The 288,358-nt window shown below is 38.8% G+C and overlaps 1 protein-coding gene across 1 annotated transcript; it reads left to right on the plus strand.

The window, feature by feature from the left end:
* The first annotated feature begins 20,711 nt into the window (after positions 1-20,711).
* LOC139744209 (E3 ubiquitin-protein ligase PDZRN3-like) lies at positions 20,712-215,124 on the plus strand. Its single transcript, XM_071654661.1, has 10 exons — positions 20,712-21,602; positions 24,589-24,672; positions 32,819-32,917; positions 174,642-174,931; positions 175,920-176,064; positions 178,449-178,541; positions 190,241-190,303; positions 191,304-191,402; positions 207,838-207,948; positions 213,388-215,124. The coding sequence occupies exons 1-10, from the start codon at positions 20,898-20,900 to the stop codon at positions 215,116-215,118; spliced, it is 3,420 nt and encodes a 1,139-aa protein (XP_071510762.1). The 5' UTR covers positions 20,712-20,897; the 3' UTR covers positions 215,119-215,124.
* Positions 215,125-288,358: the final 73,234 nt, after the last annotated feature.

Consider the following 288,358-nt stretch of genomic DNA (forward strand, 5'->3'; position numbering starts at 1 on the left):
TCTGCCTCTCATACGATCAATGCGCGACTCCAACAAGGTAGTTTGTTCATTTATGATTTTAATGAAAGAATCAAGCTGGCCTCTTAATCATTGTATTTTACATAATAATTTATGACACTGATGCAGGACAAAACAACACCTATTTACAATTGCACAATGTATGTGACTTTTGATAAGATATTAAAAATTGGCTCGAGAAGGGATGTTGACGGCTCCTGTTATGGCTCTTGAGTCTTTACGCTGCGTTCTGACGGAAAATGAAATTTGCTTGCGATGGAGTTACGTTTTATTTTTGCTGCACGACGCAAGTTGTTTGTATCACAGCGGCTGCAACAAAAGCAAAGTAAGGGGGGGGGAATAGAAACAGAAAGAGGAAGCGACAGAAAATTTTCAACCGTCCCCCTCTATCGATCTGGTGAAAAGAAATCGCTGATTTACGCTATAGTCCCAACATCATCTCACAACAAGGAGGTGAAAAGCGTCTTATACTCCTCCCACCTCTCTATAATCCGACATCTCAGCAGGATTGGTTGCTAACGCCACACTAATGGCCCGATCAGCCCTCTCCTACCCGCGGAGATAATCGCTCTGTAAATAGTCAAATCGCTCTCTCCTCTCGGACTCTCGTCTCCCCTATATCCTCGCCTTCAACGAGTGACCAAAATTTGTCAGGCTTCAAACGGAAGCAAAGGTATTAGATCTTTAAGTTAATAAAACCATGAAGCTCCTTGATAAGACTTCCGTTTTGCCCAAGTGCCTGCAAACTGAGTTGTACCTTTATCGATGTATCATCATCATATACAATTCATGTTATTCGGTAAATGACACAATGAATAATGTTAAATTTCAGCAACACAAAGCTCAAAATCAGAGTCATACTCATTATTCAAACTTGCTTGTCCTGCAGAATACTTTCACTACAATGAACAGGCTCTGACCTACACCATCGCTCCGGAAAAGTAAAATTAAACATAAGTAAAGTAAAGCTACAAGTAAGCCTAGATATTCTCGTTTAAAGGATCTGTCAAAATGACTTACTACAATTAGACTCATTAAAAGGGGGAGTTTGTAGATTACGTTACCATTATTTCACTACAGAGCTTATACTTTTCGCTCATGAAATCTGTCGGAGAATCACATGCTGTAATATCGCTCATCTTTTAATCCATTTGCATCTAAAACAAGAGGACTGTACCACGCATTTTTATCTGAAGTCCATAGTTGATAACAGTTTGTGAACATGGGAATTTGAGTCGTAATTGACACTGTGATGGTCCGCATTAAGTTCGTTGTTAATACATTCCTTTTATGTGTCTATTCAGGCGCTCGATTGATCACACAAAAGGATTATATTGCTAAGAATGGATAGTTCAAGCGTCGGGTGCTTGCTGTTGTACTCAACTCAACTCAAGACTCCGTTTCCTACGCTTATACCATTTCCGGTCAACACAGAACAAGCTAATAAAATGAGTGCAATGAAAATGGCGTAGTAGTAGACGAAGAGTCAAATTTTAAGAGGGAATTAGTTTCTAGCAGTAACCTGACAGAAAAATAAGTGTGATGAAACCATGCTCAGGTGCTTTCAACAGAACAGAAGTACACCTTTGTCTCAAAGGTATGGCATTTTGACAGAATATATAAGTCATATCAAAGCAACGGATTTAATCTGAGTCCCAGCGAATGTTAATGTATGTAATAGTCTGGTGGGATATCTGAAAGAGGGCTCTCTGAAAAGGTGTTAGAGACATTTTTGAGTAAAAGTTGGGAACCGGTCTCTTTTACCTAATTTGTGTATGCTGAATCCAAAAATGAAATGTTTGGTAACTTTGCGTGTACTATAGGGAGGTGATGGAAAGATGACCTTTTCCTTTCACTTCCCTCATACAAGGATCATTTTTCTCTGATGTCTATCTACGAAAGATGTGAAACACTAGGCCCGTTGCACATCTAATGAGATGGACGTATGTCTTTTGAGAAGGTAAATTCACTGATATTTTGCACCAACAAAGCAGTAACAGTGGCGGATCCAGAGGGGGACGCACCGGGCGCGCGCCCCCTCTTTATCTTCTAGCTAAAACAAAAGAAATAAAAAGAAAAAGGGGCGCATGCACCCCTTTTTATTTTGTGAAAGCGCCTCTCCTTTACGGAATTCCTGGATCCGCCCCTGAGTAAGGAGTCTACGATCACATGAACATGCCGACCGCTTGAGGTGTCCAGCGATCACCACCATGTTCAGTAACGTCTTCCCGACATTCGTGATGAGTCTTCGTCAAAATTTTCGTTAACGTCTGACTGATATGTTGATTCTGTCTCATCCGCATTTATGTATGGGTAATAACGTTTCCTATAAAAGTCTTGCATCTTCTCCCGTAGCCAGACATGTCCACTACCTCTGACGTCATTTAATTTTTAGTGACAAAAGAAGTCGTTGAGATAAAATAACTCAACCGTGTAAGATGTGGCGTTGATGGATCTGGCGTTGAGTTCTGAGCTGAGATATTTTCTGAACACAGGAGCACAGTGGGACAGATTGTGGGTATGTCGGATGATTGACTTTAATCAGGCATCACTTCTACAATCGTGATTCAGTCTAAAGTTTTGTGGTACAAAGAAGAGGCCGGTTTGTGCATTGTCTGTGACTGCTAAGCTTGCGGTGTTTAGCAGAGACCAGTGGAAGAAATGGGTGATGAATTTATCATGATTTATGTGCCATTAGTCCCCAAACACATTTCATGAGGCCAGAACAGGCGGCTCTCTGCGGCGTCACCTCGCTCATCCACCCCGGGCCCTGGGGGAGCAAGTCGCGACGGGTCCCGCCTCATCTTCGTCCAGCTCATTACAATCGTTTCTTGTTTCATTGAACCAATGAACGTTTGCTTTGTCTGTCTCTAGTCCTATATATCAAGTCATTGACCAAGCACAATGATATCATGACACGTCACACCCGAGGCTTTTCTTGTCAAGGTTCTCTGGCCAGGCCTGCGCATGCAGACCTGCCCTGGGAAACCTCTCCTGTTATCGTATAGAGTCTACATGAAACTGATGGTTGGTAGACATGTAACCAACCCTCCATCGCGATGGTTTGAAAATACGTTTTCTTCACGTTTTTGTGGAGACAATCAAACACATGTGTCCCGTTATGCTTTGCCATTGACAATTTGTGTCTGTTGTGAAGCCTATGTACAGCAAAGCAAAAACTCTGTTGAGAAAATTAGATTTGATAAGTGTTTATTCGTCATTATTTTTTGACGTGAGCACCATGAAATGAAGTATATAGCTTTATGATGGTAGATTTTGAAACGTATACAACGTATAAGCTGCAATGTCACTCCATAGACGTATATTGTTTTCATAGTGTGCTAGTAATTCATAGGTGAAATATAAAGTCCCGGCACCTTTTGGCAATAAACGATTGAACGATCTTTGTTCTACATGGATCATTATACAACTTTGGGAGAAAGGAAGATAACTTAATGAGATACGTGTCGATCTATGTGTATAAAGGTTCTGTGCCGCTTAGTTGCTGTTTTCAACCAATCTTTGCATCGATCTTTTTTTAAATCTAAGAGGGACCCACACTCTACATAGTACAAGCTTTGTCTTTTTAGTGGATCCCTCCGGGTTTTTTTTTTCACACAATGCATATTGACAATTATTTCACTTTCGTTACTTCAGCAACCATTGTAATGTATCTGTACTGTAAGTTTTCAATTATTGATTTCTTTGTACGAATTTACATCCATTATTTTTGTCACTGAAGAAAGTGAAATGAATATGTTTATATATTATTTTGTTGCCAAAAAAACCCGAAATAAATTTGAACTTAGCTGAACTGATTGAACTGAAGTGAAAATGACGTTGTAGTGTCGAAAATGTAGACCTTTGAATAACCATACTATTGTCACAGTCGTCCTGTATACCTCTGAATTCAAACGGACTTCTTTGAAAGAGAATCCTGGACCAGTTACAATAATGTTAGTCTGACAAGAAAGAGTAACATTTTACAAGGACAACAATTAAGTTTTTATCAACGTCGGGTAGAAATAATTTAAGTTATGAAAATTTTGAATTTTTGCTAACTTTCACAAAACGGTTCTCGAACAGTCGATATGCACACAATTTGTAGTATAGTTTTAGGCCTACATAAAATTATTTCCATTTTTTCCAAACGCAGTTTTGCCCCAGTCTCAAATCTTATATCAGACTGTTTTTTTTTTTTTTTTTTTTGCATTTATTCAGCCAGGAATAGCATCATGTTTTACACTTGTAGGTAGCAGAGGAATTGAGTTTTGTTTTGTTTTGTTTTTTCTTTCTTGTACACGATTAATGGAAACTTAGGTGGAGGATATAATCAGCTCATTTCCATATTCATATGAACTGTTCAAAAACTGTTTTGCAAAATTTAGCGAATTTTTGAACTATCATACCTTCCTTACATTTAAACTGCTTTTGATCAAAATTTTCACTGTTGTGCTCGTGAAATTTAGTCTTTCTTTGCAGACAAATTTTAAGTGGTCCAAAATCCCGCGGTCATGCGTTGTAATAGAGATCTGAATATTTTGGCAAAATGCACAGAAAACACAAAATCGACAGTCAGACATTGTATATCTACTTAAGAATTATGAAACAAAGGGAAAACCTTGTGAAAAGTCGTAGTCGTTTCCAGGTACGATGTTATCAGCGGTTTAGTATAGGGGAAATAGTGTTAGCAAAAGAAAAAAAAGTGTCTATCATGGCATATCGCACTTGTATTCACATTTGTTTCTTTGTTTGCAGTTTATCATTTTGTTTGTTTATCACACACAAAATGCATAAAAGTATACAGTGTACATAGATATATTTAATAGAAAAACTTGCTTGATATGAGAAAAACACAAGTTTGATGATTGCAGAGGGAGCGACAATAATAAGCAAGACTCATCAGTGCTTGAAGCAATATATGTATAGCCCCCAATATACGTATAAATGTGTATGGAGGATTCAGATGATAAATGTCATCATCATAATAATAATCTATCATGTTTGTATAATTTCAAAGGAAATTCCATACGTTTGTGCTGTACATACAAAGCATATTTGTGTTATGCAGTGAGAATATTACTGCACAGGAATTTAGACCTTGCGGGGTAATATTGCCATTGCTCAGGGAAGGATTTTGTTTGGTATGAGAAGAAAAGAAGAGAAAGCAACAGACGGGTCCTGGTATTCACTTCATGATCATTCATGGTTGTATTTCAGCAGCGATTAGATGCTTCTTCATTAGGGTCTTAAAAGGATACAGAGTAGAGCATTTACATATTCGAATGATGAATTCCACACATCAGGGTCATTGTGTCGTCGTAGTCTTTGAGACAAGCGCACGTGTGCGCGTTTGTTGGTTGGTTTTGTGCTAGGAGTAGTCTAGGGTTGTTCAAGTAGATACCAGACGAATGACGAGTTAGACAAAAATGGAGACTGGTGCACTTGTTCATGAAAAAAAAAATAAATTAAGGGTAGAGATGGTATCGAGAAATGAATCATAAAGATAACCTACAAAGTTTAGCCTTTGTGTATTAGATAGAGACCATCATGGAATCAATCAGTAATCAATTTTCATTACCATTAAAAAAAGAGAGAAAATAAATACCCCAGACGAAAGAAGTAGGTGAGGATTCTTAACGATACCTTGCCAAGGATGCCTAGAATTTTACATGCGCATGTTGCCAGTAACAAAGAAATTTTGATGAAAATACAGGTACAAATTAAAGTGAATTGAATCAAAAGTACAGTTTGTTTCATTTCGTAATCTTAATTGTTATTCAAGAATTGAATTAAAGGGAGCGCTGTCGCCCCCGCCCGAAATAATGTCATAGTCAAGGGTGCATAGACCAGGGGATATACTTTTTGTTTGGTTATTAATGTCCGTCTCTCGGCCATCCTGGTCTCGACGTGGTAAACGCATCATTCCATTGACTTTTACTTCGAAGCGAGTGAAGAGGCGCTGGAAGCAAAGCCGTAAATCACAGCGTGCGTCCGTGCGGAGTATTCGCAAGCGAGACGATCGCAGCAGGCGGTCTCAACTCGCCTATCTTGTAAGGCGCGTGGCGTGGCTCAACGTCATGTTTAATGGAACATCAGCTCCTTAACGCCTTCTCGTGACAAATGCCGCATTAGGACTGCTGTGAGACACCCCTCTGCCAACACACACAAACACACACACACAAAATACACACACATACACATACACGCGTACACACATACATACAATCTTATCCACGCGATCGCGATGGGGAAATCAATATAAAATGTGTATCAGGTGTGTGTGCGTGTGTGTGCGGTGTGTGCGTGTGTGTGGGTGTGTGTGTGTGTGTGTGTGTGTGTGTGTGTGTGTGTGTGTCTGTGTGTGTGTGTGTCTGTGTGTCTGTGTGTCTGTGTGTGTGTGTAAACCTGTTTTAGAAATAGGGACAAAACTAAAGAAAAATGTAGTCATAATACACCACATCATCCATACGAACATTGCAGTAAAGAGCCGGCTATTATTGTTCACGTATACTTACTAAAAAAGAAAGTGTGTGTATGAGAAAACTGTAGTATATATAAACGTTATGCAAGAAGGTACAAAGTATCTGAATCACTCATACACCACAGGATGGGTTACTAAAGAACAATGAGATATGGGCAGCTACTTAATACTTTTATGATGCTTGAAGACAACATGATGAAAGAAAATAACAATGTAGTAGTCATAATATGACTAATTATTATACTGCATTTTAGCCGTAAATATGATATTCAAACCATAAACTTGTTATATGAAAGGCGAGGCAGGGTTACACAGAATTGAGGGGAGTCGCGACGAACATCAACAGACAAACTTACGAAGGGGAGAAACAAAGTAGAGCGGGGGGGGGGGGGGGGGAGGGGAGAGAACATGAACGAGTGGATTTGCAGGTTTCGAATGACGTATCACCCTTTGTGTAAGAGGCTTATCCCCCTGGCCCGCCCCTTGAGCAAACCATATGCTGTATACCCTTCAATGTGATTAGTTTTAGCGCACGAAAGGGGTCACAGTGTGTGAGGGAAGCACGAAGGAGAGTTGATGTAGATCGTTTCACTCGTGGAACGCTTTTTCGAAACACGCAAAGAAAGTGGTCTTCCGGCTATCTTAAGTAGATGTCAATACAGAGCAGACTCTTGCACGTCCCCCTTTTTTCTTTTTCCTTCAGGCTCAGGGACGCGAATAAAAAGTGGTTTTCTCTTGAGACTTAATGATGGCAAATTATGTACGTAAATAATTATCCTTTTCAGTCTTAAGTCTACATAATCATTATACAGGTGTAAGAATAGAATTACACGAATTAGAATCTTCCGTTATATTTCAGTGGACAACCATGCTGTTGGAAAGACTGTGGTATAATCTCTTTGGACTGCGCATATTATAATGCGTTCATATCAATGCTCGTACCCATATAAGGATGGCTATTCTGACTGATTATGGTTAGACTCCACACATGGTGCTTGATGTTTGGTTCCAAGGCTGTCACAGGGCAATCTTGATGAATAATTCGAAACGTGTCCAAAACACAGGATGACTACAGCGTGTTATCCACATGTGATATAATTATCATGACGCCATGTAAGTGTAATATTGTCGTCATCAAAACAGCACAGACTCAAGGCAACAACCAGAGTATGGTAATGTACTGCGCACTATACTTGGGATAAAAATAGTTGAAAAAGAAAAACAATGGAAAAACAATCATGGGAATGTTCTCCATAATAACTGTCCATGGTATACCAGAAGTATGTCTTCAATTCCCATAAGATGTAGCACGAATGACTAAAACTGTTTCTCATTTATGATTCAACGCTTCGGGGGAATAAAGTTCTACAAGAACGTGAATGCCGAAAATTTCAAGTGATCTAAGAAATGGAAAACGCACAATACTCAAATTAATTCTGCAGTCTTAGGTGCCAATAAAGTAAAATCGTATCTTACTTGTGCGTACAAAGGCTTTTCATTTGCCTTCGGGTTGAGAGCTCTATTACTCAGCAGCCCACCCAGCAGACTTGGTGAGTGCATGTTGCTTTCGTGAGGCCGCTGGCTGATGGTTATGGCAAGCCTCCTCTTTTTGTAATTGTCAATTTTGGGGCGATTTCCGCATGCCGGTTGAAGTTATCTCATGCAAATAACACATTTCTGCGCAAAAAGCGACGCAAATTACATGTTTCTACGTCGTCAAAGGGAATGCCGTCATTTTATCGATCATGGACAAAAAATGACAGTACGCTTTTTTTTCTCATCCCCCCCCCCCCCCCGTCCCTCCCCCTCCCTCTCTTTCTGTGATTCTTGTTGACTGTAATTTTCAGCGAAGCACAGTGACATTCCACGCCTCCCAACGTTCAATGAGCTTTGGCTTTGTTCGCGATATGTGCTAGTTTGTACGGCAGCTGTAACAGCAAGCGTGTCACGGCAGTTAATGGACTGGCGCCTACAATAAGCGAGATTGCTGTTTGGGGCAAGTCCCCAAACATGACATCAGCAGCGGAAACTGTAACAGCCCAGTCCCAACCCCAAGGCTCACCCTCTCGTCTCTTACTCCCCTGCTCACATTGACGACTTCCACCTAAAACATACGTCTTGCATGTTTAATTGGATTGCAAGTAAGTGGCATGGCTTCGGTATTTTGGTTAACTTTGGCCATGAATGAAAAATAAATATGGCAGTACAGCTGAAACGACACATCTCCCTCTATCAAGTCGTGTCTAAATTGCTTATGAGCGAAACACAAAGGGCTGATTGTGGAACGCAACATTAGGAACTATAATAGCTGGCGGTCTCGTCACCGAGGATGAAAAGGAATATTGTAATACTCCTCTAAAAGAGTCCATAAATGTCGGGACTTCAAAAATATGATGAAGGATTAATGTAAGAATAACGGGTTAAGAAAATATTTTAACGTGCTCATGAACTTACAAAGGAGAGAAAAGGCAAAAAGGGTAACAATAGGTTCACTCTCTTCGGCTGAAAAAAAAAAGTTGATTTTGACGTGTAAAAGATTGGAATCTAGAAGTGGATGTGTGATTATAGAGAGACTTTTAACTCAAGTTTTGAAGTGTGTTTCTTTCAAAAAAAATTACCAGTACAGTAAAACAGACAGACAGACATACACACACACACACACACACACATAAACAAATGATATATTTATTATGTTATATTATATTAAATTATATGATATTATATTATATTATATTATATTATATTATATTATATTATATTATATTATATTATATTATATTCATATTATATTATGTCATATTATATATATATATATATATATATATATATATGATATTAAACATGTTGCGAATTCACGTATTGGCTCCAATTTAACGAAGAATAAACCGGTAATGCAATATTTCAATATAGAGTTTATTGAGGAACTCAATATACTCTATATTGGCGAAATATTGCATTATATTCTTCGTTATATATATATATATATATATATATATATATATATATATATATGTATATATGTATACATATACATATATATCGATGCATATAAATACCAATGTAGGCTGAAGTATTTTCCTTTTAGATGACACGCAGTAACAGACACGGGTTTTTTTTAAAATCAATGTTTTGTTTACATCTTTCGAACAAATGAATATCAATTCGTTCGTAGTAAAATGTTTTGCAAATGACATGAGTCATGAAGGGGACCATAAGGAAAATAATATACGTTTTTGATCTTTTTTTTATGTTGCGGATTCATTACATTTATGCGCAGCTCTTCCTGTCTTCTGTCTACCGGTACATTAGATTTCTCAAGGAGGATTAAACTACACCTCCTTGGTTTTCTGGAACAAATCTCTCCAATGTCTGTGATTAAATCTGAGGTAAGTAGAATTTGAAGGGAATCTTTTTGTTGTTGTTTCGGAAGTAATGTATGAAGATACGAATGTGAAATCACTACGGTCTTTGACAATGAGACAGAGGGGGGAGAGGGAGGGAGAGAGGAAGAGGGGAGGGGGAGAGGGAGAGGGAGGGGGAGAGGGAGGGGGAGGGGGAGGGGGAGGAAAACATTCGTTAGGCTCAAACAAATCAGCTGCCTACCTATACATGCCGCGATAATAACTAGCATGACCAGCCTAGCTCTTTTACCTTATTCATTTGTCATTCTATCTTAAAGGCTAATCCTGATTGCTGGGATAATCTCATTTGGCGGAGGCCAGCTACTGCTTTTTGATCTATTTCCGGGGAAAACTGTGAAATACAACGATGCATGTCATTTAGGCAGACATGCCTGTATTCCAACATTGTTTTGATCATAGAGGTACCAAATTGGTCTTGACACAAGCGAAATGAAGCAAAGCATGTAATAACCCAAAGTGTTTCCTGTGCAATCAACTTGTATAATGATAATGTATAATCTTGTGCTTCATTGTACAGCAAGTCTAACAAGTTCCAGCCATCTTAACCTTGATCTTGAGAAGATTACCCTTTCATCGCGCCCATCCGGTTTACTATAGTTTCCTCAAGTTATTGGATCCGCCACACGCTGTCGATTTCCTACCCTATAATCCCGGATCTCCACTGTGCAAGGGTAGAGGGTATGTGCAAGGGTATAGTATATTGCCTCCTTGCCTATACGCAATTGAATGTCTTGTAGAGAAGGAGGTTTAAAAGGGATGAATTCTTTGATGCGCGAGTGTGATTTGCTTAACACGAAGTGTACGTTATTTTTAGGCAACAATGATATAGACAACTTTGCCACTCATTTCGATATATGTTCTGTTGATGTTCTTGTTGTTTTGCCTTTTCCCCCTGGCAAATCCGGCGAAAGTTTACGGCTGCTTTAACTTGGAGTTCACTTGAACTAGCCTTACACAAGTTCAGTTTCGTCAGCATGGCTATAGCAGACGGAAGTTATGATACAGAGGTTTCTTTTACCCAGTCTGAATATCCCTCGCAGACTGTCTTTATTACGAGCACAACCATTCTATTGCAACTGATGGTGACTATTTAATCTGGAAATTACTAAATACCGTGCCGCGCTAGGATCATGTTGCTTAATAACTTATTTGCTGTCTGAAAGTGCATTGATGTCAACTGTCCTCGAAACCCGCAGTTTCTCTATGATTCTGCTGCTCGATAGGCCTGTATAACAAATTATTTGAAATTCCCGGATTTTTGTATGTTTGTTTGTGTACATCTTGGGATAGTTGAAGTCACTTGCCCCGAACATGCATGCTATGGGAATTAACAGAAAAGCCAATAATCATTTCGTGTAAGCAGTGAATAGATGCTATAGTCGCGTAAGCAAGTATACACTGATATACGTACTGCTTGTTTGTCTTTTTCATTCACAAATTCTCTAAGAACAAGTCTCCAGCATACACTAAAAAGAAATCAGGAAGAAAAGAGTAGAAGGTAAGTATCCAGTCATGAGAACGGAATCAAATAAAGACATATTCTTGCTCTTGCGATGATTGGTGAGTTGTAATCCGACTGGATTCACTTTTTCTCATTTCTGTCTTGTGAGATTAACTTTTCAAAGATTAAATCACCTGAAATAAAGATTACAATCGAGATATTGAATTCCACTGAGCATAATTGTAATTGCAGAAGTTAGCAGATAGTAATCCACGCTGCTTTTTGATATGAATTAACGATTATATACTTTTATACTCATTCGTGCAACAGACTAAAACTGAAATTCTTTCAGTGTGTCGAAATAGTAATTATACTCACATCTGCTCGTTTTTTCATTCTGCATGATGACTCACTGACTACGGAGTGCCGCTAGCAAACTCTGGACTCCCACAGGGGGACGGCCTGAACCCCTCCCCTAAGCACACCCCCCTGTTCCGCCATGATTAGTGAGACGCCAAGAACGATTATCACGTGGAACACATGGTCTATGTGAGTAAAAACTAAGCCCCGCCTTTCAACAGCTCGGCGGATGTGGTCGAACGAAAGGTTAAGTCGACGAAACAAACACAAAAGGAAAGGTTGGTTAACCCTGCTACAGCCAAATGGAAGACCAACGTGAGGAATACACAATGGATTTTAAGAGCAGAGTGTTTAGAGAGTTAAAGGAACTATACGCAGCTTTGCAGCGGAAGGTGTTAGCGTTCTCTACGTCGCCTTTCCTTGTTCTCTCCATCATGTCGTCATGCATGAACAACGCAGAGTACATTGTAGCCACTAGTTACGCGCTTTGTCTTCATCCTTGTAGTTAGCTGCATCCAACGCATTATTATAGTCTTCAAGCACATTGTTGATAAATCAGTGGTCGTTACGAATTCAGTGACGTTCAGCGTAGCACTTTCATAATGGAGCTGTAGGAGAAGAAAATTGTCAATTCATGTTAGGCCTGCACGGTTTCCTGAGGCCGTTGTTGTGTATAGTAACAACAAAATCTCATTGATGAAATCTTGATATTGTTGACATTTTCATTTCACTAATGTGAGATACTTTCAGGTATAATTACATTTATATTAAGCTTGGCAACCAGAATTACTACAGCATGCTGATCTGCATTCCTGAAAGCGACAACACGATTTAAAGATGAATTCATCAAAGGCCCTACACCTCGCGATTTCAACTGTCTGTAAGGACGGACGTGGAAAATAGGATGTACACGGAAGATTGAATAACTGAAATATACTCGTTGGAAGATAAAGTGTACATTTAGTTGTCTCTGCGTTTATCTACTTTTCGTGTCTTGTGACAAAGTGTGTGTGTGTGGGGGGGGGGGGGTTAGTAAAAAAAGATTTAAATGCAGCGAGAAAACCAACCTTTCCTTTTGATGACGCTGACGTCCTCTATACGGGTGCTGTGGAATGTGGATATTCTCATTAGGCGATTTAACGCACTCGTATTGAGTGAAGAGTATATATATAAAACATTTTTCAGGAACGTTCCCCCCCACCTTTGCTCTTTTTTTTCCTCTTGTATTTCGATGTGTGCCAATAGTTCGGAGAGTGAGGTTTTAGAGGAGATAATGATAATGGACATCAAAGAGCAAGAAGAGATAGAGTATAGAGGAGAAAACGGGTATGTCAATCAATTCAAATAGTCATGAATCGTGAGAGATATTTGTTTGATATTTTGGTCTCTCGATGGCTAAGTAGATTATAACAGTGGGTCGTCAACCTTCCTGTTTACAACAGTGTCGGGCCACGTCCAAGTCTGTTCAGGGAAGGACTGAAAGAAAAGGAGGTTGATAAGAGGTTTAAAAGCTGCGGGAGAAACCAATATTTGGCGTCAATTGCTTTCTCTTCAAGGAGGCAAAGGGGTCAAGTAATTAGTGGAGCATTTTCTTAATCTTGCTCTTACCTCTCTGGTGAGGAAGTTTCCCCTTCCTTAAACTCTCAACCCTCCTCGGGTAATCACGATAATTCCTCCCCGTCAACTCCAGTAAGAAGCTTAGGACCTACAGGCTGAAAAGCCCTATCCATAGACTATCCTAGAAAATCTCGGACATAAACAAAGTGGAAACATTCCTCTGCCATAGGGACCTTGACACTATGGATGCTTAGCTTTGACTTGGCATTTTATACTCCTCTTGAAACTCATTCAGATCCAGCGATTAAAATCACACTACGACGAGGATAAAAATAAAGCATCGGACTGAACGAAACGTCAACAAAATATGCATGGAAGTAATGATAAGAATCCATAGATTCACAAGATACCCTTATTATCAAGAGAACATTGATGTCTCTCTGATGATAACATAAGATAGCATATGAATGTATAACATCATAACCAGAATGACGATAATACACGTCTTTGATAGGTTGTATCATGAGTTGACTGACAATATTTGGAACGATAGTCTGTGTGGATTATTGTTAAACTTCAAACAACAAGCAAGCAAACAAGCAAACAAACAAACAACAAACAAACTCACAAACAAAACCTCATGATCTACTTGTCTCAGCTCAAGTGAATTTGTCGGTATAATGGGAAAAGGACAGTGCTGTTCCTCAAACACGACTTGCATAATACAACATAATCTAAGACACACAAACGATAACCAAGTAACAGCAATAGTGGATGTGAAGAGAGTTAACAAAGTCATCAGCCTGAAGAAAGTTGCGGTTTAGTCAAAACATTCCTAACAAAATACATCCCTGAGTATACAGCCTTTGAGACAATTTTCCATCATAGTCAAATTATTATCACGAAGGGTTTAGCTTATAAGGGTTTGAAGAACAGCTGAGTTATGGTAACGTTTACGTATATATCTTTCGGTATTAATCTACATCCAATTAAAAGACACTTCTAACTGTATTATTTTCGGCAAAGAAATCTGTGTTTTAATATGATAGAAGGCAAATTGTGGCAATGACCCTGAAGGAGATATTCCTGTCTCATTGTTGAGACAACGGTATGAACGTGACATTTTCTGGTTACCAAAACACCTTGCATCGACAATGTTCGTGATCCTGAAGCCTCCAACGACATTTGTTTGGAGGCTTCAGGAGTGGCTTCTTGAGTGGCCAAATTGGTGTGGCTCTAGATATTCCAGTCCAATATATTCTGTTCGAAGAGGAAATCAGCATTGTTCTGTGTTTAACTCTATATTTTTCTTGTTTCTTTCGCATATTTGGAGTGTTATTAGCGAGGCAAACTCGTGTCGGTGACCTCATATTCCAAATTGCAGAAACTGGAACTTTCATTGCACACACACATAGCTGTGATATGACTCGAAAAAAAAAGTTGTCTATATGGACTACTTTTTGCAACATGGTCACGTGGCACTGAGTAGTCCCCAAACACAATACCATCCTCAGAGATCGTGTTTTATGTGTGTATTATGTTTATGTGCGTACGCATTTGTGTAAGTGCCAATTTGGGCTAAAGACTAAAAAATGACACGGGTTATAAGACCTAAAATCCCCTGCCATGGCTCTATCACTTGTAATGTCCACTATAACAGTGGGCGTTCCTTTTTGTACAGGTTTTGTTCCTTGGAGCTTTTTTTTTTTTGGGGGGGGGGTACTTTTTGGTTAAGTTTTCTCATTTCTTTGTCCTAACATTTCAAGCAAAAGGGTATTAGACTATATAGTATTTCGCTACAGAGGTTTCCAATTTATTTCCGGAAAGATAGGTGCAAATCCGTACCGGCATCAAAGTAGTAAATCAAGAAAAGATAAAGAATGATTTGTACAGCGTGCCATCTAGCTGACTGAGTATAGAAGCGATTGACAGATGATTAGTTTGAGAGATGCTATCATAATTATCCTATAACACGCGCGTACACATATGTAGCTTGATGACAACATTGATAGTAAAAGCGAAGCAAACGAAACGACAGAGAGACCTATAAATAAAGAAATGAGAGGGGAGGGGTTTGTGAAGAATGAAAAAGAGAGCAAGAACAAGGAAATGAAAGAAGAAGAGTACATTATTAGCAATATATTATCTTAAACATTACAAACACAGCATCTGCTCCGATGGACAATGTACTGCGCTGCGCGAAAGAGATTCAGCGAACACACTTCTGCAAATATCGTGGTAAGATTTTACCGCCGAGAGAGCGATGCAATATATCAAATTTTGTCCGTATGGCTCTTCCCAGCGGGAAACGTTTTAAAAAACAAGATCTTATGAGGAAAGCGAACGATTAGCTGAATGCGGACCAAATGGGAGAGAAAGTAATGGCCAGGAAGGGGTATTAATAGTGGGCTAATTACAATATTACGGTAGGTTGGAGGTCATTGACTGCATGGTAAGATGGAGGATTGGTATAGTGAGTGACCTGGGAGTTTTCACTCTTTCCTTTGTTAGCTCTAATTTCATCCGCGCTCTTGAACTTCTTACCGGGTTTGTTTGTTTTCTTAAGACGCATTGCAGGCACATAACGTTTTGTGTGGATGGCTTGGCCAGCCCTCTGCAGGACTAAAAGACCAAGGAAGAAGAAGAAGAAGAAAAAAAATGACTTCCTGTTTCCTTCGTTCCCCATCCCCCCCCCCCCCCCTCCTTGCAGGCAAAGTTTGGTTTCATCACGAGAAGAAACGAACGCATTGAGTCACAATGTGGGTGGGAGCGAAGTCACGATTCTTGACAATGTCGTGTGCTGCTGTTTTCACTTTATCAAGATGTCTTTGATGAATGACTGAAATGAAACATACAAATAACCCGCACAAAAACAAGGATAAACAACAAGAATTAAACACGGAAACGCCGTCTTAATCCTCAATCCACTTTTTATTGTGACTGTGATTGATTGTCTGTCTGTTCGCATTTCAGGCATTTCATGGCGATTAGTAGAACACATCAGTGAAAGTTTGAGGAAAATTGGACAATCGATGCAAAAGTTATGAATTTTTTAAATTTTTGTGTTGGAACCGCTGGATGAGGAGACTACTACAGCTTGTGAGTCATATGCGTACAACAGTATAAAGAAAATGTAAAAGAAAATTCAACATATTTTCACTTTTTTCGCATAATAAAAGAGCACTTGACTTGTCTCTTTCTAAAGGCAGGGGGAATAATATTACCCATAACATTTGTCGGTAACGAGTCAGGGGAATGTGTACTTTTTTCAAAAGATGGAATTTTGTGAAATTCTCTTTATATTTTCCTTATATTGTTGTACGCATGTGACATCTAAGTTATTCATACACTGCAGTAGTCTTCTCATCCAGCGGGTACTGCACAAACACTTCAAAAATTCATAACTTTTGAACGGATTGTCTGATTTTCCTCAAATTTTCAATGATGTGTTCTACTAATATTGCTACATTCTCTCAATCCTTATGTTTTAACATGATAAAAGTGCAGGCAAGGCATATCATTTATAAGAAAGCATGTAACTCAAGCATATAGCTCATTCAATACAGTGTATAATGGCAAGTCACGGAGAAACGGAAAAAGACTTTCTAAGATCTTCGATGTTTGCACGTTCGCCTTTCAGTAGAAATGGTTTCAGCCAGATGAAAGTCGTATTATAACCTTTGTACCAAAAATGAAAGCATATCGAATGAATTCAGTTATAAACGTTGAGTTGTACCATGAATAATTGTAAAAAGGTTTAAAGTGATTATTTGGCAATTACAACCCTTTCCCCTTAAAAATGTCACCATAATAGTTTACTACAGGATAATGATATGACAATACCCCCCCAAAAAAAATCTTTACTACTATACTTATTGTGCATACAGAATATACTAAAAAATAACAATCTTGCGTCCTTTTGTTATTATGGCTCTGAATCTTTAACTGCCGAACCAATCTATGAATGAGGATTTATAAGGAAGAAAGTGTTGTAATATTACTAAATCGTTACCTTAAAACGTGTATGACATAACCGATTGGAGATCATTATGTAAGTTGATGATATCACAATATCAGCTTATTGTATCGTCATTGTTGCGACCATTACCACTGTCTGCTTAAAATGTGCTAGAAATTCGGGTTTTTTTCCATAGAATTCCATAAGTTTCCTGATATTCCATATGTAATTTTTTATAGAGCTGTTTGGTTTTATCCTTTATATTAAAATCTAAGTGAACTTTAATGACCATTGTGAGATAGAACACAATGCAATGATGAATGTGCAGACAATGAAATAGAATTGAAAAAGGAAAGCTCCCCTCTCAAACTATATAATGTCATAACATTGTGGGAATCGGTTAGCTATTTAAGCTCAAACACTTGATTATTATCACATCGTTTGATGTGATTGGGGATTCAAACTTTGATAAGTCGTAAAGTGCTATACATGTACTTCACAAAAGTTCGAGGCAGGTATACAGAGTGTATATGCTAATACACACCATATGCACATATTTCGGGTGATGTTAGTTATTCCAGACGTTCGTTAATCCGAAATGAAATTGGATAAGGTTCGGTATTTCGAAGCACACAAATTCCCTTATGCACTATTATAATGTCATATTCGTTAAAATCCGAAAATAGAATAGAGGGTGACACGACATTTGCTCCTGCGACAATTATTGCTCCTGGTATTATTTTCTCCAAGGACTCATCAAGGTTATAAAAAAGGGTTAGAGATGTGAGAGGGTTTTAGAATAGGTTCTAACAAACATTCGGAATTACGAACCTTATTTCGTTTTCGGATTAACGATCGTTAAGAATAACGATTTTTAACGTTTAAACACACTGAGGTGTACACTGGTACATACGTATACAGTTGAGAATCCGCCATGTCCCACACACATAAAAGCTTCGAGGGAGAACACTCAAAAATCTGATGTTTCAAGAAGCTTTAATCACTGTTGCCGGATGAGTGACCATTAATCCTCCAAAAATGAATGTTCAGATCCAGAAAGAAATTCGAAAAGGCGTACTGAGTATTTCGCAATTATTGTAATTCCCCCAACGCTGTGTGTAATATATTCCATTCACTCTCTCTCTCTCCCTCTCTCTTCTTTCTCCTCTCCCTCATCCCTCTCTCTCTCCATCCCTCTCTCTTTCTTCCGTCATTATATCTGCGCTGTTAAAGTCAATATCTCTTCTCCGCACTATTCTCCTCATCTGCGCTCCCTCCTCTCTCCATCTCACTTTCTCCCTCCATTCCGAACTCTGTGCTCCTTCGCTGTCCGATTGCGTTAGGATTCGGGCTTTCGATAGTGTTATTTACATGTGATTATGATTAATGTTGCCGGACTGGAATGGTAGGCGTGGCGTGGTGAACGGTGCGCTTCAGCGCCTGACAGATTTCACGTGTCAGGGCGATGCGGGGATCGAGCATCGAGTATCGCTGGGTGACACTTCATCACCGTGTGCAACGACCGTGATCGTCCCAGAGCCATTGTGTGAAACTCAGTGAGTGAACGTTCTGCAGCCGCTTGGTTAAATGATATCATCAAATCCTTTGGGGACTTTCGGGGGGAAAGAAATGAGGAAATAGGTGTAAGTGAAGAAATCTGGCTGAGTCTTGTAATTATGATAATTGTTTGTTGTGTATAGAATTAGACAGTAATAGATTTCATAGGCTTAATGCCATGGACCACTTAAAGGGATGATAATAAACAGTTTTGGTTGAGATGGGAATTCAGGTTTCAATCTTTTTATATCAGAAAATACTTGTGTGAAATATCAAAGAACATACAATTCTACAACAGGAATAAAAAGTTTATATGATGAAAATCTGTTTTGAAATTGCTGAGAAATAGAAAGCAAAAACAAAAGAAAACAAATTGGCCCTAATGATTATATAAAAGGTGGGTCGCATCTCAGTCAAAACTATACCATATACATTTAAAGTCCTTTTCGACTCACACTTCTGGACTTTCCCCTTTATTTCCAGCTGTCAAATCAAGAAAAGAATTGAGCTGGTTCGAACTTACGACTAATGTAAGTTTTTTTTCTTTCAATAGTTATAGGCTACACTTTCTTTTGATTCAGCAGTCTTATCAGCTGATATGATATCTCTTTTGATATTCGGGGTTAAAAAAACAAACACAGAATACTGTATTGTTCGAATACTATAGAAACTGTGAACATTGAAGAAGAAGGTGTCAAGACTTGTTGTTAAAACAATATAAAACATGAAAATTTACAATGAAACGAGAAACACCACTTAATAGTAAGAACCAGTTTCACTAAGAATGATAGAATCTTTACATTACGGTGTAAGGTTGTATAATATCTGCAAATGGCCTGTCCCTAACATCAATAATCGATTCTGTCTCGTATCATAAAGTGATTGCAGTAATTCTGTTTATATATGCTCTGATCCATCTCTCTATTTCACATCATTCTCATCTTTAGAATCCCAAATTTGACATGAATGTACTTACCTTACAACACTAGGTCAGTATGGTCCACTCTGCACAGATATTACCGTGGTTATGGCTAGCTCTTCGCCTTTGGTCGGTCAAACTAGGGAGGTGAGACAAAACCTCCCTGGTCAAACAACATTCCACCATGGATTGCACGTCCACTATCCGCGCGAGCGCGATGAGCGTCTTCACTACACACCTGGGACAGGTCAGAGGGTGGGGTGGGGCGGGGTGGGATGGGATCAATGAGGACTATGTTCATGGCTACTCAAAGTATAATGATGGACGCATCACATCTATCACTTCCGCCAAAGTGTGATATCTAATTGGTATTTACAAATCTTTGCTGTCGGAACGTAAGTTGAAGTGGCTTCTTTTTGTTTTATCTTTAAAAGAGAGAAATTTGTTCATGACATAATCATTATTTTCCTTTTATTACAAAATAACATCATCATTGGAACTCTATATATTTGGAGGTCTTTCATGAAAATGGGGCTTATAACATCATAAACGATCTTAGCAAGTTGTTTATCTTTCATGTGGCATTAATAAAAAAGTGAACTTTTTCGATTTGGTAAGAACATCTCGAACATGGCTTTTTTCCTGTTACTTCCGATCGACACAACATGCATACAGACATGTATACACCGAACGAAAATAACCTGTATCATAGCAGAACATGAATCTGACGAGGCTCGTGTTTTGGCATCCGTCATTCCTTACACTGCATGTGTAATTAGAGATTGGAGCGACTAGGTCATAACGGGGTGTACATCAAAGAAGCCGCCAAGTTTGGCGAAGCGACCTGCCTTCGTCCAATCACGAGCCAGAACAGCCTATTGTTCGTCACCGAGTTGGGCTATCCAATAGAATAAGCGAAGCAGCTGCCCCCATTCACGAAGAAGCGTGTTGGTATACGGTCGCTCAACCGCAATCATAACACATACGGCGCCGTGATAGGGAAGCTAGCCAAGCATCTCTCGTTTCGCCGTGTGCTATCGCCCTGTGCGAGCATATCTTCTTGGATTGATTATAAGGAAATTACTTTGTATTATTTTAATTCTTCCAAGGCCCTGTTCGGGATTTGTACATTTATCGTCGAGCCATCGATTGGCTGTATGGTGTTCTAGTCGCGACCGACCATGGGTTTCGATATAGATCGCTTTTCCGGTCCCGTAGACGAGGATTTTAAGTGCAGCATCTGCTTTGGTGTACTGGAGAGCCCCCTCGCCACTCCGTGCGGCCACGTCTTCTGTGCCAACTGCGTTTTGCCTTGGGTGGTGCAGAATGCATGCTGCCCACTGAAGTGTGAGAAGTTTTCCACCAAAGAACTGAACTCTGTCCTTCCTCTCAGAAACCTCATCCTAAAGCTGGAAATCCGTTGCGATAACTTCAGACGAGGCTGTCCTGAGGAAGTCAAGATCCAGATGCTGGCCCAACACCTCGAGGACTGTGATTTCACCCCCGTGAAGTGTTCCAATAAAGGATGTCAAGAGGTGGTGAACATCAAAGATCAAGCCCAGCACGAGACCCAAGCCTGCGAGTACCGGCCGGTGGGCCGCTGTGAGCAGGGATGTGGTCTTGTGCTCCAGTACAGCACTCGAGCCGACCACGACTGCCTGAAAGCTCTGCAAAACCATGCTTCGAGTTTGCAGTCAAAAATCAAAAACCAGGAGCATAGCTTGAAGAAAAATTCGTTGAGGTACGGGAAGAGAGAGAAAGCTCTTTTGGCTCAGATTGCATGTCTGCAGAATGAAATTCAAATGCAGGCTCTTCGATATCAGAAGAAACTCAATGAAAGCAAAGCCGAGATGGAATATATTTCTGCCGTCGCGTCTTTTGAAAAGGTGAGACACCATTTCCCAAATTTGTTAAATATTATTGTAACACCATATTCAGCTAGCAATCTAATCAGATCTGAGATTTATCAATGTTTAATATAAGGTTTTATTTGAACTGCCCATACAGTTGTATGAATAAACTTTCTTCTGTAAAATCAAAATGGTAATATGAGTGAGCATGAAAATAGGTAGAATACAAATTACAATGAACTGACTCCAGGTATGTCCATACTGTCCCCCTCTTATAGTATAAAAGTTTTTATATTTCCACATCATTGGCCATGGCAGAAATCCACTTTGTACACATATTGTATGACATTAGGTATTGTAGATGAAGATTCTAATGTCAGCTTGCACAAGCTGCAAGCTTTCATGCCTAATTTCTGAGTGAAGGCATTTCATCCGTTCGCCCCCTAGAAAGAACTAACCAATTTTGCTGGTATCCCGCTGTTCACATTACCAGAAAATTTCTGACGTGATTGGCTCGGTAGGCGGTCTCCAACTTCTTTTTCTCTCCCAACATCTGGTAGTAAGGCAGTGATATTGATAAATATGATATCCCTGCATTCTGAGGTACACCTGAGCTGCTGAAATCAAATTTATTAAGGGGGGCTGCTGTTTCCTGAGTGTTCGAATGGAGGAGAACATGTTGTGGTGAGTAAATGTTTGGAGCATTAGCTATTTGAAAGGTGCATCTGTCAGCTCCTATTTCCTGTTCAGTAAGTTTATTCTTAACTACTTTCTTGTTGAAGGAGAACTATGTTATAGGCAAGTTTGGAGCCACGGCTGTGAGCTGATAAAACTTCTTCAGAGCCATATTTCTTTTATTCTCTATGGTATATTACCATTTGTCAATATTTTCAACTTCTGTAAGTGCTCTTTTAACGTGACTGTGGTAAAAGCAATGTGATTTGGCGATGTTTTTTCCACTTGGACTACATGGCAAAACAAGGAATGCTTGTTCCTGTTAGTTCCATGCTTACATGTACTAATTCCAGATTTATAGACCCTACTTAGCCATGCAGCCAAGAGCTCTGTGGCTGAGATGTTTACTCCTCGGTTCATTGGAGCGCAAGTTTGCAGGTTGAATGGAAACTTTGTGATCCCTCTGTAAAGTTCTTTGAAAGGGTTTGTTCTTCACGATGGTGTGCTGATTGTCCAAGGGATTTACAAAGGCAGCAAGGTCAAGAGAGTGTAAGCCACACTGGGACTCCCAAGATGTGCACACTACATCATTGACATAAATGATTTTTCCCCCCTTTTTACGGGGTTGTTTTCTGCCTCCATTCTCAGCTGTCTTCAGAAGGAGTTTGTATGATGCAATCATGTTCACTTTTATGCCATCTAAATTTACAGTATCTAATTCTTTTCATCCAAGGCAAGGGATAGCTTGTCATGTTTTGGAAAAAATAAACTTTCTTCACAAGAGTCCTTCATAATATGTACATAGGATGCGATTGTATAGTTGTGAATCTTTCAGCATCCTCTTAATGGTTAAAACATAGATTTTTGCTAATTTGTCAGTGTGATATAATTCATATTGATCTTGGATCATGATGATAATTGAAGATAATTGTTAACACAAAGTTGGGTTTATATGTTCATTTGACCTTCTTAAATTTCCATTTTGTATATATTATTTTTCACAATCAGTATGACTAATGAAGCTGGTCCTCAGTGGAAATTATATAATGTGCAGGCCAAATTATGCATTTCAATAATAACACACCCATTAAATGCACATAGTGTATGTTCTTTATACAGCACACACTTCACACACACACACACACACACACACACACACACACACACACAGGGCCTATTTTAATACATAATGTTTGTGTCATACAATTTGTACTATGAATGTAATTTTAGGGTATTAGGGAATTTTACTCACAAAATGATTGTATTATACGTTTGCATGAGATGTACATTAGCTAAAGCTGTCCTGACGCTTGCACCAATTTGGCTTCCACACTGCCCCTCCCCCCCCCCCCCCACCCCCATTTTGGCATGGCGGTACATGCTAATCAGTGGCATGTAGTCTCTTTTGGGTCATGTTGAACTCACATATTGTTTAAGAAATGCATAATCTTTATGACATGCATTGTCATGCCATGTTTACGCCATACTTACGAATTCTTCAGGCACTGGTACAATGTATTAGCATTACCTACTTGTGTTGGTCACTGTGTTTTTTTGTTTTTGTTTTTTTTTTTTTGTCGTGAGATTTGTTCCGACCAGTTTTTAATGTAATTCTGCACCGCCCAGCAATATGACATGCGTTGAAACGGTCTTCCTGCACATCGGGTCTGCATAGTTGCCTGAAAATTTAGTCATGACAAAATTTTCAACATGTTCAACATTTCACGCATTGGACAGCATCCTCGTGGGCGTTGCAGTGAACATTTCCACAAACGTTTCCTGAATTGGCATGAAATGGTATGCTAAAGCCCAACCCATGCGCATACCAAAATAGAAAGTGTCAGGGTGGCTTTTGATATGTACATGTATACAAAAATGTATACCACACAAGTTGCCTACACAATTTGCAGTTGATAAATGCAGGTATTCACTGGTTGTTAGACTGTTTGTTGAACATATAATGTTATTGATGGGGAATTAAGTGATGCCAAACATCAAGAGGCCAACAAACAAAATACTTCTCATATTAAATGTAAAATGTCTTTGGTAGAAGAAACTTTGCTTTCCTCAGTGCTTGTACCCTGACCCATACTCTTATGTTTACACAGGTACTGCAATGATGTGTTGCATGTGAGCAAGTTTGCATCTCAAGTTGTCATAATGTCTACTTGCTTGATCTTTTATTTATGAATCTTGTCAAACACTCAAGTTTGCGGTTCCTTTGATGTCAGGGGTACATCTGGTCTACCCTGGCCAGTAGTTCTTCATTAATCATACCTGTAATGTTGTTCCTGCTTCCTGTAGCCTTTGCCGATCACATTTCTTGTTTTCTGATCTTCTTTCTTAGCCCTGGGAAAGTACCACAATTCTCTCACTGGAACTCAAGCGACAAGATGGCAGCCTTGGGTTTAATATTATTGGTGGAGTAGCGGTAAGTCTGCTCTCTTTCAATTGTTTGTTTGTCTGTTAACATATGCAAAAAGAAAAAATAATGTTAAGATTTTGATGAAGTTTTCAGGAGAGGTGATGAAGTCATCCAGGTTTCTTGATTGATTCCTGCCCATATGAGATAGGGTTAGGGGTATGTCATGTTGCGGATGTGAGGAGACCATATGATGTCATGATAGCAATCCTAAACTTCTCATAATCCTGGAGTGCTTGACTTAATATTTAATGGAAGAAGATATAAATTTAAAGAAAATGGTCTGTTTATTGTCTAAAGGCAGGAGTACTAGGTAGGCATATAACTTAAATATTATTTGAATGTTTGTGCTTTGCTACTGTGCTAGTATACTATATTGTATGCAAGCATGATGAATCTACCATGAGACAATTCAGTCTCCGCTTTTTGTTTGCGATACATTCCTCAGGGTAAGGAGAAGTGGTGAATCTGAACATTGTCCTGCACATATCCAGCGAGTAATGACCAGGTGATTATTGATTTGGAGAGAGTTACAATTAGAGACAAGTGGATTTGGCTCTTTACCCGGCATATAACTGAACTTTAGACAGATCATAGACCTTACTGGAACTCTTTTGAAAAGGGATCCTGAGGAATTTAGCGCTGCTTTTTATCAAAAGGGGCGACACAATGGGAGAAGACAATACGCAGCATTGACGAGGGGGTGGGGGAGAGAAAGGGCTTGGGCGTAATTTGGATCTTTGTGAGAGTGTGCGAGTTGCGAAGTTTTCTTTCATGTCAAGAGAGGGGTGAATTGGAGAAAATGATGCTTGGAGCCGGGTGGAGCAGGGACCAGACAAAAAGGAGAGACAGACTTCCCAGTGGTGAGAATGAGAAGGGAAAGTGATGAGAGGGGGAAGAAAAGGAGCGTTCTTTTTGTTGGTTCTCTGGTGGAAAAGGGTCAGTTGGGAGTCTCTCCTTTAGTATGGTGTTGCTCAGTTGCTGCCTTGCTTGTCTACCGATACCGGTACATCAATGTTGCAAGGGATGGAAAAAACCAAATGACTGCAAAGCCTGAAAACTTTCCAAAGCCAGCTGGTATAAAGTTGGTAGCTACTTTCTTGTACACATCCGCCTGTTTAATTTCATCTCACTACAGTCATCAGATGAAATTTGATGCTAAAACTATGTGTGTTTAATCCCAGTACAGACTCCCTAATGCTTTAAACTTTGAGAAAAGAAAACATTTCTTAGTGGAAGATCTACTGTTATTTTCTGGAAGGAAAAAGGACATATCAGTAACCCTATTGAAGGGAGCATACATTGTATGTGTTCTGTCATATCTACACCTCTGGAGAATTCTTTGGAGAGCTAAGGAGATGACATCCTCTGTTGTACCTGAAGAGCCTTGATAGCGTGGAAGTACAGGAGTATGGATGAAATTTAAATGGTGTAAAGCTTAGATTCTGAGATATCTGACATTGTGTCCGGCACACCAGGCAGCACATAGTCAAGTTGCAAAGCTTCATGCAGAATTTTAGGCTTACTTCAATGACATTGTTCATGCCATTCATCTCAGGCTGTAAATTAGTATGTATTCAATGGTCAATATATTGTTATATTTTGATATGATGCTGTCCAATGAATCAATGACCAATGAAAATCAAAGTCCACTCCAAGTTCGATTTGAATAAAGAGAGTACTGGTAATTTAATCAAATGAGCATAATTTTGAAGATTTATTGCACTGGTATATGCAGTAATATTAGAAAGTTTTTCAAGTTTGAAATTTCATACGTTTCCATGAATCATATTATTTGTCATAAAATAGTGTATAGATTAGATGAGGTCACAAGTTTCCCATCTGACCTTTGCTCAAGTCCTCTTGAACTTTGCTTGAACAGAATGACACATCCCTATGAACCATCAAATGACCATTATACTTTGCATAAAACTCTTTACAGCAAGAGGAGATGAAGTTGACAAATTATTGACCCCCCCCAAAAAAAAAAAAAGAAAAGAAAAAAATGACAATATCATCAACAAAAAGCCTTATTATATTTATTTGTTTGTCAGATGATCATATATTCATTCTACTGAGAAACAAACCTATAAAGAGGAACAAGTCTGCAATCCTTGGCCTTGCCAGCTTTCTCCAGAGTAACTAAAAGGTAGGCCTACATAAGACACACGTGCAGTTTCAGCATATATAATAAAAAATGGGAAGATAACAATTTAACTTATATAAACAACAATTCCACCACTGAAGGCTTAAGTGAATTAGAAATTTGCTGTATCCATCTGCTGATATCATGTTACATGTGAAAGCAGATATGTGTGTTTCCTCTCTATGCCACATATTAAGAAGAAAAATTAGTTGTGCTTTTGTCATCGTGTACGTGTGTCCTCCACAGGCACCTAGGATGTCATACAATTTGATCCAAATTGAAAATTGAATATCTGGTAACAATCATGTTATCCATAAATGTATTAGATTTGTGTGACATGTTGTGCCGAATGGTGTCCAATTGCTGGCAAATTTCACGCGGAGACTGATACTCAAAGCCTGCACATCAATACTGTTCATCCACATCTGGTGATATGTATCAGAATGATTGCCCCTAGGTCCTGTCGAAATTGTCACCATAAAGAGAGATGGTGGGTATCTCTCTCACTCTGGCATGGAACTCAAGCTGACAAGCTTGCTTCCATCGCAGAGAAACTTGAGGAAAACACTGGTGGGGAGAAACAATGTGTTTCTGCAATTGTATCCTCTATCTGAGAAATAATTCATTCATATGGGAGAAATCTTTGATGGAAAGAATATAAACAATACAAGTGTTAGTATGGAAATGAATGCAAAAACTAGAGGCCGTGGTGACAGCTGCCTTCAGCTAACTGCAGGGCATGTAATTCATGCCTCCATCTTCTTGTGAAGACGCTTTTCCTCCAGTAATTACAATTCATTGTGGAAGGCTGATACCATTTACGACCCCCACGCTGAAATTGTAGACTTTTCCATCGTTTATGGATTATTCATTCAGGTAACACCATTGTATTCACAGAACATTGCACAGTATTTTGGAAGCCTACATTATTTATAGCTGTTTAAATCAAAGCTGTGATAAGTTGCATGTACTGTAGCTCGTACCTATTCATCATGCAGAGTGGGCCATCGATATTATTTCTCCTAGCCTAAATATTCTTTCTTTATTTTGTACACTAGTGCATGGTCGATAAGCACTTAATGAGCCGGCAAAATATTACTTCTGAAATATTGGTTTGATCTTTCTTGAGTAGATGATCCGTGATAACAAGTAATAAAGTGTTGATGAAAACATCCATGACCCAGTAGTCACAGTAAGCAGTTTAGAGATCCGTCAGAGAGATTTCTTTGTCGAAAGCGGAAGAAACCCATTAGAAAGATTGTAATTTTGAAAGGTCTTTTTGAAACGAGTAAATATTGGCAATCTTTATTCTGTTAGAAGTAGTGTGGGCTGTGTTCAGAACCATGACTTTTGCGCTGCCAGGGGATGTTATTACAACCAATGGGGGTTATCACAGATCCCGATAGCTATGATTTGATTGAGGTGCTTGGGCGTGCTGTGATAGGCCAGTAGTGCAGCATGTATGTACACCAGTGGGACTGCACGATGGGCTCTGTGAGTTCCCTCCCCCACTCACTCACTGTACCTTCCATCCAAGGCCATGGTAAATATACACTGGACTCCAAATAAGGCAATGCACAAAGCATGGGGAGCTAAGCCCCAACACACACACATTTGCGAGCCAGCCACAATGTTTTGGGGGGATTAAAAATGTTACACCAGTGCGACAATATGAGTTCAGGTGTGTAAAGTTTCTTTAGGCAGTCAAATTGATGAGTGTAGAAGTCCTGAGATAAGATTGAAAGGCTTGTTTGCTTTCTCCTCTCCTTCTATCTCTCTCTTATGTACCAACCACTACACATTCTGTATGGAAATGAGTCCTATGAATAGGGCTCCTAAATTATGTTTGCCATTAATCTTAGTTGTGCCTAAGTGCATTTTAATACATTTATTAAGAGAGAGAAAAAAAAACTGAGATGGCATCAAATGAGGGTATTTATGTGGACTGTGTTTGTGGGTGAATTCATCTAATATAGAGATTGAGAGGGTAATGTTCTTCACTGACTTGTATAGGTGTTATTACATCAACACAAAGAGGCCTATGCTGTGTGAGTTTATTCAGCATGTATACTTGTATGAATAAATGATTTTGACATGTGTACATTTAGGCGTACACCCTTGCCTATCTATATCAGATTAAAAATCTGTAGTATATCACTGATCAGTCAATACTTCAGTGTTAAGTTGTTTTGTACTGCATGATGGATTGTATTGTCTTGCAAGAGCCAGAAAATGGCAATATCAAGGTAGATTCCACTCTGATTGTGAAAATGCTGTATGCTGTTGATGTATTCTTCTTATATGGTTGGTACAAGTCGTATCATATAGTTACATTACAATGTATGTGATATCCTAAGTTATGTGCCACGGTAATACTGTATGTGCCTGAGAATGTTGCCCTTGGATTGGTTGGTTGTATTTATAGGCAGAAAACACTCCACTGGGTCCATAAAAGAGATAAGACTACTGAAAGAAGTTCTGTTAAAATGACATCATTTTAAAAAGCCCTAATGAGCGCTGGGAAAGATCGACATGATATGACATTGATACCGTCTATTTACATTTGGGCTAACGTAAAGCTGTACAAGCAGCATGAGCATACACTAACTGAGGTGATGATGTAATTAGTAAACTCACAGCTGTCCCATTTATTTGTAAACAACATTTCTTACAAATCATGATTCCATTCAATAATTTTGCAGAAACACCTACACATTTCCCCACAAAAAGTCATTATTGCTAGGCTATTGCAACACAAATTTTTGATGTGAGAGATACAAATGTACATGTGTAGGCTTACACACTTTGCTTTATAAAACATAAGTTCACCTCAGAAAGAAAAACTGAACGCAGGTCAGGTTGAGCTTTGTGCCACCATAACATTACCTCATCTAAGTTGCATTTAATTTGGTATTTACAAGTATATCACCCTTTTATGGAATTGTGAAACTTCCAAATATCAACTTTCTTGCATGTACAATTGTATTTCAGGCCCACTTTTAATGAAACCTGAGCTGTTCTGTGGGTCTGATGTCACTTTATTACAGTCAATATGAAGATACAATGTATGTATTGCATGAAAGACAAATTCAGTTAAATACACTTAAGAAGTGAATTACATGTATGTAAGGAAAGCATACAGCTGTAGTAGTAGCAGACTTGTTAAAATGATACCATGTATGAATGAGCCTTATAGAAAGAAGAAGTGAAGAGAGCCCAGTCATACAAGTGTACAGCTCAATGTGATTACCTGAACTGTTATGTAGGATTGTAGATGAATACAAATCGGAATATTGATGAATGTTCCTGTCACAAGTGCTGTTGTGTATTGTGGAAAACTCTTTGGCGGTGTATTCAGATTTAGCTGCATTATCCCGTGCATGTAAACACTCACTTCTGTAAAGAGACACATGATTTAGCACAGCGACACTTTTAAGTTTTGCCATCACAAAAGTAGTTCCATCAAACTGTAGCATATTTGATGTTTGGCTGAATGAAGGGAAAGAATATGTACATTAAAAATATGCATAGAAATGTTTCAAAAATGGGGTGCAGGTAGGGAAAAGAGGAAAACTTGTGAAGAGAAATGTACATTGTATAGGCCTATAACTGCACATGTAATTGATGTCTATAGTGTGTGTGTGTGTTAGTGGGGAGGGGGGGGGGGAGGTGGTGAGGGTGAGAGAAAATTGCTGTGAAATGTCATCGTTGGACAGAATTAGCCAAAGGAAATAAATATTCTGTATGTGAGATTAAATGGCAAGGAGGACTGAGAGAAACAATTTTCACTGTAAAGAGATGGAGAGAATCAAATGTCAGTGGCCATGTCAGAGGTGCATGGGAAGAGAAAGTTTACTAAGGGATGTATCATTGTGTCATGGAGGGGGGGGGGGGGGGGTAAAGTGAATATACAGTGTACATTACAATGGATAATTCATGGCAGGGGAGGGCTATACAGAATTCAACAAAGTATGCAATGTGCAAATGGGGAGGGGGAAGAGTGAGGAAAGGAGTGAGGGGATGTAGGGGGAGGGAGGTTCTTTGCCAAGGGATGTGTTCCTGTGTTTAGGAGGAGTGAGAATCCCTTGAGCTCAAATTAGAGCAACCAATCCTTCAGAGGTTAGAGGTCAGAAACAAAAGTTGCTTCAAATCCCCAAGAAAGGATCAGATGTTTAAATTGGATTTTCCTTTGGAAGCTGGGTATTTGCATTCTTTGTTATTTTGGAAAAGAGTAAGAAATTCCTCACATTTCAATGTTTGCCACACATGGAAACATCATGTGTGATTTTAAAAGGAAATTGCAACACCCATGGTAAGCTTCCCACTGTACAAGTGCTACATGTATGCTGACATTTACAATTTGTATGTAAAACTCTTCAACACACGTACACTGTAGGCCCTATGTAGATAGAAGGAGAGTACATTACATTAGGCTGGGATTTTTAAAAACACTTATAATGTCACAGTTACAAGTCTAAAAATGGTTATTCATGGATGGATATTGTAAAGTCCCAAGATTGTACGAATATTTTTGAAAGCTATGAATTTGTTGTGGCTAAGAGTCAAGACTTAACATAGACTTAATTTTTTGCTATTTTTTTTTACTTCGTAATAGTCTCATTAAAAGATGTGTGTTTGTAGCTGTTGAATTTTGTTTCTTGAATATTTCATGAACCAACAAAGGCATGGCAGTGTATCAAGAATAGAAACAAGACATAGTGGTATCATTTATTTCAGGGAGGGTAGTATTTCCCTTTACAGGGAAATGTGGGCACAATTGAATGGGTCAGGGCAGAGCTGTGTGGTTAAGACGTAGGATGCAGCGGTTATCCAGGAGGATGTACTGGTCTTATCTTAGAGCCCCCTTGTATGCTTCTCATTCAAGACTTTGTATAAACAGTGCATTCCCTCCCGCTCAGGAATGTCCAAAGTTTGAAGATAGTATGTGGATGAGAGTGTGGCATCTGGCCAGGGAGCAACCGTGTCCTCTTTCCGCATCTTTTCTCCTGTGGTCCAGCGTCTTCCAGCCCCCATCCTCCGGTGCATCTGCTGTTTAGCCTTTGGGATGCGCTGCCGTCATCCCTGACAAGTATAGATGAGCCACAAATAGTTCTGTGGCAGGTGAACCTGCTAGACTCTGCCCTAAGTTAGGATGACACACTGAATATTTTCTTTTTCTTGTTCCATTTTTTTTTTCACTTTTGATTGGTGTATTTTCTGTGATAATTTAATCTCCGTCAAGGGAACCGTCGTTATACAGAGAGATGTTTTGTTGTGCATGAATCAACATTAGTATGTTAATATTTCAGGGAATATTGCTGTAAGTCCTTCCATGTTGTGAAACATGTGATTGATATCATTACCTGATTTTATGGAATTGCCCTCTTGCTATGATCTCTTCATTTGAGGACAATCTGAACACATCTGGGGAAAAGGGTATGCATACAATAAGAACCCCAATACACATACATGTAGGTGTTGATTAGTCGTACAGGTCTCTTATAAGAACATCGCTATGGAAATACTGATACCCAACACTGTAGGACATTCATGACAAAAATTTGTTCAATCAGTTAAATGCCTTCATAACATCTACAAAGTTTTCTTTCATTAAATCCAAATTTTGTTATAGCTAAACAGTAAAATATATCAAGATATGGGGCCTATAGATTATAATTTGGGGACGAGAAGATTTGCTTTGTTATATCAAGAATGTTTGTTATTATGGGAGTGCACACACTGTTGGTCTTAGGTCTTATGCTCTATCGTATTTCCTTTTGCTATTTTACTCTTTGCAAATATAGATATATTGAAATTGTTTATGGTCTGTATGCTCGAGTCTGTTGAATTAATGGCTCCCATACTTGTGGTTGTTTTCGATGATGGATTATTGTGAACCTGGGGAAAATATGTCTCTCTCTCTCTTGTACAATGCCAAGGAGCAGAAAATAGTGCCATGGATTATGACTTCCCTTTTCTGCACAACTTTTTTATTTTTTATTTTTTCAGGGTGAAGGTGGAGTCTCTGAAGGAATAATTGTGTCGAGAGTGAACGAGGGCGGACCAGCAGTCAGGTCAAAGCTGCGGATTCACGATCGCATCATGGAGGTAAGTAACACAAAGACGCCACCAGCTGCGCAGTGAAAACTGTGCAAAGTCTGACTAGAATGAAAGTTTTCATGTGCGTTAAATGGTGTTGGTCTTTCTAAGATTAGCAAAGGAAGATTTTTCTTTTTCTTAGCTCTAGTTTTCCGTACTTCCTTGAGCTTGAAGCCATGAATTTAAGAAAAGTCATTTTGCCTGCTTTAGAGTACTAGTCCTTTGTTCATACTGCTGAAGTATGATCAACCAAGGAGGTACTTTTCAAGCTAGTACAATCTGTGCTTGGCTCAATCAACATACCCACATGGACGTATGCCAAAGTTTTCTTTTTCGATGTCTCTGTCTGCCCTGAAGGGTGCGAGTGGTATGATCGTGACAGTGGATCTAGATTACTCCAAAATGATAGAAAGCTGTAGACGTGCAGGTCATATCGATTTTCCTGTTTCACATTTAGATTGCAAAGAAGACATGGACCTTCCACAGGTACATTGATGTGTTTGTGATATGTGATGAGATGGATCATATTAGGCATTATTTGTCAACATACAAAGGGTGCAACTCAGTATTCCAATGTGAGGCACTGGTGTGCCTGGGAGCAAAGAGCTAAAAGAAGCTGTCATTCAGAAACCTCCTGCCGACCAGAATGGCGGGTAAAACCCGTTTGATTACAGCCGTGGAGGCAAACATGCTGCGGTTTGGAGTTTGTCAATGCGACGACTCGGAATGAGTTGTGCAGACTGATTGAATCACCTCCCCTGCACTTACCCCTTACATCTGTTTCAATTGTCTGCTCTGACACACTTGGTTATGCTGAGGTGATGATAGTCTGCTGGGTAAATTGAGTCTTTGCTCTGATAGGGATACCATGCCCGCACTCCACCATGTAGGAGTGGGGAGAAGGAGCCAGGGTAGAGTGGGAGGATGGAGCTGTTGAGATTGATGGTGTGTGCTCGTCCTACCAGATGTGCTCAGAGCCAAAGGATGCCCCCCTTGACAGACGGAGATGGGAGTTAATTTCAAAATGCAGTCAATGTATGTTGTATATGGACTCTAATCAGATGTGGATACTGTGTACTGTTTTTGCCCTGGAGACCAGCGTATTGTGTGATTGATATCAATTGCTGGCTATGCCTCATTCATTAGGGAGAAACATCACTGTACATGTATTCCAGCCTGTGAGATTAAAGGTTGTAGGAAAGTCTCATTTGCTTGGTCAGTAGACCTGCCAACTCTTATGAATAAAAAACAGAAAAAAATACATATATACATATATTGTAATGAAAGTCAGAAGGGAATTAAAAATTACAAAGTGCATCCAAAGAGTACAAATTCACATAGGAAAAAAAAAGATAGATAAAGTGACAAAGGATCGAGGCATGGTATCCCACCTATTATTTAAAGCCCCGGTCACACAGCACTCCACGTCCAAGTCACGTACAAAGGGTTATGAAAATCTGGTGGACGTGGTCGTAAGTGGTAATTTCTTGGTCAATTTTGGTTTGGCCGTGCTTTGTACGGGGTATGGCCGTTGGCGGCTGTTCCACTGCTGAAGCACTGCCTAAGCACGGCTAACCACGCCCAGCCATGTGTGTGTACGCGAAAAAATCCATTTGTCAGCGATATGCCGCTAAACACACACTATTTCCCGTGATACCAACGGGTAACACGCGTCAGATGACCGTGCTCTGCCCGTAACAGACTGCTAAACTTTCGCGTCTTTACCGCGTCTCCCCAAGTTTTAATCACTGCCGGAACACGGATTATCACGCGTGTTTCACGTGTGTTGCACGTCCTTACCACGTGTGCCGCCCGTGGTTATTCGTGGAATAAAATTTTGAGCAGTTAAAAACTTTTTACTGCGTCCGACGCCGTTCAGCTTTTTCCCCGCGTCCTGCCACTTCTATAAAACGACCGTAGCTCGTCTTAAACACGACATCAATGCGAACAACATCATCTGCTTCACGGGAGACTACTTTTTGACGTGTTTTGGCCGTGATTAAGCTGTAAAGCGCTGTGTGACCGGGGTTTTAGATCGTGTATGCATGCAACTCTCGGTGTGTGATCATGGGATCCACACATAGAGTTACGTATGTGACTCCATGGATCCACACCTGTACAAATGTACTTCCGTGACGTACTCGTGCCAAGTTACACAAGTGTGCGCATGTGCGAGCCACACCAGTGAGTGTTGACTGCCAGCAGAACTTTGTAAATAACTTCCCTAGGGTGTTGCCGGTGAGTTGGTTAGGGGAAACTGTTAAAACTGGCTCCTTTTAATTGCACTCCTGCTTTACAAGTAGATAAGAACACAAGTCTGATTGTTGATGTTGGATATGCATTACTTAGTGGCAAACATGACTTTATTTTAATGAATATTTCATGCACTAAAGGCAGCTCCTGTTATGATGAAGACCTCTCGACTGACATTTTGTTGTTGTTGTTACACAGGTGTATAATGTTGTTTCATTACAAGATGTGTGCAAGTGAGTTATGGATTTTGATCTGGTGTAAGGTATTTTCATGAACAGCAGTGGCTGTTTTTTCTCATCTTTCCCATGTTTGAAACATATTTCAATACCCACTATCAAAGCACGTTTGCAAAGGCTGTTTGGATTGAGTGTCTCAAATTGTTAGATTTATTATCATCTCTATCATGACTCAAGGGGGAGGCTTTGTTACTGTGCAGCTCCATTGCGCAGTTTGACCTGAGGAGTGGAGATGTGTGTGTAGTTGGCAGTGGTTGGTGTGGGCAGGTCCAAGCTATAAAGGTGTTTCAAAACGACTGTGCATTTATCATCTAAATAGAAATGCATTTTTGGCTCAAACGCATTTGTGATCACGCTTTTATTTTGGCAGTGCAGAAAGGCATTTGAAAGCAAAACAGCTTTGCATTTATCATCTGCCCAAATCTCACTGAAAGCTGTTTTGAAATCTTAATGCTATATGAGAAGGGAGTTGATAAATGCACCAAATATCACCTGAATTTTATAAACTGTCTGCTCAAAACTTACAAAAAATGAATAAAGAAATGTAGCAATAAGGAAAGACGTTTGCATCATGACTTGCACTTAAGTATCTTGTTTTCACCGATTGATCACGTACCACACTGTACAAAGAATGATTGATTTGTTTTCTGTTACTAACAATGCTACACATCTGGAGAATGTCTGGATTTTTTTCAATTGACATTCCTTTGTAGCTCAAGTATGCACTCATTCTTGAATTTATTCATTTAACCTTGCATCCTACTTTTCTGTTCAAACTGTTATTGAGGGAGGGTCATTGGAAGGTATTTTCCTATTGTTGGGATATATTTAGACCACATCTGGTGACATAAGTGGTTTTGAGTAGTGCAGTTGGTCCAGCCTTTCACAAGGCCCAATACATTGATCAATACAATTAATACTTTGCTCTAATAGGACACAACCTGAATGGTAGTGTTCTGAAAAAAAAAAAAAATATATAGGCCTACTGTAGGCATATACTGGTATATTTGATTTATTGCTTTTGCAGGACACAAACCTGCATGGTAGTTGTCTGAAAAGAAGAAGAAGATGGAATTAAAATGTTTATGTAATTGATTCTATTCTCTATTAAAACAGATATGATTCACTAAAAAAACAGAAATGTTCGCGACATGAAACGTTCGCAGATTGGAGCTGATGGCCTTTTTCTGCGGTGTGAAGCCTTCATGAATTGCCACTGGCATTCAATACTTTGTGTAGAAAAAAAAATGTGAAAGTGTCATGCACATTGAATTATCTGGTTTTACAGTGAATGTGGTCAAGAGTAATAATGTCCTAGTATCTATGTGTAGGGCCTAAATGGAATTCATATAAATTTTGTGGCAAAGAAAACACACATGTATTCATACTACTGTATACGCTGTTATTTTCGCGAATGACGAGGTCATAGACATTTTCGCGAGATGTTGTTTTCGCGAATCGACACCGACACTTTCGTTAATGCTCTATTAACAAAGCGCATGCAGACAATATCGCGTGTTGTTAAATTCGTGATCCAACTGTGATTCGCAAAATTCTCGAAAATTAAACCCTCGCGAAAATAACAGCTTATAAAGTAAGGGAAGCTGAGCTTCTCTGAACACGTACCAATGTACAGTTGTATGTTTAGTTAGTGGAGTCATGTACGTAGAAACTATGTGGCTTCCCAAAAGAAATCCTTCTTTGATCAATGTTGACACTAATGGTCAAAGAGTGCAAATCTAGCAAGCAAGATTTCAAAATTTGTTTCAGAGAAGGAAAATGTACGAGCTGTCTGTTTTAAGATATCTCTCTTTGTATTTTTTTCGTCCTTCTTTTTCTTTCTAGGCCGGGCTAAGAAAAACCGAAATTGTAATGGGTTCTGTAATGAATGACTCACTAGGCCTCATGGTCCACCAATTTATAGTCAATGTCATAAGTACATTGCTTGTTTTCCACAAATTGCTTTCACATTCTTGTGCTTTTCTTGGGCTGGGTAGAGGCTGATGCTTGCCTGCTGTCCGAGTCATTCCTAGACATCATAAATCATGGCTGCTGATAAAATGAGATGAAACAGGATGATTGCCCCTCCGCCTGCAGGGTTGGGGAGGGGTGGGGTGGGGAGGGGGTCTCCACCGGTCTGGCCCGGTATTAACCTAATGTTTGAGAGTGCACCACTAATGTTGTCATCCAGGAAATGAAAAACCGGCTTCCGCAAAGGGTAATTTCAGGGGAGAAATGAGTTCCAGATTCACCTGAGGGGATAGCTCTGATATTAAGCTAATACCTGTGTAAGTATTGTATTTGTAGATACTTTCAGGCACTGCTACATTCCATGGAAAACAGCAACAGAATGAGGGTGATAACACTTGAGATGCAGTGTTACTGCCGGTGTGTTGAGGATCAGAGAAGTGACTCAAACTTCGTGATGTTGAGAAATACCTGCTCAGGGCCCTCCTTTTTGCCATTTGCAGTCTTTTTGATATGAAATGATTATAATTATTGTTTATAATGAATAATGATCTTTATTTCTGTAGGTAATGTAGTCATATTCCATGTTTGAAAGGAATGAGTATTATTAATATCCTGACATACCGTACATCCAGTGAGGAGTTGGAAAGGCATTGTGTGTCTGAGCATCCACTAGCGACCTTTGGATCTCTTTCAGGTGACTTACACAAGATTTGGACAATGGTAGTCGGAAAATCAATTTGGCGAGGGACTATTTGAGGAGGGTTTATCTTGGTGGAAATAGGATGAAAGAAAGTGATGTGTTAAAAGATCAGAGTTACAGCAACAAAAGTCATCTTTAACTATAGCCGATTTCTGTGCAACAAAAAGTTCATTCAGACATTTTGGATATTTTGCCGTGGATGTTCTCAAGCCATCATGGCAATCTAAACAGTCCATTTGATTATAATCAGTTTGTAGAAGCATACCAGAATTGGTTTGTTGTTCTTAGTCTTTTTGATAGAACGAACAACTTGTGTGTATATGTGTGTGCATGAACTTACTTAGACTCATTTGTAGGGTACAAAAGACAAGAGAATAAAATGACCACCTTTACACTGTTATAGGGACTGTACAGTACTGGTTGAGGTAGGGATTCATATTTTGAACATTCCTACGTGAGATAATGAAAAGCCTCTTATGAAATATGAAAGCACATGTAATTTTAAGAAGGATTCAACGCTTATTTGAAGAAAATTGGTTTTTAAATGGCTGAGATATCAAAATAGTGCTAATAATAAAAGGCGACATGCCCCAACTTTATTAGTATCTCTTTGTTTCACCTTGTTTTTGGATATCTCAGCCATGTCAAAACTGATTTTCATCGAATAAACTTTTGATACCCCTCAGAACTGCATGCTCTTTGACATCTCATAGAGTGGTTTCTGAATATCTGACAAAACGTTAAAAGCTAAATCTTCACCTCGACTAGAACTGTACACACCCTTTAAGCTTGTGGTATCATACGAGAAAAGTTCTTGGGTATGAAATACATTTTGAGAAAGCTAATTCTTTTCCACAAATCAATGCATGTAGATACAATGTATGTTTATGTTTGTGAATGTATGTGAGTGTGTGTGTCTGTGTGTATGTGTGTGAATGTTGGTCGAGATGTTGACAGTGTCTGCAATGCAGTACAAGTCTCAACCCTGCTAACTATGTATAGGCACAAATGCCACCGTCATCTTGTAAGCAAACATCCAACATGCCAAGTTTGGTCTCCCAGGCATTGGACCCAACTCTCAAGAAAAAAAAAACACCCCACAATAACAACATTGGAGGAAATAGTTTTATGCCATTCAACATGTTGAGCACTGAGCTGTGCAATGATTTCTGTCGTATATTTCTTGTTCCATGGCTAAGCAGATGATTTTACTATTTCTAATATACCAAACTCTAAAGTACAAAATCTGCATTGTCTTCAAGTTTCTCGTAGAGCTTTGAGTCCAGCATTATTGTTTGCAATTTTGTTAAGATATAAATGATAGCAAAGTTGTAACTCCCACTTAAGATATCTTTTCTAAATCATGGCTTCCCTACATGTTGATTATTCTTTGTTAAATTCCTTTTAAAGATACAAATTTTGTGCACATGTGTGTCCAAGCCAGTCAGACACTGTGACAGTGATATCATTCCCTATCTAGTTTGCTTGCATGTGATTATAAGTGATATCACACAATTCTAGAAAGATTTGAATCTTTGTCATTGCTCTCGAGTTTTATGAGTGCAAAAACAAGGATGAGTGAAGGGAGTGATACATTGTACATCAGAGACCCGTTGTGATGAGATGGATGCCTTGACGTGTGCATGTGACACAATACTTTCTTGAGAAAACACAAACAGGAAACTGACTCCAATGCCTGGATGCCCTTCAAGGCTTTCCAAGTTTTGTCCTTAGGAAAAGATTTAACTTTGGCTCTGTACCTTTTGTTTTCTTGATCCTGGAGTGGTACGAACAAAGAATTCATGCAGGTTTTTTTCGTCCCTCAGCGCTCTAATCCTCACTTGAAATGGGAGCCGAAAGAATTCACAGCTGCTAGCAAGAATCTGTGCGTTGATCATGTCTGCTCACCTCTGCACTGCTTTACTGTAATATATTTAGACTTTGAGGTGCTGAGATTATCTAAAGACACATTTCTACTTTTCTCCTGTTAACAGAGTGTAAGAATTGCAATTCTTGGGAGTTGACCAAAAGCTGGTTTGTTTGTGTTAACTCAAGGGCATGACCAAGCACTTATCCTTCTAATTATGTTTTAATTGGTTTGCAATGGAGCTTCACATTCTTTGAAAGCCTACAATTGTATGTGATTGGAAATAATTTGACTTTACTCTAGAGATAGAGGATGATTCTGAGTCTTCAAAATAATGTGAGGTACAATTAGCATGCTGTCACCATTTTGAAATCTTTGAAATGATAGATTTTAGTGTTCTATTTTGTTTCTAAAGTAGAAAAGATGCAAAAATTGATGTTTTAGAATGTCACTGCTTCTAAAGAGAGAAAAAGAGAGAGGGGGAGATGGTGTGTGGTGTGTGTGTGTGTGTGTGTGTGTGTGTGTGTGTGTGTGTGTGTGTGACTGAAGGGGGGGGGGGGGGGAGGGAGCCAAGAATGAGAAACAAAATGGAAAAAAAAGTTTGAGGCTTTTTTTGCCATGACTCTAACTGTGTTAATGGACCTGGATGCCCCTGAGGTTGTCGGATCTTCAAGCCCCCTTTTTTTCTGCCTGTTCAAGACATATTCCTGGTTATCTAATATTCATAGAGAAAAAAACATATGTTTTATGAGACTAGGGGTCCCTGTGGAAAATGAATCACATTGAGAAAGCCATCTCTGGCTGTAGGTGAGTGCAATCACATCTTGTGAGGAGAGAGAGGCTTCAGTGCCCAAGCTTGCTTCTTTGCCTGAGGTGTCGCCTTTGTGGTCCTCAGCAGCCCCCATTTCTTACACGCTGAGTCCTGCTGAATAGCACATGGTATGGGTAGAGAGTGACTCTCATCTTGTGGTTGAATGGAACAAATATTGAGCACCCTGTCATATGATATGATACCTCTCATAGTAGTAATACATGTCGTTGGCGATAAATCGAACTGGCCAAGTCCTCCATATAGAATGAGAAAAACGCATTTAAAGTTTCACGTTACACGCAATTAATCGTCAGTTGTGAACTAGTGAAACCTTTCTCTGAAATTATATCAAATTTTGGTCTAAAATGTTGTCACAAGATAGGCCATACCTTCTGCCACTACAAGTAGATTACACCAAAACCTCAAATTCAAGTATTTTGTGTTCTTTAACACAAATTTGGCTGGGTTGATTTATCGCTGACGATATATGTAGTGATACTAGTACATTAGTATTTCTTTGATGAGGCCTTATTCTTGGTCTATGGAAAGGTTTAAACCAGAGAAATGTTGCACTGAAAATATGGTCCAAAAACCAAGAAGGCCATCAAGTAGGGTCTGGTGGTTGATGTTAGAACATTTCTACTTTTCTGAATGTCAAGGGTGCACCATTATGAACAAGACATTTTATGATTGTTGTTACCTACAGGCAGGGATGGGCTTTCCCAATGTGAATAAACTGATTTTCTGTGTAATAGTGGGTGTCATTAGTTGGTTTTTGTGGAGAGCAAAACCTACCTTTCATGACAATATCTCAGTGACATCCAGGATTGTGACAAATTTGTGAAAATGTATTTTGTGAATGTCTGCATGCCGTGTATAATGTGTTTAGTGGCTGTCTGTAGACTGAATTTGCAAGAGTGTAATTTGCAACAGTGTTGTTTTGACTTTCCGTAATGCTCTGTACACTCCTTGAAGCACCATACGCCTGTTGTCCTGGAGTCCTTCAAGACAGGCTTGTACACACATGTGCAAATACACACCAACTCTTTCAGTAGCTGTGGAGGGAAGGTGATATGTGGGTGGATTAAAATTCGAGAGAGATTAACATTATGAAGGTCAACCTCCAACATGGCTGCATACACTGGCTGTAATCGTGTGTTGCAAAGTTAGCCCACGGCAAGGTATTGTGTCGGTGTCGTATGTTGAAATGATCGCTGTCTTAGCGGACACATGAGCTGAGGCTAGCATTACTCTTTGTTTTCCTCCCACGAGAGATTTCTGAGAGAAATATAGGCAGAGATGTCAGTGAGTGTCGAGGTCATCGCTGTGCATGGATTTACCTTTGTATATGTGTGTGTTCCATGTATAGGACATCCCAGCTTGGATTAACATTGGTGGAGCACCTCTTTTCGTAACCATAGGAGGTGAAGCACTGGGTAGAATGATAGATGGGCATTCAGGAACAAACTGTCTGTGTACATCAACTCAACTTTGTAACATCTCATGTAATACAAAATATACTGTAAACTTCTATATTTTGTGCGATTAATTTTCGCAGGTAGTGGCTCAAAAACATATAATTTGCGGGTTCTTGAATTCACGCTTCGTGATTGTCAATCTATTCAGAATGTGCAGAGAAAATTGCGAAGATATTTTCACAGGTTTTAGAATTCGCACTAGCTAAAAGTAGTGCAAAATGTGTGAAAATTAATGCACTGCGAAATTTTTGCATGTACAGTTGGGCCTATATAACTTGCTGCTCTTCCTGAAAAAAAAAAGAGAGAAAAAAAGAAGATTTGAGTGACAATGTGGGAAATCACAAACCCATTGAGCAAGATGATACTTGTATACTTGCAATTGTTTCTTCCTGGAATTGTTTTTTTAGTTGTAAAAACATGCTTTGACATAATGTGCTCTTGGTATGTGTAAGGCATGTGTCAGTGGTAAAAACTTTGATGCGATACACTGTGGTTGAAATTCTGAAGTCTGAAAAATGTCTTTAGACTTGTGAAGAGGGAAATAAGGTTGGTATCTTACATTTGTTTAGGAGCAGCGTATCATGAATCTTATCTTGCCATTCATTGGTCCCGATATTTGTTGCATCACAAATTCCTGTGTTGGAGCCATCTTACTTGCCCCTCTTTCTGTACCTTTAGGCTGACTCCGGCTCTTCATCTCCCTTGCCAACAACTTGTTTGCACAGCACAGGCCCTAGCAAGGGAGTAGCTCATGTTGGCTATTGATAAAGGTACTGAGTAAAATCCCCCTAATATGTGGTGGAGCTGGCTGGGTCATTCCATTGTCCTGCCCGGAAAACTTGTTTTCAGGCAGCCTCAGCGAAGCGTCAACACCAATGGTCTGGAGTTGTAAATAGACAATAAACAACAATCAGTGCTGGTGAAAAGATAGTCATTAAAGGCCATCCCTCAACCCCCCCCCCCCCCCCCCCCCCCCCCCACGCACACGCATGCATACACTGGTGTTCCATGTGACTGGCTCTGTGCCCCTCTGGTCAGTGACTTGCTAATCTTGGAGATACTTCCAGTGTCAGTGACTTAGTGAAGAAACTATTAAAAAAGATGGTGGCTATTAATTACAGCCATTTCTAGTCTGGCACTTGACATTTTGATGTAATTATAGACTTTCATGTCTCGAGATAGAAATTCAGATAGCACCTATAAAGTTGTATGTAGATCACCCCATAATAAAAAATGAAAAATGAAAAATTCTATAGTTCGTATACATAGCCCTATAGTGCAGACCATCAGTATTTTATAGTCAGCTATTCCATGAAGTTTGTGTTAGATAAACATTTAACTTTCTGTTCATCAGTTTGAAGCTCTGCTGTATTCATTTCAAAACGTTGATGGTACTCACATTACAGGGTTATCAGTGTCTCAAAGTAGGCTTATATAGGCTACATGCTAAAAATATAAGTGGATAATGTGTTGTCACAACTTAGAGAGATAAATTTGTCATTTTCAAATAAAGATCAATTTATATCTCCCCTCCAACATAATAGCCATGGAAATTCTCGTTGCCCCTATGCAATGACATGCTATCTAAGCTCAAACGAAGATATGAATGGTCAAAGATTTTGGAGCCACTGTACCCTGTCCAGTGACCCCTTTAATCTGTTGACCTTTACCTATTGTCACCAGACAAAGGTCCAGTGTAGAACGTCTGCCCCAGAGACCACTGCACAACCTTGGGAGTGTCAACCAAATAAAAGTCACTGCACCATCCACAGCCGAAAGAGTTTTACAGAGATGCTTCGAGAGAGTATGGACAATTTCAGCATAATAGACCATTTTAGGCACGAATCTATCACATGTGGTCAGTAAGTAACTATAATTGTAATTGGTGCTGCAGTTTTGTCAAACAGTAGGGGGAAAATAGATCTCTGTCATTATAGATAAATAGATCTCTGTCATTAGGGAGAAATGAATTCCAATTCTGTGGAACCTGATGTTTGTGTATAATGAGATGCTTATTGGATGCCAGTATATATCATGAGCCATTTTGTGTACTATATTGAACATTGCATTCTATGGTGGAGATGTATTTGTTGTAGATGAAGAATACAGAGGCAGCTCATAGATTTGTAGACATATTCCTGCAGTGCCAGCTGTTATCAGATATTATGTCCACAGAATTTAAAAAAAAGTTTTTGTTATTCCTGAAAACTCATTGCTGAAGTTATTCAGCCTCAATACCAAAATGAGTGTTTCTTCCCTTGTGGAACTGTGGATGATTTGCAGTGATCGATTATCTTGTTAGATAAAGTACATTTTCACTAGGAAATATTTGAGTTTTCTTCAGTCCTATCCCTCAAAAGCTACCGCAAGTTTTGATCACCTATCAATATGTGACAAATGATGTCTGAGTACAAAATGGTCATAAACCTCCCGTGTGATATGAGCTAGTAAGCGATATTCTTGCAAAAGCTCATAAAATCTCTGACTTTGCATTTGGTTTGTCTTCAGGTTTGTGGCGCTCCCTTTCTATTCACACACATTACATAAACAAGCGTTTACAGAAAGCAAATAATAACATTTGGGCTTATTGTTTGTGGGGACAATTCTCGTGTCCTGTGGGCATTTCTGGTGAGGTACCACAGTTGGTGGCTCAGAGTAGTGGGAAGAAAATAGTCGGCTGGGCAGTCTCTGCCGGCAAAGAAAACAAGTCGGGAATAACTGAACTGTGCCAACCACTGTCGTTGTGTAGGCAGGATAGCTTCAGTGTGTGACCAGGTAGGTGAGATGAAATGCTCCTGATTCTTTCTGTATACCTGTTGATATGGTTAGGCTGATTATTTTGGGCAGTATCTTTGAAAAAAAAAGTTAAAGCACTTGAAATTTGGACATTCAATCTTAATACCAACCGAGGTATTGATTTGCTGTATTGATTGATTGACTGCTGTATTGATACTGTACTGTTCATCTTTACAGCCATTTGTCCTCCCAATTATTTGCCCACAAATTAATCTTTTGGGGATAAGTCTGCATCTAGGCATCTCTCGTGTCTGCCTAGACTGTTTTCGTCATTTTTATTTGTTCACGTATAGGTTTTAATGTGCAATACTTCATGATTTCAGTGATGGAGACCAAAGTATCTTTTGCAACTCAAGGGGACTACCTCTGCAGCTCGCATTGTGTGTTATATTATAATCCCCATCTCAGCCCAGAGAATCCAGTGTATTGATATTACTATAAAGGAAACTTCAGCAGACTGGCATTTGTGTTTACCTAAGTGCAGGGGTGAAATTCTGACACAATTATTAGCAGTGAACTTGTCAGCTTTCAGCTAAGGGGAGTGAACATGTTGATGGAGGGGGGGGGGGGGGGGGTGGGATGAGCAGGGTGTCTCCAGCAACTTATTTGTACCAAGGAACTGAGTGCAGAGTACTCTGGTCATGGCCTCTCATACCTCCCTGATTCATCTTCTACCCACACTGCACTGTAGGTAAACGGTGTAGACCAGAGGTAGACTGGTAGGCTACCCAAAAAAAGCCTTGTACCCCTTCCCAGTGGTTAGCCCTTGTTGTCCCAACTTCACCAAAGTAACAAGTCAGTATCTTCATCAGTGTTAGCACATTAGACATGAGCCTGGAGCACAAAATACAGGCAGTATCGTAATAGGCAAAACAGCAGACGGTTTGATGTGGGTAATGCAACTGAAACAACTTTTGATGCAGTGTCTGAGAGCAGACATTTGCATATAGATTTCCGTTTGTCTATTCTGGCACTCTCATACCAAACAACCATCAATAGGGATATAGTGAGTGATCTCTCAGGCTCCTTTTCTGCAAATTTTGTATAGGCTCCTACCAGATCTGTGTAATCCTTTAAACGTGTGCCTTAATTCACTCAACACATATCATCACATCTATGGATGTCTTGGATTTCATCATGCCTCCACCTCCCTGCCCAAAGGGTCATGGAGGCAAGTTACCCAGGGTTGTCTGTCTGTCAGTCTATATTCCTCCCACATCTTGGTACTACGGTTACAAGCAAGAACATTCAATAGCTTTTCTGCTGTCTGTAAGGATTTATCACAAAAACATATGTGTGATAGCACTTGAAAATGTGATAAAACAAACAACACCAGTGTTTGAGAAAGATGTGAACTATATCACACATGGAACAAGAACCATGACACACCACTTTGCAGTGTACAAAATGGCTCTTTCAGGGGCACTCACTGCATGCCATGGATCAGCAAGTTGCACAAGTGTACAACTGGTCCAAACTCTGCTCATAATCGCCTGATTTCCATCAAGCTTTGCCAATCTGTTGCTACGACTGTATTGCTGCATTTCTGCAAGCTACCTCCTGTGAGGTTTTGATTTACCTGTAGCTGCAATGTAGGTAATGAGACGTGGAAGTGCAGTACCTGTCAAAAATTTCTCCATACCATCTGCAAGTTGTCAAGAATGATTCTGCACCAGCCATGCCAAGAGCCTGACAAATTCCGACAAATTGCTCTCTGTTTTGTGCCTGCTATGTTGCTTGTGTCATTTCACAACTGAACTATCAAAACTTTGCCAGTGGCCACATTGTTTTATTTAGTGATTAATTCTGGGTCAAGCGTGGTTTGCATTCTCCTGTTACTCAGTTCAGCCAGTATAGCAGTGAGCTCTCTGTCAATCTACTGACTTGGATTTTGAAATCTAATTTCTCCAACAAATAGATTATATGGCATACTTTCCTGTATGATATGGATAAGTATTTCATTGAAAACACAGGAGAAAGAATGAGAATCCATTTAATTTTCTTTTTAAAAAAATTGAAATTTGAACATTTTACTGTGTGCACATAGATTTGTGCTCATCTGTCACTTCTTTTTTTATCTGCCTTCACGCAATATGAATTTCAGTGCCCTGACATTTCCCTTTTAATGAGACTGAAATGAAAAATCATCAAGTGGTGTAAATCACTGGAAATCACTCGCAACAAACTTATGTCTTTGGTGCTTACATTTCTTCTGATTTATCATCTTCGATATCAACTTCTTCTCCACTCACCCACCCTCCCAACTTGATTGCAGTAGCCTTATTTCAAGACTTTAGGATTTTCATTGCAATTTTTTTTACTCCTTGACAATATACTTTCCTGGAATACTTCTTTATGAGAACTTTTTTTTTCTGAATCTCAATTACTGTATTTCATAATTGGTATGAATAGAGTCTATTCCATGGGGTTGAAATCTTAAGTTGGCTATTTGGAATGAGTTTGTAGCCATGGCGACAGCCTGTACGAATCGCTAACTCTCATACTGTCAGGCCTGTCTGAGCTGCTGTGACAGTGAGAGTGTGATGATCCCAAATGTGTCAGTGCAATTTCCCTTTGCCAGTCTGATTTGGATTTAATCACGAAGGAGGAGGAGTCTCATTGCCAGACAATTTCAGCGAGGTCCTATTGATGTGCTTTGCTCTCACTATCAATTTCATTTTCTTTCACACTCGGGTGCACCTACGTTAGACTGATTACCCCTGCTAGACTGGTTTTTGTGTTCGCACATCGCTTACCTTAGTCATACATGTATGTCAGTTCTCAACATTGTGTTGTGTGAGAACGTGATTTTGGTAGCAGTCTGTTTATATCTGTCAGTGATCATTCATGTACTTGTTTATCGTGCAGTTTTTTCCAAAGGTTTATTTACCACATATTCAATTTGTGCATACTTGTCTCATCATTGTCTTTGATAAAGTCTAGAATTGAGGTGGTGACCTGCCTTGTACAGCAAAGCAACAACTTGCCTGATTGCCAACAGGCTGTGTGTTTGTGAATTTGCTTGGTTCAGACTCCTCATTTGTTTGGTACTAAAAATTCTGTTTTCTGATGCATTCTAGTATTGTTGCCATGGATTTCAAATAAACAGACTTTATATTCTAATTTCCAATTTCCAATTCTGATTTATATTCCAATTTCTCTTTTGGAACAGTATGGTTGCAAATGCGTACTACTGGTGCTTAAACAGGGACCACTGTTTAAGTGCAAAGAGCAGATTTGAAGCGTAAGTTATGTTTTAGATTGCATGTTGTGTAAATGATAAATTTGATTTGTCGGATGAAAGAAATCAATATTGCATTGGGTTTTTTTTTAGATGATGGTGCCTCATGATGTGGCAGTCCATGTCGCAGAATAAGATGTTTTCTCTTCTGATTGTTTTATCAGAGATCACTTCCACGACGTTAACATTTACGTCTAGTTGTGAGATTTTGATATTCCAGTCCAACTGTGACGCCACATGATTGAATAATAATGAGATGCTTACTCTCATCAGTATTTCTGCCACTGCCATCATAATCATCAAACTCTGAATTTGCTCTTGATCTGCATGAAATTCTGAATGTCTTCACATTTCCAGCAGTTCTGCTGAAATATTGCAATCCTAATGGGTTCTTGACCTTTTGATCGCTGACCTTTGCAGCAGACAAGGAACTTTTCCTTGATGTTGTAAACATCTGTCTCGCTAATGGCATTGAAGATTTGCCCTCCTTTTGAGTTTGAACAATTTCTTCCATCACCTTTTGGTGTTTATACTGACTTCATTCTGCATGTTCAGAAAAGAAAAGAGAACAAATAAAAACAAGGCCGTCTCCCGGGAACCTGAGCTGAGTGGATGGAAGCCTAAAATTGACAGTGCATTATGGAAAAATGGGCTAAATCAAATGTGGCTTTCTCCCTCCTCTATATATATATATATTTGACTGACAATTCAAGGCTTGGTTCATTTTATTTCAGAGAAGGAAGAGAGAGAGAAGGAAAAAAAAAAAGAGGTGGGTAGTTGAGGGATTGTATTTTTTATTTTTTTTTGTTCAGGACAGGTTTTTGGCTCCAGGAATCCAGCTACTCTACTTGCCCCACCCTCTACCAAACCTAGAGTCTGGTGAGAAGAGACCCAGGGGATGACTGTGGTTGGGGTTGTGAGGGCCCCAACATGCTGTTGCTCTTTGTTCCCTCTTGCCCATTTTTCACCCTGAAGGTATTGACTGGCATATCAACAATTTTTCTCTTTTTTTCCTTTTTTTTTTTACCCTCCCTCCCCCCTCCTTCTGTCTATCTTCATTTTTGGCAGACTGTCTGACCTGGTTTCGTGATACCAATTAAAAGAATGGAAGGCTGTGTTATCCAGCAAGCCATCAGCACTATATGCCCAAGAGCAATGGATGGGGGCTGGGGTGCGCTGACTAGACCCCAAGTAACCTCGTCAGACAAACACAGGTCCTCCCAAATAACTCATGTCTGATGCGTGGTTAGGGAGAGACGGGTTTGCATCTTTCATACTGACAGTAAATCTGATGCTATCTCTTTCTTTCCCCGTTCGCTTTCTATCTCTCTGAACATTTATACTCTAAAATCCTTTTTGGTAGGCTTGTCAACAACCTCAGGAAAATGGAAGCTATAGCCTTCCTACCATATATCATCGAGCATATTCTATTGTTCAGTGAAAGAAAAAAAATCAGAACAATTCTTCTTACCAGGCAGTAGATGATAGGTACTATATAATATAAGACATTCCTCTTCTTAAAGGACAAGTTCACCTTCATAGACATGTGGGTTGAGTGAATGCAGCAATTTTAGTAGAACACATCAATGAGAGTTTGAGGAAAATCGGACAATCCGTTCAAAAGTTATGAATTTTTGAAGTTTCTGCTCTGTCACGGCTGGATGAGAAGACTACTATAGCTTGTGATGTCATATGAGTACAACTACATAAAGAAAGTATAAAGAAAATTCAAGATAGTCTCACTTTTCTCACATGATAAAAGAACACTCGACTTCTCTCTTTCAGAAGTCAGGGGAAATGATATTACCCCTAACATAAGTCAGTAACATGTCGAAGAAATGTGCACTCTATTCAAAAGGTCAAGTTTTGTGAAATTCTCTTTTTATTTTCTTTATATTGTTGTACGCATGTGACATCATACACTGTAGTAGTCTTCTCCTCCAGCAGTGATTGCACAGATACTTTAAAAATTCATAACTTTTGAACGGATTTTCGGATTTCCCCCAAACTTTCACTAATGTGTTCTACTAAAATTGTTGCCTTCACTCAATCCACATGTATATGAAGGTGAACTTGTCCTTTAAGTTGCAACAAGAATTTTACCATAAGGCCTAGGCCTATTACAAAACGATAATTTCTCTGTATTTCTGACCATACCAAAAACAAATTTTATAAAAACCAGTTAATTATAATATAGCCTCAAAAGCATTCAACTTTTAACCCAAGAATGTAGATGTAAAAACCAAATGAAAAGATTCAATGCTTCGTAAAGATAACCTACAAATATTTTCAAGGTCTTAAAGGTCCAGTTTACCTTTGGGAGAAGTGATTCTAAAAATTTTCAAGATATCACATTTGATGCATATGTGTAGGTCTGTTGTATCACAAAACATCCTACCATATAAAATTTTTGCAATAAGGCCTTAATTATAAGGAGATATCAGTATTTTTCTCAATAAACCATAACTGTAGATGGTTAAATCTGGAGGAATTCTTATTATAACTATTGTACACATTTTGTGTATTTAACAATACTCAACATCTATTATATGGATTCAAATTTTTACAGTGGTTGTTTCTTTCCCTAACTCATATTTTAGAACTATTTTAAAGCACTAATGCTGGGTTTCTGTTTCATCTGCAAATGGCAAATTGTGCCTTCAAAGATCAATTTGAAAAACCTCCTCTTTTGCGTCGTGCGTCGTGCGTCGTCCGTCGTGCGTCGTGCGTAAACTTTTTACATTTTCATCTTCTTCTTGAAAACCCCAAGACCGATTTTCATCAAACTTGGCAGGTAGCATCCCTAGGGGGTTAGGAACTCAATTTGTTAAAATGGGCACCATGCCCCACCCAGGGGGCCCCCAGGGGGGCCCAAACCCCCCAAAATTAAGGAATCTGTAAAAATCTTCTTCTCTAGAACCAGAAGTGATAGAGCTAAGTTAATACTATGAGTTAGTACATTGATGACTGTAGTTTCAAGTTTGTTCATGGCAGAATCAGGGGTGCCCCCCTTGGGACCCAGGGGAGGGGGTGAGGAGGGGTCCTAATGGGGCCTAAATTGTACATTTTTATCTTCTTCTTGAGAACCCCATGACCTATTTTCACCAAACTTGGCAGGTAGCATCCCTAGGGGGTTAGGATCTCAATTTGTTAAAATGGGCACCATGCTCCACCCAGGGGGCCCCCAGGGGTCCCAAATCCCCCAAATGAAGGAATCTTTATAAATCTTCTCTAGAATCAGAAGTTATATATAGAGCTGAGATAATACTATGAGTGAGTACATTAATGACTGTAGTTTCAAGTTTGTTCATAGGAGATCCAGGGGTGCCCCTCTTGGGTGGGGGGGGGGGGGGGGGGTGGTGGTTGGAAGGGTCCAAATGGGGGCCTGAATTGTACATTTTCATCTTCTTCCTGAAAACCTCATGATGGATTTTTGTCAAACTTGGCAGGTAGCATCCCTAGGGGGTCAGGATCTCAATTTATCAAAATGGGCACCATGCCCCACCCAGAGGGCCCCAGGGGGCCCCAATCCCCCCAAATTAAGGAATCTTAAAAAAATTGGGCCCTTATTGTACATTTTCATCTTCTACTTGAGAATGCCTGGTCAAATTTTGGTAGAGCTGTGAATAATTTAGATTAGTGACTGCGTGAAAGGTGAACTTGCGATACTCGGGTGAGCGCTAGACCCGCTTTTCTTTTATCATCAGTTCTTTCTCTTATGTTATATTTTGTTAGTTCTTATTGAAGGTGTTATATGGTGTTTTAGATGAGAGAAATATGCCTGCAAGATGCCAGAATGTTCAGTGACTACAAGTTCAAGCATTCTGACATTTTTAAGAGTTCCTGAAGGACAACTTTGTCTTGTAAAAGATTAATTTTCAATTTAATTCAGTGATGCCAAATTAGTAAAAACTAGGCCCAATTAGTAAAATTTCAAAAGGAAGGAAGTACCATCGGGGGCCTGTTTCATAAAACTTGTCATCAGTGACAATTGCCACATTTCTATGACAAATTTGCTCTCAGCCAATCAGATGCAAGGATTCCATAGCTTGTCACATCTATGACAACTTGTCACTGATGACAAGTTTTATGAAACGGGCCCCAGGTGTAAAAATCCCTGAAATTGTCATCATAGTCATATTAGTATGCAGTGTTGCTTTCATGGAAATCCTTGGGTTTTCCTACTTGTATTGTCCACATATAATCAGTAGGGCCAACATGATTTACTCTGAAACAATAAACATGATTGTTTTCTGCTGGTGTCAAGAATCCATGAGCACTAATACTGATATGTCCTGAGCATAGTTATGTGGAAAATGTGCTCTCCAAGTAAAGTAATAACCATTTATTGTACCAAATATTAAGAGAACAGCATGCAAATGTGATCTTTATATACATATACTTTTTATTGAGGGCTTTTTATAAGAAATGGACAACAAATAGGCGTAAAATGGTCAGATTTTGCCTAACTTTAAGATTTGTTTCCCTTTGCAGTTTAACTTTCTGTATGAGCAAGACATCTGCTAGTTTTCATTTCAGAAAACTAGCATTTTTATCACGTAGATGTAACATAGAAATTATGGCATGTATTGTTACATGCTATTGTCATAGATAATGGCCGATAGCCTGGATCCATAAGCCTACTATATTGGAAATTGCAGTTAGGATCAATCTTTAATTATATAGCTGCCTTCAGCAAGAAAAAACCTGTGACTGCCATCGGGTAAAATGATGAAAATTTGTGATGCTATCATATAGGCTGCATCCTGTGGACTATGCAGATGTTATCCATCTGTATGAGTCTTGCCGCATTCTCTATTCATAAGGATATCTTGTGAGCATTAGCAGGTGAAATAATTTACTTGACAAATAAATTAAAGCAACTTTGAGGGGACAGCTTAATTGAAAGTGCATTTGATCCTTGACCATCCATTGTCTAAATATTTAGATATGCCTTGTGTTTGTATCCTACCAGACTCACATGCATTCTAGTCTCCTCATTCAGACACTGTTCTTCACAGCAATGAAGAAGCTATCTCCCACCTAAATAAATACATTGTAGTAGGTCCAATTCAGTAGAAGAATGAGCTGGCAAAATTTTGAAGTGAGTATGCAGATACGTGCAAATCATTACTACTGATGTGTATTGATATACTACTGTGCAAGATGTTTTTCCAATTTTAAAGTTGATCTTATTCTCATAGGAAATATATGCTCTCTTGTTGGAAATATGCATTCATACCTGTATTACAATGTTGGAAATGAGTCATTTTTGTTTGTTTTTATTTTTTATTCATTATTACTTTATTTGTTAACATCCAAAAGTAGCTACTTGTTTGCTAACTTGGGGCATGTTTTAATCAGGTTAACTTGTTTAATTTCTTTGTGTTAAGGTTGCAATGTCTGCTATAAGATCAACCACACTGCTTTACTAAGTTTGATGTCCTTTGCTAATGCTGTAAACTATTCATCAAACAGATAATGATATAAAAGTGGCATTTTGCTTCTTTCCTGAGGGACTTTTATATCTGGTTATCCTTTGACCTTTGGAGTCACCATTGCTAACACGGCTTGGTCTGTTAGTGGAGACTATTCAAGTTTCACATCATGTAGACCCACATATTGGTCCCTGTGTCGTGGTCATTAATCATGTCAACATTTAGGAGACAGTGAAATGAAATCAAGCTCCTTTGAGAACAAAGGAACCCAGATTTTGTCATTGATTCTGTGCAAGGGCTCTCCTGTTCACTGGATGATGATAATTGGAGGAGGCAGTGAGTGAATTTAGATTAATCAGATTAATCGTCCAGAGACAACGTGGTCCTCTTTGAGTGGCAGAAGGACACAAAATGCCAGCTGGAGTGCGTGCTCTACTCAAAGTTTTAATGGCTGCATCATGTTGGTGTAATCTGTTTAAATGATCACAGATTGAAGTGGAACTAATGATTCATGTGTTAATAGCGTATTTTTTTTCATGTGATCATTAATTACGAGACATCATCAGATTTTTTTAATGACCTTTGTAATCACACCATTGCCTTTGTTCTAAACGTTAATAGTTGCAAATTTGTATCTCAATGGATGACAGACGTGTTGTAGAAGAGAAGTTGCGTAGATATAGGCCCAATGTATTTTTTATCAGTTTTGAAAGTATCAAATTTCTTCCACTATTGTGATTTTATCAGAATTCACCAATCGCCTATGCAAGGAAGTAAAGCTGGATTTCAAAGCTCTCTGGTTGGTCGAATGATGACAGTTGGTAACTGTAAGATTTTGGTTTTGTGACTTTTCTATCCCCTCTTAAAAAACAAAAATATTGGAATCCTGTTTATTGACATAAAGTTCACTTGTAGAGAGTAAGCCAAGGCTAGATCTCACTCGAGAGAATAGCAATTTACTTTGTTCAGATTGCTTAAAATTGTATATCAAACATAAATGAAGTTTTAGTTGCTGAATTTCAGGTAAGAAAAAAGATGCCAGCGTTGCTATAGGTATGCTTGGTAGATGTGTATGTGAATTCTTTTTGAAAAGATAATATGTGAGGATTTTTTGGTGTTTTTTTTTTTTGGAGGATTTTTGGTATTCAGACTTTGGTCCGCATGAAAGCCAGCTGCTTTCTGCCTTGTAGTTCTTCTGTACCCTGCATGTAATACTGTACACAGTAGTATTGGCCCTAGGCAATGTACTAAACCTCAACCCTCCAAATTGTGTAAGTGTTGTTCTTTTTTTCTCCTCTTCCTCTCTGAAGTGTGTGTCTCATACACATTCTCTCTCTCTTTCTGCCCATTTCCTTTGTGTCTGTCTTTCTGTGAGTCTCTTCTGATTTTTCTCTTCCTCTCTTCTCCCTTACTCTCGTCTTTTTTCGTGGAGCGAGGGACAGTGGCCGTCCACCCGCTGGACTCCCACCCAAAGAAGGAGACAAAAATTAACACCCTTGTGGCCAGTCTTTTACATTAACATGCGCATAGTGAAGAAAGGTGCAGCCAGTGTCTGTATTGTGTCTGAAGGTAGCAAGGCGGCCAGTTCTTCCACTCTCTTTGACAACTCCTCTTGTAGGCAGTGCAGAGAGAGAGAGCTAGAGAGTGTCAGTTCACTCTTGGACGCCGCTGGACAACAGACAAAGGCGTGTAACTGTAGCTGGGTAGACATATTGGACACACGATAATGGGTGGAATTGACCGATACTGGTATGGGTGCTTGGCTTTGGCTCAAGATGATTGAGTTATGTAAACCAGACCAGATCTGAATTTTTGTGTGCTGTTTCTGTCTTTGCTTATGGTTGCCTTATTAACTGAAGTTAAGATTACAAAAAGGGGGGGGGGGGGGGGTGGCGGTAGTGGTGGTTGCAAAAAAACATACTCTATTCTCAGCAGACTTAAAATGGTACCAATTCTATCATTCTGTATGCTTGATTTTATTCAAGTTTAATGGGAAATGAATTTTCATATTTTCTTTTTTTGTATGATTCTTTTTAAGCCTGCAGCATTTAGAGTCAGGGAAAGCAAGATCAATATTTTGTTTTCCCTGAAATGTAAGAGATAATTTCTCTTACCCAATGGAGAGAAAAAAAAAATCATGTTGATTGTTCTGAATGCAATTATCACTTCAGCAAACTCATGATGTGAATCAGAGAGTGCACCAAAGAATGGAGACTTTAACCCAGAGCTATGGAATGCCACCATAGTGATAATCAAATTACAAGGTCAGTATAATGGGTGTAATGAAATTTAGAGACTGATAGAATTTTAAATGAAGCAAGAATTGGTTGGCAGGTCTGCTTGGCTGCTTATAAGTGAGGGATATATAAACCAAAACAGCCAGAGTTTATTACTTGTAGAACTGATCGTATGAAAGCCAATCAGTATTTTGCTCTGTGCAATGTATGCCAGGGTCACTTTTATTTCACTGTCCATTTTTCAAAGCAAATCTTGTAATGTTCTGTTGCCCAAGTAATCAAAACAGCTTGTGCACATGTCATCATCCATGACCTGACCTGACCGAAAAGAAAAGAAAAAGAATATATATATATATATATATATCTTCTCAGTGCAGTAGCTCTTTAATGCCAGTCAGTATAGGACAAGAGCTGAGATTCTGGACGCATAAATCAGACCATGAAGTTGAATGCCAAAAGATGAGGTATGTAAACTGTGTCATCTAGGCCCACCCCCTCTGAGACACTTGTCAAGAAAAGGTCAGGTTGACCATTAGAAAGCATCAGGTATGTGTAGCCATAACAAACTCCTTGTAATGGTGGGATACCCTTCCCAACACTCCAACTCTTGCACTTTTTATCGATACAAATGGAGTGGAAGCTCAACCAACACTTCTCTCATAGGCCTGCATGTCACATTCACTGATTTCTGGAAGAAAGGAGAAAGGTGAATGAGAGGGATAAAGGAGTCCTGGTTCACCCATTAGAGCAGGAAGGAAAGAACGAGGAGCAGTGATAAGGGAGAAGCTGTATTTATGGAGAAGAGGTAATTAGTCCTCCTCTGTCATTCACACACGTCATGGCAAAGTTACAACTTCCATATGGTCCCTTGCCTCATCCTCCTCTTTCTCCTCCTCCTCTTCCACTTCTTCCATCTTCTTCTTCTTTTCTTCTTCCTCCTCCTCCTCCTTTGCACTGTCTTCTGTCCAATGGAATAGGATAACAGGATTTAATCTCAAAGTGGTAAGAAATGTATCATGCATCACTCAGTGCTGTGCCTGGAAGGAGGTTTGCTTATGTGCATTTATAAAGCGACTCTTGTGTATCATCAAGCTGCTATTTCATTGTTTGCTGAATATGTGATTATCAATTGGTGTACATACTCTGTGCATAAGATAAGTGGAAGGTGTTATGTTTGTACTGTATGCAACTCCACTGCTCCCAATATGCACTTTCGGAAAGTGACATGAAAATCTTCTGTGTAACCTCTTTGACTGTGATAGGAGCACTGTACTATCAATACTATGTTGTTGTTGTTGTTTGTGTATGTGTGTGTGTTTACTGGAATTTTTTTTAAAAATACAAAGATACCTTGTTTCTTTTTTTTTTCTCGTGATGAAGCTTGATTTTTGAAAAAGCAGGTTTCACACAGTGTGAAGCAACTGTGATTACTGATGATATCCATTCATGCATAGAGTGAAACATAATAGTTCAGAGTGTTGACATTGATAGATCCGCCACTGAATTAGATTTAGCATTTCTACCTCCAATGATAGGAGTTTTGCGCAAAATGAGTGAGAAAATAACTCAAGAAATCTAGATGCGATTTTCATGTAACATATCGTCTAACCATTCTTTGTATAGGATCAGTAGAGTTAGAACTGAAATTACGTAGTATGACCTGAAGAGAATGGTATGATTAAAAGTTTTTAGCAGTCGCAATGTATTTTGAGGGAAAGAAATTGTGAAAATCGTTGTGCACTAAATATCCCTGTAATGTCAAAATTTAGTGGGGCAGAAAATGTTAATTCAACTATATCACACAGATTATTACATACACATTAGGCTAATGGTACATCTTAGTAGAGTAATGAGGAGTTACAAACGTGACTAAGATACTTCTTATTTCAGAGAACTACTATTCATGGTCTTGGATTTTTTCTGCCAGTGAAAAGTGTGGTATTTTGTACCTCAGGGGGTCTAGTTTGAATGGTGGTGCCGTGAATCACCTGACCTAGGAAACCACAGGAAAGCTTCTTACTCATCATGTGATCACTACACCTTTGTAGGGGTGTGTATAACTCTCTCACTGCCTTTGTGTCCCGCTAATATTGAGCCGCAATTAACATTCCTACCACTTGTGAAAGAAGAAGGCAATCTCAAACATCCTGTGATATTTTGAGAGTGAACAGAGCAATGAATAGAGGGAAAAACCACACTTAGATCCCTCTTCCTTGTCTGTATATATTTCTGATTCCCCCCCCCCCCATCCTTATTCTGTATGAAATGTGGTTGATAATAAAAACTAGCAAGACACTTAACCTCTCTCAACTTTGTGCTACTTTTGCCTACGTATTGCCAAATGACATAGAAATGAGATACATTAGTACGTAGCTGTATGTGACTATGTTAGGGACCATCTCATTCTAAGAGGAGCCAGCTTGAGTGTATGCCTCACTAGAGAGTGTAGATTAGCAATAGGACTGTGCACATAGAATAATACACAGAAAGAGGAGAGCAGAGTGGGTACACATAGAATAATTGGCTGCTAGTGGCAAGCAAGGTTTGAAGCTCGTACCATTGCCAATTTTTAATCTGTTTATTGGATGAGAAATTGTCAGTCCGTGACAGATCCAGGGGCATTAAGATTTCCTCTTGCGACTGAGTCTTGTGCGAGATTCTTCACCTTCTGTAGTATGAGAATATTAACTGTGCATAAACCAAGTGGCGATTATGTAGAAAATGATTGTAATAGCCACTTCTCTATCATGCAAAGTGATGAGTATAGAGATGAATCCTGCGTGTGAATACCAAATAAATCAGTTAGAGTTATCAATATTCTATAAAATCTTCAACATGCTTGATAAAGTTTTACACTGAAATTTCATAATGAAGCAATTTAATAAGTGGCTTCAAATAAAAGTGAAAAAAGAGTAGAATTCTATGAGTTTGAGTGTGTTCTTTTTGGTTGTATAGTACACAAGTGGACTTCAGTTTATCTATATTTCATATGCAGGTAGAACAAACATCTTGTTTATTGTGCTAGTTTAGAAAGATACATCAGATGAATATCTTACTCTTATTACAAATCGGAGTTTTGACCCAAAGTGATGGTGATATTTACCAAGTGGTACACCCTTCAGCCTTCTAAATGATGAAGTAACAGTATAGGATCAGATAACAAGGGTAAACAGTCTATAAGGGAGGGGCAAGTTTGATCACTGTCTGGATTAGAGGTAATATTTAGCCCTCTGCCTCTCCCCCTTATTGGGATAACTAGCCCTGTAATTCCATTAGCGATCTCCTGATGGTTGCAGGGCAAAATACAGGATGAAATAGCTGAACTTCATCACTGCGGATGGACAGATGTTGACAGCTCTCATATCATTCTTATTCCATGCAGGCAAGCTTGTGCCATGACCATTTCCATCCTCTTTCACCCTCACACCCCCCCCCCCCCCTTACAAAAAAAAGGGGAAAAAATACATTGTATGAAGAATAGAAAAACAAGAGAACAGATTTTATATATTTCAGTGTAGTACATTTTGATGATCATGACTGATTATCTGAAGGGTCACAATCATAGAATGAACTCACCTTTTGCAAAGGCAGCTTGCAATAATTTGTAGACACGCACAGTAATAGCGAGCTTAGCGAGCTGCCTTTGCAAAAGGCTTGTGGTTTATAGGAATATTTAATGGGCCGTTATAAGTTTACAACCATAGATGCATTCATGTTTGAATTCAGAGTTACCATGGTATTAAATACCAGGGTAATTTGTTGACACTATTCTTATTTGCGAAATACCACAGTAAAAGATATTGCAATAATTTACTTGGTACCATTCTCATTCCTGAAATGCCATTGTATTTGTGGTAAGCACTTCATGTGCGCATACCATATTTCCTATGGGAAAAAGACAGAAGTATGTCAGGTCATGTGAGAGTGACAATGCTGTACGATTGGTGGTCTTTCATGACACGATTTACACTCAAATGTTGCATGTGTGTATTTCATGTGAAGTTTGAATTACACCCTAAATACCATAATATTTTGCTATGTATTTCATGGTATATGCATTCGCATTACAAATTACTGCACAAAATATCATGGTATTTCACTGTCAACAGGAATGCACCTCATGTTCAAACAGATACAAAAAAAGTTCAAAGTTTGTCATAGAGCTTAGGTTTGTCCGTCTTCCTTAGCTAATGATTCTCACAACACTGTTTGGATGTTTGAAAAGCTCTAAGAGACACACCCATAAGATGAGTGGGACCGTCATTATCATAGTTTGCTATCTAGAGGGACAAGTTATTAACACTGTTGCGACGAGGATTTCTGTACCTGCATGATGTCATAGCACAGAGTGGAAAGTTGCCGCAAGGATTTCTGTACCTGTGTGATGTCATAGCACAGTGTGTGATATGACTTGTAGACATTGCACTATGTAAAACAAGTGGTATTGCATAATTGTAGACTGCTTGTAAGTAATGAATCTTGCTCAAGTTTCCGTCATCATTAAAGTGGGATAATAACGGTAGTGCCTCTTGGCATCAGACTCAAAAAGAACGTAGCATACATTTGGACATGGTTCATGTATAACATGTTGCCATGGGCACACCAAATTCTGACTTCTCTCTTTCTCAAAGAAAATTGGGTTGTTTGCTTATTGAAGAAAGAATGGTACCGTACTTCTTTCCTACCAGTAGACTCATCCTTCCCCAACCAGGAGATCCTACATTATGTACACATGTCATACAAGAAAGGTGGGTGACAAGGGACCAGCCACCACAGGTTCCCAGGGAGGGAGCAGCTCTCATACCAAGAACAGATTGCACCTCCTGGCTGACATTGGTATAAGGTCTTGAGGTCTTGATTATTATCATGCACATCACATGCATAAAAGAAATGTAATAGAAATGAGTAGGGTGTACTGTAGATGCTGGGTATGGACGATAATTCTGTGTTTCCTGCTTCTTTTAGTCCCACATACAATCAAGCATGCAGGGTACAAAGTTGACAAGAGTATGGAATCTGATGGAACCTAATGGGAGGCTATATGACTCAGTGTACACAGGGGTCTGTGTGGTGTTTCTCTAGTTACAGTGTGCCTCCATAGCTTTTATGTAAAAGTAGCTATTTGGCTTAATCTGAAACTTTCAATGGAAATATGACCAAGACCTTTGGGGCCTCAGTTTTTACATTTAAGCTTGAGATAAGATGCAAAAAAAAAAATAATAATAAGAAGGCTTTCTTTCAATGATTGTTCATTTATTTTGAATGGATATATTTCAGTGAGAACTAGAGAAGCACTCTGAGAGTGCAGACCTCCGCCAAGCAACTCATTTCCACCACTGATCTTGTTCCCCAAATGAGATCAGTGACTTCCACCCATACATATAATACATGCTGAAAATCACCTGATTTCCCAATATAGAAGCCTTTTGTTACGTCATCAACATTTTCAGCTGCACGATGCATATGCAAACCTCAAAAAATGTGCAGCTTTAAAACTCTCAAGTTCATTGACCCTACCTGCCAAAATATTGAAAAATCCTTTATAAAATCCATTAAAATTCCTGGATCGCTATCAAAATTTTAATCATTTGTTCCTTTTGTCATTTTCACCTTTCCTGTAAGTTTCATCTAAATCTGTTCACAACTTTTTGAGTTATTTTGCACACAGACAAACAAACAAACCAACCAACCAACAAACCACTGATGATGAAAACAAATCCTCCTCCCTTGGTAGAGGTAATAAAACCTCAAAGAGAATTTATTTTTAGATAATATATCTGTAGCACAATACACTCTGTGAAACAATGTAAATGATATTACAGTGCTCCTTACAGTGCTGCTGTGTATGATAATCCAGTGTGTTCAATTTATTTTTCATTTTTTGTTTTAAGGGAATGTACATTTCTCTTGAAATGTTATGATTCGTTAATGCCTAAAGCAAACTCTGAATGGGAGGAGTTAGTTGATGTGCTGAGTTTTACCTAAATGTTATAAGTGTTGGTTGTGAGGTAAATCAGAGGATGAGTAACTACTGCCCAAGAGAGCAAAAACCCTGACGGTCTGAGGAACAGAACCAATGCTGTCCAGAGTGAGAAATTAGGTCAACTTTTGTAAGAGGTCACTGGGTTCTAGAAAAACTTGTCATTCCATTTTATGAAGGACCATAATAAAGTCACTTGCACTCCCATAAATGCGTGGGTAATGCCAGTAGTTCGATAATAAAGCAGTAGTTTGATAATAAAGCAGTAGTTTGATAATAAAGCAGTAGTTTGACATAAAAGCATTCACCAGATCCTTGGGATGCTTCCTCAAACATTGATAACAGTGAGACGTGCGTTCATTGGCCACCAACAGGTGGAGGAACCTCTTGGCTTGTCTCCTCAATCTGACGGATGCACTTCTGAAGTTCCTTGGCAAACATTCCCGGCAATTATCTTCCAATTCTATGTCAATAAAAGCTTCAAGAAGCTTAAATACTGAATTGACTTCTCTACCATAACATCATTTGCTAATTACTGGCCGTATTCCATTCAAACACCTTCTTATTTTCTCCACTATTTGTGGTAGGTGTTTGAGTGGCCATGCGTTTTACTACTTACCCTTCTGAGATTGGTTGTATCTTTGCCACTTTGTTTGTAGACGCGATAAGACAAAAGGGTTTTCTAAAGAATACCAAGTGACCCTAATGTAGAGAAGTAAGTGTAAGCTGACCGATTCCCTCTTTAGCTGACCACCTTACTCCTGGAAAAAAAAAATTAAAAAAAGAGGAAAATTTCATCATATGATTACTGAGCTGTGATAAGTGATTACAGTATCATACCATCTACTTCAAGTAGACTTTTGTGCAGATGGAGCCAGTAATTCTTTGTTTTCTTTCATGCCTTTCCTAAACCAGTGTCGTATCATTCTGCTGTTATGAGTCAAAATTCATACTGTCAGCTGAGAACCAGAAGGGCCACTATGGCATACTCAGATTTGAGCAGAAATAAAAATGGATAACTAACTTTTGTGAAATAAAACATTTATTTAATCAAAAGTGGATAGATTTAGAAGCATATTGTTCCAAATGTAGGGTTAAATAGTGCCCTTGAGGTTTTCATTTTTAACATTTTACTGAAAATGAGATCGGAGCTCTGCAACATGATACCAATAACTGTATACCCCAAAAATGACAATAAAGCCCTTCTTGTTCTCAGCCGATGATTTACACTAATACTAGTAAGCCATGCAGCTGAATAGAATAGAATTATAATCGGCATGTCATATTTAGGAATTAATAGTCAATTGGCACATTTGTTCATGGACTTTGTGAACAGATAAGCTTATCCATTCTAATGCATTTTCATATTCAAGCAATTTTTGTAACATTCACAAAAATTTGACTCTCATACATTGTACTCACAAAACACGTTCTTCTTATTTATCATTGGTACCTTGGAGTAAAAGTCCACCCCATGCTTAAGTTGACATGAGATTGAAACAGACAGGTTAATTATTTAATAAAATTGAACTTGAAATCAGCAATTCACAGAATTTAGTAATTTAGCATGCATTTAAAAGTTAGTAAAATTGGTCACAATTACCTGTGCAAATACAATTAAGTAATAATGCCATCAGTTCACAGGTCTCCCACTGACCTGTTCACTACTTTTTACAAAATGTCTTTGTGTGTGTGCGCATGCATTCCAGAAGTTACACATGTCCTGTGCATATGTTTATGTGTTTTAGATTTGTAATTTTTGCAATGGTGACAATGAAGTTGGATAAGGTCTTAGCTGCTAAATTATTGGCTATAAATGTGATTGATGTGTATTTTAGAGGGTGTGCAAACCAATAGGAGAGAAAGGAGGTAATCATGCATGATTTAATTTACCCCTGCCACTCTAAATTCAAAACTGAATTCTTCAAAATTCCCTAATGTCCGTATTTCATGGCTGATGTTGGTGAAACTTTTAAAAATTATATTTGTTATACTCTTCATCAAATTCAGTTTGAAGATAAGAATGGTATTTCACTGTAATATAATAGTAAGGTAATAGATTTGAAGTTCAGTAACAATCACAAACCATCTCAAAATGTTGGTTAAGTTCATAAAGTACAAGCAAACAGGATGAAAAAGATATAATTACATGATATTTCAGAAAGGAATATTTTTTTTTCCTGTTTTGACACAGGGCAATTACCCCAGCACACCTGCATACCCCTTTTTGATTGAAAAAAAGTAACTTTCAGAGGGAGCATGTGTGAGTGTTCTGCTTAACTGAGCATATAATGCTATTTGTTGGTGTGAAGACTAAAAAGGCATTACACCACAATTGTGTTGAAGTTTTAGCGGTAACTTTGTGCGCTATATTTTGACACTTTATAGGGTTGCACAGGTAGGAGCAAGCATTGTCTGCCTCTGAATACTGACAGAAAGGGCTGAAATGAAGTGAAAAATTTGTGGCAATCGTGTTACACACTAAACCATTTCTATCTGCAACTGATCGATGGATTTAACCTGTTCACCACACCCTTGTGCAGTATACATGACCAAACAAGTGGAATTTTGTCTGTTAATTGCTACCCACAGCATACTGTAACATCATGTCTCCTACAAACTTGCAACTTCCAGATTAATTTGAGAAGCAGTCTTCTGGAGATGGACAGTGTGTGTCTTGTTACATCATTTATCTCTTTCTGAAAGAGAGAGAGAGAAAGAGAACAATGTCTTTGTGATTTTCAGCTAGTTGATCATATACGCTCAAATTTCCCTGATCACAGATTGGAAGAATCCGGTATGATGATTAATGATTCTATCATAAATTCCCTGATTATGTTCTTTATTAATGTAGAATTGTCCCTTGCAGTAAGAGATTCTTGAGTGGTTTGTTTGCATTGCCGAGGCTTTTGTTTGATGTGTTTTTGATGGGGTAAATGGTTGTTGGAAGGCCTTTACCCCTGCTCTTTCCACTGCTGAAGGTAAACAGGTTCTTACAGGTGTTCATCTGGGAACGGAGACTCTGCAAGCTTCTCACTCATTCAGGTCAGACAATGCTGCGACAAATTTTCACACCTTTTCTTTCTTTTCTCTTCTTTTTTTTTTTAAGGGGAAGGAAATCACACCTGAGCATATGTTGCCTTTGAACCTAGCCTTCCTTCAGGGAAGAATAGAGAGGTAGACTCTCATTAATTTGTATTGCTTTGCTGTTAAGTTGCACTTTGCAACAAGTGAGGTGTCAAGGTGTGTTGTGTATCTTGCCGGCCTCTCAAAGCCTGGCAAATACCGCACTCGCCATGCGGTCCTTTTCCTGCTCTGCAAACTCCATGTCTGTTTTCCCCGGCACACACCTGCATTTCCCTCCTCTCTCTCGCAGACAAGTCTGCGCCATGACTGTCAAATTTTACGGGCCAGAAACATCAAAGCCCTGGCAAACTCGGTGCTTTGTGGTGCCAACAGTGGGTGTAATGAGCGGTATTTGGAGGTGCAAAGACCACTGCTGGGGGGTCTCCCGCGTTCCCCTTGTAGTTCACCGTGAAAGATAGATGTTTCCCCCGACTGTGCAGTTTAAAAGAACTCAAAACATTGTCAGATTGTCAATCACACATGCCTTTGTTGCCATATATGCCGGGTTGCCCCTATTTCAGCTTGCCGTTTTTTAGTTGTTAAATTATGAACAGATCAGGGAATTTTTATGAGGACAAGCACTTTTATAGTGAACACTGAACTTTTAACCTTTCATTCTAAAGTTTAATAAATGTGGTAAACTTGCTTCAAAGAGTATTTTCATCAAAAGCATATTTTTGTTGCTCTCTGTTTATAGCACTTTCAAACAGGTTGTCATAGGGCATCTGCTGTCAACATAAATGTCATGAAACTGCGTTTCATACATAACTCTTTAATATATTATCATACAATTTCATGTGTTTTTTTTCCTTCACTTAGTACAATATTAGAAAAGAAAGACAAATCAAAATGTGTGTAATATATTTCCTCAAACATAGTGTATGAAGGTATTTTATCCTGGTGTTAGAGACCTGGATCTATCTCCTCTGTGATAACCCTCTATTTATTGAGTCAAGCCCCATAAACTCATAAGTCACTCAAATTTGTCAACTTGTCGAGATATAAAATTTCCAGTTTTGAGCCTCTATAATGCTTATCATCAGTGTGGCCACAGATAACGGAGTTGGCACTGTTTATGCAAAATGCAGCGGGCTGATAGCGGCTGCCTTTGAAGCTGGAGAATGCATTGTTTGATGTTCCCATTTGTTGTTTGTGAGTGGCTGGACTGAGCCCGGCAGACCAAAGCGGCGTGAGTGTGTCTGTTTGCTGGAAAGGGGAACAGATCTGGGAACGTGTCCATTATCAGACCCTCTTTGTTTTTAGTCGTGTCAGTGATAAGTTCTTTTTTCTTCCAAAGTAGGTTGAGTGACGAAAACCCCTAGCTGAGATGAATGAAACACAAGATATCTTACAAAGTCTCAAAAGACTGGAACCACTGTCAGGGTCATTCTATACTGATTGTAAAAAATCACATTTTTGTTTTCTGTCAGCTCACTGCTGTGTAATTTCCAGCTTACTCCTTGCAACCACAAATGAAATATTCAGCTAGCTCATGAGCCTGTTTTCTCAGCTGTATACCCCAGACTATCAGTAGCCACAACTCGGTTTTTTGTCTGGTTTCATTACATAGCAGTTTTGGATAGTAGTGCAAATGGAAATATCAAGCATAAATATAATTTTGTTTACCAGACCATTGCATTCTAATACAGTAGACCAATTAACTGCTAGGGTGTATACATTCAAAGTGATACAAAGAGTAAACTTGAATATCGTAAACATATAACAGCAATTTGTAAACAAACGTGCTGTATAAATTATGAGACATTGAAAAATATTTTCTTCGAAACATTGAAAAATATTTTCTTCGTTCTAGGGTCAGAAATGACACATAACTAATTTCCTACCTGTCAATTGGTTATGTAGTAGAAGTGAAAATTTCAGATATGGCTGACTTTAGAATCAAATAGATAGTGAGTGATGTTGTTTCTACATAAAACAGTACAAGAAATCCAAGAGAATCTCAGATATACTTATTCTGTACCACTAAATGGTCATGTAACTGGACAGGCTGGGATGTTACGGAGGTAATTTGATGTCCAGATATGCTTGAATGAGGAATTGCATTAGCAAAACAATTGAAGCGTCAGCATGGTAACTTCAGATGGTGTGAAACCTAATATACTGACCAAACGGATGTAGACACAAGATGTGGGTTATCCTGTTTCTTCAGAGTGATGTGTTTGAGGGGAAGGGGTCTCCATTGTAGTGGCGAGGATGGGGGAATAAAAGGCAGCTCTCCAGGATTGGTATATTTCTCCCTGGGGTCAAGAACCGAGCGTAAGGGAAATGGCAAAAGCTGCACATGGCCATTTCGCAGGATGCAGAAAGAGGGTTGCCATGGAAACCTGTTACTCTCAGTTGTATCATCACTAAATCAAGCTTGGATTTTTCTCAAGTGTTAAGCATCTGTTCAAATTACAGTCTTCTGCAATATTGTAGGATATCTTGTGTTTTCTGTTTGATCTGGTTTTTATCTATGCGTGTGCAATGTAGCGTCAAGAACTCTGACATTGGTACGGTACTGTATTTGTGTACAGTGTTGGTGTAATGTCGAGATGGTGGTTCTAAAAAAGGTTAAGATGACACTGACAGGGGGAGTTGATTCTGAAGAAAGAAAAAAAGATGGTCATAAAGCCATAGGGGTAGAGTAGCTGTATAGTCTGGCAACCATGACTCAAACCTACGGGTGAGGCAGTGTCAATGACCCCTACTTGTGATGGCTGCCACCCAAGACCTGTAAACACACCAGGCAAGTGGTATACACACAGGAAAGGAGAATACTGCTGTTTGATATGCAGCATTTCAGATCTTGACAGAGAAATGGGGATGGAGAAAGGAGTGAGGGAAGAGGTGGGAAATTTATGAATATCAGAATGTTTGCATTGGGAAAGATCAACTTGCCCGCACTATCGGTGGAACCAATCTCGCTCTTCTGGCAGTGCTAATGTTCCTGTCTTTGGTATTCACCGCTCTCCCCAAAAAAGACCCCTTTGGAATCAGCCTCCACTGCACTCGAGAGCCGGGGGCAGAATGTAACTAATGAGAAAAATGAGAAGTGATCAATTAGGAAGGGGATTTCTCTCTCCGCCTGTAACAAAGCACCCAAAATGGCTCCTTCTTGGCCCAAATTGTCCGTTGTATTCTGATACTCCATGTGAGTCAGAGCGCCATAATTGGTGGTCCTCTTCCTCCAACCCACTCTCCCTCCCTGCCTCCTGCCTCCTTTCCCCTCGTCTCATTTCTCCTTTTCTCTTCTCTTCTCAAGTCATTTGTCCCCATTGCTCAGCTGCTTTTTGCTCACTCATATTTCTCTGTACTTTTTTTTCCCCCTTCAATCCTTGTCACCTTTCTACACATCTCCTGACTTTTCTTCTCTTCTCTCTTTCCCCTCTCCTCTAACGTTTTCTCCTTTACCTCTAGTCTCCTCTTCATCATCCCAGATGACTGTCTTGAAAAAACAAAAACAACAACAACAACAACAACACAGTAACAACCTCAAAGTATCACCATAAGATATGGCTTAAGTTGCCAGCTATTGTTAACATCAAGCACATGCGTAGTCTGATTTTGAAATCAGTTCTTCAAGATGACTTGCTGTTCAATCATGCTTTTCTCTTAATTCCAATGGATGTTTTTTTTTTTCCCCTCCAGTTAACATCCATGCAGCCTAGTTTGCTGAATTGTAATGTATCCGGGTTACGTCTTGCAAATTAGAATATGAGGTTCAATCGAATATGCATTTACCAAAAATGGCCAGGCAGACAATTTGATGACTCAGCTGGCAGATATTGGTCTAGCCTTGTCGTAAACTGGTATCGAGAATCCATGAGGGTTTTTTTTCCCCCTCTTCTTTTTCTGTGGATTAGATGAACTCAAACAAAATGTTTTATGATAAATAAAACTATTAAATATTTATGTCTGGCTGTTTATTCTTGTGATTTCAATACAACATCCTTGATGAACATATACAGTCTGCAAATGTATTTCATAATCGCATGAAGATGTCACCTGTGCTAGAATATTATCTTGACAAATGCTTACCAGTGAGTTGCATTGTACATTCCACAGTGTGAACATAACTCTTTTTGCATATTAAAAGTGGGCATATGTGAATGTGAGATGACAAATTATCCTGGAGTGTACTGCTAGTCTCACAGGACTCATTCTGCTGTGATTGTTTCATGTTACACAAGCTGAAGTCACTTCTGTACCCTCAATGTCAAAAGGTCTAGAGACTGCACCATGATTGAGCTTGGTGTTTTATTCTTTCTGGGCTTTTTTATGTCTTCCTATCTTTGTTTATTTATCTTATTTCCTATTCTTTCGGAGGTACTCCCTAACCCCTTGATTGTGATTTGATTTAGGATTCGGAAAGAAAAAAAATATGAAAAGCTTACTGCTGTTTTGCATGAACAAACCATGGCAAGTGAATTGTAATAGTAATAGGAACACATCTACTTTCTGGGCAGGTGATTTCATCTTGAGAAAATAGGAGGATTCTTAGTAAAGGCAGGTCAGTTTCAATGTTTGTTTACCGTCTATGGCTAAATGCTCTCTTACTTTAAAACATTAGTTTGTCATACTTCATAGTACTTTAGGTTGTTGACAAGTCATTGAAACAGGTAGCATGATTCAGGTTGATGTGAAATTTTGCAAGAGAACCTTTAACTTGTGAGGTAAATACATACGACATGAATGGACATACCCCCTTATCAGCACATCAGCTGGAAGTAGGAGTGAAGTATTTGAACTTGGCTTAATGCATGTTTGCTGACTTGCTTTGTTTCCAGAAGTGAGCATGTCATATCTGCTCCGCCTGCTTGTTTTGGTGCGTTTTGCTCAAATATTAAAGGGGGGGGGGGGGCTTGATTCAACTTTAGAGTTATTCCTTAAAGGACAAGTTCACCTTCATAAACATAAGGATTGAGAGAATGTAGCAATATTAGTAGAACACATCATTGAAAGTTTGAGGAAAATCGGACAATCCGTTCAAAAGTTATGCATTTTTGAAGTTTTTGTGCAGTAACCACTGGATGAGAAGACTACTGCAATGTGTGAATAACTTAGATGTCACATGCGTACAACAATATAAGGAAAATATAAAGAGAATTTCACAAAATTTCATCTTTTGAAAAAAGTACACATTCCCCCGACTCGTTATCGACAAATGTTATGGGTAATATTATTCCCCCTGCCTTTAGAAAGAGGCAAGTCAAGTGCTCTTTTATTATGCGAAAAAAGTGAAAATATGTTGAATTTTCTTTACATTTTCTTTATACTGTTGTACGCATATGACTCACAAGCTGTAGTAGTCTCCTCATCCAGCGGTTCCAACACAAAAAATTTAAAAATTCATAACTTTTGCATCGATTGTCCAATTTTCCTCAAACTTTCACTGATGTGTTCTACTAATATTGCTGCATTCTCTCAATCCCTATGTTTATGAAGGTGAACTTGTCCTTTAACCCTTTCAACTTCCACAAGAATTGTGGCAGCCAAAGACAGGAAGGCAGCTTAGTTTGGCTTACGTGTATTTCTAAAGCCATTCGTGCACTATTTGAACGGCTGTATTGTTGAAGACAAATTTGATTTCTCTATTGTTGCGGTCCTTTTGAAGACAAGCCCACAGCTCACATGTCACAGAAGATATCACTTGAGTATATTTGTCAGTCAATATATACTTGCTGTGACTTTGACCAAACTGCAGCAATAGAAAAGATGTGGCATGGCCCAGTGTCACATGGTCACAAGAAATTACCAAGTCTTCGATGAAAGTTTGTTTTTATCACTTCTAAAATGGTAGTACCAAGAGCTGTATGATATTTACAAAGAAAAACAATGATTTCTCACAGGAGTGAGTTGTTGCTGTTTTTTTCTTGCCATTGAAGTCAATGATATGTAAGGCTTTCCACCAAGGCAGGGGGTACAAAAGATGTTGCTTCTACTTGCATGGAATGACATTTGACAAATATCCATTTGTACAATGTATTACTAGTCCAACAGGAGATTTCATTTGTTCTAGGTAAGTGGGCATGTGGGTGTGTAGCACCCTGCGATCCTGTATGAGTATGGTTCTGACTCATAAATTATCTCCCAGAGAAAATATGTTTATCCTAAGTGTGTTGTTTTCCTATTGAGAAACACAGCGTCTAGGATTTCTTGCCTACATCATAGGCACTATCATCAAGATGACCGAAACAGATGGTGTCATATGTTTTGGTCATCATGACATCCACCACACGAGGGAAGTAAAAAATCTTTGGAGATTTTGCGATTTTCTCAGTTCGATGTTTGAAGTTCATCCAAAATTTATGCTGATATAAAGACAAATCATTACTTAGCTTACATATTATAAATGTGTATGCAGTTGAGGGCAGTTGTTTCATTTATGAACTACATTTCTGATGTCTTTGACATGATGTTGAATTGATAGCCACAGAGAATAGTTACCAAATTATCCATATCCATGATATAATATTGAAAAATCACAAATACAAAATGCAATTTAGCATTTCAAATGTTTTCAAATAGAAAACTGTAAATACTTTACTGAAGCAGCTGTCAATCAAGCATTCACCTTTGTCAATCTTTGCCATTAATCTTTTTAAAAATGAAAAGAAATGGCAAAAGGAATTATCAGTGGAACAGTTATATATTTCTTCTTGAAATGAATATAAAAGATTACTTTGTGTAACTACAGATGTACTTGGTCTGTTTAGTCGTAGGTTCCACAGGATGAAATGCCAAGATGAGTAGAACTTGCCAATCCTTGCTCAACTGTGGCACTCTCACCACAATATTTGCTAACTGGAGTCCATCCCACAAACATCCCAATTCCTAGCATTGCAAAGAGCCTGTGACCAGGTCGGGTTCCACATCCATGAGTAATCAAACCAAGGTGTTGTTGTCCATCTGAGTCCATTCCCTGGCTGAGTGTGCAACCGTATCTGTGGCTTGCAAGTCTTGCATGAAGACTGCATCACTGTAAGCTCCTGGCAGAAGCTGGGATGGGTGTGAGCAAGGGGGGGGGGGGATGTCGCTGAAAGTGCATTGTTTCACATTGCAGGAGGGATGATAGTTCACTTCGGAGGTGGTGCTCAATCAGCTAGAAAAAGCGACCACTCCAGCAAAATTGTGTTAGAATTCTCATATGCGGGGATATTTTAGATTTAGCAGAAAAGTGCTGTGAAGTAAATGAATTGGATCTCATGATTATCAGTGTTTGGACTATATTTGTCATTTTTTTTTTAAAAATTCATTTCTTTCTATACCATTACCAGTCAGTGACAAATAGAATAGAGTGATAAAGAAAATTATTTAAAGGGGGAGGGGTCAGTAATAAATCAAAATATTTAAAGGGGGATGGGGTCAGTGATAGATAAAAGCATTTAAAGGGGGAGAGGCTCAGCGACAAATAAAAGTTTTAAAGAGGAGGGGTCAGTGATGAATAAAACTGTTTTAAAGGGCAGGGGATTAATGACAAAAAAAGTATTTTAAAGGGGGAGTCAGTGACAAATAAAGGTATTTTAAAGGGGGGGGGGCACTGACAAAAGTTTTTCAAAGGTAGAGGGGGTTCATTGAGAAATAAAGGCATTTCAGAGGTAGAGGGGGATCAGTGACAAATGAAGGCGTTTTAAAGGGGGTGGGGATCTTAATAGGGGAGAGAGGTGTTTTGAATGACCGGAGGAAGAGTTCATACCTTTGAAAGATTTTGATCTGGCTGAAAGCTCCCTTTTCTTGTGCTAGGATTAAGAAGCATTTCTAGAATGACTAATTTTTGAAGCATGCCTAATCCCACCTATCTCTTGCACCCATAGAACACAATGCCAGGATCTAGACTTCAAACAGGTCAGCTGAAATCTCTGATGGTGCATATAGCAGAACCAGAAATAGGAGAAACGCTATTTGTGCAACGACTAATTGTGATGAAATTACATGTGAATGAATTGGAAAGGAGATTACATTATGGTGTGCATGCTAATCTTGGCAGCAAACTAAGGCAAGAGGATTTACCAGGGCAAAATAATCAGAGGAAAGGGTGAATGGACAAGAGTTCAGTTGAATTTGACACAAAGTGCATGTTTGCCTGCCTTTGTTTACCAATGAAGTCAGAAAGGTGAAACAGGGGGCATTTCTAGTCACTTGTTTTCGGCAGGGATGGTATTTGAATGGGTCTATGATGTCATGTATGGTTATGTTTTAGATTTTCTTTCTTTTCTTTTTTTTAGTCAGGAATAATCATATTCTTGTGCTGTATTCCTATGGTGACTTAGCAAAGAAGTAAGTTAGACAGAGAACATTGCGACTATGGATTGAAAGTTTGATAAGATAGAATGATATCAATTGGTGTTCAAAGCTTTTCATGCTCAAGTTTGTGTTTGCTCAAAATGGACATAAGTGGACAGACAATCATACATTGTATCTTGTTTTTGTACAGTTTTACTTCACTCAAACCACACTATTTAAAGTATTCAATATTGTCAATTGATGATCTGTTCTTCTGTTGCCAAGCTTTTTAACCTTTCTTATCCCAATGATAGACATGGGTGATGAAAATTAGATCAGGATATATGAATATAAATGTTTTCATGATTGTACAAGTGAAATATGTAGGACCCTAATTAACCCATTGAAGACGAGTCACAAGTGTACTCAGGCAGGTGTCTATGGGAAATGCGTGTTGTCACAATATCAGCCTATCTCAATGTGTTAAAAGTTGAAAGTGGCTTATCAGAAATAATCATCCAGGGAGGATTTCTGATTTGTGTATTTGATTAAAGGACAAGTTCACCTTCATAAACATATGGATTGAGAAAATGCAACAATATTAGTAGAACACATCAGTGAAAGTTTGAGGAAAATTGGACAATCGATGCAAAAGTTATGAATTTTTAAAATTTTTGTGTTGGAACCGCTGGATGAGGAGACTACTACAGCTTGTGAGTCATATGCGTACAACAGTATAAAGAAAATATAAAAGAAAATTCAACATATTTTCACTTTTTTCGCATAATAAAAGAGCAATTGACTTGCCTCTTTCTAAAGGCAGGGGGAATAATATTACCCATAACATTTATCGGTAACGAGTCAGGGGAATGTGTACTTTTTTCAAAAGATGGAATTTTGTGAAATTCTCTTTATATTTTCCTTATATTGTTGTACGCATGTGACATCTAAGTTATTCATACACTGCAGTAGTCTTCTCATCCAGCGGGTACTGCAAAAAAACTTCAAAAATTCATAACTTTTGAACGGATTGTCTGATTTTCCTCAAACTTTCAATGATGTGTTCTACTAATATTGCTACATTCTCTCAATCCTTATGTTTATGAAGGTGAACTTGTCCTTTAATGGAAGGATCAGGCTATAATATAATATGAGTTGTAATATAAGAATTAGAGCCAATGTATTCACAACGAAAACCTGAGTTTTTCTCACTTTTTTCAGGAGATTGCTAGGCAGCTACATGAAAACTGGCTGTGACCCCAAATCCACCTCCAGAGTGCTTTTAAAGATAAATACCATTGTAGATATTTCAGTGAGTTTTACAGGTACAAATGCATGCTAACCTGATCATTGTGAGAAATTATTCTTTTGGTCATGTAAATCACCCTATTTAGGTGCATGCAAGCATAAGGGGCATATCAATCAAGTGGTATATACTCCTATACTTGTATGGGAATTGAGCATTCAGTAAGGATTAGGATTTCTGTATACCCCACCACCAAAAGGGGGGCATTTCCACAACTTTACACAAGTCCTGTCTGTTTGTAGGGCAAGTAAATTCCCACTTATTTCTGCCAGTGTAGATGATAGAACCAAACAACCTTGGTTTTTGAAACTCGGTATATAGTACTATTGGCCAGTGTGAACAGACCTATTCACAAGGTGAGTAGGCCTGTGTCATTTATGAAATTTGTTGTGAGCTTGTTAGATCAGTACATTTTACTTCAAAGTTTGTTTTCATGTGTTTTCTGTAGTCATGAGTTGTGTAAAGCATGAAATGGGAGGGGGGGGGGGTAAGAGAGATGAAAATGAGTCATATTCGTTATCTGTGGTAGTTCCTCCATATTCTAGAAAAGCTAAGCATGCCAGTGGTATCAGAAGGGAAGCAGAAAAGGTGTGCATGTTGTTTGAATAGGGGGGAAATCCTGTAGTTCCCTGCCAATGAAATGGTAAGTATGGATTTAGATGTGTCGAAAATGAGCCCATTTGGTGGCTAATGTTAATAGGTCAAACAGAATATGAATGGAAGATGAACATGGTGCTAGCTCTCTGTGCTGCAAACAAGAGATGGTATTAATATTTTTGGAAGGTCAAAAGTCCATATCGCAGCATACCTTAAAATATGTCTAATTTTCAAAGAAAAGAAATAGAGGGGGGGGGGGGTAGTGGGTTGTCATTGATGTGCATATTAATGTAATATCAAGAAGGACAGGAGTGATAAAATCTGATGCATCCTTTGGCAGTTTGCTTGCCTGAACAGCTGCTGGAGTTCAGGGTGTGTGAATAAAGAGGAAATGGGATAAGATGAGGGATGGGGGGGGGGGGTAGGATGCAGAAGAGGAGGAATAGGGAAAGGAGGAGAAGGAGGGATAGGGAAATGAGGACGACAATGATGATGAAGAAGAAAAGGGAAAGAAGGAGAGGGAGATGGGATGGGGAAAGGAGGAGAAGGAAGCGAGGTGTATGACAATTCACCGTCTCTCTGCCAATGCATCTTTCATCACGAATGGGGGGCAACCGTTGCTAGGGAAGATTAATGACACCCATCAGCACAAATCTGCAGCTGCATGTTGGAGATGAGCCTCCAGAGACTCTTCCTATGGTAAACTTGAACCTCGGCCATATGTCTGAGAAAGAGTTCTTGTTGTTAACTCCTTCACAGCTCTGCATAGCTCTATTCCACTTCATCCTTTCTGTTTCTCTGTGTGATGCATTGCATGACAACCCCCTCTCAATCTACTCTTCACTGTACAAATTATTCATATACTTCACTCAAGCTATCTTTTGCAAATTGTAAAATGTAAACACATGTACGAAATTTGTAATCTGTTTCAAGAAAACTGAGTGGAAATGAGATGAGTGAAGATCCCTGATGCAGTGAAATCCAAGACATGCAGTGTTACCGCTCTGGTGAAACACTGATGAAGCAACAGTGGAATCAAATTCCAACTTCACCCAATGTCAGCTCATACCTACTTTATAACTGATGAAAACAGCACGAACATGAGACAAACTCTACAGAGGTTGAGATTTACCAATCTTCCTCTCTTGTCACAGTATGCAGTAGAGACTTAGGAGACTGCCTACACAGAGATGGTTCTTCTGTGTTTTGACACTTTTTCATTCACCTTTTCTTTTCTCAGTTTTTTCCTCTGTGGGATTGTTATGCACATTAATAAATGGCTAGTCTTTATTCAAGTCAGGAAATTGGAAACTGGACACCAGGCTGGGGTTGGATTAGAGACTACTATTATGTCTCCAATGGCATACAGCAGCCACACTCCAGCTGATGCTGACACACTTCAGCCACACAGACATGCCTCAAATTCCTATTAATTCTAGGGGCAGGGATTGTGGGTTGACCTCGGTGACCTCTAGGCATCCAGGGTTAGGGAGGAGGAGGCTTCTGGTAGCTCCAGATTGCTGAAATTGACATCAAATGAATGCCAGTTGGGCAACATCTGGAACTGGGTCTAGTCGTGGAGAGACAGACTTTCTTTTTACCGCCATACCCACTCTGAAATAAATAAGATTGTGATGAGGAAGTGGAATACCATTTCAAAGCAAGCATTTTACTGTCATTATAGCCATTTTTGCAAAGGTATGTAGTATAGTACAGTGACAGTAGCATCGTTACCATAAAAACATTCTATTTGTTATCAAAGACATGGCACAATACACATTTAATTTTGCAGGGGTCTGGTCTATGTCCTTGTGAAACTATTTGATTGATAGATAGAACTGGCTGTATTAAAACTTAATTGAATGGGACCAAGATCACTGTAATTGTGGGAAGTGCTGGTCTGTCACAGAGGTGCCAACTCTAATATCTCAGGAATGGCATCAGTACTCAAAATCATCAGATGTCTAAAGCTAGGTTGACATTGGGCTGGCTAAAGTTAAGTAACTTGAAGTACCTGTGTAAGCTAACTGTGGTGATAGTGGGAACCCCTGAGGAGTTCAACTTCCGAAATAAGGGACTGTGTGAATCCTCTCATTATTATTAGGTCACATACCAGCCAACTGTTCCAATTTTTGTGTAAATCTGGGAAACTTTTTGTTTCTATTTTTGTAAACATCCACTGAAAACGAAGTCTTAGGTGATGATGAAAATTTTGAATGTGCATGTGCCAATACCATTTGTCTTTATTTTGTCGAACATCATGGTTGGCAAGATTACATTATTTTAGTCTTTGACCAAAGTGGATTGTAATGGTACTTGGATTCTATCCAAGAAACCACTTCAGAGTTCATACAGAGTTGTCAAGTCTCCCTGATTCTGCAGGAGTCTCCCTTAAAATGCCAAAATCTGTTCATGTCTGAATAAGAGAATATTAAAATCTCCCTGATACGGGAAGTATTTTCACCCTTTGAAATGGTGTCACACAGAGATATCTCCCTGATTGCTGTGTGGAATCTCCCTGATTTGGATGTGAGAATGTTGGCCGACCTGCTTCATACACTGGTACCAGGATTCCGTACCAGATACCAATCATTGTACACTAATGGTACTGGTATTCTATGGTAGATACACAGACAGTGTACACTGGTGGTACTGAGATTCTTTAACTAATTGTCAGTCTACATTCATAAATCATAGCTGGTGCTGGGTCACTTTTACCAGACTCCAGTACCATGGTGATAGAGACTTTTTTCTTCCAGCTTCAAGTGCAGCCCCCACCTCACTTGTGTGTAGCTCTCTATCATTCAGAACTTTACATGTGAGAGGTGTTCTGAGTAAACAGTTCCTCCCCTTTTAGAACTTGTTAGATATGTCGCCAATAAATCATTACTATTTCTCTTTTTTTTGGGGGGGGGGGGGGGGGGTTGTCCATTAGACAGGGAGCCAACCCCATTAACTTACCTAGAGCTTCTCAAATGTCTATCTTTGTGTCCTTTTTGCCAGCCACAGGTTTTTGTGTGGTTACAGGCAAATGTTTTTGCTTTACACGTGTTCTCAATGAGACAGTGAGCCTCTATTGAGGGAAATAACAGGCTTGTTATTGAAAGCAAATTGCCTGTGTACCAGAGTACTCCACCTGTCCTTACATATTGCAATTTGCAGCAGAGAACAATCCCTTATGCATTACTACTGTTTTCATAAGCACACCTGAGAGAGACTGGATGTGGAATGATGATAGGAATGGTAACCAACTAACATAATGAAATGTTGGAGAAAAAATGTGAACACAAAGAAGTAAATGTAGGCCCTAGTATCTTAGTGCAACAGCTCTTTGGTGCAACACAATTCTGAAAACAGCACTGCAAACAGTGCACAGAAAAATATGCAACCACACTTTGATCGTAGCATTGTACATTGTTAGTGAGATTTACTCTCAAGAAATGTCTGCAGTGATATGAATTAGTATTTCTCTATGAATTGACAACACTCGCAGAGAGTATTTCATTCCATGTAAGGCCATTTTGTTTGATGTGACAATAGGACATCCCACACTATTCTTCCGGCTCAATCCTGGTCGAGTCTCTTCTTTCAAACCAGTAGGGGAGTGTTGTTTGGGGGAGAATCAGTCTCCCACTCATCTGTGTGATGATATATGAGGTCAAGGCTAGTCCAAGGCTTTCTGGGCCTCAGGGAGAAAAGTGTTCCTAATCCACCTCCACCACCACCATCTTTTGGGTCTAGGAATACAAACCAACTGATTTCACACCCAGTGACTTTGCAGAGATGTGGAGTAGAGTGGAAATAGTATAATCCAGGGGTGTAAGCTTTTCCAAATTTCTGATTTTGCAGGTGTTTGTGTTTGTCTGTTTATTTGTGCATGGGTCCAACATGTGAGCAATTTTCTTCTGAAGACTTCTCCCACAGTTGTCATCAGCCTTTAGTCAGATTGTCAGATATGTTTGGCATTTGTTAATAGCTTTCTGACTCTCACCTGATCACACATGCAATGAATTTATATAAAATTCAAGGCATGTATTATGATAAGGAATAAGACAATGTATGTGTTATGTGTACATGAAAGTGTTATGGTATTAAATCAAACTGTAAGTATCTTTTAGGCCTATACAATGAAAGGACCTAATTTTTATTGTAATCTACAGAGAACCCATGGACAGGGCTCCGATAATGAGTCCCAATCATGAATACTTTTCAAATTCTAGAAGTTTTCTAGCCTAATGTATGAACAAAATGATGTAATCTGCCAAAGTCTCTTAGCTGTATTGGACTGTTGTATGCAGAAATAAGACAACTTGTCCCAAGAATATGAACAAAGAAAGATATCATGTAATATTAAGAAATGTTATTTGAGATTTGCCAAGTTACCAGAGTTATCCCATTGAAGACGAATCCCAAGTATACTCGGGCAGTAGTCTATGGGAAATGTGTGTTACAGTGAAATCAGCCCGTCCTCAATGGGTTAATGCAATCCTCTGCATCTGTTGCCATGTGGGAGATAGTCACAGTATTCTGAAGGACTATTGTGCTTTTCACATTTTTGTATCAGATGTGGCTTAGTCAAGTTCAGGTAGATTATTTTTTTGTTGTTCACTTGTTTTTATTGCTTTTTTCAGCATGTACTGAACATGGCAGTCTTTCTTTCTTTTTTTAGTGAGAAGGTTGAATATTGAAGAATATTGCCCTTTGATGACATAGTTTGATTACGGTAGGCTCTTGGTGCTGATATGAACACCCTCACCTACTTCCGAAGTGATGATATTAGTTTAGTGAAAAAGAGTGATGGCGAAACATGGTGATATTGACAGCCACGAAAGTGAAAGATGCTGCCAGATAGCTTGTGGTCGCAAATATTTGTCTGGCGTATCAGGTATCAGCAGGGTTCAGGCTTGTGTTGGTCATGCATTTGAATGACTACTTGATCTTAGGGAGGATGGATCCATAGGATGGACAAGTTTCATCGGATTTTATAGTCACACAGTTTTTTAAATGTTAGATTGAGGTAATGGAAAAGAAAGATCTACCATACATTACAGCTACCTTATCCTCCAGAGCTGTGCTTCCGTTATCAAGAGAGGAGCATGCTGGCACAGTAACTGCCAGGCTTCATAGGTAAATGGATGGATGGTTTTGGTTGAGATGGGGGATTCAGATTTGAACTTTTTTTGCGACATAATTAGAAACCACTTATGAAATATTTAAGAGTGTACAATTCTAAGAGGAATTCAAAGTTTATTTGATTAAGATTGGTTTTGAAATGGCTGAGATATCCAGAAACAAAGAGGTCCTAATAGAAGGTGGTACCCACCTTTTATTAGGATCACTTTGTTTTATTTTATGTCTTGATATCTCAGCCATTTCAAACCCATTTTTCATCAAATTAACTTTGAATTCCTCTTAGAATTGTATACTCTGTAATATTTCTTAAGTAGTTTCTATTTAACTAAAAAAAAAGTTGGAAACCTGAAGCTCCATCTCAACCAAAACTATACCATTCCTTTAACTCGTGTGTAGTGGGAAATAGATGTTCGTTTGTTCCTTCTGCATCACATGGCTGCTGTCACATGTTATTAAGGTCATACAGGTTTAGTTGGGATTGCTCTTTTGTCATGTCTGTCTGTCTGTCTGTCTGTCTGTCTGTCTGCTTCTCTCTCTCTCTCTCTATCTCTCTCTCTTCCATCTCTCTCTCTTCCCCTTCTCTCTTCCTCGTTTATTCTCTTTGGAAGAAAAGAACAGCTGTCAGTCAATGTGCCATCTGAAAAATCAAAGTGTTTTCTTTGTCTGCATGAATACACTCTAAGAATGTGCAGAAATATTCTCACAATAATACACTGTCAGGAAGACGCTGAAAGGGATGTCCCTTTCACACAATTTCATGCCTAACTTAGCACAGGAGCATGACACAAGTGAAGCATTGATTTTTACCTCCCGTCAAATCTCGGGTCATATGGAGTTATTATCGTCAAGTGATGTTATCTTTGTTGGAGCAGCGGGAATGGTATGCATGCAGTGTTGATGGTGTTTAGTTTATCTTTATTTCTGTCGGTATGTTCTTCTCTTTTCTTTTCTGAGAAAGCATTTCGATGCAGGGATGTGCAGCTGGCTGAGAATCAAGTAGGACTGTGTATGTTGGATGTCATGAAAAATTTCACTAAGTGCAGTGAGTCATAATATGATCACATACCATTAGCCATACGGGGCTCGTTGTCCAGAAACCAAGAGATATGTGATTAGGTCAGCAGACAAGCTTGATTTTTATTTCTTCCTGAAATATTTTCTACGAATAACTGCCAGCCAGTATGAACTCGCTATACAAACTTCTCTCATCCATAACTGTCCATGTGCAAAATATAAGCAAAATACTATTTGATTGGATATGATACTCCTTTTATTTGTAAGGATGCTATTATCCATGACTTGACTTTTTAACTTAACTTGACTTTTCTATTGGGGATTTGGGGGCTCTTGTCTCATCTCTATTTCGTATTCTACCATTCAATTTGTTGTTAGAATGTAAGATTTGCAAGACAAATCAGATACTCAAGTTGTTTAGATTGTCTGGAAGATTTAAAAAAACATTAACAAAAAAATAAAAGAACTTTCAAAGAATATCTTCATATGAAACTTTTGTACCATTATGATACCAATCACCATCCCAGAGACACACCCAAACTCCAATCCTGAAGCTGAACAAGGCAATTATTCATACTTTCATTGTACTCCTCCTTCTTCTCTCTGGACAGATGGGAGGCTGCCTTGGAAGAGATAATGTAAAGCAAGATAATTTTGCGGCATGCAATTTTCACGAATTGCCAGTGGCATTCAATGCAATATAGTGTAGACAAGAACTCTTGCATTTATTTTGTTTAAATTGTGAATCTTGGGTCTTGCAAAATTCGCAAAATTAAAATGCATGCAAACATTTCTGGTTTTAGAGTACTCAAATTCACACTACATACGTACAAGCCATACATCCTGCAAATGCACTAGACTGCATATCACTGAGAAAAAAAGTAGCTGAAAACAAAAACAGTGTGTATGAAGTGGGAAACCTTTCAGGGTATAATGTGTCCTCTATTGACTCTATGACTTCGATTCCACGTTCAGAGTGAAGAAGTGTGAAAATGTCCTAAGCATACACCTACCAGTCACAATGGTGATGTGATGCGGCGAGGTACAACCTTAATGTCTCAAGGTCAAGCTCATGACATATTTGTCTGTGGAGTGCTTGGCAAATAAGATGGTGGACCACTTTAGAGGGCTGCTGAGTCATCTCGCAGTCTGCTGAAGATTCTTTGCTCTTAACTCTCATACTTGCAGTGGATCTCCTCCCTCGTATCTTGGTCTTATGTTTGGGTTTTGCTTCATTTGCTCATCCCGGTCAATTTTCGGGGGATTTTACCATCACCCCAACAAATGAGCTTAACCCTCGGTATGGGAGGAGTGGAGGGAGGGGGGAGGAGGCTTTGCTTTATGGGTCATTTAGAATGCATGGTGATGCACAGTGAGATTGGTAGTAGACGAAGCTCGTATACGCCAAGATGAAAACGATGTACCATCGGTTTGTACAGTTATATAAAAGTGACAAGAAACTATATCCCTTTCTTCCTTCATGACTGGCAGGCTTTATATCAAAGTGATGTGTGAATGCGGCTGATATTATGTATTGACATGATGGCCTGCAATTTGAGAGAGTTAATATTCAATGTATCATGTGCATCCCCTGTTTATAAGAACCAAGTGTGCTATGTAGGACTATATTCCACTTATTTTTTTACAGGCAGTAGGTTTGAATTTGAGAGATATGACTTGAGTTTTGAAGTGATATTATGTCTTTCCATCAAAATACCTGTGTAGTCTTGATATATGATATGTTATAACTGATTGCCAATTTTAGCAGTGTTTGCCCCAAACTCTAGCATCCTTGAGGGTATCATGAATAACAAACAAACAAAGTTTTCCACAAAGTAATAAGAAGTGATCATCGCAGAGCTCAGAATCGGTTTCAATCCACTCTTGTTTATATCTCACAATTGTGAAATAATTGGGGCAGGAACATAGAAAGTGGCATATTTCTTTGCTCTGATTGATGGGAGTGGGTCCTTATAAGGGGGGAGTGTGACCAGCTGCTACCAGAGCTTGAAATGGATGAGATGTTTGAAGTAAACGTGGTGTTTGTAAACTTACCTTCCACACTCTCTCCCTTGGTGTGTCTTTAGGCTAGTCTCGAGGCCACAGCTGTCTCATCCCCCTGTTGAAGAAGGGGGAGAGACAAACAAATGTGTGTCAGGTGCAAAGAGCTATGCCTGATGAAAGCTGGAGTTGGTGAACCGCATAGCAGCCATGGGTATTTCTCCCTTTCTTGTCTGTCTGTTTCTTTATTTCCAGGAGAGTTTCATCTGTGGGTGGCAATGGTAGAGCTAGGCAACTTTGTGGCATGCTTCATATTTTGAGTCACACTTCCACTCATTTAGCAATGAAAAGTGAAAATGCTTGGACATTCTCAAGAATATGCAGTTGTTCTTGCATCATTCTTTATGTCTGAATGTATTTTTTTTACAAATATCTGAAATGTACATACAGTTAAACTCGCCTAAGTCGACATCGCATATGTCGAATAATCGCGCAAGTCGATGATTTTAAAAAGTCCCGATTTTTCCCCATTGACTTACGTGTATTAATTCACCCTCAAGTCAAATTTTGTAAGTCGAATACTCGCCTAAGTCGATGAAATTCCAAGAACACTTTCACGGAAAACCATTAAATTCACTGTGCCTAAGTCGAATAAGATTTTATTGTGCAATAAATCACTGTCAAAATCACGAGACGCCAGTTTTGGTTTACATAAGACCTAGGCCGACCAGACAGGTGACAAAAAAATGATCTAAAGTATCAAAATTCAAAGCGATCGCATGCGATTGTTGAACTCTCTTCGTGTTTGGAGGTCCGCTGGTACAGCCCTGTCGCGCTACGTACGTCCAGCTACTGGGCTGTGTATAGTTGTGTGCACAGCGACTGTGCTGTGTAGGCCCCTACAGTCTGTGTATGTTTGCAGTCTGCGCTGTGCAGTGGATGGATGAAGCTGCTGAGTTTTCAAAGTGGAAAGTAGGGGGAAAGTTACGGGCACGGGTAAATCAGAATTACACCTCTACACGCATTTCAAGCCACGGTATGGTAAACTGGAATCAATCACTGCTCAAATATCGTTCATATTCACTTCCCCAAGGTTTAACAAGGGTGTAAAGTAATCGGACCTGTGCCCATACTAATGCACTGTCCATGCAAAGTTAGCCGCTGCCCTGCCGGGCGACCCGTGCTGCGGCACACCTCTCCAGCTCTCGGCTCCAGAGTAGACAACTTACATGTACATTTATACATAATGTACGTGTGTGGTGTAACTGTTGTTAAGTCGATTTTTTCGACTTATGCACAAGTCGAAAATCGCCTAAGTCGATGTGTTTTGCTCAGTCCCGAGAAGATCGACTTATGCGAGTTTAACTGTATTGTGAATGGTCACAAGAAGTTATTTTACAGTTGAGTTACTGATATCTCATTGCAAGTGATGGCTGCTACCTTCAACTTATTTTGTATGCCCTTATTTGAAATAGTGCATACAAATAGAGAAGAGGGCTGGAGATAAAACAAGTGCATAAAAAGGGTACATCTAAAATTGGAAAGGAAAATCTGGCAGACCTATACCTCATGCTCGTGTGAAATGTTTACATTTGCCCATTAGTAAATGTGAATGAATCACTAGGCTGTGTGGTGATAGCGGAATTGTCATGTTTTTTTAGGAAAGCATTTCATTAAAAAATATATTTTTAACTCCTGCACTAATCTGTTGATGTCATTTCAAGGGAAACTGAATTCTTTGTTTTGAACTCATTGCATACATATGTGTCTGTGCTGTACTATGGAACGACCCTTTTCTCCATTATGGATGTTGGTCAGAGAGAATTAGAACCATATGTCACCGTTGCCATGCCAACAGACCTCATATCTTGTTTTGATTGCTCCTTTTTTAATATACCTGGAGAGAGAGAGAAAAAAAAAAGAAATATGAGTTTTGACAGTATTCCAGTGTGGTTACCACATGTTTTAACCACACAAGGCACAGAAAGTTTAGGGGTTCCTAAATTTAGGGAGGTACGGGGTGAGGTCCCTCTTTTGACTCCTAGTCTGACATCATAACCTCTTGGAAGTCACAAACAGGATTTTCATATATATATTTTTTTTCCTCCATATTCAGTCTTAGGCTTTACAAGTGAAATCCATTCCAGTTCTTCTCCTCAATCTTTCATCTTCAGTTCTTCCTCTTTCTCCTCACAGCTTTTGAGTTATTCTATTTCAATGGGCGAAAATGTCCCAAGATCATCATTTTTCATTTCGTGTATGAAAGATTTGCAGTGTGCGTTCATTAATTGTCATCGTTCGTGTTTTTCGCAGTGTAACATGTGTGTCCTTTGTTGGTAGAAATTGACATCGAGCCTCAATTCTAAATAAGGAAAGATATTATTGTGTATTTCTGAGAAAAGCTATCAGGTGCTTTAGATTCTTCATTGTGCAATGAAAAAAATGCAGTAAGAAAAATCATGAATAAGAGTATTGATGTAAGCAGCACAAGAAAAATCAGAGGTATGAATAGTATTACACTCCCTGCGGCTTTCAACCTGTGCACTAAAACCCTAGTGTGGGGAATCTATTGGGTCCTGGCCAAGAGAGGGCTCACTTCATTCTAGAGTAATGCAATGTAGGTGCTGCACCCTCTTTCATGCTGTATTTACACGCCTGTTTATCACACTCTGGGTTCCAAGTGCAAAACACAGATGGTTCAGTTGTAATGTTTTATTCATGAAGTCATTACAGGGAACATCAAAATTGTGTATTATCAGGGCTACGTACAGTATAGAAGCAGTCTGGACAATAACTTTATAGCTGTAGGAAGGCATCACATTGAATTTACTGAACATCAAAAATTTAAAGCTTTTGGGTAGTCAGTCTGATTTTTCTACCAACTTTTGGTTAAATGCTTCACTAATCTCTCTGGGTTCAATAAATCCCATAAATTATGTTCTGGGATTCCAGAAATATAAGAACAACTGCTCTAGATGAAGTTAACTGTTCTTGATGAAGACATATCTTTTCATGTGTTTGTTTGTTTGTGTGTGTGTGTGTGTGTGTGTGTGTGTGTGTGTGTGTGTGTGTGTGTGTGCATGTGTGCGTGTGTGTGTGTGTGTCTGAATGAAGGCTCGAATGCCAAGGAATAGGCATTTAGCATCTAAACATGCTAGCATGTTGTAGTAAATACCTTTAAAATAATTCAAAGTATTGATTTCACAGATAGACCAAAGCCATACCAGCAGTGAAAGGGTTAATGATGTGTTGGTAAGCCTGGGCTGGAACCATTCAATCTCTTAGCACTCAAAGTCTCAAGCCAGCGATTTTAGGCAACTTTTCTTCCCCCCTGACAAGATCCATTGGTCTGCAGGTGCTCCTCGTGTCCCCCAGGCCACCTCTGCCCCTGCTGCATCTCTGAGGTTAAGGGGGGATTCTTTAGTTTGGTGACAGGGTCGTGAACTCTCTTCCATAATGGTACATTTTCGGGCTGCAGCTGTTGCCACGGTGACAGACACAAATGCCTTCCATCTTTCATCAAAATCCCATATTTTCCACGTCAGTTTCACTCATGTTTGCGATTAGGCTTGCCGGTGTTAACAAGTGCTTTGTTTGTATCCTGGTTGAGTGTGGGCTCTAAGGGTCTGTGCAGACTCTTGGTTTCAGAGAGTCATAATGAACCTAAAAGCTAAGTACTATTTCTGGAGAAGCCATATCACAATGTTGGATCAACTAATGCAACTTTCATCAAGCTGCGCATTTTTTGTAATGTAGGTCATGCATACCCGGTATGTGTTTCAGAAAATAGCAGTTGTGCTCATGTGAGAGAGAGAGAGAGCAAAGTGAACATCAAATCTTTGGGTTTTTCAGGTTATTAGAGGTTGAGATTATGTACCCTCACCAATCATTAGCACCCCTGTGTGAACAAGCAAGCCAGCAGGGGGTTGAGTCCAAGTGGGGCTGTTGTGTCACCTACTTGTTATTCCTTCCTCTCTTTCCCCCAACCCACCCCCCCCCCAAAAAAAAAGGAGAGAAAAATCTAGAGTGAGACTTAAGCAAATACTCTATAGAGGAGGTTTTAGTGATAGATTGTCACCTTTCCCTGCCTTCACACATTTCCATTCTCACATACAGAAACACAGACTCACAGACACAGACTCACCAACACACACACACACAGACATACACACACAAACATACACACAGACATAAAGAAATTTAAAAAAACCCCAAACTTCCCACTGTCTTATCTTCATTAGATAAAAGGGAGAGAGAATCCCTTCTATAGCTATTTGTATGTGGAGCTCTTTTCTTGTAATTGGGTAGGTATTACTTCAACTGTTTCAGTAGAGATATGCTCTAGAAAATGTTGAAATATTTCTTTCTAGATTAATCGATATACACATGACATACAAGCATGAAAACTATTCAGTCATGTATATTTTTTTTCAGAAAGAAGAAATTGGTATCTAATGTAATTTTGTCAATGTCAGATGAGGGTTTGCATTTAAACAAGATGTACCATTAGTTGAATTGCATTTAGTCAGTTCCATGGTAAAACAGAAAAATGCTCTATGCTGCGGTTGATTTAGTTGCTTCAAGGGCTAATACCATATAAAGACATTTTATGTGCATAGGGATGATACAATCATTGACAACGTGGTCTGGCATGGTTCACCATGCCAAGTTCATTCACTTTCCCTTATTTTTGTGTGGTCATCTATTTTTGAAGACAGGACTACTGCTTAAGAATACAGGCAGCCATGTTTCTGCCAAGGCCTGTACAGGAAACATACGCGACGAGTTTTAACCTCTCATGCCGCAATTTGAATGTTGAGTACAGTAGCTCCAGCACAGTGTGGAGGGACTGGGAGATGCAGTTTTCATTCATTTGAATAGGTGCTTGTATTATTCTACATCAAGTCCAGTATATGATCATCACACTCACATCATGCAGAAGTATTGTATCATGTGGTTTCCATAGCAACATGCAGTCAAGCACTGGTTGAATGTGTCTATTCCTAGCCTGTTGTGAGGCTCCTTGGCTTAGGTTATAATCCTTTTTATGCTACTTATTCAACACTAGCTTGTATATATATTCCGATGGAGATGAAGGCAAGGGGTAGTGAACACACAGCCTGGTAGCATTAGCCACGAGGTCTATTCAAACTTATCTCTGACTCACCTCATTAAACTAGGTATTGGTGAATGATTTACAAGGCATATAATGCAGCATTCATGTTTAGTATGGTAATCTACCAGCTGTGTATTGATTGATGAGTCCAAATTAACAGATTGTCTCTGGATCATCTTTTATTTTATGAGATACTTAGGGACATAGAAGCATCTACAATGTTCTTCTTTTCATAAAAGGGGATGTTCTAATTGTGAACTAAGAAAATGTTGCTTCATGGAACAACTTATGACAAATCTCATCAATTACACACATCATGGTATATAGCCCTATGTACAAAATAGATAAATCAAACAAGGCAATAGCCTCCATTTATAGCACTTTTCCCATACCTAGTAGGGAGAAGTCAACTTGACAAGCGAAATATTTTTTAAAAATGTGTATAAATGAGGCAACTTGGTTGTAACTCAATGGAGTTTATTTACATTTGGTAAAGAGGTGTATGGTTGGTCATTCTAGAATCCCTCAGGTTTTGGTGATGCTGCCCCCTGTGTTCTAACCTTTATAGGCTGCTGCTTCATAAATCTTGCATCTGCTGTACCAGCCACCCACCTAGCTTGATTTCATTCAAGTTTGCTATGGCAACACACATTAGGGGTTAATCTAGTTACCTATTGCTTTGGTGACAACATGCTTGGCTTCCCAACTCTTAGAGTCAAGATGAATTATGCCCCATTTGTTCCATTCTTGTAATACAATTGGAGTTCTGTTGCAAATTACATTAATAAGCATTAATGTTGTTATACTTGTGGGCATGGTAAAATATGCACAAAATGTCTTTATCTGTATGAAATTATAGAAAAGTTTCCAAAGGTACTTTTAGTCACTAACCCAGCAAAGCAAACTCGACAACTTTATTTTCTTAAGACTTAGTATGATTAATGACCCAATCAGCAAAAAAAAAAAAACTCTAAATGATGCTATGTGTGACCTTTTGACTGCATATCTAAAAGATAAAACTTTTGCCTTCTGTTAATAAGTACAGGGTATTCCTTTTTTCTTTCTGTCTCTCCATCTCTCTCTCTGTTTGTCTCTCCCCTTCTCTGTTTGTCTCTCTCTGTCTTTCTTTTCCTCTCTGTCTCTGTCTCTGTGTCTCTCTCAACAAGACCCTCAGCCCTGTAACTTGAAAGTGACTTTACATGTCGTCACCGCAGACTTGTTTTCCCATGCCCTGCAGCCAGTACGGTGGAATATGTGTGTAGATATTTACAGTCACAATAGCATTGGCTGTCATTAGACCAATGTTGGAGGGTAAGGGAACTCCGCGCACCTCACTAATTGTTGTGAAAGAAAGCGATTTGATCGCCTTCTTCAGGCACATTCAAGACTTTTCACCACTTCAGAAAATCTCTTGTGACATTTGAATCTCTCCTCCCCCTCAATAAACTCTACCATCTACTGTTTACTCAGCACGGTTTAATATGTTTTTAGAGGCAGATAACTCCTCATGCCATTTTCCCCGCTCTTTTAGCACACCGATCGTCATGGAATATCAATAAATTGTAAAGAATTTTGTTCTTTTATTGGTTGACACTTTGCATTCTTTGGCATTCTGAATTTGGAATGTACCTAATGATTTCTTTTTCTTGTGTTTCTTTTGTATTTCATGTGCTGCTGTTCCTTTCTGGGATCATGCTCTATCCCTACACAGGTGAGTGAATGTTTTTATCAACTCTTTATATCAAATAAATTCAAGATAAGCTTCGAACAAGTGGTTGCTCACAAACTGGATTTCAGTTCTATAAATCTTATGTGATCAAATAGCAGGGGCCAAAGACATCTATCCATGCATAGGTTACGTGAGACTATATGGTATCAGACCAAGAGAGGGAGCTGTCTCAAATAACATTACCCCTACGTCCACATCTTCTGAAGCTAGTAAGATACAGAAGTGCAAGATGTTGGTTCCTATCCTCCAGTGAAAACTGCTCCAGAGGTTTGCTGTGGAGATGCTCTGCTGCCCTCTATGGAGTTATTCCCAACAGGCATAGAATAAGTGATACATCTCACATGTCAATCTTTTTGAGTCCATATCCTGTATCCTATAGCCATAATTACATGTCATATTCTGTCAGGAAGCTTTAGCTGTTTGGGATAAAACACTAAAGGAGAATAAGGCAAACTGTAAAGAGAGAATGGATAGTGAAAATAAAAGTATCTGACAATGTTGCTTCCATGGATTATCTGCTGGCATTTAAAATATGTAATGACTTGATTTCCAAGGCAAAACAAACAGTAATTTTTGTTTTTTTACCTGCTAGACCTCGTAAGACAAAACAAAACTTGATGTGATTTCCCAGGCTGGGAGTTTGTGGATGTGGAGGAATTTGTGAGGCCACCAATATTTGCGTATTCTTCAGACTGTGTTCAGAATTGAAGAGTTGCTGGCTGCTCCGTTCTTGTGGATGGCCCTTTTGACGCATCTGCCCTATTGAATGACCTGTCAATCATATGCGCAACTGAAGTTGATAATTTATTGCGCCAAACCTTAGCAGACCTGATGGATTTCTGACACTCGTGTAGTTTTATCTCTTCTCCTCCTTCCTTTACTGCCAGCCTGCATGCATGCTTACTGGCATCGTTGGTCCATGCCAGCAAATTGGATGCGAGTGAAGGGCTCTTGAAGAGGGCCTGTTTTTTAATAGGAATTGGGGTAGGATCTTTTGAGGACAAGTGTTTATTAAGATCAGCCTGGAGGTCATTAGCCCTCCTCCCCTCTTCACTGACATTCTGATGTTTCAGCTTTTTTACTCCGCAGACCTCTCAAGGTTTGCAGAGATCGACAAACGGGTTGTGAGGGGGGAAGAAGAGAAAGAAATATTGGCATTATGAATCTTGGCCCATTATTGATGCTGCATACTATATAGACATCTTGCCGTGAATTGTAAAAGGCGTCTGCATGTCTAAACGCCCAAATGCAAATTCTGCTCTCTGAGGATGTGTGATATTTACATTGAGTGCTGTTTTCCCAGAGGCTTCATTTGATGTTTGAGATGTGAACTGTCCCCAGTGAAGTTGATGCGTGTGAGAGACAGGCAATAGCTGTTGATGTGATGAAAAGGTAAGAGGCATTGAGGGGAAGTCGGTGTGAACAGGATGTAGAGGGAAAACCAGGGATCTTTCCCTGTTCAGAATGGTAGTATGAAACATTTACAAAAGACAAAATTAGAAGAAGATGAAATTGAAAGTGATTGTATAAATACTGAATTGTTAGAAATGCTACTAAACCATGTAAAACAGTGTCTTATAATCACTGAAAAAAAAACAAACCTGAATCTTTAGGAAGGATGTTACAAATTCAGTTGATTCAAGGATGATATGAGGAGTGTATAAGGAATTATTTTCAGAAGTAGAATGATATTAAGCTGATGTTATATATAACCAAATATGGTACCTCTAGATTTATTTGAAGAATTAGTCAAGTGTGAACAGTGCCTTGGTGAGTGAAAAGAGAAGTAGGGTTTTCAGGTGTGTCTGCATGTATATGTGTCTGATGACTTTGCTCAGTTTGTAGATTATGTGTATCAATTAGTGTTCAATATACTCAGACCTGAGCATAGCTGCAGCAGAGTTATATTTGAGTGGTGCTGGATGGTAATTGCCCTTTCTGCGGATGGGACGTTAGATGAACATTTTCTTTTTGTGGCCATCAAGTTTGCAAAATTGCTTTTTCAAGTGTAGTCCGCATCTTGTTTCACACATCAATGCATACTGACCTCTCCAGACTGAAATTTGAATCGTTTCTCTTGTTGCTGTGAGTCACTGCGGTCATGTTTAAAGTGTACGGGAGGCGCTGAAAGGCCAGTAAAGCAGACACAGGTGCCAAAATGTGACGATGAAAATATCAAAATTTATGTAACAGTAAGGAGCTCGTCTTGGCACAGTTATAAGACTCATTTGGGGAAATATGTTTCATTTATTTCATAAAATTGTTTTTTTGATACTGTCGGCCAATCATCTCATAGATTTTCATCATTGTCTCTGATGGCCAGAAAAAAAAAATGCCAGTATTTCTTTTCTGGAAAGTACAGGAAGACACATGAATTCCTAAAGTATTTATTAATTCTTTCATCATGGTATCAAATCCTACATTTGATATCTTGGAACCTGCTCCAACAAAGAATGCATTTCATGCACATTTGTAGGAGTTAAAACACAGGTCTGTAAATTGTCATGCTGAAATACAGACAATTTTATAATGAGAAACATTGTTTTATACTCATTGAAATGGTGTGGTATTAGATGACAGTTTTGATGAATAAAATTAAATAAAAAGAAAATTCACTCATAGGGATGATAATTTCTGTATGCAGTCCCTGAGACTGTTGATTAATGGTTTGCATAATCTTGTGTTAAATTTCTTGTATGCCCTTTGATATTCATTTTAATTCCATACAACAGTGATGCATTCATGCAAAACTTAATTACCAAATATGGCAGATTGTAGCCTTCATGTTCTGTAACTCAAAGAGATGCTTGAAATTTATTTCATACGTCTAGTTGGAAGAGTAATCGATTCGTGATGAATGATTATACCACTGTAAGTTCCATTTTTTTTTCTTTTTTGATGATTGAAACAGATGTAGTGCGGAAGCACTGTAAAGACAGAGAATGTTGGTTTTCCTTGCTCTTGCCTGCAGCACATCAACACATCAAAATAGAGGGAGATGTTTACTCTGCCCAGTGCTGGGCATTGCGATCTGATTTTGAAGTAGGTCGCTCTCTGATTTGACACCAGCTGCTCATCATGCTCAGGTGGTCAGATGGCAGCGTTATGTCCGTAGCGCTCGTTTTCCCCCCGACTTCTTTCCATCCTTTTCCCCCCTTGCCAACTCTCGTACTACCAGTCCCCGCATTTGGCCAGATATTCTGGAAGACTCGTCAAATCGAGGTGAATGAAAATACCTCCTGGCGATGCCCAGTGGTTATCACTTCCCACATCACCTGCATTTTACCATGCAATCTCACGTCCACACTTTCATTTCAGAATCCCCCATCCATCCACCTTCTTGATTGAGAGTTCATCTTCTTTGCCAGTCTCCTTTTTTTTTTTTCCTATCTCTCTATCGTTCTCTCATTCTATCTATAACTCCCTCTGCCTCCTCACCTATGGCCAAAAGGAAAGGGAAAAGATTCTGGTCCCAATAATAGGAGATGATGTCGAGGGATGTAACACCTTTTTTTCTCACCTGTTTGATTGACATCACCAGACACTTGTACCGGTCCATGCTGTACTTCCTGTGACGCCCTGCATAACTAAAGTGAAAGGTCATATATTTGGGATTCTGTTTTTAGATCATAAACATAGCTTAAGACGTCTGTGGATGCCTAAATACATTTAGGATCCGTTTCTCTTAAGATTTTCTGAGGCAGAATTGTGATCCTATATGTGTTTAGGCATTAGATAGATAAACACAACTGTGTTTTGAGACACGTTTAGAAATGCTGATTTGAAATGACATTCAAAGGGTGATTTGAAACGTGTTTGAGACCATGATCACCTTTCTGCGAGTAGATAAATGCAGTGCCATTATGAAATGGGTTGATATCTCTGAGCTGCCAAGGTCAACTTTGTTTTTGGATAAGTATCTTGAAGTGAAGGATTTCATTTCTTCAGAGTACATAGCAGTATTTAAATATCTAACTGCTTCAGTGACAATATGCACTCATGCTGATTATTTATTGTTGTTCGTTATTTTTGTGCTTGCGATGGAATCTTTGATAGTTTTTTTTTTACAAAATTTTGTAGGAAATAAAGACGTCTGGCTTCCATCTGGATGCCCTTAACAAAATTTTAAGCATTTACATGATTTTGCATCAGTGTGACCAGATTATATTAAAGACATTCGTCATGTTTAAGTGTACACAATTGCTGTGCATCGTGGTTTAAAAATATTACCCCTTTTTCTTGTTTGTTAGGGCTTGAATATGAGACTATCTCTCCTTCTCTTCTCCATTTTGTCTGTCGTGCTATCTTCCACTCCCTTTACTCTGTAGCAGTGTGGAAGGAAGGAGCATTGATAATTGATGACTTCATTCTGGTGGGAAGCCAAGGAGGCAGCCGCGAGATGAGTTGGTCAGTGAGGGATGGATGGCTGACTGTGGTCGGTCGCTTCCAGAGTCACCGATTTGCAGAGATTCTCCTTAAAATGGGTGATGAGAATCAGTGGCGGTCATGCACCTGCATATTTCAGAGCTGCAGGTGATTTGATGGAGCATGGAGGGGGGTGGGGTGGGGCATGGTGCACGGCAGTCACATTGTGGCAGTTTGTGAAATGGTGTATTACCGATTGGTGGGGGAAGAGCGGTATATGGAAACAGGGGTGGCTGTGTGCTGTACCATGTAAAAAGTGGAAGTGTGGTTCTTGCAACTGTTAAATTCCCTCTAGAGAAAACCAGTTTGGGGTTTTTCACAAAATTGTCAAAATAAAGGGATTTTTCTCAATATTATACAACCACAAGTGTAATATAAATGAAAAATATATGATCTAGTGAATGAATGATTATTACAAAATGTTGATCTTTGAAAGCGATTTTGGTAGTACATTCAGACAGCATGATAACAGTCCAATTCCTGTGTCTATCTTTAATTGCGACTGAATACACACCAATATATCCCTTTGACATGAGCACTGTCGTGGAGTTGGCCACCTTTTTGATGTTGCTACCATTCTGCTCCTCATGACTCTTCTGTAACTCCCAAAATATGTTGATATGATAAATGAGTTATGTGTGGGCCAAAGTCTAGCAGTGTGGAACTATACCAAATAGTGATTATTGTAAAAGTGGTTTCTTTCGCGTACAGATACTTTCGCGGTTTCCATCAGTGCCGATTTTTTCGCGTGTGTGGCAAAATCTGTGAACTCACAGTCGGCAAAAACTGTTTTATTTTGCACATGAAAACCCAAACTATAATCCAATTGTTCTTTTATTTATTAACTAGAAATTAAAATTAAATGCAGGCTTACCTGAAATCCCATTTCTCAAGTACTTTATAACATGCTTGTACCTACATTGCACAGTATCCCTGTATGTGTGTTGACCATCAATACACTCATTGCGTGGAATCTTCGTGTGTGCATGTGTGCAATAGCGTTGTAACAAGCGGTGGGTTCAAAACATTTCCTTGCATGGTTAATTTTGCGTGACTTTCAAAACATTTTCGTGTGATGTTAAATTCGCGGTTCGGGAAAATAAAACCACCACGAAAGAAACCACTTTTACAGTAGATTGCGATATGCATCTGTGTGAGGCACAAAGATTATAACCTTTTATTTCTATAATAACAATGGCACATTCAAATTTACTACAATGTCTATTCAGCTTGAGGTATCCAGTAGGTGTGGAATGCATTCATTTTAAGCCTGGAAATATTAATTGGATATTTTTTTCTTCTTCGCATAACATATTCTTCCTGTGGTATCCCCGGGAGCTTTGTGAATACTTAAATGCTGCATGATGATAAGAAAATTTTTCAGTCCAACAAATTGTTTTCCCTGAACTTCATAACTTTGCATTAGAATTGGGAAGACTGAGTGCATCTAGAAGAGAAAATTTGATGTCTGCTGTTTGCTAGTGGGCAGTTGTATGTAGGGCTCTAATTTCATTTGTTTGAACAAAATTCCTTGTCTTGTGAGATGTGAGCTGCTCCTTTTGAGAGTCATATTTTCCCTTTTCACAAAATTTATTTTCTTTTCTTTGCATCTGTTGTGTAATACAAGGAAAGGCTTTTGGGAGGAGAGAGAATCGCATCAAGCATCCTTTTTTGGTTTATTGTGCAAGAAAGCATCCTTCATCATCAAATTTCGTTCTGTTTTCTGTGTCATGCTGCTTTTCACGTAGTAAACAGAGAAATGAATGAGTGGGGCCCTGAGGTGACAAAGTATCATCAGCTTGCAACACACTGGAGTTTAGATAGGATACAGTCTTTCAAAGGGATGGTCTCAATTTTGTCTGGGTAGTTTAAAAAACACAAATATGCACACACATTTTGCAATGATGTCTGTGTATATCATGTTTTAGATAAACAAATATCAAACCTGTATCCAACATTTATTGTGATGCAGACCTCGATGAGATTCTGAATTCTCATGTTTCTGTTCTGGGAGAATGCTCTATACTACACAGACAAATTGATGTATAGGTGTTGTGTGAAGCTGAAGATCTTTGTTACTCTGCATGCCACAGAGCAGCAGGCTGTTATGCTAGCCTCAATTTGAGCTAACATGGCATGGAGAATAAGTAGGTAATCAGCAGCATGCATTGATCCATTAGCTGATATATTAGGAGGAAAAGAGGGTAAGTTCTCTGCCTGCGACTGAGAGACTGTGAAACATGGAGCGTTGAAGACACCCTGCTGTCTGTACTGTAAAGTCTTTACTGTTCACTTAACTTTACTCCACCAACTTGGGTATGTTGTGACAGGCAAGGCACATACCCCCTTTTCCCACATTGGTGACATTTGCCCAAGTTAAAGGCATTTACTCACTTGACAAGAATCATGAAATGTTTAAGGATTGGGACCATGTGTACTGATTCAAACAGCTTATTGTAATACTACCCATTCTATAGCCTTAAAATATGAAACCTGAAGGGAATATTGAATATTCTCCTCTTCCTCCTCTTCAAATTCCTCCTCCTCTTCCTCCTCCTCCTCCTCCTTCTCCCTCTATCCCATCCATCCCCCCTCTCTCTCTCCTCCTACCAACGAAGTAAGATATAGGATGTTACCTCCTACTGTTTGAAAGACATACATCATGTAGATCTTGATGACCTTGTCAGAAACATAGAAAGACATTGTGCTTCTAATGTACACTGTAGGTGTGTGTACGCTGTGCAGTTCTTGAATCAAGGTTTGTTAGGGCAATATGATATCAGCACTTTCAACAAGTTATTCATTTCTGTGTGGTCCACTGTGAATATTTACAACAACACAGAGTGCTAAGAGGATACACCATTCTGAAAGATGACATTGGAAAGTGAAATGCCATTTTGGCTTTCCAAAATGACCTGAGGGTGTTAGTTTGTATGTAATTCAACTTCTGTTCTTTTATGGCTCTTTGAAGAACAAATAGAGGAACAGTAGAATAGGATTGGTAACAGACAGGACCATTGGTGTGCATTTTCACAAATGTCTCCCTTGTTTTAGTATTATCTCCAAATATAGGATCAGATGCATTATGCCGACTTACAATACTGTTTTTGCATATTGTAATAAACGTCTTTGTTGCTCTTGTAGTCTGTTACCTTTCTGATAGCATCACCCTCATTACAGACACTGTCATTCCTACTGCCTTAGTTACTACAGTAATCGCATGGAGTAAAATCTCCATTTAGATTTATCATTGTTTTCTATGCCCGTAGTGTCATCAGATACACTCTCTAATCTCAGTGTACCAATGTTCAAATGCAAATCATGCTTTACAAACCTGCTCTTTCCCCCACTGGCGTGCCAAATGGCTCCGTAGACAACACACAAGGATGGTGATATTGGTCGTCTTCCAGTAATTCCTGCTCTCAGGAGAAGTGTGATGAATCACAAGTGTATTGGATTTAATTATTCATAATGGTGCTAACATTTCAGCCATTTATGAGATGTGCTAGGACCTGGTTTGATGGGTGATGACGGTTACACATCCCAGCGGTATTCACACCTGTCTCAGAATCTCATTACTCTTCATCCTAATTTGTCTAATGCTGAGATGGAACCACCAGGGGAAAAAAAGAAGAAAGAAATAGATGCTTTTTATCCTCATTGGCAGGTTGCAACTCATTATCAAGTGCTTTAATATATTATATTAATGCAGTTGTCATGCAGTGAACCTGTTGTATGTAACAAAAAAAAAAAGCAAATTAGTCTGGAGATTCTCATGTAGTTCCCATATGTTTTTTTTTTTCATTTGAAGTATACAATATATAAGTTGCATTTCTTCTCTCAAAATAAAAGAATACTAATTAGAATCTGCAAGTGTTTTATAAATTTGTGAGAATTGTATAAAGTGTTAGAGTAAAGGGAAATGAAATTTTGTCTTAATTTGTCATAACTCATCCCTGTAACTTGGAAAATCATCATGTTGAAGAGGAAGATGTGAGAAAGGTTATTTGTTTTATTTTCCATGCTTGATACTTAGTACAAATCTTAATAATTTCCTTCATTTTAGTTTTATGCATACACATAATATTGGATTATGCTATTGCAGCTGCTTACTGTGTGCCCTGAATTCTCCATGGGTGATCTTGATGTAAATCAGCTGTTTTTAAGCCTTACACGGCATCATTTCTCAGTGTTTGCATTGATGTAATAAGTAATTTCCGCCACATATGCAGTGAGTTAAGTTTTGTTACAGGGCTTGTCTACTGATGCAGATACATGTTGCTGAGAGAGATGAAATGAAAATAATGCAGTGAGCTGGAAACCCTTGCCCATTTTTTTCTTCTTCTTTTCCCCGAAGCCCGAGGGTATATATCTTTTACAGCATATCTTACTTCATACCCTCCTTCCTCCCTAGACATGTCTCCACATTCATCCAAAAATATCTGGAGTCTCGGAGAAGAGGCAGATTTCTTCTCGACACACACATATGCTGTCCATATGTTGCGATCTATATATGCCAGTCAGTAGTCTGTGAGATGCAGCCGATTCTAGCTGGTTTGCTGTCCACACCCACTCACTTATCATCTTAGCATTTTATCTTTCCAATCTTCTTGAAATCTATTATTGCCCCCCAAAAACTGACATTCCAGAAAATCCCCCTGTCATCGCAAATGATCGTTACTGTCTCTGCCCATGTAATTCTTTGAGTTGATACATCCTAAGCAGTAAATCCCAGCTGAATAAGGGCCTCTTAAAATGTTTGCAATGCTATCCAATCATTGTAAGTGAGCTTCCCCGTCTCATGTGATGGGAAATCGTAGGATAGTACAATTAATCTGAGAGTAAATTCCCACAGTAACACATTCTCGGCTTTAAACCTGAAACAGTCTTTTTCCTCTTTCTGTGGAATAACTTCTCTCGGAGAATAGTTGGGTCAAGCTGAATGCCGCACCGTCAAGATTCTAGCTGATATCCAAAACGTTACCATGGATCCGTAGAATTTGGGTTAGCCCATCCCTGTAGCGCTGGGCGACTCTGGTAAGGTGCCGCCCCATAGCGACGGCTCAGCCCTCGGGCGTTAGACATCAACATGCTTGCCAGTGCTCTTTTATCTCACCGCTGCCTCACTAGTCTCTTTCCAGACTATATTTCTCTGTTATTAAAAAAAAAGCACACCAAACAATAAAAACAAAATTTATCAATATAAAAGATTTAGCACATATAGGTATGAAGAACTTGTATGTGGACTTTCATTTGATTTCAAGGAAAATGGATTGTGCAGTTTGGGTGAAAGATTAATGACTAATGGGGATTGTTTTACCATCTACCAAAGATTAGATATTTCATCATTGGTTTATGGGTATGTTAGTTTGCTTCCATATTTGTTTTTATTTGTTTGTGTGTTTGTGTGCCAGCATGTTTATGTGTGTGTATATACTCTGTATGTGTCTGCTAGCTTGTTTTCGTGGTTACGCATATTTGTTTCTATGTGTTTGTGTGTGTGTGTGTGTGTTTGTGTATTTGTGTCTTTTGTGTATGTGTGTCTGTTGTGTATGTGTGTCTGTGCGTATGTGGAGCATCCTCAATGCAAATGGTGACATTTGTACAAGGTCTCCAGTGTAGCAAGGGCTTCACACTTCCTTGAGCAGTGAGGTGTAAAGGGCAAGAAGATACTCATCTTGTATGGCAGGAAGAATAAGTCTATTGGAAACATCATCAGAATATAGGTTACCTTGCAGATTTACCCTCTTTTTGGAGGAGTGTTCACACTCACTTGTCACACTGTGGCGTAAGTCATGCAATGCAAAAATACTTTTACACATAATATTTGCTTACTCTTTTTTATAAGGAGAGTGAAAAATGTTACCAGGTTCTTCAAATTCTGGGTTATTTTGTAATTCAGAAAATAGTATGCCTAGAAATACCAGTATTTTGCACCATATGTGTGCTTCATCTTCATTATTATTCAAATGCAATATGAAATAGGTGCTGCTGTCCCTTGAATGCAATACAACTCCATGATATTGCTGTTCAGTGTGAACATGGTATGATATCTCTGAGACTCAGTTGGGTCAGTGCATGATGATCTGTGCTTTTGATGAATTTAGGAAGAAAGGAATATTGGACAAGATTGCTATCTTGGTCTGTTTGGAGTATTCAGGGGTTGTAGTCTAGCAGTTCTAGACCCAACTCAGAACTGGCTCCTTACTAGGTCGTCAGGTAGAAAGGAGCAAATCAATTTTGAGAATTCAGCACTTCCATGAAAATCCTAGCAAAATAGTAAAGAATGTTTCAAGCAACCAACTTACAAAAGTGGTAGGCCAAATCAATCAAGCGATGTAATGCAACATGCTACAATAGTTGTTGTGATTTTGCCCAATACTGTAACTTTGCATGCACACATGGGCAATACATTGCAAAGATTAGTGATAAGGCCAAAAAAAAAAAATTGTTGCATTGGCGTAACCCGCCCGACCCTAAAAATTCCGCCGACCCCATGTTTTTTTATTATTTTTTTTTGCTATCGATATCAAATATCTTGTTGATTGCGATCGCGATCGCACAAACCCGGAAGTGGAAACAGCTCTGGGGATATCGGATGTACGAGGGAGTGATCTAGCGCCTCGCATAAGCCTTCCTTGATCAGTACGTCATCTGTTTCCAGCACGGACGCGTACTCTAACAAGATTTATTCAGTGTATACGTAGCATTCAGACTGCAATGTATTGTGCACAGTTTTGCCATAGGTTTCTTGTGTGGAGAACTTACACGAATCTGTATATGTGGGACTGTAACAGAGATCGCCGTGTGCGATGAAAAGATCGTACATATGGGTCAATTTGCATCTATCTTATCTAAGTCAAAATAGTAAAATATGAAGTGAAATCATTCAGGATAGGGATTTCAACATCTTTAAATTCTGTGAAGGGGTATAATTCCAGTAATATCGGTCTCATAAATGATTTGTAGAATAGATTAACACAGCACATTCGGTGCAGCAGTTGTAACTGTTTACTGAGCTGAGCACGAGTTTTACACGTAAAATGCAGGTAGCAAAAAAAAAAAAAAAAAAAATATCCGCCCGACCGACCCTATTTGAAAATCTCATGTTACGCCAATGCAACAATTTTTTTTTTTTTTTGGCCTAAGTCTAGATTATGACAGTCAAACCGCCATGCCCTTTGAAGTTATTTTCTTACAGTTAGTCCATGGGCCAAGACCCGAAAAATGGGTTGTTGGTACCATCTGAGGTGGCACAACCTTTTTGGTGTCATTTTGTTTGTCGGGCATAGATATGCTTATCAAGCTATGATAGCATTTCCAAATGAGTAGCTTAGTCATAATAAATGAATTTTTAACCAATTTGGTCTCGTATTTATATCCCTATACTTCTGAATCGAAACTAAACCGCTATACAAAGAAGAGCACTGCCTTCTGTATGTCCTCAGGTGTTCTGTTGTAAACGCGGTGCGCTTAGTCTTTATTCAAGGCAGCGAAGGGAATATCCAAAGGGTTATGATGTCCACAGCTGTCACGCAGTGCGCTTAGTTCTTTATCTAGACCAATGTACCGTTATCATATCTAAAGTTCCTCATAAAAGGGATTATCTATACTGTTTTTATACTACCCTATCAACAAATACATCAGTTTTAAACAAAAATCACTCTGTTCATTTACAATATCATTCATTATAATGTATCGTAGTGTACCGGTACATTGTTTTTGCATTATCTTATATTGTTGGAGGGAAATAAAGCGACATTGGCGTGGTATCAGCATTTTCACCGTAGCGTTTTCACAGGAAAATGATAAATGATTGAAAAATACGGTAAAATTCACTAGGAATTGCTTTTGTTGTTGTTGTTGTTTTTAGATAAAAGGATATACACTGTATCATACGCTTTGGATATTCCCTTCGCCGTCTAGAATAAGGACTAAGCGCTGTGGACATCATAACCTTTGGATATTCCCTTCGCTGCCTTGAATAAAGACTAAGCGCACCGCGTTTACAACAGAACACCTGTGAACATACCATAGAGCTGCATTTTACAGCTCTATGGAACATACAGAAGACTGTGCTCTTCTTTGTATGGCGGTTAGTTTCGATTCAGAAGTATAGGGATATAACAACGAAACCAAATTGGTTAAAAATTCATTTACTATGACTAAGCTACTCATTTGGAAATGCTATCATAGCTTGATAAGCATATCTATGCCCGACAAACAAAATGACACCAAAAAGGTTTTGCCACCTCAGATGGTACCAATATCTGGCCTGGCCCATGGACTAAGTGTACTATCCTCTGTGTGGATGTGGATTTGGCATACATGGTGTTAACTGTCTACAGAATGGAATGAACCAAGGCTACAGATGAAATGGATCTGGCAGATCATTCTGTAGGCACGTCCGTATGGTTACTATTGCCTCATAATTTTAATATTACTGTATAAGCTGTTATTTTCGCATACAAATATTTTCACAAATGAGGAGTTTGCAGACATTTTCGTGAGATGCTGTTTTCGCGATTTGATACCAATGCAATGGTAAATGCACTATTCCCGTGGTGCATGGCGACATTTTCCGTGTTGTAAAATTCGTTATCCATGTGTGATTTGCAAAATTCATGAAAATTAAACCCTCGTGAAAATAACAGCTTATACAGTATATGGTATAATTGTTTCTCTGTTAAGGTTGTAGTGCATGCAGGTGTAACCATTTCTGATACGGTTCGGCTAGGGTCTACATTTGAGACTCTGCAAATGCTTACATCTATTCATTTACTGATTTCTTTGGTTTTTTTTTTTTCCAGATGTCTGGAAATGTCATTCACCACCTATTTCTTGCTGTATACTGAAAATAATTGGCCATAGACAATACCTATTCAAATTTTTGTATTTTGGTATCCAGTGAAAAGGGAGTCATTGATTTTTCATTGTATTAGCCAGAGACAGTAGAATTAAATTTTCTAATTATGATGGAATGAGGTAAATATGCTGTGAAAGGGCCAAGAAGTGGGCTGGCTTTTGATAGGAAGTGCAGTGTGTTGGATGGGCATGTATTGCCAAGAAAAACCTACATACTTTTTTTAAAGGTTTAATATTACTGGAATTGATACTCTATAAGATAAACTCACATGTACACAGGCATGTAACAATTAGTTTGTCATATATGATTGGATACCTCATAACAACATTGGTCCATCAGACAAAATTTGTATATTCTGTTACTGAGTAGCATGTTCAATCTTTATGCATCTAAAATATCCCTTATGCTTTTAATTTTGTCTACTTCTCTCAAGCAATTTCCTCTGTTAGTGTGTATGTGTATATGTGTGTGTGTCTGTGTGTGTGTCTGTGTGTGCATGCTTTTATCATAGAAGACTTTGCCAGCCATGGTGACAATCACCTGAACACACAGAAAGCGTTGCCAATTTACACGCACCCTCAGCTGTTCAAATGCTCTATGATCACGTCTATGCAACCCGATCTTAGCAGTTCTGGTATGCCTTCTCCACTTGAGAGCCCGCATGGAGAGTGTTTTTGTCTGTTTCATTCTGTTTCGTCTTGTTTTTCTCTGGGCCATCAGGAGACATGAAAGCAGTTGATGAAATTTCCAGACTGCCTGAAAGTGGGAGAAGGTAATGCTAATCCATCTTCCCCGAGTGGAATAAAGCTCTGACTTTGGTCATTCTAGCAGGTTGATTGGACGACCAGGATTCCACGGATATTTCAGCAGAATGTTTTTCGGTGAACTGTAACTGCAGGGGACCCTGATTCATCATAACAAAAGACAAGTGTCCGTGTTGTTGGAATAGAAAGTGTGTTCTGAAGAATGGATGAGGGGGGCAAGCGCAGAGCAGGGAGAATTTGAGATTTGAGGCGGGATGCGTGCTGCGGTAGCAGGAAGGAATAGCTTTTGTCTTCAAACATTGAATCTGGCTGTCTAGCTACCAGCCTGTTATAAGTGCCTCATCTACACCCCTCATCACCTCCATGGTCTGTTTGAAATTAATCACATGTCTGCGATTTATCCTTGGAGGAGAAAAGTTCTTGACATATAGGTCCTTTCAATATATCTGATGTGGAAAATTTACTTGTGATATGGGTTTGAAAAGACACATGGAAGGAGACTGGATTTTTAGTTTGTCAGTTGAAAAAAAAAAGGAGGAGAGAAGAATTTGTGCAAACAGATGTATTCAAATGTGATTTCATCCTTAGAGAAGCCATTAAAATTCAATTTACATTTCACATTCATTTCATTTCATTTCATTTTCATTTTTTACCGACAAATATAAATTTACAAAATATATGCTTATAAAAAGTGGCACTCAATATACATATTCTAAGAATCTCAACATATAGTATTATCACTATAGGAGAGGTTGTAAAGCAATTACGCCTGATATTCACTTAATATTAAATAACATCGAAAATCATTAAAATCATTGCCATTTAGTTTTTTTTTTAAAGGAAAATTACTATCTGTTATAGTGTTTGAAGCATTGTCAATGGTAATGACAGTAGCTGGTTATTATGTTCAACTTTGTCTTATATTTAAGAAACCCAAAGGGCATGATACCAATCTACTTATAATCTACTTTCTGATAATAATTGATAAAAACTGTTCAAAAAATGTCCTATTCAAGAGAATCTGTCCCCCTCGCAATATGTGTATGCTTGCACATACTTATGTGTTGTTAGTTTATTATGTATTCACATTTGAAAAAAAATGAATGAAGCCTGTGTATGATTTTTTTCTTAAACTTATGAAGAAAGTGAGAGAGAATCAGATAGCACACTTGACTAGCACTCGAAAAATATTGTTCCATTTTGTCAGATTATGTGTGGTTTCCCGTGTTGACTTTCCGGATAGTGCAGCGCATTTGTATTCGCAGCCTTTCTCTCACCCAATTGAGGGCAGGCTGTGGAGACTGTCTTGGGATTAAATTAACCCTGTATGGTAACACAGGAATCGCCCAGGATGAATCATCGATTGAAAAATTAAGGAAACATCTTCATGTAATGTTTCATTCATAAGACTTCTTCTTCAAAGGAGTGAGGCTTATTGAAAAGTGCGGCTCAGCAGTTGTACTTCAGATAGGAATGAAATGCTAATTCGCAGAGAGGACGCATCCTTTGCCAATGAAGAAATTATGTATCCAAGTCAAGTCAGTTTTTTTCAAATGACTCGGCTTTATTAATACATTCCAGAACATTTGATTCCACAGTAGAACACATGAAATAACTGTGTTGGTGTGTGTGCACAATATGAGGAATAAATATTGCCAAACTGACAAAGTATTACTATCAATATGAGAATCAGTGTCAATGTAACCTTTGTTTGTAGTCATCCATACATTGATATAAAGTAAGAAGACAGTATGTATACATTGATAGGATCCTTCAATGAGATGAAATAAGATTTCATGTAGATTCCAGTCTTGCACTGCTACAAGCCTTGTTGTTGGATCTAGACAATAAGTTACTTTACACATCTCATTGCTGAATCATCCTCCTACTTCTGCAAAAAGAAATTAAAAAGAAATAAACTCACTTGATTTCTTTACGTAAATTTTTTGATCAGGCAAGGCTATCTATGTCACAAGATTATGTGACGGCAGATGTTGAAATGAATTCATATCAACATTCATTTCTCTCAGACATTTATTAGCTCACCTGAGCCAAAGGCTCAAGTGAGCTATTGCGATCGCCCTTCGTCCGGCGTCCGTCGTGCGTCGTGCGTCGTGCGTCGTCCGTCGTCCGTCGTCCGTCGTGCGTCGTCCGTCGTGCGTCGTGCGTAAACTTTTTACATTTTCATCTTCTTCTTGAAAACCCCATGACCGATTTTCATCAAACTTGGCAGGTAGCATCCCTAGGGGGTTAGGAACTCAATTTGTTAAAATGGGCACCATGCCCCACCCAGGGGGCCCCCAGGGGGGCCCAAACCCCCCAAAATTAAGGAATCTGTAAAAATCTTCTTCTCTAGAACCAGAAGTGATAGAGCTAAGTTAATACTATGAGTTAGTACATTGATGACTGTAGTTTCAAGTTTGTTCATGGCAGAATCAGGGGTGCCCCCCTTGGGACCCAGGGGAGGGGGGTGGGGAGGGCTCTAATGGGGCCTAAATTGTACATTTTCATCTTCTTCTTGAGAACTCCATGACCCATTTTCACCAAACTTGGCAGGTAGCATCCCTAGGGGGTTAGGAACTCCATTTGTTAAAATGGGCACCATGACTCACCCAGGGGGCCCCTAGGGGGCCCAAACCCCCCAAAATTAAGGAATCCGCAAAAATCTTCTTCTCTAGAACCAGAAGTGATAGAGCTAGGTTAATACTATGAGTTAGCACATTGATGACTGTAGTTTCAAGTTTGTTCATGGCAGAATCAGGGGTGCCCCCCTTGGGACCCAGGGGGGGGGGGGGGAGGTGAGGAGGGGTCCTAATGGGGCCTAAATTGTACATTTTTATCTTCTTCTTGAGAACCCCATGACCCATTTTCACCAAACTTGGCAGGTAGCATCCCTAGGGGGTTAGGATCTCAATTTGTTAAAATGGGCACCATGCCCCGCCCAGGGGGCCCCCAGGGGGCCCAAACCCCCCAAATGAAGGAATCTTTAAAAATCTTCTCTAGAATCAGAAGTTATAGAGCTGAGATAATACTATGAGTGAGTACATTAATGACTGTAGTTTCAAGTTTGTTCATAGGAGATCCTGGGGTGCCCCTCTTGGGGGTAGGGGGGGGGGGTTGGTTGGAAGGGTCCAAATGGGGGCCTGAATTGTACATTTTCATCTTCTTCCTGAAAACCTCATGACCCATTTTCACCAAACTTGGCAGGTAGCATCCCTAGGGGGTTAGGATCTCAATTTGTTAAAATGGGCACCATGCCCCGCCCAGGGGGCCCCCAGGGGGCCCAAACCCCCAAATGAAGGAATCTTTAAAAATCTTCTCTAGAATCAGAAGTTATAGAGCTGAGATAATACTATGAGTGAGTACATTAATGACTGTAGTTTCAAGTTTGTTCATAGGAGATCCAGGGGTGCCCCTCTTGGGGGTAGGGGGGGGGGTGGTTGGAAGGGTCCAAATGGGGGCCTGAATTGTACATTTTCATCTTCTTCCTGAAAACCTCATGATGGATTTTTGTCAAACTTGGCAGGTAGCATCCCTAGGTGGTCAGGATCTCAATTTATCAAACTGGGCACCATGCCCCACCCAGAGGGCCCCAGGGGGCCCCAATTCCCCCAAATTAAGGAATCTTGAAAACATTGGGCCCTTATTGTACATTTTCATCTTCCACTTGAGAATGCCTCGTCAAATTTTGGTAGAGCTGTGAATAATTTAGATTAGTGACTGCGTGAAAGGTGAACTTGCGATACTCAGGTGAGCGCTAGACCCGCGGGTCTCTTGTCATTAATACTGACTTTTGTCTACTCATTCACTAGTCAGTCAAAATCAGCTGACTACAGTTTGTATGCCACAGGCAATAAGGTACATGACATGGGATACAAGTCAAGATGGTAGCGTGGTAAGGGCCAAATATGAAAGTCAGTCATTATGAAAAGAAATGGCGATTTTGTTCTACTTATTTTCTCACATGCGAGTGTCACCAAAATAGATTCGAGGTAATTGAAAGACATTATATTGTATGAATTTGGAGGACTGAGGACCAAAAATGATTTTGTGATATACAGTTGTAGGTTACTGTAAAACCAGAAATTTCTGGTGCATGAAACTTTTGTTTTGTGGAAGGAAAATGCACAGGAGAGTTTTTGTGTACGTAAATGCATTGAATCCCATTACAGTGCTGTAGCTGTACACCATCATGGTTGGCAATTCGCGGAAGTTTCATGCCACAAAAAAAAAAAGGCCGTCGGCTCCAATTCTCGAAAGTTTCATGCCGCGAATGTTCCAGGTTTTATACAGTAAGTGATCATTACCTCAACATTGCTTCCCTGCCTGCAGCATAGACCATGGCTCTTTGATGGCAGAGCTTTGGACTATACCACATGGTCAATGGCAAAAATATACGCAGCTTGTGGGCAAGACATTGGTACCTGATTCTCATATTGTGAAAGAGTGAATGCCATTACTCATCCTGGTTCACTTACCTTGGAGGTTGCTGCTATTCAATTAATTTTGGAGACAATAACCTCATCTCTGTGGCCTAATCAATTTTATGAGAGCCATGGTTTGATATGCAGGGAAGACGAAGAAAAAATACACAGGATAACTGCTGAAAAAGGCCACGACATTTTGTAATGCAAGTGATTGCTCTGTGTGGTATGCCTGCAAGGTCTCTTCCATTTTACTGATTGGAATACATTCACACGAAAAGTGATGTTTAAAGCTTCCCTGAAATGTTGACACATAGAAAGTGAAGTCTTATTGAGCTGGATGTAAGTGTATCGCCATTATTTCAGCTTTTCATTGTTTTTGTGATTAATATTATCTGCATGAGGGTTGACTGATTTAGTGAGAATATCCCAAGTAATAAGTCAGTTAAGCTTGTGAATGCCATTGTTTTAGAAATAAAAATTATTCTCTTTACACAGTCTCAGTTTAGGTCTGCATTGTTCTAGTCAGTATAAACATATGTGATCTATCGACTGAAATGTGACAGATATTTGAAGCAAAGGATTCAAAATTTGATTTCATGTCAGCAAAGGAAACTCAGTGAGGGCCTGTGTGTAGGTCACTCAGTAGGAGGCACCATGGCATCACCAGATATCATTTGCATATGTGGTAGCTATTAATACCATAGTTTTGTGTAAGTAAGTATAACTTCAGAATTATAATGAAAATATGAAAGAAAAATATTCTGTTTCATTGACTCTCACTTCTTTCTTGCATTAAAGCCATTTTGAAGATGGTGTGAAATTTCTGTTTAAAGAAAAAACATTCAGATGTGCTCACACTATCAAGAAGGAGACTTGCTTCGCATGAGAAAGTTGATGAAATTGGAGTTGGTATTCTGTGCCTTCTCTCAGACAAGACAGGCCGCTGTTAGTCCCTGATCATGATATATTCATGTCTGTGTAAATAAACCAGGTCCTCAAAGAAAAACACCAATTATCCTCCAGATAGGTCTTTAAGACCATTACTCCAAGAGTTCTTGCCTCAGCCGAGGGGCTACCCATCCCCGCTGTCTGAGGAGGATGGAGCCGCGTCAGACAGCTGTTTATGTTGTGAATCAGGCTGGATGTGTGCAGGTCTTGCCTGGCAACAAGTCTGCGATGAAAGACACCCAAGTCTCTATTATGATTACATTAGCAACACGGGATCAGTGGTAGCCCATGATTAGGAAATCATGCAGAGCTTAACGGAAGAAATCGTGTTTGGGTACAGCTACGCCAGTTTTCTCTCTTCGGTTGTCATCTGCCTCATCTGAGGTAGTGACATGACTTGCTGGGGAGATTCTAGCATGAGGATCATTTGTAATATCACTCTGATTTTTTAGACGCAAGTGATTTTAATGTTAAATATTCAAGAAAGCTATCCTTCTTTTTGTCATTGCTGCCATAGGGTTTAAGCTCACAGCGAGACTATGGCACAGGGCATATCATCCTTCAATTATTGACTTATCCAGTACTGTACGTAGACTTGATAGAAATGCAAAGGAGGAACTCCAGTAAATGTGTTTTAAATTCCTTGCACTTAACAGCAAACTAGCTGCTATATTTCATATTTCTGTGGCATACCGGTACTAGTTGGAATCACCTTGGATGTTTCAAGAATGAAATGTTAGTTATGGGTAGTGATGTGGGTAGCAGGAGGGACAAAATATCCATATGTAAGGAGGGCAATGGGACCATCTAGTCTGACATCCAGGGGGGTGCAAACAGGAGGAGATCAGAAGCAAAGAACTAAACCAAACATTTGTCTCATCTTTCTAGCACTCCTACTGTATTTGTACATCTGTCTTTTTTCCCCAAAGTAGTATGGATTCTCGTCTGCATAAACAACACGCTCTATGGATTTACCGGCACTTGGAAGAGAGAGGAGGAGGAGGAGGAAGAGGGTGGAGGATGGGTGTAGATCAGAAAGTGATGGCAAGCGGTGAAAGTCCTTTGATGCGAGAGTGGCTTTGTCTAGATCACAATCAGGTCAAATGTTTGGCAAAACGGATCGGCCATGGGCAGATGTTTGCATAGAAGTTTACACACTGCGTGGTTCAATGGGCATCTTGATGATGGGTCCTCCCCCTTTGTGGGTTCTCCTTGTGCGCAAAATTTTTTGCTCCCAAATTAAAATCTAAGGACAACAATCTATGCTGCAGAACTTCTGTGTGTGTATATGCTAACATTGAGTCAGTAGCCACAACACTTGCAGTTTGTATAATGTTAATTCTGCTGTTGGACCAGTGGAGTGGGGGCATCCTGATTTGATCAAAGAGCTAGGACCTCCTTGATTGGACCACATTGCAGGGGTCCAAGGAGTTCAATTGTACGTTTTTGTGTCTCTAGGTTTCTATGAGAAGCCTTGCAAGCAATTACAGCTGCCACACATTAAGCACCTATGATTTTTTTAAAGTTTGAAGAGGATTCAGCCATGAAACCATCATACCAAAATAGCTGTCCATATTCATACCAGTGGTTTGAAAGAAACTGACTGTATAACCTGCAGTTTGACATATCATCCCAATCTTTAAAATACTCTTATTCTACATCAATGTTACCAGGTACTTATGCAACTGTACTGCAACTATGGTCTTTGGTAGAGATTTCATGTTGATATAATGTATATAACAGTCTCCATGCAGGCAAAGATGTTTAGAGTTATCATCTGCTGCACTAAATTGAATTTCAGATATACATTGTAGTTTCTTTGTTATTTTCTATTCATTCTCTACCCATAGCTGTTTGTGCTGATTGCTTTTTCTGTGTCTGAATGTTCTCTTTTGTTAACTTCCCTCCTCTGTTACCCTTTCTTTTTATTACTCTCTTTCTTCTGTCTATCTTTCTTTACCCCCCCCCTCTCTCTCTCTTCTCTACATCCAAGCATCCATACCTTTCAGTGTTCGTAGGTATACTGATAGATGTTTTTCCTTTCCTTTCCCCCTGATCTTTGCTGCATTCACATCATTAGATTAAGCAGGTACAGAAATTTAATTCAAAGAGAAAAATGCATCAACAAATCATGCAATCTTTCCTTGTATTATACTTTTATGTAAGTTAGTGAAGAGAGAGTCAAAGTTTTCTTGTTCATCTCATCTTGTTCTCAAAATACACTGTGATACGTGCAGTATTTACATTATAGGTGCTGTTATCAAAATGTTACATTAAGCTGTAGGAAACAAACTGTCCCAAATCATGTAAATCAATGATGCCTGGGTCGAGTGGTTTTCATTGCAACTGATTGACAAATTGCCCTTCATCAACCTAAGTAAGCTTTGATTATTCAGGTTGTTGTTTTTTTATATAATAGAAATAACCATGTTAAAAAAACTGTCTCCAGTAGGAAATGAAAAGTCCAAGGTGCAATTCAAAATGATAATATTAATCATATAACACAGAGTGACCGCAAATGTTGTACATAATTTATAGATAGTCTTTATATTTTATAAGGCCTGGCAGAAGTCAATAATCTTGGGAGCAAGAAAGGTCATCTTGAGTTTTTAAGTTTTGAAGACAAAGAATTCCCTTCCTAACCTTTGAGTGTGTTGTGGACATTTAAAGCTTTGCACAGTTTGACATGAATGCAGCACTCATGTAATGTGATGACAAACCAATTTGCATGGAAAAAAACAAATCTGCACTTACTGTGTCAGGTCAGTGACAGCCTGCTCGCTTTGGGGGGGGGGGGGGGGGGGGGGGGAGAGCAAACGTCCCATGCAGAATGCGTCCCCATGTTGCTGCTAAGTGACGAAATGCCAATCTGTTTGCTGCAATTCACGTTCCCATGGCGCTTTGCTATTGTGTCATGCTTGGTTTATGGCTACTGCTACCAGACATTCTTTTTTTTTTTTTCGTCTTTTCATTTTTTATTTTTTTTTTTGGGGGGGGGGATGGGAAATAGAGGAGAATGTGTGACATATGGTAACTGTGGCTCCAGTGTCTGAAAAGTAAACACATTATTTTAAATCAAATTGTCCACTGAATACTCTGTCCATCATAATTTCATGCCTGTTTGTGTTCATTGCGTGTGTAAATAAAGTCTGACAGGAGAAGATCGAGAGGGAGAAGCAAAGGAACAAGGTGTAATTGTGAGAGTAAACAGTGGAGGTAGTTAAAGTGGTGATTGTCACACAAGTAGACCTGGTATTTCTCATGCATCAGACATTGACACCCAGTGACTCATCACCTGGAAAGATCCCAACTCTCCTTTAAAGTATTTATTAGGAATTCCCTTTTTTCTATCCCTCAATCATTGTTATGAATTTTTCATCAAGTTTTAGATAGATGATGTAAAATCGAATTCATGACTCTCATGCATTGGAAATGTAATCAAAGCAATTGGATTGCAAATGATGCAAGATTTTTTCTGATGACTTCTTTGGAGGAGAGGAAAGTAACATGTCTAATTCTTGTGACTGTAATAAGAGAGCATTTCCCAAGGATATTGAGTCTGGTCAAAGCCTGTCTGAAAGACATCTCTGATTTCATTTTCCAAGTCAGAATTTGTGACCATGTGCACTCTTGCTAAAAGTCAGTGGAAAATGAGAACATGACATATTTTTGGAGTGAAGTGCTCAAAAGCTGCTTATTTTTTCCTCTCGTCTCCTGAATCCAGGTAAGTAGAGCAGTGTGCTAGTTACAGTGGCGTTTCCTGCCTTACTACCGGTCACCCTACACCAGGCATTCTGTTACGCCTGGTTTCCGATGGGCTCATTAGAAGCCCCCAAAATGTCCTTTCAGGACACTTTTGTTGGCAGGATGATCCCCTTCCTTTCCCCCTCCCATCCAATTTGCCAAATGGGGTATTACAACTCATCATGACATTCCAATAGTCTTATCAAAGCCCCCAGCCCCTCCCCAACCTAGGAGTACCATCTCGACTGCTGGTGAATGGTGGTGGAGGAATGGCGAAGTGGTTCATCTCTTTTTATTCGAGTCCCATGACTCAGTTCTGACTCGTCCAAGCAACGAACGGCTGGCTGCCAGCAATCATGATGAATGTGCCCCAGCAATTGATTCCTTGCGAGGAGGGAGGATGTCGCCATAAAGCACTGCAGTCGGCAATTAGGCAGGATGCCGTTGGATGGTGTCATTATGAGGAGAGGTTCTGGATGACATCTGCCCCCCTGGTTGTGTTCAGGTTTTGTCCTAAAGGGTAGCAAAGTTCACTCAGTCTCTCTGGTACCTTGATCTTTCAGCCATTACTTAACCCATTTTGGGCACAGGCATTGGATGCATTTCTCTGTTTACCCTGTCCACTTCCCTCCATTCCAAGCTTGCTAGCCGTGATTATGTGTATGCCAACTAAATGCCAACCCATGCCATAGAGAGAAGCTAACTGCTTTTGGCCACTGTTCGCTCGTACTACCAAACTTACCTGGTTTGTGCATGGCATCCAGATACAATAACATTGCAACAAATGGGTACTTTGCACAGAGTGCACAGCATGCATTATGTGCAATAATGCTGATGCTAAGGCTTTTCTCCGATCACAATGCACCAACATTAAACTTGGGATGACATCTTCTGAGGGTGTAGAATTGGTTGATGACATGAGCCAAAGCTGTTTACCTCCAGGTCATTCCTCTACCTGCTAATGTAAGAGAGTGGTGCTAGAGAGTGTTGGGATGCCCTGAGTGGATTGCACATCTCATCTCTAGAAGGGGGTAGTATCTCAGATCTGTGAAGTGAAATCTGGCTGAGTTAAATCGGTGTCTTGTGGAATAACCAGAAATGCTCACTGTAACCTTTTTTTTTTCCTGTATTTTGTTGTGTTTGTTTGCTTTTTTTAAAAATAATTCTACAGTATATTTTTCATGGAAAATACTGTTATTTCCATATTGCGCTACTTACTCCACATGTCTATTGCAAGAAAGGTAAAGATACTGTTTTCCACTTAAATATATGTCGTTTTTAGCTGATAGAATACCGCAATGATGTTTACAAGGTTTGCATCCCTAGAAAGCAGTTGGAATATTACTTGGTATAAGACTTTTAGAAGTGTCACGGGATAAACATGCCTATGATAGGATGGCCATTGTTGGTTTGTGGCTGTCCTCTATTTACATGTGTTTGTATATTCCATTTATGAATAGCAAGAGTCCATGAATATAACTCGTATCTCGTAGGCAAAAGGAAGATGGTTTTCTCACTAATGATCTTTCAACCTGCAAACAAATTGTTTAAGACACTCACCCAAGTAAAGACATGCAGAATTACATGTATATCTTCTAGGCTTAACTCAGTGAGAATGGATACAAAATATGTGAAATCTCTATTTGACTAGAATTCATTGCATTACTTCCCATTCTCACTGTCAGAGGTGGGTTGATGCATTACTGGCGTGACTGAGACCTTCAGGTTACGTGTGAGAGGCATAGTGTAATTTACCCAGCACCCTGTAGGTTTTTACAATCCCCATGGCAACACATTACAAAGATTCATCATCCTGATTAATAAACAGCTGCCAACAGTTAGACAGTCGTTATTTTCATTGTAGTTGTACTCTGCCCATTGCTAATGATATGAGTTTTGTGCTGAGCTGGTGGTGAATAGAGTTGGGAAGTTTTGGCCTAGAGCTTTTCCGCTGCACATCAACTTTGATGACACATAAAATTCTTTGTGTAGGAATTTATCGGAGACCTGCGGCTATGCAATACAGTGAGAATTAGACTCTCTAGAGATTTCATGCAGAGTGAAATAGAGGGGAAAATGTCAACAGAGCAAAGTAAAGGAAACGAAAAGCATTTTGCAAATGATGGATTAGAATTTGTCCTTTTTTGTAATGATGGGGACCGATGATGTATGTGTGTGAAAAATGGATTTCTGAATTGCAGCTTTTTTTTCTTCTCCTTCTTTTTTTTTGCTGATCAAAATTTTCTTGCTGTAAGGCCACATTGGATGAGACCAAGAAAAAAGATCCAAACAAATCTGAAGTCAAACTGCGGATATTACACAATGTTGCATAATACTTGGGCTTCCATCTTGTATCAAAAGCCCACTACTCTGATCATTATCATCATCTTGATTTTCAATGATGAAAAGAAACGATGCTGTAGCCTGCGTATTTCAAGAACTTGTTGGCGTCGGCTCAACGAGTCTGCAAGGACAGTGCCTTGGGAGGTTCATTAAGATATTTCCATCATTCTCCCAAATATGACTGCTGCCTTTGTAATTGGAGAGGCTTTCAAGATATTATGTAATGTTGCATCATATTTTTTCCACAATGCAAGGACACATATGGCATCATTTTCCCTGTTGCCATGACAACTGCTTAGTTGAAGGCATCCTTACTAATACAAAATATTTTTTACTTCCATCAATACAAAGTGGGTAAAAAAAAAAGGAGAGAAAAAGTTGACTCATTTCTCCCTTGATTTGCATCAAGAAGACTAAAACAAAATGCCTAAGGACAAAGAAAATCTTATGAAAGTTCTATAACATAAATTCCTTGTTGTGACATTATACATTCTGCCAACTTGCTACCAGCATATGTAAAAAGGTAGCAGATTCGTCCTGCCTTCTAGAGGTGGTTTGTTAATTGTCTTACATTATGCTAGGGAAATGAAAATGTGTGGAATGTTCTTTGATCTCCCAAAATCTGTCCAATACACTCTAGGGTAAAAAATCGGTTCAACTTTGCATCATTGCCAGTGTCACACTGGGAGCACCTTTACAGGTGCAACTTTGCACTTCTAACACCAGAAAGGTGCAGAGTTGCACCGTTAAAGGTGCTCCCATTGTGACACTGGTCTGAAAGGTGCAAAGCTGATAGGCAATGCTTGAAATAAAAACAATATTAAAGGTCAGTGTTGTAATGTTGTACTCCTGTAACCAAGTGACAAGCAATTCCAGGCATTGCATCAAATTCTATTGGAAAAAACAACAAAGCTTATGAGCTGGTGAAGGTCAAATTGATCTTGGCTTTCAGAAATTAAAAGTCATTAAGACCACACACTCATACTGAAGTCTAGTTCTAAGTCAAGTTTAGTCATACACCCTACTTGATATGTGTGGCTTAACTAGAGTCAACCTCTGATGCTGAGTTTGAAGCAGCATCTTAGTTACCAAATCTCAGTTATTGAGCTGTCTTGAATTGTGTCAAGTTACATACCTCCAAAGATTAATTTTACAAATGATCTGCCAAATCATGTGAGAAGGGACAGGTCAAAGATGGTACACAGGGGTGATCAGTGATATTAGCAGTCAGCTACAACTGTCACAGACAGTGAAAGTGACTTGTTCTATAGATACGAGCCAATGGTCACTCTACCTAATTGCTGTCATTTATGGAGACAAAACTTGGACCAGCTGCTGCCCCATAACATGTTCATATTCCCTAATGGAGCAGTATGCCTTGAGGGGTGCTCAGGATTAGGCCACGCCCTTCATTTTAGTTGAGTAATAATGCTGGACAGATACAGCTGTCTTTGTAGGTCAGTTGTCATGGAAACAGCTGCGAGATTGGATGGGGTCATGTGTATCACATGTCATATCCCTTAATGAAAAAAAAAAATCTTCTATATCTCACGTTTAGCATAGGTTGTTTTGTTTTTTTCTAATTATCATTATTACGCAAAAAAATTATGCTTATCCGCCTTTTACCACCATCCTTCCAAGACTGTTTGCCTAGGTTAAAAGATACAGGAATCATTAGGTCTGCCATATTCATGGAAGGTTATCAAGGCAATGGGTAGAAATAGTTGTGTAATGTCACACATTCTTCATTTGTATGGGGAAGAAACTAAGAATGATTAGATATTTAGCCAATTTCATTCTTGTGTAAAAAAAAAATTGTTGCTAATCTTTGACCCCATTAATTTATGACCTCTAAACTTTATTAGGACAACAGTCGAGGAAATATCTAAATCATTGACATTTTCTAGAAGTAGAGTGTGATTTTTCGCCAATATGGTATAAATAAACACATCATTCAGTAGTACACACAAAAAAACCCCAAGATTTTTGGCCAACACAATACGACATACTCCTACAAGATCACGCCTCCATGTTTAAATGACTGATGATGGCAAATTTTCTATTGAATATATTTATTTATATGCTCTGTGGCATTTTTATTTTGTACATTTCTAACCAAGTACTTCTCATAGTATATTGACTACATTGGCATTGATACCTACATTCTGTGTTGTGTAGTATTTATAGTTGGAGAAGTGGACCAAGCATTATCTCTGCACAAGGCTTGAAGTGAGACTAGTCGAGCCAGGTCTCTGTGTATCGGTGGCAGCTGTGAGTTTGGCCGTCGTAAATCGTCTGTCAGGGAGTGGTAGTGGGAGGATAGTGGAGCCATCTTTCCTAATTCCTCCCTCCTCTCTCGTCTCTTCACTGCCTTCGACTTTTTATCGCCTCCAGGGAGGTGTGTTGTCTTCTGCTAATGATAAATGTTTAATCAGATGATTTTTCATATTTAATTTGCAAGTGTTGGTCAACACCCAAAGTACTGCCGTATAGCCGATATGCATGTCCCGCTGGTTTTGTGGACCGTGGCGATTACTGTTACAGTTGCTTAACGTGCCATCACAAGATACATCAGGTGTAGATATGAAATTACAAGGGAAAATTTGGGTAACTAAGATTTGTATATCCCATCTTCTCTTCTTTTGGAGAGGTTTGAATTATGGGATGAGATTTTACAAGGATAGTAATTGAGAAAAGTAAAGAGCCTTTTCACACAGAATCTGCTTTCAAGGGTTGGTTTTTTTCTTTTTTGCGTAGTGTAAGATATTGAGTGTTATAGTTTTTTACAAAAGGTTGTCAGTGTAATGAATGATTAATTCTTTTTTAACAACTATGAAATTTGTTTTTATTTTTCCTGTATGCACCTTATTTTCAGTTTGCACTGCTATAACAATTGCAGCATTATCAGAGTAATGGGGTTGTGGATCATATGTGAGAGAAAAAACATAACAATATAACATGTGCATTGTGCATCATATGATGTGTGCTGATTACATTGAAAGGATGTTGTATGATAGCCCATCCATTCCAATCTCTACCCTGACACGTTATCAGCAAATATTTGTATGATCCATGTCAGAGAAAAGCAGGACACCCAAGGGAATGGTGCCATTTCTCTGGGATCTCCTCCTCCATCCACCATCCCAGTCCATGATCAGATACTGGTGGAATACCATTCTCTACCCCTCCTTCCATCCCCCGCCCCAAATATACATGTCATGATCTGATACTGGTAGACTGTTCTAGGACACACACCCTCTTCAGTTCCTGAAACAGGTTCACCCTGGACTCTTGACTCCTTTGTAGCTGGTTCAAGGGGGATGCCTTTCTCTCTACTCATCTGTACAGTGACTCAGGTAGCCGAGCTAAGCTCCTTCGTCTTGAGATTCGCAAATATTGAATTTTCCATTTTGCCCAGAAAGTGCACATTTCCCCCTCATTTTTCCAGAACCTATGCGACCTTCTGCAAAAGTGCATTGTTTGGACTAGAGAGGGTGTAGCACATGCAATGTATGTGTTGATTAATACTTCCTTTATTCCAAATGACATTTGACAAGTTATTTCCAGTACTTCAGTCCTTTGATGCACTCTGGAAGCACATTTGAATTTTTTGAGTGCTGCACAGAATCTGCTGATAATCCATTTTAACATCCACGCCCATGAAGAAATTATTTCTTGTGTGAGCCCCATTGAGAAAGGCTTGTAAGTATTTGCCTGGGGAGAACTAGAAATAACATCAGTGTGATCATGGCTTTGAGGTACTTATATGTCCTGCCCAACTGAACCCAAAGAAAATTGCAGCCCCTTTTCAGGCAAGCACGTTGTGTTGTCGAGAAACACATCCTGATTACGTGCCTCAGTAGCTGGCTGCTAGGATACCAGCCAGTAGCCATGGCAACTGCAAAACAGAAAATGTATACCTATGCTTGATTTCACTTTCTTAAAGAAACCTGGTGAATTGCCATGATAGTTCAGGCTACTTTCAATTTCCTTCTTTTTTCTCTTTCTTGGCTTTGATGGCTTTTATTTGATGTGTTGACAAGAAGAAGTAGGACTGAGGCAAGCCAACATTGTCAGTGGAGAGGAAAGAAAGGAAATGTCTAGTGTTGATAACAAGTGACCCATGTACATGTATGACATTCTTTGGTAAAGGACTTCTAAATATAGCATAAAACTTTGCATAAAACTTACTGTTCAATTTCAATGGTAACTACCGTCAAAATTAGGCGTCACATCCAATCAGCATCAAGGATTATAAAATTTACCGCTAATTTGAAGACTTACCGTTAGAAAGGAGCGGTAAGTCGAGCGGTAAGGGTTTTAATGCCACGTATTATGTTGCAGGAATAGCATTTAATAATTGAGTTTAGACTACAATTTCATAAGGGGTTAGTTTCATGTTAAGGAACCACGGTGAGGAGGTGAAAATTAGTATGATCCTTTATAGGAAGCAAGGAATGCTGTGTCCCTTTTCAGAATTATGATTAAAGATGAATTTCAGTCCAGTTACAAGTTAGTCTGATAAGAAAGAGTAAAATCTTACCAGTACTCCAGTAAAAATTTGATCAACTTGCGAACTAAACAACATGGGAAAATATTAATTCAGATACATGAATGTGATGATTTCTCCGTTCATTTACTGTACTCCAGTGATTGTGATTTTAGCCACTGGCAAAATTGTTGGGAAGTTCCAATTCGCAAAAAAATTAGACTCGCTAAGTACATGTAACTCGCTCCTCCCCCCCCCCCCCCCCTTCTTGAAGAAAACTAGTTAACGCAATGAGCAGCCACATCAGGAATATGTGAGGAAGGACATTCCTACCGGTACAGATGGCACTTCAGCCTCATTCTCTTTCCGTTTGCCTATCAAGAGATACTGGTGCAGATTCACAGCCAAGCTTCACAAGTTACTGAGCGCCCTTGTCCTTGCTTCTCACCCATCCTTTTCTATAATTCAAAGCCATATTTTTTTTTTTTGTTCCACATGATGAAAGCTGTTTTATCTCTTGCCCCACCAAAGTCACCCGTCGCCAACTACATGATGCCTTATTGATGAAGCTTGTTGAAGGGGAAAGTTCTCATGATGCAGTGCGCTGTAGTCTTAATTTAGCATCTTACCTTGAAGCTGAAGCATCGGATGTAGAACCATCTTTTCTCCTTCTACCCTTCCTTCTTCTTACACGTTGAATCCTCCTAGTGATATATCTCTCGAAGCTCGTACTGTATGCAAATAATTTTTAAAATGGTATGTGAGAATGTTAGAATTGTCTTCATTTGGCACTATTTATCATGATTTTGTGTCACATGGCAGATGGGATTGTCAGTTTGACTGATGACGCATAATGATGTCACATGTACAACTTTCATGCAACTTTTTGATACTGTGCTATTATTAGACTTTCCTTGGAAAGTGTGTTTGATATATTCCAGTTCAGTGGTATTCGTAGTCACATTCATCATCCCTTAAAACGTATGCATTTCCTGAATTGACATAGTGCTCTGTCATGCAGCTTAACTTCTTTTTGTACTATGATTTCTACTCTGTGCTTGGTTTCTTCCTCCTACCAGCATGAAATTATGGATGGCTTTGCAGGTGTTCCCACTGGGTCTGATGAGAACAAAGAGGTTCAGTTCTTTTCAATTTAATCATTGCTGTTTGGCAAATGGAAGCTGATGGAATCCAATCCAGCGCCGTGAATGTTGAAAGTGCACAAACCCATCCAACTGTTGATGCTTCCCACACCTGCCCTCTTTGGTTACTAATTTGAATATCTTGGCACAAGTGCACGGTGTTGGCGATCACCCGATAGTCGTGACGCACGCCATTCCTCTCTAATCCTCCTCCTCTTCGACGTCCCTCTCATCCCACTTAGGCTGGCATCAGGGGCGCCCCACCCACCCGCCTGCCTCTTGTCCCTTCCTCCATCCATCCTATCATCAGATCCTCCTTAAAACATGCTCTATTTCCCCCTGTTTGCTGACTGATGATGCAGGCAACACCGCATTGCCAGAGTTGCCTCAATGCACTCTTAGTCCTCACCAATACGCTTTCTTATGAATTTAGTCCAGAGGGAAAAAAACACATCTTTTTTCGTCCCTTTCCACCAGACTGAACAATCTTCCTTTACCAGACTGGTGAACACTCTATCATTACCTTTCATTTTTCTCCCTCTTCACATTATAAGGGAGTGAGGTTTGGATAAAGTGGGCACCATTCAAATTTCTTACAGCATTATGAAATTTGAACGCTGCCTCAGTAATCGTCACAGTGAATCGTCACAGGTGAACCTGCTGCAAACTGTTATATGCTCTATTTCCAACCACCATCCTGTTTGTGACTATACTGTTCTTTCGTCAGTTTTTTTAGGGTATGTGTGCTGTGCTATGTTTTTGTTTTTGGTTTTTGGTTTTTTTTTTTGCTATGAGTGCTCTACTTCTGCCCTGCATGACAGTGTTATTTCATTTGCCATATAGTTGTCATGACAACATGAGCAGATACCATGCTCACTCTTGTTTTCCCCCAGAGCACAGAATGTTCAGTGCTTATCCTGACAAAGTTAGTATCTCAATTCAATTCAATTCAATTAAATTCAAATCTCACCTGAACTTAGACCAATTATCATCATATTCCTACATGGGTACAAATCCTAGTATTTTTGCTAGGTTGCAAGCAAGATGAGTACTGCTAATGTATGAGAAGAAAATCTTCCTGATGTTTTTATAGATTTGTCAGTTGTGATGGCTTTCCACCCAGAATGAGGCAATTCACCAAAGTCAAGGCCAGTACTGTTGACAATATTTCTTGCTTGAAACTGACCCTCTACTTTAAGACAATGTTCCACATGGGATAAAGTGTGTGTGCATGTGTGACACGTGAACACTTCATTTGTATGGGGACATACTTTCATTACTGGCATTATAAGTGATATATATCAATCAAAGGCCTGTGGGCTCTCCGCTCAAGTTGTTATATGACACCATTCTGCAAGCCCTATTCCTTCTTGTCATCATTATCACATTATATTGATAGAGGGGAAAAGAGGGAGTAGATTTCCACCATTATCGATGTGGGAATTTATCCGTGATTGTTGTGGAGTAGGGCCAAATAGTCACTCACTGCCTCTAATGGAAACCTTTTCTGGTTATTTTATGACCAGGCCTAATAAGATCTTTATGGGTGACAGGGGATGATTCACGGTTCGTGTTCCGTCTCTCGTTCTGAGTATGTTACTAAAACCACCACTTCCATCACTTATCCCCTGATTGTTTTACACTCATTCATCCCCTCCCTCCCCACCAGCAAGTAATCATGTGTAGTTTTAATTACATTTTCTGATCCTCTGTGTTTACTGAAGCGATGGCAAGCTTCACATGTGCAGAGAGGAATATGTACCATTGGTGCAGTCAGGCGACGGTGTTTGAATGATTGAAAAGGAGGGTGCTGATGATTGCCGTATCTCTGATGTTCAACCCTCCAGATGGACATAAATGTTGCCAACGAACACGCCTTGCACTTTGCTGCTGTCCGTGCCAGACGCATAGATTATGGGGATGGCTCCATCTTTGTACAGTATTGTGCTATTGAGTCTCGGTGAGATTGTTTGATTACAAGCCGCATCATTGTCAATATCACCCATTATTGATTCTTGTGAACAAGCTCTCACCCCCCAGTGATCTAATTATCCCGAGTGGGCATCCGGAGATGGTAGAGTCACAATAGTGTAATCACATCCAACTTCTACACAGTACTTCGATAAAAATGGGGTAATTGTTGACAGAAGAGGTCTGTATACCATGTTGACAAAGACTGCCAATGTCTAAATCATTGCCGTTTGAACTCAAGATAATCATTTTATGTGTACATTGTGTCAGCTGTTAGTTGGACACTAGATTTCCAGTGTTCAAGTATCAAGTCAGACAATATTCGATGTGTATGACAGGTTAACAATACTGCTCTCAATTTGATCTGCCAGTAACAAAGTTTTGGTAACCCATTACAAGTGAGATGTGTATGTTTGTAACAATTGGGTAAAATCTGTTTCCTAAGACCATTGCTGGGAAGAACACAGTGTGAGACTGTTGAATTTGAGGGTTTTAACAGTGTAAACTCAGTGTTAGACACTGTTATATTTGAGTGTTTTGACAATGTGAACACTGTGTGAGATCATATAGTGTTGAATTCGAGTGATTTAACAGTGTGAACACAGTGTGTTCACAGTGTATTCACACAGTCTACTCTTTAAAACATACTGTGTAAACAAAAGGTCCAGGGTTCAGCACAGTGTGTTCACAGAGTCCACTCTCTGAACACACTGTGGTCTTTCAGGCAGGGACAGACATTGTAACAAGTGAACATCACTCTTTCTGGTAGGGACACTCTGCATATCTTGACTCAAGCATGCAGAAAAGCTGGTCATGTATTCCTTCATGAGACAAACTTTGGTTCAAACCTGGAAGTTCTCATCCATATTCACAGGTTAGTGGGACCGAAGGCGAGAGTGTAAAGCTGAATTGGCACATTTGTTTGAAGCCTTCTCTCTAGGCGGGGGAGGAGAGAGAGGGGAAATGATGACTACATGGCGAGAGTGAAGTGCAGACCATGAATAAAACAATTTATTTGTACCTCTAGTGGCATCATTCAAAGTTCAGAGTTGTCATTGGCAAAGTGCGAGCAAGGGCTTGATCTGAAAATGGTATGGTAATTGAGTGAGTAAGAAGAAAAAAAAAAAATTACTCCCACCTGTGACCCCGCCTTGTTTCCATTCCCTCATCCCGTCGCCCTGGTGACATCATCCAAATGTTCTGGTAGTGCAGGAGAGAGAGGTAATTCCCTGGCAGGTAAGACTTCAAAGGGAATCTGAAAGGGACTTGGGCTCTCTGCTTATGAAGGATTATTAATTGAACTGGATTAGCATTCCTCTTGCATTGCTGTCAAGGCACCCAAGGTATTGGCATGCCAATTTAGCGTAGAGTATTTCATTTTGCTTGCTGACGGAGACCGCCTAAGTAAACGTGGCTGGAGAGTAAATTTACCCATTTCCGAGTTAACATTCTGTGACAACCCTGTGAAGGAAAAAAGAAGTTGAGATAAAAGGGAAGCTGCAGGAGAAAGTAGGTTAGACAAGACTGGGACAGGAGCTAGAAATTAAACCAGTGGCACAGAGACCATTGGAGGAAACCTTTACACTCTAGGTAGACATCCAAGGAAATAAACATTGATTGACAGCAAGCTTACATGAACCTTTGTGCTTCTAAGGTTTTCTTGGTGCACTGATTTACCCAATGACATTATTATTAGCAACGACGTAAGACATTAGAGTGAGATTGGTTGAGGGGTTATAAGATGGTTAGGACAAGAGAAAATAAAGACACACCATAGGTTCATAGAATAAACATAAGAAAGACACACATAAATAAAATGCAAAAAAAAATCATCAGTTTTATCACAAAATGTCATTTACAGTTAGTTAAATAGCAAATTTAAGGGAATATGCTGTTTTCTTTGGTTTTCAACTGTATCTTGATAAAGGAATATTCATAAGGCTATGAGAGAACCAACCCTATGCCCCAAGCTAGGTTTAGGCAAGGAGGTACTAAGTGCCTAGTACCTCCTTGGTTGGGTCAAGTCTACATAAGCTCAGATATGCCATGTGATCCTAGCAAAACTTGAACATTGAAAGACCTTAAAAAGCTGAATGAATGCATATTTGTTGTATGAAATGTGTTCAATGCTTTAAGCATAAAACGTCATCTAAAACATGTCTCCAGAATATTTGTTTAGTAATAGATTTCTGAAATCTTATTGCTGTCTTTGGAAGCCAATAAACAAATTGATACAAAATTCCACTTTTGTTGACTGATTACTAAAAACATTTTGTAATGTGAGCAAGAAAGATAAAGGCAAGAATATTGTTTCACAGTCAGCATTTTACAGTCTCATTGGCATTTTTCATTTGAATCAGTTGATGTCATTTTGCTTCTTTAAACCCTAGAGAAACTGTGATATTTGAATAAGTTGATTCAGATTTAGTAAATTTGTCTTGGCTTTGCTTCCTGCTTATGTACATATAAATATAACTCTTCAATCTAAGGAAATGATGTCAGTCAATAAGTTGACCAGTCTGTTACTCTGAATTTTCTCAGACTTGATACTAGATTTTTTTTTTGGTCACAATGGGATCTTTTTGTATGATGTTTGCATATCTATCGACAAGTTTGCTCTTCTCTTAGTGATATGTCCTTTGATAGTACAGTAAGGATAAGAGGGGAGAAAAGAAAGAGTAGAATGAATCACTGACTTGTACAGCTCGGAGTTATTGACTCTGCGAAGTTTTAGAGTGGCCACATGGGTTTGAGCCCGGGCTGGGCTGAGAGGCCGCCTCCATGCATCACGCCCCGTCTCTGGACGTTTCCTGCTTTTTTGTCCCCAGACAAGAGAGGCATCAAAGATGCAGATGATTTGATAAAGCAATTAAAACATTTATCCCTTGTCTAGATATGCCCTGACCACCGGTAGCAGACAGTTTATATTGACACACATACTGGGCAAACATCGGCGTGGGTAAGGGTGCACCGTGACTGCACAGACATATATACCGATAATTGGCCACGTCTCAACAGAGCGATGCTTGCTTGGCGATCAAGAGCTGGGAAGGGGCGGGGAACTGCCAAGAAAGAGCCAAGAAAATACAAAGGATGCTTACTCTTGTAATCTGGTGCTGGATTTGTGGGTTAGCCTGGTGTGTTGGGTCTATTTACGTGTGAAGTTGGACTGGCGCCGTACACTGCTTGCCCATGTGACAGCGGGCATTCCCTTGGTGCAAGGAAAGTCATGATTACTTCTTGGTTAGCAATCTATCACACACTTGAGTCATCCTCTTGTTTGCAGCCAGTTATTACCCTATACCATACATGTCTTTAATTCCAAACTACATTGTAAATCAGAGTCAATGGACAATGTTTACATTTCTGTTTTCCACTGTATGACATACCTACTTCACAAACGCCATTCAGGAACAGATACACGATTGAGATATAAGGACTTGAGAGGCTGATTTACATAATTCTTTTCAGTTATTGAAAATGAAGGCCATAATGGTCCCTCAGTTGAATCCCTTGTTTTATGAGAAATGTGGATCATACAGGAGTAAGTGACATGTGGTTGATATGACAGTGGTGCTGGATTTGTCAGCAAAGTTTTCTTTCATAGATATCCAGTTTGCTAGTTTCTGGAGTTTAGAATCTTGACTCATCACAGACTAGGTATGAATCAGAGCATACAAATCAATCACACAATTGCATCCCATTGTTGTGTGGCATATGGAAGAAAAGGTCTTATAATATTTTTTTTTTTTCAAAATAATGGTGGCTGGCAAGACATGGAGCAGTCCAAAATATGCAGCGGAGATATAAATCCAGTCTACCTCAGGACTCTGGAGCAAGACAGGTTGTCTTTAAAGGGAAGAACATCGAAATACAAATTTTGCAAGATGTTTGCTATTCTGTGTTTGTAGAAGACTTGACAGGGGCTGGGAAACTCTGCTTTTCTTTTCTATCCTTCTCACTTTCCTGCAAAAGGAAAAAAAAGTAAAAATGCTTCAAGAGAAAAAAAAAACACAGAGTAAAGTATGGATTCCCAACTGGGCATTGATTTGCAAATGGCATGTGCACCGATTACATAAACATTTACGGGCCATGCACTCAAGATGGGTTAGAGTAGGTGAAAATGTGAAATCATGTGACACAGATTGAACAGTGGAAAGATGCGGACGGGAAGGCATCCCCCCAAACATCCCCCAGACTTGACATTCCAACAAGGACTGGCGGTTTCCCAGGGATCACCCTGCCACTTGCCTCCTGGGCCTATTGATGCAATCAAACACTTCGCATCGATTTTTATCAGTTCATGCACAATCCGTCTGATATGTGAATATTAACTCACAAGTTTGTCCGTTTGCACATGCGATGCACATGGTTACACCTATGGCTCTTGTGGGGCACACAGTTACGCTTGAACGGCGGAGGACTCCCTCTCCCCCATCCCAAGCGGTCCCTCCTCTCTCCGTCTTGAAGAAAATGTGTTTGGTATGCAGACAGGAAGGGCATCTCCAGGCTTGAGAGAATCAAGACTGACGGAGTTGATCTGTAAAACGATTTCAAGTGTGAAATGTAAAGTTCATGTGACTCGCTGTACTCTGATTTGATGTGTGCAGAGATGAGGCTCGGAATTGAGAATTTGCTTTGAGAGCTGCAGCTTTTGGTTTGAAATGTCCTGCGCAGAAATGGAGAGTGAAAGTTTTCAGTACGTGGATTACGCGAACAAAGTAATGCACCGTGTTGAGGGGAATGTAAATTTCAGCTTTGGGAAAGATGACATCCATTCTGTTGATTATTGTGCAGTTGATGAAGGGGAATGGCTGCCAAGGGCTCTCAAAAATGTCAACAGGCAGTTTGCCAAATAGATTGCCGAATGTGAAAGGCTGACTGTTTGAAGGGGAAGAATTTAAGAATGTATTGACAATAAATGAATTCAAATATGCATGGGATTATAATTGCATGGTTTACTGAAAAATACTCTCAAATATCTTTGATTGTCAGAAAAGTGACCTCAACAATATAAATGTATCCCATGGGGAATGTATCCAGCTAAGGATGAGAGGCCAGTATGGTATAAAAGGTGTTTACTGTGGCAAACAGGATATAGATGCATAATTTTTTTTTCTTTTGGCAATTGCATGAAGTTATTAATCACTTCAAGACTCCTTGCATTCTTGTCATAGAAATTCAGATCATCCCCAAACAGTCTCATTAGGAATCCCCGGAGATTTGTTAACCCCAATAGTGTACTTTCCTCTTTACTGCTCTCCCTTCTTCTCTCATTCTTTCTCCATTGTTCACTCTCTCTGTCTTGTTTTTTCCTCTTCCCTTCATTCTGTCCATCTCATGGTCAGCCTTGTGTGTACTCCTTTTCATATCTCTCTAGTCATTTTGTTACCAGTTTACCAATTATTTAGAGAATGTCAACACAAAGACACAAACATATGAGGCCAGCGGAGCTATAACTTACAAAATAACAAAGATTGAATGGCTAAAATCCAGATTACCTTGCTGATCGTGGAGATAACGTTGTGTGAATTCTGTCGATGATGAGGAGCGGAAGCAACCGACAATGTAGGAGGCATGTGGAATCTTAGGAATCCAGTCATCAAAGAGAGATAAGTAGACAGGTAGGACAATGGCTGTCATATTACTTCTGTAGTGACTCATTGCTATGTCATAATCCCATCTCAATGATGAGCCTTGTGCTCTCTGCTGTTTCACTGCTGCATCAATACTCATTATGGCCTTTGATGCAGCCTGCCTTGTTTATTTAGCATCCTGGCATTGATTGCAGAGGGCACTAAATGCATAAATGGATTTCATGTTGTATTCCATGAGGTTAAGCAACTCTTTTCAAAAAAGCTTTTGTGAGATCTTAAATATTGATTTGTCAGTTGTACATGTATGTGAGTGCATACTTGTGATATATGGTTTATTGTACATGTTTATTGCCCATGTCTCCAACCCCCTACTTTCTGTACTACTATAGTGAATCCAAATCAGACAACAACGATAATGTATTTGATGCACATGCAATATGCATTGTATGAAATCTTCCATATGCTTGTATCTTTTATTATCATAATTCTGCTACAACCCGTAGGGTGCCAAAGGCATTATCTTGATATTGAGATTGTTCTTGAAATGAAAAAATTTGCATGTTGGATGCCTGCATAATCTAAAAAAAGAGAGAGAGAGAGAGAGAGAGAAAAGACACACTTGCGCAATTAGCATCTGAGATAATGTACTTATGAATAGCTTCAGTATAAAGATAGCATGAATCTACACACACACACACTCACTCACTCACTCAATATATTGCACATGTACATGTAAGTATAGCAATAAAGTGCAATGGGGAAAATGAGACATTTCTTCATCAAGATAAAAGGTAGAGATTGGTTTCATTTCAAAAAGATTCGTGATGAAATGCAAAAGTTCAAGAAATAAAGCCATATGTGTCACTCCATAAGTGTTCATTGCACTGTGAATCTATTTTTTTTTGTTACTGTTATTATCAATATTATAATTTCCATTATAACCACTATTATGACTATGATCAATGCTACTTCTTTGCTCCTGCTCATTTCTGTATGCTTTTGACAGTACCATATCACAAATATTAAACGGATGGTATACCTTTAGTTGAGATGGGGATTCTGGTCTTAACTTCTTGTGAGGTAATTAGAAACCACTTAAACGAAATATTAAAGAGCATACAATTCTAAGAGGAATTAAAAGTTTATGTGATTAAAAATGGTTTTGAAATGGCAGAGGTATCCAAAAGCAAAGTAAAACAAAGTGGCCCTAAAAAAAGGTTCGATCCACCTTTTAACAGAACTTCTTTGTTTTTGGATCTCTCAGCCATTTCAAAACCAATTTTCATCAAGTAAACTTTTAATTCCTCTTAGAATTGTATGCTCTTTATTATTTCATATTAGTGGATTCTAATTATCTCATAAGAAGCTAACACCTGAATCCCCATCTCAACCAAAACTATACTGTCCCTTTAAAGTCAATGCCTCTCACTCATACATTTTACAGTTCTGCCTTCCAGGAAGTATATATGAACATCAAATTCATAATGATCTCCGAACGTGTTTCAAGTGCAGAGAATCTTGAGAAATGAAATGTCAGCATCAACAATTTGAGAAACCAGAGCCTGTTCAACCCCCAGAGAAGTCAGTCAGCTGGAATTTATTGGAGCTGCAGTAACCATGGCAACACATGACTAGGCAGCAATGTGTGTGGGGCAAGTGGCCATTGTGTTCGGGTTAGGAACATAAACACGTCTCAGCAGCAATCTAGTGTGAATTCTGATCTTCTCTCTTTTCTCGAGGAGCTGGGGTATTCTTGTAGCTGTAGGAAAATGTGATGTCAAACACGTCAAATCTTGTTTAGTGAATGATGAATTGTTATTGCTTTTTCAAAGTAAAAATATGTTATGTTGTGTTGAACTAACCGTGGATTTTTTTCCATAGAATTTTGAGCATTCTAAGAGTGTGAGTGAATTCTGTGCAGTAAATGAGACAGATGGTGAAGTTTATGCTTCAGTGAAATCAAGTCAATTCTGCAAGGCTTCGTGTAAACATGCCCAATTTATCTCAGGTGGTTACCTGAGGCACTGCCAGCTCCTCATGACAGTTCATTCTGTAATATTGCAAACACTTACAGGTAGCAGTTCTCTTACACAAGTCAGACCTAGTCGAAAGAAATGTTGAAATGAAATATCTTAAATATTTTGGGGCACTTCATGAATGCGAGATTCACTGCCTTTGAGTTGCAGAATAAAGCAAGACAATTGCTGCATTGCCCTCATCTGTTATTTTTCATTTATTTATTTCTTTCGTTATTCATCTTGGTGTTCTGGCAAAGTGCTACAATACATCACACCTACTTGCAATGAGCAGGTGAAATTGCTTGTTTGGAAAGTCAATGAATATGACACCAGATTACCATCATTGACTGTAAATATATCGTAGAAATAAAAGTATAAATCACTTGAAATTTTCATGATGAAGAAAGAAAGATGAACATCAGTTGTGCAGCTAGAGTGATTAGCCAAGCTCCCAGATAGGTGATTTACATACAAAAAGTATATTATGTTTTCTAGCCATGCAATGGTTAGATAGAGCAAAATGGCACGCATACAAAAAGACAAAGATAGTTTTATTGTTAGAGAACTGCAGGAAAGGTTTGGAAATGGAGGAATTCTTAAGTTTTTAAAGCTTTCCGTTAAAAGGGTCGTACTCGCTGCTTTGAGAAAACGTGAAAAACTATTAAAAAAAGGCTTCTTTTACGTTGTCTGATGTGAATGGAAACTGTTGTGATTGATTGATTTGTGCCACTCCTCCTTACTGTTGAACTAAACACAGAGCATAATTTTACCTCATATGAGCTGGCAATGATGTCACTGTTTAATCGGACCTTACAGTTGCTAATTCATCCAAAAAACAGAATATGGCAGATTACCGCAAAACTGTATAAACAAAGGAAATAGTGTTTAATGATGAAGAGAGTGATGGTATTTCATATTAAACTTGAGATAAGGTATGAGACTGAGACAGAGAAAATCAGGAGAGTATTGGAAATGCTACATATTTTAAAGACTTGAAAGAGTGAGGTGTTGAGGGCAGGGGTGTAAGGAGTGCAAAAGTGACATCTGAGGAGGATGCAAATTATTTTGGAGGAAGCCCTCCCTAATTGCATGACATTATACCAGCTGGTCATGCCTGGAGCATCCATTACTATGGAGCTCCATCATCCAGCTTGGAAAGATGCGGAGGAAAAGGCTGGAGCTGAATCAATGCGAACGGTTTGCCAGAATAGAGTCATTGACCTAGATTTGGGTGTGCAAGAAAGCCAGAGGCAAAAGAATCAAACCAATTTGTAACTGGTACTCATATTACCAATCTCCAAAGATGCCAGGGAGCCCTGTCGGTAGGATCGACACAAGATGACATAATTTTTGAACAATTATCGTCATGGGAGAGTGCCTTGTATACATTCACACCCAGCGGACAAACTTGATAGCTCTTCTTGAGGGATGCCACTCTTTTCCTTTGTCATTCATTCCCCTGTTTTTTTGGAGCGCATCCCAACGGTGGTATGCTCGGCAATTCTCTGTGGTAATCTGCTCTCCGCGTATCGTCTTTCTGCATCCAATTGTGTGCGGAAATTCATGCAGGTTCTTGGCTGTTTCTTGCTTTGACTCGTTGCCACATTTTGTGCTCGGATGTTCTCTAGTCCTACCTTTCGTCTGAATAGCAAGGTATGCCTTTCTCATACGGGGGGCACAGAAAGTGCAGCATTCTGGAACACCTCACACTCCCCCCATGGTGGCCCTGCTGGCAGACTTTCATCATAGGTGGAGACAATGGTTGCAAACTTACCTCATCACTACCGTGGAAACCAGACGTATATTCGAGTGAAAAAGGAAGATTGATTATCATATTAATGAGTTTTAAGGTGTTGTAGAATGTCTAATGATATGCTTATTACTGTGCAGACTACAGCCTTTGTCAGGACTGCAGTTTCCAGTGAAAATTATATTCAAGTACTGAATTAACAACTTTCTTACTGAATCATCAGCATAAGGAAGGCACTTTAAATTGTGTTTTCAAAACATAACCTAAAAAAATGATGGTAACATAACTGTTAACCATGATAAGTCAATACCTTTGTACTACCCACAAAAATCCTAAAAATTAATGTGTGCCTTACATCTTTATTTTGTTTACACTGTTTTAGTTGCCCTACTTTATGTCACAATCTAGACTTATCTGAAATAGCTTGAAGTGTAGGTCAGTATTGATTCAAATGATAAAGTGTAATTGAATGGGCATACCTTTCTCAGCTCCAGGAGTATTCCATAACTTCATCAAATAATCATAACTGGTGTGATGTAGCATGTCCCTCCGTGAAGTGGCTGATTCTGTGTGCCACCCCTCTCTGGCACATTTGAGCAGGCCTGTTTTGCCTGCACGCCATTGGTCCAGTGTCACTCTCTGTGGAAAGTTTGTCATGCATATTCATGACGTGTACTTCCCTGAGGGGTGACTGTGTGGCTCGGAGCTTGTGAAGAGGAGCGGAGCAAGGAGTGTGTGTGTGTGTGTATGTGCATGCAAAGTATGTATGCGCTAATGTATGATAGCGAGCTAACTACTGTGCTGAAGGTGGACTTCCTATGCATGTCTCCCCCTTGGATGAAAAGGGAATGGCTGTAAGCTGGTGTCGGTACACAGAGTTGCTCTGCTGCTACACACAGGTGGGTGCACAACTATCACTTGGTCTTTTTGAGGAGGAACCGAGAGGACTATCGCAGAGGAAGAGAGAGACAGAAAGAGAGCATCTTCCATCTCGGGTGAAACCAGGAGCAGTGGCCATGTATTTTGTGGGGATCTGGGCTATCAGATGTCATAGCGAGAGCTTCCTTCCCCAGATGAGCCACCGATAAAGTCCTTTTTAGTTCCTGGCATCACAAAGGTGAGCTCTGGATTGGTCTGGATGAAAAGTCTTGTCCATATTCATAGCTTTGGTTCATTCAGATGTGAGGACAAAAACATCCCCTCGCATCACCGCCTGAATTTCACCTGAGTTTCAGCGGAGAAGACAAACATTGATATCAGTTCGTGAAGAATTTTGGAAATTTCAAGGTGATGCCGAAGACACCGGACTCTTCTTTCTTCTCAGAGCAACAAGTGGGATATCTTTAGCAATATAACAATCGCTACAATTTTGACATCGAGTGTTTTTCCATATTTTTTCCAACTCATGGTTTCAGAGAAGATTGACTTGATTCATTTCTTGGAGAAGTTCATGCGCAGACGAGAGATTGCCATAACATTGCTGCAGAACCAGAGTGTTTGGTTGTATTTTATTCCTGCTTGTGAAAGCAGAGGTTTTCTTTCCACAAATGTGTAATTAACCTTCCTGTGAACTTGAATCAACTCTGCTGCTGTCGATCCCAATCCATGGGCTTGTCTTCTTTAGTGGAAATATCTCATCAGTTACTGAGGGAGTACTTCTCTCCGTAGAGTCATGGATTTCATTATTCTTAACGTAAGTGAATATCTTTCACCCCCCCCCCCTCTTTTTAGATGAATTCTTGAAAAAGAAAGCCCTTCTAAGTACTTTGTACTCAACAAGATATTGCTGTCATTTCAAGTAGTTCTCTTGCTTTGAACTGGCTAGTGTAAGATATTGTACATTCTATGTTTCTGATGATATATTGTTTCATTACTAGTCTGTTTTCTTTATACTTTTATAGCAAGACCAAAAGTATAGTGTACTAGTATCCTTTACTGATGAAAAGATACGGCATTTTCTCAACTCTAGTATTTTTATCACATTAATATTTTTCTACCATTTTGAGTCAAGAGTTCTCATGTGTATGTCCGTGTGGGTGTTTGTGTGTTGTCTTAGTGCGTTGTCTTAGTGTGTGATGCATGACAGTGTTTGTATGGCAGTGTATGTATGTGTATGTATGTGTGTGTGTGTGTTTGTGTGTGTATGTGTGTGTGTGGAGAGAGAGGGGGAAAGAAAGACCTGGGTGGACATTCTATGTATCTGTGTATTCAAGAGAGTACAGGTGATCCACTCCCAAGTGTCCCAAAGTGCACTGCCCCCTCCTTGCCCTCTCCGTGTGTACTTTATTGCATATCATTTGTTACTCCCAGAATATCATTGGCAGATTGTGCGTCTCGTTTTTCTCGTTTGATCTTCCCATTTTCTAGTTGCTTAACCTCTCTTCCCGTCCTCTCATACCCCTCCCCTCCCCTCTAATTTCTAGTCTCCACATCACCAAGCCTCTTGGATTCCTACATTCCTGTCTTGCTACATGCTCAGACATTTGATTTCCAGTTTTAGCATATTTTTCAGTTTGCATTTTTATTTTATGGTTTTGGAGGAGTGTCATCGACATGAAATACAGAAAATCAAATATTCTTCTACAATGTGGTAAACTTTTGTGTTTTGATATTGATACAAATCTTCTTTTTGAATATACATATGACTTTGTTCTAATTTGTTTTCTAACACTACTTGTGATCAGTGGATAACCAGGCACGAGTCTTGAGTGTGTGACCAATGCATTTTGATGCAGCACTTTGAGACCGACAGAATTAACTGAATTTTTTTTTTAACATGACATTTCACTCCGCTTTTGTGTCACTCCGCTCTACTTTCCTTTTTTTTTTTTGTGACTGATGGAATGATGGAAGTGGAAGATGATCCCCAATACACAAAGAAAATGGAGACACCCTCCTCACAAAGCCAAAATAGGTCAATGTGTAATAGACAGCTGTTTGTCTAGAGCCCAGCATGGCATGTTTGATACACAGATGCAGTGGAAGTTGAAACTGCCTTGTACGCATAGATTTGCAGAAGATATTCATATATGTATGTGACAGAGCGTATACACAAATCGCTAATCATTGCTGACCGCACATAATGCAACAGCAGTCTTATGAGTAGTAAAGTGAATAAAACTTACAGTGACTCTACATTTCTGCTGTAAAGCAAATGCATGCTTTTGTTACAGATGTTTTAAGTTTGATGGAACTACAAGTAAAAGAAGAAGGAAAAAAGCTCTCCACATGGTAGGAAAATTCTGCTGTCATCTTAGAGATATTTTTAGCTTCACTGAAGGAATACAAATCTAACTGCACTCTATTATCTGTGATTAGTATCAAGACATGTAATAAGTAGGAAAATGCTCATTTTTGTATCCCATGGCATGGGCAGAAGGATGGATTATATGGCCTTTTGGTTCAGATTAATAACAGATTCTCATGATACACCCACCTGAAGCAGCAGAAAGATGACTGTGAACGTTTTCACACTGGTTGAGAAACACAATTGTAATGCTGTATTACAATTACGATTGCAGTTGCGATTCAAATTATTGTCCATACACATGATTGAGGAAGGCTTCACAGATTCATGCAATATTAATTTTAGAGCAAGGAGAAGAGGTGTGGCTTCTTTTTGAATTCCCATCAATCACTCTTGAGCAGTAAGTAGCGCACGCTTTGTCTGCAGTACGAGTATTTCAGGCGTGCAGTTTTTCTGCGGAAGTGGTTGAAAGGTCACCGTAAGCTCCGCCTCCAAAAACACGATTTGGAAATCAAACCACACACACAACTGCTTCACTCCGTAGTTCTGGTGAATCGTGATTGGAGAATACGTCATGTGAATCACGATTGGAATTACGATTTAAATCACCCTCCTCTATTCCAGTATGCATACACACAGCAAAAGTGCATAATTTGAATCATGGTTCTGGCGAGGCATCGTCACAATCGTGTTTCAAATTACGCACTCTCGGTACGTGTGAAAACGGTCTATGAATAGCTAATATCAACTTCATTACCTTCATCGCAATCTACCTGTGTAGTTCTCTGCATTCGACTCCGTCTTTGAACTTGAGGATCCTCCACTGTCATGAAGCTAGGGGAAAAAGTATGGTGAGGTTGGCTATTTTCTCTTTCATTGTCAGGTAGTTATCAGTGTGTCAATACCACCCAAGGTCAGTCGTGTCTTCCCCTCTTACTCTGTGTAGTGAATGGCAAAAATCATTACTATGGTATTCATATAGGAGACTGAAAGGGGGAAAAAGGCAATGCAGCAACCATGGTAGAATCTTTCTTTGTGGTGGACCGAACACAAGTGGAGTTATTCAAAACTAAATCATAGCAAAAGGTATTAAGCCTCATGTGTGCTTTTTGTTAGGTCTTTAGCCTGTTCTTGCTTGTTTGTTTGCTTTTCATGGATATGCCCGTAGAAATGATGAGAGGAAGTCAATTTTTTTTTCCACATTTCACAACCATATAATAAGAAAAGAAAATTCATGCTATTGTCCTGTTACACCTCACAAGGATGATTTGCTGGAGATGAGAATATGAGTTGGGGTTTTCCCATGCTTTCTCTTTTGAAAACTGTTTTGAAAAATGTTCAATGTTACATTGCAGTCGTAGAACCCAGCTGAAGAGAATATTAGGAGCTATACTAGGCATTGATTTCAATCTTAGGTGTAAAATTAACCACACTGAAAGAAGCTCCCCTGCCACCACACAACTAAAGAGAAATAAATGAATCATTTGAGGCAGAAAAGTCAACATTTCCCAGGGAGGGAAACCATAATATCCCAGTTGAAATAGACTTTACTTGGACATTTCAATAAGCATTATTAACCACAAACCTCAAATGCAACAGATGCTTCTGTAAAGTAATTATAAAAAAGCCACAAAGTCTACAGTTTCCCCTTTCTATATCCATATTGTCTGCCACCTACATGCTATCTTTATTTGTATATTTTCCATAAGACACATTTGTATTCTCTAAAGCAACATATTGTTACTGTTTCAGAAATGTATATCCAAATTTCAGCAGAGAATTTTATGCTGTTTGTAGATTGTAAAGTTTTCATGTATTTCATATTCACTTTTGGGGAGATAAACAGCTCTTCTGATTTTGAAATGTACATATACAAATTAGAATGCAGGCTTAGATGGAAAATTGTCATTTTCCAGGTACTTGACTAGTGTCTAATCTTTATATTCATATGCTGAATTCCAAATATTTTCAGTTAAATGTGAATTGCCATCATCAAAAAAATAGCTTCCATTCTTTTTAAAGCCATGCCCAGGGTTCAAAGTCATAAAGGTCATAGTACACAGTAGATTTTTGTTCAAAATCACTTTGTGTCTTTTTCAGCCCTACTTCAAGTAAGAATTGTTATGTGCATCTGAAAGCATTCTGGAGAACAGAAAATCATCTTGTACTTTGGTGGAAGCAGCAAATAATCTTGAATACCCACTGTAGGAGTAATTTTGTGGGTACTACAAGCTATATCCTCCGGGGATATGGAAAAAAGCTGTACCAAGAATGAGATGAAATGCACTTTTTATTGATTGAAAGGAATGGCACCATAAGGCACTGGCTATCCCAGACTATTCTGTGGAAAAAAAAAACTCACCCACATACATACACACACACATGTACACACCCACATGTATCTATACATGCACACACACAAATCTGACCCTCCAACATTGATCAATATCCATCAAAGTTATTAGGAAGGGAACCCCAAAAAGAAAATGGAGTCACTGGTTTCCAATTATATCCTCATTAGAATTCTGTCCCCCCAGCCAAGGAGTGGAAGACTTTACTTGGATGATATCTCTCCTTCTCTCTGGCTCTGTCTTTCTCTTCCTTTCTCTCCAATGTCAATAATGGAGGTAATAAAGTCAGCACTTGGACAAAAATAAATAGACCCAATATTCCAATTATCATCTCATTTCTGCTGTGCAGTTCTCTGTGGCTGACTATTTATTGAGCTCCGACTGATGTACCGTCTCACAGCGTTTCCCAGCGTAGGATTGCAGCTAGTACTGGGGGAGCCTGTGTTTGCCAACGTTACTCGTATCTCAGAACATATTTGCATGCTAAGACCATGAAAAGGTATCGGTTTGCTACAAAATTGAGTTACTTCAATATTGCCACCAAGTGGTTTCTCAAGTTAACTCTCCCGCTCGGAATGACAAGTTAGAACTGTCTAAATCAGTAGTAGAGAGCACCTCAGTTGTCTGTGTGTGGACTTCATGGGGGCGGACTAGGTTTCCCCATGCACGATTTGAATCAAACTGTGCTTATACTCGATTTGGAATGGATTGCAAAATTCTCCTTGAAAAGAAATGGGCAGCAATTTAATACATTTTGAGAATTGATAGTTTGTTGTACTGTCAATGTTGAGATGCAACAGTTTTTCATGGTTATTATGCTCCTACACATTGTGTCATCTTCAATGTGAATGTAGAGCTCATATTTAAAGTGGCACTGGAAAGCAACCCATACAATTTGTTGTCTACAGATTTCCTGCTAGTATGAACGGTGGACCTAAAAACCTCTCATAGCATTGGGTCTGTTACCAGTGTTAACCCATTAGCTTCTGAACCACCCAGAACCACCCGTCTTATTACTCCCTAAAATGCCCGAAACCGCCCATCCATTTTTAAAAATGTTAAATGCTATACCATTTTTTCATAGAAAATATATAATTATGTAATTTCAAAGAGGTCAAAGGTTAACAAAAGTATGACAGAATTACTTCCATAACACATCATTCTCTTGATAAAGTCTTAATAGGCTTTCAAAGAAACATAGCTTATAGTATACACAAAAATAAACATGCAGTGAGCTTTTTTTAACTCGATATAGAAGTTGTCCATTGCCCTTTGAATATTACAATGAGAATATTTGCTAATGTCATTTTATATGATACCAATATATGTTCTCCCATGGCCTCCACAGAAGGCAAAGTTTATGATATGCTGTAATGATCATAGGATAATCTCCTTTTTTCCCAATGATTCTGCACTCCTGTTCTCATAATTTTTTTATCAAAAAAAGAAGAATGTTTTATAATCTCAAGATATGGGTTTGTGACAGTATTGACCTAGTTTTCAAATCTTGCATATTTATGCCTATGTGAATTTTGTGCTTGAAGGCTGTTTCTGAGAAATTGGATGGCTTAAAAGAGAGTATTCATTTGCTGTGCTGCCATGGAGATAATCCCCTGGTTAGCCTCAGAAAGGAGCTTATTTTCCCTGTCCCTGTTTTACTATGTCAGAATGCCAGACAATCTCCAGCATCCAAAATCCCACATCATATCTGGAATGCTCATGAAATGTAGACATTCTATTGTCACAACTAAAATGCATCTAAAAAGGGGGGAATATTACACCTCGTCACAACCAGAAAACCACTGAGAAACAACTCACAAGCAGATTGCCCCAAGATGAAGATCCCAATTATAGTTAAATCATTTCAGAGACCAAGAAAATCATCTGCTGTAAAGAAATGAGATCTTCCCTTGCAGCGTACAAGTAGCCCTCATAATACCCTCATCCAGCTAGAATGCACCATAGATCTAGGCGATCATCATAAAAACCAGTACAATCCCAAGATCTAGATATCCCTTATGTGACAAATAGAATGTACAGTAGGTTTGCGGAACCTTCTATTATAACCAGAATATCCTGGGGATCAAAATGATCCTTCATTACAACCATTATGCCCAAGGGTTTATTGAAATCCCTTATTGCTGGAGGAATGAAATGATAACAGGACGATTGATCCATGTAATGTCTGCCATTACAAGTGGTATGGTATGCCAAGATGTGCTTGCCAGTTTTGTGTCTGGTGCAGCATTTTCTGTCCTTTTTGTATTATTTTTGTATTATTTGTGTGCAACAAGTGGCTTACAGGGAACGGTGTGATCAGGATAGACCATTGGAGCAGGATGTCCACTGTATATACTAAGATGGTGTGTCAATCATTCTTTTCACAGTATGGGTTTAGATTAGGGTTTCTATTGAATTGGAAGGTGTCTCTCAATTTTCAATTCTCAGTGAGTTTAGAATAGTTTGGTCTGTAAGGGCGAGCTGGTGTAGGCGTACAAGTTTACAACATTTTCCTTGAAGAAGAAAGAGGATTTATGCGTTTCCAGGTTTGATTCTGTTCAGCATACAACATCTGCATATCTGAATCAACATCTGTATGAACATCTGTATATATGACGAGATAAAGAAAGGTGAATGTGTTTTGTTTTTCATTCATAATTTTTTCTATAAAATCTTCACATACAAATGTTTGTTGTGACTATCTCTTTCAGAGTAGGAAACTAAATGATTTGATTTAATGATTTTATCATAATCTTAGATTACAGCTAGAGAATGCAGATACACAATGCCATCTGCAATATTTTCCAGAGCTAGTCACCATGAGTTGGACATACAAACATAGATTATCGCGTAACACAAATACAAAATGAATGCACTTATGACCTGATGAGGTTTCCTTGGCTACCGATCATTCTGACATGAGAGGTCTGTTACGTATACAATTGGTACCTCGCACCTCAACCATGTTTTGATTAGGAGTGCCACCCTGTGAACATGCTAAATGACCATTAAATGATTTTAATATGCCAGAGTTCTCTCGGACTGTGTCCATAATTCATCTACTCCTTGACACATATCATCTACTTTAATCCATGTTTTGGCCATGAGTATGCTCCAATAGATGTTAGTTGTGGTGATTCTCAGTAGTTTTCCTCATGCTGTTATGATGACAATCTGATTTACACACTAAGAAACCATGGTAAAGTTCAATCTCAAAATGTGAGTATTAGGTTTAATGCTCTTACTTCAGAAATGTCCTATGCCAGTGCACCTACAATGTATGATATCAAAAGCCACAGAGCAGACTGCATTATTGAATGTGGACTTTGCTGCTTGCATGAGACATACGTGATAGTAAACATGTACTAAGATAGCATGCATAGTCTGCAGAAAATATGTGAAATAAATGAAAGTGACAGCTGTTGGGATGGCATATGATTCACTCTAAATTTTCCTACCCTCAAGAAAAAAAATCTCCAAGGCCTAAGTCATTCACGGCTTGATGCATTTCATGTCTCAATCCCTCGTTTCTGTACATCTCTCATCCCATGAAGTTTTGTCTTTGTGGTTAATTTCACTCGGATGAATCCTTGCGGCCCACCTTCCCTTTAAACATCTGTGATGGTCATCCCGTTGCTCCAGCCCACTGTCACCATGTCATCAAGTAATCTCCTTAATGAGTCGGGTCTTTGCATAGTGTTTATGAAATGAGAGCTAATTAGCACAAAGGTTGCATCACCGATACCAGTCGAGCGATGGGAGGTAAGATGTGGTTCTTTGCGCCCCTGGTTTGTGGTGGGCGTCGGCCTGGTGTCTAGTGGGTACCAGTGGTGGCGCCTGGCCACGATTGGTCCAGTTACAAATTGGATGGAGATCCTCCCTTTGTTCTCCCTAATTGGCCTCCCTGCCAGCCAGAGATAGGCAGGTCCATTTAGAAGGCGAGAAGTTCAATATTGATTTTCTGCTCATTCCCACCAACCGTGTTTGAATTCATATGTGGGATAGTTACAAGTTTGGTCAGTGTATAGCCACTAGTGACTGTTCTATGTAGCTCTGAACATGGCTCTTGTGCGCTGTAATTTGTGCACGTCATTAAAGTTGGGTAGATGAGTCAGAAAGACGAATTAGCATTTTGAAAGAGATCTGAAGTAGCATTGTTCAGAAATAATGAATTTTTAACATTGGTTTTGATCTTGGCGGTAACAGGTTGTGACAGAAATTTGTTATTTGTTTTGTTTGTAATATATCATTTTTGTGGTCGAGTAGATGTGAAGTGGAGCAGGGCCAGGATGCAAAGAACAAGATGTAGGATGTATTTATGTACAACAACTATCATGAAAAATTGAGACTTGGATTAAAGGGAAGATTGCTGTAACACGACTAAATTTCAACCAGCAGATTTATAGTGTCTATTTTCTTTTGATTTCTTAGATGTGAAAAGACATCATTTCTTTGAGACACATTTTCATCAGATATTCATACAAAAGTAGACTTTTCATAAAATTGATTTTGCTAGAGGGAGAAAATTTGATGAATACGAGACTTAACCCATTGAGGAAGGGCTGATTTTGCTTCAACACGCATTTCCCATAGACACCTGCCCAAGTATACTTGGAACTCATCTCCAACGGGTTAATGTAGCTCTGAGTACTAAAAATCCTTGAACTGATGATAGAAACTGCATGTAGGAAGGAATAGTCGTTATTACAGTTGCATAGCATCAAATTTATCGCTGGACAGTAGTCACGTTCACACATAAGAATTGTCAGGTTTTTGGATTGTGATGCAAAAATTGATTTTATTCGCTGCCGGTCACACATTGGCAAAACTAACAGAGTGAATGACACATGCAAGAAGCTTCCTGTGGTCCTTTTACATTTTAATTTAGGATAATACATTTTTTCCCTTTTTTCGGTATAGAGCAATTCCTGTTACAACTCTATACACACAATACTTGCTAGCAAAACATTAAAAAGAAATGTCATATGATGAATGCCCACAGGTACATTTTGTTGTCTGAGCCATGTATTTGTGGTAATCTGTATCTATATAAAAACATGTCAGCCAAGAGATACATTCACCTGCTTTGAGTTTGGACAGCCATTGTGATTGTGAAAACCATCTTGTCGCTAATTAGCTCCACTTCCTGTCTTGACAATGAGAAACACATGTCAGTCAATAATTCAGTTCTGTGATGTCCCTGAGGTGAAGACTCAATTCATGTTTCTATATTCCTGTATCATATGCATGTGTGTGTGTGTGTCTGTATGTGCATGTGTGCACACACATATGTGTCCATATGTCAGTCTGTCTGTCTGATGGCAATCTTGGTACCATTATGGGTTGAAAGGAGAGGAAGGAAATTTTCTTCAAATCTATTCAAACCTGCTCCCCAAATATAATCCTTTGGAACAATTGGCAGTATTATATTGAAGTGGATAAGGGAAGAGATTGTTCATTTATGAATCATCATTATTTTTATTGGAAATGAAATTCCAGTGTATCTGCAGCCTAAAGTGAGGGGTATCATTGTGATGAGCAGAGCGACCACTCAATATTCATGAGATTCACAGATGAGAAAGGGTTATTTTCCAGAGTGAGTGCATACAGACTGTGATATTATCAGTATGCGGTAGGAAATGAACATTTTCTTCCAGCCTGAAATGGATTCCTTGATGAAAAAGGCTGAGTGGCCATTGTTTGAGTGTTGCCTGTAGCGTGATGCCTTTTTAATGGCAATTATGACTCATATTTTTAATCTGCTAAAATAAGCTACAGTTTCTTTATGATGATAGATGGTCGTTCAGCCCTTACCTTCCCTCAACCCCCCACCCCCCAATCCCCACCCCACCACCACTACAGTTTTCCTTCCTGGGTGATGCAGAACAATGCATGCGTATCGAGCACCCTACAATCCGGTGAATGCACTTTCTCCTTTGCAGTGCCAAGCGTGTGTCTCTGTGTGTAAAACAAGAGCAAACGTGATCATCAAAAGCTCATCTTTGTTAGGATGAGGGGAGCCATAAAGAGACTGCGCCAGGTCTGCTGCTTGGACTTGAGTAGCTCAGACTGGCTCCCACGGCATTGCCCCCAAACGTCATACGTAATCAGGGGACAGGGAGGCTTACATGGAAGGGGTTAATGGAGTCTTGATGTACACTTGGGAAGCAATTGCACAACATGTGAGGGATGCATGCATGTGAAGAGAGAGAGAGAAAAAGAGGTAGAAACGTATTGAGATAGAAAAAAAGAAAGAGAGAAAGATAGAGGGGGAGCAGTAGACAGAATGAGAGATAAAGAGAGAATGAAGCAGGGAGTAGATAAAGAGAGGATAATAGGAATATTCTAGAGCAGGCTAGATTGAAAAACAATTATCCAATACATAAAATATGATGCATTCTGTTATTGCAACCTGAAAATTCCTTTTGCAGACAATTAGATGTAACTTGCACTCTCTATCTAGACATGATGAAGAGATGATGGGATAAATGATGTAGGTACTGTAAGACCCAAAATTGTGTCCATCTCCCCACTCCTCACTTCCCCACTGTAGATGTCCTTGCAGTGCATTATAACGCATGACGCACTGATTTATTTGGAAAGTGGTCAGTCCCCACTGACCCATTCCACCCTCCTCTCTGTGCCCCTTTGTTTAGACTTCTCCCTAAAACATTAGATTAGCACATTCCTTTGTGCTGACGACCACTACTACAGAATAGTGAGTTCATTCATAAACTCTCATGACCAAATATGGTATAAGCACTTTCCCCTTCCCAAATTTGGTTTGCCTTCTAAGAAATATCCTGCATATGTATTAGTAAACAATAATCTCCCCTTTCATTTTATGCAAAGTGTCAATAATAATGTATTCATAAGTTTTAGTATAAATGTCCCTGCAAATCCATACTCATGGTTCTAGTTCAGCCTAACTACTGGTACTGCCAGGCCTCTTGCCACCCGGCAGAGGGTTATATCCGTGATACACTCCAGCCCCGATTGGGAGCATACCAGGGAGTGCCAAGTGTTCATATATTATTGAGATTGTACTTCACCAAAGTTCCTGTATTACGACAAATATTAAAAGTATACATTCTGGCTGAACTGTACTTTCCTTCGCGTCTCTTCGTCATCATTATCATTGTGCCATCGTAAAGTCTACCGAACGGTTACACGTTTATAGTAACACTCAGTTACACAAGTTATACAAGTGTTACAAGTGGTGACTTCGCATTATTGTCATCGTCGTGATACAACTAAATATACTCCAGTGACACTCGCCTACAAAGACCACGCGTACCACAAACAATCAATCTAAAAACATTAGAGTGTTACAGTGGTGGCAGCGGTAAAGCGGAGCCATCTACCCGCTCGACGTTACTTTTGGTGGCAGCAGCAAAACGGTGACCTGCAACCCGTTGGCGTGATTGACTACTCGTCGTGCTGCTGTTCATCCGGATGTCGACTTGTATGAACCTGGTATGTTTCCTGCATATTGTACAAATGTACAATAATTTTTGAATGCTCTGCTGCTGTTGACTAACTCAAATTAGTCAGTGTTCCAGTCTACTCTGTGTTTCCTGCTCAACTCCTCCTGGTCATCTCTTCTCATCGACTTTCTGGGATCCTGCTCATCTCCTTCCTGTCTACCTTCGGCTTCTACCTGACGATCTTCCGTACCTGACGATCTTCTGTCAACCCATCATCTTCCTTCTACTGTGGTCATCCTCCTCATCCTGTCTCTGGACTTGTGCTACCTGAAGCTGCGCCTGCAAGGAAGCTGCCTTCGTGGGCTCCTCAACACAGTCTTCCCGGCAAACCTCGCCTGTTCATCTGTCACTTCTCTCCAGATTGTTAAGTCTACTTTCGAACTTTATTTTCCCTCTCTCTATATTGTTTCTATTGTATGAATTATATTGCATTTGTGTTTGTGTGTGTGTGTGTATAGAACCTTATGCTCTATTTTACGTTTTTATGTTAGCTGTCATTATCACTGCATTCTATGATTTATTCATATATAGATATAGGTATTGTGATAGCTTATAGTAGTATCATATACATATAGTTTGTTTTCTTTGCTATACACTATATTACCCCTCCCTTTGTAGCAACTGTTTTTATTTGTGTTGTCGGCAGACACTTTACTCAGCGTATTACATGTGATTCCATAGCTTTGCATTGCAACGTTATAGTGCCTCTCATCCTCCTCCAGTTCCCTGATCCATTTTCATAGTTTTTCTCGCAGCCTTTTTCTTACCTTTGTAATTTTGTCACTTTATTTGGTTACTTTCACAATGCCTGACTCTGACATTGGTTCTACCTCCCCCTCCCTTCCTGGTGCTTTTGTCCCCATCACGTTCCCCCCATCCTTTTCGGGTGATGGCACCGCTGATTTTCGCCAGTGGTGTAGACGCTTGGAAGTAGCACTTGATGCCTGTCCCAATTCAGATAATATTGATATGGCAAAAATGTTAGGGTCCCGTCTGCAGGGCGCTGCGTTCGCCGTTTGGGATGCTTTCCCTGCAGCAACCAAACAAGACTTCAAGAAGGCCAAAGAGCAACTTGAGAGAATTTTCTCAAAACAAGATGAGGTTACCTCTTTCCGTAGAATGCTAAATGCTCGCCCCAGACAACCAAATGAACCCCTCGAAGTATTTTTGTCGGAATTAAACCGCCTGACAACCCTAGCCTTCCCCAAATTAGATACTGCCGCCCGTGAGGACGAAATTTTTCGGAGATTTGTGGCTGGACTCAGCCCGGACATGCAGGCGAAATGCCATGAGCATGGAGCTCGCAACACCGACGAAGCGCTGAGCATAGCTCAACGCATTGAGCGTGCCGCGGAATCACTAAAGTTTTCCTCTCCTTTCTCTTCACAACCCAACCAAAACCATGTTGTTGCCACTGCAACTGCTCCTTGCGATCCCCTTGACAAAATTTTAGACCGAATCGACTCTCTTCAATTGTCCGTCCATGCCCTACAATCACAATGTGACTCATTTCAGAATGCTCGGACCGACACATCTCGTTCCCGTCCACGTTATCGTCCTGATTACACCCGGTCTCATTCTCGTGATCGTTACCGCTCCCCTTCTGCCCATGACCGTCACGATAGGTTCTATGGTGATACATATCATCGCCAATCATACCCCCGACCTCGATCACCGACTCCTGATCGACGACATTATTCCCCTATGCCGCCCTCCCGCGGGCGAAGCCCAAGCCCATACCCCACTCGTCGTCATAGCAACAATTACACTGCCGATCCCTATTCGCGTGATTACCCTGCGTCACCGCGCGATTCCCCCCGCTACAGTTTTAGCTCGCGTTACTCAGACGATAGACGTCATGACGATAGGCGTCGTGACGATGCCCAGTCGCGTTACGCAGACGATAGGCGTCGAGACGATGTACAGTATCGTCATCGATCTCAAAGCCCTTCCCCCCGATCAATGCCTAGTGCGATGCGCCGCAATTCTCCTGCCCGCGTATCATTTCAGAACCAGGGAAACTAAAACAAGCTGAGAGCACGGGTCACCTGTCAGCATCCTCCACTGAGACCCAACCCCGCCCTTCCCCTCCCCCCTCTATTTCATCTCGTCTGTTGATCTCCATTGGTTCAACTGCAATACATGCTCTTGTCGATACTGGTGCTACGGTGTCACTCATTGATGAGCAACTTCGCTTTTCTCTCCCCTCACTCTCTTCCCGACCATATTTATCATTGCCTACTCCCATCAAAGCTGTTTCAGGTGATGTTTTAGATACATTAGGCTCTATTTTGGTTGACTTTTCTTCTCACTCGGCTCAGTTTTCACACCATTTTCAGGTTGCACGTGGAATTCATCCTCAAGTCATCTTGGGATGGGATTTCCTATGTGCTCACCAGGCTTGCTTAGACTTGAATCACGGCTCTATTTCACTGTCATCTGTTTCCCTCCCTCTCGTACAGCCCGCCCTTACTGTCCCACTTGTTGTGTCCGCAGTCGTCGATGTCGAGGTTGTTATCCCTCCTTGGAGTGAAACAGTCCTCCCCATCTCCCTTGGCGAGACTTTTGTCAATTCCTCATCAGACATTGAAGGTGTGCTTGAACCTACTAATGAGTTGCCTGTTGTTGTTGCATGTACTCTCTCTTCAGTAGTTGATGGTGCAATCCCAGTTCGTGTCGCAAATCCGACATCATCGTCGATCACGTTGTACCCTGGGATGCCGCTAGGTGAATTTCACCCCCTCCTCGGCCGCTCTGGAGAACAATATTGTGCTTCGAATGTCACTCAACCTATTCCCTCTACCAACTCTCACACCTCTCCCTCATTCGATCTCTCATCAACATCATTGACTTCTGATGAACGTGTTCAGGTTACTGCTCTGCTCAATGAATATGCAGATGTTTTCAGCCAATCTGCTGATGATTATGGTCGCACTGATCTTGTTCAACATGTCATCCCTACTGACACCGCTCCTCCCATTCGACAGCGTGCATACCGGACTTCTCCCAACATTCGCCAAGAAATCAAGCAGCAATGTGATCGCCTGCTTGAGGCTGGAGTTATTGAACCTAGTTCTAGCCCGTGGAGCTCACCTGTTGTCATGGTGAAGAAAAAGTCTGGTTCATATCGGTTCTGTGTTGACTATCGAAACCATGACCCTCACACCCACACTCGTAGTGGTAGATTAATTAAGAGACCTCATTTTTATGGTATTCCCCTTTATTAAGATAATCACACGTGGATGATGATTGTACAACGGTACTACACTAATAATGATGTAATTCTAATGGTGATGCCTAGTTATAGGATATGTTTATCTTATTAGAAATTGATCTTGCTTAGATGTTGTTATGTCTTTTGATGCCTGCTGATTTTATGTGATGGTTAATTTTGTTTTAACTAGCATTTCCTGATTAGGTGAAAGCTGACGTCAACACTTTCAAAGTTTTCATACAACAGGTTAAGTCCTTATGGTATGATCATAATGTTACATAGCCGACAGTTAATATGTTAACTTTACATGTACTTGAATTACATTGATATTTTATGTTTAATCATTGTCTTTTATGCCATTTTGTTTACTGTAATCAGTCGATTGCACTATTATGATTTGTACTTGTATCATGCTTTTATGTTTAATTATGTCTTCAGTATCATTCAGTCAATCATTTTAATCAACACTTTCACTCAGTTTGCCAATTTTGATTACTTTTGTTAAGTTAATCACATTTATGTGTGTTCGAGTATACACTTTTGAGATACCAATTTGTACATTTACTTACAATATTTAAGAATAATGTTTGTTTTATTTCCTATATGAAACGAGGACGTTTCTTTTTGAAATGCCGGACGAATGTAAGACCCAAAATTGTGTCCATCTCCCCACTCCTCACTTCCCCACTGTAGATGTCCTTGCAGTGCATTATAACGCATGACGCACTGATTTATTTGGAAAGTGGTCAGTCCCCACTGACCCATTCCACCCTCCTCTCTGTGCCCCTTTGTTTAGACTTCTCCCTAAAACATTAGATTAGCACATTCCTTTGTGCTGACGACCACTACTACAGAATAGTGAGTTCATTCATAAACTCTCATGACCAAATATGGTATAAGCACTTTCCCCTTCCCAAATTTGGTTTGCCTTCTAAGAAATATCCTGCATATGTATTAGTAAACAATAATCTCCCCTTTCATTTTATGCAAAGTGTCAATAATAATGTATTCATAAGTTTTAGTATAAATGTCCCTGCAAATCCATACTCATGGTTCTAGTTCAGCCTAACTACTGGTACTGCCAGGCCTCTTGCCACCCGGCAGAGGGTTATATCCGTGATACACTCCAGCCCCGATTGGGAGCATACCAGGGAGTGCCAAGTGTTCATATATTATTGAGATTGTACTTCACCAAAGTTCCTGTATTACGACAAATATTAAAAGTATACATTCTGGCTGAACTGTACTTTCCTTCGCGTCTCTTCGTCATCATTATCATTGTGCCATCGTAAAGTCTACCGAACGGTTACACGTTTATAGTAACACTCAGTTACACAAGTTATACAAGTGTTACAAGTGGTGACTTCGCATTATTGTCATCGTCGTGATACAACTAAATATACTCCAGTGACACTCGCCTACAAAGACCACGCGTACCACAAACAATCAATCTAAAAACATTAGAGTGTTACAGTACTATCATCTCAGTCTGGTAGATGCAGCCACAGGATGATTGATGTTCAATAGTATTGTACTGATAACAGGAACATAAATGTGCTATGATGACATTTGTTGTGTATCACATATTGCTTCAAGAGTTATCCCATGGGCATAGATTAACATGTTGTACCGAGAAAAATTTAGTCAAGATTGTTTTTCTGTAATAGATTCAGTCCAGACACTACTGAAAACGAGCCTCTGAAGCAGTTACCCATAGAAAAGACAAAAATCATGATTTGGACAGAATATGCGAAAGTGTAGCTCCAGTGGAAATGTTTCATTTTGCAAGAAACTGAGGGACACGAAATTGGGTGCAAGCAGTAAATGAAGCGTGAAGCATATGAACGTGCGGAGAGCCAAGGAGAAGCCGGGCAGTGGTGGATGTAATGAGGATGGATAGCAGACACGCAGCAGCGGAGACCAGGGCTTCAATCCAGTTTGACTCCAAAGCAGAACAAGTGGTATTGTCTCAGATATGAAGATGGGCTTATCCGTGTAACACCCCCAAAGTTAAATATAATTAATTGTCATGACGTTTGCTGCATGCAGTTGGAGAGGGCTGCTGCCTTGAAACCGACGATGGACTGATGACAAGGATTATCTGTCTGTCTGTCTGTAGTTGGGAGGTTGATTTATGGTCCTATCTATTTTTGTAAGCCTCCCACCCCCCTTCCCCACCCCAGTCCTCTCCTAAAGCGTGGGCCATGGTATCTGGTCACTGTTTTTGTCATTCAACCAAATTTGATTTCTGTCTGCCAATCAGGGAGCTGCTTCTTCCGTGGGGCCATTACCATGGCGATGCTCACTCCAAGGGGGTGTCTGTGTCTGTGAGAGTCCTCCAAATTGGAAGAGTGGCTGACGCTAAATAGGCCACTTAATCCCACATCAAGTTGTCAAGAAATAAATGCTGCCTCAAATTATGTGGCTAAAGAGGAAAGAGGGAGAGCCAGAAAGGTGTATGTGTGTGTGTGTGTGGGGGGGGGGGGGTCACAATTCAGAAGATACCATGTCAATGCACTTTTTTCTTGCTGCTCTGCATCCAAACTGGGAATGAGATTTGGAAGGATGGTAAAACAGTCATGAGAAGGGAGACCCATCTTCCATACGAGCGTGTGTGTCATCTTCCATACGAGCATCATGTGTGTCAAGTGTCCATCATAGTAAGATCGCCCACCAGCCAGACCAACGTGAACCAGAGATCTGCTGGTTTTGTTTTTGTTTTTGTATCAATGAGCAGGGTTTGAGTTAGTCTTGACTGGGTCTTATTAGAACTGGATGAGGAAATTTCAAAGTTTGTATTTGTACATTGAGCCATGGATGTATGTGTGGTAATGCATATTTAGTTCCTAACTTGTACACTCAGACAAAACACACAAACAAAAATTATCATACTGCAGTAACTCAACAAAGGACTACCATTAACTCAGTGTTGGAAATACTGCTAATCGTATATTCTAATCCTAACCTATCTTCACATTATTTACTGCAAAGAAACCCACTGAATACTTGCTTAGGAAGTATAATTACATGCATAGATATCAGATGTTGCTCTAGATTCATAAAATCTATGGATGAGTTGTTTGTATTTCCTTACCTTCAAATCAGGACTGGCCAGAGTGAATGAACCATGGAGGAAAAAGAAGTTCAGTTCCACAATCCCAGTAGAGCTTCTGACAATTCAGCCCAGTCTTTGCAGTTAGTCCATCAAGTCCCTACTGGATTTCACAACAATGCAAGTACTGATCTTGGCAAAGTACTTTTCCAGTAACAATATTTCTTGCCATCAGGACAGTGGCTGGGAGATACCATCAGGTCAAAGCAAGAACAACTAGTAACACACACACACACAAAAGAGTTTATACAGTGTACATCGAATGTACTGAGGTTGAACATGCAGAGAGGAGGAAGGAGGGGGGGGGGGGGGTAAGGGGGCAGCTGTACTTTCATTGTTGCATTTTTCTGATTGCAGCCATCACTTTCTTCTTCAATTGCAGCATTTTTGAGCAAATTTATTGGAGGGCATTCTTCAGAGCTTGAAAAGACCATCACAGACAAGGAGTGTTCCGAAGACAAAGTGCAAGATGGATGAACAACATCCTAAATTCACTTTGGAATCTTCTGCTTTGTATTGACATTTACAAAACAACTTCCACACCCTCTCAATCCGCATCTTCTCTGACCTGCGAGAGTGCAACGTGCTGAAGGATGCTGGGCCTACAAATTTATCCACTTTCCGCAACACATTTTTGAAGAGAGTTTTGAGAGGAGAGGGAATGCACAGTCTTGAGGTATACTGCAGTGTGAGACACAACAGACCCTTTCCATTCCCTGGCTGAAGACAGAAAACAAGTGTTGACAAATAATGCAATTGTGTGCCTGCCTGGTGACACTCCGAATTTGATTACTTCTCCACAGCTGCAGTGAGGTGCCAAGTTAACAGTGTGATGTGAAGGAGAGAGAGAGGGAGAATAGAAATACCAAGGGAAGTGCCATGCAGTAACTAGAGTGTCATCACACTCAATGATGAGAATATCAACAAAGGCAAAGCATAGAAATATATTGCAATGTCACAGTAAAAAGTGTTTGCCAATGGTTTCCAGTCAAATCGGCATTAAAGGGGAACATCAAGCCAGTTACATGTTGGTCTCAAAAGAAAGAGTAAAATGTCACAAGCACAGCAATGAAGATTTGATCAAAATGGGACAAAAAGCATGGAATTTATGACATTTGCTCATTTTTGCAAAACAGTTGATATGAATATGTAAATTAGTGAGCTGATGATGTCATCACCTCACAGTTTTACATTGATCGTGCACAAAAGAATAAAGAAGATTCAACTTTTCTGCTATGAAAGTATAAAACATGTTATTCTTGGCTGAATAACTTCGAAATAATGATCAGTGAGATAAATTAGTATTTCATACTGTGGCGTAATGTCTGAGCACAAAACTGGAAATTTCAAAAATCTAATGTATAAACTATGGCAAGTTGTGAGGGATGATATCATCAACTCACTATTTGCATATTCGTATCGACTGTTCAAGAATTGTTTTTGTGAAAAGAGATGAAACTTCATAGTTTCACAACTTCCAGGGCTAATATTTATCCAATTTTGATCAAATTTTCATTGTTGTGCTTGTGCAATTTATTCTTTCTTTTTCATATTAACATTTGACTTGTCTGGAATTCCCCTTAAAGTAGGTCAACTAAAACAGCTTACTTTTTAACCCCTTCTAAATTTGACTGGAGTCTCAACAAGTAAGGATCTCTGAAGAATTTTTAGAATGTACGATCATGTAGAAAAAAAAGAAGGAAGGAAAAACTTATCAAGGTGTTTATGTAAGACTAGGTGAGTAAAATGGTAAAGGTAGAAGCTGTTAAGTTGGATGTCTGTGCAATTATCATGAAAATTTGCCACCTCGATGGGTGCAGACAATTCAGGTCCAACCCCTCACCTCCCCCCCCCCCCCCAATCCTGTGATACAGCGACGAGATGGTATTGTCACCACAGAGCTGCACAAGCTGCTGTTCTCTCATCATCTACCCGCCGTCATATCCCCCACCCCTACAGGGATGACACATTGGCACAGCAGTATGGCGGCACTTCTGAGGAAAAATGTCTCTTTGAAGAATGTGTCAAGATATTCCAGTAAGGGCAAAGTGTGGAATATGGTTAGGAAGACAGAGACAAGGGAAAGAGAGAGATGAGGTTGAAAGAAATACATATTTTTAAGGTATAGTGAGTTGGAAGGAAAAATTTAGGATACATTTTTTTTTGTGTGTGTAAAAGAAAAGCAATTTGCAGCATCAGATTATTGTTGTGTGCCCACACATATTCTCCACATTGCAAAAAATGATCATGTCTGTTATTTTGCTGTTGTTGTTGTTCAAATGCACTATAAGTGTGACTAGTTATGATTTTGTTTGTAGCTATCTCACGCTCTTTAATATCTCATAGAAGTAGTTTCTAGTTATCTTGCAAAAAGTTAAAGCCTGAATCCCCATCTCAACCAAAACTATACCATCCCTTTAAATGAAAGTAGATGTGATATGAAAAAAATACAGCTTAAAGATGGGGAGGGGGGGGGGGGAACACAGGTGTAACTGAGCAATTGGCTCCAAAAGAAAATGTAGAGTTCATGTATATAGCTCCTCAAATTTGTATATACTCTCCTTTTTTGTGTTTGTTTCTGTTTTTTGCCGATAAGGTCAGAAGAGTGAATGCCTTGGTATTTGACCTGTTCGGGAATTGAGGGGGAAATGGGAAGGATGAAGAAGAGACTTTCAGAGAGGTTTGTTTTTGATGTTTGAGATCTAGAACGCTATCAGCTCTGAAACAATTGATCATCCTCATCATCCCAATGAAGACAGCCCCTGTACTCTTACCGCCATCCAATTCATCCTGGCCAAATAATCCATTTGGCTCCATATTCATTACCTTTTCCTTTACCCTCTCTTGTCTTTCCTCTATACCTACCAATATCTTGCAATCTTTAAAAAGGGTTTACATTCCTTTACCCACTTTGCCTTTCCTCTTTCATTTCCCCCTCCCCCCCCCAAAAAAAAATGTATATATATATATATATGTATATTTTGTTCAGTTGTTTTGTTGTTTTTCCATCCTTGTAATCATACACAAAACATGTGAATGTATGCATACTGATATGTGAATTGCTCTGAGTGGTTTCCTTTTATCAGATTTATTGAAATGTGCATTTCTATCATTTATGCATAAATGATGTTCATTTAAAGCAGCTACTGCACCACGGACCACAAGTGATTAAGCCAAGAATTTGTCTGCGTGGCTAAGAATAGCCAACTTCCCAACTATGAAATGTAGAAGGCCTGTACTAGTATCTTGTGTGGCATGTGTCATGTTCATGTAGAGCCAACATAATTATTGTCAGATGTAGCCAAATAGTGTGATATCAATACTTTTTTAATATAGGCCTACTAACCGACAAATCAGACAAAAATCAAGATATGTATGATCTCTTTGAAGCTGTAACATCCTCCAGTGTAGCTAGGCTACCACTGTCTTGGTACTGTGCCTGTATTTAGAACACATATTTGGTGTATAAGTGTCACCCATTTTCACAGTTATTCCAAAAGACACATTTCCATTTTAGTCATGTTCCAAGATTTTTCCAGGAAATACATCCTTATGTCTCTTTGAAGATACAGAGAGGAATTTTCCCTCTTCTTGCATGACACTTCTTAACTTTAACAGTAACCATCTGCAGTAGGGCAGCCTTTACTGTATCAAAGGCACTAGGGTTGACTAATTACCGGTCTGGAAAAGAAGAGAAGCCGTCACTTTTTACGTCACCTCTGATAAACCTGCACATAGTTTCTCTCTGTCTTCATGCGGTAAAGGAAAGACAGGCTCCCTGCTGGGGGAATATTCTGGCTCGTATCGGCAGAGAGCCTGGGACCTAGAAGACATGCTAAGCAGAAGCAGCAACAGTAGCGCAATGACTAACCAGGATAACAAGCCGACAATTAGGGTTTTTTGGCGAGTCGATTGAGAGGGGGAGATGAGGTCGGCGAGCTAAAATAGGAGGGAAGAAATCGGTAAGAGGGGGATTTGAAAAGAGAGAGAGAGAGAGAGAGAGAGATGGCAAGTTTCAGAGAAATATGATGTTCTGATAAATGTCCCTGGTGTGGATGCAACAATATTTTCTAGGGCGAAGTAACGCATGAGGCTGTGAATGCAAAATTGCAAGATGATTCAATGGTTCTGTTTTCGTAAAAAGGGTTTTCTTTTATGTGCTGTTTAAAGGGTTTTCATTCTGTTCAAGTACAGTTTCATTGCCTGAACTAAGATTTTCATGGCAGAATGTCGAAGATGTCCTGCATACATTGTTTATTTGTAGCTTTTTGAGACATCACAGTTTGATGGCAAGATGTCAACTCATTGAGGATGCCATAGAAGTGGTTGTCGTATTCTGTTGGGCCACATCATATCTGATTCATTGAGCAGGGGAAAGAAAGTGTTTAGCTCTCTGCATTATAGGGGATCATGAGGGGGATAAGAGGAATACCAAATGACCCACACGTTCGCTGCGCTTGATGAATGAGATGAAGCAAAATTTCTGAAGTCGGAAACCTGCTGGCACATTTTGATTCAGTCAGAAATGGCTTGGAGAAAAAATGAAATTGTGAGAGATTTTTTTGTTTTGTTTTATCAGATCAAATGCATCTAGATGTAAATAAGTAGATAAATACATATGACCAGTACACAAGGGAAGAAATGGTTGATCGTGATTATGAATATTCACATGACCAACTCTGCTTACTGCACCTTTAAACAGTGCATCAATTTGAGAAAATAAGATTTCAAAGAGCGCCATTGCAATTGCCTAAATTGGTGACATCATAGCAGTTAAAGGCTGCTTAAAACTCAAACCTAATTTACAGAGACCACTAGCCAGGCCTTCCTGCAAACATCAGATTCTTTGTGGAGTTAGTATTATCTCTTAATGAGCCATACTATCGCGATTATGCTAATTAGAGTAAATTTACGCCCAGCTTGCTGTCAGGAGGCTGCTCTTGGTTCTAGACATCAGCTCGCCTTCTAATGAATGATTTAAGGCTGAATACGCCTCACCCCAATCATGATGTAACACATGATTTAAGGTTGAATACGCCTCACCCCAATCATGATGTAACACATGATCAGACAATTTACACCCCTCTGCAGAGAGCGAGCCCCAACATTAAATCAAATCAGTCTGATAGGCGTAATTGCGTTGTAATGATGGTAATCTGCGTATAGTTTAACCAGGATATTTTTTTTGTTGACATGGCTAGATCGTCTGCTTGAGTGCATGTGAGTTCCTGTGTGGTCATCACATCATTGGAGCTCTATGAATGTTATTGTAGTGGAGTGCCAAGGTATTAGGAATGTTTGCTCAAGAGATTACATTTCATATATGAGTGAATGACTGGATTGTGAAGTGAAGTTGGTAGTGTGAGAAGATTTCATACCTAAGCCGCTGTAGGCCTACATCCTGTCAAGTATGACAGGTCATTTACAAGTGAAAATGAAGTAGTCATGTTCTGTGAAATTTTATATAGAAAGGTATATAAATATATTTACATATACAAGCATATATGTGTATATTTATTTATGAACTTACATACATGCATATATACATGTATATCATGTAGCAATGATTTTCATTTCTTCATTTAATTTCTTTTTTTTTTCTTGGCATATGCTGGCCATTTTCAAACTTACCAATCTCAACAACCCCTCTCGCTGCATGGTATTCATTAGCTTGAGATCTTTTCCCTATTTCAAATTTGATTTCAACTACTCATACATCATATAGAATACAAAACATGTAGTACTTTCCTGCCCATGCGTCCAACTCACTAGCACTAGATGAAGTAGTTCAATTTGTAGCTAGACAGTTTAAAGAGGAAATGAGACGTGTAAGATACAGGACAAGTGAGAAAAGCTCAGTATTCACCATTTCTTTTGAAATACCAAGTCACAGACCATTAAAATTTACTCTATTCTATGAAATGTGCCAGCCATTGTGAACTGGGAGGAAAGAATTTTAAAGGTATTGTTTACCAGTGGGAGCAGTGATTAAAAAAAAAAATAGAGTTATCGCATTTGATACATATGTGTAGGTCAGTTGTATCACAAAACATCCTACCATATAAAAATTTTGCAATAAAGCTTAAAATATAAGGAGATACCACTATTTTTCTCAATAAACCATAACTGCAGATGTTTTATTCTAAAAAAAAGTAAAATAATAATTGTTCACATTATGTATATTTAGCAATACTTAGTATACTGATTAACAATTTTACATTGGCTTTTCTATCCCTAACTCACATTTTAGAACTATTTTGAAGCACTAAAACTGGGCTTTTGTTTCACTTCCAAATGGTAAATAATACCTTTAACTTTGACCATTCTCAGTTCTTGTTTCAGTACTAGTTTCTGATTTTTATCGATAATTTTATTACACACTTCAATGGGAACTGCCCTTTCTATTTCTTCTTGGAGCCAAAATCATCCCTATTTTTCAGTCAGAAAGGTTGGGAGGTCTGTATCTTGTGTAAGTTAAGTCTCACCCAGCTGCTTGACTCATATTGTAGTCATGTTGAAGCCAAGCGTGATTTACATTTTATTTGCAGTCATTGCTAGGTAGGAAATGACCAAAGTTATCAAGTGTGAGTCAGGAAGCCTCAATGTCAATTTTCTTCCCACATTTGTTTTCAATGGCTTTTTGCTCAAAATCCCATGTTTGGTTGGGGGGGGGGGGGGACCAAAATGTTTTAGATCATTCCTGTGAATAAGATCCTATCCTTAGCAAACCATTTTATCATTTGTCTGAGAAAGCATGACCATTAACTGTATGCCTAAAACTGTGTGGTACAAAGATTTTATAGGAAAAACTCTCTGTTGTTGTTGTTGTTGTTTTATTTTTCATCAGCAGATACTTTACATCATACATGTTCTTTCTTTTTCTGACTCAGGTATTATACAGTATTATTGTGCGAGGGCTTAACTGTGCACCAATAGTGGCACAAATCACATGTGCTGTGCACTCTGAATGAAATACCCTTTTGTTCTTTCTATTGTAATTGAATGTTTCCAGCTTAATGCCGGCCTAATGTGTTGGGTTACAAATATGTCTCCATTACACAAACAGTGGCAAAAGGAAGAAAAATTCTTGTACCATACGCAAACAAAAACCTTGGTACATGAAAGTAATGTACACAACTCAACATTAGACTACTTGCATGCTCGTTATGCAATTACTCTGTTGTTGGTGCATTGTCTTGGATCTGTTTCTCTAGAAAACTGCATGAACTGTTTTATTTCTTAGTGTCTTACTGTAGATTAGAAAAAAAAAACATGTAGCAAGAAATAGTATCATTGATAACTGTCAGATGTAAAGTAGAGTGAAATAGAAGTATATGGTGATTGTACATGTAGAATATATACCTCATCTGTGCATAATCATGTGTGTTTGGCAATAAAGACTTTCAGATATAAAATGGATGATCTGTCAGTCCTGACAATCTCCTTACAGCAAGTTCTTTGTGCATTCCAGTTTTTCGTCAGAAACTGGAATTGAACAACCCTCCTCAAAAGTGAAGTTTTTTTCTTTGAAGCTTAACTTTCTTTTAAAATTTAGAATTAAAAAAAAAAAAATACATTTTTGCCAGTTTAAATGCTTGCTCCGTGATGCACCAGTTCTATTGCAGCCATTGGTTCCATGACATCCACCCTCAGTGCGAAAGATCTCCTGCCTGCCTGCCTAGACTCAAAGACAGTGCATACTGCTTACCTCCAAAATGAAATATTCTGTTTTTCTCACACATATGTATTTCCTGCCAAAACACTGGAAAGTTTCTGTTTTTTCTGGCTGTGTGAATGATACATGAAAAAAAACACCGATTTTTTTTTTTCCCATTCCTGTTTTTTTGCAATGTAAGTACCCCTAGTGAAGGTGACTGTACTGGTACTCGATACAAATGAGATTGTCATGTATAAATACATTTGGAATAGGTCTATGTTACGATTACTCAAGGAGTCAACATAAAATGAGATAAACATGTGAAAGGTTCACTGTCTCTTGTGAAGTGCCTCACCATGGCTCGTATCCAACCACTTTTTAAAGTCCACCTGAGGTTCTCTGTGCGAATACATCATAGGTACCACTGTCCTAGATACTGCCTTTGTTCACAGTGTGCAAGCACAAGTATTTCATGCAAACTTTGTGAAACCCTCTTTATGCATGTTTTTGTGCCTTCTTCTTGTCATCTGACATTTATTCTTGCAAATTATGCAGCGAGGATAGATTAACCTTCTGTATTCTGCTGGGCTGGCGGCAGTAAAATGTGCCTTACAAGCCACTTGCCTCAGGGAAGAAATGGTTAAGGCAACCACCCAGGGATCATGCATTTTCAGGGGATGGAAATTTCGTAACTTCACGATTCCGGCAAAAAAAAAAAAGGAATGGCCCAGACCTGAGGCACAACAGGGAGAGATGACGTTTCCGTTTTGCAAGCAATCAATAGTGAATTCATGCGAGGGAAGTGAGTGAAATTCATGGCTATTTGTATTCTTTCACCCCAATTCCTGTAGGGGCAGCCATGGGTAAGATGGCTGTCATCCATGCATCAACAATGGGGACGACCAGCATGCACTGTTTGACAGGATGACAGTCAAAGCAATTTTAGCTTTCGGACTCGCTGTAATCGTCACTTTCCCTGAAATTCTATAAAATCAGCACAAGGATGCAAACTTTTCACTTATGTATGTGTTCAAAGGTTAGGGTATTGGATATCTATATGAAGTACTGTAAATGAAGAAATTTTTGGGGTACATTAATTTTCGCATATTTTGTGCTACTTTTGGCTAGTGCAAATTCTAAAATCGCCGAAAATATCTTAACAAATTTCTGTTCACATTTTGAAAGGGTTGAAAATTGCAGAGCGTGAATTTCAAGACCCCATGAATATGTTTTCAAGCAGCTCAGCACGAAAAATTAATTGTGCGAAAGTATCAACATTTACATTATGCTATGTCAAAATAAAATGATAATAAAACTGATCTGGACTTGGAAAAAAAAAGACAGATAGGGCATGCACTGTATAATTTATCTTGCATAATTTGAAATCAAGGAGAGTATAAAATACTGATGTATTTTGCCCTCTTTGGAATAAGTGATGAAAGCATGTATTGATGTGATATATATATCCATAAATATCCATAATTTCTGTTCAAATTATGAAGAAAGAAGAAGAAGAAAAAAGAGACATTACTATATATTTAGATAGATTTTCTGTAGAAGTATCTTGCAGAAGAAAAGATTCAGAAGAAAAGGGCTCCCTCTGTGGTCACAATTCCTGTGCAGTTGAAGGTCACATCTTGCACAAAGATTCTGGAAGATCTGTCAAAATATCCTGAGGCACGAAAGATATATCCGGCAGAATATGAAGATGATTACATGTCACCAGATTGTAAAAGCGCACGACACAAACACACTAATCAAGCTTTTTATTATCATTCAAGCAAGAGGAAGTGAGTCCTGCTTACACACCCCTATCCTCCAGAAGAAAACAAACCCAACAAAGGCAGACATAAAAGGAACAAACTAGAAATCATGTCATTGCTCTCGCTGACTGTAATTGCTAGTACATCAATCTCCTGTAAGTGCTATCTTCCTGTAAACACCTGAATATGATGGTAATTCAACAATGGTTGGTATCTGGTTGAAGTGTTTCGAAAAAGCCTTCTCAAAGCTTTGTTTGGCACTTCACTTTAGTTTTGAAAGGAAAAGTGCATGTACATCAGGCCTCTTATTCTGTGTATTCACCAGGTGACATATGTGATGAATGTGTGAAGAGACACTGTGTGTAGTAATGCAGTGTTTTCTGATTTTACTTTTGTTGTTTTTTTAGGTGCCAGCTATCATTTGGTCTAAACTGCCCAGAATAGAAAATAGAATAACTGAATTTAGCAATACATCATATGTTGGTATTTCTGCCAATTTTCAGTGGTTGTCAGAGATTTGTAAGTCTGTTTTTGTTTGGTTTCCATTTTAATATGCTGTGAGAGACCAAGCTACATATTTGCTGATTGTGACCAACAAATTGCTATCATTTGTAAAAGCCCTGTGTGACTCAAACGTTTTTATCCTAATGATATTATCTACAAAGTTTAAGATAATTTATTTTGATACAGTTTCTGTGCTTTAGACAGTTGTGTGTTGTCATTGTCAGTTAGGCATAAATTGTTGGTGTTATTTTTTATCATGTGTTCAGACATTTTCGAAATCAGGATCCTAATCATTTTGTAAAGCCAAGGTTTTAATATGTGTATTTGACGTATCTGGACTAACTGCTGGACAAAAGGATACTATGTATGAGATATTAAATTTTCAGCTGTGACACACAAGTCCGTTGAGGCATGGGTTGTAGCTCCATGGTTGAGGCGAGTACAGATGCGGTTAGAGCATATGGGGTCAATCAAAGCATGTTTCTATGGCAACATCATTAATTGCCCTCTATATGCCTGTAAACACCCGAAACACCAACACTGTGTGAAAAGGGAATGCCTTGAGTGTGCTGAGAATGTGTAGTGTTCTGATATGGATTGTGCAAGGAATATAGGACAAGAGCCTTTGTGTTTCTGTAAGGAGAAAGAGCTGTATTCTCTTTTCTTTTTTTGCTTCTTCTTCTTTTTTTTCTTCTTCTTTTTCTTTCAAATTTTTATCAGTGATCATGATGGTAATGGATGACATCTCAGTCAGATTAGGTAGAAACTGGCTGACATTCAAAATGTAGTAGACTCTATCTTTTTTTTTGGGGGGGGGGTGGAAGGCAAAGTGTATCAGCAGCATTTTGGATCAATTAAAGTCATAGCTTCAATTCATTTTGCAGTAATTAATGCGTACTTGGTCTGGATGATGTCATCCTTTTTTTTTTTTAAGAGAAGTTGTGAGAGGAACTAGGAAAGAAACACAGAGTGATGCAAAGCTGTTAAATGGTGGAAGTCTCCGTGATGAACCAGAGTGAACCCATACTGGGATGCTGAATTTGTGATCATTCTCTCCTCCAGGCATCTCTGACTGCACCATGGAGATAGTTGAGATTAAGATCCTAGCTGGAGCCTTTTGCGGTAACCAGCCTGGCTCCAGTGGTTCCTCCGTTTTGGCATCATGAAAGTTTGGACATGAGTTATGATGTCTCACTTCATACGCATCCATTTAACAATCAATGATTCACAGCTCTATCATTTTAGCGGGATTTCGTTGCATGTACAATCTTGTTTCTTGCTCAAATATTTTGATGATCCCTTCTAGATGCAGAAGATGAGAGAAGAGGCATTGGTACGTGCCATGATAGAAAATGAACATGCTGGCAGGTTAGAATTTGGCTCTTCGTAGTTTGAAGAAGCTAAGACCATAAAATGAACCATAGGATAGTATGCAAACACTTTATCATTCCTTTTTGTATTTTATGGACAGTGCTCTGTCAGACTGGATGTGCGAACAGATGGTCTCTGTCTCTTTCTGTCTTGGTGAGATATTTCTCACAAGCAGATCTCTCATGAGATGAACACGTTTTTTAATGCACAATGGCTTTCTACACATTACTCCCCTGTCAGTCCAAGTTAAATGTACTCGCCCCGCATGCAAAATTTGATTTGCGTCTACTAACTTGGGAGGGTTGCACCATAACATTTCTGGGTGGATAGTGCCATCTCAACAGAATTACTATTTGATTTTGTTTTCATTGCTGTGTGATATGACAGCAAATCTAATAATGTTGTGCTCATTTCTCTCTCACCCTGCCTCTTACAGATCCAAACAGAAAGGGAGACAGAGAGAAAAAAAAACCCACCCCTCGTCTTTTACTTCCCCACCAGCTTAATTCTCCGCTGTGGCTCGCTCACCCTGCATAGGCAAAAAGCCTTTAGCACTCAGTCCATCTCCAAATTATCCTCCACACAATCATACACAAGCACACATAATGACGGAGATGAAGATGGGGACAGAATTTCTCTGATACAGCATATTCACATATTCAGCATTTTTCATGCAGAATATGAGCAATGGCCACGTGAAAGTGCCTCGGTCTTGTCTACTCAAATGTGAGAATTTATCTTATTATTCTCAAGACATCAATAAAAGTGATTTGCCCGGGGAGTGTTTGTATTTTATGAGACATTTAGACAAAAATACTCACTTTTCATAGTGATAAACAGTTCCTTTGATAACCATGCTGCCTCCACTGTTTGCTCCTAATTAGTCGTTTTGGATGTCGTATAACTGAAGAATAATGGACCTTATTTATTTTTCATAATTCTCTTCTCTGAGAAGGATATATCTGATGTGAATTTTCATGATGGTAAAAGAGGTATTGAGATAATTTCATTGCTTATGTTTCCATGCTTCAATATTATTGTTATCCATGTGATGATGATATTTCAATACTGGCAAAGCAGTACATCATACATCATAAGGCATCTGTTTTTTTGTTTTGTTTTGTTTTGTTTTGTTTTGTTTTTTTTTTTTTGGGGGGGGGGGTTTAATCAAAATATATGAATCTGATATATTTTGCCAAAACAATGATCAGGCTACTCTGTGTTATGACTGCATTCATAATATATTTTGTTTTATCAATATCAAAAAGCCGGGACTTTTGTCTTGCCATTATGTTAGCCCCCATCTTCTACTCACATTATACTGGCACTCGGTGACAAAATATAGTAATACTACAGCCCACACAGTTGATTTTCTTGTGTTGATGAAGAAGATTCCCAAGATTTTGCATCGGCCCAAGTTTTGAATGCTAGCTCTTTGTGCTGAGCAAAGAAATGGATCCACTCTCCTCTCCCTCAGAAGATGATGATTACCAGCTTAATGACCACAAAGAAAAAGAGAGACATAGGAGCAAATAGGTTCCAAGGATAGGATTTTTGTAAGCCAGCATGACAGGTTTGCTAGGCAACCACCCATTTCCAAGGCAACCAGCCGTTTCCCCAGATTTGACCCCAGTGAATGAGCATCCATTATCCCATTACTCATCATCCCCTTCTTTTGTCTCATCATCAATCACTTTCCACCACCCTCAACCATCAAGTGGTGCTCTAGCGTCCCCCATGAACAAAGTTACAGTGAGAAAATGGTGGTGGATGAAGGATGGTATCAAGAGGAATGAATAAAAAATAAAGGAAGTGGGTTCACAGTGAGCAAAGAGTAAGTTGAGAGTTGAATCAAAGGCTGATGATATGAAGATATTGAGGTCAATCCTTGAACCATCACTGCCTTCTCACTCGTGAAAAACATGTTTGTCACTTTTAACTCTTGTAACTTTCCCTGTTTCATTTATACTTATAATTCATACATTTCTTTCTTGCTTGCCCTTATTTCTCTTTTATGCACTCCCAAGTATATATTTGTAAATTCTCTTCTCATTTCTTTCTATCTATACCCAATTTTGAGCACTTCCTTTGAGCACTGGTAGATCTAGAGTTGCTGTAATCAAAACGTAACATTTTTTTCAGCAGATCTCCCCCTCTCCCTCATTCCCTCATACTCTGTGCACTTGCACACACACAGGCACACATGCTCTCACCGCTACATTGTTGCGATCTTTCTCTGCACCAAGATTGATCATTGTACTTTTACTGCTTTTATTGTGTTAAAAAAAAGAGGGCATGTTTAGAGAGCAAATTCCATAGGATGACCCTGTTAGGCCGAGAAGAAGGCTGGATATATGCTTTTTGAAGGCCTCCCTTTATTTGATGAGTGTCATCATCACAGAGATGTCCTCTGTTTTGTGTTTCAGGACTTTTTTTCTCTCTTTTTTTTTATAGGGGAGGAGGTTGTACATTTTCGTGCATCATGTGTCCCTATTGTCAATGCAAAACTCTTTTAACCCATTGAGGACGAATCTCGAGTATATTCGGGCAAGTATCTGTGAGAAATGCGTGTTGTAGCAAAATCAGCCCATCCACAACATTTTGAAAATGAAAATCAAGAAGATGAAGGTACGACAATGCCTTGAAATGAAAGTACAATTTGTGAAGAGATTTTGACAACATAAGTGCAGTAAAAAGAAAGCAGAAATTCAGTGAAGTTTTCATCAAACCATACAAATATGAAGCAAGCTGTGGCTTCAATAATGTGGAGGGGGAAAAATGGAATATTCTGGTTATTTTGGTGTGTGATTTCCTTATGCAACTTACCGAGTGAGCATTTACGCTGGCAAAAAAAAAGAAAGAAAAGAAAAGTGGAATGAAACTACAGTTTCAAGAATCTCCACTGCTGAGGAGAGTTTGTCAATTCCGGTATTTTGCTCACATACTGGAATATTTGCCTAGCAACAAACAGCTGGATTGTGCAAACTTCTGCTGTTGCGGTAATGTGTGGAGAAAAAAATTGGTGCCAGTGTAAATGCCTCTGATATTACTGCATGATACTCTTCAATTGTCATGTGAGTGAAATCTCAGGAACTTTACCTCCTCCTGTAAAACATTTTCAGATTATGGTATATCTTCTTTATATTTTGACAAGTCACAACTATTTGAATTTGTGTGGTCCGTTTTCACAACAATGTTAACTTTCATGCAAACAGTGAGGGTGTCACATGTCCAAAATGATTTTATTGTTCTTTTAGACCATTGGACACAGTGATTGATTCTGGGGTTCATGTGCATCAACTTGGCAAATGTTTCTCAACAATTTTTCGCCATCCTAATTTCATTCAAGAAGATTAATCTAAATAATTTCACAAATGCTATGCGAAACGATCTGTGATACGCTGTTAGCGTATCACCTAATAAGGATAGCTGGATGACTGTGTGTCTAATTTGTTGACAGGTTTGAAAGACATATATGAAAGAGTAATATTAGAGGTTGCACATCTCCTTCTCAAGAGAATTGCATTCTACCCTTGCCTTGGTAATTCGAGCAAAAATATTGTGAGGGTGTTCTTGCTAAGAAAATAAAGGTGTAAATCTGATGTTTACCTTTCCAAGTCTCCCAGAACCAACTGTGTTGTTCTTCCTGACTGAATACTTGCCAGCGATGGATTAAACTGGTTTGCGGCATCAGGGCCACGAGATGAAAACAAAAGAAGTGCCCTCTCTCTCTCTCCTCCCGAAGTTTTATTCAGTATGAGGATGGCAGTGATCGGACCCGGAGTCTGTTGTTAGTGCCGCATTTATCATAACCTCCGTCATACTCCCATTCCTTGGAATCGGAAACTGGGTCGATACCGGATGGAGCTATTGATGTGCAGGTCTCCTGCATGGTTCCCAATCCGTACAGTTGTCTGCCTTTTCCCTGGATACCAGGATTCAGTTTGATGGCCAAACAGTAACTTGACCCCAAAGGCATACACCAGCACACTTGGTAGCTAGACGTCATGACACAGACCCCAGCAACATACACAGCCACCAATAAGCAATGTAAACCATGTTGCAATATTTTTCACTCAACACACCATAGTATCTGATAAAAACCTTGCAATGTATGGTGTGATTGCACCAAAACATACAATCATGATGCCTTGAGAGATATTGGTGCTGGCATTAAATGTAGACAGGTGTTCACATGAGATTTGCTGCATGATACGAACATCAGTATCAATATAACATCATCTGATTTTAAATGGGAGTGGCAACTTGTATGTGCTGTGATGATATTGCAGTTGTGCAAGTCTGTGTGATATTGGAGTTTGTGCAATATTCTTCATTTCAGTGTGGTCTTCAGCTAGATGAGGGATGACAATTATTTTATATCAATTTGCACAAAATGCCACATGGATAAGACTCTTTGCAGTTTTGCCAGTGGAAGTATTATAAATTCAACTCATGGAGGTAAGGACTAGCCCTGCCAGTAGGTATTAATAGTGCTACAAAAAATAGCAAGTTACTGACATTTAAACAAAATAAAATGCAAAAATCACAAACAAGCATCAAACGGTTTATCATACTTTAATCCCCCTTGATGTAGTTATATCAGTGTTCAACCACAAGTCACATGGATTTGTACTCATGGAAAACATCTTTGACTGATGGTACACATCAACTCATGGCATCTAGGACTTTGTAAGCTGGTTTGGTTCAAATGAAGTTGGGATTCCATCGAATGAAACAACCAAGGGGGCCTGATTCAGGAGACTATTGGGAACCCATGGACACCTCAACCAGAAATGCTTTGCACAAAGCCACTTGTATCTATGCATTATTCAGAGAGACTGACCTAGCACTCTGTGGGCCCGCTGCCTTGGAGCTGGGGTCCCTAATGGCCAATTGATACCCCACGCTTTCTGGACTAAGTGGCCATGTCCAGTGTGAACAGTCTGATTGTGGATGCTACAACCCCAATCTTGGCCACTATCTCTTCCACTGGCTTGGTATCTCACCCCTAACTTAAATTTGGCACCTGTATTGCAAGAAGGCACAAACGGAATTCAAAATGTGATACTTCTTATTTTCTAGGGTAATATTCATCTAATTAGAATTTGACAGGTTTCCTGGTGGTCAGTGGAGCTGTGGTCCAAGGGGTATCTGGTTTCAACCGACGATGGATTCCCGTGTTTGACAATCATGTTAAGGCCTCCGTCCACTTTGGGAGTACCAGTTACTCGGCGGTCACAGAATGAATCATGGAATATGTATTTTAGAAGTATGCAGACAGAGTGGCATGAATCACCGAGGAACGGAGGACCAATGAAAGTGTGTTTTGATGAATCGCGTATTCAAACCACAGGTTTGATGGTCTTATCTTGGGAAGAAATGAATATTACATAGGGAAGATGTGTGATCTCTTGAATAAATGCTTAAATTTATGCAGATGGAAGTTAAAAGCAGCTGTGTTTTATCAAAAACAAGGAATTATCAGTAGTTTACAGCTGGCATCAGATTTGTCAGATGATATTCCAGGGTCTTTTTCATTTATAGACTATAAGTCTTTTGATTACAAGATAGTTTAACATTTCATTGTGATGTACATATAAATGAAATGACATCTATGGTTGATGTTCAATCATGTACAGACATTTTGAATAGATGCGTAAAGTACACTTCGCACACATTTGTCTCGGTGACTTATCTTGCTTTGCTGAGGTCATATAATATGACATCATGGTAGCAAACATACATCACAGCTCTCCGTACGACCGACCTATGTTCTCCGCTTCGGTCCTCCGTGCATCTCCCGAAAATGAGTGAGTAAGCCACATTTAAATAGTCGTAATGAGAAGAGTAAACTGGCGCCTGCAGGGAGAAACCCGCAATGCTGTCCAGGGCAGATGTACCATTGTGTGCGACGTTTCGCTTCAGCGAAAAACTTGTCATGTGACATTGGACCAACAATGGCCAAGTGATGCTCCAAGAGGAAATTGCATTCCAGTCGGGATTCAGACAAATCATTAGGAGGTAGTAAATGGGGAAAAAAATCTCAATCATCATGAAATATCTAAAATACATATATGGAAAGTAGTTCAGTGATGAAAATGCAGGAAGAATGGAGGTAGGTGTTGTACTGCAGATGATAATTGAAAATATTGATCAGTACTATACTAAAAAAAAAACCTCTGTGTGTGAGTGGAAGTAGAAAGGGGGCTCGGTCACACAGACATCTGGGGATTGGTAGACAAGGTGGGGTGTACTACTGTGGTGACTGGCTGGGGTAATAGATTGATTTCTGGCAGCTTGGAATGCAGTAGAGGTGTGTCTTTTCTTCCCATCTATGGAATTTCCTTGAACAATCTATTTTTAGGCTTGCAAAAGATTTGAACACTCATATCGACCTCAAACTCTGGAAGAATCTTGTGGCTGCATCCAGCTGCATTTGGAGGAAGAAAGACACTTTATTCATTTTCACAGAACAGTTTTAGAGATAAGGAGAGGAAGAGATACAAGAATAGCAGTTTATATTGACACAAGTGTATTTGAAAATAGCTGCAGTTGACAGGATTGTTGTGGTTCGGGCATTGTTCCGACACCACATGATTGAGAGAGTGATGATGTCATGACGTCATGGCAACAACATGACAAAAAGATCCATTCCCATCGGTGTGTGTCTCACCCCTACATTGTGGGTTCTGTCCCTTTGTCCAGTATGCCGCTACCAGAGGATTCTGTGAATCAGTCCACTCTTGTTATTAAAGGGAAGCGATAGCAATAAATGAGGCAATTTCCTGTGGATTATGCAGCACAAAAGGCAGTCGGACATATGACTTGGTTGAGCCGCTCTGCAGACACCCTGTGGGCATTTACTTACTGTGAGCAAGGAGGAGATGATGCTGTATTGTACTTTTTCTTTCAATTTGGTCCAGGGGAAACTGTGTCTCAAGGGTTCATTTTCTAGCTTTTGCGCTTTGCCTTCTGAACTTTTCTTAAAAAGAGAAATGCAACAAAAGCCAAGGTAAACTAGTTTTTTTTTAACTATGTAATGGATAGTGAAAACATGTGTTGTATTGGTTTTGTGCATAATTGATTAGAATAGCAATCTGATATCTGTAAAGTAGTACTCAAAGACAGATAATAATTGTAGGCACTAGTAGGAGACCGTTAAAACTAGAGAATGTGTGGGATCCCAGTTAAGTGGCGGGTGTTCCATTCCAAGGGGATGTGCATGCGCCGGATTGTCTGATTTGTGGGGAGTTCCGTTCGCTAATCCTTGGCACACACCAAAGCATGTGTCAAATGAGGTAGACTTTGTAATTCAAAGCTAATCTGTCTTCAGCATTCTGCTTGCTCCTCTTGCTTGGCAGTAATTTTTCTTCGCCAGCACTCTTTGGAGAGAAACCCAAGAATGGTATTTTTGTAGCAGGCTGCCATTGAGAAAGGCATGGTATTCCAGCAATGAGGAAGCTTTGCATTTTAGAAGAGTGTTTGCCAAGGATTTCCATCATATGTACTTTCAGAGGTCACTTGGACCAAGCAAGCACAGAGATATAAATTCCATTGTTTCATTTTCCCTCCATGATGGGTACACACAAATATGTATTCTGGCGTGGTGCAAAACTTGCTCGTAGCAAAGTTCCATGTTATCATGGACTTTAAATTCAATGTCAAATCAAGCTTGTATTGCTTTTGCAGGTTAAAGGGTGTGTATAGTTCTGGTTGAGGTGAGGATTTAGCTCTTAACGTTTTGCGAGATATTCAGAAACCACTCTATGAGATGTCAAAGAGCATGAAATTCTAAGTGGTATCAAAGTTTATATGATGAAAATTGGTTTTGAAATGGCTGAGATATCCAAAAACAAGGTGAAACAAAGAGATCCTAATAAAAGGCGTGGCCTGTCGCCTTTTATCATTATCGCTTTTTTGGATATCTCAGCCATTTGAAAACCAATTTTCATCAAATAAACGTTGAATCCTTCTTAAAATGACATGTTCTTTTATATTTCATAAGAGGTTTCTCATTATCTCACTTAGGAATGTTCAAAACATGAATCCCCACCTCAACCAGTAATGTACAGTCCCTTTAACATGCCTTGACTGAGTACACTTTTTTTTCTCTCTTTTTTCTCCCCTAGAAATTGATACCAACAAATGAATGTAGTTCTTCTTTGATCTGTTCGACACATTTCAAAGATATAAAATTATGTCTCCCTGTGACTTAGGAAATATTTCTCTATGAGCAGTTTGAAGACAAATCAGAATTCTTTGTCTTTCAGTATAAAAAAGGGAATTTAAGAGTGATTTACAGCTGACATATATGAGGATCAAGTGACCACGACAGTTCTTTTGTTGTTGTTGTTGTTGTTGTTGTTGTTGTTGTTGTTGTTGTTGTTTTTGTCCAGAGGGTACCAGGTAGGAACAAAAGCTTATGATGAAAAGGTCATTGCTCTCTGATTAGATTTATCAAATTTGTATTGATTTTTTTTTTTTTTGCTTTTTCATACTATTCAAATGAAATTTATTGAGTTGAAGATTCTGTAACATTTCAAGTCCAAGCAGAAAAAGAAGTGATTTGACAGTCATAAATTGATTTAAGTAGAATAAAGCATATGATTCTAATGGTTGATTCCTAGAAGTGAAAATCTATTGCAGAGTAAAATTTCGTTTTTTTCTCTCTTCTTTCTTTCTATAAAACAACAACAACAAAATTTCACAAGCCCATGACAAAAACACAAATACATGAAAACAATTTCATGCACTTTGCATGTGACTGTGTATGTTGTTAAGAAACATTCACCTCCTCTCTCCTCTCCAGATGAGGATTACACAGCAGGCTGCCAGACACATTGACTCATTACTTTCAGCTCAGCCACATCATTTGCTAATGGTGCAAAAAGGGTAGAAATGGCAGTGCATTTTTTTTTTGTTTTATTTTAAAGGCAGGAGTGTAAATGATAAGAACATATCATCTCCCTTCTAATACAAGGCTGAAAATACGATGTTAGCACAAAGTAGGAACTCTATGATACCTATATGAAGTGCACGTGTGACATGGTTCAATTGCTTTTGACATACCTTGATAGACTAAAAACAAACAAACAAACAAACACAGTCAAACTCTAACTTTGTATAGCTCTTCAGGCAGCTAAAAATACCTAACTGTGCAACTAATGGAACATGAGGGGGAAAAAAGTCTTTTCTAATATTTTGCACATCCGCTTATAGCTAGAAGAGAAAAAAAAAGAGAAAATTTTTACCTCTTCTGTTCTACCTACCCTTGTTTTAACAGGAATGTAATCAAGTGTAACAACAGAACTTTATATGGTTAGGAGAATGCAAACATATAACCAGCCAACCTTCATCCCTCTGTTCCCAAGAGAAAGTCTGGCCAGAGCTAATATAAATTGTCCAGATAATCTGTTTAGGAGAGATGATGTATTCCTGTGGTAAGAAACAATGAGTTTTATTATTATTATTTTCTTTTTTTACCGTAATGCCATCATGAAATATGGATGCAAGTCAAATCCTTCCTCCTTTCATTCTTGGGAGAGGCCAGTCAGATGTGAAATCAATTTCCAAATATTATGAGCACCATATTGTTTTACAGAGTGTACACCTGGGGTTTTCTATCTGTGGGGTAATGATGCGGCAGTAAATTGCAGAAGTCTCATTACGTTTGGTCCAGTGATGTACGATGCCCGTATACTCGTAGTAGGCCATGGAGTGGCTCTGGCGTCCAGCTCTAATTATTGATGGTAGCGTGGCAACAACACAGCCGTCCAAGTTGCATGATTCATGTGCCATTACTTACCCTTTAATGGGCGTATCTCTAATCCAGCTCTGGTGTCATGCTGAAATCCAATATCCCAATCAATAGGTAGACCATGCTTGTAAATGGTGGATTTATGCAGCATTATTACCTCGTAAGTACGAAAGGAGGGGGTTGGGGGTGGTGACTTTTGATGACCAGCAAAAGTTCAAAACAAAAAAATCTGTATCAAATTATCCAGCAATTTATTCAGCAAGATTTAATGTTATTAATAATTTTATATCTTTCTTTTAGTCTTTCTATTAGCTTGCTCTTATTTCATTATGACATTTCTCAGAAATGCAAAGTATGCCAGCATGCATCATCCTTTCATGAACTGGTTTGTGTTAGATGACATGTACTTTTTAAGTACTGAGCATGTATTTTGTTCAAGACACTTGAGTGCTGAAGTAAAATAAATGTTTTCCATGGTTAGAAAGGGAAAGGAAATCAGTTCCTAAGCATTTGAATTCCTACATAACCCTTAATTCTTTGTAGAGGCATCTGATGCATTGAGTTAATGATGTCCTCTAAGAGTTGTAGGGTCAACCATTTGTTGTTGCTGTTGTTGTTCATATGTAGCATTTGATTGTTTTTTTTTTAATTCACAAATACGCCTAAAGCTGAAGAATGCCAAAATTTAGCATTGTAATGGCGAGCACATCGTCTGAATATTACAGTAGATGACAACAGCAAATACTGAAATGTACTTTCAAAGAGTGTGATCCATGTCAAAAAACATGAGTAAATGATTTATTACAGCACTGTAATGCAGGAGGCTACTTTACCTTTAGTATTTCCATGATTTGATTATTTGACAACTTGACTGGCTTTCATGCAGACATCAGCTGTGAAAGTTCATACACTCCAATGCTGAAATCAATTAAATTGTGACAATGAAAGTCATTTCATGCTTTGAACACTACATTAGCATGAAACTTTTATGATTGCAATTTGTCACAGCTTGCTGTATGTATTTTAAAATTGTCACGTAATTGAGTAAAATGTACAATTGTTGCTAATGTTTTTATCATTATTAGCAGTGGTAATGATGTAATGTACTTTTATGATTACTGGTTTGACTTTATTCCTTGGAGTCGGGGATTAATGTCATTTGTAGTGGAATGAATCGTGTAGTATGATTGCTTGTCACTTTAAGTGGTGTTTTTTAATGATTTCTGTAGCAATTAACTCCAAGGGATTTGTCCTCTCTCTGGTAGTACATTAAATGCCAGCGAGATGTTGGTATTTCTTTCCTTTTACAGTGTGGTTGTATGGTCGATCTGCATCACAAGGAGAGTAAAGTGGATGAACTGTGGGTGTAGGTGTGATTCCAGCATTCTCTGAGCTCCTCAACATGGTATAAAGTGCAAAATGGATAAGGTTACATATTTTTGTTTTGTACGATGTATTAATTTGATTTTTGTGACAATTAGAAGATGGATTGTCTACATCCTTTATTCTTTGTATGCATCTCTACAGGTTAATGGGAAGGATCTGTCCAAAGCCACACACGAGGAAGCCGTAGAGGCCTTCAAGAATGCCCAGGAACCCATCATCGTCCAGGTTATGAGGCGGTCACCAGGCAGTGCCAAGAATGGTGGCACCTCTCTGCCCAGCCAAGGTGCGGGGGACCCTTCCTTGACCAAGGAGCGGACTGTGTGTAGTGTGGGCACACAGACTGAGATCCAGAGTGAGGACCTCCTATGGAAAGTCCTCCAGCGCTGTTCCCTACCTCCCAGCGAGAGCAATGGAGATGACACACTTGAGGGGTAAGACTCAGACTTGGTCTCGTATGAGAAGTGAGATGGAGGGTGGTCATCTCATTTAAACTACTTTCATTTTGCTTTCAGTAGCACCTATCCTCATTTCCAAGTCAGCTCAGAGGCTAGTAACTACAGTCAACCTTGCCTAAGTCTAATTTATTTGGACTGAAGAAATAGCTTTGACTTCAAGAAAATTCGACTCATGAGGAATTAAAATCTATAGAATATAAAGAGAAATGGATTTGAAAAGACCTTCGACTCCGGCGATTGTTCAACTTATGCGAGGTCGACTTGCGGCGAGGTCGACTTACGGCAAGGTTGACTGTAGAGAGAAATGTAGTGGAAGAGAATTTGCATGTCTTAAACTTCTTTACCTCGTCCAGTATAGTACATGTATGATGGGTGTGTAACCTTACCACCCTTGAGTATTTTATCTTGCATCCTCTGCACTTATTTTGTTATTCTCATGGCATGCATCATACTCGGTTCACTTGTGACATTCTAATTTTCCTAATATTCTCTTTATAATGAAAAATTACTGTAGCAGTGGTAGTGTAATGTGATAGAAAATGGTAGAAATTGAACGTCAGTTGCCCGAATAAGATTATGGAAGGCAGATTTTTATGTTAAATAGTTTGACGAATTCCCATCATTCTCCATTTCAAGTCATTTCAAGCTTTCGTCAGGAATAAAAAAATGTGTGTTTTTTTTTCACAAAATGTCCTTGACCATGCAAGTGTAACGAATCCTAATAGAATTTATTAAGGAAACAAAGAGACTGGTGAGAATGATACATTTACCATATTTACATTGACCAGTAATTAATCATGTTCTCATTGTTTTCACTTTCAAATTTAAGCAAGCATAGTCATGTATGGCTTCAATGAAGCTTGAAAACACAGTTAGCCACATGGTAAATCCTGAGTATCATCATTACTATGAGTATATTTCAGCCAATCAAGGATCCCCCTGTCTATCTGCCTTGTCTCTCTAGGCTGTGTGAATTGGATCCAGAAGACCCCCTGTCAGTGCTGGACTCCAATCTCCTTCATAAGCTGGAATCCTTAGAGGAGAACCTGGACCTGCCTATTCTGGACACCGAGGACTGTCTAGACCGGGCCTATGAGATGGAGTATGAAGTGAGTATCCGTTATACACGTAATAACATTCAACCAAACTTGATGATGTCACTGCCAGGGAAAAACAATAAACAAAAACAAAAAGCATGTTAAAGGGGAAATGTCTTTAATCTGCTATATTAAAAAATTGAAATATTTATCCATTGAAGACAATGCGTACTGCATTTATTCAGTGGCAGAAGGGACCCTGCATGATAAGACCTACCATGAACCAAAATCAGAAACATTCGTGGCATGAAACTTTTGCAAATTGCCAGTGACATTCAATGCATTGTGTAGACAAGAACTTTCGTGTGTTTGTTTTTTTCCAAAAAAACTTGGCTCTCATGAAACTCACAAAAGTTTCATACTCATGAAAATGTCTGGTTTTACAGTACCTAAAATTCCACATGGGTACTACCTTGACCACTCCTGTGTGGACAAGATGAAACTGTGTAAAAGTGGAAAGAATAAGTGAAGGCTGAGAGTATGAGAAGCAATTTACAGGCTTCAATCTACATAAATTGGTGGACATGACTCTGATTCTGCCCAGATAAGGCTTCCTCCCCCCCCCCCCCTTCCTTGGGTCATAATTCAATATGCTGGTAGTAAAGTAGGGCAACTCATCTTCAAAAGGACTATGGTTGTAATTACTCCTCTATGGCCAGCTCCAAATGGATACTCAGCCCCAGATGACTGCTTCAGCCTGTCTAGACTAAGTGCTGCACCATTTAAACAATCAATAGACCATTTTACAGCACACCAGAGTGTCAAGATAGGCATAGCAAATGGACATATGGTATTTTGGGAAGCCTAGATTATTCAGGAAAATGTCCAGCCAACTTGGACAGTGTTAACATTTTATTTTCACCATTTGTTGTTAAGGTGGTAAGCTTATTCGTGGAGGAAGACTTCTTTCCTTACCAGCAAAGGGCATTATGTTCAAATACTTTGTCTTTTGTAGTCACAAATTGATATCATTGCAGTTGTTTTCTAGGCACAGTCTAAATTGTTACTCTGCCATACAGCACATTTACATGAGATATATTTTTCATTTATATGTAATTTTTGATATCAAATTACATTTTATCTTGTCAATTTAAACCTGTGTGTTTTATCCTGTCAAAAGTAACATACATTTTACATAGCAATATTTGCTTTCTTAGATTTACAATCGTTTTTGTTATGTCATTCTATGAGCTATACATAATAAGATTTCAAAAAACAATTATATCTGGGTGGTCGAAGTGTAAAATTTAATCATCTTGATTTGATCTAAGAAATGCATGAAATTCTGTGACCAAAGTTACTGTTTTATGAAAGCATGTTGGCATTTATGTTTCAAAACTTTCTCATCTCATTGTATGTTTAAGTTTGAATGAACTTTCTACCATTATGTTGAAAGGATATTACAACATTCATCAAGTCAATTTGAGCTCAGTTTTAATTTCCTTTTTTTAAATTGGAGTATCTCAGAACATAGACAATGCAACAAGATAGTGCAACAAGTTTGGTTTGAAACTATGTATGCATACATTCAATTCCTTAATTACCTCTAAATGTCATCTTGCAAGCAACCACTGTGTACTCAAAATCATTTGTAATTTCTTGTATTTTGTTTTGTGGAAGAAAAGTTGAAAATGAATTGAAATGAATATCACTTGGAAGGAAATACAGTAGTCTGTAATAGGACAGAATTTTCTAGCAAAAAACTTTTGAATACTGACCGGCATCAATTTGAGGAGATGAAAAGAAAACCAAGGAGTACTAGGGAAGAGTGGGTCAAGAGGAGATGAAATGTAGAGGAAAGGGTTTGTTTGTTTGTTTGTTTGTTTGTTTGTGTGTTTGTTTGTTTGTTTGTTTGTTTGTTTGTTTGTTTGTTTGTTTGTTATCTAAAGGAGATGCAGGATGGGGCTGGAGGGGAGACTACAGCGTCTCCAAACTTACCACAATTGATGCTGATGTGATATTGCCTCTTAATCTCTCCCACTTTCACGTTTTAGACATCATAAGACATTGATCCCTGGAATGTCAAAGACAGTTAATCCATAGATTTGTGGAAGATCATGAAAATTGTCAATGGTATTAAGTCAAATGCTTCAGAGCTCTGATTGCTTGTGTCTTCTATCTACTTTCAGAGTGATATCCTTCAGTCCCCTGTTAGGGCTTTACTCTACAGTATCAACTCCTTTGAGATAATTATTTTCACATTTCACAAAAGTTATAAATTCATTTTGAACCATTTCATTCACGATTGTATCAGGGAAGATCAGAAATGGAAAATATAGCCTTAAAATCATGCCTATCTTCTTACCACCTTAATTCAGTCTTCAATATCATGTCACTTGGTTCTGTGGATCATTATTATCTATCATCATATCCCACAAAATTCTTCCCCTCTGCAGGATATTGTGTTAAAGAGAACCAATGCAGAAGACAAGCTAGGCCTGACCCTTTGCTACGGCTCTGAGGAAGACTCTGGGATCTTCATCAGTGAGGTGAGTTTATTCACTCGGCGGCGGCTGTGACGTGGAGAGAAGATTTCAGTCTTTAGGCAAAAGAATCTATCAGGCGGGGTGAAATGTGTTTATCAGACTTCCAATCAAAGTGGTTGTTTGTTGCTCTTTTTTTTAATTTGGAGAGAGAAATAGAGAGGAAGAGTAATAGAGAGATTGACTATGTTTGTGTGTGTGTGTATGTGTGTGTGTGTTATGAAAGTTATCATATTAAAATATGTTCATTTCAGTCTATCTTTACGCCATATATTTAGCGAGTCTAAATTTTCGCGAATTGGGATTTCCCAATAATTTTGTGAGTGGTTAAATTTGCGACCGTTAAGACAGCACTGAATGGAGAAATGTGTGCATGCACGTTACATTCATGCCGGGGACCAGAGGAAATATTTTCGTGTGTTTTTAAATTCACAAATAGTACCGGACTTGCACAATTTGCGAAAATAAAAACATCACAAAATATTCGACATATAAATACAGTTTCCCTCACAAACCCAATGACTGACTGGGAAGTTGGAAAACACCCCTCAAGTCTTTTTTTAATGACACATTAAAGCTCAAATTGGTGGAATAATTCAATTTCAGCAATTATGACTATATGTACTGCAAATTTTGTATACCAAATATGTACCCTCATTATCAGTTTTAAACACTGATAACACATTAACAAGAGCAAGTAGCAAACTACGTAGTAATGTCAAATTTTAAGCTGTTTTTCCAGCAATCATGACACAGCTTGTTATGATACAAAGGGGGAAAAAAAGTGTGTACCATTTCTCCAGTGACTGCATGAGATGCTGAACTAAAGCAAAGGAGAGGGATAGAAAAGTACAAGAGGATGTAGCCTCAGCACTCTTGACTTGCCTCCTCTGTTTAATTAGGGTGGGGAAAGGCAAAGGTGTCAAGTTAATCAAACAAAATGCAATCTTTCCTGATTAGTATTCCAGTCAAAGAGACTCAGAGTGCTTTTTTGGATGTGCTCATTTGTACAGAATACTCTCCACACAACCCTTGCCATTTTCTCCCATCAACACTGTGTCGCCATCCAGTCACCTTTGGCCGTGTTCAGGCTATGCACTGCAGAGCAATGGAAAGAGATGTGTGTTTTGTACAGAGAGCGATGATGCTATATGTCATGAATGGTATAAATGTTAACATATTATGGCACCAGTGATGAAGCTAATTGGTTTCATTCAAGGATGATTCACGTTTTAATCTGTGGACCACCTGTTCTACATCTAATACGTCCTTGATTTATGGCTTGTGTCTTCTGTAAGACATCAGGCCACCACAGGATTGAGCATGATCAAAGCAAGTTGTACATGCTGTACATCTAATCACCTTTAGTATATGACTACACTGTTTACATGAACAATTATTGTACCAAGCTCCATTCATTTAGTTCCTGCATCATGTATTCATTTTGGTTATTCTTTCTCTGGCAAAGTATTGTTATTGTTATCCTATTATTTTCATCATCTTAAACACCATAGTCATTAATTAAGCCCTGCTTTTGCTTCTTACCCAAATTATGAGTCTAGAGTAAAAGTATCAATTTCCATATGTTTGATATCAGAAAAGCATATGTGACCGTGCATCACAAAATGAACAAAAAGTCGCACACACTGATTTTGTGTGTGGACTGAAAATAGGTGAAATGGGTCAGCCTAGCCAATCTTGACTTTTTCATATTTGCTGAAAGAACAAGTCTTCTTCTGCATTATGCTAAAATTTGGGATCATAAAACGGGCAGGAAAGTGTTTTTTTAGCAGTTTATCTCGAACATGTTTTGGTAGAATAGTGTGATTAGGTGTGTCTTTGGAGTCCCTTTTTCATTTCTTAAAAACCTTGTACACGCTCTTCACTTTCAACTCTAATAACTTTTGAAAGGATGATGCTACTGCTTTGAAATTTGACATTAATTAGTGACAGAATGTGTTAATAAGGCATGCTCATTTCAGTGTAATATAATGATTCCTTCATTGTTACTCCAGTGGTTTACATCATGTTTTTGTCCCATTCATCGCACAGCCAGCACGGCTTGGTAAAGATTAAGCGCTTGAATAGACCCTGCACTTCAGAGCCTTTTTTTCTCAGTTCACACTTTTCCTGGGTGTGTACTTTCTTTCCAATATTTAGATAGGTTAGGAAAGTCCATTTAATTTGAGTTACACATCATTTTAAAGCTTAAAGTCTGCTCTTTCGGAATATGCTCTTAACTAAAATTTCATGCCTGACAACTTTGTTTGTTTTGTGATGCAGGGTCACATATTATCAAATTAGCTTAAATATCAAAGCAGAAGGGAAAAATATGGAAAGTCAACCTTTTATGATTTAAGACCATGGAGTGATCTTTCAGTAACATTGTGATGAGAAAGAGATAAGTATCTAAGCTCTTCTAACTTTTTGGTATGGAATTAAATACAGCAAGATAGTCACTACATTAGTAAACATTGCACTGTGATATCTCCTGTTCCCTTGCTAAGCTGGTAAATGGCAGCGACTGTGATATGTGTCTGCTCGCTTTCAAAAAGTATTTCATATTCAAATAATAAGTGTAAGTGTCACACACATACTAAGATACACTATATCACGAATCTTATTCATTCACATGACTCTATTGCTATGGTATGCCTTGCTCAAAGTCTATAGAGCATGCTGCAAAGAGGGGTGTGATGGTAGTAGCATCATGTGTTTTACTCCTTCAGGGAGAATCATTCTCCATTGGAATGAATAAAAGATGGCTGCCAATCCCCTCTAGTCATCCCCTCATCCATCCTGGTCATGCACTTTCTTTGTCTGTTCTTCTTGCTCTGACTCTACCCCTATTACACTGTCTCTGCTTTTTCCTACAAGGAAGCTATCAAGCTAATGGTAAATAATAATCATTTCCTGCCAAGGGTAGTAGCTGTTGGTAAATAACATTTATTTCTAGCCAAGGGTAGTAAACATTGTGTCAAAAAGTCTCTGAGTCTAATACCAAAGTCTACTTGTAACAGCTCTATGCACTCTCCTGGTAAATGCATATTGCACATCATTTACATCTCCTCAAAACAGTAATAAAACTGTGTGTGTCAGTTCTTGCTGCTAGTGTGAGATATGTCTTTCAGCATTGAAAGAAAATCAAAGAGAGTAAGTTTAAATGGGAAGTTATTTCCGAGTAACTAATCTGCAAGTTGTAACTGGTAATATTATTGTGTTGTTTTAGGTAGCTTTGTGTTGGAGAATATTACATCAAATAGCATAAGTGTTCTTTTCTTCCAGATACCATGTAACTAACATTGCTACCTAGCTTACCTTATTTTTTTTTCCAAATCAGTTGTGATATTGCATTTATAAGTGATTACTGAGGAACCTTCTTTTTTTAAAGACCAGTGTTGGCCTTCATGCTTCCATATGGGAGATAGCACATATCACATTTTTCTACCTCTTCTCATGAGAATGAAAAATGCCCTCACATTTGCTTACTTGGCATAACCTACCTATATATAGATGTACTGTTGTGTGGAGAGTCATTGTGAAATCAACAGTAAAATTCAAAGGAGTTCCCATTCGTAAAGATGCTGCTAGTTCAAATGCTAATTTCTATGACTGTGTGTGGGTTCTGAAGAGAATCATCAAATACAAAACATACAAACAAACAAAAACGGGCAAGCAATGCATCTGATGTTTGCAGATTAATAAGCAAGAATGGATAAATGGGACGGAGAAGTAGAGAGAGGAAGGCCGTTGTTGAGTTGCTGGGTCAGGGAGGAAGTAAGAACACCTGTTAGATGGTGTGTGGGCCAAGATAGAGGGGCAGCTTATTGCATCGCATTCTTTGAGATGATATGAATTAGTGATTGATTTGAGTCTTGACCAGCAAAATAAGAAGTAATATAATGAGGGAATCAGTACACTCCTCCTTCAAGGGGTATTGATGTTAGCAAGAAAGAACATCATTTAGAAGGAAACCAGTTTGATTAAGAGCAAAATGTGAAGTGTGGGGTTGCAGAGTCTGTAAGTGTTAATGCGTAACTATCTTCCATGTGTAATTATCTTCCATAAGTTGACTCTTATGCTTTGGTGGAAATCAACCCAAAAGAACAGAGAGATGTTCATCATTCAAAGACTTGGAAAAAGAGATTTAGGGATTTCTAATGACTTCACAGTTTTATTTAGAGGAGCTGTGATATCAGTTGTAGTTACGTGTAGTATTATCGTAGCAACCACATCTCAAAGTTAGATAAAGAAGCTGATGGTGTATGTCACAACTTTCTTTCGGTTTGTGCTGTATGAAATATAATGATGATAGTCTATTCAAATGTACACCCCCACCAGTCAAGAAAACTGTCAGTGTGAGGTTATAAACACTATGCTATAATAATGTTGATGTTGAAATGTAGGATATTTATCATGAAAAATGGAAATTAGTGACACTGCAAGTCACAGAAAAATTGTGAGGGGATCATATGTTATTACCTCCTTCAAGTTTACATGGTATTCAACAACTTTGCTATGCTCTGCCATTGTTTATGTAACTTCTACTGTTTTGCTTGCTTTTATTCAAGATTTTTAAGACAATCAATTTCTAAGACTGGTTGTCAGTTCAGCACAAAACCAGGTAAAACTGTAAGCCCTACATTAGTGAAGGTTCCACTTGCCAGTAGCCACTGGTTTGGTGAGCTCTGTTGTACCAACTGCATGACCTCCATCTCTAGAGGGCAGCATACAATTACTGAGCTCACCATTAAACATCTGTGATCCATTGAACTGTAGTTTAGTGTGAATTTTCTGTATTGCTTGTGTAGTTGACCAGTACAATGTAGGCCTACAGTCTTATGATCTTTATCGTACCGGTACTTTTGGAGATATCTTGTCAACTTAAGCCAAAAAGGCGGAATTGTATTTTGAATTTGCTTTCAAATCATCTTCAAATTCATTTCATACATCTATTTCTTTGGTGTTACTGTATTGACATCATCATGTTGTTTACTAAGTTTGGCTTCCTCACTGTCTAGATCTGGATCTCTTCCTGTTCCAGTTTTCTGCTTCTTCATCTCTTTTCTGTAATAACCTCTTTTTTTTTTTAATTGACTTATCAGTTTGTTGTTCGATGTTTTCAAACTTCTCCCAATAGCTTTGAGGTATGCACTCTGTCTTTCTCTAGAATGCATAGGAGCATCTTGTACAATTATCTGGTGATGGATTGACAGTGAAGAAAGATTTGGCATTGAAAATTAGTTGCAATGAAGACTTGTCAGGTTAGCTGATTATCTTTAACATCAGGAAGTCCATTTTTGGGTCACCAAATTGTGAGACACTGAAATTTACCTGTTTTTCATGAAGAACCAATCTGTAATTAAACTGCGTTGAGTGCTTATCGTTATCACACTTGTTTTCAAAGCCAGCTAAACCCCTTGCTGATTGCAGAGGTAAGTATTGTATCTAATATTGCTAACAGGTGAAAGCAGCGTAGACGGGTGAATTTGGTCTCACCAGACTAGTATTGCTTTCTCTATTTACACAGCCTGTGTACTTCAATAAGGCCATGATTGATGCGTGGCCCTGTTTGTAGGTGGTGAACTTTCTGTGTCAGGTTAATTTTTGTGCACACCCATTTGAAATAAGTCCCAGTGAACTTTATATAGGAGCAAAAAAAACACAAATGGGAGCAGCAAACACAAATGGATTTGAAGTTAATTCCAGACAAGAGGTGAAATGATGAGTGGAGCGCAAACACTTATAAAGAGAATTACATTCTATTGATCGGGGTACATCTGGCTGGGGATGGACATGTCATTAGTTTTGTGATTTTTAATCATTTTCATGCTTCTCCTCATAAAATTTATTAAAATAAATGCTCTTGGGAATGGGAATTTCAAGTCTAATCAAGTCAATCACCCCTGGATTCCAGAGAATTTTGAGGAAGTAAGAAAGATGGTGGAATAGTTTCATATCAGCAGTAGATCAAGTGCTGCCCATTTTTTTTTTTTTGGGGGGGGGGGGGGGGGAGGGGGTGGACCAAACTAATCAAATGTATCGAGACAAAGTATAAATCCATACAGTGAGATTTTCTTCAGCTCTCTGTGGTTTTTATGCACAATCTCAACTATATCCCTCCTTTGAGAACATGAACTGTAATTCTGTTTCTCTAAATGAAAATTGGAGCACCAAATAATTGTTTTCCTGTGGTAGCATAGCAATCTGCACATTACTTGCTATTAACTTCCTTCCTTTTCTTTTTCGAAAGTCATAATTTGTGTCAGCTTTGATATGAAGTAGTCATTAAAAAGAGAGAATTATTGGTATGAAATTGAGGGAGATTGTATGAAGGCTGAAGTGTGAGACCATACTCATGAATCTCACATTTCAGCTGTAACTCCGGTACTGGATGAAATTTGGTCAAAATTTAAAATTGTCAACTTTGACATGGCCATTGAGAAAGCTCTTTGAACTGATTATCAATGATAAGGGTTTAGGAGAAGACTACCAGTATCCCACACTGGACACTGTAGATGGAAGAAGACAGAGTGTTTGCTACGATTTCACATTCATTTTCTGCATGATTGTAGGTTTGTTTTACTGATGACAGATATTTGACTTGTCACATCATGGGCCAGATATCCAAATTCATTTATTCTAATTTGATTGCTTTAAAAAATACAAGAGAAATAATTATTTTAAAAAAAAACACACACACTACATTCTGAGACCATTCTCTATGGGGAATGTGTTATTCATTAATATTCCATAGACACATTAACATTTTTATGTGCCAGTTAGCCATAAACTGTAAGATTGTTAGCCTTCTGCATTCAGTGAGCTGAGCGTTGTTTCCATACGTCCCCAGCGTGGCTCCATGGCAAACACCATCTGCCTCAGCTACATCAAAGATGCTAATTTATTGAACTGGGAGGGTAATTTCATTTTATCCGCAACATTGGAAGTGCAAGCAATTATGCATAGAAAAAGATTTTTTTCTGTTTTTGGCGAAAGGAGTGCGAAATAGGAGGGGAAAGGGTGGAAAAGACTCAGAGTTGCCAGGTGAGGTGTATTGCAGCATGGGCCAATGTGGCTGTAATGCAATCAAGCGCATTTCAACTTGTCACCTGAAGCCCATTACAGACGGGTATTCGAGGAAACGGGCGGCTGTGATTGGTGGGAAGATGGAGGCCGACGTGCTGACCTGTTTGATGATTGAATTATTCACAGATGACCACCTTACTGGGCCACTGCTCTTGTTTAGCAAAACTTAGGATGGGTGTTTTTCTCTCTTTTCTTTTTCAGAATAATGGTAAACATTGGAATGAACGGTTCCTTCGTGATATATAGTGTCTTTGCAAATTAATACAGGTCAACAATTTAGCTTTTAGAATGTTCTAGCTATTCCATAATTCATTTGCTTAGCTCCTTTCTGTGTTGCTCATTACTATCTCTATAAAGAGATATTTAATGTGGCAGAAAAAAGGGGAGTTTTCACATTATAAAAGTCTAATGGGAAAGTGCTTTGTGTCTGCCTGTATATTAAGAAATAACAAGCACAAGTTCAATCTTTGTATCAAGTGTATGACTATGTAAATTTTAAAGATCTGCTTGTTGTTTGCCAGTTTTTCCTCAATGCACTGTAAAACCCAAAACATTCTCAGCATGAAACTATCTCATGCATTTTACTTTCACAAATCTGGGCTCCTCCGTGATTTGCGAAAGCTCCATGCACACAAAAATTTTGGGTTTTACAGTAACTGCACATTCTATTTTTACCAGTGACAATTTTTTATTTGATTTTTGTTGTTGTTGTTTTTAGTCACATGACTCTCCATTTTAGCCTATGCCAACATGAGGGTTTAAAGAATGCTGAACTTTCGCGTACTCAGCAGCGACCCAAACTTGAGATCTTAAAGATCTAAAAGTTTTGCTGTCAGTGTGGATGGACAGCCAAAGATCACGAAGACTTTGCAATCTGAGCCTTTGCGATTTTTTGCCAGTGTGACCGTGGCTTATATGAGATTTGATTTCTATGCAAATTTAGACTGCTGTGTTACACTCAGCAATAGTTTGATATTGTATCTGCCAACTATGCTTAACGCGCGCACGCACGCACGCATGCACACGTGTAAATCATGTTAGATCTTGAATTAATAAAGTAGCGCACAGTGCCAGACTGCACACAATTTCAAGAACTTGACTCTCAATGCAGATAGTGTGTCCAACTAATTCTGGTTTTCAGAGAACTGACTGGAGTCATGATCTACATCATGTTTAGCCAGACACCTTGTGTGATCCATGTGCATTTGATGTGCAAAATTTGGATGCTATCAAATTCATATCTACGACAGTATGTTTTAACCGTATATCATTACAAATAACTTTCACAGAGGTAGCCTGCAGCAGTTCAAAAGGGAAATTCTCAATTGGAACATGACTGCAAGCAATGAATGGAAAAAAAATTCCCAGTATTTTAAGCAAAAAAATAAATATGACATGTGAAATGTGTTATCTACTTGGATTTGTTCCTGGCAGATTTCCATACTCGTTTGCAGATAATTATCTGACGCGTAATGAGAGTTCTTTGCAGAGCAAATGCCAATCTCTCAAATTGCTGTCATCCAAGCCAACACATTGCAAGGAACTCCATTCCTATCCCATCAATCCACAGAGCTTTAGTCAATCTGTCACGGACACCGAAACATGACAACAAGACCTAGTCACACTCACGTCAAAGTACCTACAGAGGCCAATTCTTCTTTATGTTCCAGTGTCTGTTTTTGTTTTTGTTTCCCTTCATAGCAGAGAAATGGAAAGGATGGATGTAGGGGGAGAAAAAAGATGTAACCAATACCAGGAGCAGTGGAAGTTTGCCTCCACTGTTCACCACTTGATTCCTAATTGGTCCCCGCGCGAGAGATACGTGGCCGTTTGCTTCATAATTGTTTTCGGGCCTGCGTGTGCAAAGAGGATGCCAGGGAAATCCTCTAGAGACTTGTGGCTTAACAAGCAGTCTCTTTTTCCAGATCAATATCTCTCAAATGCAGATCTGTCGTGGCATGAATTACTGTCCCTGGCTATACACATGGCATGTCTGACAAAAAGTTTTTTCCACCCATTTCTTCTTTTTTGTACTAACGAGAGAGCAGGCCAATATGGCAGTAAACTTGGGCCACAAAAGGTGGCAGTGAAGAAGAATAAAGCCGCCGCATCAAGGTGACATTTGGGTTACAAGAGAAGCTGTTTAGATATAGCCAAAGATACAATGAAGGCTGTTATCATTTGGAAAGGTTATCGGAAGTATAATGTTCAGGTTGTCTGTCTGTCTGTCAGTCTGTCTGTCTGTTCACCACCCATTCATCCCACTCAGATCTACAGTGACAACTGATTTTGTTTTATCTCTTTAATAGTGGCATATTCACTCCTGAAAAGTAATAGAGAGAAAAATAAAACTGTCTGTGGTTAAAACAGTTTTAGCACCATTTTTTTTTTCTTGCTCAGTTTTTGTGTGGTCTTTATTTTTTATGTTGAGTCACTTGGAACCCAGGAAATATAAGTGTTATAATGCCAGCATTCAGGAAGGATATCAAACTCAGATGTACAGCTCATGCAAGTCAGGGGAAAACTGTGTCAAACTTGCCCAGGTGTTTCTAAGATTTTTACTTGTTTTGAATTTTCATCCATTTGGAGAAGGAGAGGAGCATTACTTCAGGCCCTGTCTTCAGTTACACATTGTGTGTGCATGTGTGTGTTTGTGTGTGTGTATGTGAGAGAGAGAGAGAGAGAGAGAGAGAGAGACTATCACCCCCCCCCCCCCACTCCTGCTAAAAAATGTGAACAGTTTGTAGGAATGAAAGTTGAAACGACCCAGTCTAGGGATCAACTGAAAAACAACTACTTGCTCCGAGCCAAAAAGACATCTAGGAAATTGCATCTGCAAAGGCTGGGAGGCGAATGATAAAGCAGCAAACTTGAAACAAGAAAGGAAATGCGGGAAGAGCGGGGACTGTCCAGGGTGAGGCATCAGACATGTGTTTGGAGATGGGCGACCATCGGAATGTCTCCATTTATTGCCTCTCCAATCTATCTTTTTGAATCAATCACAAGCTTGTGACGAGGTCAGAGTGGTAAATTTGCCCCAGGTATCTAGCACACCTAGTCTCAGACGGAATGTATAATTAGTGAGGGGCTGCAATGCCACAGAAAAATAAATACGCGGACAAGAAAATACAAGAGACTTATTTGCCATCACATTCTCCCTATTCTCTCTCACTTACTTTCCTCTCTCTTCTTTTGCCCCAATATCTTTCTTTTTTTTTTTATTCGTAGGTATTCTTCAAAACCTTTTTGAGTTCAATCCATGGGTTTTATAGTGAGAATGGAGTAATTTTGCTACTGAGCTTTTTGCAATAGGCAGTTCAAAAATGCTTTTGAGGCAGAAAATACCAGGCATCAAGAGTGATGCTCTTGTACATTTTTTTTTCTGTCTTCTTTTTTAGATTGAGCCAAAATGGAGAGAAAGAGAGAGGGAGAATCTGGAAAACTCCAATAAGAAAAAAAAATAGCATAATATACAGGTTCCAGCCCAATTGGCTGCAAGCAATGGATTCCTGGACTGTCAATAACATTTCTGGCCAATTTGACAGAATGCAACACAGGGCGGGCCTTGTCTGCTGGAGACTCCCTCCCACATTAGCCCATGGGGGTGGGGTGGGGTGGGGGGGGGGGGGGGGGGGGGGAGAGGGGGTCTGCCTGAGACCTTCTCCTGAGGACATGGCGACATCAAGTGGTAATGCCAAAGTGCATTAGGCACTGGGACCCTTGTCCAAATCAGTTTCTCTTCTACAAGAAAGGAGATGAAAGAAAATTTACATGAGGCAAGGGGGGAAAAGTACATGTGACTTCATCTTTACCAGTAAACATGCATGGTAGAGTGCACAAAATCTCTTGACTTGTGAGTGCACTAGACTGTGTTTGTGCATTGTTTGTCCTTCTTTCTATCTCAGGCTCTCAGGACCCCATTGGGTATTTTGGTTCACATGATTTTGAAAAAAAGAAAAAAGAAAAATAGATTTTTGTGACATCAGCACATGAGATAAATTTGCTGATTAGATTTGTGACAAAAGTCGTCAAAGGTCAAAGGTCACTGAACTTTGGCTGAAAATGACATTTTGCAGCCATATCTTCAGCTAGTAATGTTAAGTAGCAAGCATTTGTTTCACCTGAAAGAATTTATAATTTATCAGGAATTATATTGTCTAATAAACTTTCTGTGTCTTGATCCATGATTAATTTGTGTTCATGTCCTAAGTTGTGCAAACTCAAAAGATGTCTTATATCTGTCAAGCACGAAAAACACAGAGAACAGTGTTCAAATATTATTCCAAATGAGTATAGGACTGAAGGTTGAAATGTCATTTTAGTTTTTGTTGTCAAAATAAAAATAACTGTAAATTCCCGACAATTTTGCAAGTGGTTAAATTCGTGATTGTGTAGTACAGTACTGAATAGAGAAGTACACATATGCATGCACATTACATTCATGTTGGTAACAGAGTTGATATTTTCGTGTGATTTCAAATTCGCGAATAGCATCCAAATCACGAAATTCGTGAAAGATAAAAACCTCACGAAATATTCACTGTATACAGTATATTGTGCATGTCATTATGTCACCATCATGTTCACCATTATTTTTTGTTCTGCTCTACTCCCAGATTGATCCAAATAGCATAGCAGAGGAAGACGGGAGGTTAAAAGAAGGAGATCAGATCCTACAGGTAACTTTGTGTTGCTTGAGCTCTTTTGTGCTGTTATATATGGCATTTGAATAAGTCTCTTAATCATATGAAATAGAAAAGTTATTCTTCTCATAATTGGTAATGAATAAAAAGACAAAAATAATAGGCTTCTGTTAAACCCATGTGAACACATAACATGTGTGTGTCCATGTCAAGTTGGATGCAGTGTAAAATGTAACTTCAAGATGAAAATGAAAAAAAAAAATGAACCTGATAATGCGTAGATGTACATAGACTCTGCTTGTGACAAAAATTATGGTGTGATATATTTAGGCTCGTGTATTTCTATATTGTGTAGTATACCAATGACTAAGTTTTTGGCCCCCATTAATGAGGGAAGTTGCCTATCTGGCACCAAGTTCTAACTCCTATTAGTCATCCCAGTTAAGCGGAGTTGACTGTATAAATAGCCATAAAATTGTAGCTTAGTCTTATAAGAAAGGTTTAACTATATACCACGTCTTCTTTCTTGGGTATGTGTGTGGCCCTGAAAAGGGTCTACCCACTCTTGGTATTTCTGTAAGCCTTTTCTCACCATTTTCAAGAGAATGAACATGCTTACCAAAATGCTGAGTAGGGCCAGACACATATCCAAGAAAGAATACTGTAAAACCAGAAATATTTGCGTGCATTTTAAGTTTGCAAATTTCATGAGAGCCAAGATTCACGAAATTTACATGCACACAAAAGTTATTGTCTACACTATATGCATTGAATGCCAGTGGCAATTCTTGAAAATTTCATGCCATGAAAAAGGCCGTTGGCTCCAATCGGCAAAAATTTCATGCTGTGAACACATCTTGATTTACATTACGTGGTATACAGTGTAGCCTTCTACTACTACAAGGTAAATGTCGTACTGCCATGGAAACCTTTAAAGATTAAATTATAGCTTACTATCGAAACTCTTTTCAATTTTTTTTTGTCTTGATGCCTTGTGTGCAACATTGTTAAAATTGTCTCTCTCTGTGCAACACAGATCAATGGGGAAGATGTGGTAAACAAGGACCAAGCGTTGTCGTTATTTGCCCTCCAAACACCATGCACCTCCCTCCTTGTATGTAGGCCTCAACTAAGGGTGAGTATATTATCTGATATTTATCTGTTGACAACTGCTGTATGCGTAAGACCATAATTCATAAGACCCAAGAGTGTTGTCTGATGACTTCTTGTTGTATCCTCATATTCACATCTCGTGTTTCAAGTTGAAACGTTCACAGTCTTGAAACCGTTGTGACTGGCATTGCCTGCTTGAATATGAAAATTCACCTTTCTCAGTGAAGGACTTTAATTTTTTTTTAAATCAAATAAATAACTAAAAAATATAGAAAATGAATTATCAAAAGTTAGGGCAGTAAAAAGTGTAGTGAAATTGTGGGAGGGGTGCAGTGTAGAGGAAAACCAAGGGAGAAGTAAATAGCACTAATCAAACCAACTTTTATATTACCTCTGAGTTTTCAGAGGGAAAATTATTTGATGAGGATAGAAATAAATAGCTGGTTTCAAACATATCCTATACACACATAAACAATTATAAAGTCATCATACACTGTTATTTTTATATGTAAATTATTTTAATGTTTGTTTGACCAAGTAAGGGATTGAAGTTGAAGGTCTAGGTCGACAGGTACTGAAATTAGGCTAAAGTTATGATTTTCCATTCCAATACAATATTTTTCGATGGGATGAATGAAAATTTATTCTGATGTATTTCCTTTGTTAAGAGAGAATTATAGGTCAGTTCTAGAGATCAGTGGTCAAGATAAAATGTAAATGAATGGGTATGCACCTGTGTCAAAATATAGTGAACACATTGTAAAGTGGAGGCATCCCAGTTGACTTACATGCTCCAGTAAAATTGCTCAAGTTCACTCTTGCCATTAGCATTCTTCCATTGGTTGATCTTTGACCAGTTTCAGGTGTGATACTAGTCAAGATTGGTGGAGAGAGCTTGTGATTAATTTGAGCAAAACATGCTTTTACCTGCACCCAAGCAACATTTTGTGTTCTGTTTGATATTACCACATTGAATGGCAAAAATGCATGGCAACACATCTTACATAAACACAGTGACACAATTCAGTTTTGAGGAAGAAATGACTGAAATGCTTTAGTAGTATTGCCTGTTTACTGAAATTCTCAAAGTCTTGACTTTATTTTTTCATGCATCTGTAAGAGAAGACAAAGCAATGGCAGCAGAATTAATGCAGAATGAACTTGAGAATGTGAGACATGTCGTAAATGAGCAGACATTCATTTCCGGGAGTAAGTGTCAAATTTGTCTGGAAGTGAAAGGGTGTTGAAATGAAAGCTCTGTATACAGTATTGGGTCGTAAATGTACTTCACACCTCAGTGTGTACCCTCTAGACATGCAGCTCTATGTAGCCATTGACAACAGTTCTGTATTGATGGAGGTCATACAAGTGATTGAGGGAATTTATTCTGCATCAGCTTTACTTGCTGAAAGAGAGAAGATAACTAACGGTATATTGGTAACAGCAATTCCATAATGTAGTGCATTTACTGCAGTGTGGTGAACACAGTCTTACCAGAACACAGTCTTACCAGAACACAGTCTTACCAGAACACAGTCTTACCAGAACACAGTCTTACCAGAACACAGTCTTACCAGAACACAGTCTTACCAGAACACAGTCTTACCAGAACACAGTCTTACCAGAACACAGTCTTACCAGAACACAGTCTTACCAGAACACAGTCTTACCAGAACACAGTCTTACCAGAACACAGTCTTACCAGAACACAGTCTTACCAGAACACAGTCTTACCAGAACACTGTCTTACCAGAACACAGTCTTACCAGAACACAGTCTTACCAGAACACAGTCTTACCAGAACACAGTCTTACCAGAACACAGTCTTACCAGAACACAGTCTTACCAAGGGGCATTGATCTTGAATTTCAAGGAGAAAATATCAGGCAGCATATATGTACAAATGATTGTGTTTGTTTTCCTGTGGCAAGATTTTCCTCAAGCATACATAGTGAGCGACTCTAAACATAAAAGAGATGCAAAGACATGGATATATTTATTCCGCCCACTCTTATCTGAGTATTCAATCAGATTCAAGAGTTCTGCAATGAGAGCAACTTTATCATGACCTTTCATATGTTTCATTGTGTGTGTGTAAGATGACCAGTTTCTACTCTGTGATCTAGCCATCATGCTCCCCCTAAGAGAGGGACTATTGAACGAATGCATTGCAGTGGTCTCAAATGAGTGACCTAAATTTCGAGAAATTCCTTCTGCCACATGTAATCAGGAAGGGAATGGAATACCACCGAACCAATTACTCAGATCTGTGGCTGTTTTGCTTTCATCTGTCATGAACTGCACATCCCACCAAAGAAGAATGCCTGCTATCTGTATCTTCCCTGCCCACTGGAGTTTAGGCTCTTTCTTGGAACATTATCAGCACTTCTTAAGGGTGTCCCTTTAATGAGTATTTTGTATAGACAATATGTTACCACAGAGAAGAAATGATGATAACCATGAAACATATTTATGCAAATCACAAGAGAACCTTCTTATTGATTAATGTCTCTATGCACATTGAAGGAAGTAAGATAAAGAAAATAAAGGAAAATAGGCATGAGAGGAAAAAAAGAAGAAATAAAGCAATATGAAAAGTGGCAAAACTTTAACATACTATGTAAAGCCTAGTTCATTGACAAGTTGAAGAGACATTGTTCCTTTAAGCCGTTATGGACAGTCTGATTTTGCTATAACACACATTTCCCATAGACACCTGCCTGAGTATATTCGGTGCTGGTCTTCAACGGGTTAATATCTTAGTAGGAGCAGCATTGAGTAGGAAAATGTTCTAGGAATTACTTATTATCGAGTCTTCATTACAGACTTTTGCATTTTACTTTTTTAAAGTTCTTTCAGAATAACTTGCCAATTTGTGTGTTTATAGAAGTTGCCATAGTGAACAATGATTATTGTTTGCATTGTATCTTAAAGATTTGTATCTCAGTGATCAAGTTTTGAATTGCTCTAATTGGTTATGAAACATACCACTACAATTGTAGAAGACAAGTCACTGTAGTTTGTTCAACTTGGTTCAAAGTAATACTCATTTCAAGTGCATATTCAGTCTGGCATCTATCCAGAATTTTGTTAGACTTAAACATTCTTTTGTGGTTATGAAATGAGAAAGTACCATTTTCAAACAGCATTAAGCCTCTTTCTATTCAAGACTGGTCATCAAAATTAGGAAATACCTGTTAGATCACCATAAAAACATGTAGCATCACTCTGTGTTTTGCGTCTGAAGCGATGTTAGATTGCCATATTAATGTGAATGTCTTCTTTCCCATGTTCCTGCTAGATTCATAGAACCCTCGAGACATGAGAATATCAGGCCTGAAAATGTACCCACACTGGTTTACAAGATGATTCAGCCATATTTGTGTCATGCATCCCTACCTGCTTTCTCCGTTTACAAAAATGATTTAGTCTGACTACCCCGAGATCAATCGTAATGCTGTCATTCTATGCCTACCCATCTTCAGTGTCCTGCTTTACCACTCTCTTCCACTGCATTCTCTAAAAACTTCCTGGTTTCTTTCTCTCTTTTAATCTTCTCTCTTTCATGGCTCTCTTTTCTCCAAGGCTTTCAGCATCTTCTCTCTGACCCATGTTGTAGAAAAGAGAATGTTTAGGAGTGATTCAGATTTGTAATCAAGATTTAGGAATGTATGTATTTTTTCTCTTTTTTTTAAAGCTTAAAAATACCCTGGATTTCAAAGCAAAAAGAGTAGTGATGATTAAAGGACTACGTTTCCGGCTCAATCTGTTACATGTTACCTTGCTCCTGAGATGTTTTGCAGCTTCTTTCATCTCAGGACTAGGAGGTTCTTGTGTTATTTTGTGTTAAGGACTTTCCATATCACAAGCATCACACATTGAGGTTGAAAGTGATATCATGTCTTTATTCAACTAATATTGAGTAATCTTGTGATTAATCTGTTCATGATCAGCACTTTGTTCCTCTCATGCACTGTGAGTTATTTTTATGGATGATTTCAAGGGTTGAGCAATTCAAGGCTAACTAGTCCAGTTTGACATTTTGAAATGTTGTGACATTTTAAAGTGTTGTGATGAACCCTCCTTTCTCTGTTAGGAATGTGATATGTGGAGTGCAGCAAGGAGACAAAATGTTGACCTTTAAGAGATCCCAGAGCAGTGGCATGGATTTCATTAAGCCCATGTTTAGATACAGTATTTAACCTAAACAACTAGTCAGTCCTAACCACAATCATTTCAGAGTAGGGAAGAGCTAGATTGAATTAACAACACTCTTTCAGCTGACGGGGGTGTAGGCTTGTGTTTCCTCCAAAGTTCCCTTTCTCTCCCCCGCCCGTCAACCAGCCTGGAGTCCTAAAATATCACAAGTAGTGATCTGCCCGTGATTACGCTGCTGCCTCTGTGTTTGCATGCTGGTGCAAATAGGAAATAGGAAACGTGAGCTGCATGATGACAGAGGGCAGTTTGGTGAGCTATGCTTCTCTCTCAAGATGACTGCAAACAAAAAATGCAGCGAGCAGATGGGGGTGGGGGATGGAAAGACATGATTCCCTGTACGTGGGGCTGTAGTGATGAATTCCATGTTGTATTACATGCCATGCACTCAACAGGCATAATAAGGATATTTCCCCCATTTTTTTCATCATATCAAAATGATCTTCAATCTTTTTTAATCCACTGTTTTTGTTTTTGTTTTTCAGTTTTACCTTTGCATGCCATAATTACGTATAGGGGCCTACTGGTAGTCAGTCTTATACCAAATGCAGCCAGCTTTAAATAGTCCTATCCAAATTTCACTCTTTCTTGTTCTTGTCTAATGCCTTGGACCAAAGGCGTGACAGAGACTTATAGTTAATTGCATAGAGTCTACTCTTTTATAGTCACTTGTTGATGGATTGTTGATGTGGTAGGAATATTTCATACCTCAATACAGGTGTGTTGACTGTAAAAGCAAAAAAAAAAAAAAAAAAACATGTGGAAATTGTGAGAATATGCAGAGACAAAATCCACTGTAAAAAATAGAGCCCACCTGTCCTGTCCAACCACTTTAAAGGAATGGTATAGTATTGGTGGAGATGAGGATTGAGCTTTTAACTTTCTGTGAGATACCAAGAAACCACTTATGAAATAGTACATTCTTAGAGGAATTCAAAATGTATTTGATGAAAATCGGTTTTAGAATGGCTGAAACATCCTAAAAACAAAGTAAAACAAAGTGATTGTAATAAAAGGTGGCTCCCACCTTTTATTATGATTGGTTTGGTTGGACATCTCAGCCATTTTTTAAACCAATTTTTATCAAATACACATTGAATTCCTTGTGGAATTACATCATCTTTAATATTTCAAGAGAGGTTTCTCACTATCTCACTCAAGAATTTTAGAAACCTGAAGTTTAATAGGTCTCAACCAAAACTATACAATCTCTTTAATGTTTCTTGAATTAATCTGCTGACACAAACAGCCAAAGAAAAAGCTTGTCTACTAAAGCATATTATACTTAGTATTGAAGATGAATTCACAACACGAAGTATGACATGAATACCATAACACCCTCAGGACACGCATGGTTGATGCTGCCTTTTGGATCCTGAGACGAATACCATGGGACTACAGTTTACCTTTCCCCCATCAGTACTGGTTTAGTGATAGTCAAGTGTTGATTATACCTGGAAAACAGAGATTATCCTGTATGAAACAGATGCCCTACTCCCTCTACTCCTGCTTGATTAGTGCAACAAATGTTATCATTAATAGTTGTGTGAAGTTCTAGGAAATTAAGTTCCATTCTTAGTACGAGTAGTAGTTCTGATGAGTGTGTTACACTAATCACACCCATCTTTGTTCAGTTTCATACATTATTTTTCTCTAATGGGTCAAGAAAGTGTTCAACCATGGAGTTGAACAATCTTTCATCACGACTGACTTTTACAGACAGCTGATCGATATTGTTGTAGTTATAAGTTATGAGCTTACAAATTGAAGCCAAATTGAAATATAGCATATTTTTCTTGAAATTTGGTCAGCAATAAGACTTTCTTTCAAGGCTGTCTAACTCAAGAAAACAAATTGACAAGCTTGTTTGAAAAGTACAATGAATAGTTAAAGATAGTAAACAATATATGCAAAGAGTTGGGACATTTGTTCCAACAGTCTTCAGTGTTCTCAGGTACAGTATTTTAAAATTTTGAGGAAACACACCGCACGTCATATTTGATGGTATTAGTCTTGTCAGAAGTCCAGAAGAGGAAGTCTGCTTCACCTCAAATCCTTGCTTGGCCTGGGGGCTTACTGGGGAATAATATTGCCAGGCAAGGAAAACTCTGGGAGAAAAAAAAAGTATTTATGGTTAGGTTTGTTTTCTCTCTCCACATTTCTCTTCCTGTTGACTGGTCTTTGTCCTGGGAACTTCACCAATTTTTCCCCATCATCTCTCTTTTGTCATAATCATCATCAGCATCTTTCTTCTCCTTCAGATTCACCAACTCTGCTCTTGACATTTTGAAGTTTGTTTGTTTGTTGTTTTTTCAGTACTTCTCTGTCTATCCCTCTCTTCCCCTTGCATTCTCCTTTTGCCTTTTTCTTGTCTACCCATTTTTGTTCCTCTCTCTATGTTTATCCTACTGAAGTCTTCTGTTCTCACTCTTTGGGCAAAGTGAATACCTACATTCAGCTCTAAGTCTGGTGTGGAGGAAGGTTATGTGAGATAATTTCTCATTGCTCAGAGAAAACAAAGGTTAATATAGCAAATCTAGGGAGACCGTATGACAGACACCACTCCCTTGCACTTTTACCCTTTGTCTCAGCCACTCTTAGTCTTATGAGTGCAAAAGATGTGTCGTGTGGAATCTAAACATACACCACCATTTCCTTGAAAGGCGACCAACTCTTCATCGGTTCACGACCTCTTGAGATGATTGGGGGGGGGGCTACCACAGGTGTGTGTACATGGTGTCCAGCCTGCAGCTACCTTGCCAGGTTGTGCTTGACTGGTCATGTGACTATTAGTAGGTTCATATCATCATAAGACAGCAAATACAGTGATTGGTCAGAATGTTTCCTGCACCACATCATCAGTTGTTTCATATTCTTGCATTCATTTCATAGTGTGTTTATCACACTACCCAGTCTTGCACTTTGCACATACAAGAATTAAACTAAAAACAAACCAAAATTGTGTATGTTACATGTAAGTCTCTTAGCTGACTCATTATGCCCCTTAGTCCCACACCTGTATATTTTAGTGCAGTTTTGTTTTATGCTGCTGCCCTGGAAGTGATGGCAGAAGCATTATTGTTATCATGTTTGTGATATTCGGAAGAAGACTATGTTCACTGAAATTATATAGATGAAAATGAAACAGTCATGTCCAACTTAAGAGTCACTGGATAACAAGATAAAAAAAAGGATAAAAAAGAATCAAACATACTGAAGGAAATTCAAAGAGCATGAATTGTTCCTTTACTTTGAGAGGGCCCACTCCCACCACAGAGCCTAGAAAAGTGACACGAGACTGGCCTGTGTGTAAACAGGGTCCGAATGAAGCTCTATTACTTGAGCCAGGCAACCAGCCCAAAGCTCATGTGTAAATAGTTCCCAGCGACAGATACATAGGCAGCCTTGGGCTGGCCATGAAAAGCAAGCCCTGTGGGCTACATCTATGTGTACTGGGAGTGTTGGTTTGATCTAGTCACGTAATGTCATTTTTAACTTTTACATGATAGTCTGCCAGAACACTAATAGACAGCTTGACATAATGTTCAAAAAATATGTATACAATAATTTAGAATATGTCGATTCTCATCAGAATCTGTGTCAGTACTGTAACTTTTTAGTGGTCTATAGCCATCATTTTTATTACAGTTATAGAGTACCAAATTGTGAAATGAGATATAATTAGAACTCAATGCCTTTTGAGTGATGACATCATGCAAGTTTACATGTTCAAGTACTTAGGAAGGTCCATCACTGAATGAGAGCTTAAAAGTAGCAAATGTACATTGTAGATCACTTTCGCTGCATTGTAATATTCTCTTGCTGCCCAATGTTAGACCCTTAGAAGAGCATTGATATCGTATGTGGATTAGATTTTTTAGAGAACCCGCATTATTTCTATGTAAGCACTTATCACACAAAGTGACACTTTCTGCTTCTAGTCTCATTCATTTTGTGTTATTCTGTACATAACTTTCATTTATGTCTTCAACACTGCTGAAACTAGATATTTTACTTGTTGACGTGCTTGCAGCAGAGGGAATAACAAAATATCTCTTTCTAGCTTCTCCGAGCAGGCATTTTTTCAAGGGGCCCCATAGTTTCAACATGTATTTTCCATGTCTGACATTTTATTTAGATAGCATGAGCAAGAAGGCAAGTGAGTTTGAAGCAGATGGGTCGTATGTTGTATTGTCAAGCATGTATTCTCTTCTTTTTTCTGAAGATGCCTACCCAGTTTGTAAATACATTAATCCAATGCATAATCCAGCACTAAAGTAACTCAAAATGGATCTTTCTCTTGGATATTAGGCCATTTTGTCTTTTTCCACCCGTATCCCACTACCAAGCCCACACACACACACACACACACACACACACACACACACACTCATAACCATATTTGATGAGGAGCTTTTGCCTTTCCTTACTGGGCCTCAGGAGATTTCATCAAATATTTAGAGCATCCATAGCACACCTTCAAGGCACATCAACATAGCTACCACTTAGGCTCTTGACAGCCATTACAGTTTTATATGCCAATATCATACTTGGCATTCTCTATGGAAGTAAAGCCTTGTTTATCACGGAGGCAGCAAACGAAATGTGGCATCATTTATTAGGATCATTTGTTTAGCTCCATCTAAACCAGTGAGACTGTTCAGAGACAAACAGTGAGATTTTATCTAAGTACTTTGGCTAGCCCTAATCTTTGACAATGTGATCAAATGGAATCCCCACTTGTTACGTGCTCGTGAGATATTGTTGTGTGAGATTAGAAAGGGGTCATTCACTGTCAGCGTTTTCGTCGCACAGTGCGGCAGGGGGTTATCTGGATGCACGTTCCAAGTAATGCCAAGTCTGTCGCTGTTCATGCAAATCCTCACATATTTCCCTGAAGTGTGTGTTTGTATGATTGCTGCATCATTGCAATCATCATGGATATATCATGTTTAAGCACTGTGAGATATTTATATCATCTGGATTTGAATCTCACTAATAGTCACAATTTCTATGCCGCAGCATATTAAAAGAAATATTTTGTGTGTTTATGATTAAAAATGTCACACAAATAATTGCTTCAATTAGTGGTTGTGTGAGTAGGCCTTTAGCCCCACCCATTTTGAAGGGTTCTGGCCCTGCTTCCCATTTTTACTGGACTAACTTTGTTTACTTGAGCCACTAATGAAATTTTTTTTTTTTGAGGGGGGTTGCTATCCCAACCCATCATAGAGTTTAGTCGGCACCAGGCCAACCACCCTGGAGCTACTGAACTCAAAAGAGATTATCCAAGAAATACTTGATATTTGTAGCAGCAGTATTTCTCTGGTTTATGTCCAAGCCATGACTCTTTAAGGTATCTCTTACATTGTACTGCTTTGTAAAGGATCCCCATCTCTTAGATACAATATTGTCATTTAATGCCATTTTGTTTTCGTTGTATGCTACTCAAGAAGGCAGTTGATTGAGCTTCTGTATTTTTTTTTTATTTTTATTTTTTTTTGGGGGGGGGGTAGATTAGTAGTAGTATTACTATTGAATAAATGATTAGAAGTTGGGAGAGTGAAGTATGTAAAAGTTGTGGGCTTTCCAGTAAAAGTGTCCTAGGTTAAGAATACTGATCAAGAGTAAAATAATGCTGGCATGATACAGCCCAAATGGAAGCTTTAGCTACAGATGTGACTCAGGAGTACGCAAACATTGATCCAATGCACTCTAATTTATAGATGCCGAAGTCAAACACATCCACGCTAAAGTCAAATACATCTATGCATGTGGTTGAGTGGTTTCTACATGATTTCTGTGTGCAGTAACAAGAACGGTGTGAAGGGATGTCAATACAACCACTGTCAGATGACAATGTGTTGCATAACATGCCAGTAGGATGCATTTAGCCACTCTCGCTGTGATGGTATTTAATGGATCTTCACTCTGAAAGACTGCCAACAGTCTTTCTGTGTGTGTGACTTGCGATTCTCATCAATCGATTTGCTAACCTCAGGGTCAAGTAAACATCTCGCTGAATTAACGTGTTAATTGAGTTAGTAATAGGATGATGCATTTTAAGACTCTGCATGGTTTACATACAGCCTGTTGCCACTATGTTATTGGGAAGCAGATTACAAGACGACGCTTTTATTGGACATGAGAGCAAGATATTCAAAGTGCATAAATTTTACAATGAATACAGGAGGAGGCAGTGGTAAAATAGGACAATATTTTGAAGAGTGTATTATTTGTGTGTGTGTGAAGCTGCACTCCGATTTTCGGCATCTAACAGGGTCAAATGCAACTGCCGTGGTATTTCTTGTACGTGCCCTCTACCATTGATTTTTTTATGATGCCCTCAACTGCACTCCACTGGCCAGCCACATTTCGATGGATTTCATTCCAAGTTTTGTACAGAGGTGTATCATCTTGATGGATTGGGGGGGGGGGGGGGGGATGGGATGGATGTTAACCAAGGCTCTCTCGGCAGTGATTTCCACCCTAGTAATGTCATAACACTCATATTTAGGGACTCAAGCTCAATGGCATTGAAAGGAAAGCTCCATCCTGTGGTACTTGGGAGTTGGCAATCTGTCGTCAGCAGTCGGTCAAGCCTGACTCATTTCCTGTGCTGTCTGTAGCTATAGCGGGCAGAGCGAGATATCACTTCAAACTTTATTGAAATAACACAGAGCTTGAAGCATGCCCTAGCTGTCTCTCGGTCTACAGCATGCAGAGAAACATGATTGATGTCAGGTTATCCATACCCCCATCCCAAGCAAACACACTTCCCTAAAGCCCTTCTTCATTGGTGCATCTCACTAACCAAATGAGACCAGACTCAAGCTAGTGGGTTAAGTAAAGCTAAGGGTGCTTGGCCCATGATGTAGCATTTCAAAAATCAGCCTTGTCTTCAACACTCTCCCCAGCAAACAATGTGCCACTTAAAGGTGGTGAAATACACCGGCTTGTTTTCTGGCGGGTTTTTAGGAAAGAGGGGGCATTAATGAATAACCCCCTGGGGAGTAATTTAGCTAAATCACGTGTATGCAGTCCTGTGGATGGGCCAGACGCGAGGTGAGCATTGGCGATGTCCCTGCTGCCCCAATAAAACTGTCGCTCAGTGATCGATAACACATTGCACATTACAGTTCTGCCCCAGCACCAAGGCGGCAGTGTGCTGGCACACTTGAAGGAGAGTTAGAGTGATGGATTGTGATACAAGGCAAGGAATAAATGATCCGTTGAGATTTTTTTTATGTGATGTCATGTTTGCTCTTTGTCTCAGAAGTCCTGTTTGATTCCTTGACATCTTTCTCAGCTATCAGAAGACCTTTATTCCTTGACACACACACACACACACACACACACACACACACACACACACACACACACACACACACAAACAGCATGCAGCTTGTTTGGAATTTTGTAGTATGCAGGTATTCTATCAATCTGATATGATCATGTGCTATCTCTGTACATTTATAATGTAATCTCTTCCACTGAAATGGGATAAAAGGTTGAAGAGAAAATGTTAAAGAGAAAAGCTTCCAAGTTCTAGCAGAAGTGGAAACTAATGTTCTAAATTGTAATGATGAAATAAAAACATATATTTCAGTTTTGAATTTGATATATCAAGTGTACAAGAAAGAGATATTACGTCTAGATTTTTAGGGGAGAAAAATGACTAATGAACAGTATTGTGTTTGAACCAGTCATAGGAGAAAAGCATCTGAGAAGAATCAGTGTCCATGTTAGAGCAGTGATGAACTTAAAGGGAGAATACTAAGGGCAAGAAGAGAGAGAGAGAAAGAGAATATAACATTTAATATAGAGGAGAGGTGAAAGAGACTGCCATTGAAGTGCTAGAGAAGTGTCATAAAGAACCAGAGATCTCCGTAGAATCCTCTAAGCCCTGTTGATACTGAAGCCCTCCTCTCTTCCTCCAGTGGTCCTCTCAGACAATCATCTCACACGAACATGGGATAACATTCCAAAACCCTGGGTAAGGTGCGAGGTATCGTTGATATACACACAAACATCTTTCGTGCAAGCGCGATACGTATCTCTACATAGAAACAAGCTCCTACGTCACCATACGTCACTGTGATCATAATCGCACCCTGTTCGGAATTTTCAGAAGTATACATGAATTCAGCGATGACCGCTTGTAATGATTCCAGTGTTCAAAATAGATTTCAGTTGAATACTGCATTAATTAATTACTTTTTCTTTTTCTTTTTTTTTGCACACCAGGTGTCTGTAGACTAAAGCTTTTCTGTTTCTGTTCCTTCATACTGGGAGATTTTGAGGAGAAAAATGTCAACACAGTGGGTCATTGCAGTTTCAATATAGATGAATTACAAATAGAGCATTTTATTTTATACACTCGACTTTAATTCAGAGAAATATATTCTAAAAGTTCCATCATTTCAAATAAACTTTGTTTACATGAATAAGGCTCAGCAATGGAACATGTGTGTCTTAAAGTGGCTTCTTGAGCGAGACTTCCAGTTCGTGTGCAGCTACAGTGACTCAGCATAACTTTCAGAGATTCTCCCGTTTTCCTGCTGTACGATCTAGCATGATATTTATCACATGTTCATGCTTTGTTTGTCACATTGATGTGCATTTTGCTTTGTCTTGTGACCAATTTGCATTAACATGGGAGGAGGGTAGACACAGCACAAATTTGCAGAGGTTACTTTCTGTTAATGCTACAATTTTTGCTCAGTAAAAATAGGGTGCAAGGCTTACAGAAGAATGCTTGGGTGTGTCTAGTGAAATCCTTGGTATGACAGGAGAACCAGTGGAGATATGAGATGTGTAATGTGAAGGCAACCCGTATCGTGGATGTGAATGTCTTCCAAGGATAGGTAACAAAAGCTAGAGTCAATTTCAAGAGAAAGCTGCTGTGTGTTTCAGGGTACTGTCATTTCAACCAAACAAGACAATGCCCATAAAATTGAATGGACAGAAGTGATATCTGATTCCTTGTCAAAGAAAGGTAGGAAAATCTTGAGATATATCTGATGTATGTCTGCACCTTTATCCTCTGAGAGGCATTCTTCATTTTCATAATTTTCAAGAGGAGCATAGGTTGATGGTAGCACGCAGTGGAAGAATATTGAGAGATACAATATTGTGACTATTGCATTGCTTGCTTGTGCATCACTTCAGTCAATGATATAGCAGATATGACCCCAGTGCTAGGTTATTACAAAGCAACAAAAACTTTATGTCTGGATCCACCCTGAAAAGTGCTGAGGCATTATGTATTAAAGGAAACGCAAACCCAAAGAGCAATGTGGATTGAGTGAAAATATTAACATTAGTAGAATACATCCGTGAAAGTTTGAGGAAAATCTGACAATCGATGCAAAAGTTATGAATTTTTAAAGTTTTGGTGTTGGAACCGCTGGATGAGGAGACTACTTGAGGTTATGACGTATGAGTGGACAACAATATAAAGAAAATATAAAAGGAATTCAACAAAAATTTGCTTTTCTAGCAAAATGAAAGAGTACTTCACTAACCGCTTTCAGAAAGCAGGGGGAATGATTGCTACCCCTAACAAATGTCAATATCAAGTTGATGGAATGTGTAATTTCATGAAAAATGAATTTTTATTGAATTCCATTTATATTTTCTTTATATCGTAGTCCACTCATACGTCATAACCTCTAGTAGTCTCCTTACCCAGTGGTTCCAACACCAAAACTTTGAAAATTCATAACTTTTGCATCGATTGCCCGATTTTCCTAAAACTTATGCTAGAAAATGTTGCTGCTTTCACTCAATCCACATTTCTCTTTGGGTTTGCGTTCCCTTTAAGACTGTCTGTCCATACCTGACTGTCTGTTGTGACAAAGAGTCTAGTGGATTGTTTTTGTACTGGATTTAATACTTCTCCCAGGTATGCTACATCAAGTATATAGATACATTGTGGATACTATGTGAATGTAAATGACTATGCATTATAATAGTGTTTAATGAAACTGTTTTATACTTTGAAACAAAAGTTAATAACTGTGAGAGACAAATTCATTTATATTCCGTAGAAGTTGATGTTGTAATAAGCTATTCAATAATAAACAATCTATTCGCATGGTGATATTTATTCTTAGATATCTTGATAGAGACACCATAATTGTCAATGTTTTTTTTTGTACTGTAGCAGTGTTTTATTTGTTTTTTTGGTCCTGCATTTGAACATCATACAGCTCAGTCAGCATATTGCAATTTCTGAAATTGAGAAGTGCTCGCACAAAATATCAGGGTTTGTGTTACACATAGAGAGATAAGTAGCTGGATGTATAGATAGATTGGTACAAGAGATGCCTGTGGTCACCAAAAGGCTATTTTTCTTTCTATACCTTCAACAATTTGCTAGCTTTGATTTAGAATATCAAATATCCCTTGATAGTTTCCTCATCCGGACTGAAATGCCGCGTAGTATGCACATCAACAAAAAATTTGAGCTGTTTCTGATACAGCAGTGTTCAATTAAACCCCAAAGGAACAAAACTCTCTTTTTTTTTACATTCCTGAAATTTAGCACTTATTTAATGGGATGGGAATCTGTCTTGTGGTTACAATTTTTCATGATGATAAAATCATCTTCAATGTTTGTTGTGTTTTACCTGTAAATCTCAGTTCTAACTTATCAAGTTCCAGGCTTAGACATTTTTCATATCTGCCACTTAAAACAAGGCCATAAAAGACCTGTGTTTTGACAGACTTGTTTCATATTTGCATTCTTTAAATAAATGCATGTGCATTTTAAATAATTTGTCTTAAAACTTAATCATTCCAGACCTGCACATCAAAAATTGTAGCAAAATGGTAGAGAGCTACATGGTCTTTGATGCATATTGTTGCAGGTGACCACATTTTCTCAAAAGTGTTTGTATGATTTTAGGAAGTGTTTTGTTCCATTTAACAAAGAAATAATTTCTCGGATGTCAATTTTCATGGCAGGAATAAATATTGGATAGATGCTTAGCCTACTATGAGACAAGAGAACTAGAGTAACAATATTCTGGTCACTGTGAAAGGTGTGCTTCCAAAGGCTGTCCAAGCTGAGGATGGTTCAGTTAACCCATTGAGGACCGGCTGATTTTGCTACAACAGGCATTTCCCATAGACACCTGCCCGAGTATACGCAGGACTCATCCTTAATGTGTGAAAGTACTTCCCTGCTACATTTTTTTTTTCATCAAAGAATATCAATGGCTTGACTCCATGGTTCACTTTGGATGTCCAAAAAGACATAACTTCTGCCAAGCCTCCCCAGGATACATCTAATGTCACTAAAAACCTGCAGCAAGTATTATATCACAACACACATAAAACATCAAATGCCCCAAAGTCCCATGGAAAATCTCACTTCAGCATCCGCAGAGAATGGAGATCACAGTTTGCCTTTGCAAATTTTGCATACAGCATGAAAATGCTCAAAATAAGCCGTGAAATCAAATGTATTTGGGGCAGGAATTCCTCGAGCTTGGCTTTCACAGTGGAATGCTACATATCTAATTTCATGGTGTGATTACAGGGCCTGGGATATGATGATTCAAAAGAGAGAGGGGCTTGTATCGAAGTGGCTGGTTGTATGTGTGTGCCATTACGCTGTGATGGAAATGGTGCTGTCCTAAGGGCTGGAATAACCAATGCCTGACTTTCCACCTTTCCAAGATTTGACCTCTAACTCTTGCTGCTGTATTGACAGTAATTTAGCCTGTGTGTTGATATCTGTATTTTGATATCTTTGTGTTTGCTTGTTCTAACATGGTGCTTCACAATGAATTTTAAAAAAGGCAGGTAGATCGGTAGTTTGAAACTATGAAAACACAGCAGGAAATTGCCATCTCATAGATGCTATAAAAGAAGAGTTTTATCACAAACTGAGCTAACTCCATTCTTGTGAAGTTGAGATATTTGCAATTAAAACTGCTTAAAAACAGAAAATGATAAGAAAATGCAGGATATTTCACATCATAACTCCAAGAATATTCCTTGTTATGTTACAAGCGAGGTACCACTGGAAAGGACCACTGGACCTACATTAAAATGTTTAAAAGTTGCGCTTCACCCATCTTGCCATAAAATCTTCAAATGTTTTGAAATGACCAAGACCATCACATGTAAGGGACATTTATGAATGAAATGCATGAAGAATGATATCATGTGTGTGTCAGGATGAGGCTGTTTATCTCACATATATTCTCTTGTCTCTTCCTTCTCCTTAGTTTGAAGACTGTCTCTACGAAGGGAATGCACTCCTGGACGATCTACAAATGGATATGTTAGAACAGACCCACCAGGAGGCCATGCAATTTACTGCCTGTTTGCTACATGCTGTAAGTTCTCATTTTCTTTCTTTTCCCTACCCTTCCCTTCCCCTGCCCTCCCCACACCTCACTGTTATATTCCTTTCTACTCTATGTATCTCTCTCCTTTTCCTCTTTCTCTACCATTCTTGATTACTCCCTGGGATGCTCCTTTCTTCATCAATTTCTTTCTCCTCTTACTACCCTTCTCTCTCAATTTCTCTCCCTGGCACTTTAGTCTGTGTGAAATGTAATATCAAAATCTCAGTATCATCTTCCACTTTTGCATCTGTGTTTTTGTCTTCTTCTTCTTCTTCTTCCAAGTATAGTCAGTGTATTTGCTGTGTATTTATAAGTCTTAAAGTGTATCTGTACAAACAAACAAAAAAAAATCAATTTTCTTACATGGTAGTTTATGGTATTGGTAATACACTGTATCACTGAGAAATCTAAGTGTGAGGTTACTCCCATACAGAGATATTGAATTAAAAAGATAGTCCCCAACTATAAAAAAATTACCAGCATCTTGATCTTTCACTAGTCATCTAGCCTAATCAACTGTATTCGATTTGGTAGTTCAATAAATTTATGTGCAAATTTAAGAGAATGCAGCAATAGTAACAGAACACCTCAGTGAAAGTTTGAGGAAAATTGCACAATCCATTCAAAAGTTACGAGTTTTTGAATTTTCAGTGCTGCCATCACTGGATGAGAAGACTGCTGCAGCGTGTGATATCCCGTGGGCAGAACAATATAAAGAATATATAAAGAAAATTCAACATATTTTCATTTTTGTCACCAAAAAAAAAGAGTACTTGACTTCCCTCTTTCAGAAGGCAGGGGGAATGATATTACCCTTAACATACATTAGCAACAAGTTGAGGGAATGTGTACTTTTTTTTGTAAATGAAAATTTGTGAAATTCTCTTAAATATTTTCCTCATATCATTCTATGCATATGACATCATAAACTATGGTAGTCTTCCCATCCAGCAGTGACAGCACAGAAACTTTAAGAATTCATATTTTTTGAACAGCTTATCTGATTTTCTTCAAACTTTCACCGATGTATTCTACTAATAATTCTGCGTTCATTCAATAAATGTAATAAAAGTGAACACGTCCTTTAATTTTGACCAAAACTCTTACAAGCACAGTTCTTCGGATTTCATTGCTGAGTTCCTATCGGAAATGAGAAAAATACATCAGATCAGCTAAGATGAAAATTGAAAGAAAGAGAACTGTTATTGTGTGAATAGCATGAATAGGACAAATGATTGGAAATCGAGTTTTAAGAATGAGAGTGAAATGGAAGGATGGAAGATAGTAAGCACATCCATCAGCAATAAGCACTTAGTGCTGCAAATAGAATCCACCATGATGGCATGGAAGAAAACAGACAAGAGAGAGATGGGTGCAGAAAATTCCGGGTTCCCAAAAGGCTATAGATCCTGGAGAAGGGTATAATGTTGCAGTGTGATTTCAATGATGCTGTGGTATTGTGATCCGATAGCGGGGCTTATTGATGGGCAATCCGGGGCGGCACTTCAGGCTTTGAGGACGTAGGTAACAAATTGTGCTCCAAAGGTTTGTCCTCACGATACAATGATGACTTCTGCGCCATTTCTCTTTTTATGCTTCTTTTACTTTATTGAGGAGAAGGAGCTGGTTTATTGAGTGGTGCGTGCACTTTGGTTTCAATTGAGGAGGAAAAGAGATTCATGGAAACCTCCAGCGTCAGTCCACATTTACCATCCAGGACTTGAGATAGGAAACTTGTTTGTTGTGGGGTTGTTTTTGTTTGTTTGTTTGTTTATTTGTTGTTGTTTTTTTGTGGATGATGTTTTTGGTCTTGTTTGTTCAGCTGGAAAATGAAATCAGTACTGTTATGAATTCTAAACATGATCTAGTATAGTTACAAAGAGGGTTTCGATTCAATGACAGTACAATGCATGACAAATGTCAGTTGGCCAGTAGTGTAGGGAAATGGAAAATTGTTCTTCTTTCACAATCACATAAAATTATTTTTGTACCTTACGTGATTGTGAAAGGAGAACAATTTTCCATGAAATTACCAATCAGATGAACCTCATCCAGTGTAGAGAAAGCAGAACTATCTCAAAAGTGTTCTTTCACAATCACATGGCATTTTAGTATGATGATTAGAGATCTAAAGTTTGAGTGAAAGCACACCAAGAGAAAAAATATGCTAGTCTTTGTGAGGCACTATAGGTTGTCTCTATATCTCTGTATGTATCTTTGCACACTCCTATGTCTTACTAATTTTTCATACGATGATCATGTGGAAACAATGGCAAGTTTTTCTATTCTGGCAGACATACATTGGCGCCTGGCATTAACTAAAGAATGTTATGCACAGATGAATTAAATCAGTGATTTTTGCAACATTTTTTCCAAATACAGGCAAACCCTAAACAAATATTGATGACATTAGATATCATTATCGCAAGATGACTCTGCTACATTTTTAGAATTCATCTGTATAGCACAACTCACTTTATACACCCAGCATATTGTAGATTTTGTTATCACAAGAGGATTCTAATGGTGAAACAGCCATATTTTCTTTCCTTGCATTGTTCATGACATTACAAGATTGAGAGAAGGGAAGATGATTGAGTTCTCAATACATACTGTAGGGACTCCCAATCAGGCACTCATCAGAAACTGAGAGGTAGTGCTTACAATACAGTGTTCTGTCTGAGGGCTTAGGGGGATTTGAATTTTACATTTCAAGGGAACTATACATATGCATTCAATCACAGTGAACACAGAACGGAGAGCACATTGATATTTCGTGGGAAATTGGACAATCCGTTCAAAAGTTCAGAATTTTTAAAGTGTACATTAAATCCATGTGCCACCATTACCGGATAAGAAGACTAGAACAATTTGTGATGTAACAATAGGACAATGATAGGAAGAAAATAGAAAGAAAATTCCACAGAATTTCATCATTTATGGTGGTGACTGACAGTCTCCATCCTGCCTACTTTACATTAACTGCTCTTCCATTATGCCTGAAAAATTAAAATATGTTGAATTCTGTTTTTTTTTTTTTCAGATATTGTTGCCATACTGTGACATCACACATTGTAGTCTTCTTATCCAGTAACAGCACATTTGAATTACCATTCCATTACTGACCATTTTAAAAACCCAAATTTCCTTGATATCTTGCCCAGGTATTCTGCATACTATGGTGATACACTGATTAGATATGTGGCAAAATATGTCAAGGCCAGCAGTCAATGGACGCTGTACTTTTGCTGAAAAATGACATTTTTCAGCTGTAGTTTCATCTATGACTGTTCAGTTGTGCTAAAAGAAAGGAGGGAGGGGGTATGAATACATAACTGTAAACATGAAACGATAGCGATCAAAGGTCAAAAGTCACGAGACACTGAGAGGTACAGTGCACTCCCGTTACAACGAACACGGTTATAACGAAATTTCGTTATAACGAAGTAAATCTTCTGGTCCCAAAATTATCACCATTAAAGTCTATGATTTGCTTATAACGAACACGGTTATAATTTCGCTATAACGAAGTTTTTTCCGAGCACCACTGACAAAGAAAAACAAAAGAAATGTGCTCCGTTACAACGAAATACGAATTGCTTTCGAAAATACGTAGCGGAACATGCATTTATAGCGTCTCTGCATGGGTGAACGCTTCGCACCACTGTGTGTTCGCTCCTTGTGTCATGCACAATTTCTGAGGGGAACTTGCGTTTGTTATTGTAATACAGTTATCCCATCACATTTCACATAGCTTTCCAGTGTATGATGAGTATTCAGCAAACAGAATATGATATATATACATGGTTTCCTTGTTTTCGCTATAGATTGTATTTGTTCGGTTATGACGAAATTTCGTTACAACGAAAGAAAACTGCCGGTCCCGAGCATATCGTTATAATGAGAGTGCACTGTATTTAATTACTCCCTCGCCTGGACACTATATGATTCATACATTTCTTGGCATTGGTGATTCATTTCCCATCCAAAATTTCAAGTTCCCCCGGAATGAGACAACATTCTCCCTTGTCTCTGAGAAAGGATCACAGTCTTCTAATAATCTCATGCATCTAGAATTCCAATTTGTTTACTGAAATTGTTAGAGTGGAAATAAACACAATATCAGAGATGGCGCAGTCAGCTGACTGTGGGGGTGGTCATCATTACCCAGACTTTGATTGGAGACTGACCTCCTGCCAGGGGCTGATAAATCATTGGTGCCCCAAAAACGGAAGGGGATGGGAGTTCAGAGAATTCAAGAGGAGTACCAAGATAACCTAAAGAGGTCAAAGTCTTGATTTATCATGACTTATTTTTAGCTTGGAGTAGATTGTACTCTGAAGATGCCCCAAACTGAAGCAGTGGAATTTTTTTTTTTCAGCTAGAGAGTTATGCAAGCAAGTTTCAGTGAAGTGCAGAAGTGACCATTCCCCCATACAAGGGAAAATTTACACATTCGTGAATGTGCACTTCATGTAATATATCTGTACCCATTGTTGGGAAGACATGAACATTCCCACATATATCCTGCCAGTGTTCCAAATACACAACTTAATGTTCATCAGTATTTGAAAAAAAGAAGAAAATTTTAGGGTAGCCTCCCCTGAGTTACAAATCCCTTTTAGAATTGTTCATCTCACTGATTTGTATTAACATGTCTCGATAATGTAGTGATAGAAGTGTAACTAGCCTATATCCACTCTAATCATTGTTGCATAAGGAGGCTCTTTTTCAGCTCCTACACTGATTGACAGCAAGAATTGGAAGGTACAGGCATCCCCATGTCAGTTATCACACATCATCCCCCACCCCCTTTAATAAATGTGAAGGAGAGAGGTTCATTTGCATCTTAACACCATGGCAGTCAGAATCTGCGATGCACACACTGGGTTTGACACCCCTCAGCAAACACCGGCTCACCAAGACTCTCTGGTGACGTCAGCCATACCTAGGGAGATATGTGTGAAGGTGAACGAGGAGGGATGCAGGGCTGGAGGAAAAGCATGTAGACCGGCGAAGAGATGAACATTTCAGTTTGTGCGACAAGTGTTGACTTTACCTCTTGTGTGGGACAGGTGATACGAGACAAGCATGTCTGCTGTACTTTGTGCTATGGTGCAGTGGAGAGTGTAGGGGGCAGGGAATGTTGTGAAAAGGGAATGACAAAAATTAGGAGAATTTATGCTGAGTCTCATATTCCACCCACTGTAAAGTTAAGATGTAATTTGTGATTATCAAGGGAATACATTGTTTGTGAAGAGTTTGAGTGTCAAGGTGCTGCCATAGGAAAACTTCTAAATATACAAGTTACTTATTGTCTTGCTGTGCAAACTAGTGAGTGAATACACAGTTTTGCTGTGTTGAAGTCACCATGCCATACAACCTGTTGGTAAGCCATATTTTCTGTTTCCGTTTATAATACTACAGGAGGGAAGACCAGATGAAGATGGAACAACCGACACAGGGACAACCAACACTTCCAATCAGCTTGAAAAAGACAGTGGAGTTGGCCGAGCAACAGACGAAAGCACCAGGCATGATGAGAGCTCTGAACATGAAATCCTTGTGGACGATGCCAGCGTACATCAAAAGTTTCCAGTGGATACAGCCAGCATAGGGAGCGGCGGGGATCTGAGATATAGCAACGACAGCTTCACCTCCAACTCGACGGCAGAACATGAATTCATGGGGCAGGAGATATCCATGGAGGAATGCTTAAAGTTCCAAGCAGCACTGGAGAGCAAATGTGACAATAAGCACTTGAGGAGTGATACCGATGAGAGCATGAGGGGGAAGGATACCAAGGTGATGAGACTTGGTTCTGATTCCATGGACACTACCAGTCAGAGTGGAGACTCACTAAACAGGCCATGTCGCAATCGCCTCATCTCTGATGCCCAGGAGGAGGCCAAGAAAGAAATGAGAATAAATGGGAATGATGTGTGGCAGTCAAACCAGTCACAGGATGAACAACTTGACACTATTCCATGCCAGTGCTCAGGCTCTGACACTAAAACATGCAGCCAGAAAGTGGACAAGCCTGAGAAAGACACTTCTCACCAGCGACCTGCTGACCTGTCATTGGATGGCAAGGAAGAAGCTAACAAGGAGAATGGCACACCAAGCAGTGAACGTCAGCATCGCAGGTCTGGGTCGGGGTCAGGGAGGACACACAGAGCACCCAGGACGGTGCCAGGAAGTCCTGGGGGTCGGAGTAAGTCCTCCTCAAGTTCCAGGGACAGGTCAAAGAGCACAAGCAGCTCTGGCTCTAGTAAGGGAACAAGCAAAGATAGGCAGAACAGTCCAGCAAAATCTGTCTCTTCAAACACATCGGAGGCGAGCCATCAACATCAACAAACCCAGCAGCAGGATGGCTTAGGCCAGCTGCCGGGTGCCACCCCATATCCACGAAGACCAGCTACCAACCCTCATCTCAGAGCACAGTTCTGCCAGAGGAGCCCTTACCTAATGCAGCATGATTCCACAAGGACTAATCTCTTGAAACACAACTGGAAAATGCAGCAGCAAAATTCACAGCTGAGAAAGAGCTTCGACAGGTACGGGAGCATCCAGAGCTTGCAGTCTGTGCCTGGTTATGCCAAGCATTATCGCAGCTACCTCCACCTTGTCAACCAAAATGAAGAGAACATGGTGAATAATCAGAGCAATACACATAAGAACCTGGAGAGCCAGTGGAAGGTTAAGATTCGCAGTGATGGCACTCGGTACATAACAAAGCGATCCAGTCGAGATCGTCTCCTCAAGGAGCGAGCATCAAAGATCCAAGAAGAGAGGGCGGGCATGACGACGGACGATGAGGCAGTCAGCGAGATGAAACTCGGTCGGTATTGGAGCAAAGAAGACCGAAAGCGACACTTAGAACGTGCCAGGGACCAACGGCTGCGCAGAGAGTACATGATGCAAGCCAGAATGGAGTGTCTACAAGAGCTGGAGGAAGATGGGATCCTAAGTGGTGGGGGCGGCAAGCGGGAGCCAGACATTGTAGAGCTGAGCCATCGCAAACTGCTCAAGAAGAAAGGGCGCAAGATGATGTTAGATGACTTTACCACAGTCCAAGAGATGTTGATTCATGGATCCAAAGTCAGCCCAGACACTGCCAAGGAGTTCAGTCCTATTCTGAATGTAACCATGGTATGATGACATCAGCTGAACTATCTCGCTCTCCTTTCCTCTTGACAGGTTGATGCTCAGCCATATTGAAGGCTTTCCTTGCAAGAAGTTTTTATTAATTACACAGCTTCTTTTTCTTGGCTGACAATGAAAAGAGTTATTAAGTCGAGCTGGAATCCAGTTGTAGAATAGAATGGCTCAGTGTTGTTTCGTTCATGATGAATCAAAGTTTAAAAACGAATGTGTGTGAATTTAAAAAAATAGTATGACATTGAGTGAGAGATGTTCATGCAACTCTGAAATCTGGTAATGGGCAGAATAAAATCATTTCCACCTATCCAGAGATATGCAGGCTACAGTTTGGAGAAAAATGTCTCATTGTTCACATGAGTTCCCCTTGTGGAATAGAGTTAATTGAATTCTTGGTGATGGCCCTAAATTTGTCAGTCGTAATCAGGATGCTGACCATCTGTCTTACTGACAGATAATTTATCTGACAAGGTGATTCCGTCAGACATTCGTGGCTCATTAAGTTGTGCCCGACAGCTGATGTCCATCATGCCAAGATGTTTATGAGGGTGCCAAAAGGAGAGATTGGCTATCTCCTTCAATCATACCTGCTCATTACATAGGGCTCTTCGTCCGGCCGCTCTGCCAAACGTCTTTGTATCTTGTGGAGTTGTAATGGAATCAGTCAATGTGTTAGCCTTCATAGTTATTATTATGAGATATTAACTTTCTATTAGTTGCCTAAAATTTTGTGGGGTTTTGTGTGACAGCAATCTTTTAATGAGATTACCAGTTTTAAGGGCCAATTACTATTTTATGTGACAAAGTGATGATTTTTGCCATGCTTCAAGTTGCATCTGTCAAACGATCTTCTTTAAAGATATCTATTTTAACTTTGAATATGTTTAAATGATTCACATATTTCATATTATATATTGCTTACTTTCACTATAGAATGTATGTTTAAAGATTGTGTAAATATTAAGAACAAAGTATCTTATCAAATGATATACAAACTTGAAAACATATTAATGTGTGAACACTTCATGTTGGGATGAGATTGTGTACATGAATACGGTGACATGTCATAACTTTCAGTCTAAGTCAATATTGTGTGCATCTTTCTCTTAAAATGGCTTAAGTGTTCGTGTAAAGCTAAATAAACTTTTTGCACAGATTTAGGGGAATATTTATAGTAGGAATTGCCAAATGTCCAAGTAAATTCATCATTTTAACTGTAAGTACAGTAAAGAATGACAGGGATTAAAGTAGGGGAATGTCTTATTGATTGACACCTATGTTCTACCCAACATAGAGAGATGAAGTGTATGCAATATTCAACAAAACAAAATGTGACTTCCAGGAGTGATGAAAACCAGTATGAGAGGCTTTCATGTACAAAAGAATTTTGTTACCAATCAAAACAAAATGAAACAAAAATCAACAAAATTTGCATTTGGAATAAGAGAAGATTGAGGAAATTGTAAAGAAAAGGAAACCCTTTTTGGAGAGAGGCATGGTAAAACAATTTACGAGGAGGGAAATGGGAAACATGACACTATTCAATCATGTCGCACCGAATCGAGCTGTGAATTGCCTTTGGTACTCTGGATGATCAATCGCATTCTCTGACCAGCAATCTGCCCCAAAGCACACAGGGAGGGAGAGATCAAGGCTGTGCCTCAACAAGAATCCTTACAGAGAGTGATGGAAAGAAAGAACGCATCAGCGAGCAAGAAAGAGATACATGGAAAGAGACAGGAATGTGGTAACATACATTTAGCATGCAAGAGAGATGAGCAGAGAGGTAAAGTTATAAGAAAATGGGATGCAGATTAAAGGAGGAAATATTACATGAGAGGAAAACATTCAGAAATGGAATTTAAACTACAGAAAAATATGAAGAAAGTGGAGATGTACACATGAAGCAAGAAAGAGAAGTAGGTAGATGGAGATAGAGTAAAAGAGACAAGGGATAGAGAAATAGGGTAGAAAAGAAAGAGATGAATATAGATTAAAGAGCAAGATGCAGGGAGATGGAGGAAGAGGATGCAGAAGATGGTGATAAAGTAAAAGATAGAGAGATGTGGAAAGAGAAACAGGTGCTGAGAGGTTGAGATAGAGTAAAAGAGACAGATGCAGGGATCTGGAGATGTAGTAAAACAGACAAAATGGATAGAAAGAGAGATAGAGAGTAAGAGAGGCAGCTTCAGAGAGATAAAGATAGAGTGAAACAGAAAGAGGTGAAGATATAGCAAAAGAGACAGAGATGTGGGAGGTGGAGATAGAGCATAAACGAGAAAGGGGTATGAGAGATAGAACACAAAAGAGACAGAAATGCAGAAATAGAGTAAAACAGCAAAATAAAGGGAGATGGAGATAGAGTACAAGAGAAATAGATTTGGAGAGAGAGAGAGATAGTGTAATAGATGGATGCCGAGTGGTGGAGATAGAGTAAAAGAGACAGATGCAGGAATCCTGAGATGTAGTAAAACAGACAAGTGGAGAAAGAGAGATAGAAAGAGAAAGAGATTCAGAGAGATGGAATTCAAGTAAAAGAGAGAGATGCAGAGAGGTAGGGATCGAGTGAAAGGGAGATGTAGAGAGGTGGTGGTAGAGTAAATGCAAAAATCTGAAAGTGAAAGAAAATCTGAGAGTGAAAGACAGAGAGGGAGAAAAAGACTAATGCAAAGAGGTGGAGTTAGAGTAAAAAAAGAGAGAGAGAGAGATGCAGGGAGGTGGATATGGAGTAAATGGAAGTGATTCTGAGAGATGGAGAGATTGAAATATGACAAAGAGGATAATAATATATGGCCATCCAGAGAGAAAAAAGATGCCTAAAAATTGGCAGCTGAGTGTGCAGTTACATAGAATCACATTTCTGTCAGTCCAATCCTTAACTCTCACATGAAACCTCTGCTATTGATCATCCAGCCAGCAGATCCAGCATTGAAAGCATGAACAGGTACGACTCCAATGGGCAATACAATTCCCGTATTTTCTTGTTCCAATATATATCTCTCTGTTTAAGCACTTCTCAGTATGGTTTTTCTCTTGGTTGTAATCACTGCCTGGTCACTGCATTATTTTGTTGTCTGCTTAGTCGACTGTACTTCTCTCTCGGAGAGGTAATCCAACGATGTGACACATTTCTATTGTGCCAAACCAGCATCTACTAATATGTCAGCATGCCAATATCATATGATTCTATGTCTTTGTTTTTATTCAACTGTCTATGTACCTGGCACACCAGCTGCTTGCAAATATATACGTGTATGTATGTATGTATGTATGTATGCATATGTATATGTATATATGCATATGTATATGTATATATGTACTGGTATACATGTATACATGTATGTGTATGTATAGTGTATGCATATATATATTTGCAGAGGTTATACTGTTATGTCAGTCCCTTCTCACTACATTGCAAATTCTTTGTTGTAGTGTAATTTGACAACTAGAATAGTTTTTTAAGATAGATTATTTATTTTAGATAGGTCAGTTGACACTTGTTGACATACAAATATTTACTTGTATTTCCGTTTTGCATTATGAATCAGAATTTACCAGTTCATTATATTGCGACTAAAGAGAAGAAGTATTGCCAATGAGGGATCAGGAGAGTTTATTTTGTATAGCCATGTAAATGTGTAAAACAAATATAGGAATAAATATATTACATTGTGTATTTCAATATATGAAAGAATGCAGTCCGGGCAGACTGGTCATTGAAACAGGTGAAGCTTTCTGTTTCTGTTTAGTTGGGGGATGAGAAAATTTACAATTTTCAACCAATGGACAGAAATGCACATTTCATATTCTGTATCATGTGGCGTTTATGTGACTTTTTTAAACAGGATATATGAATGACATCTGCTGGACTCAAAGCAAGATGAAAATATTGTTAGTATGCATGTCATGTTATATGTACAATTGTATGTCATTGACATTTGCTGACAGCGATGCAAAAATATTCTTGTGGTCCATATGTTGTGTGTTCCGAATTTTAGCTTGCCTGAGTAATGTGTCATAATTGAAAGAAAGTATGTGGAGATATGATGCCTATTGTTTGTGTCTCTTCCCAGTCTGTGTAAGTATTTATTTAACACAGAACACTTTATATTTGTCTTTCATGAAACAAGCAGCAACATTTTGCATCCAAGAGAACAAACCCATGAACAAATAAAGCCATATCTGTCACGTCCAAAGCTATTTGCAACAAGAAGGAGAGTGGTAGTCAAACTTATGTACAGTCCCTTTTTGAAATTTTAAGGAAAGTTCTATCTGTGTGTGAAAAATCACTCCAAAAATGATCAGGCCCTCAATGTTAACAATTACAAGCTGATTATTTTTGTGTGTAAGATGTTATCTCTGATGCCATGCTTTTAGTATTATTGTTGGTTGCAAATTCTCACCGTCGGCACAAAATCTGTAGAGCAGTAAGCTGCTGTAGGTTGTTCCAAGTCTGGAATCAAGATTTTGATTCACACTTTGTGTCTCATCACTGTTTTAAACTTGTATTTACAGTATAAACTTTAAGCTCTCTTCCTGAAGTCAGGATTAGAATGTCATGATAATGTCCTTTAGAAGTGTGTGATGCGACGGCTTTTGGCACATACCGTGCATTTCTGTGAAATGCTAATCCTGCAACCTTTTTTTACTAATTTTTTTTTTTCATGATATCAGGTGATAAGCTGTTAGCAATATTCACTAGTAAGTAATGTAGATCCTATGCTTGCACCTCAAAATCATCTGAAAGGCATATTGATTGTTGGACCCTGTGTGGCTATGTCGTGATCGACGACTTTTGCTCGTGTCTATTTGCCTTTAGGTATTCTGTAGCAAGGTGGGGATGCTAGGCCACAAGACGCCGCGAGCTGGTCAAAATATTTTATTCTGAAAATGGGGGGAGGGGAGAGGTAGGCTGCTAAGTTTGCCAAGAGCCAAGTAAGTAGAAAAGTGGTGAACATGTTGACTTAGAAGACGCCTTGTGTTGGATAGCAAACAGGAGACGGGAGGGCAAACCAAGGATTCTCAACACCATAACGGGTCACACAGACTGACACCAGTGAGCTGCAGCCCAGGGCACTTCTAGCTCCCTCTCCTCACTCCCTGCCACTAGACTAGGCAAACTAGAAATGAAACACCCAATATTTGGACAGAATGGTGGCGAATTGATTTTTACTGAGCAGATTATTTGTGGAAATGAGTTCATAACATATTCATATTTGATGAGATGAGAGAAGCAAGGCTTTGGCTTATGCACGTACTGCTCATCTCTCTGAGGGAAGAGTCTGAATGTATTCAGCAAATAGACTTTTTGAAACAGAAAAATATTGGAAGTTCAAGGTACTCTCGTGCAAAGCTGTGTGACATTTTCCAAACTTTTCAGTTTGTGTGCGCACACAAAATCACAAACACATCACATTGTGCAAGTTGTCATTGATATTCATCTCTGCAAATTGTTGTTTGTTTTGTTGTATGAATTGATCATGAATACTTGTAACCTGTACAGAGAAAACCTGACGAATTAAATTCTTCACAAATGAAGATGTGAGACCATAGTCAAGACAAAGAGAAAGATGTGTCCTGTTTGGTGGTCGTGAAAGAAGTGTCAATATTTGCAAAGCTCAAAGAACAAAATCAGAATCAGTGTGGAGTGTGTAGATGGATTGCAAAGAGCTGGATTACACACTTTTTTATCTGGCCTTAAATTTAGTGATTTCATTCTCTAATCATACATAACTAATCAACAGTCCATTGTGGATTCAAAGTAAACATGCAACACACACACAAACATCTTTCTGGTATGTAGAATTTATTTTTCTAGAGCATCACAAAAGAAACAGAACATTAACTACAGCCTGTATTCGATAAAATACAATGTATGTGTCTTCTTAATGTGTTGTGCTTAGGTGTGTATGTCTGTATGCATGCATGATCTGTGCTCAGCATTGGGTGACTTATAAGGCCATGACATGATCACGTCAAGTCACACGTGTAGTCGCAACCAATCTCCTTTTTCTATCAAAACAAGTGACAAGTGTGTATACTTTCAGTTTGAATTCCGTTATGAAGATGCTAGTATTGAGATATAACTTTGTTATCATGGTGAAAAGTCACATTCACATACACCACAAACGGCACATGATTTTCCACAATCTGGAATCTAATTAAGTATTTATGCAATTTTCTACAACTGGCTACCTTAGCTTATGGAAGGTTGGGTACTACACCCCGTTTCCAGATGTTTGTACACAAATTATTAATCTTTACATCATTTCACAACTCTCCCACTGAGCTGAACACCAAAATATCATTACACAATTACCACCTCTGTAGTCCTATGATAGTCTTCATTGCTGGGTTATTGCAAGGCTGCAGTTGCAGTATTTTATCTGAAGGATACAACTTTTTCTTACCAATAATAGGCCCTACGTCATGGAAATACAACTTGGTGTAGTTTTACAGAGTGAACTTTTTAAGGGTCATCATCACACATAATATGACTTCATCACCTCTTCAGTATACATGGTTGCCTAGAATATCAGTTTTGTGAAGACTTGTGAAACTCGAAAAACGCCCTAACTTTCATTTTTTTATAATTGTTTTTCCTCATTAAAATCTCTTTTGTGATATATATCTTTTTTATCTATTTATACCCCCCAAACTTGAAGGTGGTATTGAAATGCAATTTTGATAAAAGAAGTTGATGATATTGTGTGAGGTACATGTTATAAGAGAATCTACAATAGAGTTAATGATATTGATCAACTTTTTGTGAGACATGAAAATGTTTTTGTTAAGGTTCTATGCTTTTCTCATAGAAATTCTTGAAGATAATTATCCTCTGTTTCATTATCATATCATTGTAAATTCATCCTGCATGTCCATTTCCATTATTATGACAGCATATCACACATGCATTGCCATTCTACCCCCATCCCCCCCCCAAAGAAAATTAATAAATAAAAAGTAAAATTAATAATAATAATAATGACAATAAACAAGAGACATTGTCACTGGTTGTGTCAAATCCATCAAACGTACGACCAAGTTTGTCACTTTTCCTCCTCAGTATATCCAAAGATAGGATCTTTGGTATATCTTTAAAAAGGTTAGTTGGCTTTCCAAGCATCTTAAAATCCCTAGTCTCATCATTCTCTACCCTTTCCTGTAACATACGATCATGATACAGGTTTGTCCAGCATACTCTTGTAACTCTGTTATAATAGTGAATGTTGTTGTCAATGAGGGCCTTGGATTTTTTTTTCTTCTTGATTGTTCCTTTTTATCTCATGGCTTTGGGTATATTATGGATATTTTGCAAATTCTGTACATTATTTGCATGAGTTTCTATTAATTTCCCCTTTTAAAATACATTCCATCTTCAAGATAGTAACCAGTTAATTTTACAAAAATAATAATAGCAAAATGTTACTACTGTAGTATCAAAATTTTCATGTACAAAGCACAGCTGAAAAGTGAATGATGAGTCGGTGTAAGTAATAAGCACAATAACCCATCCATTGGAACAAATTTCTGCAAGGAATTAAAAATGGCGAAGTGTTGCTGGTATTCAAAGAAATGTTGCATATGCGGATTATTTTAGTCAATGGCAAACTATTCTCTTTGATAAACTACAAAATGTCATACATGTATTTGCAAACGATATCGATCAGTGTTGGTAACTTAATGATTACGAGCTATAGATGGCGCTATGCAGGCACCAGTTCTCGCTCTCTTTGCGCCGACGCGACGCCCGACACTTCCCTTCACAGCTGCCAGTGGTAATTTTACCTTCTGCAGTTCGTTGATGGCTGCAATGAAGACCAGCCACGAGGGATCTGGAGAGGACAGAATGATATCAACGAGAAGTCTAGTTTGGTAAGGTTGAATTTGGATCAAGCTTGGTATTACTGCTGATATTGCCAAGAAAATGTTATGAAAAAACTTCTTCCCTATAATCAGAGGGAGTGGCGTACGCCAATTACCGGTCATGTCTTCATGAAAGAAAGAAAGAATTATTAAATACCTGCATAGTCTAACTCCTCTTCTAACTGCTCTTCAATTCAAATTTCTCTATTTTTTTTTAATCACATTATCGTCATCATCATATCAGGTGGCACAAGCATCCACTGCTGAAACAATGCATGACCAGACTAGTCAATATGAGTTGAAATGCCCCTAACAACTAATTTTGCTCAAAACACTTTTGTTCAAAAGTTACTCCATTTCGATGAAAGGGGATTTCTAATCTTATTTTATTTTTTGTTATGTGTATTTGGTGGGCCTGTCTAAGATACATCAAGAAACACATTTTTGGCTAACAGTGCTGTCAAAAGTCCTCCCTTTTCATGAACAGCAGTTGTCTCATTTGATGTGCCAGTAATCGTTTTGGCGAAACTTTTAAGAATTAACTTTGTCGTATTCGTTATAGTTGTTTCAAATGAACGTTAGAATGCAACTTCTAACTTGTAGATTTTCTTCGATGCGGTTTCGCAGATGTTCTCAAGAGAAAGAATTGTAAAGAGGAAAAGATACACATCGGAAGAAGTAGGCAGAATCAGGGAAATGATGTGATGCCTAGTGACGTGATGCAGGTCATCATAATCATTGTTGATCCTGATAAAATCTGGATTGATTGATATCTCAAATCATTAAATCTGGAAAATCACTTGCACTGATAAAGCGAGCATTATATCATGTGTACTTTCTATGTATAGTGTGTCTTCAAGGAATAAACCGTTGTGCAGAAGGAAAATTCGATATAGTATATAATGTTCAGAGTTATTATCAAAATAGTATTGCTATTAAAGCAAAATACGTGCGAAGAAGAAAACAGCCTCCATCTTTTCAAAAAAAAAAAAAAGAAGAAGAAGACATTATCATGTTCACTTTTATCATGCAAAAACTATGAATGAAAAAGCACAGTCATTGGCTCCAATATCTGCTAACGACCGCAGGTAGAATGTACGGACTGTATCCTGCATAATTATTAACAGTATAGTTTTCCATTTTGCTTCCAGACTCACTTCGCTTGCAAATATCTCTCTCTCTCTCATAGGGTGAGGGTGTTCATGCAAATAAAAAATAAAAAAATACGGAGCGAAGTAAACGCCGTTATCGAGGGTATAGAGTTGTTTCCAGTATTTTGGGGTTGCTGATGTAACTATTCTGTTGAGATGTTCAGTGTTGTGAACCATGTACTCTAATTATGCCACTACCGCAATACTATTAACAATGTCTACAAGTCACATAAAGAAAACACTTCGTTGACCATCTTCAGAATGTTGCTTGACCCTCGCTCAAGTTTGGACTAAAATGAAATTCGCTATTCCGAAATACACAAATTCCGTATATATTTATACGGTTTATACGGTATTTCGAAGGTTCGTTATTCCAAAAATTCGATAGTCCGAAAATGAAATAAGATTTTTTTTTTCTTTTGATTCTGAAGGTTCGATAGTCTGAAAATGAAACAAGATTCATTAATCCGAAAACGGAAAACAAGGCGTACTAACGAACCTTATTTCGTTTTCAGATTAATGAAGCTTCGGAATATCGAAAGTTATTTCATTTTCGGATCAATGAACTATCGGAGTAAGGAACTGTAATCTACTGAAAGATGATGAGACGTCACGTGTCCCACGATGACGAGTCCAGGTCCTGAGAATGATGCATTAAAGTCTGTACGATGCGCGTCAATCGGCGTTTCTATGTTTAGCTGAGATTTCATTGCGCACCTGTATACGATATAATATATCTGTATTTACGAGTCCTATATCACTCCCTTTGTATAGACTATACAAGCGAAATAATTTCACCCGAAATCGCATCAATTACGCTGAAAGAAGATATTACTTTCCAAAACAGAAAATGACCGGCAAGAGAGAGGTTCAGTATAAACTGTAATCAATACACTCAACGAGCTTGCAGTCGAAAACTCTTCAACTTGGAACACCAACTTGGAAATTTGAAGGCAAAAAAAATCACACATAATGAGCAAACTGTCTTCGACAAAGAAAGATAATTCACGTAACAAAAGCACATAAAGAAAATATCCACAGGAAACATTATAGCTTCTGTATGCATGTTTATTAAATTCTTTTTTATTGGGGCGGAGAAGAGACTGAAAATAGTAGCCACTTTGAGTAAAAGAGCATTCACTACGTTTTTCATGAATTTGAATTCTTTACGTTTCATCTTAAATATTAGGAGCGGGTATTTCGTTGGATTCAGCTGAGAATAAACAAGGAAGTAACAAGCCATACAAGCACATTGTTAATGGATTTCGATTGTGTTACCTACAAACCAAAGAGTATAGAAGCTACGTTAAGATTGTATACTCTCGCGATTTCGCACGCAAACGGGTGTAGTACGCCATGGAGCCCCATAAGGAGCCCAACGGCGGCCATTTTAGTAATAATACCGCGAGCTTCTTAACATGTGAGCCTATGGAGAAAACCCTACCTTTCTTTCATTTTCTTCATTCTTCACAGCGGTATAATTGTGTTTCAGGCCTCAAAATATCAGCAGAAGTATATTTTCTGTCGATACGTTAAAAAAATTTGAAGAAATTCCATTACTTTTCAATCTGTAGTCCTTCAAAGATTGTATTTGAGCTGACAAACGCCGTCTATCTCTTTCTCTCTCGGGCTACTTTAGCTCAAATTTTGTGAGACTGCATATTGGAAAATAAATGACATTTCTTCAATTGCATTTCATGGTTAGACAGGAATGATACTTCTGTATGATAAAACGAAGTCCTAAGTACATCTCTTCCCCCGTATACCCCCTAAAAAGGGGAAAAATGAAAGGCAGACATACTTAGTACATCACTACTACAAAATCAGGCTTCTGATCACGTAATATACGCCCTCTATCGGTCTGCCAGCTAATGGCGTCCGTATTTTGCCCATGAGCGTACTACGCACCGAACTAAAAGACTGTGTCTAGTTCGGTGGACCTACTACGCGAAATCGCGGGAGTATGCCACCGAACTAAAACAATGTTTTAGTTCGGTGGAGTATACCCGCTTAAGGTGCGATCACACATCGCCGGTTTAGATGGCGGTTCATGGCGGTTCTCAAACCGCCGTGAACCGTGTCCCAATGATGACGGAAAGCACTTAAACGCGATGTGACTACGTTCTCAACACGTTTTGAACACGGAGCAAACGCGGATTGACGCGGTAGTAACACGGATCTCCCCGGAAGGTGGAGGAGTCCATACCAAGCCCATGTAGTTGGATGCAATCAGAGCCCTTTCACTTGTCCTCAATGAGTTTCAACAAGGAGCGTTTTGCTTTGTTTGGTAAACACAATTTTAAAGAAACTATGAAACGTTGTAGCCCCCTGTGTTTTACAGATTGATATAAGTGATGCAACAAGCAAATATCTTCAAGTTTCAACGTGCTTTTTCTCTTTCTCTTAATGTTTTAAATATCTGTATTAACTGTCATTAAAAAGGCATACATATCAAAGCAGAATCCAACATAGTTTCAAAAGTTTCCTGTTCATTTGCAGGTTTATTTATCAAGTGATGTACAAGTACTTGCTTGTTTCAACATCTCTTTTTTAAACTAAGTTTTCACATAGTTATTTCGCGTATTGAATTTAAGATCTTGTTGCTTGTTTATCCACGTTTTCACAAAATTGCCCCTTCTTATACCTTTCAGAGCTCCTTGTGAAATATGAGCCTATGAGAGTTTCTAAATCGTAAGGGGAATTGTATGTGATACCCTCGATCCATTACAACAAACTGCTATAGCAAACGTAGTATATGCCGCCCCAGAACTGTGGAACAGCACCCCAAGTGATAAAACATGCAAGTTCCGTAAGTCCAAAATGTTTTAAAAAACTTATCTGTTAAAATAGTAACATAGTGATTGTAGATGATATGCAGCATGTTGCTGTTTCTGAAATTACCTTTTCCTGTTTATCTTTTTGTTCCCCCTCTAAAGCGCATAGAGATCTTGCCAAAGGTATTATGCGCTATATAAGAACGGCAATGATGATAATATTGATATCTTTAACAACAGTCAATAAAAAGACATACATTATACATTATAAAAGAAGCATACAGTATATGTGTGCATGGTTTCCTCTTTACTTACAGGTTCACGTATATAACATAATAATGGTGTGTTGTTTTTTTCAAGTTTCAAACTTGCTTTTCCCTCTACTCTCTTAAGTTTCAACATATCTGTATCAACATGCCGTCTTACAAAAAGGCATACATAATCACGAAAGCAGAACCCAACATATTTACATAAGTCTTCTGTGTATCATTTATCAGGTTCACGTTGCTGGCCATCTTAAAAGCTGTTAAGCTTTAATAGAATTATGAACTTACCTTTTAATGTAAATGATGTACTATTGAACATGCCTAACAACTTTTTGAACATTAAACTTTATTTATTACTGTATATGTGCTAAAGAAGTAAGGAAACTATAGCATTGAATATATTTATCCGATCTTGTATTATGGGTTCATCTTTGCTTTTTTTCTCCATTTTTTATTGCTCCACCACGAAGTGTCGCCATTATTCTCTTTTAAGTTCATTGTTTCTTTTCTCTTGAAAATTATGGCGGTGTTAACACGGCATTATCACGGATCTTGCGGTGCAAACACGGAGGATGCCGTTCTTTACACGGTGAACGGCGATGTGAACACGGTCCATTTCAAACCGCCAAGACCGCCACGAAAAATTAAACATGTTTAATTTTTCTGGCGGTTCCCCGCGGTTCCCCGCGGTTCTCGGGGTTCATGGCGGATGAGTGACGGATGACCACGGTTTGTGTACGGTGTAAACACGGTCTTTGGCGGAGCACGGCGATTTGCTGAACCGCCATCTAAACCGGCGATGTGTGATTGCACCTTTAGCGTAGCTTCTATACTCTTTGCTACAAACTGCACTTGCGTAGGCCTCAATTCAGTCCAGTCAATACGCACCAAGTATTGTTGCGTCATGAAATATGTTGGGGTTGCCCCGGGTTGCCCACGTACAGCAATGGCGTGTATGTGTAGCTTACGCGTTTTTAGTAGACGGCGATTGGCTGAAAGTTGTTCACGCTACAGTGCGCGATGCTAGGTGACGAGTTGGTCTTGGGTCAACAAACAAACCCTTCACTCTTTCCTAGTGAGCTTCTGAGTAACGATCGTTATTGCAGTTGTTTTCTTTAAGAGCTTTCCGAATTCGCAGATATTCGAAGAATTTTGACCGATAGCTATTGGTTTTGACCTAGGCAGATCAATAGTAAGTTCTGTTTTGTAGTTTATTATGAAATTTGTCGAAACAATGGGGACATTTTGATCGTTTAATACCTATGTTTCTACCCATATATTACATACCTATTTTCAAACAATCTGAAAGAATACATGGATTTATAGCAAGACACAAATATATTGCAGTGTATGACTCTAAAGGGTTTGGTAGGTATGATGTCATTATCTATTTAATTGATATTAACGTACATGTATATACCAAACTTGTAATTATTTTGTTTCTGGTTATGCCAGGCTATGTCAGATATTCAAGCTGTGTCTACGGACGGAGCTTTGTCGGCTCAGAAACAGCGCAGAGCCAAGTGGATGGCTAAACGAAAGCAGCGGCTGGCTCTCGGGCCGGCATGCGACCATGCTGCCGAGATACTCCAAGCCATCAAGATTGTCAACGAACGGGGTGACAAAACTACCCCTCGTGATGATGTGCTGATCGAGGGCGACTCATCGGCAGTACAAGAGACCGTGGAGTCGGCAATGGTGTCTGCCCACGGAGATGACGTTGCCCAGACCACAGAACTTACTTCCGCTTCCACAGTCGAAGCGGTCCATGAAAATGTTGTCGTCGACCATAATGTTGAGATCGACGACAATGAGGCGACAGTGTTGCCAACAGCAGATGTGCCCAGAGATTGGCAAACAACGTCAGGAGACGGCCAGGTAGAATTTCACATGACTTCAACTCGTCCATTCCTTTAAGTGCTCATTTCTCATTGCTGATGTCAACAGTAAAAGTAATAAAATGCAATGAATCAATATGAAACACGATTTTGTCAAAAGGTTTTGTTTTCAGATGAGATCTGCGTTTCATTTTGTTTCACTTTGTTATTGTCTTTTGAGGGCATCTCTATAATGGAAGTAAAAAAAAATAAGTATGAACATGTCTTCGTGAGTTTCCTTCGCACAGCAATGTCATCTTTTTTTATCGATGAAGACACAAAAATGAGAAGCTTATGTCTAAACACGATCGTATATCATTTGGAATTTGCAGGCTTCTGACAAAACTGAAGTGCCGTCTTCCTTTCCACATGCTACATCTTTGGAGCTCCTTTCGGAAATTCACGAAATCTTCCCTCTGCTACAAGACATTCCTGACTCCAACCAGCACACGAGTAATCAGTGCACTCCTGCTTCATGCAGTTAGAGTACTGAACCCGAACAGGTAAATGTTTGCTATTTCATTCATACTTTATTCCTTACATTGTTTTACAATTATAATATTTTTGACGAAAATAAACTTTAGCTCAAAACAATTAAAACTTACTCTATTACGCACAGGACAGCTCTGGATTTTATATAAACACATTACCACAGTAAGAATAATCCGATCAAAATAAATGATTTAATTTAGACAGGTGAAGGAAATAAAAAACAAAAGCACGAAAACAAAAATCCGCCATTAGAAAAAACGGGTCTTTTCTGCCATCGACGCCAATGATAATATTCTGTGTCAAATCACACTGTCCTCGTAGTTTTCATTTGGGCGTCGATTTTTCTTTACAGGATATCCATTCTGTTGATGAAAGTACATCATCGAGCACATGTGAAAAATCTCCAGCGACCTCTCAAAGGTAAGTAATTCTTTCATTAGTTGTAGTCATTAAGGTATATAGTTTGATGTCACATATTCTGTGGTTAATTTTGTTTCTTGACGATCTGCAAAGTCATCAACCTTTGCATGTGGTTGACAATCAAAAGTGTGAAGTCAATCAATGCTGTGGAAGTCAATTCTTCAAGACAGGTTATTGCGTACCCGCTGTAATGTACTGGCACACTTATTTTTTGTTTGTCTTTCATTCCACTCAAGTCATTTAAAGTATAAAATATATATATATATATATATGTAATGTATATTTTGCTCATTGTGACTTGTCATCACTGCAGGTATCCGACAGGGAGCGCCCAAAGCAGTCAAAACGTTGATGAAGTTGTCGTTAACATGCTGCAACAGAAGGTCAAGTGTCCATCACTGACTTTTGATGACCTTTCGACTTTCAACTGCGGCCACAGCGTGTCGGTAAGTCTTTTGTAATCATGATTGCAAAGCTTTGTAAATGAGAGAACACAATTTTCATCAATCCTTTTTTTTTTCAGTTCCAAGCAATTACAATGCAAAAGTTGTATGTATAATACAATGTCGCCAGCAAATTACGATATTATGTATACACCCTTTGCTTTTCTCTCTTTGTACAAATTCAGAACATGAACAGTCTACTTGAGATTGGTCGTGGTAGCTACGGCCGTGTTCTCCTAGCCCGACACAGCAAAACATCAACTCCCGTAGCCATCAAAGAGCCCTTCCGATCCAACAACTATGCCTCACCTGGCGAACTGGTGGACGAACTTAAAGAGACAAGAAGGCGAGCCAATAAGGAGGCTCTCGTTCACCAGCTTCTCTCGGACAGTCCATACTTCCCCCGTTTCTTGGGAACACTTGACAAAGGGAATGACCTCTGTCTGGGAGTGCAGTTTGTTGGAGACAGTGAAACGGGACTCAGCTATCCACTTCTTAACCCACCTCCTCTCTCAACCAAGGACGGCCTCAACATCGCCGAGGACGTCGTCAGGGGCATGATGGAGCTCCATGAGAACGGACTCCTCCACAACGACATGAAAAGCGACAACGTCCTTCTGGAACGCCGAGGAAGTGGCTACCGAGGCGTTATCATCGACTTTGGCATGGTGTCATCGATGACCTCCCCGCTTCAAATGTTGGGTCTCCCAGAAGCCGTCAAGTTTGCCTACCTGCAGGGGAAAGAAGCGGACTTTCTTGCCCCCGAAATCGTGCTCGACGAAGAAAAGACATCAGTTCACTCAGACATCTTTTCACTAGGTGTCATCTTGATGGACATCGCACAGGTGCTTGACGGTAAGTTTTGCAATAGTTTTGTCGACACTTGATCATTGTTGGTCGAGTATCTGTGATTCGCCAGCTTGCGATTATGACATGTTTTTCCATAGATAATTTATAATTCTGATAAGCAGCTAATCACTGGTAATTACCTTAATCAATCACAGCTCGATGAGGATGTGGAATCTTATGATTGTATTCAAAATTATTTCTTATCGTCTAACAGGCATCCGTCCTATAAATTCATATCGTTTCTCTTATTTTAGGCAATAAATGATTATTTCTAATGGACATGAAGACAGAAAGATTTGTCCAAGGTTTTGTCCTTAGTAATTTTGTGAAGTTTCAGTAAATAATGCGTATATACATGGTAAATGAATCCCTTTATAGAATGAATCATAGTATATCTTATATTTTCTATTCACTCACCTTGCAGATTCACGATCTCCAACCGTTCAGAAACTCTCTTCCCTCGGCATGAGATGCAGAACGAGAAACCCAGAATCCCGTCCGAGTCTCACAACAATTCTTGAGGAAATCATCGAGCTGAAAAGACGGTTCAAACGCCCACCTTTTTGGAAGCGCCTTTTCAAGAAACTGCGAAAATAAAACTCTGTATCAGACTTTCAGCAGACATTTAGGGGTCAAAGGACCACCGCCTTGTAAATATTGTAAATAAACCATTGTTGTAAAATATTCCATATTTCTTACATGTGTTGTCATTTCTGCGTTAATTGAAGTACAAGTGTACTGATATTGATTCTTTTCTTTTTTTTTTGGGGGGGGGGGGGGGGGAGAGGTCGGATTTCCACGTAGCCTATCTATACGAATTATCAATTGAAGCATCAATTTGAAGAATTATACCGATAGAGTAAATATACATGTACACAAATCGAATCAAAATCTTGAAACTTACTCGCACAGACAAGCAATAACGTACTGAAGTTTGAAGTTTGAATTTGAAGTTTATTTAACATAAAACCATTCATATATTATTTACAATTTCATAAATCATTCATACATTAGAAAATATGATAATATGTTTGTGATTGTGTGTGTGTGTGTGTGTGCGTGTTTCTGTGTGTTTTGGCGTTATGGACATTATCACGTGCACTTATATCGCGTCATTATAAAAACTACAAACTATAATTACAAAAAGAAAACAACAACAACAACATTGAAAGCACAGAGTCATTACGTCAGTTATAATTATTTTATTCTATTTCATATCAAACGACCACAGGTGCGGGACAATGAACAGACTGCATCCTGCCTAAACATTACCTTTCCTTTTTGCTTCCAGACCCACTTCGCTTGCAAATATTAACTTCTTGCGAGATACTTAAAACCATGTTATGAAATGTTAAAGAACATACATTATTCTAAGACCGGTTTTGCAGTGGCCGGGAAATCCAAAACCAAAGTAAAACAAAGCGATGCTATTAAAAGGTGGATCCCACCTTTTCTGTATAGGGTTGCTTTGTTTTGGGTATCTCAGCCATTTAAATATGAATTTTCATCAAATACACTTTGATGTCTTCTTACAATTATATTCTCTTTTTCTTTCATAAGAGGTTTGTCATTATCTTACCAAAAACAAAAAAAAAACCAAAAAAAAAAAACTGTAAACCTCAGGTTCAATCTCAACCGAAACTGTACCATCCCTTTATGCTACGGAACGAAGTAAACGCTATTATGGAGGCTTTAGGGTTGTTCCTAATATTTTGGTGTTGCTGATGTAACTATTCTGTTGAGATGTAAAGTGTTGTGAATTATGGACTTCTTATGCCACTACCGCAATACAATGAAATATGTCTACAAGTCACTTTAAAAAAAAATTCCTTGACCACCTTCAGAATGTTGCTTAACCCTCGCTCAAGATTTAGTATGAGCTAAAATGCAAATTCGCTGTTCCAAAATACACAACTTCCGTATACACATAGACGTTCGTTAATCCATAAACGAAATAGGGTCCGTTAACCAAAAATCAATGCGGTATTTACAAGGTTAGTTAGACCGAAAATGAAATACAGTTCGTTATCCCGAAGATTCGATAGTCCGAAAATGCAACAAGGTTCGCCAATCCCAAAATAAATAGATTTAAAAAAATAGATAACGAATTAACCTTTGGAAATACAGAGCTTATTTCGTGTCCAGATTGATGAACCTTCGGAAAATTGAACCTTATTTCATTTTCAGATCAAGGAACTTTCGGAGTAAGGAACTGTTATCTACTGAAGATAATGTGACGTCACGTATCCCACGATGACGAGTCCAGAGCCCCATTTTTCTAGGAGAGGCTAGGATATCATAGAAACTCTTGCTGGAATCGCAACCTCCCATAGCAATAGCCAATCAGGAAGCTGGATTCTTGTCGTTAGCATAAGAATTACCATTCCAGCAAGAATTGATGTCATATCAACTTTAAAACTGGGGCCAGGTCCTGAGAATGATTTCCCTTTGTATACACTATACGTACGAATTAAGTTCACCTGAAATCACCTCAATAACACTGAAAGAAAATATTACTTTATTAAATAGAAAATGACCAGTGAGAGGAGAGGTTCGGTAGCCTGCAATCAATACACCCAGCGAACTTGCAGTCGAAAATTCTTCCAATACCCACTAGGACATTTGAAGAAAATAAAGAATACAGATAATTAGCAAACTGAAGGAGGAGAAACTGAAAGCAGTGGTCAGTTTAACCCTAACTAGGCCGGGCTATTTAGGTAGATGATAGAGCCGGGGGGGGGGCCTCCCAGGCCCCCCTCCAAATCTCGGCAGTCGACTGCGCGATCGCGACGAGATTTGGCACATACATTGCCTATGATGTAATCTAAAGTACCATGAATTAATTTTTTTGAAAATTATCATTTTTACGAAATTATGCTAATTTATGCATAATGATGCATGAAATCAGACAATTTAGTATAAATCACTAAATAAAGCTCAAAGCAGGCACATTTTTGTGTAAATATTCTTTTTAGTGTCCTTAGCAAATGTAAGAGAAAAAAATTGTGCAATCAGAAAAAATTTCTTAAGTATTTCATTGTTTTTTGAATTTCTTATGTATTTCCTTGTTTTTCGACTTTATGTTTTTCATTGTTTTTTCGATGAAATTTGTCCGCGACATTGTTCCGAGCAAGAAAATATGTTATGAATTGATTTCAATCAATAAAACCCCCAAACAATCATGCTTTTATAAAATTTGCCTGTAAACACAGTTTGCATTGAAATTGTACACGAATTCACGTTTTTGAGCAATTTTTGGTCTGACATGCACGTACATATTTATGCGCAACTTCGGAACCGCGCACCCGGGCATCGCAAATTTGGTGTCAAAAGATGCGGGAGACTCGAAAGAAAACAGTCATGAAACGTCGCGGCGATAGCTTTTTGCGATAGCGATACATCGCGCGAAACGTCGAGGGGGGGGGGGCGCCTCGGAGGCCCCCCCCCCATCCCCCCGGCCTAGTTAGGGTTAAGTAGAAGAGCAGTCTTTACGTTTCATCTTAAACATTAGGAGTGGGTATTTCGTCGGATTCAGCTGAGAATTAAACAAGAAAACAATGTTTGTTTCTAGATTAAGATTATCTTAAGTACACAGTATCAATCCGATGTGGGTTGAAAGTTGAAAGTTTATTGACTCAATCCCTCAAATTGGGATATGTGAGTTCAAAAGCAACATAATTATGTACAAGATATGTAAGGAAACGTTACAGGCACCGCCTGCGAGAACTAAAACACGAACTTATACATACATACAAAATGTTCTAATACCAAAGTCTTCTAAGTCATCTTGAAAAATCACATTTGCAAAAAAAAAAAGAAAGTCATTAGACTGCATGATACTGTTTTGGTATAGGCTCTAAATGATTTATCACTAATCAAAATATTGAACAATTTCTTTACAGAATTTCACCATCTCCACCAATCCCTCCTTAGTAGTGTCATGAAAAAGTGAATCCATTTTAAGTACATTTGGGTGTTTATAATAATAATAATTAGCATTTTTACCGCGCTTAATACATGGTTTCTAAGCGCCTGTTTCTAGAAATATTTCTTAAAGAACAAGTTCACCTTCATAGACATGTGGGTTGAGTGAATGCAGCAATATTAGTAGAACACATCAGTGAGAGTTTGAGCAAAATCGGACAATCCGTTAAAAAGTTATGAATTTTTGAAGTTTCTGCTCAGTCACATGAGTACAACGATATAAAGAAAGAATAAAGAAAATTCAACATATTTCCATTTTTCTCGCATAGCAAAAGAACACTCGACTTCTCTCTTTCAGAAGGCAGGGGGAATAATATTACCCTTAACGCTTTATTCAAAAAGTAAAGTTTTGTGAAATTCTCCTTTTATTTTCCTTATATAATTGTACGCATGTAACATCATACACTGTAGTAGTCTTCTCTTCCAGCAGTGACTGCGCAGATACTTAAAATATTCATAACTTTTGAACGGATTGTCCAATTTTCTTCAAACTTTCACTGATGTGTTTTACTAATATTGCTGCATTCTCTCAATCCTTATGTCGTCGTTGACACCACGAAGTGGCACTTTGGCGCGGGGTTCACGAATACCGCGTTTCGAGAAAAACGCAATTAAAGTTTTACAATTTTTGAAATCGTCAAATCGAGTGGATTTCTGTAACTAAACATGATAAATTGTACATGAACGGAAAGAGGAGAACTTCTTCTTTACAGTCACATACCAATTTTAAATAGTGAAGGTGAAATATTGCGACGGCGAGGCAGGAAACAATTGTGCCGGTTCGTGGAATAAATCATACGCGTAAACCGCGGTTCGATTGTTTCCACGAAGTGGCACATTGGGCCGCGCCCCATTGTGTCCTGTGTATTATCGAGTACAATACGAGGTTTTCTGAGATGCGATCTTGAAATTGCTCTTACGATCGGTTTTAGGGGATATAAATGTATGGTTTATTGACCAGAAAAGCAAGAAGGGTATTTTTCTCACCGGCTACTATGATTTTTTCAAATCGAGGAGAAAATATATTAGCACCATAAAGTTGCAAACATATGTGCCGCTTCGTGAACGAAATCACACGCCCAAATCGAGGTTTCATTAATTCCACGAAGTGGCACATTGCACGCGCGCACGACGTACCGTACGTGCGCCTTGTTCACAACAATGAGGTATTCGCGCGTGTTGCAATTTCCGAAATTACTTGCAATCATTCGTGCAGCCTTTACAGTAAAAATGTAGACAGTTTCGCCATTTCATCATAAACCCCAAATGTCTTCTTGGCTATATATCACAAGAACAATTCCATGTAATAAAAAACAAGCAGTGTTGCTGTTATGTTCAGGGCTTTCTGTGTTTATGATAATGACAAGGGGTTGATTCCTAATCAGAATTATTCACTTCTGTACATTTACTGTAATGTATACTGATCTTTTTTCTCGCTTAATTCCATGTTTCACGATACTCACAGTTATGATTAACGTCTCATGCAGACTTTATTTTACAGTTAAGTCTACTTTCTCTCTCTCACATTTCTCTCTCTCTCTCTCCTGGAAGCAATCTCATGCCCTCCTCATACCCCATCAACTGCCCGTATTCAGTCTCTTTTTATCATACTTATTATTCTAATAGAATACTCACAAAAAAAACTAGCAAAACAAAACCAAATCCACATGATAAAGGTTGAATAAAGAATGAACGAAAGAAATGATAAAATCGATCCCCACAATTTTTTTGTTAAGTGCTGAAACACTTCATATTTTATTTCGTTCTTCACTGACAAAGAAAAATGGTCAGTTGATAAAGCAATGAAAATTATCTTTTATACCACTTCAGACTTGAATAAGCGCTTACATTTCAAACATGTAATCGAAATTTAGTATTACAAAATTGACAGTTCATTTGAAAACTACATTGTCCGCTTATTGTTATAACATAATCATATTCTGAAGGTTTTTGACAGAATAGATAATTATATTTCTATACACACGTTGTAGGAAAGGTTAGCTGCGGAACGGGTTAAAATAACAATACAGTGTAGTTTCTTTCTTTTTTTCTCTGCCAGATTAAGATTCAGATAAGCGGAAGAAAATTAATAATTCTGTGGAACACATACCTGCGTCCCCTTAATTAACACCAACGTCCATTACCCTGCATATCAGCACTTTAAAACGCACCAACGATCACTAATTCTACGTTTAATTAGATCACTGACTTTGAGCGGTGTATAACGGCTCAGGAGGTGAAATAATCAAATGAATAAATCAACCCTTTTTTTTTTGAATGTCAAATATAAACGACAACCTAAAACCAGAACAATTCCAAGAAACTGACCATGCCCCTTATTACCTAGCAAATATTCTATTTTTTTTTCAGTATATCAGTTGGACCCTCTTCGTGCACTTGGATATGTAATTATTCATTATACCTGTTTCAGAATGTTTGTCAAAATATGAATCGATAAGCACTAAATCAATAAGAATGGTACGGAACGGTATATCGAATGGCATAAGTAAATTCGAACTTTACGACTTTTCATTTCTTTTTTTTAAACAAATGAATTATTTTTCAATGTGGAAATAAAGGCAAAAAGATGAAATTATTCAAGGAATGATTTTTTAACTGACTGAAATACACAAGAGATAATATACAATGTATATCATATATAATAAATATTATGGATACTATCATTAAACTAACTGATTTAAAATATGGAGTTAACAGTAATGTGTTGCGTATTCTATATTACATTGTGACCCTGCATCACAAAACCGACAAAAAGTCGCCAGACATTGATTTTCAGTTGAGGGCAGATTCTTTTAGAGCAGACTCTGAGCTTTACAATGATGTATAACTAAATTCAAATGGTCTCCCCTAACCTATCTAAATACTAGAAAGAAAGCACACACTCTGAAAAAAGATTGAACTGAAAAAAGAGGCTTTGAAGAACAGGGTCTATTCAAGCAATTAATCTTTACCAAGTCGTGCTAGCTATGCAATGAAAGGGACAAACGCAGGATGTAAACCACCGGGACAACAATGAAGGAGTTATCAGATTGAACTGAAATTGCGCATGTTCTATTAACACATTCTGCCCTCAGTTAATGTCGATTTTCAAAGCAGTACAATTATCCTTTCAAAAGTTATTAAACTTGAAAAAGAATAGTGAGTAAAGGATTTCAGGAAATGAAAAGAGGACCTTAAGACATACCTGATCATTCTGTTACCCCCCCCCCCCCAAAAAAAAATGGTTGTAGAAAAACTGCTGAAAACACACTGGGGACTGACTCTCCCATTCATGTTATGATCCAAAACTGAAGAATAATGTACAAGGATTGCTCTTTCAGAAAATATGAAAAACTCAAGACTGACTCGGTTGACCCATTTTACTTTTTTTGAGTCCTCGCGTAAAATCAAGGGGTGCGACTTTTAGTTCGCTTTGTGATGCACGGTCACATTTACAGTGGTGAAACATAGTACCAAATTTTGTTTGATTCATAGTTCTTCGAATATTTTTAATTAAATAAGAAAACCACATTGCTCCAGGCATGTGCTTTTGTTTGCTAAACATGTCACTCATCATCAATCTTACGACAAGAGGATAACTAAAACCTAAAGACCATTTGAAATAATTACATGGACACATGAGTTTAAGTAAGGCCTGACATCACTGTCAAATATTGGTGGTAAAGATGTTAGGGAGGGGTGTTTATGCTTGAGAGTCTTGAGAAAAAAAAAGAAAAACATTGCAACGATTGGCATGTATAATTTCTCCACTTGTTGCTGAAGTACACTTTTGTTACACAGTACTGGCGGTGAAACATTGTCCTCTGAATCCGAACTGCTTTCTGTAGAGGTGTGATTCTGGAGATGAAGTGCCCTGTACTGTTGGTATCTGGATTAATTAAATTGCAGAAACACAGACATGTAAATTATTACATGAATAATGTGACTTGGTGACCTTGGAAATCTTAACACATCCAGGGCCTTTTCTATCAAAAAAAAACAACAAACACAATTTCAAAATTACTCTGGATTGCTCTGTTACGTTTCAAATTGGTAATGCATTGCCAGAATTGCACAAAATGTATTTAACGATGAAGTAGCACAAGACTGTGAAGATGTTTCCCTGAAAACCTGAATGCATAATTCTCTGAACACTAGGAATCCATCTTTTTCCGGGAAACAGCCCTGTGATTTTTTTTTTGTTGCTTCAGTTTAAATGGGTGTCTAGAGTTTTCTTTCATCGTGCTTTAGGGTCTATCTACATCTTGATACTAGGTCAAATGAGGGTGTAGGCCTAGATAATCACATTATGTTTTGCTCCCTGGCATATTAGTTTCATGTCTATGTAAATTACAAGATTGTGATCCGTTTCATGAAAGCCTATTAAGGAGAGACTTTTCGCTCATAAGACACATCTATGAGAGATTCAAATATGTAATGACTCCATAAAACGGACCCCTCTGAGCCCTTCTTAATAACAGCGTACAGCCCGTACAGGTATTAATACTTCATCTCGGCCTACAAACTAGACGTTTCTACAGGCACGAACATCATACACATTTACTTCTACGCAACTGACAAGCAAATAAAAAGGGGAAAGTCTAAATGAGCAGACGTTTGTCCAGGGAAAAAAAATGGTAATGCTGGCAAAGTGTGAATTTAATACATGTATATGTTTTCGGGGGGGGGGGGGTGTTGATAACTCATAGCATACAGGGATCACAGTACGTGGGCCCAGGTTAACTTGAAAGTTGCGTTGTACAGTAGGAACATCAGACACTTGTCTTGAACGTCTCTAATCTTACGTTTCTGATAGCGTTGCAATGTCAAGTCAAATATTTCAAGTATGACAAAATAAACACCATTATCATAGATGACTAAAATCTACCCAGAGTTCTTACCTTCTTATGACATGGTACTTGGTATTTCACTGGATATTGACGTATTATTATCGTAGCTTGGCTGGAAGTGGTCGGCGTACGATGCGCGTAGCACGTCTTAACACAGGGCGTCTATGTAATGTGCCGCTTCGTGAACTAACCAACACACAGAGCAATTAATTCCACGAAGCGGCACATTCGATAGTGCCACCTTTGTGAAATTACTGATCTGCGTTTTTGTGCCTTGTGCCACTTGTAGAAATACCAGTTTTTGCATAAATAAGCATAATTCTGACCTGAGATTCTGTGAAATGATAGAGAATAACTAATACATAACAAAAATGAAGAAAACAGAAAATTGATTTTCTACGCGATTTTGGCCAAAGTGCCACTTCGTGGTGTCAACGACGATGTATATGAAGGTGGACTTGTCCTTTAAGCGCTTGTTTACGAGACTTATGGAAAAAAGGGAATATTGAAATAAATAATGAAATTCATTACCAAACTGGCCGAGAGAGTAATTTTGCACGAATTATTTTACTTCTTGGGATGGTCGAATGCCGTCCCGTCACCGCTGGTAACTTGTTATTCAAACACCTAAAGCGACAGAAAAATCGTAGGACTTCATTCAATCAAATGGGACTTAATTGAATCCAATAATTCTCAAATTCAAGTTCATGTTTAAGTATTCTATGAATTGTGCACTTTGCGTTAGAATATATTATATACCTCATTTCTAGAATCCTCTCATCTGATTGGTTAAAAGGGGAGTCATTAAAATAGCTGTGCCCTATTTCTGAGTTACTGTGACCGGGGCCCGGGCAGCGTTTTTTTTTTAGGACGGCACAGATTGGGGCATGGCGCGTGTTGGGAAAAACGTTGGGTTAGGGTTTTTGGTTATGGTTAGGCAAGGGTTAGGGTTAGGGTTAGGGTTGGGGTTGGGGTTAGGGTTAGGGTTGGGGTTAGGGTTAGGGTTTGATGGTTAGGGTTAGGATTATGATTAGGGTTAGGTTTAGGGATACGATATGATACGACCGCCGCGCATTCGATCAGCGTGCTGTAAAAGAGACTAGCGGACTGGTTTGGAGACAGTCGGAACTCGCAACCCCGTACGTACATACACTGTGTACACATAGATGATCACTCATGTACGCACCAATGATACGAACGACCGCCGCGCTGTCGATCAGCATTGATTACAACTTACAAGTGCTGTAAAAGAGACTAGAATCTATATTTTCGGTATATAAAACAAATAATGACTGCTTGATATTCGGGGTACAGTTAAAATTATGTAGGCCCTCGGTGATGTGAAAACCTTAACGGTTTTCACATCACCTCGGGCCCATAATTTTAACTGTGCCCCTCATAGCAGTCATTATTTGTATACTTTAATGCCAGTCTTGTGCACTTGCATACTAAGTAGACCTCGTACAGTCCAGGCAATACGCACGAAGTATTGTTGCGTCATAAAATACATTGGGGATGCCTTGTATACAGCAATAGCGCGTATGTGTAGCTTCCGCGTTCTTAGTAGACGGCCATTGGCTGAAAGTTGTTCATGCTACAGTGCGCGATGCTAGGTTACGAGTTGGTCTTGGCTCACCAAACAAACCCTTCACTCTTTCCTACTGAGCTTCTGAGTAACGATCGTTATACAGTTGTTCTCTTTCCGAGCTTCCGAATTTGCGGATATTTGAAGCATTCTGTCAGTTATTGGTTCTGACATTGACAGATCAATGGTAAGTATTATGAAATTTGTCAAAAGAATGGCGACATTTTGATCTATTTATTTATTATCTTCAAATTTCTTAAACAGTAAAAGAACTCATAACAAAACACAGACACATTATATCGCAGTGTGTGATGGCTCTTAAGGATTTGGTAGATATAATATTACTATCTATCAAATTGATATTAACGTATCAATACCAAACTTGTAATTATTTTGTTTCTGGTTATGCCAAGGCTATGTCAGATATTCAAGCTGTGTCTACGGACGGAGCTTTGTCGGCTCAGAAACAGCGCAGAGCCAAGCGGATGGCTAAACAAAAGCAGCGGCTGGCTCTCGGGCCGGCATGCGACCATGCTGCCGAAATACTCCAAGCCATCAAGATTGTCAACGAACGGGGTGACAAAACTATCCCTCGTGATGATGTGCTGATCGAGGGCGACTCATCGGCAGCACAAGAGACAGTGGAGTCGGCACTGGTGTCTGCTCACGGAGATGACGTTGCTCCGACCACAGAACTCACTACCGCTTCCACAGTCGAAGCGGTCCCTGAAAATCTTGTCGTCGACCAGAATGTTGAGATCGACAACAATGTAGCAGATGTGCCCAGAGAGTGCCAATTAACGTCAGGAAACAGCCAGGTACAATTTCATCTTGCCTAAACTTGCCGATTTGTTCAGTTTTAATTCGTCTTTGCTGATGCCAAACATAATACAGTAAATAACAATAAAATACAGTGAATCGATGTGAAACAGGATTTCGCCAGAAGGTTTTGTTTTCAGATGACATCTGCGTTTTGTTTTGTTTCACTCTTTTATTGTCTTTTGATGGCATTTGCATGAAAGTGAAAGACACAAAACAGAGAAAGAAACTACGAACATATCTTCCTACGTTTCGTTTCCTTTTGCAGTAATATTTTCTTTTCATATCGGTAAAGCAGGAAAGTGGGAAGCTAATGTCTAATACACGATTATATATCATTTGAAATTTGCAGGTTTCTGACAAAATTGAGAATCCGTCTACCTCTCCACCTGCTACATCTTTGGACCTCCTTTCGGAAATTCACGAAATCTTACCTCTTCTACAAGATACTCCTGGCTCCAACCAAGAAACTGGTAGTCAGTGCACTCCTGCTTCATGCAGTCAGAGTACTGAATCTGAACAGGTAAATATCTGTTATTTTATTCATAGCCAGTTCCTACAACGTTGTTTATCATTTATTACCGCAAGATTATTAGATACTTCACTTCATACGCACATGGACAGCACTGGATTTATATTTACACATAATCAGAATGAGAATAATCCACTTAAAATAATTTACTTTAGACAGGTGAAAGAAATGAAAATAGTAAGAACAAAAATAACAGCAACAACAACAGTACAAAAAACAATCTGACACTAGAAAGTCACGGGTCTTTTCTGCCATCGCCCTAAAACGTCATAAAGCAATGATAACCGAACTAAAAGACTGTTTCTAGTTCGGTGGACCTACTACGCGAAATCGCGGGAGTATACCCTCTTAGCGTAGCTTCCATACTCTTTGCTACAAACTGCACTTGCGTAGGCCTCAATTCAGTCCAGTCAATACGCACCAAGTATTGTTGCGTCATGAAATATGTTGGGGTTGCCCCGGGTTGCCCACGTACAGCAATGGCGTGTATGTGTAGCTAACGCGTTTTTAGTAGACGGCGATTGGCTGAAAGTTGTTCACGCTACAGTGCGCGATGCTAGGTGACGAGTTGGTCTTGGGTCAACAAACAAACCCTTCACTCTTTCCTAGTGAGCTTCTGAGTAACGATCGTTATTGCAGTTGTTCTCTTTAAGAGCTTTCCGAATTCGCAGATATTCGAAGAATTTTGACCGATAGCTATTGGTTTTGACCTAGGCAGATCAATAGTAAGTTCTGTTTTGTAGTTTATTATGAAATTTGTCGAAACAATGGGGACATTTTGATCGTTTAGTACCTATGTTTCTACCCATATATTACATACCTATTTTCAAATAATCTGAAAGAATACATGGATTTATAGCAAGACACAAATATATTGCAGTGTATGACTCTAAAAGGTTTGGTAGGTATAATGTCATTATCTATTTAATTGATATTAACGTATATACCAAACTTGTAATTATTTTGTTTCTGGTTATGCCAAGGCTATGTCAGATATTCAAGCTGTGTCTACGGACGGAGCTTTGTCGGCTCAGAAACAGCGCAGAGCCAAGTGGATGACTAAACGAAAGCAGCGGCTGGCTCTCGGGCCGGCATGTGACCATGCTGCCGAGATACTCCAAGCCATCAAGATTGTCAACGAACGGGGTGACAAAACTACCCCTCGTGATGATGTGCTGATCGAGGGCGACTCATCGGCAGCACAAGAGACAGTGGAGTCGGCACTGGTGTCTGCTCACGGAGATGACGTTGCTCCGACCACAGAACTCACTACCGCTTCCACAGTCGAAGCGGTCCCTGAAAATCTTGTCGTCGACCAGAATGTTGAGATCGACAACAATGTAGCAGATGTGCCCAGAGAGTGCCAATTAACGTCAGGAAACAGCCAGGTACAATTTCATCTTGCCTAAACTTGCCGATTTGTTCAGTTTTAATTCGTCTTTGCTGATGCCAAACATAATACAGTAAATAACAATAAAATACAATGAATCGATGTGAAACAGGATTTCGCCAGAAGGTTTTGTTTTCAGATGACATCTGCGTTTTGTTTTGTTTCACTCTTTTATTGTCTTTTGATGGCATTTGCATGAAAGTGAAAGACACAAAACAGAGAAAGAAACTACGAACATATCTTCCTACGTTTCGTTTCCTTTTGCAGTAATATTTTCTTTTCATATCGGTAAAGCAGGAAAGTGGGAAGCTAATGTCTAATACACGATTATATATCATTTGAAATTTGCAGGTTTCTGACAAAATTGAGAATCCGTCTACCTCTCCACCTGCTACATCTTTGGACCTCCTTTCGGAAATTCACGAAATCTTACCTCTTCTACAAGATACTCCTGGCTCCAACCAAGAAACTGGTAGTCAGTGCACTCCTGCTTCATGCAGTCAGAGTACTGAATCTGAACAGGTAAATATCTGTTATTTTATTCATAGCCAGTTCCTACAACGTTGTTTATCATTTATTACCGCAAGATTATTAGATACTTCACTTCATACGCACATGGACAGCACTGGATTTATATTTACACATAATCAGAATGAGAATAATCCACTTAAAATAATTTACTTTAGACAGGTGAAAGAAATGAAAATAGTAAGAACAAAAATAACAGCAACAACAACAGTACAAAAAACAATCTGACACTAGAAAGTCACGGGTCTTTTCTGCCATCGCCCTAAAACGTCATAAAGCAATGATAACCGAACTAAAAGACTGTTTCTAGTTCGGTGGACCTACTACGCGAAATCGCGGGAGTATACCCTCTTAGCGTAGCTTCCATACTCTTTGCTACAAACTGCACTTGCGTAGGCCTCAATTCAGTCCAGTCAATACGCACCAAGTATTGTTGCGTCATGAAATATGTTGGGGTTGCCCTGGGTTGCCCACGTACAGCAATGGCGTGTATGTGTAGCTAACGCGTTTTTAGTAGACGGCGATTGGCTGAAAGTTGTTCACGCTACAGTGCGCGATGCTAGGTGACGAGTTGGTCTTGGGTCAACAAACAAACCCTTCACTCTTTCCTAGTGAGCTTCTGAGTAACGATCGTTATTGCAGTTGTTCTCTTTAAGAGCTTTCCGAATTCGCAGATATTCGAAGAATTTTGACCGATAGCTATTGGTTTTGACCTAGGCAGATCAATAGTAAGTTCTGTTTTGTAGTTTATTATGAAATTTGTCGAAACAATGGGGACATTTTGATCGTTTAGTACCTATGTTTCTACCCATATATTACATACCTATTTTCAAATAATCTGAAAGAATACATGGATTTATAGCAAGACACAAATATATTGCAGTGTATGACTCTAAAAGGTTTGGTAGGTATAATGTCATTATCTATTTAATTGATATTAACGTATATACCAAACTTGTAATTATTTTGTTTCTGGTTATGCCAGGCTATGTCAGATATTCAAGCTGTGTCTACGGACGGAGCTTTGTCGGCTCAGAAACAGCGCAGAGCCAAGTGGATGACTAAACGAAAGCAGCGGCTGGCTCTCGGGCCGGCATGTGACCATGCTGCCGAGATACTCCAAGCCATCAAGATTGTCAACGAACGGGGTGACAAAACTACCCCTCGTGATGATGTGCTGATCGAGGGCGACTCATCGGCAGTACAAGAGACCGTGGAGTCGGCACTGGTGTCTGCCCACGGAGATGACGTTGCTCCGACCACAGAACTTACTACCGCTTCCACAGTCGAAGCGGTCCCTCAAAATGTTGTCGTCGACCAGAATGTTGAGATCGACGACAATGATGCGACAGTGTTGCCAACAGCAGATGTGCCCAGAGAGTGCCAAACAACGTCAGGAGACGGCCAGGTAGAATTTCACATGACTTCAACTCGTCCATTCCTTTAAGTGCTCATTTCTCATTGCTGATGTCAAACAAAATACAGTAAAAATAGTAAAATGCAATGAATCAATATGAAACACTATTTTGCCAAAAGGTTTTGTTTTCAGATGAGATCTGCGTTTCGTTTTGTTTCACTTTGTTATTGTCTTTTGAGGGCATCTCTATAATGGAAGTAAAAAAAAAATAAGTATGAACATGTTTTCGTGCGTTTCGTTTCCTTCGCAGAGCAATGTCATCTTTTTTATCGATGAAGACACAAAAATGAGAAGCTTATGTCTAAACACGATCGTATATCATTTGGAATTTGCAGGCTTCTGACAAAACTGAAGTGCCGTCTTCCTTTCCACCTACTACATCTTTGGAGCTCCTTTCGGAAATTCACGAAATCTTCCCTCTGCTACAAGACATTTCTGACTCCAACCAGCAAACTAGTAATCAGTGCACTCCTGCTTCATGCAGTCAGAGTACTGAACCCGAACAGGTAAATGTTTGCTATTTCATTTATAGTTTATTCCTTACATTGTTTTAAAATTATGATTTTTTGACGAAAATAAACTTTAGCTCAAAACAATTAAAACTTACTTTATTACGCACAGGCCAGCTCTGGATTTTATATAAACACATTACAACAGTAAGAATAATCCCATCAAAATAAATGATTTAGTTTAGACAGGTGAAGGAAATAAAAACAAAACGACAAAAGCACGAAAACAAAAATCCGCCATTAGAAAAAAACGGGTCTTTTCTGCCATCGACGTCAATGATAATATTCTGTGTCAAATCACATTGTCCTCATAGTTTTCATTTGGACGTCGATTTTTCTTTACAGGATATCCGTTCTGTTGATGAAAATACATCATCGAGCACATGTGAAAAATCTCCAATGACCTCTCAAAGGTAAGTAATTCTTTCATGCATTAGTTGTAGTTATTAAAGTATATAGTTTGATGTCACATATTCTGTGGTTAATTTTGTTTCTTGACGATCTGCAAAGTCATCAACCTTTGCATTTGGTTGACAGTCAAAAGTGTGAAGTCAATCAATGCTGTGGAAGTCAATTCTTCAAGACAGGTTATTGCGTACCCGCTGAAATGTACTGGCACACTTATTTTTTGATTGCATTTCATTCCACTCAAGTCATTTAAAGTATAAAAAAAATATATATATATGTAATGTATATTTTGCTCATTGTGACTTGTCATCACTGCAGGTATCCGACAGGGAGCGCCCAAAGCAGTCAAAACGTTGATGAAGTTGTCGTTAACATGCTGCAACAGAAGGTCAAGTGTCCATCACTGACTTTTGATGACCTTTCGACTTTCAACTGCGGCCACAGCGTGTCGGTAAGTCTTTTGTAATCATGCCTGCAAAGCTTTGTAAATAAGAGAACACAATTTTCATCAATCCTTTTTTTTTCAGTTCCAAGCAATTACAATGCAAAAGTTGTATGTATAATACAATGTCGCCAGCAAATTACGATATCATGTATACACCCTTTGCTTTTCTCTCTTTGTACAATTTCAGAACATGAACAGTCTACTTGAGATTGGTCGTGGTAGCTACGGCCGTGTTCTCCTAGCCCGACACAGCAAAACATCAACTCCCGTAGCCATCAAAGAGCCCTTCCGATCCAACAACTATGCCTCACCTGGCGAACTGGTGGACGAACTTAAAGAGACAAGAAGGCGAGCCAATAAGGAGGCTCTCGTTCACCAGCTTCTCTCGGACAGTCCATACTTCCCCCGTTTCTTGGGAACACTTGACAAAGGGAATGACCTCTGTCTGGGAGTGCAGTTTGTTGGAGACAGTGAAACGGGACTCAGCTATCCACTTCTTAACCCACCTCCTCTCTCAACCAAGGACGGCCTCAACATCGCCGAGGACGTCGTCAGGGGCATGATGGAGCTCCATGAGAACGGACTCCTCCACAACGACATGAAAAGCGACAACGTTCTTCTGGAACGCCGAGGAAGTGGCTACCGAGGCGTTATCATCGACTTTGGCATGGTGTCATCGATGACCTCCCCGCTTCAAATGTTGGGTCTCCCAGAAGCCGTCAAGTTTGCCTACCTGCAGGGGAAAGAAGCGGACTATCTTGCCCCCGAAATCGTGCTCGACGAAGAAAAGACATCAGTTCACTCAGACATCTTTTCACTAGGTGTCATCTTGATGGACATCGCACAGGTGCTTGACGGTAAGTTTTGCAATAGTTTTGTCGACACTTGATCATTGTTGGTCGAGTATCTGTGATTCGCCAGCTTGCGATTATGACATGTTTTTCCATAGATAATTTATAATTCTGATAAGCAGCTAATCACTGGTAATTACCTTAATCAATCACAGCTCGATGAGGATGTGGAATCTTATGATTGTATTCAAAATTATTTCTTATCGTCTAACAGGCATCCGTCCTATAAATTCATATCGTTTCTCTTATTTTAGGCAATAAATGATTATTTCTAATGGACATGAAGACAGAAAGATTTGTCCAAGGTTTTGTCCTTAGTAATTTTGTGGAGTTTCAGTAAATAATGCGTATATACATGGTAAATGAATCCCTTTATAGAATGAATCATAATATATCTTATATTTTCTATTCACTCACCTTGCAGGTTCACGATCTCCAACCGTTCAGAAACTCTCTTCCCTCGGCATGAGATGCAGAACGAGAAACCCAGAATCCCGTCCGAGTCTCACAACAATTCTTGAGGAAATCATCGAGCTGAAAAGACGGTTCAAACGCCCACCTTTTTGGAAGCGCCTTTTCAAGAAACTGCGAAAATAAAACTCTGTATCAGACTTTCAGCAGACATTTAGGGGTCAAAGGACCACCGCCTTGTAAATATTGTAAATAAACCATTGTTGTAAAATATTCCACATTTCTTACATGTGTTGTCATTTCTGCGTTAATTGAAGTACAAGTGTACTGATATTGATTCTTTTTTTTTAGGGGGGGGGGGGGGGAGAGGTCGGATTTCCACGTAGCCTATCTATACGAATTATCAATTGAAGCATCAATTTGAAGAATTATAGCGATAGAAGAAATATACATGTACACAAATCGAATCAAAATCTTGAAACTTACTCGCACAGACAAGCAATAACGTACTGAAGTTTGAAGTTTGAATTTGAAGTTTATTTAACACAAAACCATTCATATATTATTTACAATTTCACAAATCATTCATACATTAGAAAATATGATAATATGTTTGTGATTGTGTGTGTGTGTGTGTGTGTGTGTGTGTGCGTGTTTCTGTGTGTTTTGGCGTTATGGACATTATCACGTGCACTTATATCGCGTCATTATAAAAACTACAAACTATAATTACAAAAAGAAAACAACAACAACAACATTGAAAGCACAGAGTCATTACGTCAGTTATAATTATTTTATTCTATTTCATATCAAACAACCACAGGTGCGGGACAATGAACAGACTGCATCCTGCCTAAACATTACCTTTCGTTTTTGCTTCCAGACCCACTTCGCTTGCAAATATTAACTTCTTGCGAGATACTTAAAACCATGTTATGAAATGTTAAAGAACATACATTATTCTAAGACCGGTTTTGCAGTGGCCGGGAAATCCAAAACCAAAGTAAAACAAAGCGATGCTATTAAAAGGTGGATCCCACCTTTTCTGTATAGGGTTGCTTTGTTTTGGGTATCTCAGCCATTTAAATATGAATTTTCATCAAATACACTTTGATGTCTTCTTACAATTATATTCTCTTTTTTTTTCATAAGAGGTTTGTCATTATCTTACCAAAAAAACAAAAAAAAACAAAAAAAAAAACTGTAAACCTCAGGTTCAATCTCAACCGAAACTGTACCATCCCTTTATGCTACGGAACGAAGTAAACGCTATTATGGAGGCTTTAGGGTTGTTCCTAATATTTTGGTGTTGCTGATGTAACTATTCTGTTGAGATGTAAAGTGTTGTGAATTATGGACTTCTTATGCCACTACCGCAATACAATGAAATATGTCTACAAGTCACTTTAAAAAAAAAAATTTCCTTGACCACCTTCAGAATGTTGCTTAACCCTCGCTCAAGATTTAGTATGAGCTAAAATGCAAATTCGCTGTTCCAAAATACACAACTTCCGTATACACATAGACGTTCGTTAATCCATAAACGAAATAGGGTCCGTTAACCAAAAATCAATGCGGTATTTACAAGGTTAGTTAGACCGAAAATGAAATACAGTTCGTTATCCCGAAGATTCGATAGTCCGAAAATGCAACAAGGTTCGCCAATCCCAAAATAAATAGATTTAAAAAAATAGATAACGAATTAACCTTTGGAAATACAGAGCTTATTTCGTGTCCAGATTGATGAACCTTCGGAAAATTGAACCTTATTTCATTTTCAGATCAAGGAACTTTCGGAGTAAGGAACTGTTATCTACTGAAGATAATGTGACGTCACGTATCCCACGATGACGAGTCCAGAGCCCCATTTTTCTAGGAGAGGCTAGGATATCATAGAAACTCTTGCTGGAATCGCAACCTCCCATAGCAATAGCCAATCAGGAAGCTGGATTCTTGTCGTTAGCATAAGAATTACCATTCCAGCAAGAATTGATGTCATATGAACTTTTTATAAAACTGGGGCCAGGTCCTGAGAATGATTTCCCTTTGTATACACTATACGTACGAATTAAGTTCACCTGAAATCACCTCAATAACACTGAAAGAAAATATTACTTTATTAAATAGAAAATGACCAGTGAGAGGAGAGGTTCGGTAGCCTGCAATCAATACACCCAGCGAACTTGCAGTCGAAAATTCTTCCAATACCCACTAGGACATTTGAAGAAAATAAAGAATACAGATAATTAGCAAACTGAAGGAGGAGAAACTGAAAGCAGTGGTCAGTTTAACCCTAACTAGGCCGGGCTATTTAGGTAGATGATAGAGCCGGGGGGCGATTTTTTTTTTCCGTAACCCTAACGCGTCGAAATTGCCAATTGTGGCACTTGAGCAAAGACTATCAGTGTACTTAGTTGGTTGCAATACTTGTGTTGCTTTCTTGTATACAGTACCATGGTCTGCTAACCACAGAATCAGAATAGAATGTGAGAATGGCACGCCGCCTTGTGAACTGTCATAACACGGCGGCTTTGTGGGTGTGTGTGTATGTGAGTGTGTGTGTGTGTGTGTGTGTGGGTGTGTGTGTGTGTGTGTTGTGTGTGTGTGTGCGTGTTTCCACTTCACCATCGGCATCGCGTTCTGCTTTGCCGTCTGCTTACACTACTGGTATTCCTGTTAGTCCGTGGGCCAAGACCCGAAAAATGGGTTGTTGGTACCATCTGAGGTGGCACAACCTTTTTGGTGTCAGTTTGTTTGTCGGGCATATATATGCTTATCGAGCTATGATAGCATTTCCAAATGAGTAGCTTAGTCATAATAAATGAATTTTTAACCAATTTGGTCTCGTTTTTATATCCCTATACTTCTGAATCGAAACTAAACCGCTATACAAAGAAGAGCACTGCCTTCTGTATGTCCACAATTGTTCTGTTGTAAACGCGGTGCGCTTAGTCTTTATTCAAGGCAGCGAAGGGAATATCCAAAGGGTTATGATGTCCACAGCTGTCACACGGTGCGCTTAGTCTTTATCTAGACCAATGTACCGTTATCATATCTAAAGTTCCTCTTAAAAGGGATTATCTATACTGTTTTTATACTACCCTATCAACAAATACATCTGTTTTAAACAAAAATCACTCTGTTCATTTACAATATCATTCATTATAATGTATCGTAGTTGGAGGGAAATGAATATATTGTTGGAGGGAAATAAAGCGACATTGGCGTGGTATCAGCGTTTTCACCGTAGCGTTTTCGCCCGGAAAATGATAAACAATTGAAAGATACGGTAAAATTCACGAGGAATTGTTTTTGTTGTTGTTGTTGTTTTTAGATAAAAGGATATACACTGTATCATACGCTTTGGATATTCCCTTCGCCGTCTAGAATAAAGACTAAGCGCTGTGGACATCATAATCTTTGGATATTCCCTTCGCTGCCTTGAATAAAGACTAAGCGCACCGCGTTTACAACAGAACACCTGTGAACATACCATAGAGCTGCATTTTACAGCTCTATGGAACATACAGAAGACAGTGCTCTTCTTTGTATAGCGGTTAGTTTCGATTCAGAAGTATAGGGATATAACAACGAGACCAAATTGGTTAAAAATTCATTTACTATGACTAAGCTACTCATTTGGAAATGCTATCATAGCTTGATAAGCATATCTATGCCCGACAAACAAAATGACACCAAAAAGGTTTTGCCACCTCAGATGGTACCAATATCTGGCCTGGCCCATGGACTATGTGGTTTTGTTCGCCGTCTGCTGACACTTTTCCTTTGTCTCGCAAGACTTGCGTTGTTAATAATAATAATAAATACAACTTATAAAGCGCTTAGCTATACAATGTTTCTAAGCGCTGAGCGTCTCGAAGGAAAAATTAGAAAAGAGAAATTCAGTCATGGAGTACAAATTGTTGTTAAGATGCAAACTCGAAGTTTTCATCAATATCTTGCAAAAGTAAATTGGAAATCTAAGCTTGGAATGAAGTATTGATAGGCCTAAATAGGCGTACAACTGCAGCAATTGCTATTGTTAACATTGATCATGTTTATTAAGCCACGTACAATCAGATTCGAAGTGGGCATTAGGTCTAATTGGGTAACAGGAATACACTACTTGGTTAATTTGGGTTTGTACTTCTCCAACCTCACGATGATTATGCTTTAAAAAAAATGATTCAGAAAGGCGTAGTAGGCTCCTTTTTAGTTCAGGTTCATGTAGATCAAGATATATGATTACATTCTCATGCACTAACATCCAAGATGAAGATGGGGGAGGGAAGAGAAGCTGGGGGAGACTATAATCATCGATTTCGATCGATAAAATCTGTATATTAATATATTAATTTAAACAGCTTTGTAAAGGCATTTTGAAACAGCATTTATAAAGCAAACAGCACCTCATTTTCATTTAGAATTCTAATATCACGTACGGTTTGAATTGATCTATCAATATAAATATATAGGTCTATATTTTTTGATGTTCACTTTATCATTGCCAACCCTATAGTTCTCCTCATCAAGTACCTCGTTACCTCTACCAAAACGACCATCAGTGAAGGAAACCCAAACCCAAAGAGAAATGTGGATTGAGTGAAAGCAGCAACATTAGTAAAACACATCAGTGACAGTTACAGCAGGGAGGTGAGACAAAATCGCACAATTGTAAAATATGCAAAAGTTATGCATTTTTAACGTTTTGATGTTGGTACAACTGGATAAGGGGATACTTGAGTTCATGATATCATGTGTGGACAACAACATAAATATAAAGAAAATCATAAAACATGTTTTCACTTTTCTTGCGTATTAACATTTGACTATAAAAACCGCTTTCAGAAAGTAGGGGGAATGATTACTGCCTTTAACATAACTTATGTCAGCATCAATTAAGTTGATGGAATGTGTAATTTTCATGAAAAATGATTTCTTTGTGGAATTCTCTTCATGTTTTCTTTACATCTAGTAGTCTCCTTATCCAGTGATTACAACACCAAAACTATAAAAATTAATAATTTTTGCGTCGATTGTCGGATTTTTCTCAAACTTTCACTAATGTTGCTGCGTTCACTCAATCCATATTGCTCTTTTGGGTTTTGGTTTCCTTTAATATCAAGCAATCATCACTGCCATCATTGCTTCAATTACTATAAAACTGAGGGATCGATCACAGAAAAGAGTTCTGTGGGATCGACCATAAACATCATTACTATCATTTCACTACTGGATAATCATCACCATGATTGCTACTCGTATTACCATCGTATACATATTACAATGTACCACAAGCAATCTATCCTCCACCATATCGCACTATCAATACTTTTTTTTTTCATGTCACCAATCCATCAACAACTTCACGAAATCTCTTGCATATTTTCAGCTTCATCATTATCATCAGTCTAAATAAGCATTGCGACTATATTCCAACTCGATCCCTCCCTTCAATGCCCACATGGCCTAGCACCCTTATTGTAAGTCGATTCAATGAAATGATGACGATAAATGATTGAATATTAAAACACTCATTTGTTTGTTTGTTTGTTTGTTTGTTTTTAAGAACACTAGCCGCCTTCACAGGTGTTAGCTGGTTACCGAGCGCGCTCCAAAACTCGAGTTCTTGTTATTCTCGTAACTTTTTAGGAAACTTCATGATCGATATATTATAGAAACGATCACCTGTCATTAACTGGTCTCAGATTCCCAGGTGGGTTCATGAGTTTATGAGTAATACACATTTGTGGAAGCGACTTGAAAAGAACGTTTTATATAAAATGTGTTGTTATTTGGCACAATTTCATTTATTATCCCCGCCGAACGAGTTCGAGCAGGGGACTATGAAACGGGCTCCGTACGTGTGTGTGTCCGTGTGTCCGTCCGTCCGTCCGTGTGTCCGTCCGTCCGTCCGTCCGTGTGTCCGTGTGTGCGTCCGTGTGTGATCAAAATCTTCAATTTGCTACTTCTCTGTCATTTATGAGCCAATTTTGATTCTGTTTGCTTTATATGATAGCACTACATGGGAGCTTTGAAACTTCTACACAGATTTTCAGTCGTGACCTTTGACCTTGACCTTTGACCTATATTGTACATTTTGCTACAAAATGCTACTCCTTCGCCATTTCTAACCCGATTTCAATTCCGTTTGCTTTATATGATGGCACTAGGTGAGGGCTTCAAAACTTGTACACAGAATTTTGACCTTTGACTTCTTTGACCTTTGACCTTGATTTTTTACCTATATTGTACATTTTGCTACAAAATGCTACTCCTTCGCCATTTCTAACCCGATTTCGATTCCGTTTGTTTTATGTGATGGCACTAGGTGAGGGCTTCAAAACTTCTACACAGAATTTTGACCTTTGCCTTCTTTGACCTTTGACCTTGATTTTTGACCTATATTGTACATTTTGCTACAAAATGCTACTCCTTCGCCATTTCTAACCCGATTTCGATTCCGTTTGCTTTATGTGATGGCACTAGGTGAGGGCTTCAAAACTTCTACACAGAATTGTGACGTTTGCCTTCTTTGACCTTTGACCTTGATTTTTGACCTATATTGTACATTTTGCTACAAAATGCTACTCCTTCGCCATTTCTAACCCGATTTCGATTCCGTTTGCTTTATGTGATGGCACTAGGTGAGGGCTTCAAAACTTCTACACAGAATTTTGACCTTTGCCTTCTTTGACCTTTGACCTTGATTTTTGACCTGTATTGTACATTGGCTATAAAATGCTACTCCTTCGCCATTTCTAACCCGATTTCGATTCCGTTTGCTTTATGTGATGGCACTAGGTGAGGGCTTCAAAACTTTTACACAGAATTTTGACCTTTGACTTCTTTGACCTTTGACCTTGATTTTTTACCTATATTGCACATTTTGCTACAAAATGCTACTTCCGGCGGGGACATATATTACGCACCGCGTAATTTCTACTTTTCCTTGTTCTAATGGTGAAGGATAACCAAAAGAAAATTAATCTACCCGATATTAGCCAAATTTAAGGTCTTTTCATTAAGTTGGACCATCAAGCATCTGTTCAGAGTCACAGACGCTACTTACGCGTTTTTATAATATGCATTTATAGGAAACTGATATATCACTGTACGTTTACACGATGATAGCCATCATATTATGGTGTCCTATATAGCTCAATACCAAGCCTGGACAAAAGTACGGAATCTATCAGCAATGTTGCAATGTGTGTGTGTGTGTGTGTGTGTGTGTGTTTTCTTTGCACCGAAAACGCGAGGGCGGGTGCCTGAAAGTGCACTGATTGCACCTTCCATGCATTTTGTGTGTGTGTCTTTGTGTGTATGTGCGAGTGCGTGCAATGTGTGGTGTGTGTTTGTGTGTTTATGTGTTTGTGTGGGTGTGGAAGGTGTGCAGTATATCGTTACTTGCAAAGTTTCGTGTATGCTAACGCAAAAAAACGTAATCAAGAGTTGTTTTGAAAGAAAATGAAAGCGAGGTCACAGCTGGTCGTTGTTCACGTCTAAAAACGGTAAACATTCTGGTCATAATCATAAAAGTGTCAGAAATTGTGCACTCTATTGTTTGAAAAACAAATGTTTGTTATTCAAAATTCAGCGTGTTTTATGAACACATATTTATATATTTCAAGATTGACCTAGTTTAGTAACCATGTCATAAAGCATTACAAATTTTCCCCCTTAAACGTGATACAACAGTGCTAGTAACTATATATATGAATAGGTGGTAGACGTAGATATAAGGCAAAGGACATTTGCAGGAGTATAATAGGGTAGGTTAGATTTTTATCATGATTGTACCTTGAGGTGCTCACAAGCGCTTTATTAGATCTTAAACTGAAATACTGATAAACCAACTGGCCACGACTTCAAAATGACATCAAAATCATGTCCATTTCCCTAATTGATCTTGAAGAAAAGGCGTCTTTCAGATGTATTCCTTGTTTTCTTTTCCAATATACGTTAAAAAGTCATGAATAACGTGTAAACGAAGTGCTCATGACGTTGTGACGTACATCTTGTCTTTAGAATTGTGATTTACACGTCATTAAGAGGACTCTTATATGACCGCCAATGACATCTTTTGGACAACTTCCATTTGAGCAAATATACGGCATATTGACGTCAGTTTGAAACGTGTATATGACGTCCAGTATCTTTATTTTCGTCTGAAAGACTTTTTTGACATCATTCTCGTCTTTAAATTAGTAATTTACACGTCTTTATGACGATTTTGTATAACAACCCAGACGTCAGAAAGACGTCAAAATTGTCGTCTTTTAGACGTCATCCATTTGAGCAGAAATACGACTTTCTGGCGTCAGTTTAAGACGTCTAAATGATGTCAGCTCTCTTTGCTTATTACGTGAAACAAACGACATTTATTGCGCCTTTTGAAGTCTAAATGATGACGTCAATTTTATATCTCCATTTGAACAAAAATTCATCTTATTGTTGACAGTTTCGACGTCTTTCTGACGACAGTAATGACGTAAAAATATGTCGCAAAGCAAACTGATATAACTCTATAAAACTCTATAATTAGTAGGCCTAATTATATGACGTTATAAAGACGTCGAAAAACTTACGTAAACATAACGTTAATATGTCGCTAATATAACGTCATAAATACGTCGCAAAACAACGTAAATTTGACGTCATAAGACGTCATTAATATGACGTGATAAATACGTTGCAAAACAAACTGATATAACTCTACAAAACTATAATTCGTAGGCCTAATTATATGACGTCATAAAGACGTCGCAAAACTGACGTAAACATAACGTTAATATGTCGCTAATATAACGTCATAAATACGTCGCAAAACACCGTAAATTTAACGTCATAATACGTCATTGATATGACGTGATAAATACGTTGCAAAACAAACTGATATAACTCTACAAAAATATAATTCGTAGGCCTAATTATATGACGTCATAAAGACGTCGCAAAACTGTCGAGAACATAACGTTTATATGTCGTTAATATAACGTCATAAAAACTCTATAATTTGTAGGCCTAATTATATGACGTCACAAAGACGTCGCAAAACTGACGTGAACATAACGTTCATATGCCGCTAATATAACGTCATAAATACGTCCCAAAACAATGTAGCCTAAATTTCACGTTATAATCCGTCATTAATATGACGTGATAAATACGTTGCAAAACAAACTGATATAACTCTACAAAACTATAATTCGTAGGCCTAATTATATGACGTCATAAACACGTCACAAAACTGACGTGAATATAACGTTCACAAGTCGTTTATATAACGTCATAAATACGTCGCAAAACAACGTAAATTTAACGTTATAATACGTCATTGATATGACGTACGTGATAAACACGTTGCAAAGCAAACTGATATAACTATAAAACTATAACTCGTAGGCCTAATTATATGACGTCACAAAGACGTCGCAAAACTGACGGGAACATAATGTTCATATGTCGCTAATATAACGTCATAAATAAAATACGTCTCAAAACAATGTAACCTAAATTTCACGTTATATCATTAATATCATAATAAGATAATTTAATATGACGTGATAAATACGTTGCAAAGCAACGTACATTTTACTTCACTTATGCGTCGTAAATACGACGTGAATAATACGTCATAAAATTGACTTGAATTCTACTTCTTTAGTTCGTCGTTTTTAATATGACGTCATAAATACGTCGCAAAACTGAAGAAAATTTCACGTTAATACGTCGCTCATATGACGTCATAAATGCTTTGTAAAACAGAGTATATATTACGGTATTAAGACGTCATTTAAATAACGCTATGAATACGTTGCAAACCAACGTATATTGCGTCATTAATACGTGTTTATGACGTAAAAATTATGTCGCACAATTAACGTAAATTTTACGTCATCAATATGTCACCAATATTAGGTAATAGATATGTCGGAAAACTGACGTAACACACCAGGAGGTCCATAACATGACGTGATAAATTCGTTTCTAAGAGACGTTGAAATCACGTCATTTTCTGGTTATTTTCAGACTTGCGACAACTTTGACCATGTAGTTGCTACCAAATTGAGACGTCTTTTTGACCTCCGTCTGCTAGCTGGGATGTTCATAATGTTTGTTCCATCCCTTTCTGCCAATTCAACCGCTCATATGACTACTTTAGTATTAGTGCTATATGTTTTTCCTAACCAATTTCTGTGCATTTTCTGCACGCATCCTAATGCATCCAGGCTGTAGAAATCGACAACTTTTGCTGATCTGAGATACAACGTCAAACGTTGAAATAGATGAATTTACACGTCTATGTTTGGAACCTAAAGTAAGGGGAAGCCAAAACTAAAGATAACTTCTTTAAAAAAAACCCTTGGCAAATAAGAAAATACTATTAGTTAAAGTTTGAGGAAAACTTTCTTAAGAAAGGTATCATTCTAATTTTCAACAAATTATAATCGATCAAGAAAATCAGGCAATCTATGACGTTTCCATACAGCGACTTCCTATACAAGATAATAGAAAAGAAAGTACATGTATGCAAAATTTCATATTCTAACGTAAAGGCATCAGTTACCTTTTGCATATGAAACAAAAACCAAGCATTGGTGCTTCAAAATAGTTCTTAAAATGTGCGTTAGGGATAGAAACAACCATTAATATTTGAACCATTATTATCGATTTTATGTATTTTTAGATATACAATATGTGTACAATAGTTATAATAAAAATGATTCCAGATTAAACCGTCTACAGTTATGGTTTAGTGAGAAAAATAGTGATATCTCTTTATATTTCATGCTTTATTGAAAACGTTTTATATGGTGGGATGCTTTGTCATACAACGAAATGACCTACACATAATATGCATCTAAGGAGATATCTTGAACATTTTTTTAAATCACTGTTCTCAACGGTAAACAGGACCTTTAAAATACATGTTTGTATTCCATTTTGAATTCACCCTCTATAGTAATCACTCCAAATATTTTACAAATAATCTCTGTGACATCAGTTCTATTACTTCATCAAAACATCATGGAAAATACATTTTAGATAAATTTCTCAATTATATCTTTACAAATGCCTACGAAGGAGAAAATTATCAAAATACTCTTCATAAATTAAGTGACGAGCACATCAAAACACCACTTTTCTGCGGGGGAGGGGGCAGAATGAATTTTTGAACACTGTGTAGGTGATTAATTCCTAGTGGAGTCAACATCTTGGTTTCGAACCAATGTTGGCTCAACCTTATACATGCACATAGTTATGTCGTGCCACGCTGGACTAACCATTCATGAAAACGTCACATGGATGTTGGCACAATGTTTCACTGAATACTGTCATTGCTTTTAACATCTTTAAACCGTAGATTTTTTATGTATACCAATGCGATCCTATACACTAACCCTTCACAGACAGCTGTTAACGCCATCCTAATAGTTGACTAGCAAATTACTATATCATATAGTATCTTAGCTGTTGTAAAACAAAAACAAAACAACATCCGTATGGATGTAATTTATACGGTTTTGTCAAAAACATAGACTTACATTTTTTACGTTCACACACTTATACACATACACGCACACACACGCACGTAAATAGCCTTCGAGATTTTTATACGTACAATCACTTATTTAGACGTAAAGATGTATTAATTTATATTTAAAAGTTTTATATAGTTATAAATCTGATACATATTTACACACTTGTGTATGTTAATGCACACCACACGTCCCAACACAACGTTGATTTATACAGATTAATATTTCTTTAATGATATGTATTTCTGAAATAAATAATCTGAACACAAGGGATCGCTGTCAGTGAAAGTGGCCAGTGATTTGTAACTTTGATTGAAAAAGGCACCCTCCCGTGTACCAGGGAGGTGAGAGAATTGTAGTCTCACCTCCCTGCTAATATACCAGCAAGGCGAGTCACCTCCCTGCTTATGTTGTACACGATACACCGAGTGCTGAGTTTTGTAAAATGATATACTTGCTAAACGGCTTGCTCATGTGAAACATCTTCGAATAAAGCTCCAATAACCATGTACGACTTGTGTCCTCACTTCTCATTTTCCTCTTGAACTTCGATTAATGGGAACGTGTTACTGTTGAGTGTATACTTGCAGTGCGAACAGAACAATACACCAAAAAACTTTTTTAAAATGATATTCTTTATTAGAATTTCATCGATATCAGGCTCATGTTTACAATGAAATTAATTTGAGAAAAAAATAAGCAGCTGAATTCTCATCTCCTGTGCTTCTAAATCATATCTTTCTTAACACACAGTACAATATAGGCCTATATACAAATCATACCATGCGTAGTGTATTACTTGACATAGAGTTCTGCATGAATATCTCAGAAAAGGCTTTCTGATTACTTAGTAACTTCAAGCCAATCCATATCTGCCTTACGCACACACTTGTGCTGCTGAATCACCTTCTTTTTTTAAACACACACACACACACACACACACACACATAAACACACGCACACACACACACACACACACACATACGCACGCACACATACACACACACACACACACCTACACACAAACCCGTTGTTATGTTTGAAGGGCGTGCCATTTACATTCGAATCTGATTCTGTGTTAGCAGATGACCATGCCACTGGTATGTGTACATACTGTATAGCAGTACACTACGCATAACGAAGTCCACACGCATGCGTACAAAACCAGCCAGTACACTAATAGTCTTTGCTCAAGTGACACAATTGGCAATTTCGACGCGTTAGGGTTACGGAAAAAAAAATCGCAGCCGGCGGGGGGGGGGGGGGGGGGGGGGGGGGGGGCCTCCCAGGCCCCCCTCCAAATCTCGGCAGTCGAGTGCGCGATCGCGACGAGATTTGGCACATACATTGCCTATGATGTAATCTAAAGTACCATGAATTAATTTTTTTGAAAATTATCATTTTTACGAAATTATGCTAATTTATGCATAATGATGCATGAAATCAGACAATTTAGTATAAATCACTAAATAAAGCTCAAAGCAGGCACATTTTTGTGTAAATATTCTTTTTAGTGTCCTTAGCAAATGTAAGAGAAAAAATTGTGCAATCAGAAAAAATTTCTTAAGTATTTCATTGTTTTTTGAATTTCTTATGTATTTCCTTGTTTTTCGACTTTATGTTTTTCATTGTTTTTTCGATGAAATTTGTCCGCGACATTGTTCCGAGCAAGAAAATATGTTATGAATTGATTTCAATCAATAAAACCCCCAAACAATCATGCTTTTATAAAATTTGCCTGTAAACACAGTTTGCATTGAAATTGTACACGAATTCACGTTTTTGAGCAATTTTTGGTCTGACATGCACGTACATATTTATGCGCAACTTCGGAACCGCGCACCCGGGCATCGCAAATTTGGTGTCAAAAGATGCGGGAGACTCGAAAGAAAACAGTCATGAAACGTCGCGGCGATAGCTTTTTGCGATAGCGATACATCGCGCGAAACGTCGAGGGGGGGGGGGGGCGCCTCGGAGGCCCCCCCCCCCCCCATCCCCCGGCCTAGTTAGGGTTAAGTAGAAGAGCAGTCTTTACGTTTCATCTTAAACATTAGGAGTGGGAATTTCGTCGGATTCAGCTGAGAATTAAACAAGAAAACAATGTTTGTTTCTAGATTAAGATTATCTTAAGTACACAGTATCAATCCGATGTGGGTTGAAAGTTGAAAGTTTATTGACTCAATCCCTCAAATTGGGATATGTGAGTTCAAAAGCAACATAATTATGTACAAGATATGTAAGGAAACGTTACAGGCACCGCCTGCGAGAACTAAAACACGAACTTATAGATACATACAAAATGTTCTAATACCAAAGTCTTCTAAGTCATCTTGAAAAATCACATTTGCAAAAAAAAAAAGAAAGTCATTAGACTGCATGATACTGTTTTGGTATAGGCTCTAAATGATTTATCACTAATCAAAATATTGAACAATTTCTTTACAGAATTTCACCATCTCCACCAATCCCTCCTTAGTAGTGTCATGAAAAAGTGAATCCATTTTAAGTACATTTGGGTGTTTATAATAATAATAATTAGCATTTTTACCGCGCTTAATACATGGTTTCTAAGCGCCTGTTTCTAGAAATATTTCTTAAAGGACAAGTTCACCTTCATAGACATGTAGGTTGAGTGAATGCAGCAATATTAGTAGAACACATCAGTGAGAGTTTGAGCAAAATCGGACAATCCGTTAAAAAGTTATGAATTTTTGAAGTTTCTGCTCAGTCACATGAGTACAACGATATAAAGAAAGAATAAAGAAAATTCAACATATTTCCATTTTTCTCGCATAGCAAAAGAACACTCGACTTCTCTCTTTCAGAAGGCAGGGGGAATAATATTACCCTTAACGCTTTATTCAAAAAGTAAAGTTTTGTGAAATTCTCCTTTTATTTTCCTTATATAATTGTACGCATGTAACATCATACACTGTAGTAGTCTTCTCTTCCAGCAGTGACTGCGCAGATACTTAAAATATTCATAACTTTTGAACGGATTGTCCAATTTTCTTCAAACTTTCACTGATGTGTTTTACTAATATTGCTGCATTCTCTCAATCCTTATGTATATGAAGGTGGACTTGTCCTTTAAGCGCTTGTTTACGAGACTTATGGAAAAAAGGGAATATTGAAATAAATAATGAAATTCATTACCAAACTGGCCGAGAGAGTAATTTTGCACGAATTATTTTACTTCTTGGGATGGTCGAATGCCGTCCCGTCACCGCTGGTAACTTGTTATTCAAACACCTAAAGCGACAGAAAAATCGTAGGACTTCATTCAATCAAATGGGACTTAATTGAATCCAATAATTCTCAAATTCAAGTTCATGTTTAAGTATTCTATGAATTGTGCACTTTGCGTTAGAATATATTATATACCTCATTTCTAGAATCTGATTGGTTAAAAGGGGAGTCATTAAAATAGCTGTGCCCTATTTCTGAGTTACTGTGACCGGGGCCCGGGCAGCGTTTTTTTTTAAGGGCACAGATTATGGCGCGTGTAAACCTATGGGACAAACGTTTTAGGGTTTTTGGTTAAAACAGTAGGGTTAGGGTTGGGGTTGGGGTTAGGGTACAGGGTTATAGATCGATTCATATGTTTAGGGATACGAATGATACGACCGCCGCGCATTCGATCAGCGTGCTGTAAAAGAGACTAGCGGACTGGTTTGGAGACAGTCGGAACTCGCAACCCCGTACGTACATACACTGTGTACACATAGATGATCACTCATGTACGCACCAATGATACGAACGACCGCCGCGCTGTCGATCAGCATTGATTACAACTTACAAGTGCTGTAAAAGAGACTAAAATCTATATTTTCGGTATATAAAACAAATAATGACTGCTTGATATTCGGGGTACAGTTAAAATTATGTAGGCCCTCGGTGATGTGAAAAGCTTCGCTTAACGGTTTTCACATCACCTCGGGCCCATAATTTTAACTGTGCCCCTCATAGCAGTCATTATTTGTATACTGCATTATGCCAGTCTTGTGCACTTGCATACTAAGTAGACCTCGTACAGTCCAGGCAATACGCACGAAGTATTGTTGCATCATAAAATACATTGGGGATGCCTTGTATACAGCAATAGCGCGTATGTGTAGCTTCCGCGTTCTTAGTAGACGGCCATTGGCTGAAAGTTGTTCATGCTACAGTGCGCGATGCTAGGTTACGAGTTGGTCTTGGCTCACCAAACAAACCCTTCACTCTTTCCTACTGAGCTTCTGAGTAACGATCGTTATACAGTTGTTCTCTTTCCGAGCTTCCGAATTTGCGGATATTCGAAGCATTCTGTCAGTTATTGGTTCTGACATTGACAGATCAATGGTAAGTATTATGAAATTTGTCAAAAGAATGGCGACATTTTGATCTATTTATTTGTTATCTTCAAATTTCTTAAACAGTAAAAGAACTCATAGCAAAACACAGACACATTATATCGCAGTGTGTGATGGCTCTTAAGGATTTGGTAGATATAATATTACTATCTATCAAATTGATATTAACGTATCAATACCAAACTTTCAATTATTTTGTTTCTGGTTATGCCAAGGCTATGTCAGATATTCAAGCTGTGTCTACGGACATAGCTTTGTCGGCTCAGAAACAGCGCAGAGCCAAGCGGATGGCTAAACAAAAGCAGCGGCTGGCTCTCGGGCCGGCATGCAACCATGCTGCCGAAATACTCCAAGCCATCAAGATTGTCAACGAACGGGGTGACAAAACTACCCCTCGTGATGATGTGCTGATCGAGGGCGACTCATCGGCAGCACAAGAGACAGTGGAGTCGGCACTGGTGTCTGCTCACGGAGATGACGTTGCTCCGACCACAGAACTCACTACCGCTTCCACAGTCGAAGCGGTCCCTGAAAATCTTGTCGTCGACCAGAATGTTGAGATCGACAACAATGTAGCAGATGTGCCCAGAGAGTGCCAATTAACGTCAGGAAACAGCCAGGTACAATTTCATCTTCCCTAAACTTGACGATTTGTTCAGTTTTAATTCGTCTTTGCTGATGCCAAACATAATACAGTAAATAACAATAAAATACAATGAATCGATGTGAAACAGGATTTCGCCAGAAGGTTTTGTTTTCAGATGACATCTGCGTTTTGTTTTGTTTCACTCTTTTATTGTCTTTTGATGGCATTTGCATGAAAGTGAAAGACACAAAACAGAGAAAGAAACTACGAACATATCTTCCTACGTTTCGTTTCCTTTTGCAGTAATATTTTCTTTTCATATCGGTAAAGCAGGAAAGTGGGAAGCTAATGTCTAATACACGATTATATATCATTTGAAATTTGCAGGTTTCTGACAAAATTGAGAATCCGTCTACCTCTCCACCTGCTACATCTTTGGACCTCCTTTCGGAAATTCACGAAATCTTACCTCTTCTACAAGATATTCCTGGCTCCAACCAAGAAACTGGTAGTCAGTGCACTCCTGCTTCATGCAGTCAGAGTACTGAATCTGAACAGGTAAATATCTGTTATTTTATTCATAGCCAGTTCCTACAACGTTGTTTATCATTTATTACCGCAAGATTATTAGATACTTCACTTCATACGCACATGGACAGCACTGGATTTATATTTACACATAATCAGAATGAGAATAATCCACTTAAAATAATTTACTTTAGACAGGTGAAAGAAATGAAAATAGTAAAAACAAAAATAACAGCAACAACAACAGTACAAAAAAAAATCTGACACTAGAAAGTCACGGGTCTTTTCTGCCATCGCCCTAAAACGTCATAAAGCAATGATAACCGAACTAAAAGACTGTTTCTAGTTCGGTGGACCTACTACGCGAAATCGCGGGAGTATACCCTCTTAGCGTAGCTTCCATACTCTTTGCTACAAACTGCACTTGCGTAGGCCTCAATTCAGTCCAGTCAATACGCACCAAGTATTGTTGCGTCATGAAATATGTTGGGGTTGCCCCGGGTTGCCCACGTACAGCAATGGCGTGTATGTGTAGCTTACGCGTTTTTAGTAGACGGCGATTGGCTGAAAGTTGTTCACGCTACAGTGCGCGATGCTAGGTGACGAGTTGGTCTTGGGCCAACAAACAAACCCTTCACTCTTTCCTAGTGAGCTTCTGAGTAACGATCGTTATTGCAGTTGTTCTCTTTAAGAGCTTTCCGAATTCGCAGATATTCGAAGAATTTTGACCGATAGCTATTGGTTTTGACCTAGGCAGATCAATAGTAAGTCCTGTTTTGTAGTTTATTATGAAATTTGTCGAAACAATGGGGACATTTTGATCGTTTAGTACCTATGTTTCTACCCATATATTACATACCTATTTTCAAATAATCTGAAAGAATACATGGATTTATAGCAAGACACAAATATATTGCAGTGTATGACTCTAAAAGGTTTGGTAGGTATAATGTCATTATCTATTTAATTGATATTAACGTATATACCAAACTTGTAATTATTTTGTTTCTGGTTATGCCAGGCTATGTCAGATATTCAAGCTGTGTCTACGGACGGAGCTTTGTCGGCTCAGAAACAGCGCAGAGCCAAGTGGATGGCTAAACGAAAGCAGCGGCTGGCTCTCGGGCCGGCATGCGACCATGCTGCCGAGATACTCCAAGCCATCAAGATTGTCAACGAACGGGGTGACAAAACTACCCCTCGTGATGATGTGCTGATCGAGGGCGACTCATCGGCAGTACAAGAGACCGTGGAGTCGGCACTGGTGTCTGCCCACGGAGATGACGTTGCTCCGACCACAGAACTTACTTCCGCTTCCACAGTCGAAACGGTCCCTCAAAATGTTGTCGTCAACCAGAATGTTGAGATCGACGACAATGAGGCGACAGTGTTGCCAACAGCAGATGTGCCCAGAGAGTGCCAAACAACGTCAGGAGACGGCCAGGTAGAATTTCACATGACTTCAACTCGTCCATTCCTTTAAGTGCTCATTTCTCATTGCTGATGTCAAACATAATACAGTAAAAATAGGAAAATGCAATGAATCAATATGAAACACGATTTTGCCAAAAGGTTTTGTTTTCAGATGAGATCTGCGTTTCGTTTTGTTTCACTTTGTTATTGTCTTTTGAGGGCATCTCTATAATGGAAGTAAAAAAAAAAATAAGTATGAACATGTCTTCGTGCGTTTCGTTTCCTTCGCAGAGCAATGTCATCTTTTTTATCGATGAAGACACAAAAATGAGAAGCTTATGTCTAAACACGATCGTATATCATTTGGAATTTGCAGGCTTCTGACAAAACTGAAGTGCCGTCTTCCTTTCCACCTACTACATCTTTGGAGCTCCTTTCGGAAATTCACGAAATCTTCCCTCTGCTACAAGACATTCCTGACTCCAACCAGCAAACTAGTAATCAGTGCACTCCTGCTTCATGCAGTCAGAGTACTGAACCCGAACAGGTAAATGTTTGCTATTTCATTTATAGTTTATTCCTTACATTGTTTTAAAATTATGAGTTTTTGACGAAAATAAACTTTAGCTCAAAACAATTAAAACTTACTTTATTACGCACAGGACAGCTCTGGATTTTATATAAACACATTACAACAGTAAGAATAATCCCATCAAAATAAATGATTTAGTTTAGACAGGTGAAGGAAATAAAAACAAAACGACAAAAGCACGAAAACAAAAATCCGCCATTAGAAAAAAACGGGTCTTTTCTGCCATCGACGTCAATGATAATATTCTGTGTCAAATCACACTGTCCTCATAGTTTTCATTTGGGCGTCGATTTTTCTTTACAGGATATCCATTCTGTTGATGAAAATACATCATCGAGCACATGTGAAAAATCTCCAGCGACCTCTCAAAGGTAAGTAATTCTTTCATGCATTAGTTGTAGTTATTAAGGTATATAGTTTGATGTCACATATTCTGTGGTTAATTTTATTTCTTGACGATCTGCAAAGTCATCAATCTTTGCATTTGGTTGACAGTCAAAAGTGTGAAGTCAATCAATGCTGTGGAAGTCAATTCTTCAAGACAGGTTATTGCGTACCCGCTGTAATGTAGTGGCACACTTATTTTTTGATTGCCTTTCATTCCACTCAAGTCATTTAAAGTATAAAAAATATATATATATATGTAATGTATATTTTGCTCATTGTGACTTGTCATCACTGCAGGTATCCGACAGGGAGCGCCCAAAGCAGTCAAAACGTTGATGAAGCTGTCGTTAACATGCTGCAACAGAAGGTCAAGTGTCCATCACTGACTTTTGATGACCTTTCGACTTTCAACTGCGGCCACAGCGTGTCGGTAAGTCTTTTGTAATCATGCCTGCAAAGCTTTGTAAATAAGAGAACACAATTTTCATCAATCCTTTTTTTTTCCGTTCCAAGCAATTACAATGCAAAAGTTGTATGTATAATACAATGTCGCCAGCAAATTACGATATCATGTATACACCCTTTGCTTTTCTCTCTTTGTACAATATTTCAGAACATGAACGGTCTACTTGAGATTGGTCGTGGTAGCTACGGCCGTGTTCTCCTAGCCCGACACAGCAAAACATCAACTCCCGTAGCCATCAAAGAGCCCTTCCGATCCAACAACTATGCCTCACCTGGCGAACTGGTGGACGAACTTAAAGAGACAAGAAGGCGAGCCAATAAGGAGGCTCTCGTTCACCAGCTTCTCTCGGACAGTCCATACTTCCCCCGTTTCTTGGGAACACTTGACAAAGGGAATGACCTCTGTCTGGGAGTGCAGTTTGTTGGAGACAGTGAAACGGGACTCAGCTATCCACTTCTTAACCCACCTCCTCTCTCAACCAAGGACGGCCTCAACATCGCCGAGGACGTCGTCAGGGGCATGATGGAGCTCCATGAGAACGGACTCCTCCACAACGACATGAAAAGCGACAACGTCCTTCTGGAACGCCGAGGAAGTGGCTACCGAGGCGTTATCATCGACTTTGGCATGGTGTCATCGATGACCTCCCCGCTTCAAATGTTGGGTCTCCCAGAAGCCGTCAAGTTTGCCTACCTGCAGGGGGAAGAAGCGGACTATCTTGCCCCCGAAATCGTGCTCGACGAAGAAAAGACATCAGTTCACTCAGACATCTTTTCACTAGGTGTCATCTTGATGGACATCGCACAGGTGCTTGACGGTAAGTTTTGCAATAGTTTTGTCGACACTTGATCATTGTTGGTCAAGTATCTGTGATTCGCCAGCTTGCGATTATGACATGTTTTTCCATAGATAATTTATAATTCTGATAAGCAGCTAATCACTGGTAATTACCTTAATCAATCACAGCTCGATGAGGATGTGGAATCTTATGATTGTATTCAAAATTATTTCTTATCGTCTAACAGGCATCCGTCCTATAAATTCATATCGTTTCTCTTATTTTAGACAATAAATGATTATTTCTAATGGAAATGAAGACAGAAAGATTTGTCCACGGTTTTGTCTGTAGTAATTTTGTGCAATTTCAGTAAATAATGTTTATATACATGGTAAATCAATCCCTTTACATAGTATATCTTATATTTTCTATTCACTCACCTTGCAGATTCACGATCTCCAACCGTTCAGAAACTCTCTTCCCTCGGCATGAGATGCAGAACGAGAAACCCAGAATCCCGTCCGAGTCTCACAACAATTCTTGAGGAAATCATCGAGCTGAAAAGACGGTTCAAACGCCCACCTTTTTGGAAGCGCCTTTTCAAGAAATTGCGAAAATAAAACTCTGTATCAGACTTTCAGCAGACATTTAGGGGTCAAAGGACCACCGCCTTGTAAATATTGTAAATAAACCATTGTAAAATATTCCATATTTCTTACATGTGTTGTCATTTCTGCGTTAATTGAAGTACAAGTGTACTGATATCGATTCTTTTTTGGGGAGGGGGTGGGGAGAGGTCGGATTTCCACGTAGCCTATCTATACGAATTATCAATTGAAGCATCAATTTGAAGAATTATACCGATAGAGTAAATATACATGTACACAAATCGAATCAAAATCTTGAAACTTACTCGCACAGACAAGGAATAACGTACTGAAGTTTGAAGTTTGAATTTGAAGTTTATTTAACATAAAACCATTCATATATTATTTACAATTTCATAAATCATTCATACATTAGAAAATATGATATGTTTGTGATTGTGATTGTGTGTGTGTGTGTATGCGTGTTCCTGTGTGTTTTGGCGTTATGGACATTATCACGTGCACTTATATTCAATTCAATTCAATAGTTTATTTATTTCCATCATCACAAAGAAAAGAAAAGAAAAAGTTGACATAATCCAAAGTGATACAATTTTTTTTTCATTTCTCTTACACTCGTCCGATAAAGGATTTTTTCAATACAATATAAAGTATATTATACACGGATGATGTAAAAAAGAAACAATGCACTTTGTCATGGCAACAAAAATAGTAAATAATCATAATGATGGAAAACAGTGTTCCACTAAAAAAGCCACGCTTGTAAAACGTGGAACACTGGAACAAAACAACAACAGCACCAATTTGTCATACCAATAAGACATATTCATTTTAAATTCTTCTATATACTATTGTACATTTACTAATTGATATAATGATGTTGATACTATGAACAATACATTACTAGGATTTTAGGATGCAAACGTATAAACTATATAACATATCACATTTGTGGCACAGACACTATGGGGCCAGGTGTGCCAGGAAAATTGAACGGAAAGGAAGATATGCAATCGGCCACAAAAAACATAACGACGACAACAACAACAACAATAACACAATACACAGAAATAACAGAATTTGAGGAAATGCACTCAGACAGATACTGGACAACGAAGAACGAGGAAAAAGGAGCAGGGAAGAATAGAGAAGGAAAAGGAGAGGGATGGAAAAGGTCTGTGGACACACTACAAAATCTCAAGGAAAAGTGAAACATGACTGGTTTTTTCATTAAACAGAATTAACTGGTATATTTAGAAAACAAATATTTTTTGAGTTTATACTTAAATGTAATTAACTTCACAGATTCTTTGAGATCATTATCTAAGCTATTCCAAAATCTGGGTCCGGTATAAACAAATGTATTTTGAGTGTGTACAGTTCTAACTAAGGGAAGATGAAATTCTTTAGATTGTCTAGTGGGATAATTATGTACGTGGCTGTTACGGTGAAATAAAGAATAAAATATTTTGGGTAGATGATTGCAGTTGTAATTAAACATAAATTGACCAAGTTGAAACAAATACAACTCTTTTATTTTCAGAATTTTGTGCTCAAGGAAAAGCTTGTCAGTATGTGCTCGGATATGAAGGTTAAAAACGATTCTGAGCGCCATCTTCTGCAGAAGAAAAAGTTTATCTAACAATGTCGAATATGTATTCCCCCAAGCAAGAATTCCGTAATTCAAGTACGGCAATACCAAACTTGAATAAAGCGTAATCAAAGCCGAAGAAGGAAGATAATATTTCAATCTATTCATTATGCCTATGTTACGTGCAATTATTTTACAAATATTGTTTATGTGACACTTCCATGATGACTTATTATCAACACAAACACCTAAGAATTTAATAGACGAAACCTCTTCTAGTGGAGTAGTGTCAAATATAACATTACCTGGTAATCTATCTAAAGAATTACTGAAAAACTTATACTTTGTCTTCTCAATATTCAGTGACAATTTATTTGCATATATCCATTGTGAGACATTCTTCAATTCATCATTCACTGTACTAATCAAAGTATTAGGGTCAGGGTGGGAATAAAAAAGATTGGAATCATCCGCGAATAATATGAAAGAGAGTTTATCTGAAGATCTATAAAAATCATTAATGTAAACTATAAATAACAGTGGGCCTAACAAACTTCCTTGCGGAACACCACATTCTATTTGCTTCATAGAAGAATCAAAACTGTTCACATGTACATATTGAAATCTGTCAGATAAATAACTCGTAAACCATTGCAAGGCTTTTCCGCGAATACCATAATGGGATAACTTAGAAAGAAGTATACCGTGATTAATCGTATCAAAAGCCTTTGAAAAGTCCAGGAAGATGCCTATTGTATGCGAAAATGTATCAAGTGCATGTGTAATCGTTTCCACAAAGGTAAGTAAAGCGTGGGTGGTGTTGTGATTTTCCCTGAATCCAAATTGAAAATTCGTAAATATATTACTCATATTGAAAAATTTTACAGTTCGGATATATACTATTCTTTCCAAAATTTTAGAAATTGAAGTTAATAACGATATTGGTCTGTAATTATTGACATCATTTTTCTCCCCTTTCTTATATATAGGTATAACTTTGGCAGTCTTCATTTGACTTGGTACAAGCCCAGTACTAAGTGATAAATTAATAATATATACTAAAGGATCTATTATTTGAAGAATTATATTTTTCAACAAATAATTATCGATTCCATCACAACCTGGGCTTTTCCCTTCTTTCAAATTATGAATAATATCAATAACTTCTTCATTATACGTAGGGTCCAAAAATATAGTTTTAGGATTAGGTATATCTAAAAAATCATAAAACACTTTATTAGATGAAGGGATACTTTGTGATAAATTTTTCCCAATCGATGCAAAAAAATCATTAAAAATTTCGGCCATACCAGCAGGTACATTGCTTGAGGTATTACCCCATCGTACTTCTGAAATACTAGATACATCATTAGATGTATTCATAACATCTGTTATTGTTTTCCAAGTATTCTTAATATCATTTTTATACTTCATTATCTGGTTGACATAAAATTTTCTCTTTTGTAAACGCAATAAATTAGTAAGCGTGTTTTTATAAGTCACATATTTTTGTCTGATTTTATCCGTAGGGTTACTCCTGTATTTATAAAACAAATTATTTTTTCTATTAATCGATCTTAAAAGTGATTGGGTTATCCACGGGAGTCTTGGAGTTCTTTTATAAGAACTTTTCCTTTTGCAAAACGGAATATGTTCATCAATTTTAGAAGTGATAGTTTTCATAAAATAATCATAACACAAATCAAGATCGGTATTGTTGTATACAAAAAACCAATCAATATCTTTTAAACTATCTTGCAAATTAATAAGATTATTGGCCGTAATCTTACGACGTCTCTGATTATTATTTTGCCTAGGAGATAACTTAATTGGCACTTGTGTAAAGATTGGATAATGATCAGAGATGTCAGATAAAACAATACCAGACTCGGGAATTTGGAGAATATTACAACAAATATTATCAATCAAAGTGGCAGATCGGTCAGTAACACGGGTTGGCTTAGAAATTAACGGTAATAAAGAAACAGACATTAAGGTTTCTACAAATTCTTGCGAAATATGTTGGGAGTTACATTTCATAAGATCAATATTGAAATCACCCATTAAATATACATGTTTATTTGTAAAAATAGAGTTCTGCATTAAATTTTGTATATACAACAAAAAATCATTCGGATTCGATCCAGGGGGTCTGTAAACAACTCCAATCAGTATGTTTTTCCCATTCGGGTTTACCATTTCAACAAAAAGAGATTCAAGTACATCAGTCATGACATTCAATTCTTCGTGGATAGAATATTCAAATTTGTTGGGGATGTATAAACCCACGCCACCACCCATTCTTTCTTTTCTATTTCTGTACACGAAATCAAAGCCGGATATAGAAAATAAATGACTTATATTGGGAGTCAACCATGTTTCGGTCAGACCTATAACAGAACAGTTACTACCAGAGTTTTCTAAAAATAATCGCAACTTATCAAAATTTCTACTTATGCTTCGTATATTCAAATGAGCTAACAAAAGATTGTCATCATCACTATTCATAACATATTGTTTATACTGATTTACAGTCAGATAAACACATGATGAACTTTGCACAGGATCTTCAGGATCAAAATTATATTCAAATTCTTGTGCTGAAGCATTAAGTTTGTTCGATATGTATGCTCCATATAAGGTGGAAGTTTCGTTTTCCTGCGCGGGCGTAAAAGAGCGCCCAACTGTATCATAAAATTCATCATCGTTCACAGAGTTGAAAACAAATGTTGGATTAGCCGTAAGTATAAAGAAAATCACACCGTAATCGACAAACGTTCCACTTAGACCTAGACCTGGAGATTGTAGTTATGTGGGAATGTACAGACCTGGAAGAAGAGAAAGAGAAACGAATATACACAAACATGAAACACATACAAGAAACACACACATGAAGCATAGACATGAGGTACACACAAGACACGAGAAACAACAAGGACGCAGACAAGACATAGCCGATGATTTCAAATTGGGCACACACGTCCGTGGCCTGTGTCTGCTCTGCCAATACAAAATGAGGCATAAGCAATAATATCAGCATGGATTTAACAACAGACTGCATTTGAGTGAGTGAGCTCCCTTGATATTCAAAAAATATCATTTTCATACGAGATATATTCACGTGCATAATTCAAACTATCAATATGAATTTTTATAGGTTATTTGGGGATCAGGAGAGAAGGAGAGAGACGAAGGGAGACACAAATAAAACTTTGATGTTTACTGTATACACCTACACTGTAGTTTCTGATATTAACAGTAAGTGCCTATTGGCCATAATAAAACAATAAGTGTCATATCTTCACAAGTCATGATAGACAAACTACGATGTAGAAATCAATTCTGAATATTTGTTCGCTGGGAATGTCATGAAGGAGAAAAATGGAAAAGAAATCAGAGAAGAACAAAGAAAAACAAATAACAAATACAGAACATCTCATAAGAGAGTTTAGACAATAAGCGTATAACTGATTGATACTATCAGCTATCGCGTCATTATAAAAACTACAAACTATAATTACAAAAAGAAAACAACAACAAAAACATTCAAAGCACAGAGTCATTACGTCAGTTATAATTATTTTATTCTATTTCATATCAAACAACCACAGGTGCGGGACAATGAACAGACTGCATCCTGCCTAGACAGTACCTTTCCTTTTTGCTTCCAGACTCACTTCGCTTGCAAATGTTAACTTCTTGCGAGATACTTAAAACCATGTTATGAAATGTTAAAGAACATACATTATTCTAAGACCGGTTTTGCAGTGGCCGGGAAATCCAAAACCAAAGTAAAACAAAGCGATGCTATTAAAAGGTGGATCCCACCTTTTCTGTATAGGGTTGCTTTGTTTAGGGTATCTCAGCCATTTAAATATGAATTTTCATCAAATACACTTTGATGTCTTCTTACAATTATATTCTCTTTTTTTTCATAAGAGGTTTGTCATTATCTTACCAAAAAAAAAAAAAAAAACTGTAAACCTCAGGTTCAATCTCAACCGAAACTGTACCATCCCTTTATGCTACGGAACGAAGTAAACGCTGTTATGGAGGCTTTAGGGTTGTTCCTAATATTTTGGGGTTGCTGATGTAACTATTCTGTTGAGATGTAAAGTGTTGTGAATTATGGACTTCTTATGCCACTACCGCAATACCATGAAATATGTCTACAAGTCACTTAAAAAAAAAAACAATTTCCTTGACCACCTTCAGAATGTTGCTTAACCCTCGCTCAAGATTTAGTATGAGCTAAAATGCAAATTCGCTGTTCCAAAATACACAACTTCCGTATACACATAGACGTTCGTTAATCCATAAACGAAATAGGGTCCGTTAACCAAAAATCAATGCGGTATTTACAAGGTTAGTTAGTCCGAAAATAAAATACAGTTCGTTATCCCGAAGATTCGATAGTCCGAAAATGCAACAAGGTTCGCCAATCCCAAAATAAATAGATTTAAAAAAATAGATAACGAATTAACCTTTGGAAATACAGAGCTTATTTCGTGTCCAGATTGATGAACCTTCGGAAAATTGAACCTTATTTAATTTTCAGATCAAGGAACTTTCGGAGTAAGGAACTGTTACCTACTGAAGATGATGTGACGTCACGTATCCCACGATGACGAGTCCAGAGCCCCATTTTTCTAGGAGAGGCTAGGATATCATAGAAACTCTTGTTGGAATGGCAACCTCCCATAGCAACAGCCAATCAGGAAGCTGGATTCTTGTCGTTAGCATAAGAAATACCATTCTAGCAAGAATTGATGTCATATCAACTTTTTATAAAACTGGGGCCAGGTCCTGAGAATGATTTCCCTTTGTATACACTATACGTACGAATTAAGTTCACCTGAAATCACCTCAATAACGCTGAAAGAAAATATTACTTTATTAAATAGAAAATGACCAGTGAGAGGAGAGGTTCGGTAGCCTGCAATCAATACACCCAGCGAACTTGCAGTCGAAAATTCTTCCAATACCCACTATAGGACATTTGAAGAAAATAAAGAATACAGATAATTAGCAAACTGAAGGGGGAGAAACTGAAAGCAGTGGTCAGTTTAACCCTAACTAGGCCGTGCTATTTAGGTAGATGATAGAGCCGGGGGGGGGGGGGGGCCTCACATGCCCCCTCCAAATCTCGGCCGCCGACTGCGCGATCGCGACGAAATTTGGCACACACATTGCTTATGATGTAATCTAAAGTACCATGAAGTTAATTTTTTTTTAAATTATCATTTTTACTAAATTACAAAAAAATTGTGCAATCAGAAAAAATTTCTTAAGTATTTTATTGTTTTTTGAATTTCTTATGTATTTCCTTGTTTTTTCGACTTTATGTTTTTCATTGTTTTTTCGATGAAATTTGTCCGCGACATTGTTCCGAGCAAGAAAATATGTTATGAATTGATTTCAATCAATAAAACCCCAAAACAATCATGCTTTTATAAAATTTGCCTGTAAACACAGTTTGCATTGAAATTGTACACGAATTCACGTTTTTGAGCAATTTTTGGTCTGACATGCACGTACATATTTATGCCCAACTTCGGAACCGCGCACCCGGGCATCGCAAATTTGGTGTCAAAAGATGCGGGAGACTCGTAAGAAAAATGTCATGAAACGTCGCGGCGATAGCTTTTTGCGATAGCGATACATCGCGCGAAACGTCGAGGGGGGGGGGGGGGCGCGCCTCGGAGGCCCCACCTCCCCCCCCCCCATCCCCCCGGCCTAGTTAGGGTTAAGTAGAAGAGCAGTCTTTACGTTTCATCTTAAACATTAGGAGTGGGTATTTCGTCGGATTCAGCTGAGAATTAAACAAGAAAACAATGTTTGTTTCTAGATTAAGATTATCTTAAGTACACAGTATCAATCCGATGTGGGTTGAAAGTTGTAAGTTTATTGACTCAATCCCTCAAATTGGGATATGTGAGTTCAAAAGCAACATAATTATGTACAAAATATGTAAGGAAACGTTACAGGCACCGCCTGCGAGAACTAAAACACGAACTTATAGATACATACAAAATGTTCTAATACCAAAGTCTTCCAAGTCATCTTGAATAATCACATTTGCAAAAAAAAAAAAAAAATCATTAGACTGTATTTCGGATACTGTTTTGGTATAGGCTCTAAATGATTTATCACTAATCAAAATATTGAACAATTTCTTTACAGAATTTCACCATCTCCACCAATCCCTCCTTAGTAGTGTCATGAAAAAGTGAATCCATTTTAAGTACATTTGGGTGTTTCTAGAAATATTTCTTAAAGGACAAGTTCACCTTCATAGACATGTGGGTTGAGTGAATGCAGCAATATTAGTAGAACACATCAGTGGGAGTTTGAGCAAAATCGGACAATCCGTTAAAAAGTTATGAATTTTTGAAGTTTCTGCTCAGTCACATGAGTACAACGATATAAAGAAAGAATAAAGAAAATTCAACATATTTCCATTTTTCTCGCATAGCAAAAGAACACTCGACTTCTCTCTTTCAGAAGGCAGGGGGAATAATATTACCCTTAACGCTTTATTCAGAAAGTAAAATTTTGTGAAATTCTCTTTTTATTTTCCTTATATAGCTGTACGCATGTGACATCATACACTGTAGTAGTCTTCTCTTCCAGCAGTGACTGCGCAGATGCTTAAAATATTCATAACTTTTGAACGGATTGTCCAATTTTCTTCAAACTTTCACTGATGTGTTTTACTAATATTGCTGCATTCTCTCAATCCTTATGTATATGAAGGTGGACTTGTCCTTTAAGCGCTTGTTTACGAGACTTATGGAAAAAAAGGGAATATTGAAATAAGAGTAATTTTGCACGAATTATTTTACTTCTTGGTATGTTCGAATACCGTCCCGTCACCGCTGGTAACTTGTTATTCAAACACCTAAAGCGACAGAAAAATCGCAGGACTTCATTCAATCAAATGGGACTTAATTGAATCCAATAATTCTCAAATTCAAGTTCATGTTTAAGTATTCTATGAATTGTGCACTTTGCGTTAGAATATACTGCATTATGCCAGTCTTGTGCACTTGCATACTAAGTAGACCTCGTACAGTCCAGGCAATACGCACGAAGTATTGTTGCGTCATAAAATACATTGGGGATGCCTTGTATACAGCAATAGCGCGTATGTGTAGCTTCCGCGTTCTATAGTAGACGGCCATTGGCTGAAAGTTGTTCATGCTACAGTGCGCGATGCTAGGTTACGAATTGGTCTTGGCTCACTAAACAAACCCTTCACTCTTTCCTACTGAGCTTCTGAGTAACGATCGTTATACAGTTGTTCTCTTTCCGAGCTTCCGAATTTGCGGATATTCGAAGCATTCTGTCAGTTATTGGTTCTGACATTGACAGATCAATGGTAAGTATTATGAAATTTGTCAAAAGAATGGCGACATTTTGATCTATTTATTAATTATCTTCAAATTTCTTAAAGAGTAAAAGAATTCATAGCAAAACACAGACACATTATATCGCAGTGTGTGATGGCTCTTAAGGATTTGGTAGATATAATATTACTATCTATCAAATTGATATCAACGTATCAATACCAAACTTGTAATTATTTTGTTTCTGGTTATGCCAAGGCTATGTCAGATATTCAAGCTGTGTCTACGGACGGAGCTTTGTCGGCTCAGAAACAGCGCAGAGTCAAGCGGATGGCTAAACGAAAGCACCGGCTGGCTCTCGGGCCGGCATGCGACCATGCTGCCGAGATACTCCAAGCCATCAAGATTGTCAACGAACGGGGTGACAAAACTACCCCTCGTGATGATGTGCTGATCGAGGGCGACTCATCGGCAGCACAAGAGACAGTGGAGTCGGCACTGGTGTCTGCTCACGGAGATGACGATGCTCCGACCACAGAACTCACTACCGCTTCCACAGTCGAAGCGGTCCCTGAAAATCTTGTCGTCGACCAGAATGTTGAGATCGACGACAATGTAGCAGATGTGCACAGAGAGTGCTAATTAACGTCAGGAAACAGCCAGGTACAATTTCATCTTGCCTAAACTTGCCGATTTGTTCAGTTTTAATTCGTCTTTGCTGATGCCAAACATAATACAGTAAATAACAATAAAATACAATGAATCGATGTGAAACAGGATTTTGCCAGGTTTTGTTGTCAGATGTTATCTGCGTTTTGTTTTGTTTCACTCTTTTATTGTCTTTTGATGGCATTTGCATGAAAGTGAAAGACACAAAACAGAGAAAGAAACTACGAACATATCTTCCTACGTTTCGTTTCCTTTTGCAGTAATATTTTCTTTTCATATCGGTAAAGCAGGAAAGTGGGAAGCTAATGTCTAATACACGATTATATATCATTTGAAATTTGCAGGTTTCTGATAAAATTGAGAATCCGTCTACCTCTCCACCTGCTACATCTTTGGACCTCCTTTCGGAAATTCACGAAATCTTACCTCTTCTACAAGATACTCCTGGCTCCAACCAAGAAACTGGTAGTCAGTGCACTCCTGCTTCATGCAGTCAGAGTACTGAATCTGAACAGGTAAATATCTGTTATTTTATTCATAGCCAGTACCTACAACGTTGTTTATCATTTATTACCGCAAGATTATTAGATACTTCACTTCATACGCACATGGACAGCACTGGATTTATATTTACACATAATCAGAATGAGAATAATCCACTTAAAATAATTTACTTTATGCACAGATGAAAGAAATGAAAATAGTAAAAACAAAAATAACAGCAACAACAACAGTACAAAAAAAATCTGACACTAGAAAGTCACGGGTCTTTTCTGCCATCGCCCTAAAACGTCATAAAGCAATGATAACCGAACTAAAAGACTGTTTCTAGTTCGGTGGACCTACTACGCGAAATCGCGGGAGTATACCCTCTTAGCGTAGCTTCTATACTCTTTGCTAGAAACTGCACTTGCGTAGGCCTCAATTCAGTCCAGTCAATACGCACCAAGTATTGTTGCGTCATGAAATATGTTGGGGTTGCCCCGGGTTGCCCACGTACAGCAATGGCGTGTATGTGTAGCTTACGCGTTTTTAGTAGACGGCGATTGGCTGAAAGTTGTTCATGCTACAGTGCGCGATGCTAGGTGACGAGTTGGTCTTGGGTCAACAAACAAACCCTTCACTCTTTCCTAGTGAGCTTCTGAGCAACGATCGTTATTGCAGTTGTTCTCTTTAAGAGCTTTCCGAATTCGCAGATATTCGCAGAATTTTGACCGATAGCTATTGGTTTTGACCTAGGAAAGGGTTTGGTAGGTATAATGTCATTATATTTAATTGATATTAACGTATATATCAAACTTGTAATCATTTTGTTTCTGGTTATGTCAGGCTATGTCAGATATTCAAGCTGTGTCTACGGACGGAGCTTTGTCGGCTCAGAAACAGCGCAGAGCCAAGTGGATGGCTAAACGAAAGCACCGGCTGGCTCTCGGGCCGGCATGCGACCATGCTGCCGAAATACTCCAAGCCATCAAGAATGTCAACGAACGGGGTGACAAAACTACCTCTCGAGATGATGTGCTGATCGAGGGCGACCCATCGGCAGTACAAGAAACCGTGGAGTCGGCAATGGTGTCTGCCCACGGAGATGACGTTGCTCCGACCACAGAACTCACTACCGCTTCCACAGTCGAAGCGGTCCCTGAAAATGTTGTCGTCGACCATAATGTTGAGATCGACGACAATGATGCGACAGTGTTGCCAACAGCAGATGTGCCCAGAGATTGGCAAACAACGTCAGGAGACGGCCAGGTAGAATTTCACATGACTTCAACTTGTCCATTCCTTTAAGTGCTCATTTCTCATTGCTGATGTCAAACATAATACAGTAAAAATAGTAAAATGCAATGAATCAATATGAAACACTATTTTGCCAAAAGGTTTTGTTTTCAGATGAGATCTGCGTTTCGTTTTGTTTCACTTTGTTATTGTCTTTTGAGGGCATCTCTATAATGGAAGTAAAAAAAAAAAGTATGAACATGTTTTCGTGCGTTTCGTTTCCTTCGCAGAGCAATGTCATCTTTTTTATCGATGAAGACACAAAAATGAGAAGCTTATGTCTAAACACGATCGTATATCATTTGGAATTTGCAGGCTTCTGACAAAACTGAAGTGCCGTCTTCCTTTCCACCTACTACATCTTTGGAGCTCCTTTCGGAAATTCACGAAATCTTCCCTCTGCTACAAGACATTCCTGACTCCAACCAGCAAACTAGTAATCAGTGCACTCCTGCTTCATGCAGTCAGAGTACTGAACCCGAACAGGTAAATGTTTGCTATTTCATTTATAGTTTATTCCTTACATTGTTTTAAAATTATGATTTTTTGACGAAAATAAACTTTAGCTCAAAACAATTAAAACTTACTTTATTACGCACAGGCCAGCTCTGGATTCTATATAAACACATTACAACAGTAAGAATAATCCCATCAAAATAAATGATTTAGTTTAGACAGGTGAAGGAAATAAAAACAAAACGACAAAAGCACGTAAACAAAAATCCGCCATTAGAAAAAACGGGTCTTTTCTGCCATCGACGTCAATGATAATATTCTGTGTCAAATCACATTGTCCTCATAGTTTTCATTTGGGCGTCGATTTTTCTTTACAGGATATCCATTCTGTTGATGAAAATACATCATCGAGCACATGTGAAAAATCTCCAATGACCTCTCAAAGGTAAGTAATTCTTTCATGCATTAGTTGTAGTTATTAAAGTATATAGTTTGATGTCACATATTCTGTGGTTAATTTTGTTTCTTGACGATCTGCAAAGTCATCAACCTTTGCATTTGGTTGACAGTCAAAAGTGTGAAGTCAATCAATGCTGTGGAAGTCAATTCTTCAAGACAGGTTATTGCGTACCCGCTGAAATGTACTGGCACACTTATTTTTTGATAGCCTTTCATTCCACTCAAGTCATTTAAAGTATAAAAAATATGTATATATGTAATGTATATTTTGCTCATTGTGACTTGTCATCACTGCAGGTATCCGACAGGGAGCGCCCAAAGCAGTCAAAACGTTGATGAAGTTGTCGTTAACATGCTGCAACAGAAGGTCAAGTGTCCATCACTGACTTTTGATGACCTTTCGACTTTCAACTGCGGCCACAGCGTGTCGGTAAGTCTTTTGTAATCATGCCTGCAAAGCTTTGTAAATAAGAGAACACAATTTTCATCAATCCTTTTTTTTTTCAGTTCCAAGCAATTACAATGCAAAAGTTGTATGTATAATACAATGTCGCCAGCAAATTACGATATTATGTATCCACCCTTTGCTTTTCTCTCTTTGTACAATTTCAGAACATGAACGGTCTACTTGAGATTGGTCGTGGTAGCTACGGCCGTGTTCTCCTAGCCCGACACAGCAAAACATCAACTCCCGTAGCCATCAAAGAGCCCTTCCGATCCAACAACTATGCCTCACCTGGCGAACTGGTGGACGAACTTAAAGAGACAAGAAGGCGAGCCAATAAGGAGGCTCTCGTTCACCAGCTTCTCTCGGACAGTCCATACTTCCCCCGTTTCTTGGGAACACTTGACAAAGGGAATGACCTCTGTCTGGGAGTGCAGTTTGTTGGAGACAGTGAAACGGGACTCAGCTATTCACTCCTCAACCCACCTCCTCTCTCAAACAAGGACGGCCTCAACATCGCCGAGGACGTCGTCAGGGGCATGATGGAGCTCCATGAGAACGGACTCCTCCACAACGACATGAAAAGCGACAACGTCCTTCTGGTACGCAAAGGAAGTGGCTACCGAGGCGTTATCATCGACTTTGGCATGGTGTCATCGATGACCTCCCCGCTTCAAATGTTGGGTCTCCCAGAAGCCGTCAAGTTTGCGTACCTGCAGGGGGAAGAAGCGGACTATCTTGCTCCCGAAATCGTGCTCGACGAAGAAAAGACATCAGTTCACTCAGACATCTTTTCACTAGGTGTAATCTTGATGGACATCGCACAGGTGCTTGACGGTAAGTTATGCAATAGTTTTCGCGACACTTGATCATTATTGGTCGAGTATCTGTGATTCGCCAGCTTGCGATTACATGTTTTCCAATAGATAATTTATAATTCTGATAAGCAGCTAATCACTGGTAATTACCTTAATCAATCACAGCTCGATGAGGATGTGGAATCTTATGATTATATTCAAAATTATTTCTTATCGTCTAACAGGCATCCGTCCTATAAATTCATATCGTTTCTCTTATTTTAGGCAATAAATGATTATTTCTAATGGACATGAAGACAGAAAGATTTGTCCACGGTTTTGTCCTTAGTATTTTTGTTGAGTTTCAGTAAATAATGCTTATATACATGGTAAATCAATCCCTTTATAGAATGAATCATAGTATATCTTATATTTTCTATTCACTCACCTTGCAGATTCACGATCTCCAACCGTTCAGAAACTCTCTTCCCTCGGCATGAGATGCAGAACGAGAAACCCAGAATCCCGTCCGAGTCTCACTACAATTCTTGAGGAAATCATCGAGCTGAAAAGACGGTTCAAACGCCCGCCTTTCTGGAAGCGCCTTTTCAAGAAACTACGAAGATAAAACTCTGTATCAGACTTTCAGCTGACATAAAGGGGTCAAAGGACCATTGCCGTGTAAATATTGTAAATAAATTATCGTTGCAAAATATTTCATATTTCTTACATGTGTTATCATTTCCGTGTTAATTGAAGTACAAGTGTACTGATATTGATTCTTTTTGTTTGGGGGGGGGGGGGTGGGGAGGGGGGGGGGGGGGAGAGGTCGGATTTCCACGTAGCCTATCTATACGAATTATCAATTGAAGCATCAATTTTGAAGAATTATACCGATAGAGTAGATATACATGTGCACAAATCGAATCAAAATCTTGAAACTTACTCGTACTGACAAGGAATAACGTACTGAAGTTTGAAGTTTGAATTTGAAGTTTATTTAACATAAAACCATTCATATATCATTTACAATTTCATAAATCATTCATACATTAGAAAATATGATAATAGGTTTGTGATTGTGTGTGTGTGTGTGTGTGCGTGTTTCTGTGTGTTTTGGCGTTATGGACATCACGTGCACTTATATCGCGTCATTATAAAAACTACGAACTATAATTACAAAAAGGAAACAACAACAAAAACATTCAAAGCACAGAGTCATTACGTCAGTTTTAATTATTTTATTCTATTTCATATCAAACAACCACAGGTGCAGGACAATGAACAGACTGCATCCTGCCTAAACATTACCTTTCCTTTTTGCTTCCAGACTCACTTCGCTTGCAAATATTAACTTCTTGCGAGATACTTAAAACCATGTTATGAAAAGTTAAAGAACATACATTATTCTAAGACCAGTTTTGCAGTGGCCGGGAAATCCAAAACCAAAGTAAAACAAAGCGATGCTATTAAAAGGTGGATCCCACCTTTTCTGTATAGGGTTGCTTTGTTTAGGGTATCTCAGCCATTTAAATATGAATTTTCATCAAATATACTTTGATGTCTTCTTACAATTATATTCTTTTTTTTTCATAAGAGGTTTGTCATTATCTTACCAAAAACAAAAAAAAAAAAAAAAAAGCTGTAAACCTCAGGCTCAATCTCAACCGAAACTGTACCATCCCTTTATGCTACGGAACGAAGTAAACGCTGTTATGGAGGCTTTAGGGTTGTTCCTAATATTTTGGGGTTGCTGATGTAACTATTCTGTTGAGATGTAAAGTGTTGTGAATTATGGACTTCTTATGCCACTACCGCGATACCATGAAATATGTCTACAAGTCACTTAAAAAGAAAAAATTCCTTGACCACCTTCAGAATGTTGCTTAACCCTCGCTCAAGATTTAGTATGAGCTAAAATGCAAATTCGCTGTTCCAAAATACACAACTTCCGTATACACATAGACGTCCGTTAATCCATAAACGAAATAGGGTCCATTAACCGAAAATCAATGCGGTATTTACAAGGTTAGTTAGTCCGAAAATGAAATACAGTTCGTTATCCCGAAGATTCGATAGTCCGAAAATGCAACAAGGTTCGCCAATCCCAAAATAAATAGATTTAAAAAAATAGATAACGAATTAACCTTTGGAAATACAGAGCTTATTTCGTGTCCAGATTGATGAACCTTCGGAAAATTGAACTTTATTTCATTTTCAGATCAAGGAACTTTCGGAGTAAGGAACTGTTACCTACTGAAGATGATGTGACGTCACGTATCCCACGATGACGAGTCCAGAGCCCCATTTTTCTAGGAGAGGCTAGGATATCATAGAAACTCTTGTTGGAATGGCAACCTCCCATAGCAACAGCCAATCAGGAAGCTGGATTCTTGTCGTTAGCATAAGAAATACCATTCTAGCAAGAATTGATGTCATATCAACTTTTTATAAAACTGGGGCCAGGTCCTGAGAATGATTTCCCTTTGTATACACTATACGTACGAATTAAGTTCACCTGAAATCACCTCAATAAGACTGAAAGAAAATATTACTTTATTAAATAGAAAATGACCGGTGAGAGGAGAGGTTCGGTAGCCTGCAATCAATAGACCCAGCGAACTTGCAGTCGAAAATTCTTCCAATACCCACTAGGACATATGAAGAAAATAAAGAATACAGATAATTAGCAAACAGAAGGGGAGAAACTGAAAGCAGCGGTCAGTTTAAGTAGAAGAGCAGTCTTTACGTTTCATCTTAAACATTAGGAGAGGGTATTTCGTCGGATTCAGCTGAGAATTAAACAAGAAAACAATGTTTGTTTCTAGATTAAGATTATCTTAAGACACAGTATCAATCCGATTTGGGTTGAAAGTTGAAAGTTTATTGACTCAATCCCTCAAATTGGGATATGCGAGTTCAAAAGCAACATAATTATGTACAAAATATGTAAAGAAACGTTACAGGCACCGCCTGCGAGAACTAAAACACGAACTTATAGATACATACAAAATGTTCTAATACCAAAGTCTTCTAAGTCATCTTGAATAATCACATTTGCAAAAAAGAAAGTCACTAGACTGTATTTATGATACTGTTTTGGTATAAGCTCTAAATGATTTATCACTGATCAAAATATTGAACAATTTCTTTACAGAATTTCACCGTCTCCACCAATCCCTCCTTAGTAGTGTCATGAAAAAGAGAATCCATTTTAAGTACATTTGGGTGTTTCTAGAAATATATCTTAAGCGATTGTTTACGAGACTTATAGAAAAAAGGGAATATTGAAATAAATAATGAAATTCATCACCAAACTGGCCGAGAGAGTAATTTTGCACGAATTATTTTACTTCTTGGGATGTTCGAATACCGTCCCGTCACCGCTGGTAACTTGTTATTCAAACACCTAAAGCGACAGAAAAATCGTAGGGACTTCATTCAATCAAATGGGACTTAATTGAATCCAATAATTCTCAAATTCAAGTTCATGTTTAATGAACTGTGCACTTTGCGTTAGAATATAATATAGTATACTGCATTATGCCAGTCTTGCGCACTTGCATACTAAGTAGACCTCGTAAAGTCCAGGCAATACGCACGAAGTATTGTTGCGTCATAAAATACAGTGGGGATGCCTTGTACAGCAGTAGCGCGTATGTGTAGCTTCCGCGTTCTTAGTAGACGGCCATTGGCTGAAAGTTGTTCATGCTACAGTGCGCGATGCTAGGTTACGAACTGGTCTTGGTTCACCAAACAAACCCTTCACTCTTTCCTACTGAGCTTCTGAGTAACGATCGTTATACAGTTGTTCTCTTTCCGAGCTTCCGAATTTGCGGATATTCGAAGCATTCTGTCAGTTATTGGTTCTGACATTGACAGATCAATGGTAAGTATTATGAAATTTGTCAAAAGAATGGCGACATTTTGATCTATTTATTTATTATCTTCAAATTTCTTAAAGAGTAAAAGAACTCATAGCAAACCACAGACACATTATATCGCAGTGTGTGATGGCTCTTAAGGATTTGGTAGATATAATATTACTATCTATCAAATTGATATTAACGTATATACCAAACTTGTAATTATTTTGTTTCTGGTTATGCCAAGGCTATGTCAGATATTCAAGCTGTGTCTACGGACGGAGCTTTGTCGGCTCAGAAACATTGCAGAGCCAAGTGGATGGCTAAACGAAAGCAGCGGCTGGCTCTCGGGCCGGCATGCGACCATGCTGCCGAAATACTCCAAGCCATCAAGATTGTCAACGAACGGGGTGACAAAACTACCCCTCGTGATGATGTGCTGATCGAGGGCGACTCATTGGCAGTACAAGAGACAGTGGAGTCGGCACTGGTGTCTGCCCACGGAGATGACGTTGCTCCGACCACAGAACTCACAACCGCTTCCACAGTCGAAGCGGTCTCTGAAAATCTTGTCGTCGACCAGAATGTTGAGATCGACGACAATGTAGCAGATGTGCCCAGAGAGTGCCAATTAACGTCAGGAAACAGCCAGGTACAATTTCATCTTGTCTAAACTTGCCGATTTGTTCAGTTTTAATTCGTC

Source organism: Diadema antillarum, unplaced genomic scaffold (genome assembly GCF_040938485.1).
Source record: "Diadema antillarum isolate AM-2024a unplaced genomic scaffold, OU_Dant_1.0 seq00001146_RagTag, whole genome shotgun sequence".
In the NCBI taxonomy this organism is placed as follows: Eukaryota; Metazoa; Echinodermata; class Echinoidea; order Diadematoida; family Diadematidae; genus Diadema; species Diadema antillarum.

Bases quoted from the DNA above. Each gene is read 5' to 3' on its own strand.
- LOC139744209 (XM_071654661.1), top strand. From the start codon at position 20,898: ATGGGTTTCGATATAGATCGCTTTTCCGGTCCCGTAGACGAGGATTTT. The intron at 178,542-190,240 runs GTGAGTTTATTC...CTCTACTCCCAG, and splicing joins CTGGGATCTTCATCAGTGAG to ATTGATCCAAATAGCATAGC. The intron at 190,304-191,303 runs GTAACTTTGTGT...TGTGCAACACAG, and splicing joins AAGGAGATCAGATCCTACAG to ATCAATGGGGAAGATGTGGT.